The sequence below is a fragment of the Juglans microcarpa x Juglans regia genome, chromosome 6D, assembly GCF_004785595.1.
Source record: "Juglans microcarpa x Juglans regia isolate MS1-56 chromosome 6D, Jm3101_v1.0, whole genome shotgun sequence".
NCBI lineage: Eukaryota > Viridiplantae > Streptophyta > Magnoliopsida > Fagales > Juglandaceae > Juglans > Juglans microcarpa x Juglans regia.
Genome location: NC_054604.1, coordinates 33,782,285 through 34,060,427, shown reverse-complemented (window position 1 = coordinate 34,060,427; position 278,143 = coordinate 33,782,285). Strand labels below are relative to the sequence as shown.

General features: G+C 35.0%; 30 protein-coding genes and 1 long non-coding RNA gene across 60 annotated transcripts; 12 read left to right on the top strand and 19 right to left on the bottom strand.

The window, feature by feature from the left end:
- Window positions 1–25,964: 25,964 nt before the first annotated feature.
- LOC121268834 (protein LIGHT-DEPENDENT SHORT HYPOCOTYLS 10) lies at window positions 25,965–28,641 on the top strand. The gene is made up of 2 exons (XM_041173099.1): window positions 25,965–26,770; window positions 28,254–28,641. The coding sequence occupies exon 1, from the start codon at window positions 26,178–26,180 to the stop codon at window positions 26,730–26,732; it is 555 nt and encodes a 184-aa protein (XP_041029033.1). The 5' UTR covers window positions 25,965–26,177; the 3' UTR covers window positions 26,733–26,770; window positions 28,254–28,641.
- Window positions 28,642–37,078: 8,437 nt separating this feature from the next.
- Window positions 37,079–39,619, top strand: LOC121234702 (GEM-like protein 1). The gene is made up of 4 exons (XM_041130761.1): window positions 37,079–37,616; window positions 37,793–37,894; window positions 38,716–38,987; window positions 39,269–39,619. Exons 1-4 carry the CDS (start codon window positions 37,487–37,489, stop codon window positions 39,440–39,442), a joined length of 678 nt encoding a protein of 225 aa, XP_040986695.1. The 5' UTR covers window positions 37,079–37,486; the 3' UTR covers window positions 39,443–39,619.
- Window positions 39,620–39,715: 96 nt separating this feature from the next.
- Window positions 39,716–45,352, bottom strand: LOC121234700 (uroporphyrinogen decarboxylase 1, chloroplastic). The gene is given in 7 exon segments (XM_041130757.1): window positions 39,716–40,112; window positions 40,746–40,981; window positions 41,386–41,600; window positions 41,603–41,669; window positions 41,805–42,187; window positions 44,963–45,108; window positions 45,196–45,352. Coding segments are annotated over 7 exon segments (1,239 nt in total). The 5' UTR covers window positions 45,219–45,352; the 3' UTR covers window positions 39,716–39,943.
- Window positions 45,353–46,344: 992 nt separating this feature from the next.
- On the bottom strand, window positions 46,345–51,151 carry LOC121234696 (peptide-N4-(N-acetyl-beta-glucosaminyl)asparagine amidase A). Of its 5 annotated transcripts, none has more exons than XM_041130750.1 (3): window positions 48,474–51,151; window positions 47,882–47,987; window positions 46,345–47,418 (listed from the first exon to the last, which is right to left on the bottom strand). In XM_041130750.1, exon 1 carries the CDS (start codon window positions 50,607–50,609, stop codon window positions 48,744–48,746), a length of 1,866 nt encoding a protein of 621 aa, XP_040986684.1. In that variant the 5' UTR covers window positions 50,610–51,151; the 3' UTR covers window positions 46,345–47,418; window positions 47,882–47,987; window positions 48,474–48,743. The 5 variants fall into 5 exon arrangements, with proteins under 5 accessions (XP_040986684.1, XP_040986685.1, XP_040986686.1 ...); XM_041130751.1 differs by having other exon boundaries at window positions 46,345–47,175; XM_041130752.1 differs by having other exon boundaries at window positions 48,647–51,151.
- A 135-nt stretch (window positions 51,152–51,286) lies between these two features.
- Window positions 51,287–55,704, bottom strand: LOC121234699 (rab3 GTPase-activating protein non-catalytic subunit). Of its 2 annotated transcripts, none has more exons than XM_041130755.1 (8): window positions 55,338–55,704; window positions 54,783–54,917; window positions 54,293–54,484; window positions 53,783–53,844; window positions 53,529–53,686; window positions 52,394–52,542; window positions 52,167–52,310; window positions 51,287–51,652 (listed from the first exon to the last, which is right to left on the bottom strand). In XM_041130755.1, exons 1-8 carry the CDS (start codon window positions 55,680–55,682, stop codon window positions 51,473–51,475), a joined length of 1,365 nt encoding a protein of 454 aa, XP_040986689.1. In that variant the 5' UTR covers window positions 55,683–55,704; the 3' UTR covers window positions 51,287–51,472. The 2 variants fall into 2 exon arrangements, with proteins under 2 accessions (XP_040986689.1, XP_040986690.1); XM_041130756.1 differs by having other exon boundaries at window positions 54,837–54,917.
- Window positions 55,705–55,892: 188 nt separating this feature from the next.
- LOC121234698 lies at window positions 55,893–57,939 on the top strand. Its single transcript, XM_041130753.1, has one exon. The coding sequence runs from the start codon at window positions 55,893–55,895 to the stop codon at window positions 57,714–57,716; it is 1,824 nt and encodes a 607-aa protein (XP_040986687.1). The 3' UTR covers window positions 57,717–57,939.
- Window positions 57,940–58,454: 515 nt separating this feature from the next.
- Window positions 58,455–64,014, bottom strand: LOC121234701 (polynucleotide 3'-phosphatase ZDP). 3 transcript variants are annotated; one of them, XM_041130759.1, is made up of 12 exons: window positions 63,580–64,014; window positions 63,400–63,465; window positions 62,755–62,823; window positions 62,201–62,272; window positions 61,886–61,942; window positions 61,340–61,416; window positions 61,068–61,149; window positions 60,630–60,734; window positions 59,401–59,528; window positions 59,181–59,250; window positions 58,743–58,856; window positions 58,455–58,673 (listed from the first exon to the last, which is right to left on the bottom strand). In XM_041130759.1, the coding sequence occupies exons 1-11, from the start codon at window positions 63,955–63,957 to the stop codon at window positions 58,785–58,787; spliced, it is 1,176 nt and encodes a 391-aa protein (XP_040986693.1). In that variant the 5' UTR covers window positions 63,958–64,014; the 3' UTR covers window positions 58,455–58,673; window positions 58,743–58,784. The 3 variants fall into 3 exon arrangements, with proteins under 3 accessions (XP_040986693.1, XP_040986692.1, XP_040986694.1); XM_041130758.1 differs by having other exon boundaries at window positions 60,618–60,734; window positions 63,580–64,013; XM_041130760.1 differs by lacking the exon at window positions 58,743–58,856 and having other exon boundaries at window positions 60,618–60,734; window positions 63,580–64,013.
- A 7,764-nt stretch (window positions 64,015–71,778) lies between these two features.
- Window positions 71,779–75,725, bottom strand: LOC121235125 (tubby-like F-box protein 7). Its single transcript, XM_041131373.1, has 4 exons — window positions 75,116–75,725; window positions 73,851–73,938; window positions 72,867–72,996; window positions 71,779–72,602 (listed from the first exon to the last, which is right to left on the bottom strand). Exons 1-4 carry the CDS (start codon window positions 75,458–75,460, stop codon window positions 72,026–72,028), a joined length of 1,140 nt encoding a protein of 379 aa, XP_040987307.1. The 5' UTR covers window positions 75,461–75,725; the 3' UTR covers window positions 71,779–72,025.
- A 6,911-nt stretch (window positions 75,726–82,636) lies between these two features.
- Window positions 82,637–84,202, bottom strand: LOC121233958 (protein DOG1-like 4). Its single transcript, XM_041129738.1, has 2 exons — window positions 83,697–84,202; window positions 82,637–83,019 (listed from the first exon to the last, which is right to left on the bottom strand). The coding sequence occupies exons 1-2, from the start codon at window positions 84,105–84,107 to the stop codon at window positions 82,744–82,746; spliced, it is 687 nt and encodes a 228-aa protein (XP_040985672.1). The 5' UTR covers window positions 84,108–84,202; the 3' UTR covers window positions 82,637–82,743.
- Window positions 84,203–87,880: 3,678 nt separating this feature from the next.
- LOC121236197 lies at window positions 87,881–89,571 on the bottom strand. 2 transcript variants are annotated; one of them, XM_041132734.1, is made up of 3 exons: window positions 89,364–89,571; window positions 89,146–89,269; window positions 87,881–88,431 (listed from the first exon to the last, which is right to left on the bottom strand). In XM_041132734.1, the coding sequence occupies exons 1-2, from the start codon at window positions 89,434–89,436 to the stop codon at window positions 89,148–89,150; spliced, it is 195 nt and encodes a 64-aa protein (XP_040988668.1). In that variant the 5' UTR covers window positions 89,437–89,571; the 3' UTR covers window positions 87,881–88,431; window positions 89,146–89,147. The 2 variants fall into 2 exon arrangements, with proteins under 2 accessions (XP_040988668.1, XP_040988667.1); XM_041132733.1 differs by lacking the exon at window positions 87,881–88,431 and adding an exon at window positions 88,963–88,994.
- Window positions 89,572–91,352: 1,781 nt separating this feature from the next.
- LOC121234776 (alpha-1,3/1,6-mannosyltransferase ALG2) lies at window positions 91,353–95,736 on the top strand. Of its 2 annotated transcripts, none has more exons than XM_041130868.1 (8): window positions 91,353–91,484; window positions 92,508–92,594; window positions 93,473–93,666; window positions 93,749–93,854; window positions 93,969–94,116; window positions 94,275–94,414; window positions 94,984–95,150; window positions 95,266–95,736. In XM_041130868.1, exons 1-8 carry the CDS (start codon window positions 91,421–91,423, stop codon window positions 95,557–95,559), a joined length of 1,200 nt encoding a protein of 399 aa, XP_040986802.1. In that variant the 5' UTR covers window positions 91,353–91,420; the 3' UTR covers window positions 95,560–95,736. The 2 variants fall into 2 exon arrangements, with proteins under 2 accessions (XP_040986802.1, XP_040986801.1); XM_041130867.1 differs by having other exon boundaries at window positions 92,478–92,594.
- Window positions 95,737–95,822: 86 nt separating this feature from the next.
- LOC121234774 (anaphase-promoting complex subunit 6) lies at window positions 95,823–109,482 on the bottom strand. Its single transcript, XM_041130866.1, has 16 exons — window positions 109,057–109,482; window positions 108,825–108,959; window positions 108,497–108,570; window positions 108,250–108,289; window positions 107,926–107,971; window positions 107,587–107,666; window positions 107,270–107,451; window positions 107,055–107,180; window positions 106,377–106,451; window positions 105,614–105,739; window positions 98,219–98,288; window positions 97,538–97,620; window positions 97,037–97,150; window positions 96,861–96,960; window positions 96,475–96,510; window positions 95,823–96,088 (listed from the first exon to the last, which is right to left on the bottom strand). Exons 1-16 carry the CDS (start codon window positions 109,300–109,302, stop codon window positions 95,984–95,986), a joined length of 1,638 nt encoding a protein of 545 aa, XP_040986800.1. The 5' UTR covers window positions 109,303–109,482; the 3' UTR covers window positions 95,823–95,983.
- A 1,585-nt stretch (window positions 109,483–111,067) lies between these two features.
- On the bottom strand, window positions 111,068–114,099 carry LOC121234907 (ras-related protein RABA1b). Its single transcript, XM_041131049.1, has 2 exons — window positions 113,658–114,099; window positions 111,068–111,827 (listed from the first exon to the last, which is right to left on the bottom strand). Exons 1-2 carry the CDS (start codon window positions 113,876–113,878, stop codon window positions 111,392–111,394), a joined length of 657 nt encoding a protein of 218 aa, XP_040986983.1. The 5' UTR covers window positions 113,879–114,099; the 3' UTR covers window positions 111,068–111,391.
- A 1,503-nt stretch (window positions 114,100–115,602) lies between these two features.
- On the top strand, window positions 115,603–116,670 carry LOC121234908. The gene is made up of 2 exons (XM_041131050.1): window positions 115,603–116,023; window positions 116,533–116,670. Exons 1-2 carry the CDS (start codon window positions 115,727–115,729, stop codon window positions 116,548–116,550), a joined length of 315 nt encoding a protein of 104 aa, XP_040986984.1. The 5' UTR covers window positions 115,603–115,726; the 3' UTR covers window positions 116,551–116,670.
- A 3,697-nt stretch (window positions 116,671–120,367) lies between these two features.
- On the top strand, window positions 120,368–122,487 carry LOC121234905 (putative pentatricopeptide repeat-containing protein At1g53330). The gene has a single exon (XM_041131048.1). The coding sequence runs from the start codon at window positions 120,640–120,642 to the stop codon at window positions 122,020–122,022; it is 1,383 nt and encodes a 460-aa protein (XP_040986982.1). The 5' UTR covers window positions 120,368–120,639; the 3' UTR covers window positions 122,023–122,487.
- A 1,266-nt stretch (window positions 122,488–123,753) lies between these two features.
- Window positions 123,754–130,522, top strand: LOC121235064 (syntaxin-61-like). 5 transcript variants are annotated; one of them, XM_041131281.1, is made up of 9 exons: window positions 124,120–124,135; window positions 124,168–124,262; window positions 124,682–124,760; window positions 127,882–127,995; window positions 128,312–128,425; window positions 128,722–128,915; window positions 129,533–129,623; window positions 129,803–129,868; window positions 130,093–130,522. In XM_041131281.1, the coding sequence occupies exons 3-9, from the start codon at window positions 124,707–124,709 to the stop codon at window positions 130,201–130,203; spliced, it is 744 nt and encodes a 247-aa protein (XP_040987215.1). In that variant the 5' UTR covers window positions 124,120–124,135; window positions 124,168–124,262; window positions 124,682–124,706; the 3' UTR covers window positions 130,204–130,522. The 5 variants fall into 5 exon arrangements, with proteins under 5 accessions (XP_040987218.1, XP_040987216.1, XP_040987213.1 ...); XM_041131284.1 differs by lacking the exons at window positions 124,120–124,135; window positions 124,168–124,262 and adding an exon at window positions 123,754–123,940 and having other exon boundaries at window positions 130,204–130,522; XM_041131282.1 differs by lacking the exons at window positions 124,120–124,135; window positions 124,168–124,262 and adding an exon at window positions 123,755–123,940 and having other exon boundaries at window positions 128,308–128,425.
- Window positions 130,523–140,887: 10,365 nt separating this feature from the next.
- Window positions 140,888–141,448, top strand: LOC121235563 (ATP-dependent DNA helicase PIF2-like). Its single transcript, XM_041131907.1, has one exon. The coding sequence runs from the start codon at window positions 140,888–140,890 to the stop codon at window positions 141,446–141,448; it is 561 nt and encodes a 186-aa protein (XP_040987841.1).
- Window positions 141,449–150,532: 9,084 nt separating this feature from the next.
- LOC121235116 lies at window positions 150,533–150,887 on the bottom strand. Its single transcript, XR_005934518.1, has 2 exons — window positions 150,822–150,887; window positions 150,533–150,666 (listed from the first exon to the last, which is right to left on the bottom strand). It is a non-coding gene; the product is annotated as an uncharacterized LOC121235116 (long non-coding RNA).
- A 4,048-nt stretch (window positions 150,888–154,935) lies between these two features.
- On the bottom strand, window positions 154,936–160,598 carry LOC121234289 (protein GRAVITROPIC IN THE LIGHT 1). Of its 5 annotated transcripts, none has more exons than XM_041130174.1 (3): window positions 160,388–160,532; window positions 159,567–159,703; window positions 154,936–156,683 (listed from the first exon to the last, which is right to left on the bottom strand). In XM_041130174.1, exon 3 carries the CDS (start codon window positions 156,681–156,683, stop codon window positions 155,280–155,282), a length of 1,404 nt encoding a protein of 467 aa, XP_040986108.1. In that variant the 5' UTR covers window positions 159,567–159,703; window positions 160,388–160,532; the 3' UTR covers window positions 154,936–155,279. The 5 variants fall into 5 exon arrangements, with proteins under 5 accessions (XP_040986108.1, XP_040986110.1, XP_040986109.1 ...); XM_041130176.1 differs by having other exon boundaries at window positions 159,567–159,697; window positions 160,388–160,530; XM_041130175.1 differs by having other exon boundaries at window positions 160,305–160,522.
- A 5,433-nt stretch (window positions 160,599–166,031) lies between these two features.
- Window positions 166,032–171,577, bottom strand: LOC121234592 (protein transport protein Sec61 subunit alpha-like). Of its 3 annotated transcripts, XM_041130588.1 has the most exons (8): window positions 171,419–171,528; window positions 170,394–170,464; window positions 169,475–169,848; window positions 168,899–169,126; window positions 168,160–168,514; window positions 167,950–168,077; window positions 167,084–167,219; window positions 166,032–166,610 (listed from the first exon to the last, which is right to left on the bottom strand). In XM_041130588.1, the coding sequence occupies exons 3-8, from the start codon at window positions 169,816–169,818 to the stop codon at window positions 166,371–166,373; spliced, it is 1,431 nt and encodes a 476-aa protein (XP_040986522.1). In that variant the 5' UTR covers window positions 169,819–169,848; window positions 170,394–170,464; window positions 171,419–171,528; the 3' UTR covers window positions 166,032–166,370. The 3 variants fall into 3 exon arrangements, with proteins under 3 accessions (XP_040986522.1, XP_040986521.1, XP_040986523.1); XM_041130587.1 differs by lacking the exon at window positions 170,394–170,464 and having other exon boundaries at window positions 171,419–171,577; XM_041130589.1 differs by lacking the exon at window positions 170,394–170,464 and having other exon boundaries at window positions 169,475–169,852; window positions 171,418–171,549.
- Window positions 171,578–175,100: 3,523 nt separating this feature from the next.
- Window positions 175,101–181,897, top strand: LOC121233959. Of its 3 annotated transcripts, none has more exons than XM_041129740.1 (7): window positions 175,102–175,382; window positions 175,689–175,757; window positions 175,907–176,074; window positions 176,789–176,959; window positions 177,259–177,468; window positions 178,905–178,993; window positions 180,914–181,893. In XM_041129740.1, the coding sequence occupies exons 1-7, from the start codon at window positions 175,298–175,300 to the stop codon at window positions 181,559–181,561; spliced, it is 1,440 nt and encodes a 479-aa protein (XP_040985674.1). In that variant the 5' UTR covers window positions 175,102–175,297; the 3' UTR covers window positions 181,562–181,893. The 3 variants fall into 3 exon arrangements, with proteins under 3 accessions (XP_040985675.1, XP_040985674.1, XP_040985673.1); XM_041129739.1 differs by having other exon boundaries at window positions 175,103–175,382; window positions 180,911–181,892; XM_041129741.1 differs by lacking the exon at window positions 175,689–175,757 and having other exon boundaries at window positions 175,101–175,382; window positions 180,911–181,897.
- A 1,310-nt stretch (window positions 181,898–183,207) lies between these two features.
- On the top strand, window positions 183,208–186,821 carry LOC121236135 (ubiquitin domain-containing protein 1-like). The gene is made up of 4 exons (XM_041132649.1): window positions 183,208–183,400; window positions 184,641–184,763; window positions 186,140–186,259; window positions 186,514–186,821. Exons 1-4 carry the CDS (start codon window positions 183,364–183,366, stop codon window positions 186,576–186,578), a joined length of 345 nt encoding a protein of 114 aa, XP_040988583.1. The 5' UTR covers window positions 183,208–183,363; the 3' UTR covers window positions 186,579–186,821.
- Window positions 186,822–188,455: 1,634 nt separating this feature from the next.
- LOC121236028 (protein trichome birefringence-like 42) lies at window positions 188,456–191,824 on the bottom strand. The gene is made up of 5 exons (XM_041132517.1): window positions 191,129–191,824; window positions 190,229–190,400; window positions 189,598–189,773; window positions 189,304–189,462; window positions 188,456–188,827 (listed from the first exon to the last, which is right to left on the bottom strand). Exons 1-5 carry the CDS (start codon window positions 191,392–191,394, stop codon window positions 188,527–188,529), a joined length of 1,074 nt encoding a protein of 357 aa, XP_040988451.1. The 5' UTR covers window positions 191,395–191,824; the 3' UTR covers window positions 188,456–188,526.
- A 293-nt stretch (window positions 191,825–192,117) lies between these two features.
- On the bottom strand, window positions 192,118–195,353 carry LOC121236027 (protein trichome birefringence-like 41). Of its 2 annotated transcripts, none has more exons than XM_041132516.1 (5): window positions 194,814–195,353; window positions 194,078–194,136; window positions 193,066–193,241; window positions 192,754–192,912; window positions 192,118–192,632 (listed from the first exon to the last, which is right to left on the bottom strand). In XM_041132516.1, the coding sequence occupies exons 1-5, from the start codon at window positions 195,028–195,030 to the stop codon at window positions 192,305–192,307; spliced, it is 939 nt and encodes a 312-aa protein (XP_040988450.1). In that variant the 5' UTR covers window positions 195,031–195,353; the 3' UTR covers window positions 192,118–192,304. The 2 variants fall into 2 exon arrangements, with proteins under 2 accessions (XP_040988450.1, XP_040988449.1); XM_041132515.1 differs by having other exon boundaries at window positions 194,078–194,249; window positions 194,814–195,342.
- Window positions 195,354–196,439: 1,086 nt separating this feature from the next.
- Window positions 196,440–201,301, bottom strand: LOC121236114 (protein trichome birefringence-like 41). The gene is made up of 5 exons (XM_041132619.1): window positions 200,811–201,301; window positions 199,577–199,748; window positions 197,600–197,775; window positions 197,336–197,494; window positions 196,440–196,907 (listed from the first exon to the last, which is right to left on the bottom strand). The coding sequence occupies exons 1-5, from the start codon at window positions 201,101–201,103 to the stop codon at window positions 196,622–196,624; spliced, it is 1,086 nt and encodes a 361-aa protein (XP_040988553.1). The 5' UTR covers window positions 201,104–201,301; the 3' UTR covers window positions 196,440–196,621.
- A 2,660-nt stretch (window positions 201,302–203,961) lies between these two features.
- On the bottom strand, window positions 203,962–215,646 carry LOC121235660 (probable leucine-rich repeat receptor-like serine/threonine-protein kinase At3g14840). 5 transcript variants are annotated; one of them, XM_041132015.1, is made up of 24 exons: window positions 215,443–215,646; window positions 215,056–215,230; window positions 212,916–212,987; window positions 212,730–212,798; window positions 212,456–212,527; window positions 212,299–212,370; window positions 212,085–212,156; window positions 211,908–211,979; window positions 211,732–211,803; window positions 211,567–211,638; window positions 211,406–211,477; window positions 210,762–210,833; window positions 209,971–210,036; window positions 208,930–208,995; window positions 208,808–208,843; window positions 208,631–208,671; window positions 207,062–207,441; window positions 206,759–206,954; window positions 206,122–206,271; window positions 205,861–205,979; window positions 205,677–205,743; window positions 205,168–205,405; window positions 204,780–204,930; window positions 203,962–204,671 (listed from the first exon to the last, which is right to left on the bottom strand). In XM_041132015.1, the coding sequence occupies exons 1-24, from the start codon at window positions 215,531–215,533 to the stop codon at window positions 204,279–204,281; spliced, it is 2,886 nt and encodes a 961-aa protein (XP_040987949.1). In that variant the 5' UTR covers window positions 215,534–215,646; the 3' UTR covers window positions 203,962–204,278. The 5 variants fall into 5 exon arrangements, with proteins under 5 accessions (XP_040987949.1, XP_040987946.1, XP_040987947.1 ...); XM_041132012.1 differs by having other exon boundaries at window positions 205,533–205,743; window positions 215,443–215,645; XM_041132013.1 differs by having other exon boundaries at window positions 205,533–205,743; window positions 215,056–215,209; window positions 215,443–215,644.
- Window positions 215,647–220,995: 5,349 nt separating this feature from the next.
- LOC121234904 (probable LRR receptor-like serine/threonine-protein kinase At1g53430) lies at window positions 220,996–232,874 on the top strand. Its single transcript, XM_041131047.1, is given in 25 exon segments — window positions 220,996–221,340; window positions 223,287–223,461; window positions 223,830–223,901; window positions 224,586–224,654; window positions 224,764–224,832; window positions 224,968–225,039; window positions 225,630–225,701; window positions 225,788–225,859; window positions 225,961–226,032; window positions 226,129–226,200; window positions 226,326–226,397; window positions 226,991–227,059; window positions 227,200–227,265; window positions 228,469–228,531; window positions 228,663–228,701; window positions 228,796–228,845; window positions 228,957–229,001; window positions 229,004–229,323; window positions 229,463–229,658; window positions 229,739–229,873; window positions 230,489–230,607; window positions 230,697–230,907; window positions 230,990–231,227; window positions 231,469–231,619; window positions 232,177–232,874. Coding segments are annotated over 25 exon segments (3,081 nt in total). The 5' UTR covers window positions 220,996–221,222; the 3' UTR covers window positions 232,621–232,874.
- Window positions 232,875–234,818: 1,944 nt separating this feature from the next.
- On the bottom strand, window positions 234,819–246,321 carry LOC121234911. The gene is made up of 7 exons (XM_041131053.1): window positions 245,369–246,321; window positions 244,440–244,679; window positions 238,124–238,213; window positions 236,916–237,065; window positions 236,618–236,742; window positions 235,642–235,771; window positions 234,819–235,051 (listed from the first exon to the last, which is right to left on the bottom strand). Exons 1-7 carry the CDS (start codon window positions 245,927–245,929, stop codon window positions 234,926–234,928), a joined length of 1,422 nt encoding a protein of 473 aa, XP_040986987.1. The 5' UTR covers window positions 245,930–246,321; the 3' UTR covers window positions 234,819–234,925.
- Window positions 246,322–249,132: 2,811 nt separating this feature from the next.
- On the top strand, window positions 249,133–253,777 carry LOC121235076. 2 transcript variants are annotated; one of them, XM_041131302.1, is made up of 6 exons: window positions 249,133–249,246; window positions 249,316–249,544; window positions 249,676–250,590; window positions 251,118–251,390; window positions 252,598–252,793; window positions 253,348–253,777. In XM_041131302.1, exons 2-6 carry the CDS (start codon window positions 249,476–249,478, stop codon window positions 253,530–253,532), a joined length of 1,638 nt encoding a protein of 545 aa, XP_040987236.1. In that variant the 5' UTR covers window positions 249,133–249,246; window positions 249,316–249,475; the 3' UTR covers window positions 253,533–253,777. The 2 variants fall into 2 exon arrangements, with proteins under 2 accessions (XP_040987236.1, XP_040987237.1); XM_041131303.1 differs by having other exon boundaries at window positions 249,172–249,544; window positions 251,118–251,318.
- A 2,692-nt stretch (window positions 253,778–256,469) lies between these two features.
- LOC121234560 (BES1/BZR1 homolog protein 4-like) lies at window positions 256,470–261,310 on the bottom strand. Of its 2 annotated transcripts, none has more exons than XM_041130527.1 (3): window positions 260,460–261,310; window positions 257,044–257,801; window positions 256,470–256,958 (listed from the first exon to the last, which is right to left on the bottom strand). In XM_041130527.1, the coding sequence occupies exons 1-3, from the start codon at window positions 260,673–260,675 to the stop codon at window positions 256,955–256,957; spliced, it is 978 nt and encodes a 325-aa protein (XP_040986461.1). In that variant the 5' UTR covers window positions 260,676–261,310; the 3' UTR covers window positions 256,470–256,954. The 2 variants fall into 2 exon arrangements, with proteins under 2 accessions (XP_040986461.1, XP_040986462.1); XM_041130528.1 differs by lacking the exon at window positions 260,460–261,310 and adding an exon at window positions 259,887–260,440.
- A 1,129-nt stretch (window positions 261,311–262,439) lies between these two features.
- Window positions 262,440–273,427, bottom strand: LOC121235234. Of its 2 annotated transcripts, XM_041131551.1 has the most exons (4): window positions 272,669–273,427; window positions 264,202–264,319; window positions 263,827–264,086; window positions 262,440–262,610 (listed from the first exon to the last, which is right to left on the bottom strand). In XM_041131551.1, the coding sequence occupies exons 1-3, from the start codon at window positions 273,349–273,351 to the stop codon at window positions 263,868–263,870; spliced, it is 1,020 nt and encodes a 339-aa protein (XP_040987485.1). In that variant the 5' UTR covers window positions 273,352–273,427; the 3' UTR covers window positions 262,440–262,610; window positions 263,827–263,867. The 2 variants fall into 2 exon arrangements, with proteins under 2 accessions (XP_040987485.1, XP_040987484.1); XM_041131550.1 differs by lacking the exon at window positions 262,440–262,610 and having other exon boundaries at window positions 263,535–264,086.
- Window positions 273,428–278,143: the final 4,716 nt, after the last annotated feature.

The following is a 278,143-nucleotide window of genomic DNA, read 5'->3' as shown; positions in this document are numbered from 1 at the left end:
TCCAGAATCGGGAGTCTGAAACTTTAGGAGAAACTTTCAAGAATGTTTTTAAACCAAGATATTTTTTTGAGATGGTCTCTTTCCAAATACTATTTGGTCCATTAAGAAGAGACCAAACATTTTTTGAAACCAAGGCAGAATTAAAAGAGGACATAAGTCTGATTCCAAGACCTCCCAGTGATATAGGAATGCATATAGAACTCTAAGATTTTGGGGTGAATTTCTTTTTCTCTCTATCTTCAAATCCAGACCAGAATCTTCGGAAAAGGGAATCAAGATTCTTTGTTATTGCTTTGGGGATCAAAGTGGAAGACATCACATACGAAGGAATGGAGCTTGCAACTGTCTTATGAGAACTGTTTTTGCAGCTTGAGAAAGAATCTTAGATTTCCAACCCTGGAGCCTGTTTTGAACTTTCTCCATTAAATCCTCAAAAAAAATTTTCCTATCGGCTCCATTGGAAAGGGGTAGCCCAAGATATCTGGAATTAGGATGGGAGATTCTAAAATTGAAGGAGGTTTTAACATCACTGATGGATGCAAGGGAGACCTTTTTGCTAAAATGGAGAGATGATTTGGTTACATTGATGCTTTGACCAGACCATTGTTTGTAAGTCTTTAAGCAATCAGATAATTTTTTAGCATTATTAGCAAATGCTGACCCAAACATAAATAAATCATCAGCAAAAAGAAGATGCGTAATGCTAGGACCGCCAATTGAGAGCTTAATACCCTTGAGGCCACTAGATTGTTCTTTTTGTATAATGAGTCTAGACAGAACCTCGGTACCAAGAATGAAGAAAAATGACGATAACGGGTCCTCTTGTCAGAGACCTCTGGAAGGATGAAAGAAACCTTGCGGGGAGCCATTGATGATGATTGAATATGTCACTATGGTGATACATTCTTTAATCCAATTGATCCATCGTTGTCTAAAACCCACATGTTTTAGGATATCTAGGAGAAAGGACCATTCAATGGAATCAAAAGTCTTAGCTATATCGATTTTAATGGTCATTTGACCTATTCTTCCTCTTCTTTTTTTCATACAGTGGAATATCTATTGGGCCAAAATAGTATTATCTTGGATAAGATGCCCAGGTAAGAAGGCAGATTGGCACGGAGAGATGATGTTGGGGAGTATGAATTTAAGCCTATTTGCAAGAATTTTTGCTATAATTTTATAGCAAACATTGGATAGGCTTATGGGTCTAAATTGATTGATATCATTTGGATTGCCAACTTTTGGGATCAGAACTAAGTTGGTATGATTGAGTTTCTTTAACAATTTCCCATGGACAAAAAAACTCCTAACGACGGCAGTCAGATCCAATTTAATGACTTCCTAAAAGGTTTTGTAAAAGAGACCCGTGAAACCATCCGGACCGGGAGCCTTGGTAGAAGGAAGATTTTTAACAATGGAAGTAATTTCATCCTTAGTTGGAATTTTGCAAAGCAGATCATTTTCTTGATCAGAAATTTTCCTTGGGAAAAGAGAATCCATGTCTACTGGGGATGTAGGGTAAGTGGAAGAGAAAATAGCTTGAAAGTGTTTTTGAAGCTTGGATGAGAATATGTTATGATCCGTCGTCCAATTGTTTCTTCCTAACTTGAGACAATCAATACTAATCCTTCTTCGTCTGATAGAGGTTGAAGCATGAAAGAATTTTGTATTGAGATCTGTGGTTGTCAGCCAAGTTATTCTGGATTTTTGTCTTCAGAGAGATTCGTCCCTGAGAAGCAACTCAATAATTTTTTCTTTGGTTTCGGCTTCTGAAGAGCTAGAAGAGGGATGAACATTTTGATCTTGCAGGGATGAGAGATTAGACATCAAGGCTTTTAGATTAGTCTGGATATGACCAAAAGTTGTTTGATTTCAATCTTTTAGGGCTTTGTTGGTGTTTTTTAATTTCCTTGATAAAATGAAAGAGGGGGTTCCCATAAAGTGAGAATTCCATCCTATTCTGATCCCCACACCATTCTCCCCCAATTCGATCATCTACCTTTGAATCAAACCCTACCAGAAATGAAAATCTCATCAGATGCTAAGTCTCAATACCCAACTTTCACCCACAACGATACTAAGAGGAAGAGGAAAAATTCATTCTTTGAAATGGAGCAATTTAGTAATCCACTCAAAAAATGTTCACTCAGCATTGACATATCAGTACCCATTGATGCGAAAGCAGTAGGCCAAGAACAAGGAGGCGAGCAGATGAATCAAAACAGAGCAGCCAAACAACCAAAGAAAAATCAGTCCTCAAGAAAGCATCTGAAGAAGAGTTCAACGATCATCATATATGCTCCATACCAAACCCAAAATCTGAAGGCAACGGGCAACAAGGTTCAGTCTCAAACCATGAATTTATTCCCTATGAATCCAATGGCCGAAGTGACAGGGTCTTCACTGCCACCAAAAGTTCAATGAAAATTCTTGCTTGGAATTGCCGAGGCATTGCTCGGCCTCGTGCAATTAAATCCCTCAGGGCAAATATTAGGGTTCTGAACCCTGATATTATTTTCTTTTTAGAATGTTTAATATCGTCTAGTGATTGTGTATGTACTGTGAATATGTTGGGGTATGTCTCTTTTGTGTACTCTCCTCCTACCGGTAAATGGGGAGGTCTTTTGCTTATGAATCGACCCGGTGTCGATCTTGAAATTGTACATAACTCTAGTAATATTATTTCTACTTTGGCGTATTCTAACCTTTGTCATTTTCCATGGCTTCTTAATTTGGTGAACTGTCTAGCATCCTACAATAGAAAGGATAATTTTTGGAACCTTCTCTCGGGAGTTAGCTCTTCATTTCCTGGTTCTACACTGATCTTAGATGATTTTAATTCCATTATCTGTCAAAATGAAAAATCTGGTGGTCTCCCTTTTGCCCAATCCTCAAAACCCAAGGATCTCAAACTCTTCATGAAAAATCTGGGTTTTGTTGATTTAGGCTTTTCGGGTCCTAAATACACATGGACCAATAATAGATCTGGTCCTCACCTGATTAAGGAGAGACTAGATAGAGGTATTGCTAATACCTTTTGGATTGACTTGTTTCCCCACGCCATCCTTACTATCCTCGCCAAGGTCACATTGAAAGATATTATGTTACTTGTGCATATATGTTTCATTTTGTGTGATGAATTTGAACATTTTTATAAAAAAAAAAAAAAAAAAAAAAAAAAAGCCTTTGAACCAAATAAAAATCCTATGCATATATATTTCATATGGCTTCGTTTGGTAAGTAAATTCATCTCAATTCATCATTATAACTTTTTCAGATTTCAACACAAAATATAATAAACAATTCAACTTTTTCAAATTCTAAAATAATAATAATATTAAAAAATAATATTCTAACAATATTTTATCATCTCAACTCAACTCAGTTTATCATCTAAACGCATCTTAGTCTTTTGAGCCGAGGTCTTTAGACCAATTGACAACACCTTAATTTCTCACCAAAAGAATTAAAGATCGAGAATCGAATCTCCTGATCTCCATGTATCAAAATAAAAAATAAAAGGCCTATGCACTTTTAATGGAATATATTTTATTTGAAAAATGAAATATAGTGCCCACTTGAGATTTATTTTTGAAAATCATCAATTAAAATAATATTTTTTATATTTTTTTAAAATGAAATAATTGTCTGATAAGGTGCACCCTTTTCGTTTTCGTTTGGTCTCATATAGTTTTATTGAGGCTGTATTTTATTATCCTTAATTGCAATTATTACTGTGATCATGACCTGATCTATATATCCCAATTCGCTTTCTCATATATATATATATATATAGTTTATTAGTTTCGTTTTTCATGCAATATCATGATTTTCTACCAAAGCGATAACGGTAACAACAAAAATTGGGGCTATAATTTTGTAGACTCTGTAAGATAGTTCCACGTAAATAAGGATTTATTTCTTGAAGTATGAGAAATTTTCGAGGTATTAAGAATTCATTTAAATAATAAAATGAGATGAGATGAGTTAAAATGATTTGTAAACAGTAATGAGATTATTAATTAAAATAATATGAGATGAGGTTTTATTTGTATCAATCCTTCTACGGACAATCGGGACGTGTAACACTCGGAGAATCGACATTCACGTCAGCTGATATATTAAAAAAAAAAACAAACCAATAGAAAATAGACAAAAAGAGAGGAAAGAGTGGGTCTTCGTCTTCGTGGGTCTGAAGAATTGCAGAAGAATTGTTGGGGCCAAAGTGAGTCTAGACGGCATTTCTGTTGGGTCTCTCGTGGATTTGAAGAATACTTGTTTAAGTTCGTATTTAAAGATCTTCAGTGTTGGGTCTCTCGACCTGCTCTTATTTATGGGTAGATCTTGCAATAAGAAACCCCGTCACCAAAAATCACCGCATGAACATATTCCATCTTTAAATAAATGGAATCGGGCAGAATCCCTTACAAGTATTTCTCTGTGGGTAATCTAGAAATATACTTTGTGATATTGTAGGAAGGCCAGCGGGAATAAAAATCAACTTAAAGGCTAGCAGGAATAAAAATCAACCTAAAGGCAATCGCAAGCTTCTCATTATGGTGGTTAAGCATCTTTATCTTCTCTAACTCCTCTTCTAAGCTTGTTAAGTGTGCACATGAGCTAATTACACTCCCCAGAGTAAAACCATCCTGCGCAATCCCATTTCTCTGCATATTACAGAAAATCCTAATAGCTTATTCGTTATATCCATTTTTACCATAACCCACAAGCATTGCAGTCCATGATACAACATTCTTACTGGTCATTCTCACAAAAATTGCTTCTGCATATTTTACACTTGCAATACATGTCGACAAGAGCACTACCCATAAAGATCGAGAGTTCGTCCTCGAGAGAGAACACAGAGAGGATGGATTTGGAAGGGAGGTTGTCTTCGAGGGAGAAAAAGACAGAGAGGGAGGGAAATGGAAGGGAGTAAAACCTTCGAGGGAGAACACAGAGAGGGTTCTTCTTCGAGGGAGAATACAGAGAGGGGCCGTCTTTGAGGGAAAATACAGAGAGGGAGGGATTTGGAGGTCGTCTTCGAGTTTGAACATAGAGAGAAACTGAAAATCGAAAGAGGTAAGAGAAATCAGAGGTAGGATAGAGCTGTGCAGTCGACGAAATGGTGCGTTTTTATTTTTATTGATTTGGTCAATAGCAAAACGATTCATTTTTTATTTTCATTTTTGGCCACGTCTGATCCATTTGCGCAACGGCTGCACGAGGCGAATGCAGTAAGCAATTTTCTATTTGTATTCAAACAAAATGGGTGAAATAATAGCGTTCCCGTGACTCATGATCTCGTGTCGAGAACGTTACTGCCTTCGAAGTGATGGATGGGATGTTCCTTTCGTCTTCTTTCCGACCACTCACTTGAATTAAAGTAGCAATATATAGATCACTACACTGTCGGCATCATTTGTGGCGACATTATGTGTAAATTGATAAACATTTTCATTTTAAATTAGAAGAAAGATATTTATAATTATAAATTATGTAACTGTCACGTAATTATTTTAAAAAAATAAATAAAATATGAGATTTATATGAAAAAAATTAATTTTTTAATAATATACTCTACTCTTTTTCAAAATAATTATATAGTATTTACGTATTTTACAATTGTATATAAAATTACTCTTTAAATTAAGAGAGTTTCTTTCTTTCCTACTTTACTTCACTTCAGAATTATCATTGATCTTAAAAAATCATATCAATTTTCGTACAAGTAATCATCAAACAAATATATGCATAACAGTAATAAAAGAAGTAAAATATTTTAGTAAAAAAAAATATATAAAAATAAATCACAAATTGATATAGTTTGATGTGATACGTCAATAAAATTATTTTTATTATAAAATAGATCTAATAAATTTTATAAAATCATGTTAATATATAAAATTTTTTTATATAATCTATTTATATCTATAACGATTCTCATCGTAGAAACCCTGGCGGCGATATCCTCTCTCTATCTCTTTGATGTTTTTATTTTATTTTTTACATCTAGAAGGTTTTAGAGTCAACTCTCCCTAGCTATGGAAGTTTATGGTGAGAACGATATAAAACCAAACTATTGACCTACCCTAAATAATTTTGTTTTTCTAATACAAGATTTTCTAGGGGAAATTCATGCAGCAGACCTCTGAATTAGGAGTGAGAAAGTCAACACATTGGGGCGTGCATAGGATGTACGTATATGTGAAGTAACCCACGCATGCATGCTTGCATGTGGTTTTGGGGTCCATTTTGACAGCATGTCTAGCTAACATCTAGCTAGATGTCATGCATGTGGTTTGGTCCTGGAACTCGTCATGTCTTGCGTACTCAAATTGCTGCCTGCTGCCTTCTTCATCATGCAAAGCCGTCCTCTCTTTTTTTTTTTCTTTTTTTTTTTCCTTTTTTTTTTTCCTTCTTTATTGCAAGAAAATTAAACATTTAAAACGTGTTATTTATAATAAAAATAGATTCATTTTAATAAAAAATAACTGACAACAAAAAAATAATTTTTTTGTAATGTTTATTTATATACTGATCAGTGTTGGTACAATTTACATAATTATTTTTAAAAATGTTTAAAATAAGTATTGATTTAATATGAAATAAATCTTATGTATTTTAGGTACCCATGTTGGATGGACTTTTCGAAAAAATAGGAAGTGATGAATTAGGATGGAATAAGGTATGGCAGAGAGACAAGCATTCATATATAACGTGCACGCCGGCCTAGCTTGGAATAATCCCACAGGGCCACAATCAACACCTCACTCTTTCATGGCGTAGACAATATTAAAAACACTTTTAAAATATACTTATTGACTATTTTTTTTTTCTATGCAAATAATTATAAGACTTCCCATTTAAAAAATATACATTATTGCTAAAACTATTAAAGAAGTGTCATGAATGGTTACATTCATTGAATTTTTTCTTTTAGAGTATTGCTATACATCAGTCATTACTTTACATCCCACACTTTTTATTTTTTTAACTTTATGTCACATCCATCGCCATAGCCATCGCCTTTAACCTCTCTCCGACCTCTCTCTCTCTCTCTCTCTCCTAAAACTCTTATCAGCCTCTCTCTCTTCGAGCTATCTCTCTTCTCAAGTTCTCATTAGCCTCTCTCCAACCTCTCTTTCTTCAAGCTCATCCCAAATAGAATAGTGACCACATAGTGTAGAGTATGGTGTAATAATAGTGGTTGATGAAAAGATTTTTTTTTTCTTTTATTAATCTTTGTTTATTGTCATAGCTCCCATACACCGCTATTTTTTTGTGCTAAAAACTCACATCACTGGCTTAATATGTAATCTCTTTGAATAAATTATTTAGTCTACTTATTTGACGCAAATTCTGGTCCCGACCGAGTCTCACGTTCTCAATAATAACTAATAAATAAATAACACTGAAAAATTAAATGGCTTTTGAAATTGTTACGAAAGTCTGTCGAGAAGTGAGCTGCTTTTGCAGCCGCTTATATTGAAAAGTACAGAGGAAAATAAGTGTAAAAATAAATGAAATCAGGAACAAAGGATTACATTATAAGTAGACTTTAGTTGTTTTTTTTTTTTTTTTTTGACAATTTTCAAGCAAGCCCTTCGATTCGAGTCTTTGTTTTCCTCCTTAATGTCATTGTTATCGACGTAAATTGATAAGGAAAGGTGATAAGCTATGTGAATTATTCTAGGTAGGTGCTACGTACGTACACCTTAATTTATGTTGAATAACATATCACTCATGAGATAGGTTCTTTGGAAATAAAAAAATACATAAAAAAGCTCTCAAATCTTAGAACTGACCCCTTTGTCTCCCAAATTTAATATTATATGATACAAAGCTGACACCCACAACGATGCAAATGTCCATGCATGCATCTGAGCTCGACTCAAGTTTTTTGGGCCAAAATTAGGAGAATTAAGGATTTCTCTAATAATTACTAAATGTGTTCCTATGTGACAAAAAGGCGCGGGAAATCTTTTAACTTTGCTTTGAGTTCTTGGTTGGTTATGCAGTTTAAATAAAATATTTTGTTAAAAATTAAATAAAATCTTGTTAGAATATAATTTTTTAATATAATTTTTATTTTATAATTTAAAAAAATTAAATTATTTATTATATTTTATGTGAGAGTTTAAAAAAACTATAATAATGAGATGAGATGAGATGAGATAAGATAATTTTGTGTATTCAAACCGGACAGACAAAAGAGTATTCAACATTTTGTGCTGAAAATTATTATCCATATTTTAAGATGGCATAGATAAGAAAAATACTTGGAGTTGATTGGTGGCTTGAAATAGTTTTACAAGATATATTTTAAATAATAAAATCTATTTTTTATCGTCAACTTAAAATTTTAAAATAAATAGTAGTTTTACAGTTATGACTCTCAGTTCATATGCAATCTCTTTCTTGACGCACATATCTAATTCGGGGAACTCATTTCTCATTCTAATCTATCTTAAATTTAAATAGTTGTTAATTTATTTAATTGAATATGACAAAAACAAAGTCTAGGAATTCTTTTTTTTGGGTTCTCAAATAAATAATGAAATTCCATGTACCATTTTATTGCCTTTTAGCATTTACGACAAATAAATACATTATTACTATAAATATATATATATATATATATATATATATAAATATATATTCAGATTTTTTGAATTTTAGTGCCTATTGGGGAAAGTAAGGTATGCATGCGTTTTGGACTTATTTTTTGAAGGCGTGTTTGACTGAAATGAATTGCAGATTCACTCATCTCGGAAAGATAATGTGATAAGTGGGTTGTCGGCTCGGAAAATACAGACCTTTCATTTCCTTAGCATATGCTAAAACTGATTCGAATCCTTATAAATTAGTTTTATGGTTTGACTTTGCTCCACATCCACAACATGAATAATTTCTACTTTTCAATACAGCTTTATCGGCACTGTTACTCCATCAAATGCGGGAGAGCTTTTTCGTTATCGGCCCGGGCCCATTCAAGACTCCTTCAGTGAGAAAACAATTCTGTTAGGTGCAGACGGTTTGCGCATTTTCTCAGTTTGAATTTACAATCTTTCTTAATTCATTTTATTATTATTTATCAATTTTAATTTATAAATTTTATTATTATTTACAATCTATTTTATTATTATTTATAATTCATTTTAATTTATCTTCGAATCTAAACGAGTAAATCGTAGATAAAAATAAAAATAAAAAACTAAAGAAGATTAAAGAAAAAAAGGGAAACCATCTCACCCATGTTAAAGTCGTCGTCCGAAGACGACTACCCCCCAAATCTCTCCCATTTTCTGCTCCGACAGAAATGGAAACTGCTGAGGACTACAAAAGCTTAGAAATTGATGGATTTTAACAAGGTGTACACATCATAAGTAGCAGTTCTTAGTCCCCCAACTCTCCCTTATCTTGATCTTATCTCCTTTGAGTTCTGGAAAAAAGAAATAATTGAAAATATAAAAGCTTGTTTGGTAGGCCATCGTTGTTTCCCTCATTCCACGGCTATTTTTCATCTTCCTTGGTCTCCTCCTCAAATTTCTAGCCAAAATTTTAGTGCAGGGATCATTTCAAAGAGAATTTATATACTCAGAGACATGATTAATGAAGCTTTATAGGAATCAAAGTTGTTTAGTTGATGAGAAAGAAAAAAGAAAAAGAAAACTAATCTGATCACTATTAAAACTAATTCTGCTTAGTTCTTGTTACAACTTGGAATCCAAACGTAATAAGCAGGACCTGTTGATTGATTTTTTACACCCAACTTCAACTCCTTCCTCCTTAATTTCTCTTAGCGGTGTGCGAGATGCAATTTCTTTTTTCTTGCGCACCGTCGGAAGATCATGTAGAGTGCGTGGTCTGAAGGGCGTTGACTCTGGCTCCGACCTCGGTGGCTTTCTTGCGTGTAGAAGTGGCGGAGATGTCCCGGAGCTCGTCATAGTCTTCTTGGAAGATCAAATCAGGAAAGTTGTCGTGTACTTCCGGACTTTTCAGAACAACAACTTTAGTCTCCCGCCTCACCCATGCGCACCGTTTCATTAACGCCCATTCCATGTCATATTCAGTGCACATGGATGCACAAAATCACCTGAAAGAAGATTTTTCCCTGAGAAAAATGATATCATGTTCCTTTATTTCTTTTTATTTAAAAAATACCAATATCCTATTTCTTTTTAATCTTGTAAAGTCATGATTTTTATAAGTCAAGCATCGTATCTTTATCATAGTTTACATGAAGTTGAGAATATAGTTGGAGATCATGCTCTTAATGGCCTCATGCATTTCATTTGAAACTTATATAAAACAATCTTAAAACTATAAGGCCCAAAGAATTAGTAACCATTCTATATATAAGCCCAATACCACTAATTTGCATCTTTACACATTGCACTGCGTATTCTCAACAACACCCAACTTGAGCAATGCTCTCTCTTTCCAAATCTCACCTGTCTATATAGATAAACAAACGTATGAAGTATACTTTCAAGCATTTATTAAGCATTCAGACATTCTATTTTTGGGGCTTTATCTTCAATAGACAAGGACCACCTCAGTATTCCATAAGTAAATTTTATGAGATTCATCGTAAGTGATAAAATTAAAAGCCAATGACCTAAGTGAAAGAAAAAGAGTTGGATTACGCTTAGTTGAAAACATAGTATTTTACTATATAAACCCCATAAACGCCCTCTAGACCGTCGCATAACACCACACCAGGCATTGCCCACCAAGTTTCATCCGTTTTAAGTTGGTCATTGTTGTCGTTCTCTCTGTCTATCATCGTCGCTCTCTCTGCCACTTAAATGATTTGGTTTTACATTTACTATTTCATATGAAGATGTGTGTAGAATGTCCTAATTCTTGTGGTTATTGATGGGTCGAACATTTAGGAAGAAACCTGAGAATTGTTTGGGTGTCTATACTCCATATATACTTTATTTTGGAGGTCTTTATTTATGAATTTTACAAGGGGCAAGTCATATATAGCATGCTTATTTTTGAAATTCAGAAGAATGCTTGGCTTTTGGATTTTGGGCATCGGTTTCTGTATTTTGCTTCTCTACCAGATTGCAAAATTGCAATGAGTTCTTACTCAGTAGATAACTAGTAACCTAGGATTTGTTGGTCATGTCTAGCTACTGTGTTTTTTATATGTTGGTTTTTGTGGTTCTTTTGCCGGTGAGTGGTAAACGTGCCATAGGCTAGCAATTGAATATCCTTGGAGATGAATGCACGCCGCTTCCTTCCATGCTCCTCAATTGAGTTTGTCATGTTGTCTCAAATCTATGTTGTATATACACCTCATCTAGTCAAAGACTTGGCAATATTGGATATACACCATTATTTTTTGGATCTAGCTACGATATTGGAGACTAATGTCATTGCTGCTATGTTTGGATAGTAAGATCACTCCATTACTAATTAATATTTTATCATTACTTTTTTACTATTTTTGTACAGATTATCTGACATTACCTCACTATCCAAACGCAACCTTAACAACTTTTTATTATTGAATTATGTTATTTATACGCTTAGTGTGTAATTGTTAGACCCAGTTCATTTATAAAAAGAGTCAAGGTACCAATATTTTTTTATGTAAGATAATGTGACATTCTTCCACATCAGCAGTGTATTTGATATATCAATCAAGAAAAAAGTTTACAAATAAATTTATTATTTGCTATTACAGTACGTATAAGATCTTCTACACTGTTGTTCCATCATCGCATTAAGCCCATCGAACTTATATATATTCCAGTCTCATAGGCTCACTCTTCTGGTAAAGTTGGAAAAGCTTGGAACAAAGCCCAATTTCAAAGGACAAGCCCAACATGGACACTCTATACTGGACCCATCCCACGACGGAGCCTTCTCGCGGATTTGTCTATATTTACATGTAAACAAACATTAAAGAATGATTTATTTACAATGCAACAAATCAGTTTATGAATATAGGGATGAACAAATTTATGACGAAAAATAATATTTCTCGTTATTAATTATATTCGATGTAGATAATTCCCACCTCTAGTTTTTTATTTTTGATTTTTTTTTTATTTTTGTAAATTAAACCTCTTTATATTATACAGAATTATTTACCATCATAATAATATACTAGTTATATAAGAGAAATTATATTTTGAAGTCGGTGTATAAAGCACACCCTTCATTTTATTGACATGACAACATTTGATTTGCTAAAAAAATTTAAAATTAAATTATCTTATAAATCAAATCTTACTATACCAATAAAATAAAGGACGTGTTTTGCACACCGACTTTCAAGTAGAAGAACCAATTATATAAAAATAGAATAATTTGTGGGTGACAAGTATACTTTCAATAAACCAATTGAGGTTAGGTGCTCAGTGCCCCAAAATCAACACTTTCTATAAGATGATCATGCTGACTCAAAAAGGAAAAAAAAGTCTTAAAATAAAAGTGATCATGACCCATGAACATAACTTCATTTACCACACAAGGGCAAAAGTACAGTTAAAAAAAAAAAAAAAAAAAACTCCGAGAGAAAAGCTCTCTCTATTCACGTAAGAGAAGTGTTATGTTAATAAAAATAAATTCATAAATTGACGTAGATTTATATGGTATATTAGATCTATTTTATAAAAAAAAATAATTAATTTATAATATGATGTATTACATCAATTTACATTAATTTATAAAATTTTTTGTATAATTTTTTTTATAATTAAAATATTTCTTAATGTGCAAATAAGAATTTATAACAAGAAATAAAAAAAAAAGACGGCAGGTTATTAAATATAAAGATAAAATATTAAAAACATATACGAGTTGGAAACAGATTGTTCGTCATTAACATTAATGAGTGTTGTGCAATAGGCGAACCCCAATCATTTGCTGCAGAAGTCTTTTCGATTCATTAATAATACATTTCTGCCAAATCTCAAATCTGTCAGATTTGGACGATATTACCCTTTTTCTTCTGCAATAAAATAAGTTTTCACTGCCCAAAAGATCAATAATTCTATTGAAAAAAATAAGATTAATAATTTAAAATTATGATGTTGACATTATTTTCTTGAATAAAAAGAAAAAATATTAAAGGAAAAATATATATTTTTATATTGCCTAGTCGGGTGCAGTAATCATTTCCTTTCAATTATTGCAATGGACCGGTAGTCGTCTCCTCTCAAGCCTCAAGAACCAAACGACGTGCGGAATTGTTGGCCAAGTTGACGCAAATAAATTGTTTTATTGGTCTCGATCACCGTGATGCTGCTGCTGTCACTGCAGCCATTGCCTACACTGATCGACGAATCCAAGGGGGGGCCAGGAGGCCCCGGACTGCCTCACCAAGGTTTTTTTTTTTAACTTTTTTTTTTCTCCTGATTTTTTTATTTTTCTATTTTAGGTTATTATAAATTAAAAAGTAGATGATAATAAAGAAGGATTCTAGCCTTAATTTTATGTTAATATAAATGCTTTGTTGTTTATATATGTACATCATGTATTTGCTAGGACTTTGTACAATAAATAATTCTACATATAATCATAAAATGTGTAAACATCACATAATCGTTTTGAAAAATAGTAGAGTCCATTATTAAAAAATTAATTTTTTTCATGTGAGTCTCATGTTTTATTCATTTTTTTTTCAAACGATTACGCGACTGTTGTACGATTCATAATTATAAATATCTTTTCTCTTATACAATATATATTGATTAGAATGAGGTTTTTGTTGGAATCCCCACCTCCTCTCTCTTGCATATTTCATTTTAATTTCCATGCATAATTGCGTAGGAAGGAAGAACGTCAATCTCATGTACTATATATATGTTTCATGAATATTAGGTATGTAATCGACTCGAGCCGAGCCAATTATTCATACATACACTTAATATAATAGCATATTTCTATTTTATATATGGTTCTCACGTACTAGTATATGAAATTATTAAATTTTATCGACTAATTATTATACAAATTATAAAAAATATATATGAAGTATATTCACTATATTGACATAAGTAATTAGATTACATATTATATATTTAATTATAAAAGTGGTATGCTTATATTATTAGTTAACACATATATATGGATATATATAGGTGTACGTATATATTTATCAATATATGAATAAGTTTTAATATAATTGAGCTAACGAGTCTTAGTTGAGTCTAGTCGAGTTTTGTCGGGTATGTGTCATTTACAAATCGAGCGGGTATGTTTTCATGAACGACTTTTTTTTTTTTTTTTTCACGAGTTGAGTTCAATTTAAATTTAACCGAGCGAGTACCGAGCAGACTATCAAACAGACTGATTCATTTATAGCCCTAATGAATACGTACATTAACTTTTTCATAACCCAAAAAATAATTAGCAAATGATTTTTAATTATAAGTGTCTGTTCCAAGATCATGTACATGACTGCACTCGTATCCATACCTTTTAACTTTTGGCGCATGAATAAAAAACGTACATTATAGGCCTGTTTGGATATATGAATCAAAGACGTACATTTATATCTCCGGCCGCCTCATGCATGCACGGGACAGTAATATATATGCGATGCTTTGGTGCTCCATTTACAAGCTGAGTGCTTGCTAGCAAGTGTTACATTGCTAATTACGTGCTTAATTTTGTTAAATCTACGAATGTAGGTTGGTCTTAGGTCTGAGGTTGGTCTAATTTTAAGATTGATATGAAACTAATCATGATCGATCGATATATATATATATATATATATATTTATTAAATATTTGATGTTGATAAAAAAAATTCATACAATAGTAATAATACTGTAGAACCCACTTAACATATTTTTCTCTTAATTCGAGATCCTCAAATTTATGTAAGAATTTGAATGAATCTTTTGGCAATCGATATTGATCAGTAGCTAGCTAGCAGCTATATATATATATATATATACACACCGCTTAATAAACTTTTATACCTAATTAATCTAGATGTTCTTGGCTTTTTGCGGCGACGTATTTAGCCACAAAAAGTAGGTGTTCTCGCTGCAAATTAATAGATCTATGCCAGCTGGCCGTGATCTTTTTCTTTAAATAGCGTTACTCTTCATGATCAATGAAACTTCGATAATTAGAGAAAGCTAGAGAAAGTCTAATTAGTGGCTATATATATATATATATATATATATATATACACACACACACACACTATGCACCAACTAATTAATTTATTGTTAATCTTTATTTAGTTTGCTCACCACAAAATGATCTCTATCACTTGATTGAAACTTCATTTCCATGATATATCAGTACATGATCATGCCACGATTTGGATGAGTAAATCAAGGTTTTGACAAAACGATGTTAATGTTATTAATTTATGGTCATGAATATATTATAGATTCCATTATTAGTGGTCTAATCAAATCAAGTTAGATGATTAATTAAAAGCTTTTCAACCAAAAAAAGAATTAAAAATGCACGTCTGCAATCACTATATATGATAATTATATTAATAATGAAAGACCTTTCCACGTGAAACTAATATGAAAGATCTACCAAGATCCATTAAAAGCTTTGAGTGTGCTTGTGTCGCGATCCAACAGTTTTGATATTAATATATATATATATATATATATATATATATATTGGACGATCAGGACATGATTTTTCATTTTAAATCACTATTTTGATCTATTGATCTTCAATTAATTCGTATCATAATTAATTATGATTTTTTTTTTTTTTTTGCAATTTGCACCCTAAACTACGAAAAGTTCCAATATATATACGCCTTGATTCGCCGGCCTACCGACACAGCCAATATTGTCGTTGATACTTTAGTTATACTTTACAATTTTTCGTAGTTTAATAAGGTTATATATATACTGAAAAATCAGAGGTAGTTTGAAGTTGCAAAATAATTTTTTTTCTCTCTTTTAAATCCCCTTTACAGTACTGATTGATATATAAATGATATACCTTTTTAATTTCCTATAAAATAATGATAAATTGGCATATTATATGCAGGAACTAGAAGTAAACAAAGATCCGGCAATGTGTCTAATTGGTCCAATATTTTTGAAACATAAGGCATGATTTGTCCGACATATTCGCGCAAAAACCAAACACAATCTTCTCCTAAAGATTAGTAAGTTTGAGATTTGACACATGTGAAGAGAGAAGAGTTTTAATCGATCTTGTTAGAAGAGGATTACAGCTCGATCGACGTATCTCCTACGCACGAACAAAATTATTGGACTGATTTTAAGTAGCCACCACGTACATGCATGCACTGTGGACAAGATATAAAGGTTTTTTTTTTTTTTTTTGGGGCAAAGATATCATGGCTTTTAATTCAATTTTCTTACCCCTCAAAAATTAGAAAATGAACATGAAAAAAAGTGACTTCTATATATAGTGGAATATATTAAAGTAGATCATATATTCATTGTCAATGGACCCTATATATTTTGATAAGTGATAAGTGTATGTAGATACTAATATATTGGATCTCACATTATTTGGAAATGAGAAGTTCTTGTTCTTTATAATATTTCAATGAGACTTCAATTATATAATTGATTAATCATTTTAGAGTATATATAGGTCATGTGACTTGAATTTTCTATCGAGACATTACAAGCTCTGACTAAGTTCGTTTAGAGAGAATGCCCGAGGGTTCCTCTTTCTCCATCTTAGTCCATTTAATCATTTATACCCGGAGAATTTCTCAAGCGGGTAGCGATGCTATCATGATTATTGCATATAATTCTACAAGGCTCACAGTGCTGAGGTGTCTTCCAAGAATGTGAAATACTTATTGAGAATTGTCTATAAAAGTCAAGTATTTTTAGACCTTTGTATTCAAAAAAATCCATTGCACGAATGTATTCATAAATGAAATTTGTCTCTGTGAAGCATTTATGCAAACATCTCTTCTACACTTTGTTTTTGTTCTTTATCATGGCATCAGAGCCATAAAAAGGACTCATGTCCAATTCTTCATCCAAGTAATCATGGAACAAGACAAAACCTCACCATCGTTCGTCACCCCCACCATTTTCAATTCGGCCACCCACCTTGTTAAAGTAAAACTCAACATTGACAACTATCTCTTTTGGAAAGCCCAAATCCTTCCCTTCCTCAAAGGTCATCAACTCATAGGTTATGTAGATGGTTCCATACCCATGCCACCTCCCACCATAGATGGCACAGAAAATTCCGACCACCAGAATTGGGTTCTCCAAGATTAGCTCATTCTCTCGGCCATAAACTCTTCTCTTACAGACACGGTTTTGTCCCAAGTCCTTGAATGTTCTACCTCAAACGAGGTCTGGACAACTCTCCATAGCCTTTTTTCAGCTCAAACATCAGCCCATATTATGCAAACCCAATATCAATTAGCTACCCTAAAGAAAGGATCAGAGTCTATCACTGACTATTGTCACAAAGCCAAAGCCCTAGCAAGCTCCCTTAGTGCCGTTGGACAGCCACTCTCCCCTTCTGAATTTACCATCTATCTTCTTGTTGGTTTTGGGTCAGATTATGAATCCTTAGTTACCTCCATCACCACTCAGCCAGATCCCATTTCCTTTTCCCAAAATTTCAGCTATCTTCTCAATCATGAGTCTAGATTAGCTCATCAGACCCCTTCTCTTCTCTCTAATACTCCACTTGTCGCTAACACCGTTGTCACTACTCCTTTGCATTCTTTCTCTCCATTCTTTAGAAGTCGTGGCCGTGGGTTTAGGCGTGGTAGAGGTTCTGATTGTGCTCCTTCTTCCTGTCCAAATTTTTTTCCCAATACCTATTCTTCCAGACCCACATGTCAGGTTTGTCACAAACCGGATCACATGGCTTTGTCGTGTTATCATCGGTTTAATCACTCGTATCAGTCCTCAACCCCACTGTCTCTTCAAGCTCATTATACTGCTATTCCATCTTCATCTGTCCCTTACACCAACTGGTTTTTCGATATTGCCGCCACCAATCACTTCATTGCTGACTTTTCTAATCTTAATTTAGATTCTTCCCCTTATCAAGGTTCTGATTAAGTGTGCATTGGAGACAGTTCCACACTTCCCATTCAAAATACTGGCTCCACTCATCTTATCACACATTCTGAAAATTTTTTTCTTCGCAATTTTTTTCATGTTCCTTTAATTATGCGCAATTTATTATCTGTTCGTCAATTTTGTTTGGGTAATTCTGTATTTTTTGAGTTTCACTCTTCTGTTTTCTTTATGAATGATCTGCATACTCGGGAGGTGCTTCTTCAAGGTTCTGATGGGAATGACCTTTATGTTCTTTCATCTAATGCCAAGGCCTCGACTATTTCCTCTCCTACACAACTACCACATCAAGCCTTCATTGGTGAAAGAACTTCTTCTCAACTATGACATTACCGTTTAGGTCACCCCTCTCCTCGCATTACTACACTCACCATACAAAAATATCAATTACCTATTCATACCAAACTATCCCCTCCTTTTGTGCTGCATGCACCCAAGCCAAATCACATGCCCTTCCTCACCCTCCCGTTTATATACTCCATTTTAGCTTTTATTTCTTGATGTTTGGGGACTGACGCTTGTGTTGTCCTCTAATAGTTCTAGGTTTTATCTCTTCATTGTATATGACTTTTCAAAATATATATGGTTTTTTCCTTTGTGTGCTAAGTTTGATGTCTCTACTATATTTCTTGCTTTTCTTCATTATGTGAATAATACTTTTTTGTCCAATGTCATTTCCATTCAAACGGATTGGGGAGGAGAGTTTCCACCACTCCACGTTTTACTTAAAAATTTTGGCATCTCACATTGAATTACATGTCCTTACTCACATGCACAAAATGGTAGTATTGAGTGACGTCACCGTCACATTCTTGAAACCAGTCTCTCTCTCCTTGCTCATTCCTCGGTTCCCCATAAATATTGGGTTGAAGCATTTTAGACTGCGATATTTTGCATCAACCACATGCCCACACCTGTCTTACATAATATTTCTCCATTCCAAACTTTATCTCATCATCCTCTAGATTACTGTTTTTTGAGAATTTTTGGCTCGGTCTGTGGCGCCCACGACCCCCATGTAAGGAGACACGGGAATCGAGACGTCGGAATGATGACAACAGGGTCACACATCCCAACGTTAGTGCCAAGTGTGTGTACATGCAACAGTGTACAAAAATAACGTAGTGGATAATTAATACAACTAAGTACCAGAATTGTTAATACAATTTAAACAATCAGTTAAAAGGTTTAAAAATTATACAGTCATCCAAAATAAATATTTTACAAGTCTCAAACCAAGACGAGTGATCCCAGATTACTCCTCGGGCGGAGCCAAATCCACAGGCTCACCCTCAGCTTCATCTGCATCGAAATCTGTGTTACCACAAAATGGTACCGCAGGTAAGTATAACCCAAATAACCACGAGATAAAAATACATTAATACTACCAACATGCATGCATATGATGAGATATGCATTAAATCCAAAAAATATTATTTTTCCCGAAAATAGATATTTTCCAATACAAGCCAAAATCCCATTTTGGCCCAAAAACAATACTCTGTCATTTTCTCAGAAAATGACCAAAATTAATAAAATCTCATTTTCCCAGAAAATGAATCACATAAAAACCTTTTAATCAACACACGTTATTTTTCCAGAAAACAGCCAATTATTCCATTAACTAATGCACCATGATCTTCCCTAGGGATCATCCGCACGTCCTGGCTTCGCAGTGATGCTCAGTTCCGCGCCCAGCGCGTTCTTGGCCAAGCACCAACTGCGCAACGAGTGATGCCCAGTTCTGCGCCCAGCACGTACGTGGCCAAGCATCCTCTAGCCCCCGCCAGCAGAGGGGCCACGGAGTCGGCACAAGACCATCTCGTCCGATCCCGTTGTCACCCGGCGACAACCGAGGGGGCGTCACTCAGTATATTCTGCTCCCGAGTGACCAGAGGAGCTCCATCGAGATAATGCCCCATCTCGGCTTGGGGTCGTGATACACACGCACCCAAAATCCTTTAACACATGAAAACTCAGTTTTCATGAAACACATGAATATGAATGTATGTACACGAAAACTCAGTTTCCTTTACAAACATGATCATGCGTGCAATATGCCATGTACATGAACAACACCACAACAATCAACAATTCACAATACCAACCAAACACACAACTCCGTCCATAATCCATCCGACCTCCAAACTCCTCGGACTCAGTCCGACATGTTCAACCAGATCACAATAATATAGGTTAGTGCAAAAATACATTTAAATCACGATAGTTATTTGAAAAAATACTTAACCTGCGGTACCATTTTGTGGTAACGCAGATTTCGATGCAGATGAGGCTGAGGGTGAGCCTGTGGATTTGGCTCCGCCCGAGGTGTGATCTGGGATCACTCGTCTTGGTTTGAGACTTGTAAAATATTTATTTTGGATGACTGTATAATTTTTAAACCTTTTAACTGATTGTTTAAATTGTATTAACAATTCTGATACTTAGTTGTATTAATTATCCGCTGCGTTGTTTTTATACACTGTTGCATGTACACACACTTGACATTAACGTTGGGATGTGTGACCCTGTTGTCATCATCCCGGCGTCTCTATTCCCGTGTCTCCTTACATGGGGGTCGTGGGCGCCACACGGTCTGTTGGCCCAATTTAAGGCCTTTTAATCGTTATAAGATGGAGTTTCATTCTCAATTTTGTGTTTTTATGGGCTATAGTCTAGACCATAAATGCTACAATTGTCTTCATATCCCATCGGGCCTGACTTACATTTCTCGTGATGTGCATTTCCATGAACAATATTTTCCATTTGCTGCCACACCCAGGCCAACAAATCAGTCCACCTTGCCTTCCATTCCGTTCTTGGTACCCATACACCTCACTACTAGGCCTGTCACCTCTCCAAAGCCCACTGTTTAGCTCGTCACCTTAGATCTCATCCAGTCCACTTCATCTACCCTACCCAAGTTTCAGTCATCTTTCTCCTCCCCTACGCCGCAAGACTGAGTATCCTCCAACCCTCATGAGCTCTTCTACATCGAAGCCTCGAAATATCCCGAGTGGCGTGCTGCAATGTCTAGTGAATTTCAAGCCCTCATTCACAATCACACCTGAGATTTAGTTCTATTTACACCGCATCTTAACATTCTAGGATCCAAGTGGGTTCTCAAGACCAAGCGGTGAGTTGACGGAACCCTTGAATGTTGTAAAACTCGACTTGTCGCCAAGGGTTTTCATCAGCAAGCTGGTCTTGACTTCACAGAGACCTTTAACCCCATTGTCAAACCAGTCACTGTTCGACTTCTTATTTCTATTGCCTTTACACATCGTTGGCCTCTTCATCAGCTGGACATCCAAAATGCCTTCCTACACTGTGATCTGGCGGAGGACGTCTTCACAAGTCAACCAACTGAGTTTGTGAATCCTAACTTTCCTCAGCATGTTTGTAAATTACGTAAATCTATCTATGATTTGAAATAAGCCCCTAGGGCTTGGTTCTCAAAGTTAAGTTCAAAATTGTTGTCTTTAGGGTTTCATAGTTCAATTTCAAATTCTTCCTTGTTTATTTTGTCCACTACGTCTGCCTCCATTTATGTTTTAATTTATGTTGATGATATCATCGTTACAACTTCTAATCTTGATCTGATTAATGATTTTATCTCTGCTCTTTGATCTGCCTTTCCCGTCAAAGATCCCGATACCCTTCATTATTTTTTAGGTGTTGAGGTTACTCGTAGCTCTACTGGTCTGTTCATGTCACAAACACGTTACATTACTGATCTGTTAGCCAGGACAAACATGCAAAATTCAAAGCCTGTGTCCACTCCTATGACCACTTCAGCCAAACTCACTGCTCTTGAAGGATCTTCCTTTCAGGATCCTCACCTCTATCATAGCATTGTAGGCAACCTCCAATACATTGCCTTCACTCGACCTGACATCTCATTCACTGTAAATAAAGTTTGCCAATACATGCACTATCCCCGTGTTCCTCATTAACATGCTGTCAAGTGGATCTTACGTTATCTTCGACTTACCACTTCCTTTGGACTTTACTTCTCTACTGCTTCATCTTTAAAACTTAATGCTTTCTCGGATGCCTATTGGGCTGGCTACCCTGATGATCGAAAATCTACCGGTAGATTTTGGTTCACATCTTGTTTCATGGAGCCGAATACAAAACTGTGGCCAATATTGCATGTGAAATTTTATGGTTACAATCATTGTTAAAGGAATTATGCATTTTTCTCTTTGATCCTCCAAACTTATGGTGTGATAATATTGGTGCCACCTATCTTTCTGTTAACCCAGTTTTACACTCTAGAACTAAACATGTTGATATTGATTATCAGTTTGTGAGGGACTGTGTTGCTGCAAAAACTCTCAAAGTCTCCTTTGTCTCAAGCAAGGACCAAATTGTTGATATTCTCACCAAACCACTATCGACAACAAGATTCACTCTTCTCCACTCAAGCCTCACAATCCTTGCAATGCAACTTGAGTCAAGGGGGGCTATTAAGGCTCACCATATAACTGCCTCATAGCAAGATGCTAAAGGCAACATCACGGACCATATAACTACTTCACAACAAGATGCTAACAACCACACTCCAAGGCAGCCGCACGTCTAACAGACTCTACATGATGGAACATTGTAGATAATTCGAGAAGGCTCACAGTGTTGAGGTGTCCACCAAAGAAATTTGTACTCATAAAGGAAATTTGTATATGTGAAGCATTTCTACAAACATCTCTTCTACACTTTGTTTCTGTTTTTTAGCAACGATCATGCCTAGTTAGTAGCAAGGTGGAGGGTTGATTATAACCCTTCTAACATATGGCCCGGCCTTCTCCTTGCCATTTTTAAATTAGAAAAAAAAAAATAGTTATATTATCAGTCGGATTTCAGTTTCAAAAGATTTTGTTTTCTTTCTAAATATAAATATGGTACTGTACAAAAAGTTAAAAAGATCTTAAAGAATAACAATATAAAAATTATCTGCCATATTAATAAAATCATTTGAGAAATTTGATCAATTGATAAAACATTGTTCTGATTCACTGATTGTGACAACGTTGTTGTGAAAAGAATATTACTTTTAAACAAAAGCTGCAGGGAATATATAAAATAATTTTCTTTTCACCAAATCAAATACTAATGATGACAACTCGATCTAACGACAGTGGTAGAACAGGTAAAGGCATGAATTACCTCCATACACAATCATCTACATCTTACAACTCGATCAAACGACAGATCACGATAACTATATAGTTATCATGATCTGTCGTTTGATGCACACGACATCTCATGATATGTTTGCTTCTAATCTCTCTCTCTCTCTCTCTCTCTCTCTCTATATATATATATATATATATATATATGAACACGCCAAATTATGAACTGTTCGACCATTGTCACGTACCAGATGTGGTAGCTTTTGAAGAATATACGAAACCCGAAAACTGCATGCATGCAACCGAAAAGAAATTGAGATGTCACTGTAATTTTGGAAACATACTTCAGGAGTATGTATCTGAAATCATATGAAATGTATGTAAGTTTTGGTAAAAGGTCCAAAAGCCAGGAAGGATAAAGGAAACCAGAAGGGCGCGCATGCAACAACAAAAACATCACTAGCAAGCACTTATAATAGTACTACTTTTCTTCACTGGGAATATTAATTAGTATCACTAAGCATTATTAGCAGTACTGAGATTCACTGTGCTAGTGATGGTCCTGGTGGCTTTCACATTGAGAAAAAAATGTTACGGATGGGGGACAAATCCACGACAGACTATGACAACCCAGTCGTAGTGAGCCACGTGGGGGCGACTGCTTGTGTGGAGCCTTGCTACTGGACAGCACTCAAATGGTTTAAAAATTTTCGAGGGTCAACCAAGTTATCTAGAATATATAATAATGTACGTACGTATGTGCCTAGCTGGCTAGCTAACTTTCCCTAGCTAGCTACCTATATATATATATATATATATGTCAATATCAAATTACTCAACCTAGGAGTTTAGGATTGTGTTTTGAATCATTGCAATTTTCTAATATTTGAAATATGTATTCACTTTATTAATTAAGAGTTAATTATAGTTTGGACTTGCACTTGAAATCTGACATTGCCCAAATATTGTCCTAATTAACAGACTCATCTTGAGAGACCATTTTGAGAAATTAATTAATTAAGGCCAATTTGAAGTGAATTGCTACACGTACTGAGGTAAATTCGGCTATGCAGGCCGATCTTCCCTTTTTTTTTTTGGTCTTTCCTTCTGGGGGAGTATAATTTGCAAAAAAGTATTTTATTAATGTACTTAATTTGGCCTATGTCTCATGAGCAGTCATGAGTGTGCAAGTGCCGTACAATCACTTTGAAAAAAATAAAAAAATACGGTAATAAAATTAATTTTTTAATAGTAAATCTCACACTTTTTCAAAGTGATTGCACAACGCTTGTGTACTTCAAGACTACATATAATATTACTCATATATATATATAGATAATATATGCAGCTTCTAATCGTATACATAAAGCCTTGCATATATGTGATTAGCTAGGTCCCGTTTGTTTTTACAGATGAGATGAGATGAGATGAGATTCAAAATATTGTTAGAATATATTTTGTTAATATTATTTTTATTTTAGAATTTGAAAAAGTTGAATTGTTTATTTTATTTTATGTGAAAATTTGAGAAAGTTATAATAATTAAATGAGATGAGTTGAGATGATCAGATAAAAATTTTTGTGAAAGTGAAGGCCTAAGAAAGATGTCTAAAGAGGAAAACATGAGCTGATCTGTCCTTTTGCTACTCTTTTTCTTTTATTTTCTTCTTTTTTTCTCCTGACTTTTTTGCATATATGCTATATACTTATCATTAATTACAAAAAAAGAAAAAAGAAAAAAAGAAAAAAGAAATAGCATACCTAATATATAACGTCTATCCAAGATAGCATACATATATACATGATATCATGTATATAATCCTTCGGGGAAATGCGCGCGACGAACAAGATGCATGTCACGGCCTAAAGTAAATGCTCAAAATGCAACGATTTATGACAAGAGTTATATATATATATATATATATATATATATATATATATATATATATATATATATATATATATATAAATATATATATATATATTATATATATGGAATATTGTTAAAAAAAATAAAAAAATCATACGAAAAGCAAAAGGAAGATCAAGATAAACTAGAAACTGATCCCTGCAGTTCAATGAAGATCAGTACTACTCCTATGACTTTTTGAAGTCGTTCTTCATTTCCAATTCTTTTTCCAAATTAACATGAAATAAAAGGGTCTATATATCTTTATTTTCAAATTAAAGTTACCAGAACAGATTTCTTAAACTAACGATCAGAAGTACCATCCTTGATCTATCTTCCTTAATTTAGAATTAAGTTCCATCAATCCTTGGCCAAAATATTATTATTTTTTTCTCGAGCTGATCTTAATTTAGAGGCTAATCGCAATACCATGAGATGATGATTTTGTTTTTTGTTTTTTTGGATAGGAGAAGTGGGGTTTCGAACTCTAGAACTCTATTTTAAAAGTTGAGAGTTATGTCAATCAAGTCACAAGTTTTTGACATGAGACGATGAATTAGATAGTGATCATTTCGTATTGATCATCAATATCCCGAAATCCTTTTTTCTAATGTAGGTAAGAAAGGAATCTATGCCGTCCATTTTTGCTTCCCAAAATTGGTAAGTCCCAGAATTGGTAATTCCCAACCTACCCTAGTTAACTCAGGTTATATAGCACTAGTTTAATTATGATAAACTCACCACTGACCATATATATATATTTCAAACCACAGTATTAATTACGCTAATGTACTCGATGATGATTGGCTGGGTGATGGAAGCATAATAATAAATATAAGAATAAAGAAGTATACCTAAGGGTAATAGCACCATTAAAGCAAGAAAATAATGTGAGAGGGAAGAAAAAGAGGAGCTAAAGCACTTTAATATGTCTCCTCACTAGCCCCATGATGTGATTTTCAATTTTTTTTCGCCCCACTAATTTTTTTTTTCTCTCTTCTTCCTTACATTACCCCCCCAGCTTTCTTGCTGTAAAATAGACTGTTTGGAACTCTATTTTTGCAGCTAGCTAGCCCTGATCATGTCCAGCAACAAAGGAAAAGATGCAGCAGAAGGCTCATCATCAAGATCTTCTACTTCAGCTGCTGGTGGCAGTGGTGGCGGTGATCAACTGCAACAGCCACATCCCCTGAGCCGCTATGAATCACAGAAAAGGCGGGATTGGAACACTTTTGGTCAGTATATAAGGAACCAAAGACCCCCAGTGGCACTTTCACAGTGCAACTCCAGTCATGTTCTTGAGTTCCTGAGATACCTGGATCAGTTTGGAAAGACTAAGGTGCACTTACAAGGTTGTGTCTTCTTTGGACAGCCTGAGCCCCCTGGCCCTTGCATTTGCCCACTTAGACAAGCATGGGGAAGCCTAGACGCTCTCATCGGCCGGCTTAGAGCTGCTTATGAAGAAAATGGTGGCTTGCCTGAGACAAACCCCTTTGCAAGTGGTGCTATCCGTGTTTACTTGCGTGAGGTGAGAGACTCCCAAGCCAAGGCTCGGGGAATCCCTTATAAGAAGAAAAAGAAGAAAAGAAATCTGATGAAAGCCAACGATGATAACTCCAACTTTCCTACACAGTAATGATCAGCTGGGTTCCGTTGCTTGTCCCAAGAAAATGGGTAATTTTTCCTCTTAGCTTAATGATATGCAACTGTTTAGAAAACTGGATCTGAAAATAGGACAAAATACATGATGATCATGATACAGGATATAATAGATTATAAGTTTTGTAACCCAACTAGTTTAATTAATTCGCAGACCTTTCCAGCTAGCTCAAGATCGTCGTTCGTGGAGGAAAAGTTCATAAAATACAAAACAATAGATGATTAATATTTTATATTTTATTGGCTACAGTGTATTCATCCTAAGAGCATCTCGTTCCTTCCATAACAAACCCTAGCCCAAGGGTTTTAAACCCTAATTTGCGTAGTTCTTTATTACTTATAGTCCAAATTAATGACATTACAACAGTACCCAGAAATTAATTTACCTTAACATTGGTGCCAATATTAGATATATGCAATGATATATGCTAACGGGAAGTTATGATCTGATCTCTCTCCCTCTCTCTCATCTCATGCAAAATTACAGTTTTCTTTTTTCGTGTTTTTCAAATTTAACAATTCACATTAACAAGTTTGCTTTTTTTACGGTTCTAACTCCTTAATTTAGAACTGATCTGTCTGCACAGATCATGCGCGCTGATGTTTGATATATCATATATGTATATGTACTGTACGTCATGTGTGTATATATTAACATATATCTGATCATTGCCGTATATAAATGTTTAATTACCTAGTTCGAGTAAAAATGAAGGCAACAAGAGCGCACACTGATCAGATCACTCTTAATCAATGAGCTAGCTACTTATAATTCCTTGGCATAATATTCTCAATAAAATTGTCCTAGTCGAAGATCATCTCAGCACAGTAAGATCATTATAAACCAACGTGCCTGTTCATCTTGTTGTCCTGGCTCTTATTTATAATAATTTTCTTTTGTTTCTAGTTTTATCTTTATCTGATCTAGTACTGATCTATTATATGCATGTCCTTTTCTTTGGAAAATTGCTATACATATGCGATTGAGTTCTGTACATGATCTATATATCGGGTTGTCTAGTCTGCAATATTGGATTAGTACCGCTAGCTAGCTAATGGCTTCCTATTATTATTATTATTATACAAATATTATATAATATATATGCAGTTTATGTTTGTTTGTATATAATATAAATATATAGATGGGTCTTAATTTATTCCTTTATGATTGGCGCCTAGTCATATATCAGATGTGAGCTAGTTCATGTGACACTAATTGACAGGAATGGAGATAATTTATGTATGTATTAATTTCTAAGCATGCACATCATACGTACTGCATGCACAAATGCGCAGTTCAACACTTCAAAAGTATTCACAAATTATGATCATGATCATCTCCGAAATATATATATATATATAGCTACAGATGCAAATTGCTCAAATTCTCAGAACTGCATTGCTAATTTTTTTACTGATCTCATCCGCCTTTATATTAATGTCGATCTTATGTATATTTACCCATTAATTTCCAAACAATTGATCTTACTCATTTCAGGTTCCTAAAATAATCAATCTTCAATTCCTGAAGCAGTACTGCTATATGTTTTGAAGCTCTATTAATATACCGGATTGCAATATATATATATATAATGATCATCAACTCTTCCATGGATCAAGTCCTTCGATGTACTATTTTATAGCTCAAGCACTGTGTTAATTGTGTGAATGATCAGAATTATAGCTGGAAGTTATGAAGAGAAAAACGTACGTACGTACGTAATGATCATGATCATCTGGTAAGTTCCTGATCTACTTTATCCACTTTTTTTTGTACTTTAATGCTCAGCACATTATCAATTAATGCTCAAATGTAAGTAAATATTATACCGTGACGAATTATCTCCCAATATATATATATATATTTATATGCTTGTGTTTTTCAATGCATAAATTATATCCTTTTGCAAGTATTGATCATCATCATATCTAGCTAGCTTTAATTGCATTAACATTGCTGCTATATAAAGCAGTACTGCGCTAATTAACTATATACTTGCCTGCATGTGATCATGTAGATCATGAATATATATATATATATATATATATATATATAATAGCTATGCCGTTTTCATCCAAGAACTTTTGATTGTTTTAGTACGTATATATATGGACCTAAAATCAAAACAAAGGATGATTTTTTTGCAAATTAATATTATATATATATATATATTTCTGTGATTAATTGATCAGGACTATGCATGATTGTATGCCAATCGAATATTAATGACAATGAGCAACAAGACTGGTTGATATATTTTTATTTCGCCACGAAGCTGATTCCAGTGATATTGTCCACTAGCTAATAATGTAATTTGATGTCCCACATCTTCATATATATATATATATATATATATATATATATATATATAATGTTATCTGGTAACCTTAATATCATTGGATTCCTGATCTTTGACCTTTTCAATAATTACATAATATCTTTGACCCAACTAGAGATTTCCTCGATTTCCTCAATAAAATATGATCTATCTTTTCAGACCATTGGGTACTGCATGCTGTTACTTCCACACGAGCAAGACTAGAGTATTCCCTCGCGCTCTTAGTGAAATCAATCATGTGAGAGATCATAGTATAAAAAGCCATTAATTCCTGATCAGTATAGAAATATATATATATAATATCATCCTCCCTTCAAATATTGATAGGGATTTTTGTGTTGCCATCAGCACTAGTACTACTACATGATGAAGATTAACCACATCATGTTTGGAGAATTAATGAGATGAGATAAGAATTTCGTGAATAGTAATGAAATGTTTTGTGAATAGTTATAATGAAATTATTTGAGTTAAGATATTTTATTGAGTTTTGAAAAATGAGAGATAAAAAGTTGAATAAAAATATTATAAAGTTAAAAAATTGTTTAAATATTATTTTTTGTTTTGAAATTTAAAAAAGTTGTACTTTTTTATGTTTTGTTTGGAAGTTTGAGAAAATTGTAATGGTTAGATATTAATTAGATGAAAAAGTTGAAGATTTGAATTTGAAAAGTATTTTGTATTGGATTAATGATGTTTGGAAAGAAAATTATGAGAAGTTTTTAGAGAACTCATCTCATCTAACTTCCCAAACAACCCATAATCTCTTGAGATCTTAGGGCTAATATTCATCTTGTCAGTCTAGTCTAGTCTAAGATTATGATCTTTAGAGTCAATATCAGCCCCTCCCTTCATCTAAATGAACTTTGCTAATTTGTCCTAAGATACCTAACCAATCTTATGATTAAGCATACAAATCCTGTAGAATATGAATGAATTATTAATGTTTATCTTCATGAAAACCTATTATAAGTGGGATGGGTAAATAGTTTAATTAGTTAGTAGCCCTGATAATCAGCACATCTCCATAATAGATCTAGAATCAGGGAAAGACCTATTTAGGAGACCAGGAAGGCCATGGCCCCTCCTACACCTTCCCCGGCCATGTCCCTTTTATAAGGACAACTACTAATCATGCAAAAAATCTGCACCAGCAATTGTAACTACATCAGACTCATTTAATTGCTTTTGGTCAGCTTGTTAAGGAAATCTGTCCAGCACATACTTTCCTGTATATACAGCACCTAAGTTGCTATACGTTAGCATAAGTTTAGGAACAATCTAAGTTTCTCAAATCTGTATTTATACCTTCTTCATCTAATGGAAATGTGTGTGAATCATTTTCTTCATTTGTCTCCTACTGTAGATGGTATCAGATTAAAGCCTCCAAACTCCAACGAGTATTTCCTATTTTTCCTACTTCCGCCATGGCCACTTCTTCCTCTGAAAGTGTTCTAATAGCCATCAATGCCACCCAACCAATTACTGCTCGTCTCACACCAACAAATTTTCCTTCATGGCATGCCCAATTTGAGTCTCTCCATCTCGACTATAACCTCTTCGTTATGTCGATGGCACTCATACTTGCCCACCCCTATCGACATCTACTGATGCAACTACCCACCTGTGGGGGCCAAACTAGGAAGCCACCCACTTGTGCTCTTGGGCCACGATCCCCTTGAGACACCCTTGGTTTGATCATCTTTGTCCAAAACCAAATAAAGAATAGGTATGCGGCCTCCTTTTCCAGTACCCCCCTCTCCAGCATCCTTAATTACCACCCAATAAAAATGAAATTTTCAATAACAAACTAAGCAATACAACACATAAAAGATAACTAATTAACTCTGAAAAACTTTTAACTAGATATATATGGAGATACAAAATAGAAGCATGAGTACTAGTACTAGTTCTTGCAATTAGATGCAAAACTAGATGAAGTCATGCATAAGATTTAGATACACGTGCATGTAATGTCCAACTAGCTAGCAAGAGGATCTTGTAGAAACTTGTAAATTAGCTCTACCATGGCTAGCTAGCTGAAGAGAAGAAGAAAAATAATGTAGAGTAATCATCATGACCAATATATGATAGAAATTAAACTCAAAGCTATAAGATCGATAAGGAGAAATTTGAAATACAAAAAGGGGTACAATTAGAGAGGAAAAGGTGGGTGCTTGAGGTTAGGGAATATTACACATATAACAGATAGATTGGGAGAACTATATATATACACTTTTCACATGAAAATTATGCAAGTTTTTGATACCCTAGATTATAAAAAAATCAATATACACCCTAAATGGCCTGTATCTTTTAATGTACACCATGGATTAATTAAGATCTAATTACCATTATGATCATTGAAATAGCACTACCCCCTCATCATGTACATATACATATGTAAATACTTAGCATTCCAACAAAAATATAGTGGTTTGGTCATCATGATCCTATATATACTAAAGAATCCTTATAATACCCGGGAAATAGTGATGTTCGGCCACCGGCATATATATATCATGCATGGTGGCCAACACATAATCTTTAACAAAACTTAAAATAAAAAATTGCAAGTAATTTATAAATAATGAGTTCTATTTATTGTCCTTAATTCAAAATATAAATATTGCAATCTCTCAAATTAGACGACAATATATAGCTCCTCCTTTTAATTGTTCCTATGAGATTCTAATTCTTCTTCTCGATTGTAGTAGTACTCCCACTTTACAAGAGCGAGCAATTGAATAAATACCATTTTGCTACATATGAAGAAATTCATGGGCCTAACTCATTTCATAAAATCGATTCTACAAGAGAGGATTGTTCATTCCTTATAAACACGCACAAGACTTTCTCCACAGACAATGTGGGATATTTATTCATCAACACCATATTCTTTCTCTTAGTTGATCTCCTTGGCATAAAGTTAGCTGTTAAGTAATTATCACCATGCAGCAACAATATTTTCTTCCGGGGCTTTCCTCCCATTGAAATCCATTGGAACTATTCGTATATATATTTTCTAGCATAGGATTATCATCAATCTTGAAGGTTTTCAGACAATATTAGACCTATTGCTTTGTTTCTTTGCATCTGGTAGGAGGACTTATCTGAATAATTTGGTGTCGTTCGATCCCCAACTTGGTTTTGTATGTGTTCATGTGTCGCACTAGTATATAGTATAACCCATGTCTGTCTGGTTAGCTGTGTATTCCTGTAAGTGCCTTTGTGCATATATAGTTTTCCATTACTATAATATATATATATATATATATATATATATTTATACTGATCAGTACATGTACATGGAATCGAGTCAAGTATTTAATGATCACTGCATGCAGTTAATTTAGCTTGTCTTCATGAACACTAGAAATAATAGTTAGGTGAGAGAGAGAGAGAGACAGAGAGAGCTAGCTATATAGGGAGAGAACTACTGAAAAATAAGTTGTTTGGTGGAGCCCTAGCTAAGTCCAGAGGGTCATCATGTACATGTACATCCACACAGATCGAGTTTGAAACGAGTGATCAATAGAGGTAAAGCTAGCGCCTTGGAACGGGTGAATTAATGGAGGCAAATGGAGAAACATGTGATCAGAAGAGAGAGATCATGATCAGAGTCTTGGGGCAAATAAGAACCATTAATTTGACCACTCATATTTAAGGGAATAAAGGTCACTGATTTAGATATTTTATAATTGGTTCTTTTCATCTGATCAAGGCTATACCAATTAATCAGATATATATATATATATATATATATTTATATGTATATGTATGTATGTACGTATGTATAGCCAGGCCAGCTAGGGGACGAGTTTACATGCAGGATCGTCCAACTCGATAGGATTATTTAATATTCTCCGGTACTGGTATATTTGCAAGTCTGAAATCGGCTTGTTTACTGCAAAACAGAAGTACTCAAAATAAGGACTGGGTTGTTTTTTTCTTTAAAACAATTTTTTTTTTTTATTAGATCATTAATAATCCTAAGGATCGTGAATGGAAATGGAAAGAATATTTGTAGAACGTTTGGCATATCATGGGATCGACCGTGTAGCTAGGCAACTATACACACACATGCGCACACTGCATGACACACTCCATTCAAGAAATAGGAATTAGGTCTGCAAGTAATGCTGGAGATTATCAGAGCAATTTAGATAGCGAAGCTGGTTAATCATGAGAAACGTCGTTGAAATCACGTGTGTGTGTGTGTGTATATATATATATTAATTAAGGATGGGTTAATTAATATATCACGTACGTACATGATATATATATATATATATATGCATATATTAATTAAGGATGGGTTAATTAATTGAAACCATGTGCAGTATTATATATATGGGGTAGCTAGCTACTAGCTATTAGCAGTGCTACGGTGTATATATATATTTATATAAAAGATGGGCGGATCCTTGCTATCGAAGTTCTTATATATATATATAGACTAATGTTAGAGAGAAATCACTGTAGCAGTGCACACTTTACACTCATTACATGGCTGTTTTTAATTCTCTACTTTTTTATTTTAGACTTGGGAAATGTGTGGTCTAGATGATACCATATCATGTGTGCAAAATAGTTACTCCCTATAGTGACTTCTATCTATATTTATTCATATATATATATATATATATATTAGCTGAGTTCCACTTTTAAGTGGTTCGACCAATTATGTACATATAATAGCCACCCTTTCATCTGTTTCCACGTCAAAAATTTCACCAAATTACCAACAATAGACAGCTCATTCACACAGTATAACTCCCAAAATAGAAAAGAAATATAGCAATATCAGTTCCACCACCCTCAATATCTACTTCTCTGTTGCCATCCTCCACGCTGTGAGTTTCATCCTCCATGATAGAACGCACAATAGCCCCACCACATCAATCTCAAATCTGGAAGCCATTGCGCGTGCGCACACATACATAGAGAGAAAGACTAGTGCACTACGTTTAGCCTCCGTTAACCCACCCAACAATAACCAATATCATAGTAGCCCAAAGCCCGACCATGTGCCACCACCCTTTGCCACATATAAAAAAAAAAAAAATCACTGCACCATGAGATGAAAATAGCCCAGACGCCGTGTCCCAACCACCCAACAAACCTTTGTTTTTGCTCTTAAAAAACAGAGCACAATTTCTTCCCATGCACGACAATCCCTCAAGCTTCCTCCGCCACAACGCCACCGCTACCTATAGCCCATGGGAAACCAGCAACCCCACCGCAAGCTTCCTCTCTTCTATTTTTTCATACCCAAAAAAAAAAAAAAAACGCAGTGGTGAGCACCCTATGAAAACCACACCAAAGGATTCCCACACACCACAAATTTCACGCACATGAAGCCATAAAAATGCTCAACTCAGATCTGCAGGTCGCTCTCTCTGGCTTTCCCTAAAATCAAGAAGTTGGAAGATGAATGTGTGAGAATTTGAGAGAAATTGAAGGTAGAAACGGAAACAAAAAGATGATATTTTGAGAAAAATTTAGCACGAACGGACATAGGATGAGAGATTTGAGAATCTTTGAATGTAGAGAGAGAAGTTTGAGAGAAGGAATTAAAAGGTTGGAGCAGTTTCCGTCTCTCTCTTTCTCTCGTATGTTCTTCTCTGGTGGGAATCTGTTGTTGTGCATCCACATGATTGTGCTACGTGTCACTTAATTATTGGTGGGCTATAAATTGGGAGTGGATGGACGAACTGGTTCCAAGGTTTTCTCATATTAGCTAGGTCAAGGCCGGATCATGATGATCTATATATATCATCTTCTTCCGCTGATCTGTATCTATAAAACTTTCCCTAGGGTTTTTGAGAATAAATTAGCCGACGTTTAATTTAAAGCAGTGAACATTACTCCCATTATCATACCTTAGCTGCGCCTTAGATTTTTCCTGATCATTGCCTAACCCTATATATAAATATAATTGCATCAGCGCGCTGGCTGGCCGCTTTTTGGGGCGCCATGGCTGCGGGACGTTGGAAAATCTAATATAATATGCTTCATCATTTCCTAATTAAACCCTAGCTACTTATTTAATATTGCATATTGTTTTAGTTAGTAAATAATCAATATATTATTAACTTGCATATATGGCACACATGTCATGCGCGCTATATATACATGCATATTAACATGACCAATCTCACATTTCGTACAAAAATGTTGTTAATTTAATCCTTATGATCCCAGCTCGCTCGATCAAGAACCCGGCCAAGATGGATCTGCAAATTAAAAACAAAAAAACAAAACAAAACCATTAATTGAGAAAAATCATTGGAACTACTAATGCACAAGTACTAGTAACCCATGTAATTAATTAATTAATTAATTAGCCTATATATATAATCGTGAATCATTTCATTTATTATGAGATACATACATATATAACCGATCAATTAGTTTCCAAACTCTTTCTAAATTACACAGAGAAATACATATATCTTTTATATATATATATATATATATATATCTTTGTACAATTCCTTCTGTAATTGAGAGTATATATTGATTGAATTGCACAACAAGGAATTAAGATTGGTGGAAATTAATTAGCTACCAGCCGGCAAATTATTTAGTTTCTTGTTTGAAATAAGATTATATATATATGTATGTATGTATATATTTTAATCCATATATATACTATATATGATCGATCGATCAGCTCCAAATTAATCAAATGCAATATATTGAATGGGTTTGTAAAATGATCTCTCAAAGCTTTAATTTCCAACCATATTATAACATTTAGGTCCTGCATACAACATATTAGATAATCTAATTAAGCTCTTATAATTCTTTAATTAATGTTGGAAGGCCATAAACAGTACATGAGCGCGCACAACAAAAATGATATAATTGCCTCAAGTACTACTACTGATAATTTGGATATATCGTAAGTAATCATACTTGCTTTACGATCGATCGAGCTTATTTACACGTACGTACTTATTATTAATTCATGATCATGATGATCTTGACGATCGAGGTGGTGGTGAAGTATGCTACAAATTAAGGTGTCAATTACGACTCTACCCTCTATAATCCTCACCCTAGCTAAGAGAAAAACACATTTGAGAGATGATCCAGAGATCGATTTCTTTATAATTATATGCGATTTTTCTTTTGGTGACCAATTATATAACATGATGACCAAGGTGTAACGTCTGACCATAACATGATGCATGCAAACCAAGGAGGGAATGCCGCCCATCATGTGCGCCCCAAACTTGTTAGAAATTGTCTTTATTAAAAAATAAATAAAACTGAAATAAAATCCATTCCCGGTCATCATCTTGTCTTAATTAATTCTTGACGAGTGCTACAACCACAAAGTGATTATACAAAAGTAATCTCACAAATTTACGTGACTCCATTTGAACCGTCAGATCTGTATTACAATAAAAATAATTTTACAATCTAATAGACTACATCAAGATACATCAGTTTGTGAGATTACTTTTGTGTAATCATTTTATAGCTAAAGCATTTCTCTAATTAATTCTTAGTGATTAAACTTTAGAGAGCCCGACTTCTCAAACTCTCATTATCCAAAAGCTCTAGTATATTTTTGGATCCTTATCAGCACAATACCTAGTACTTTTGTCAAAAGCAAAGCCTCAGAAGTGCTAAATTAAAAAGAGAGAAATGTTATACACTTTTTTTTTTTTTTTTTTTTGCCATCATTATCTAATGTGACATTAAATGATTGCAAAATTATTTATTATTTATTATTTATCATCTAATTATAATTAGATGCCAAATAAAATGATGATTATGGAAGGATGATAATTAAGAGGATAGTGAAATAGAATTTTTTTAATAATTATAATGATGTAAAAATGGATTAACTAAGCCGCATTAAGAAGCTTAATTTGAGCCTTTTTTTTTTTTTTTTATGTACTGATCGTATACTTGTTGATCCTTAATTATGATCTATGACCAGCTAGAATTCAACCTCTTTTTCTTTTTTTTTTTTTTATTATTAATCTATTCTCTTTTGGAATGGAGAACGATGTCCTAGTTGAAAAGTGATCTACTTAGCTAGAGAACATATTCATTTTTTTGGAATCGCTATGATCGATCTAAATCTTCCACCGACGAGTCTGCTTTTTGGCTTTTGCCGAAAGATCGCGCTGGCATTTCATGATGTGGTTCTGTTCTTCGGATCAGCTTCCCTGATCATCAGCATCAATATTCTGGTCTCTCAGAGATAAACACGGACCTTCACTTGGATTCTCTTCTGATCAGTTTTCACGTACGTAAACTAGACGCAGATTCTTCTCTCATGTAGACCACCAAAAAACACCATATTAACCCAAAGAATCAGAAAGGAGGAGGAGGAGGAGAAAGAAAGAAGATCTAGAACAACAGCAAAATGAATAACGATACACGGGTCCCCATTATAAGAACAGAGTACTCCACCCCTATCAGCAGCCACCCCCAACCTAACCCTTATATCAACATCTCCCCTGTGCCGGCAACATCGTCTGCATCTGGCTTCAGGCGTGAGTAGTGCAGTACTGAATATATATATATATATATATAGTTTTATTACAGCCGTACTCATATTTTTGCATATCTATATAGATCATGATTTTAGACTTTCTTGGTTTTTTATTCGTAACTAATAATTAAACGATATATATATTTATTTATATATTGGTCCTTGGTGCTGCTGCAGGTCCGACGGATACGATACTTGACACGTTGAATAGGTATGGAAAGAGGGTCGACGATGTCACTAAAAGAGCAGAGGCCATGGCCGGCAACTTCTGGCATCACCGTGAGTTTTCATCTATAAATTTAATTTCGTTTTTATTGTTTTTTTTTGTGACCTATAGCTGGGTTTTTTTGCCTATTTCGAGAAATCATAGAGAAGAAAGTTCGTCTTCTAGCCCATGCAGTTGCCTATTTGTCATCTTTCTCTGTCTATCCGTCTATCAAGCTATTCATGAGTGATATATGTATGAACTGGGTAATTGCCTTTGTCTTTGTCTGTTTTAAAGCCTTTTTGGTGTTTTTGAGAGCAGCTCGTGCCGTCTTGAATCACCATTGATGGATAAATAAATAAATTTCAATGAAGCATCAGAACCCGTCTTATGGCTGATAAACAAAATCATCTCGGTACTGGGATGAAATGAAAGTATAATATATACAAATTAATGCTTTGTACAAATTCCCAGCAGTGAGTGATATGAATGCATCATCACCACACTGATCACCTCAAGATTTGAAATTGATGCTTTGTATAAATAAATTGCTAGAGCTGCCATTGAAGTTTTTACTTTCCAATTCTAGAATAATTGAACTGCAGTAATAATTAGCTGAAAATAGATCTGAGGATCGATATTGCATTCTTCACTTTTATCCTTTACTTCTACATATTATCTCAATTATATAAGCATTGAGAAATGTTTGGTTTACATGTATAGAGAAATACAAACCGTAGTTTCATGTGGTATGTCAATCACATCTTGTAAACTTCTTTATATATATATATATATATATATATATATATATATATATATAATTTTCTTTACAGGCCTAACATTTGTCAACACATTTTGAGTCAGACAAGTAATTTAGTACTTTTACCATGCACAGTCCGAACTAGTCCTAGTCTCACGGATGCAGCAATGGCAAGGCTTGCTCAGGGGACAAGGTTACTTGCCGATGGCCATGACCATATGTTCCAGAAAGCATTTAATGTATTGGCAGGAGAGAAGCTCTTAAAGTCATATGCCTGCTATTTATCAACTTCCACTGGACCTTTGATTGGGACACTCTACTTATCCAATAAAAGGGTTGCCTTTTGCAGTGATTTGGCTATATCTTATTATTCATCCACAGGGCAGTCGGAGAGGATGTACTACAAGGTAATTTCTTTTTTAGAAATATTCTAGGCACAAAATGATTATATAAAAATAAGTTTATAAACTGACATAATTTGATGTGATTCGTCAGATTATAAAATTATTTTTATTATAAAATAAATTTAATGGATCAGATAAAATCACATCAGTTTGTAAAATTATTTATATAATTTTTTTGTGAACATAACGGTCTTTTTTTTTTCACTCAATGATGATGCAGTCTCATTTGAGTCCTCGTCCAAATATATTAACGTCAACTTTTAATGTTTTGGGTCTACATCTAGATTGTTGTGCAGCTTGATCAGTTGGCAGCTGTCAATCCTTCTGCTAACACCTTGAACCCTTCAGAGAAGTACATTCAGATAGCCACAAGGGATGGCCATGAATTCTGGTTCATGGGGTTTATCTCATTCGAGAAGGCACTCAAGAATCTAACGAAAGCATTACAGCAGTCTTGAGAATATTCTGACCAGAAAATGGATATAAAAACTAGCACGAACTATTTCTGGTCTGAACTGTGTATTGATGGTATTAAAAGTATGACATTTTACAAAATTGCTTGTAAGATTTAGACAGGCGAGAAGAATGGTGGACTGTAATGTTTCAACCAATATTGGTTGATGTTTGCTTAGACACTTCCGTCGTTTTGTTTCGAACAATATTGGGTTGACAGTTTGATTAGAAACCAAAAATAAAAATAGAAAAAAGAGTAAACGCAAAGGTAACAGATGAAAAAGGAAATAGAGATTTATTAAATCAACCCAAGAATCATACATAACAGATACAACAACAAACTCTAACTAATTAGCTCCGCAAGAATGTACAGAATGGAGGCAAGCTCTCATCTACCAAGCTAAACTGAGATTAAGCATGCATGCATTCGGCAAGAACAAGCTGTGATCCTCAAAAATCCAATTGATAAAACAAAATAGTTGGCCTGTTCTTAATTACTACTATCCTCAGACTACCAATTTGGTATCCTCCACTTCCTGATCTCGAGAAAGAGTATCGAAGTTCAAGCTTCTTGCAACCTCAAAAAAATGCGCAACGGCTTCCTCGGGCGTCCCCACAAGAACACCATGTCCTAAATTAAGAATGTGTCCCCTTTGACCTGCACGAGTCACAACCCTGAAAAAAAAAGTTTTCAGGGTTGAACCATAAAAGTTTGAAAATCACTTCTAAATTTAATTTCAACAATAACAAAAAGTGCACCATTAATCAGACAACCCAGAATTATCTACATGAATTCACACTCCTATCTCGGCCATCAGTTTATGACAGCCCAGCCAAACATCTTGAAAATCTCATCATACAAGTAATGCAAGCATGCTTCATTTTTTTAAAGTTGCAAAGCCACACAAATCGCAATTATGATTAAAAAAAAAAGTCCGCCAATCATGTTGTCCCTGTTACACTAGTCATTTTGACTGCAACAATAAAATAGTCCACCAATCCATGCCAGCAGAGTCAGGAAAGTGGCATTCAGAATTTTTCGTTTATGCAAACTTTTTTCATAAAATATTTATCTACCCTGTGGGATAACAATTCCATCCCCCACCAATTGGCATGACTATATATTGGCTATCCGCCTCTTATTTCTTGAATGAGTGGAGAGGTCAAATCTATATAAAATTTATAAACGACAACATGAAAAAGCCTGGGGTGAGAACATACTTAAAGGTCAAAGATGGGTCAAAGTCAAGAGCAGTCCACAAGGAGTTACAAATTAAACAAATTTGATAAGAAAGTTCTCCAGCAAACCTTTGAATTTCTTCTGTCAGAGCAGGAAGAGGAGAAAATAAGCAAGCAGGGTCGACATTGCCCTGTACACTGATCTCCCTACCCAATCGTTTCCTTCCATCTTCCATATCCACTGTCCAGTCAAGCCCAATTACATCAACACCAGTTCCTTTAAGGCGCTCAAGAAGGCCACCGTTTCCGTTAATGTAAAGAACAAGTGGTGTTTGAGGACATTTATTCTTTACTTCACTTACAATCTGCACTTTCAGAAAACCAATGGATGGAAAGGGCAAAGAAGTAATTATGAGAAGTATAAAGCATTAGGAATACTGCAATTTTGTCAAGTATAAAGAAGGATAAAAGTGTCTAATGTAATATATACAACACTATTTCAGCAATACGAAAAGTAATATAGATAGGAAGAAATAATGTTCTGGGTCAATGATTCACTTTTCATATGTTATGCATTGGGCTCTACAATATTCATAAACAGGGGTGGGGGTGGCAGAAAAGCTCTGTTTCCAGTTAATTAGTGGATTAAAGTTTACTTTCTAAAAAAATGGTATTATGGAGTCGTGTAAAAAAAATTTGCAGTACCCAGATTAACACAATTACTTCCATCCATAACTACAACAGTGAAACTAAAGCCATTCCAACTCACCTCTTCAATATAAGGCCTTGACCAGCGTTCCCACATATAAGGTGGTAGTTGTCCACCCCATGAGTCAAAAATTTGTATGCAATGTGCCCCAGACTCTACTTGGAAAATAATGTAGTCTGATATTGCCCGTGTCAGATGAGAAAGAAGAGACCTCAATACATGTGGGGCAGTGTGGCACATGGTTTTTATGGTTGTATATGTGCGTGTTGTACCCCTTCCACTATATAAGTAGCTATTGTCCAAGGTGCTCCTACAAAACCTAAAACAGCTGCGTGTCCACCAACCTACATAAAAGAATAAATAAATAGTTTAAGAGAAGCAAGACTAGTAATAAATAGTACAAATTTGTGTCATTTAAAACCACTTTTAAACAGAAAAGTTGGCATTCTTTAGAGACATGTTATGAATCTAGAAGTTACCTCCCGTCGTAATATCCTAAGGGATTCTCCAACAAAATGAAGTTTCTCCAAGTCAATAGGATGCAAAGCCTTCAGTGCCTCTTCAGAACGAATCGGTGACTGGATAACAGGACCCCTTATTTCTTCTATGTCAAATGGGACACCAAAGGCAGGTAGAGGGGTCAGTATGTCAGAGAAAATAATAACTCCATCAGGACGGAACGCTTCCCAAGGCTGCAAAGATATTTTAACAATGAGATCAGTTGTCTCTGACCTCTCTCTGAAGGATGGATACCTCTCTGCAAGCTTTCTATAAACAGCCATATACCTTCCAGCCTGGCGCATCATCCATGCTGGAGGCCGACTTACAGGATCTCCTCTTGCAGCCTTAACCAAGAGCGGATCTGGAAATATAAGTAAGATGTGATGGTTGTCCCCGCATGTATAGTCAGCCTAAGCATGAACGCAACAGGTAAAGTAATCATGAATCCCCAGTCAGACACTGTAAGAACAGAGTTCGTTGTTTTACGATAAAGCATTTGTTTTTTTTTATTGACACCGGGTGTCCAAGAACAAAGTCCCAACTAATCCAAGGGGAATAAAGCATTTGTTAGGGGCTCCTTGATAGCATAACAGATAATGGTGTCTGGTGTGAAGAGAAGCCAAGGTTCTGAGCATGACATAATTTCCAGGTTCCATTCCAGCCACATGCTATGCCAATAAAACTTAAGAAATCTACACTGATGCAACAAATATTTATTAACCACTGACAAAGTTTCAGAGATTCATAAAACTCCAAACACAACATAATGTGTGATTGAGACATGTAGCAGCTATAAAACAATGGAGTTTAACTTCAAACTGGACCTGGTGAATATAGGAGATTTACACCCTCCAATAATATGTTGACACGTCTGTATTTCAAGAGGAGGAAAATAGAACCACCCTCGTGCAAGTAGAGCCCATAAAATTATGAGACTCCTCAAGCTGGCTGAAGCTCACTTTCTCTCACCCCTCAGTCTCTCTCCTTGCAAGTCATCGCCCATCGCATCCGAAACTCTCAAGCCCCTCAGTCGATCTGCTGAAGATCACTTTATCTATATGCTGATGTTTGCAGAAAAAGGAAACTTGCATTTGGTCTATACGCTGATGTTTGATTTATACGCTGATGTTAAGAACTCGTTTTCTAGAAACGTACTAAAATCTTTTGTGTCCTGTTAGGCCTTCTCTTATATATGAGATATTTTTTCCTTACTTTTGCCGTGCTTTTGCTGTTAAAAGAATTGCAGCAGAGAAATTTGAAGCCACATGACTAAACTCTAGCCATGCAGCTGAGTGCCAGAACTGAATTTGGCTGGCTCTCTGCTGGATAGAATTACTGAATGTCCATATCCTCATCCGTATAATGCTTTTTCCTGTAACATCTGACAAATTGGTGAGTCAATATTTAGTGTTGAATCTGATTGTGTACAAGCTTTGTGAATCTCGGGATGATATGGGGGATGGCTTGCGGGAGAGAGATTGAGGGGTAAGAGAAAGTGAGCTTCGGCTGGTTTGAGGAGAGAGAGAGAGCAGAGCAGATGTTTGGCATCAGAGAGAGGGGGAGAATGAGAGAGAATGACAGGGGGTGAGGGATTGTATGGGCTTTACTTACGTGAGGGCAGTTATATTTTTCTCCTTTGAAATACAGATGTGTCAAAGTGCTATTGGAGTGTGTAAATCTCCTCAATTCACCACGTCCGGCTCCTAGCCTCACTCAAAACAATAATATAACTCCATTTCCACTACAATTTTTTCTAACACTTCAATATGTAAAAAGCACAGATTTAATTTCCACACCAGTCACTTGGTAACATTATTAAATAGCACTTCAGGATTGGGAAGTGGGGGACATTACTGAATTTTATAGTGTTATATGCACTAAGTTTAAAGGCTGTAGGGGAGGATAGGTTGCTTTGGATTCACTCGGGAAATAAGAACTTTTCAGTCAGATCCTTTTATAAGGTAATGTCATCCCATTCTTCTATTGATTTCCCTTGGAAGAGCATTTGGAGAAGCAAAGTACCTCTAAAGGTTGCTTTCTTTGGTTGGCTGGCCTCCCATGGGAAAATTCTGACTATTGACAAGCTGAGAAAGCGCGGCATCATCATAACAGATTGGTGTTTTATGTGTAAAAGAAATGGAGAATCGGTGGACCACCTTTTTCTTCATTGTGACGTGGCTAATGCTTTATGGGATGAAATCTTCACTAGTCTTAATATTGCTTGGGTAATGCCTAGAAGGGTGGTAGATTTATTTTCATGTTGGAGAGGAATCCGGGAAAATCGTCAAATCGCCGTTGTTTGGAAGATGGTGTCATTATGCCTAATGTGGTGTACTTGGAATGAGAGTAATGGTCGCTGTTTTGATAATAGGGTACATTTGATGGGAGGGTTTAGAGATTTTTTCTTCCATATTTTGTTATCTTGGGCTTCTGCCATTGTATTGAATGGGACTAGCTTTAATGACTTTTATGCTGCTTTTCACAGCAATAGCTTGTAATTAGGTTTTTCTCTTGTATACTTCATGTATACTTGGGCTTTGCCTAATTATGTGGATTAAAAAATTCTTCTTATAAAAAAGAGGAAACAGAAGGCATTTTTAAATGCCCTCTCCTATTTCCCATCTCCCATTTCTCTTTCTTAATAATTTACAAAGACATACATTTCTAGTGCTCTTTAATCCAGGAGATTATCAAGGAAATTGGTTTCTCTTGCCTATACCAAAAACAAAAATGACTAAGGATAATTCCATTTGTCGAAAATCATTTCATAAATTATTCTAACTTTTGCCTGTCCTTTTTAATTTTTAAATTTCTATATGGCAGAATTTTGAAATTCCAAAGCACAAAAGTCCTCACACATAATAGACATAGTTCTTTCTATATACTAGAGTAAATAAAAGGGGGCGGGGGAAAGGATAACACAACTCTAACTTCCAAACAAGTAGTGAAAAGCATAAATTGATATTGTTTATGAGAATTGTTACCGATTGAATTTCTATGCGTTCAATAAAACCCATTGCCAACTATAATGCATGCACCAATTTCACCAAAAAAAAGAAAAAAGAAACCCATTCTCAGACAGAGACACATGGTTTTAAGAACATATACGTATATATCAGAGGAAAAGCGAACAAACCAGGAGAAGAAGAGCATGCTACACGGAACTTTTTAGTTGGGCATTTTCTTCTGGGAGAAAAGAGAACTCCACTGGGAGAGCTAGAGTTTAACCCCAAGTGAACGAACAAGCTTGAAGATTTCCATCCCAGAGAACAGCAGACCACACTGCATGTACACCGAAAAGGAAATTCAGAATTCCAAAACGAGAAAAAATTAACAACACAGAGAGAGAGAGAGAGAGAGAGAGATGACCAGGTTGGGGAAGAGAAGCCCATTTCTGAGAATCTTTCGGACGAGAGTGAGAGAGGTTTTCTTATCTCTGTCAACACTGTGTCAACTGCGTGTATTTATAGTGATCAGAATATGGAGGATAGAAATAAATCAAGAATAGACCCACACGCCCATCAAACGAGTGAAACCCAGCCGAAGGCTTGTTACCTGATTCGCATAACTCCTCATCTCTAAAATTGAGGTCCTGACTCCAGAGTTATTTATCCCCAAAATCGAAAAAAACATTGAAAAAATTTAAGATCCTATTATGGTAGATTTGATCATTCTGATATTTATTAATAAAGAAAATCAGATTGATGTTCCCTATGCCTTACCATATTTTGTTCTCGTCTCATCTCACGATTTTTTAACAATAAGATGAGATGAGTTGAATAAAATATTATTTTTTAATATTATTATTATTTTAAAATTTTAAAATTTGAAAAAATTAAATTATTTATTAAATTTTGTATGAAAATTTAAAAAAATTATAATGATAAGATTGTTTGAGATTGTTTTTATATCTAAATGGAAGCAATTGGACAGGATTTTCTTTCAACTTGGGCTTTAAAAACTTTCTCAATCTCAATGAGTAAAATATATTTATAAAAATACTAGAGCCACGAAGAGATTTTATAAAACCTATAAATTCACATTATTTCATATAATACGTTAAATCTATTTTACAATAAAAATAATTTTATAATTTTACACAACATTAAGTCACGATAATTTGTTAATTTACTTTTATAGGATCTCTTTATGATTAAAGCGTTTCTCATATTTAAAAAATTACATTTTTTTAATAATTTAGATTATAAATTGTTGTTAATTCCTTGAATAAATTTAGTTACAGATCTGTTCATTGAAGCTATGAAATAATAACATATGCTTCTTACATATTTAATGAAGATGGGACAAACTTTTGAACTAAATTGGAGGATGTTTCTTAGAAGAATAAAAACTTGGGTCATTTATACTGATAATTTGGACCCTCGACCTTATGCTAATTTTGAGTCCAACAAACGAAAGTATATTTTTTGTGAAATGGGTTGATGAAGTTGAATAGAATTGGATCAACGCAGAGAGAGTGATTATTCTTGGACTTCAGAAGCAAAGGTCAGAACTTTGAAACTTCGAACAATTCCCAGAAAATAATAATGCAAACTTGCACTCCATAATATAGTAGAGAATACGATACATATTCTTGTACTGTTAATAAAGTCCATTCTCTAATTTCTCTGCATTGCCATCCTCATTATCAGTTGTGTAGTGCAAATGAAACTGAGTCCAGAACCAAAATTTTATATACCAGACTGCATCGGTATCAGTTTTCAGATATTGAGCATCATGCACTCACATTCTCATCCAAACCTGCATAGGATTGAGATGCGAATTCTACAGGAAGAAAGGTAAATATGGCTCAAGAATATATTGAAAGAAATGGGGAATTACTTGATCCCATTCATAAAAATAAACAACTAGGCTAATAAACTCTCACTCGAACTGCCAAGACTCGGGATTTTCTCTTTTTTTTTTTTGGCAACGCTTTTCTAGAATTACGTTTAATGTCCCTAGATGACTTTCCAGAACGATTCCTCGGGTTGGTCGCGGGGCTCCGTGACATTACTACCACAGCTACTATCAGCCCTTGCCTAAAAGTGAAAGAATGGATTGAAGCAAGGAGTTCATTGGCCTTGCATAGTGAAGGGGAGGGGAGGAGGGGGGATTCTACCTCTTTGATGACCCATGGCTCCAGTGTGTCACTTGGTTAGCATTAATAGCTGTACTAAAGGTAAGATGTTGTCTGGAAACTGCTTACAAACTCAATTACCAGTTTTCTCCCATCAAATGACAGTACAGTTTGTTTCAGATCAGAACAATAATCTTCAACTGCCAAGTACCCACAAGAGGATGTAGCTCCTTCAGTTGGCCTTTCAGAATTAGCTCCATATTTTGTGACTGCAGGGTGTATTGGCATAGTAAGATATAACCATCATGGAGTGAGGTTGACAACAATCTAGTCTCTAGACTCTTTCAACACAGAATCAAAGGATCTAAACGAGACCAGGAATCAGTTAAAGGATGAAAATGAACCACATTCTTCAAGTCACGTATGACTATTCTTGTCACTCTAGTTTCCTCAAGGTAGGTGCTTCAAGCTGACGTATGAGCATGTAAAGCAAACTTCTCGCTGGTTGTACTCTAACAACAGTAGGAATATAAGCCATTCGGACACTAGGAGTAAACTAAGCATTCAGAAAACATTCTTTCTATTTTCTAAATTAGTCATTTGACTAATTTGCATAGCACAATTATACACTTCTAACAAGATTTACTTAGTTTCACCGTAATTAGTAAATAGAAATTAAGTAATCTTTGCACCTTTTAATAAAAGAGTACTGCTACAACTACAAAGAGATTACACAAAAATAATCCCACAAACTGACGTGACTTCATGTAGTCCATTAGATCTACTTTATAATAAAAGTAACTTTACAATCTAACGAATCACATCATGTCACATCAATTTGTGGGATTATTAATCCATTTGTGGTTAGAGTATTTCTCTTAAAAAGTGGTGCAATAAAAGTGAGCATCCATCTGCGAGAGTTTAAGATTTGATGAACACAAAGCACAAATCAACAGAATAAGAAGGTTTTGTTACCTGAACAACTCGCCTATTACAAGAACATAGAAGTTCTGAAAGCATACTGGCTATATATGGTAAATCTCATATGAAACAAGTATACGTGCGTATCCCCTTGAGCACCCTACATAAGTATAGTCATATTCAGGAACCTCTCCATTGGTTCAGTGGTTCAATGGTGAAAAGAAAAACACTTTTGAGTTACATGTATACTGCTCAATATACTTGCCAAACCGAAGTTTAGAACTGTTTTTTTTATATTATTCATGTCATGACAGAGTTTTGTAGTTTAGCAAATTTCTCTCACAAATTTATCTAAAAAATAATAGTGTTTATTTAATTTTATCAAGTTATCTAGTCTCAAGCAATAAAATGTGAGCATCTTTCTGATAAGTAAAATTCATATAAGAAATGAGCATCATAAGTACAGCATTTAAATAATTAAGCAAAATTGTGTCGCAAGAATAATATAATTCATCAATGGAAAGAATGACATAGTTCAAGTAAAAAATAAAAAAATTATTAGGTTTGAGCTCATATAATGAATAGACAGCCTACAATTAGACATTAATTAACAAATTTCGAAGAAAAAAATATCAAAATAGTGTACCTCATCATACACAGATGGAAATTTGCCAGAATATTTGAAGTCAGATTAGTAAAGAAGGTGTTCACCATCTATTGGAAAACAAAACCGGGATTTAATGCAGATAACTTAATACCCAATCACAAGAATATCCACAAGTCGGTCTTCTTAATGATTACAAACTACAATACACTTACATTTCATTTGTGGTACCGGTAGCAGGAATTCCCAGGAATATCATATAAAAGGAGTTATTTTATGGAGCAAATTGCAGAATCAACCAAGATGAACAATCTAAGCTCCTTTACTGTTATCAAGAAAACTGGGTGCTAGAAAAGGCCTTCGTGTGTGGAAAGGCTGCCGGCTGCTTAAACCAAAATTTAAATGAGACTTTGTTCTTCCTTTGCATATGTTTCCCACTTTATCGTACAGAATGGTATAGTTCGAGCTGCTCACATTTCTGAAGTAACAGAAATTGCTGCCATCATATTTGTACACTTGTTGTGTACTGCCCAATCCTCTGACAACCAAGTTGTTCTTTACAGCAATATAGCCCTGCCCATTCTGCACATTTTCGAGAGAGCTCTTTGATAAATCAGAGCCAACAGCCTCAGACTTCTTCTCATTAAATCCCAATGTGATATTTGCAAGAGAAAAAGAAGTTCCATTTCCTTGATCCAAGTAGTTGGAGTATAAATAAAGGGTAAATTTTTTGTGCGATTCCGATGAGTAAACAGAAGAGGATGGCATCTTTGCATGGACACTGTCATTGAAATGGGTGGTTTGATTCACAAGCTGCAAATTCCCATTATTCCCCATCACCATTGAATTACTGTAACGTAGGTTTTGAATCCAGTTGGTTGTGAAAGTCCCATGGGAAGACTTGACCCATCCACTTGATGATATGGACCTGCTTACACTAGTAAAAAACGTTCCATTTAAACCCTTAAAATCAGATTCCACGGAAAAAGCAAGAGGCAAGCTATTGTGCTTTAAAAGCTCCCCTGTTACTTTTGTGCTCTTGCTGTCCAACCAAAGATGCAAATTTGCATCTATGTACCAAACATTCAAGGCATTTGATACACTAAATCCGAACTCATGGACCTCTCCATCCAATATCTTCCCTAAAAATGGCGTGATTTCAATATTATAAGATGGGAGATTGAACGATCCAATGCCAGTAATGGGTCTCCACAAGAGAGGATTGATCCCTCCGGTATAAATCACAGTAAAAGGCCAAATTGCACCAACAACATCACCATCAAGACTAACCACAACCTCCCTAAAAGGTCCATTTCCAGGCGTACCAGTAAGATTATTGGCCTCAATGTACTCGTTCGGAGGATTCGAATACCAAAATTCATCATTTTCATGAAATGAAACATAGACCTCCAACACAGCCCTATAAGCATTTCGAGGAATGTTGAATTTCTTCAACGCAATATCCGTGGAATTCTCAACCTCAAACCACAGCCCATCATTCAACGGCAGGTCTCGCGAAAAGGGCAAGATCAAATCGGCCGGGGAATGATACTTGGACACAGAGCTATCGGAGTTCGACCCGTAACTATTGAACTTCTTTTCAGCAGGATAAAAACGAATGGTTATATTCACATGGTACACCCCAGTATAAGTATTATCAACCAGATTACCAAGATAAACAGCAAGTGTTTGATTCTTCATAAGCAGCGAATAATACCTGGTAATGTCCTTCTCAACACTCCAAACAATCCCAGTAGCCCTCGGCTCTGCCGTGCAGCTACGAAGAAGCTCGACCCCACCGAGCCAAACGCCGAAGATGCGGTCGAATTGCCGGCCTTTACAGGTTGCATTCCATTCAAAGACAATCTTGGAGAATTTTTCAGATGGGCAGTGTGAGGGAGGGGTATAGTTTGCAAGAACCGGGGGTTTGCCGTAAGTGTAGCCAAAATCATGTTGGAGGACGAGGTAAGAGCAAGGCTTGGATTTGGGGAGTTCGATGGGCTTGGTTACTTCAAAGAAGCGAGTCGGAGGGGTATCCTTGATGGGTGTGCTGTGGGAGAGAAACTCTGCTCTGAGGAGACTGGTTTTGTGGAGATTGGCTGTGGAGAAGAAAGGTTGGTAGAGAAGGAGGAGAAGAAAGAGGGAGGGAGGAAGAGGGGAAAGACAGGAGAAAGCCATAGGTGGTAGTTGTGTCGGACTGTTGGTTTTCCTTTATCTTTTCCGTGGGCAAATAAATGTGGGTTTTTTCTTTTCTTTTTCCTGTGGTGTCTTCTCTATTTGGAGTAAAAAACAATGCCTTTTAAGGAGCAAGATGCACTGATTTTGGTTAACAAATTGACAGGTTATTTAGGCCAGAGGGGAAACAGCTTTCCTCTCTTTTCGAATTGGATGGAATCTCTTACGGTACCAAACAAGCTTGACTTGGAAGTGAGTCTTTGGATACCATAATCTATACACTTTATATAGGCCAATGGGTATTGTCAAAGTCTGGCGTGGTATGGAAGGGGGAAAAGGCCAAAAATAAAACTAATAAATAAAACATAAATAGAAAAAACAAAAGACAGACAGATGTTGAATAGCTGGTGTATTTCGAGGTACATCCTATATACATGCGCGTAAAGTTGTCTGAATAATGTTTTCGATGTTACTTTTCCTTGTAAATGGCGTCACCTAAAAACTTCCCATATCTAGATTTTTCTTATGATGGTTATGTGTGAGCTGGCAATCCTATTTAATTTTGAAGGATTTCTTACAATTAACAATTCAATCATCATGTCATAAAATTATTTTCATCTCTCCCAGAATAACCTCACAACAATATAACAATCTATGCAACAACATAACTCAATCAAAAATAAAAATCAAATGAAGATGTATTCTTTTTTTTTTTTTTTTTTTTTTTTTAAATGCCTTTACTTTTTTCAACTCAAATGAGGGGAGGAAGGGCAAAATTGAATAACAGTCAGAAAAATTATCACTTTCCTAGGGCAAATAAATATCAGGAATTGAAAAAAAAAATGCTTATACTATTTACAAATCAATTAATTAAGGGTTCGATTCAGAACTGAAATTTGACCAGAATCCCCATTCAACAGGAAAACCTCCAAGGGGACATAAGGAGAGGTCATAGATGATCCAAATCTGTAAGTTGGTTGCAGTATTTTAGCACCTTTAACACATTGAATAATTCGAAGCCGAGGTCCAGTTCTCATCTGCCAGATCTGCAGCAAGTCCACACCAGAGAAAATATACTTAGGAACTGATCTGAAAATTTTCATAGAACGCTGTATTGATGGTGAACTGCTTGAGTTGGAAGAGCTCAGTAAAGGCATCTTAGAGCTCAGTAAAGGCATCTTGTTTCTCGTTTTAGGATTAAGATCATTTGGAAAAACCATTCCCAGACAGCTTTATAATGTCACAAAATTTCCAACCATCATTCACTTGTAATCTCCAGGACCACATTCAAGGTAAATCATAAGCTCCAAGACTGTAAAAACCACAGCCGTGGTTTTTACATAGCAAATAAAAGACCTGTCCATTTTTAACTGTGTGAATATGCTTTATATTATGGAATTTTATCTTTATTTCTTCCCTCAATACATGCTGACTTATCTTAACCAATAGGCAAGTTCTTCCAGCTAGAATTGCAAGATACCTCCATCAATAAGCAACAATGAATGGCTCAAATATAGCAAAAGAATACTTCCATGAGAGGAAAGAGGAAAAGGAATGTACCTCAATAATTCCTTTTCGAGGTGCATGAATAGCCAAGCACAGACAGTAATCGCTCTTCACAGGTTCATAATAACTGGAACTCGGTGCTGTAGTGTCTCTATTGACTAGCATCTCCATGAACAGGCAGCAAGCATCGCGATATCCCTGAAAATCAATTTAAATCCACTGTTTGGGAGAACAGATTACACCAGAAATAACATTAGGAGTTAGGAATGACAAGGGAGAACCTTCCATAACCGCACCACCACAAGTGCCTGCGTGTCTAAGAGTAATATGCGACCAAGTGAATCTGTAATTGCGGCCAATGTACCGCTAGGTGATAGGGTCAGCTTCTCACCCTTCCTAGGATGATCTTTCAAACAAGTCAAAGGAGAAGCTGCCACAAATCACGTTCCCAATCAATGAGGCAAGAGAAATTTGTAGACAGTTGAAAACAAGTGACTTATCAGGAAAAAAAAAGAAAAGTAAATGCTAGATACAATCCTAAAAGCCCCACGCACTCCCTTTGAAAAAATGTGAGGTCCACTATTTACCCACTTTTTCAAAGGGAGTGCGTGGGACTTGCACACCCTAGACCTACAAATATCATTTCTCAAAAAACAAATTGTAGACACTTGAAAACAAGTGCTACCTTACAGGAAACATACTGGCAATTCAATAACAATTCCATTCACAATCAACTGATGATAGATTATATCATAAAATTTTCACCTAAAAAATTGAATAAATGAACAAGAATGGATGCACTGCACCATGTCCATGTTGTTCGGTTAGCACCATAAGAGCATCCTTGTGGAGAAAACCTTTCCATTATTATTGCTATTTTAACCATAACAGCATCTTCAAGCATATTGAGACATTTTTATCAAAAACCAAAAGACTACGCCCACTAAAGTATGCAGCCAACCCAATGCATTGGGACCCTCCCTCCCTCAAGCCACTCCAAGTAGGCCCACTGAAATATGTAGCTAGCCCAGTGCTCTATTTAGCATATTGGCACCCTCCCTCCCTGCCTTACAGTCATTGTTAACTTTGTTGTGTTTTATTTTTCCCTTCTTACCCATTCTTAACACTATGTCCTGCATGTACTAGCATGTGTACTATATGCACACAAATATATGAGCACATCTATATATCCATAGATGCATGTGTACATGCACAATTACGTATTTTCAAACTGCAAAATAATGCGAAATAAATTATTATATGTTTCATCAACCGCTTCCTTCGATTACTTTATTTGAGTATAAAGCAACTACCATAACAATAACCATTTTTTTATCGATAAATAATAATTTTATTGATGATAGTATATAGGCATAGTCACAATAACAAAATTAGAAATGAAATCAATAATTCTACCTCGAGCAAATGGTTGAGGCTTCACATCTGATTTTCTTGGTGAAGTTTGTTCACTCCGCCAAATCAATTTAGAAAACGAAGCTATTGTCGAAAATGTTGCGGGCACGACTTTTGATAAAATTGCTCCCACTAGAGACCTGCTTTTGTCTTCAGAAAGCCTTTTATAGGTTGAAATAGAACTTAGTCAATAAAATATATATAGGAAATAACAATAAAACAAGTAAACATTATATAGCAAGAAATCCCATCACTACCTGAATGCTGAAATCACAGCATCCTCTCCAATGGTGACAGCACAGTAATAGCGTTGACTTGACTGCCCAACAATAAAACCAGCTGAATTCAAATACCAGAATAACTTCAGAAGTATTGCTGTGCCAGAAAGGTGGCAACACAACATGAAAGTATCATAGAAAAAAACTACTCTGCCGCCAAATACTTACCGCTCCGTTCAGTGAATTTTGTTTTTTTTTTATTTAATGATTAAGGAAGTAATTTTTAATGTATTGATGTATTTTTTTATATTTTTTTAAAATATCTAAAATGATTAAAAAATGTGAATAAAAAAAAACACTGCTTTTACACTAGCGGTCACTTGCAGCAGTAAGCTGCAAGCGGCACAGTAGTGCAGCTCAGCTATCATAATATGTTTTAGAAACCAACAAACATAATATTGTTTTTTATACGTCCCAACACATAATAATCTTGGTTAGCTAAACAGTATCTTAACCCATCAACACAGCTTCTAAAGAAAGAAACTGTACCTGGAGTTCCATCAGTGGTGGGGGCATTGTGCCAGTGATAGCAGCATCAGCACAACTACCATACTTGCTAACATTCCATAACTGGAAAGGTAATCTCCCATAAGGAGTTTCTGGGGCCTCTAAATCTCGTTTTTTTGGTTTCTGATCCCAAAACTGAGTATGTGTTTCTTGAAACCATCGGTGCAGCATACTCTAGATATCAAGAAAGTTATGAGTCATAATTAATCAGGATCCCTGGAGGAAAGAATCCAATGACTCTCAGAGTATAACAAGGATATTTAGGAGACAACCGAGAACTTTCACAGTAATCACTAAATAGGAGCTTATTATTTTCTCCTAGAAATCCACCAAAACCAAGAACTAACTCATTTAATTCATGTTAATTACCATAAAAATTTCATAATTAATGAGAGAGCACGTAATAGTTTATGTTAAAAGATGTAATCACTTTGAAAATCTTTCTAGCTTGGCAAAAAATAGTATAATCTACCTGAATATCAGAACCATCATAACGAGCGACTACACCAGGCATAACAACACAAACCTCCTCTGAGGATGCGTCTTGGGTCAAATCTCTCTTTGTTCCTCGAACTCTTATCTTCAGAATTCTTCCAGGATATAACAGCTGCACGTAGACAAATTAATTATGAGTTTCCAGTTTAAGCTCAAGTATGTCGAACTCAACAAGTCCGTAGACTCCAAAAGAGAAAAGAAGTCCGTAGACCACTGATGATCAATGACATGCACAAAAATAAGATTCACATAAGAAATTTGACAAATTTGATTTACACAGATTCTCAATAAATTCAATATTTCCCCATAATCATCGATAAGTGCAGAAGGAGAAGCCATTGGAGCCAGAGTAATTTGGCACAAATAGATATTTTTCCGGATAGGTTGCGAAAAAAGTAGAATTGAATAAACCTACAAATTATCTATCATCCCAATAAATGTCCAGCTCCGTCTCGCCAACGAAAGAACTTAATGTAAATAGGACAAAAAGAAAAGAAACAATCAAAAACCAAATATTAGCTAATTCATTCACCTGTTTGTGAATCAAATGGCCACCCAGAGAGTAAATCAGCAAATATCCGCAAGAGGTCCCGGCCACAACCACCCTAATTTCGTCGAACACTAACCACTCAATGGCGGTGATCTGCTCCGCCTCGATGGGGGAGAGATCGGGCACGATCTTGATACGGTGACCATCGGAATCGGACCATCCGAGAACGAGGATAAGGAACCTGTTGGCGAGCGCGAGGGCATGGGTGTCGAGCGCGCAGAGAAGGTTCGGGTCGTCCACGAGCCACCCTTCCTTTCCGGCCCCGACCTGGCTCAGCTCCTCGCACGCGATGCATCCCAGCTCCGTCGTTTGGCTCCGCTTCGCCATTGATTAGATCGGAGTCGTTCGCATGTTGCAGAAGAAACTACTACACGAAGGAAGTAACAGAACTTTTATATTCTTCGAAACGCAACGTTTTAATGTGTTGTAACCCCTCTCTGTCTGTGAGCAGACGACACCGTTTTTTCGGGTCCTATAAATATAAAGAAGAAGAACAGAAGACAGTCCCTCCCTTCCACAAGTCCATTTTCTTAAAAAATGCAGACTCCTCAAAACCTCTCACTGTCTAAAACCCTGAACCCATCTTTTCCTCTTTTCCTTCTACGATGCCCATCTCTCAGACCCGCCTTTGCAAACCCTCTCCGCATCAATACCCCCCGAAACCCCCCCTTCGTCCGCTGCTTGGCCGGCCGGAGCAAGAAGAAGAAGCCCGCTGGGTCGCCTCCCGGTCGAATCGAGGGCAACGCGGAGTTCCGGCGGGCTGTGAAGGAAGGCGCGCGGCAGAAGAGCAAAAAGCTCGCAGAGTCTCGCTTCTACCGCCTCCACAAGAACCCCAAGAACAGCAACCACGCCGATAACTTCACCGAGGACGAGCTCCAGGAGATCGGCCTTGGCTACGACCGGATGGTTCGTTTCATGGAAAAAGACGACCCCAGACTGCGCCACCCCTATGACTGGTACAAGTATGGTGAGTTTGGTCCCTACTCCTGGCGCGGCGTTGTCGTCGGGGACCCAATTCGCGGGCGCTTCTCGGACGAGCGAGTGACCTTAATTAGCGAAGTGAGGGACCAGGAAGAGTGGGAGAAGATAGAGCAATTCGAGATGGCTTCGGATTATGGGAAAAGATTGAATGAAATGGATGAGAGTAAAGGGTGTAAGCATTTCTGGGTGTTTGTGAGGCACCCCAGGTGGAGGATAAACGAACTGCCTTGGCAGCAATGGACTTTGGTGTCTGAGGTCGTGGTGGAAGGTGGGAAAGGGAGGTTGGATAAGTGGAGTCTGATGGGTAGGTTCGGGAATAAGGCGAGGGCATTGATAACCCAATGCGCGGCGTGGATGAGGCCGGATATCATATACGTGAAGAGGCCGGTGTATCAGTGCAGGTTTGAGCCCCAGGAGGAGTTTTTTAAGGGGCTGGTACCACTGCTGGATCCGAGCACGGAAAGGGAATTTTTGTTTGAGGTGAGGAATGAGGATGGGAGTGTGGAGCTGTGTACCTATTTCGGTGGGTTGTGTAAGATTGTGAGGTCGAATCCGAAGGCGTTTGTGGATGATGTGGTGAAGGCGTATGAAAGGTTGAGTGACGAGAGGAAGTCCGAGTGTTTGGCATTTTTGTTGAACAATCATCCAACGCGATTGTTGCATCCGTATACCAAGGAGTGGAAGGCAAAATTGGAGGAGATGGAGTTGGGATGTGATGCCCCGGATGATGATGAGGACTCCAGTGGTGGTAATGCCGGTGAGACTGAGATAGTGGATTGGATTGAGGATGATGACAATGATGATGATGAAGAAGAGGAAGACGAAGAGGATGATGAAGAGGAAGATAATGTAGTCATGGACATGGAAGACGAAGAATTTGGAGATGACGAACCAGGTAGCGAAGAAGATGATTTGAGGGGAGAAGAGGATAAGAATGGTTCGAGGGGAGAAGAGGATAAGAAGTTCTGGGAGGAATTTCGAAATGCATCGAGCAGCGCTGATGCAATGGAGAAGTTGGCCAAACGGAGTATGGAAGTGTCTACTGAGTTCTACAAGCAGCAGTTGAGGACAATGGAAGAAGCACAGCAAAAGGGAGAAGGAACAAACGTTGTTGAGCAAAAAGGGGAAGAGAAAGTTGCAGAAGATGACGGGGATGAAACAGCTTTGAGGGGCAAATGGCCAAAAGTGAGTCCACAGGAATGGAAGTATGCGGGGGTTGGTCGATGGAGGAGAAGGATCAGGAAGACTAAGATTCCTCCGGAGCTATTTTTGCGAGCAGCAATAAGACCGTTCAGTTACAGAAATCTTGTGAAGGAGATTGTTTTGGTGAGGCATGGAATTGTGGATGGTGATTTTGTTGCCAAGGCTTCAAGCATTTGATGTAGAAGCCATAGATGAGCGGTTTTCTAAATGGTTTAAAGACTGTATTTGGTTCATTACTAAACCAGAGTAGCAGCTTTTGAGTACTTGAAACAGACCATATCGTAAATGAATCACTGAAAATGTGTATTGTCTTGGTGCCTGTAAAAGGATTTTTGGCAAATGTGTGTCGTCTTGGTGACTGTAAAGAGGATCTTTGCAATGTTAAGACATTTTCCAGTAAGTTCTTTTTAGAGAGAAAGAGAGAGTATTACGGCGAGATTCAAATGCAAAAATCATTCCCGCTGATAGTGTTGGCTTATCAAGAAAGGATATACATACACAGGCGCACAGACCAAAATAAATAGAAGCTTATTTTGGTGTATGAAAGCAAACAAATCATGGTTATTTCCTTCCATTTGTTGAGCCCAGTATATACTGCTCCACTAATATATTATATATCTGAAGTGAAGTGGGCTCCAAGGGTCAGTGAATAACTGAGTCCTTGATGCAGTTAAAAGCATATATGATGAAACCACAAAATGCATCGTTTGTATGGGGTTCGAGCTGGGGAAAAAAAAAATTGCTTTAATGCATTAGACCAGTTATCAAACTGTCCAGTTCGGCCTAGATTCTCCTGGACAACCATTTACTGATAGATAAATCAGAATACAAAATGGGTCAGCCCTAGATTTCTCAGCGAGAGAGAGAGAGAGAGAGAGAGAGAGAGAGAGAGAGAAAGAGAGAGAGGAATCGATGGAGGGAAACTGTTGTTCTACTTAATTATACAAGCATCAACATATAAGTGACTAGGAAATGTGCGGGGAAAACAAACAGTTAAAAGTCAAGATCGTGGCTAATCGGTCCAATATTTACTTGCCAACGAGAAACTGATGATAAGCCTTCAGAAGGCACTGGCCACTAATTTCCTCACGAAACAAAGTACTCCTCAGGGACATAAAATTTCAAACCGACGGCCTGCAACAGCAAAGAAAAATTTGAGAATAAACATTCTTCAACCTGGGGTATTTATGGTCATTTACCCACCTTATTATATCTAATGCTGACTGAGATCCAGGCCACAGCATATTAGGAAACCGATAGTTTACTAGCCTTGCTGATATCCAAACACTGAATATTTTTCATATAGATAGGATATACCAAAGAAAGCATTGGTTCCGTAAATTAATTATTCATAGCAAAGGAAATGGAAGTTTCCTGCTCTGAAATTAGGGAAGCTTTCAAGCTGCCATGAAACCATAGCAAATTTTCCAATCTGAAATCCATATGAAAAACTTGTTTTAAAATGAACCACATAGGAGTAGTATTGTTGAGAATGTAGTGCGTAAGTTTCATTAATCTGCAACAAACATTATGCAACTTGCAGGTGAGAAGAAAAATTTGGTTCTGAAAACACTGAACACAATATCCCATAAGAAACTAGCATATAAAAACAATACAAAGATTAATCAAAAAAATATTTACCTGTGCAAATTTAATATCAGCATCACTGTGATCATTCAGTCTCCCAGCTGCATCACCAACATAAAAGGATCTACAACACAGATCCCTTTTAAACGTTACGAAAACAGGCATCCAGCTATATTCAACAGAAAAATGAAGAAGGTAGTTCGGAGAATTTGTTCATGTTGAGAATACTGGAAACCAAAACCAGGCAAATAAACAGAGGGAAGGAAGAAATAACTGATCTATATCAATGGAAATGCCAGAGTTGAAGTGCTTCTCCATAATATGCCACATTCCTGGTTTGGGTTTACGAAATGCATCTGCTGCTTGACCAGAAGATTCACCTAACCCACAAGCTATAAAGACCTGCACAAAAAGCATTGCAAGCCAACTTGCATATTTACTGGGTATTTTTCACATTATCCTAACCAAATCATTATTCCACTAGGAACTTTAACAAGCAGTAGATTAGGGCCCTCACTGAAGTGCCATTTCTTTTTGTAAATGTCCGTATTTATGATAACAATGCATAAAAGAAAGTCCAAGGCCAAAGATTAATAAAGAACCTGTTGCCAAAACAATTAAATTTTAAAAACACACCCATCAATAGATGATCCAGAAACTCAATCCCTATGAACGAACACTTACATGAAAAGCTATGCATGCTTGAGTGGAAATCATCAAGACTTTACTAGATCTTGTATTTCAAGCTTACCAGGTCTTGAAATATTGTTCTAAGGCTTAATCAAGCTCTCAACATTTGTCCAAAAAAAATACAAGAGTCACAAGCCAGATGGCAAACATCATCTGACTGGAAACATGTATATATGTATTTTTTGGCCGCGCCTCGTTTGCTTACACAGTTTAGATAAGATGAGATGAGATGTTTTGTTGAAAGTTGAATAAAATATTGTTAGAATATTATTTTTATTTTGGGATTTGAAAAGATTGAATTGTTTATTATATTTTGTGTGAGAGTTTGGAAAAGTTGTAATGATTATATGAGATGAGATAGTTTGGTTTTATGTAACCAAACCAACCCTAAAAGACTTTAGGATTTGATAAAGCCTAGCATGAGAAAAAAAAATAGCAGCAACAGGCATGCAGAGAAGAAAAAACCTACCGTTTATGAAGTACCAGTTTAGTGAAATTCAAATGTCAAGACAGGACAAACAGATAACCTTAATAAGTTAAAATCCGATTTCAAAGGGAGATTATTTGATTGCCAACTCCTCATAAAAAATCACTTTGAATTGTGAGCTAACAAAAAAAGCAACTGAATTATCTTTTTTTCCAGGCACCAAATGCAGCGATTATCAAATAAGGACATACTTAACATCTTGGGATCTCCCAAGAATGACAATAGAGTTTCAATGAAAGATAATTTCACAGTTGTTACACAAATGGGCTTGGTTTACTGACCCAAAGACAAATGCAAACTGTCATCCTGACTACCTGCATTGGTACCTTCACTTTCTTGATAAAATTGTTGAGGCGTCCAATTTTTGAGTCCACGGCAACCTGTCTCTTTTTCTTCCAGCGCTCAATATTTGATTCATTAGTGAAGATTACCTGATGGTAATATTCTTGATGATTACAAAGGAAGACTAAGAACCCGCACAATTGAACAAAGTAAAGGTTACTGTAACAAAGCGTAAGAATCATACTACATTTGAATAAAAAGGGTAAATTGTACCAACAGGTTTCAGGAAATGCTACTGCGAGTACTTGGCATATAATCAATCTGATTAGTGACAATTACTTGTGGCCATTTTTTATGGGAATTTGATCCAAGAAAAACCAAATTTCATGGTTTATAATGGGACTTGAAATAGGAGTTAAAATCATGATATTAAATTACCCTCAATATACTTCAACTAGGTTTAATTAAAAAATGAAACAAACCAGTTTGTAGCCATCATTGTACAAGCTCTGTAGCTTATCAGGGACTGAAGGATACATAAGGGACCAAGCATCGGCACCTACTCTGAAACCAGAAGAGCATATTAGGTTTTTTTATCAAAAAAATCACGTAACAGTTGACTCTAGGTGAGATGAGTGGTGTGTGACAAATTTCTACTAAAATTTTCAGAACAAACCCATCCAAAGAATACTTTTATGAAACCCAGAAAAATGCTATTCAATATAAAAGCCTCAAACATTATATACTGCTATACCTCTTCACAGATGTTTTGGCAAGAGTTCCATCAAAATCAAATGCCGCAATTTTGTTTGAATTGTGAAGACCATCATCCTGCAGAAAGTAAAATGTCTTATATAAGAAGCTAAAAGCGCTGCTTTTGTGCTGAATCATAATATTTGATAAGCTATAAATCAAAACCATACAAATACACGTGTGCAAGACTTAAAACTTGCATGTGCAACATAGTGAGTTTTTCCACAATGTTTTCTGGGTAAGTAAATTTTTAAGGAATCAAACTGCCAATTACAGCAGTAAAAGAAATGTACGTCAGTAAACAGTAAAAAGTGGAGGAACCAGCTTGCTTTGACCAATCTCTGAGCTGAACTATTCACAATAGAACTTGAAAAGGAAAAAAATATATAAATTCCACACTTCATTTGTTTGTTGGAGTAATAGTACTTTGCTTTAATCTGATGCAGATCCTTGATCATTAATATATTGAATAAAAATTCAAAAACTCTGTACTCTTTCTGGTAACAACCAAGCAACTTCCAGAGACAAATGAAAAATATAAACTCACCTGTTCAAGATATATGATTGTGTTGAATGCCTTCCATTTTGGTTGAAGTGTAGCATCCTAAATATAAATAATAATGAATAAATAATAACAATAATAACATCAACTAAACATTTCAAAGTTTAGTAGGTGGTATAAGTATGCAAGAAAAAGGGTTGTTATGATGATACAACATATGTGTGTGTGTATTAATGCATATACATGCATCCATATTTATACATATCTTACTACTGCAATCAATACCTACTCTGACAAACAAGATGTTCCAAAGTCATTAAATTATTAACCAGAGAAAAGAACAATGGAATTTGACCATACTTTGTACATGTTCTTCACGCTGGAAACTGAGAAGGCTACATCTAAATTAGCTTCCCCATCAGATGTAGATAACTGCAAGCAATAGTGACAAAAATTTATATTAACAAATTAGCCGCTAGATAATGAGAAGGTAATCAAAGAATATTGAAAAACACTGTTCAGGAAAAACATATGATAATAAAGGCTGAAATAAACAATCAATGTCAGGTTGGCACGAGTCTCAATGCCTCAGAGGCTAAATGCTTAAGATGGGAAGTAAAATATCAAAAGAAGCTACACCAACCCATGCTTTAGGAATCACACATCAAAGATATAACCTTCAAATTTCGAAAAAGAGCTTCCTTGGAAGCACAACTTTCAGCACGAAAATGGGTTTAGTAACTGTAGTTGCAACCGTCTGACGCTAGGGTCCTTAACAACATTCTTATTAGTACAGCTGATCTGTCTATATATTGTAAATAACATAAGCTTATAGTTCCATCAACAATGAGATGTATATACCCAATCAACGAAATCAATTAATAAGCATCCACTTAAAAAGATAATTTTGCTACCTTGGCTTTCTTTGCATCCCTTTCTTTAAGTTCATTTTCTTCATCATCATCGTCATCTCCTTTATGAACCTGTTAACGAAACAACAAAAACTAATGCCAAGGCACTAGCTAAATACAGTGATGATAGTAGACTTAAGGCTTTTACTCTATATAATCTTAACCCCTTAATATAATGACAGATTTACACAACTTATAAAAGGCACTGACATATCTACCTCCGTCCAGGAAAGTGACAGACACACGAAGTATGAAGCTACAAGTGGAAAACAAAAGGGAACGAAAAAAACAGAGAGCCATGGCAGATGTTACTAAAAGACCAGGTCACTCCAAATCAGCCAAACATGAAGCATACGTTACAGAGGGTTTTTAAACAAATGAAATGCAAATTCACTAATACTCCAAATTTCCAATGGCTTCTGGTAGTAATTCATTTAGTTTTGATGATACCTAAAAGGAAGAGAAAGCGAAAGGAGGCTAATAGTCCATGGAAAGTGAGAAAGCATGCAAATTGAACACATCTATTGCATGGACCAAAATCAGCAGCGTATAAGAGCTCCATGCCATACGATGAAACACATTTTCACGTCTTCTATATAATCTGTTTTCCTTGCACATTTACGAACTATATCAAAAGAATCAACATACCTCTCCATTACCCACGGAGTCATCACATCTACCCAACGACTTCTCCAGCGCTTCCTGATCACTTCTCTGTAAACACAAACATAAAAGCGAACATTTAATAGAAGAAAATTCATAGAAACCAAGCACCATACAAAGAAAAACTCTAAACCCTGAACCGTAATTTCCAAAACCCAACCAAACCTGCAAAGCCTCGAACCCCTTAATCGCCTCGGCCGAGCAGACCGTGGCCGCTCCAACCGGAAAGCAATCCAAGTGGTGCCATTTGGTCATGTCGAATCCTCGCGCGTCCCGGCTCACTATCCCCACCCTGAGAGCCTTCTTGATGATCGCTTTCGCGCACTTCTTGCACGAGGACCGGTCCGACTTCGCGTACTCGGCGACAATATGGGAAGGAGGAGGAGGACGAGGCGGCATTGGCGGTTTTTTGAAGGAGAAGAGATAAAAACGTTTCGGGTTTTGGAAGCGAGAGAAACGTTTCTGGAAGATCAGTGGAGAATCGGGGTTTTGGGGGCGGTTCAACGGGTGGGGTAAGCAGCAGAGTCTGGAGACTGTTAGCATAAAGTGAGCAAGATTGAGAGAGAGAGAGACGCAACCACACCGCCCGAGGGTGGCAATATATGACGCAATACGTTAATTCAATCGACATGATAATAACGAATTTAAATTTAATTTTAATGGATTCGGATTAAAATGTGTTAATCTGATAAGTAATTAACTATTAAGATACAATTGCTTAATAGATGATAACATGTCAACTTATTTTGACCCGTTAATAAAGTTAAAATTACAATTATACTCTTAGACCTAAAAGTAAAATTGTTGAGATTTTAATTTCGATATTTTTATTGTTTGAATTGTAATTTTAGATTTGTAATTAGTTTTATATTTTTTATAGATATTGTAATTTTAACATTTATATAAAATTATGTTAAACATAATCAGGTCAAAAGGATTAATTTCATATATGTTCAATCCATTTACATAAATGGATTTAAATAGGTCAGATCATGACGTGTTTAGGGCTATGCATAAAGGGCTTTGGGCCCAATTCGTCCGACTAACTAATCCGCCCAATCTAAACAAAAAAGGTTCATCGGATCAACATATAATAGTCGGGTTGTGTTTAGTCGAAACCGTTTCTCTTCTCCCCTACTGCCTACGGAAACCCTAGCTAGTGGCATTCTTCGTCGTTGTGTTAGAGCCCCACGTCGAGTTACCTCTAGAGTTGCCACATATGCCTTAATCATGATGGGAACATGGCCCTTGGCTAGCCCACAAGCATGTATTGACTCATGTCGTGACATGCACGGGACGCCCAGCATACGGGCCAGCGAGGTTAGTGACCCTAGCATGCACACGCATGTGCGCATGCTCGTGCGTGCAGACATGCGCCGCACGCCCATGTTCATTCTTAGGCGCCTCGTGGCCCTGCGCACGGTCATGTGCACGCTCTGCGCTGCACAGCACACATGCGCACCCGCCCATGTGCTGCACAACACTACCAGCACCTAGGCCTCCAGCCTGGGCCATGCCTCTCAGTAGCACGCCCCAGCCCACCTGCCGCACACTAGCGAGGTTAGTGGCATGCCATCCAACGCATGGCTCCAGCCCATGCCTTGCAGCCTCAACACCCAAGCCGCCAGCTTGGGCCATGCAGAGTCAACGCCTAGGCCACCAGCTGGGCCATGCAACGCACACACATGGCTCACCATCAGCAAGCCATGTCGCACCACTTAGCCATGGACCAGTCCGAAAACCACCATGCACCAACATAGCCCACCATGGGCCCGTGCATGCCACGACCATGTTTGGTCCATGCCACTATCATGTTTATTTATTTTATTTATTTATTTCCAATGGATCTATTGAAAGTTTCCAATTTGTATTGCTTATAAATAGGACATCTTTCACTTGCTTTATAATCTTTTGGCAAATACCCTAGATAGAAGATTATTGTTTGAGAGATCATAAACGGTGCCTTTGCACTTAGACTTTTTGGGAGAAATTTATGAATCCCAAAGAGAGGATTACACCTTGTAATTCTTTGAATAGGTGTAATTCATTTATCTTGTTCATGCAATGGTGCAATTCGTGAATTCAAGTTGTGTTTATCAATATATGAGGTTTATTCAACTCTTATGCAATCCGTGAATCAATTGTTGAATTGTCAATCTTTGTTCATTTGTTCATTCAAGTTCTTAAGTATTTTTACTTTTGTTCTTGAGTGTTGATCCTTTATTCTTGGTGTTCTTCATCCATTTGCTCTTCCAAATCCATTAAACCCTAGAAATCGACCAACCATAGTGTTTGGCATTTTCCATAATTGTTGTCTCATCTTTTCTTGTCCTAGTCGAACACAATACCCTAGCCACATTCAAACTCACTTTTCGGCAATCATTTGCCATATTGGGATTTGACCTAGCCGCTTACTCCCCTTTCCAAATTGGTATTCCTATAATTTAAGAATCCTAGTTGACCCATTCCACTCTTATAGCTAGCCATATCCCCATCCATATTGAGTCCCAAGATTTTAAAAACTCTTCCTAAACTCTCAATCAATCAAACAAGTCAAACACCTTGTGGTCATCTAACCCTAGCCGCCCATCTCCAAACCCTAATTCCAAACCCTAGCCGCCCAACACCATCTTCCAAACCCTAACCCTAAATCCCAAAGTGGCGCCAACCCTAGTTTCACTCATTGTCGTGCGCTCCTTTCCACCATTGAAGTCATACACTTCATCATCCTTTCTACCATTCCATACACCAATTAAAACCTAAACACCTAACCTCATCTTACCAAAGTTACCATCTTTGTGATCATTGTTCGAGAATCAAGCAAGAGAGGAACGGGCTTTCGGTCATCTCAAGGAGATCCTAGGCGTGGAGATCATAGTGTTTAGGGACTTGACCGAAATTCCTAACACACTGTTCTCTGTCTCCATTGCCATTCTTCATCGTCATTTGCCATAGACATTCTACGAGAACCAGAGGCACCACCCCGAGAACTTTCACTTGCATCACCAAATCATTCATGGCCAGCAGCAAACAGCGTTGCTTTTGACAGATTTGGACTCGAGAAGGCATAGTTCCAGCTTGGAGGTTTCTGGGGACGATAATTCCAAAAGGATCGGCCAGGTATTACTCAAAAAGAGTGGGAAAAACCCGTGCTTGTCAGATTTTGTGCTATCGACGTGCTTCAAAGCTTCACCGAGTGTATAAACAAAGGTAAATGGAGTGATTTGCCATTTGAACTAGCTGGGTTGTGTGTAATCAGCACAAAGAATGAGATTCCATGCTTCGTCAATAGAGGTGTGAGCGAGGACAAGATGAGGTCAGTTTTCGAGCATAGAGAAAGATTGGGATTTGCATCCCTTAAAGCATTGACAGTGGCCTAGCCAAATTCAAGTCTAAAGTTTGGCTTTTTTTTAATTAAAACCCCTACATTGAACTAGCCAAAGGCATATTTTCCTAACTTTGAACTACAGTGAATTTCTCTCCGTGGTCATAGTTGGCGAGGCACTGTAGAAGGATCAAAAGATTATTTTATTCTTTCTGCATCCAACTGCCCCTCTTTCCTTCCCTCTTATTTTCCTTTCTTCAGAAACGCTACCCTCACTTTTCTCTCCCTCTTCTCTCCCTTTTCTCTCCATTTTCTCTCTTCATCAATCTTCCTCCATCGATTGTCTCATCAATCTTCTTTGACTGTTATAGCACACAGCCACAAAAGAAAGCAAAGCATTCAAATCTCTTTCTCTCTCTCTCTCTCTCTCTCTCTCTCTCTTTGATGCACAAGTCCACAAGAGGAAAGCCAACCCAAACAAACCAAAACCATTGGATCTACGCCTTTGAATCTCCCCATCCAGCGAGCTCTTGTTGATGCTTGGAAACTTCTGGTTCAATCAGTATAGTTTTCTTCATCTGATTTGCTATTCTCGGCAACATTTTTTTTTCCAGTTTAATATCTTTGGTGGGTTTTTCATTCTGGGTTTTTATTGTAAAAAAGTTCTAGTTTGATTTTTAATTTTTATGCTATGGTTGGATTTGCTTGGCTGAACTTTTGGCTAGTATGGATCTATGAGTCTTGATGATTAGCTTCTTCTTTTCTTTTTGGGAGTTTCTGATTAGGAATTTTAGGTTGGATTTGATTGCTTTGATGATGAGGTTGTTGGTATTTTTACCCTCCATTTATTTATGGTATTAATGAAGTGCCGAATTATTGCATCTGTCTTTAATGAGGTGAGCACTGTTGCATTTTCTTAGATGATGTTTTCTCATCTGTTAATTATAATATGGTAGTTTGCATGAGCAATTTTTTCTCTGGCGTATCTCATCTTAAATATTAAGCCAACATTGGTTAATTGTAGTTGTTTACAATCTATAAAGATATTGGTGAAACACAGACAGAGGATTCATTTGAATATGACTATGAGGAAGACTTCATTGACGCCAGTGATCTTGAGATGTACTCACCTTCACATATGCCAAATGGTAGATTGTGCTTGAAATTTTGGAAGACTTCTCTAACTTTGAGCAACATAAAATTTGAAGATTCAAGTGGCCATGATGCTTGCATGGCATTATTGATACTGAGTACAACTTTATTAGCTTGTTATTATTATAATTATTAGTAACTCTTTCTAGGACAATGAACAAACATTGAATGGAAGTGGAACATTGGAAAAAAGTAGAGTTGTCCCTTCCTTTTTTATTATAAAATTTCCCATCTACTGGTATTTCACTGCTACATATTGTGTTGTCTTCTTTTGATCAAGTAAAGTCTATCTCCTTTTTATTTGAAGGAGGCTAATACATTCTGATTTATAATTTATGATGCATTCGCCGAGTCTAATGTAATGTGTGCATGCATGTAACTTTTCAATACTGTATTGTTTAGTTTTGATTCTGATTGGTTCAATTTCTAGAAGTTCTTGATTTGGTGTTGGTTCAGTCTTTAGAACTAATTGTGGTTTTGGTTTTGAAAATAGCTGACCAGACCATTTAAATAATTTTAAATAAAAAGTAAATTATTAATTAATATAAGAAGTGTATTTGCAAAATAGAAAAAAATTGTAAAATATTATTAAAATATATAATATTATATTATTATTTTGACTTTAAGATGGCTAGTCCAATGTGGATTCATCTAACCAAAGTTTAATGCTATAGCCAAAATTTGGAATTCTAGCCAAACTTTGAACTATGGCCATTGCCAATGCTCTTACCCATCACTTATTTGCCTTCAAAGTTTGGGTGAGTAGTCCTTTATTCCTCTGTTTTCTTCCTTACGTGTTTTTGAATTCTTGGATTGATGAAATTTCCTCTTAGTCATGCCAGGAAATAAAGATATTACATTTGTTAAAGGAAAGTAGGGACGGAACTATAAAATTTGGTTTGGAGGGCCAAGTTAAAAAATAAAAATTGGTGGGGGGGGGGGGGGGGGGGACACACTAATTTATAGTCTATTTTATAAAAGCACATTTCAAAACTTAATTTTTATCAAATTTTGAAAATTTTGGGGGGCCCAAGCCTCTTAGTAGTTCCGCCCATGATGGAAAGGGATACCAACCACCTTTCCCCCCAACCAAACAAAAGAGGAGAAAAACAAAATAGAGGAGGAGGAGGAGGAAGAAGAAGAGAAATGAGAGCATAACCTCTCAATATGCTTTATTTGCAATGTTAATTTGGATGGAGTTATCTCTAATATTTTTTAAGGCAAGATTTGAAACCTAGGATACTCTTGAAGTTGAAGTTGAAATATTATGTTTTTCTTTGGTTCAGCTTGTCTGAGGATCAAAGGGAAGCTCAGGAAGAGGAAACATGAACAAAGCTTGGAAATTGTACCTCAGCTATCCAATTCTGTCCTACTACACAGTTTCTCTAAAATCGTCAACCCAAGTCGCAGTGGTAAATGTTGTGTCATAATTCAAGGAAATGATAAACCAGCTGATCTAAAAAAAAAATAAAAACAAAAACAATCCGACCCAACCCAACCCGGACGGGTTGGGTCGGGTCAGACTCACGGGCTTCAGTGTCCGGGTCATGTTGAAACCTGTGTTATGCTAGTCGGGTTGCAGGCCTAGCCGTGTTAGCCTTTGTTTTGCAAAGGCTCTCCAACTTTTGCCCCCATTAGACCGATTGGCTAAAGAAATCAAATTGGGGGGAAAATAAATATTTTTTAAATTATTACGGATATAAAAATATTTTATAGAAATAAGAGTGGTGTTAGGGCCACATAAATTTCTACACTTTTTTTTCTATGAACAGTGTAAACTTCTTTTTTTTTCAAACATTTTTTAAACCCATTTAAACATTTTTTAAAATAAAAAAGTCATAAAATTATTTAAAAAAATACTTCCTTAATCATTAAGTAAAAAAATTAAAAAAAAAATCGGTACAAAATAGGTGTACAATTTTTCGGTGGCTATTATTTTTCTAAAAATAAATCTACAAATTGAAATAGACTTATAATATGTTAGATTTATTTTACAAAAAAATAATTTTACAATCTAACGTATCATATCAAATCACATCAATTTATAGATTTACTTTTATAATATCTTTTTATAACTAAATCATTTCTCAATATTTTTTCCTACTTTATGTCACTCCTAACAAAACTCAATTGCACATCCTACTTGTCAAAGGATTTTTTTTATTTAATTTTTATAATTCGTGATTTTTTTTTTATATAATTTATGCATATTATAAATGCATGTAAATCTTTTTCTAGTTCTTCCTATAACTAAATTGAATTGGATGAGTAGAATTTTGGTCAAGGCTACCTAGTGTCAACTTTTTATATTTTATTTTAACAATTGAAACTGAAAAAAAATGAGTTATTGTACATTCGAGCATGTCATATGTTATTTTGCATAACAAAATGCACTGTAAATACTAAATTAGAGGATAATCACTCTATATTCTCTTAAAATTCAAATTAATTGAGTAATTAGTTTATTCTCTATTATCATGAGAGGAATAAATATAATGATAAAATGTAAATGAATAAAAAATTGCAAATGTAGAAGAGCATTATTCATTCTTTATAATCCACAAGAGAAATTTTATTTTAAAAAAAATAAAAATGATACTAGGACTCGTATTGCGTGCATTCAAACATATTTCAACTTTAGTAGTTGGGTTTTCTCTATTTATAAAAATATTTAAAATTATAAATTATGTAATCATTGCATAATTATTTTTAAAAAGATGAATAAAATATAAAATTTATATAAAATAATAAATTTTATTATATAATTATTTTTAAAAAGATGAATAAAATATAAAATTTATATAAAATAATAAATTTTATTATATTTTAAAATAATTATACAATATTTATAAACTTTACAATTATATATAGAATTACTCCTGTGTTTCGTTGATAGCGCTGCCAAGAAAAGGTCCTCGCAGTCACACCATCTCAATCTCAGAGTTGTCACCTTTGCCGGCAAACAATCACTCTCTTCTCTGAAAATCTGCTTCTATTACCTCAGCTGCCATTTCTGACTTGGGACCCAAATAAGGGACTCGAGTCTTGGTCCATTATGTAGGCTGCAACTTCTATATTTTTACTGGTATTTTAGTTGTGAAATGAGATGGGATATTATATTATAATATTATTTTTTTAAAAAAAAATTAATTAATTATTATATTTTATATAAAAATATTAAAAAATTATAATAATTATATAAAAAAATATCTCATCTTAATATCCAAATTAATTCTTGAAAGTGCATGATTTCAAAGGCAACAAAAGAGGCCCTTTGCTATGGACAGGAACCCTACAGACAAGGATCTTGATCATTATTTTAAATATCGTACCGTACCATGCCGGCCGGTATATGCCGTACTAGCCACTAATCTAGTATAAATATTACATATATTTCGTACCGGTATGTATTTCAACCCGAACTGACTTGTATTTCTACTTTTAATTTTTTTCTTTTAATTTTTTATTTTTTCAAACTACAAATTTATTTTTTGACCCTCAATTCAGACTAAGCTATTCATAATTTTTATATATGTATTTATATATTCATATATATACTATTATTTTGAAATATAATTTATATATATATTTTTATATATAGTTTATTCATATATCGACTATCTCGAAACGGTATACGAAATAGTATTAATATCGAAATATTTCGTTCTAATACCTTGACCGATCTGCATCTAGTACGGTATTCAATACTTTGATCTTGATAGCCATAAACCTCACCCCAAGCTTTATTTTCCTTCCACTTGCCTGCAGACTCCTGCTTCATCCTCTATCTCAATATGGGCGCAGCTTCATTATTCCAACAATGAAGAAGGAAACTCAAAACAAAAAAAGAGAATGAGAACAAATAGCTGTCAATCATTAAGCCCACATTCAAATAATTATTTCATAATATACAATTTATATTATATTAGAAAAACCAACATTCTTCCTGCACTACATTTGTTTGGGCTACAAATAATTTCAGCTGAAATCATGTCATAATCACAAATTAGCAACATGATGTACAAAAACCCCAGGCTACTCGAACCTATAGATAGTGGTATAAAGCTTAGAAAATTCGAAAACATTCACGGTGCCAAGTGTTTGAATAAACATACATATTAACAGCAGAATATACTACTCGCACGCCAGTTTCGTACCGAAGCTTGTTAGGCAAATTGCAAATGCCTGAAAAGCTGACAAAGGCTGCCTGTAATCCATGGTGAAGGTATCATCCCCTACTTTCCCAAACTGAAGGAGAACTGTTTCCTCGTCTCCTTTTTCTCCCGGCTGACTTTGATCTGCAATTGCAACCAGTTGAAAATTCTTCACTGATGCTACTGTCACCCGACCATGGAAATTTAAACACCAGCACTGCAAATGCTCATGCCACCTAGGAGCTTTGTTCCTCAAAATTGTATTTCCGGAAGCAGCAGATTCAGGTTTCTTCATCTTGGAGTTGTCTAGAGACTTGACGTAGGCAGTTTCTCCTTGTGATGAACACTTCAGTGAACAAGCCATTCTCCTTGGACCTCTAGGTTTCAAAAGGTTGAATTTGTAAGACACCTGCCCTATCTCAAAGTTGCCAGCAGGAACTTGGGGGCTAATTTGCTTGCTTGCAAAACGGCGGCTGCCTCTGCTGCTTGAGGGTTTTGCACCAATGTGTGGTGGCTGGCTATCATAGATTGCAAAATTCGTGCCAAGAAAGTCCGAGCTACAACACATTTCAAATCATATGAGAATGCAAACAAAATATTGAGGGCACGGTAATAATTTTTTTCTTATTACTTGACAGATCATTCGAACAACAAGAATTCTAACTGAAACCAGACATCAAAATCCTTTTTCCATGGCACAAAAATAATTTAAAGACATCCTGCAGGTAACGATGGTTGTAGTACAGGAAACAAACACATGCACACGCACACATATACATGCCAAATCAGAAAATGCCTCTTCTTAAATAAGAATATCTCACCTTAACTTTCCAACGTAAGCATTACTCCCTTGTGATAGGTCATCAGCATCGAGTGATATAATATACTCAGTGTGAGCACCATTCCTATACCTCCGTGCTGCCAGGAGAAACTTCCCCTTATCTGTGAATGCTGCCAGGAAGAAGAAATGAGAAAAACTCTATTGAGACATAAAGGAATATAGGAATATAAGGCAAGAGAATCAAGGTGTTTATGGATTCAACTAGGTTGAAACTGTGTGAGAAAATGGTTTAATTTTTCCAGCAGTGGGTTAAATCTTAGCTCTAGCTTTGGCAAAACCAAAAATCACAATCAAATACTAACAAATCCTAGATTTTTTTCCCAATATCTTCACAATTTCACATTCTCATTTGTTTAAAAGTTTTATCACATACTTTCAGGCACCAAAAAGCTCCACTTGATAGCACAAAACAATTTGTTCTATCCATAGAACACATTCAAATAAGGTAAAAATCTTTTCTGAGTTATGTTTGGCTGTGTAATAATACCGTAAAATGGGAATTAGAGGGAGTTCCAATCGAAATATTAAAAGACCAATAAATTTGGAGTTAACCCACATTGAAAGCCCACATCCACTAATAAGTAAGACAAATAAAGAGAAGAAAGTAACTTTATAACTAATCTGGAATGGGTCGGACTCGGAAGCAGTCAAGTCAACTCAAGAGGGGAGTTATGCAAGAATGCAGTTGTCCCCCCATTTGTCCCTACTGAGCTGTAAGTCAACTTGCAGGTATGACATCTAGCCAAAAAAACCTAACACTTAGACAATTGAGATATAGCCCTTTGATTTTGGTTTCAGTGACATACCCGTCAAAGTTCTCGAGTAAAAAATAACATAACTTCAGAGGAAGCATAGAAGGTAATTGTGATCAGAAACTTGATTATCATGCCTATTACATCTTATAGAAAGTTAGTCCACCTTTTTTTTGACAAGTTAGAAAATTAGTCCACTAATATATACTTACATGGAGTAAGGGCAAGATAAAGGTAAAAAGTTGAAGTCTTCTTGTTCCGTTTTATAAGGCATTGGTGTGGAAGGTCATGCGGTCCCGGCTGCATTTAAAAAATAATAATAAGACCACCAACCCCAAATATCATCAAAACTTCATCGACAAATAAATGTCATGAGACCCAAAATATAAATCGGGACACTAAGATGCAGTTTGGATAGTGAGATGAGATGAGATGAGATAATTTTAAATAAAAGTTAAAAGTTGAATAAAATATTGTTAGAATATTATTTATTATTATTATTATTGTTTTGACATTTAAAAAAGTTGAATTGTTTATTATATTTTGTGTGAGAATTTAAAAACGTTTTAATGATGAGATGACAGAAACATTTTTACTATCTAAACGGGGCCTAAATAAACAAACCACGAGCAACTCCATCTGCAAAACCATCTCCCATCAAAAGGATGAACGAAACAAGCATCGCATGTACAGTAGCAAGAACAAAATCTTCCCTTATACTTTCTTATATCACGTTGAAGAAACAATCATCCCGTGAAGTCAATAAATTGGCTTATTTTTTTATTTATTTGTAGTCTTTCTGAGACTATGTTTAAAAAACAGGTCTTTGTTCCAAACCGAAGACAGCTTTGTCGCATGGTAATATTTGGTGGATAAAAATAATGACATGATAACTACTGAACAATTACATATAAAAAATAAACTACTGAACAATTAACAAGAAATTGTATGATTCCTTTATTCCTTGTGCCTAAGGTTCAGATTTTTTGGAGAAATCAATTTAAAAACATAAGAAGTTTTCAAATCTTGTCAATGTTTGAAACACCCAATAAAAAAATAATTTTTCAGCTAAATGAAAAGGTATTCAATTCTCACACCCAAATAAATAACAACATCAAAAAATAACTTAAAAAGTATGATACTTCCGTGATACTGCAATCTCTTCATTATTAGGCGAGATTCTTACAATTACTTTCCGAAATAAGCTGAAAGCTTTCTTATGAAAGGGGGGTATGGATACGTATGGAAAATCATGAAGGAAAACGCAATTGCCAAAAGGCATAAAGAGGAAGCGATCATCCCCCGATCTTGTCTCGGTCTTTTTTCCAATTCCAATCGGTAGAACCCATACGTTCGTATCAATGTATTAATCAAAATGCCCAGTTTTAAAAAGTTCCAATGAAGCATGCATCCGAGAATTTCAAAGGGAAATAAAGGAACAGAGGATTGCAGTGATAATTCTAAGGAGAAGGAGGACCTGTTTGAGGCAAGAAGGGAAAGTGATTAAGCCAGTGAGGGAAGGCGACCGAACGATTTCTTTGGTGATCTGTCTCCACCGCTTGCAGACGCAGGCACAAGAGACGACGTTTTGGCGGAGGGGCCAGTGGCCCTCGCTCCTCTCCACCCGCTGAATGATCTCCGCCAGTAGCTCCGGGAGCATTCCTGCCCATGAGCCTTCGGGCTGGCCTGCCGCCCCTCCTCCCCGCCCAGACCCCGAGCCAACCGCGTCCTCATCCGAGTCGCGAACGCGCCCACTTTTCTCGTTCAGTTCCTTGAACGACTTAGAGAATCTACGAGAGAAAATGGACCTCCTCAGTGACATCGCTTTGGGGCAAACTCACGCGCAGGCAGAGAGAGAGAGAGAGAGAGAGAGAGAAGAGGAGAGTTTTTCCCGAGGAGATCGAAAAGATGAAATAGAAAAGAAAAATGATAAAGTTACGAATTCGTGAGAAGTAGAAGATGACGGGCCAGCGAAAGAACGCTAATGGTAATAAGGAGTCAAGGACAGGTTTTGTTCGAAGGGATACTCGAGCGTTGGATGACTGGAATCTGTCTCAAATAATAAACTACCAAACGTGCAGGATCGTGTAATCTACGGTGACTGTAATCTGATATTTATGTCTAAACTCGCTTTCGAAATTACGTATCTGACCTTGGCTGCGTATAGTTTACCTCGCATTTTTTTTTTTTTTCTCCGGGGGGGGGGGGGGGGGGGCTGCGTATAGTTTACTCCGCATATGGTTTAAACGAGCATTGGCCATTCAGCACTGCTATTATGAAAATTTTGAGTATTACAATTTTGTGCTATTTTTATTTCACTATTTAATTTTTTTTCAAACAAATTAAAATAGAATAAAAAACATGATGATTATAGTAGGATAAAAGTATGGTATGAGTGTGGTAGGAAAGTTTTATAAATGATATTTATAGTTTTAAATTGTATAAATCTCGTACATTTTAAAAAAAAAAATTAATAAATTTGAGATCCATGTTAAAAAATTTTTTTTAATGATAGACCCAATCTTTTTTCAAATAGAATACACGAAACTTGCACACTCTAAAACTATATCTAGTATTAGTCATTAAATATTTTTATAAATCTAATCCTACATTTACAACAATGTAAAAGGCATGTCTTCACATTAATAAAATAACTCTTAACAACCAAGAGACTAATGGTCTGATAGTATATGACTTGATTCTCTAATTGAAAAACTTGGGTTATAAACCCCCACCTCCCTTTATATATATATATATATATATATATATATATATATATATATATATAAACTCTTAACAAAATGTATTATTGGAATGAGTTTTGGGACAAGTTTCTATTGGAATTCGTTTAAGAACCTTTTTAGAAGAGTACTTGTATTTAATGGTTTTAGGAGTACTGGGGAATTATATAAAGAAAATTATTAAAAATATGAGTTGTGTTATACAAAAGTCTCATATTTTGTACATCACTTAAAAACACATGATATTATTTTTTTACATCTAGAATTTTTCTAAAAATATACATTATAAATTTATGCGGTTTGATACAATATATATTAAGTTATAAATTCATTTTTATCCACTTAATATTAACATTTTTTTTTTCAATTTACATCATAAACTACTAAAAATCTCCAAATATCATAAAAAAATCATTACTTTTGGAAAAATTGTAAAATCACAAATATTCTTATAACTATGTTTTAAACAGAGGGTACTTTATAATAAATAAAAAAAGAGTGCTTTATCATTATTTTTTTACAAGTCACATATATATTTCTTAACATTATGCCGCGTGTCTTGTTTTTTTTTTTATATCGATATTAATAATCAAGTATAAGCCGATGGTAAAAATTACCATGCAATTTGAATAGTTTAGAAAGTAAACTGGAAAAAAAAAAAAAAAAAAAAAAAAAAGATAATGATTTGTAGGTGCAAAAATATCAATATAACCTAATAGAGATGGGATTAGAGAAGTTTCAGTCATCCAACCTTCCCTTAATTGTCAATTAGGTCGAAACGCCTCCTTAAAGTCGAAGTTTACTTATCACCACTTGATTAGCATGGATTACTTTATTCTTTATTCTTTATGGGAAAGATGTCGTAGTTTCTCAGTATACTGCGGTTGTAAATATTGATGTCAATACTCCGAAAATGGTTGTATATATACGAGGTCAAACGTGTGTGTGTAGAAGAAACTAAGATAAATAGAAGTTTGAATTTTCCATTCTTAGAATCCAACCAAAAAAAAAAAAACATAAAAGAGTCGAAGAAACGTTCAATGTAAATTCACACGTCAACTCTCGAAAACTTAGTCATACATTATTATTTGAATAACGAAAAGCGAAATCAAGTCAATCACAGAAATGACAAGCGTCATCTAAATATCAAATAAGCATATCTTTCGATGCTCTAGTAAGAGATTCTTTCTCGACATTTTTAGCGGCGAGTCGAGACTCAAAAGGGAATATTTTAGAAATATAGACAAAGCAAAATGTTGTCACAATCTCCATCATAACAGAAGCTCAGGCAGCAAAGCTTGCAATAAAAATGGTAGAACAATTAAAAAGGCTTAAACAGCGATGGAAGGAGATGCACAGCTCGTGATTTTGGCAATCCAAGGGAAATTGACTATTTGGCAAATTAATCTCATTACTAAGCTCAAGTGTTGAAAAATCATAACAATTTCGTTAAAAAAATATATAGATTTTAAAATTGATATGCGCACTCGATAGCACAATAAACAGAAATCAACCTTGTATTTGATATCATTCACATAGAAAAACCACATTATTATATTTTACGTATTGATAGTGAGAAGGATCTCCTTTTGTATTTTAAGCATTGTTATTAATACCGTACCGTACCGGTCGATATTTGCCGTACCGGCCACTGGCTGGTATAGGTACTATATATATTTCGTACTGATCAATATTTTGGTCTGTATCGGCTGATATTTCAGTTTTAATTTTTTTTTTATTTTTCACACTACGAGCTCATTTTTTGACCCTCAATTCAGGCTAGACTATTTATAATTTATATATATATATATTTATATATAATTTATTTATATATAGACTATTATTTTAAAATATAATTTATATACATATATTTATATATATAATTTATTCATATATTGACTATCTTAAAATGATATCAGTATTTAAATATTTCATTTCAATATCTTAACCGATATAATATACGATATTTAAAATATTGATTTTAAAGGACTCTTTATACATTAATTATATTTTAGATTAAAGATTCTTGGTTGTAAAAAAATAAAAAATAAGTGGCATGTGTTTTCGTTTTTATTTCGGCAAAAACCTTGAGAGGACAATGATTGTACTGGTTTTCATGAACAGGGGGATATGCCGAATCGACGTGGCTCTAGTTTCATGTTTTAGCTGTATTGGGGGGCCTCCTTTGTGGTATGTGAGGCAGAATTCAGAGTACTCCACATAACTTGTCACATCCTTGCAAGAAAGTGAACCCAGAGCTGCTACTTTCTAGAGCCAAATAATGGTTACATGTCTCTATAAATCAAGAACAAGAGAAGGAACTAGATGGTCGATGGGATTTGGTAGTTTCATTCTATTTAGGCTGTGATTAAATATTAAATTGAATTGAGATGATAAAATATTATTAGAATATTATTTTATAATATTATTATTATTTTAAGATTTAAAAAAATTAAATTATTTATTATATTTTATATTAAAATTTAAAAAAATTATAATAATGAGTTGAGATGAGTTTATATACCAAACGAAGCCTTAAATAAACAACAATAAAAACAACTCTTTTTACATACTAAAATGTTTTAAGGCATTGTAAGTATATACAATTTGTTTAATTCACATGTAACATCCGTGGATAAAACATGCCATTCACTTCACTTAAATATTAAGATTTGATTTATAAGATTTAGATTTTAAAATTTATTTTATAAATCAAATTATAACATGTAGACACTTTATTAAATATGTTGGAGCATTGGCATTGAATTAGCCAAATGCCTTTTCATCTTTAAATTTAGTAAATATCATCTATATTTGCTCCACATTGAATTAGTTAAATTGTTTTCATCCAAACTTTAAGTTACAGTAAATTTATTCTTCTTTTCAAATATGAAAAGAACTATAACAAGTCTAAAAGTATTTTTTAAGATTATTATATTATAGATATGAGATTTTTATTCATATGAGATTTTACTATCTATATACATATGAAATTATTATATTATAGATTGTTAGATTGTGAAAATAAAAATAAATATGATTTGTTGTAGGTTATTGAAGATTATGAAAATAAAATAAAAATTAATTAAAAAATATAAATAATAAAAAATAATAAAATTTTATTATTATAGAGAGTGTGATGACTAATCTAATATAGACTTCAAGTTTTGAATAATTAGTTAAAGGTGAAAAAGTTACATATTAGTCAAAATTTAAAGAGTAGGATGACCAATCCAATGCTAATGCTCTTACATACCACCTTAACAATATAAATTTTATGCGTATTTATAAATTGGTACTTCAATTGACAAGTCTCGTACAACAAATAAAGGAGAGCTTCTTTTTATAATTCGTGCCACGGAGCTAGGGTTTTGTTTAGAATATTAACTTATTTCAATTCATTTCAACTCATCATTATAATTTTTTCAAATTTTAATATAAAATATAATAAATAATTCAACTTTTTCAAATTTTAAAATAATAATAATATTAAAAAAATAATATTCTAACAATATTTTATCATGTCAACTCAACCCAACTCAACTCAGTTCAACATTCAAAACCAATCTAAACTTTTAACTTTGAACATGTCCGGTACACGATCAGGAACTCTTTTTTGTTTCCTTTATTTTGAATATAAGTTCTCAAAACACGTGAGGAGACTATGGAAATCATAGAAAAATAAAAGCAAATATGAACCAAATTGATCAAGACATTGGAACTTGAAAGTCGAGAGATCACATGACCACTTCTCCTTTCCATTCCTCTTTATCTTTTTGCCCCCATCAATTACGTACTCATTCATTATATATGCTTATCATTTCGTCCACCAACCCAATTCAACAAAATAAAATGGATGACCAATGCAATTATGCAGACCCGACCCGCAGTCAAAGTCTCAAGAGGGAAAGATCAGTAAAAGGGACTCAATATTTAAATATTTGTAGTAGCTTTTTATCTTTAATTTTATTTAAGAAGTGTTACCAACACAAAGTGACAATATAAAAGTAAATTTAGAAATTGATCTGTTAATTTTACTTTATGATAAAAATAATTTTATAATCTAACATATCATATCAAACCACAATTAATTTACATTTTATATAATTTCTTTTTGTATTGAAAGTATTTCTCATTTTTTTCCCATTGCTAACCAGGCAATTCAACTAAAGAAAATGACAACATCTTACAACTATTTTCAGTGACAGATCTAAATAATTTTTTTTAAATTTAAAATAATCCCTAAATTTTATTTATAATTCCATGTATATAGAAATTCCCCCCCTCCCAATTTTTTTTTTTTTTATAATTTCCTTATTCTTATATACTTTCTAAAATTTTGTAAAATTTCAATATACATAGAAATGTCTCTCTCTAATTTTTTCCTATAATCCCTGAATTTTGTATAATTTCTATATATGATCTATTTTTAAAGATGTGGTCCCACTAAAATTAAATTAAAACTAAGATTAGGAGAAATAAATTAGCTTAGATATTAGAATGAAATAAAGGGTAGTTTTATAATACTAAAATTTATTTTTAATAAAGTGACATAATTTTATTAATTGCTTAAAAATAAATTATAAAATAATTATATAAGTCTACCATCACTCATTCACGAAACCCTCACAGGCAAATTCATTTCTGTTTTATTGTTATCGTTAGTTGTAATTTTGTAATTTTTATTTATATATTTTTAATATTTTTAAATATTTTTAAAAAATAAAAAATAAATTAATATAATTAAAATTATTTTCTTAATCGTAAAAAAATAAATAAATATATATATTTTTGTTATATCATCAAAAAGGGTGGTAAAAATTAGTGGAGATAACAGCTTTTTCCTTCCAGTTAGTTTTGATGATTTCGACGAAGAATTCAGTCGATTGGTCAACTTCATCTTCATGCTTTTTATTCAATCTGTCTTGGCTCGTGTTCATGGCGACGCGTGCTCTTTGAGAAAACCCAGGTGTCACCATGCATGCTCCCGCAGAGCATGCGAGGACACGTAAAAGAACAAAACAAGCTCGACAGGGTGGGTCTCGACTCTCACCGCTGGGATCTCGCTAGTCATTTTAAGGTTTTTTTTTTTTTTAAAATGAAAAATTCTGTTTATCATTTCTACCCATCATATCTTTTTCTGATTAAATATGTAATATATAAATGATGAGTTGAATAATGAAATAAATTTAAAAAGAATAAAATAAAAAAGATTTTTTTTTAAAAAAATGTGATGTGTGAAAATAATAAATAACAAAAATATTTTTTTAATATTTTTAAATATATTTTTAAAAAAATTAATAATATTATTAAACAACATTTTTTTAATTATGAAAAAAAACTATAAAAAAAAAAAAAAAAATTAGAGCGAGCTCCCAGCAGATCCCTAACATTTTACGGTTTACCAACATGTTTTTCCTGACGGAGCAAAGCCTAAATACCTCACTACTTCCAACGTACGCATGATTACGTGATGAAAAAATCTATACAACCTCTTGTTATATATATAATTTTTACGCACTATATTTTTTTTAATTTTTATTATTATTTGTTTTATCAAATATTTAATATATAAATAATAAATAAAAAAATTTAATTAATTTTAAAAAAATAAACTCAAATTTCTTTTAAAAGAAATATTAAAAATTTTAAAAATATGATGTGTGGAAATTGTGTGGCATTGCTCTTACGTGATAAATGATTTAGTTTTATATAAGTTATTGTAAAAAAATTGATTTTATCTAAAAGAATGTGTAAAAAAAACTATTATTTATTAATAAATCTACTTTAAAAACTTACGTGAGACTTATTTATTTAAAATTTATACCTAATATTATTTATGCATACATTGGTCGGTGCATTTTAAATGAAATTCAATTACTTAATTTAACGGAAAACAAAACTTTTCTGTCAATTAATTCATAAAAATTGTATCTATTTGTTATTTAATTATATACGTATAAATAAATTTATTTATAATTTTTGTATCGACGCATTAAACATGACGTATAGGTCGATCATATCATTTTATATAAAAATATTATTATTTAATTTTTTTTATGAATACAATGAGTCTCAGTTTGGATCTCAACTCATCTTATTTTATTATTATAATTTTTACATAAAATATAATAAATAATTTATTTTTTTTAAATTTTAAAATAATAATAATATTAAAAAATAATATTTTAATAATATTTTATTTAACTCATTTAAAATCTTCTCAACTCATCTCTTAATCACGTAATAAACATAAATTACAACAAACGAGGTTTAATATTATAGATTAAAATTTGAAAACCAAACATAGAAAGGAGTTGGTCTTGTGTCTCTAGGGTGAAAACCAAAGTACAACTACCATGCCTTAATCACCGTTGGTACGCTGACGGTCCTGATTTATTCCCCAACCACGGATTCCAAACTGCAACTCAGCGGCTGCAATGAAGAACTCCACAGCTTGATGTGGCGTCAGCAACTCCACTAACCTCTGCACCGTTCTCAGCCGTAGATCATCAGCCTTTTCTATAACGCTAATCAGCCGTCCGATCTTCTCCTCCATGTTTGCAATCTCGACAAGGAACTCACTCGCGCCGTCCTGCCACTCTGATAGCTCATCCGTTATTGCATTTTCTTCCGTTACCTATTATTGTCACAGAAAATATATTACATTATATTTCTCTATTCATTAAATAATTAATAAAATTAGGATAAATTGTAGCATTTAATATATTTTGACTAAAAATGGGTCCTTGATCTTTTTTTCTTTGGTAGTAATTTAGTTCTCATATTTCTTATTTAATCCTTTATTGTGATCTTCACTTGCTTTTTGTTCCCATATTTGATATTAAACCAAATAATTGAGTATGACTATATCCATAAACGAATTACATAAAAATAATTTTATATAATTGATGTGATTTTATCTGATCTATTAAATTTATTTTACAATAAAAATAAATTTATAATATGATAAATCATATATAACCACATCAATTTGTAAAATTATTTTTGTATAATTTTTTTATGGTTAAAATATTTACCTACTCTAAATACCTAGAGAAAATAAAAATATAAAATATAAAATGTTGTTTATTTGTAAAATGGTCATAATTATTAGAACTAAACATCAAATAATGTTCCATACAATGTTAGAGGGCATAATCGCCGTTTAATTATTTTAAAAAAAAATAAAATCTACTATTAATTTTTTTTTATTATTATTATTTCTTTTTATGTAAATGAAGGCAAATATCATTTCCCTAATTCTGACATTGAGGACGGACGTGGAAGACACGTGTGGAAAATGAAATACTTTACTGTTTCACACTGTAAGTCGCTTATTAGGCGGAACTGAGAGGGGGAGAGATCGCCGAGGTCGCCGGTGCTCAGTCCGCGGAGGATATCGACCATGTGGGACTCAAAGCGAATGGAGGATTCGGTGTAGACGAGGTGAAAGGCGGTGGTGGGGCGCCACCCTCCGATCCAGCGGAGTGACCGCTCCAGCGAGGTGGCCCATGGGGCAGCGAGGACCGAGACGACGTCGCGATGTGCTGCGAGGGATTTGACCCGGTAGTAATCAGAGTAGTGGGACATAACCTTGCGGACGAGGTGGACGAGATCGCGTTGCTGGTCGGGGGTGGAGGGGGGTCTTGGGGATGCGGAGAGCTGGTTCAACAGCTGGCGCAGGTGGTCGAACCAGGTTTCGTAGAAGTTGGTGAAGCTACTCATCCTGGTGGGGTTGAGGGTGGCTAGCTAACTCCTGTTTGAAAAGAGACGAAGATGGTGGGGAGGCGACTGGAAGGGTGGCCTTGCTTTTATTGAGATATTCTCTATTTTTTATTTTTATTTTTTAAAAAGCAACAACTCTACAATTTGGCTGAAATTTTTTTAACATAAAATTAAATTATTTCATCTCATATAATTATTATAATTTTTTAAAATTTTAAAATTAAAAAATATTATAATAATATTTTTTTTAATTTTTAATTTTTAACAAAATATTTTATTTCATCTGAACTGCATAACTAAACGAAGTAATATTCAATCATGTTGCCTCTCTTGGAGGATAGTATATAATTTTTATTTTTATTCTTTTATCTCAATACTTAAATATGCATTTATTTAAATAAGATGATAAAAATAACAAATTATATTTTGATTAAGTAGAGATGTATAATATAAGACTTTCTTATAGAATTTTTTTATTCCAAAGTATATTTCACATGAACATTCTATCATTCCGATTTAACGATTAATGTGATATATATGTAAATAATGTGCATTTATTTCAACCTTAAATAATGTGAGATTCATTCAAGTCTATCTTAGGCCTCTTTTGGATTTAGAGATATCTTATCTTATTATTATAATTTTTTTAAATTATTATATAAAATATAATAAATAATTTAATTTTTTCAAATTTAATCAACATGTAAAAGAAGAAATGAGATTAAAATCAGTTTGAATAGTAATATGAGATACGATGATTTTAGATTAAAGTTAAATAAAATATTATTAAAATATTATTTTTTTAATATTATTATTTTAAAATTTAAAAAATTTAAATTATTTATTATATTTTATATATAAATTTAAAAAAAATTATAAAAATAAGATAAGATAAAAATTTTAACATCTAAACGGGACGGCTATTGCTGGCCCGACTATGGAAAACAAAGTAGATGGGCACTCTGCACGACGCGAGCATAATACATTTTCTCAACGCTTAGCGTACGCAATGGTACTATTGTAAGGGGACATGCTTGCACTGCAGTGCAGCAACAAACTCTAAAGCTAGTTTATTTTTAGAGATGAAATAAAATAAAATGAGATTAAAATTAAAAAATTAAATAAAATATTATTAAAATATACTTTTTAATATTATTTTTATTTTAAAATTTAAAAAAATTAAATTATTTATTTTATTTTGTATAAAAATTTAAAAAAATTATAATAATGAAATGAGATAAGATGAAATGTTTCCTTAAAATAAAGGAGGCCTTAATCTTTGAGGGTGAATATATATGTTGTAGGCAGCATCATGATGGGGGGAGGAACCAATCAGAACAAATGATTAATGACACATTAAGTAGTTAGTTCGGAAAATAATGCCTACTATATTCTCAATATTATCCCGAATTACCATTGTCATTATCACAGGCATATCATTTGTGAAACACCTAACTCTCTGAACACAGATCATGACTTGAGAAACACATCAAATCATTTAATCATTTTTATGGATCCGCCTAATTTGTTGAATTTGAGAGAAAAATACTGAGTCATTGATACAAAATTTTAAAATCTCGTTTATTTTCATAGATGAGATGAGAGTTAAAAATTGAATAAAATATTATTAAAATATATATTTTTAATATTATTTTTGTTTTTAAATTTGAAAAAATTGAATTATTTATTTATTTTGTGTGAGAATTTAGAAAAGTTATAATGATTAGATGAGATGAGATATATTGAAAAGTTTCAGTAACCAATCTCTTGTTTTGGGTTAACACTTGAAGAGAGCTTCGGGGGAAGGTGTTTCAATCCAACTGAAAAACACCAAATTCATAATTCTTTAGTGCACTTCTGGCTCATACAGGCAACTAAAATGGTGTTCATGAAATTTAATCCAAGAGCTGAATTGCGTATATTGCATATTTACATAAACTCATTGACAGTTAACCTATTACGACCAGGACTCCTAATTTGACAAGAAAACAAAAAGTTCTAGAATCTAGACTCATACTCATTTACCCCAAAACCCTTTATTCATGGAAGTTGCAAAAAGTTACAGATCTACCTGCCACTAAAAATTAACCATAACTAATGTATTGAGAAAATCTATGGCCAAATGAGTTTTCAAAGTCACAGCCCTTCTTGAATTTATCTGTAGCGGAAAACCAATCTCATTTTTATCCTTGCTCTCAACATGTTAAAGACTTAACTATTGATCCAAATGCCCTAGGTTAGTTGGATACTAATCGGGTTAAACCTTTAACTCTTAGAATCATAACATTCCACTATGCTTTCAAATCCGACGTCCACGACGGTCCACTCTATCAACACTGACCTGTTGGTAGCTCTTTCCCTTTTGGCAGCTTCACTTATCTATCAGTATTCAATGATTTGATACTATGCCTATACATAGTACCAAAGCATTTTAATTTAGCCTATAGGTCGCCCCATTCGTGACTTGAACCCGTGACGCGGTTCTTGCTCTAGGCTTGTGCATATAGGGCTTGGGTCTGATCTGTTCGAACAACCCGCCTCGCTCAACCCGTCAAAGACGGGTCATCGGGCCAAAAATATATGTATCGGGTTGAACAAAGTCGAACTCGTCGAAACCGATCAACACCGACGAAACTAACATTTCTTGACCCAACAGAAGGAAGAAGACGAAAAAGAGTTAAGAGGACAGTAATTAAAAACGAAGAGGAGAAGAAGGTTGAAGAGCTACTTCAAGTAGCGTAGGACGAGTTGCTTCTTAAGCTCTCTCTCAACTCCCACATGTCCCGCGTTCCTCCCGACTACCTCCACACCAATCTCGACTGTCGTTTCCAATCCCTCAAATCCCGACCATCCCTCCCTACACCCGACAGGCAAGGCTCTGGACACCATCAGATGAGAGCTTGGATTTTACCGGCCCAACTTCATGGGAAACCAGCGATAGGATGGACCACGCCTGAAATACTTTCAGAGAATCCTGATGAAGGTCCAACCATGGTTTCTCAAGCAAGAGGCATCATGGGGCATGCCCATGGGTGGCATTGTACAACATACCCATCATGTCCACAGATGTTTCAGCTGCTCAAAGGATCACTCGCACGGTGAGTGCTCGAGGAGGCGGCCTCCCAACAGTGCAAACACTGGGCTTGGTTCATGGTGAGGACTCAACCGAGATAGCTTGCATGCTTTTAGATCCAAATCAAATTGGGGCAGACCGAGTCGAGAACGAAGTTGAGATGTTAGCAGCTGAAGAAGAATTAGATGTTGAGAAGGGATATTTTACTGATTCTTCACCGGAGATGATTGTTACTTTTTTTTTGGTGCAGTATTGTTTTCCAGGGATGTGGTTGTCGAACTTTGGGTCAATTTCTTCTTCCACAAGAAGTGTTGTTATGTTTTTGAAAAGTGGGTTTCGTTCTTACCCTGGAATGCTATCCGTGCTTATGTTTCTCTTCGGTGTGAAAAGTGAACTGAAAATTTTTCGGTATTTTTTGTATGTGCAGTATTAGACTTTTTTTATTTTCTTCAGTATTTTTTTTTGGTTAGAAATCTTCCATTTTAATGTATTAAAGTCTGTTTGTAACGTAAATGGTGAAGAAGAAATTAAACAAAATGATGGAAGTCACAAGAAAATAGATGCACAGCCGGTGTTTGATAAAAGTCCTCGAATGAAAAAAAAAACAGGTAGTTTCACCCGACCCGAATGGTTCAGTTCAGGTCGGGCTAGTTTTCAGTTCCCATGCTTGCGGGCCAATGTGCAGGCCTACCCTACTCTGATACCAAATGTTAAAGACCCAATCATTGATCCAAAAGTCCTAGGACTGTTGGATACTAATTTGATTAAACCTTTAACTCTTAGGATCATAACACACAACCCTTCTTGAATTTATCTGTACTGGGAAAACCAATCTCATTTTCGTCCTTGCTCTCAACTTGTTAGCATTCAAGATAGTCCATATCTTCCCCTTTTGTAATCCACTGTGTCTTGTCATGAATCCTCAGTCTCATCAACCTTTCCTATGGCATCAGTATTTTCTTGCTCACCCTCTGACATCCTTAACTTCAGCATCAGACCCTGGCTCTTGCAAAGCTTCCACAGAAGTTTCCAAGATTGCTTCTTTTGGTTGAACAATCAGACCCAAGTTTTCTTTACAACTTTCTTGAACAAAATCACCATCGGTAAGCACAACTCTAACCGTGCTTACAACGGGTTTTTATCTCCATTAAACTTCTATCAAGGTTTAAAAACCATTTCTTTTTTTCATGAAGCCAAGTAACTAGGTTCCTCGTGACTTCCAAATTCCAAATCTCTGGAGAAAACATTAAACTTCAATGACAGATTAAGGTTAGTGGCCAGATGGGGATACTTGGGGAAATTCTCCAAAAGTTATAGAGTCGACTAGTTACAAGAATACCATTGCTCACTGGGAGTCACATAACATTACAAATATACCCCCATTACAAAACTAGACATAACTTACGAAATAATGACCAAGATAAAAAATAGTTTTACCCCTAGGTTCCTAATAAATAGATCTTCAGGACCATATAAGACTCTTTGATGTTGTATGTGAGCTCCACACAATTAAAGCTCTTTTTTGATAAGTAAACACAATAGAAGCTTTTAAGTTGGCCAAACTGAAAATTAGGGCAACTTGATTCTACTTCCATGGTTGTATCGCATACTTTATTTCGCAGTTGTGACAAATTCAAATTCCATGATGGTTGTGAATTTAAGTACTACATTCGTTTTCCTCTTCTCCTCATGTATATGTAACCGTTTAGAATGGCATATGCACCCACACTCGAATGTGCTCGGCAAAGAAGTCTAGCAATAGAAAGCATTGAAATATTTACATGCTCCCAACAACAATTTTCCTCTTCTTATTCCTTGAAAAATGGCGATTAAAAGGATCAGGAAACGGAAAAGGCTACATGTTTTGAAGATTACAATCTCCAATCAATAACATACGTCTCAGTTTAACATCGTCTTCTTCTACTAATCAAACTCTAACGGTGAAAAGAAAGCAAATAAACTTACAATTAATCGACGGCCTTTTGCACCGCGTTTGCTGAATCTTCAGGCAATTGATTCCCCTGCTGCTTCTGTAGCATTGCTTTACGCTCCAGCTGCCGCCACTTGTTAATTGCAGCCGTGCAAATGACTGAATCACACGTTGATCAAAAGCAAAACCCAATCAAAGATTGAAAAAAAGTCAAATTATAAACAAATGAAAACAAAGGGAAATGAGATATTACATCCAGCACCGACAAAATATAGAAGACGGAGGACCTTGGGGGCGGCAGGACCCGCGACCTCTTCTCCCGTCATGGCGTTTCCTTTCCGTAATATCCCTTGCTCTCGCTCGCTCTCTTGCTCGGAAAATCGGAGCACACTCTTAGGGATGCTTCTTATAGATTGCCCTGGAGAAAGAGGAAACTGAACAATAAGCCCAGCACCAGACCCTGCTTGCCTATTTAAAATTGGTTATAAAATTAGTTTTTTTTTTTTTTTTAAGTTATAAAATTAGTTTTAATTAAAGATGATAAATTCAATTATTCTCCATTAAAATCCTTTAACCATAAAATACATCTTACAAAAATAAATTTAAAAGTTAACGTAATTTTATATAGTACATTAGATTATAAAATATTTTTACTGTAAAATATATTTAACATATCATATAAAAACTCGTTGTGTCTGTAACACTTTTCTTAAAAATACAATTCATCATTCAAAAACATCCTTTGAGATTTTTTTTTTTTTTTGAAACGGAGATACTTATTTATTTGTTATTTTTTCTTAAATATAAAATAAATTCAAATATCAATATAAATCTTATGGTAACATATTTTATATCAGAAAGAGTAAAGACGATCAAACGGTATTATCTTATAAATTCAAGAGAATAATAATAAAAATTGTCATATATATTTTATATTTATTACTCTTTCACTCTAAAAATCCTAATCTTTTTTTAACTAATAAGTAATTATACTTTATGAAAGTGTTTTTGTAATTCAAAATTATCAAATATTCAAAGATTAAATATTTGATCCTTTTAAGCTTGATATTTTATATGCATAACGGATTAAAATTCTTTACAATTACTTGTTTTAAATATTTTTATAATTAATAAATAAATTTACCTATAAAAAAAGTCTTATTGCAAGCAAGTTTGCCCACCAAATCTACCACCGATGCCAATATGTAAGTCATTTATTTAATGAAGCGGTGCGAATTGAAGACAAATTATTTTTATGAGACAGATGATATTTTTTTCTCTTAAAATTTTTCTTTTATTTATTTATTTTTCTTTTCAATAAAAAGAGTCATGTAAGTGTGAGCACGCGATTTGATACGCTAAACTACTTGTACCTAGAAAGGCTCTTTACTATATATTCTCAGTAGTATTTAACACCGACTATAAAAAGCTATATAATGTGGTATTGGAATTATTATTCATTAGTCTATTTTTATTTTGCATTTACAAAAATTGAGATGCATTCAAGTTGAGTTTGTTTCAACATAAAATAAATACTTTATGGAAAACTATTTTCAGCTGGGCATTGAGTTGAACACTAATTACCAAAGTTCATACAAAGAGTTGACCATCTTATTTATTTATTAGTTTTTTTTTAAGATTTTGTTGATATAACATTTAGAAGAATAATAATACGTACAATCTAAATATGTAAATCTTACATACTTTCTGCTCAAAAAAAAAAAAAATCTTACATACTTTTTGTTTTAAAAGGTATGATTCATTTAGAAAATTTAATTTTTTCACCTGAGAAATAGATATTTATTTATTTTTCAAAGACAATACACGGGACAAGACTGTAAAAACCAAAACTGAATAAATTATTTTCGTATTTGTAATATGATAAAAATAAGGGTACTACTACTCTACCGCCTACCGCTGAGCGTACCCTATGCCAAATGCCAATTTTTAATTTTTTTTTAAATAATCACTTATTTAATTACTAAAATAAAAAAATAAAAAAAATAAATACCATCATTTTGTTAAAAATAATAATAAGGTGTTTGGATTCAGAGATGAATTGAAATAGTTTGTAAATAATAGAATAAAAATTGAATTATTTATTATATTTTATGTGAAAATTTAAAAAAATTATTTTAAAATTTAATAAATTAAATTATTTATTATATTTGATGTAAAAATTCAAAAAAAATTATAACTACATAAATGAATTGAGCAACTTTCAAACGAGACCTTATCACTCGTAGTTTGAAATACCTAGTTTTTAAATTTTTATTGCAGGATCTCAACTCGAATCAATAAGCAAGCAGCATGGAGAAAAAGGAGGGGAGCTCCAAACTGAACGTAGCCATCATCCATCCGGATCTTGGTATAGGTAAATGCCCTCGTTTCTGCTCTCATCTCTCCTTCTCTCTTTTCTTCTTTAAGATAAATCGGGGTAATTGGTTTGGTTGCTCGATTAATGGGCTCTTCATGTACACAAAAATCCGAACTGGTGAAGAACCCACTAGGCAATCGGGATGTTTTGGATTTGGCTCTTTATGGCTATCGAGTAAATTGACTCATTCCATTTCGAGGCAATCAGACTGGGCGTCGTGGCTTTTGTTTTTAAATTTTTTTCCTGCTGCAAAAACTTCGAGTGGTACTATTCATATCGTAGCAAAGGAAATGTATTTTTGCTAGCTTCTCATTTTCATCGAGTTACTTGAATTGAAATGTCAAGACTTTGGCGTGTAGATTTTTCGGCCAAAGCAATGGAGTGAGACGGGGGTCGTGCTTTGAGTCTTGGAATTTTGATATAGAAGCAAGATTCAATGTGGGAATAGACAATAACACTTTTCTTAGTTCTAAAATTAGGAAACAGTTTTGCACGACTCTTGGAATGAAATAATCTGTGGAGGATTTGGAAGGCAGTTGACATTGCCCTTGCCATGGAATCAATGGGGTTGGTGGAGGTTGTGGAGTTTGTAATGAGAAAGGAGGTGGTGGTGGTGGTCGCATTGGAAATTGTCGATGTGAAATACATTCACTCGCTTTTGTAGCTTTTCTTTGAAAGCATAGATTGAACTCCCATGGTTTTACAACAATCAGTAATCGCGTGTTTCAGAGTTGTTATAGAAAACAACATCAACCCTAGAAACTGTGGTTGTCTAAAAATTGAGAAGATAATTAAAAATCAAACCAAGCAGAGGTACAACCAGATGGGCTATTAATTTATCAAATAAAAGTTAATTTTGGCGTAGTTCATCATTTGTGAATTTGTTGCAAACCTACCTGTGCACAAGGAAGATGTTCTTGCCTATTTCAGTTCTTGTTGAAACCTTTTAATATTTAGTTTGTCATGTGGGTACCTTCCCATAATCTGTAGGTGGAGCAGAAAGATTAATTGTTGATGCAGCCGTCGAACTTGCATCTCATGGGCACAATGTCCATATTTTCACAGCACACCATGACAGAACTCGATGTTTTGAGGAAACTCTTTCCGGTGAGTTACCTTTTCGGGCTTCTCTGTTAAGGTGGGAACTAATCGAGTAACAATTTTTTTTTGAGTTTGTTATTTTTCTGTCTTATTCTTGCTTATATCTTTCTCTCCTTTTAGATGGGTGTCTTTCTTGTATAATTCTTGTGTACTTGGATTGCACCTTTTAATTAATTTTTTTTTACTTATCAATAATAAAAAAGATGCATGTAGTGTATTTAAATAGATATTCTAAGCATCCATCAAGACTGGAAGGCTGCAGGCTTAGCTTAATTTATCAGCTGTGGAATGATAATTATGAAAGAAGCATTACTGGAAATTGGTTTGACGTGCAAACTTGAGCAGGCTGCAGTTAGCAGTTAATTGTAAGCTTGAGGGGCTGGCAGTTGAGCATGGTGGCAAGAATGAGTGGCCAGCTGCAATCTTGAGATTGTTGGTGGTGACATCAAGGGGATCATTTCAATTTTTAGGCAACCAACAAGATATCCATGTTATTATCTCCACTAGTCATAAATAAGAATACCATCTACCTCCATGTGGAGGATTAAAAATCCAAAGTAATTAATATCTCCGATCCTATGGTTGTGCCAAACATTAAATGTGGATATTTATTCTACACGGCCCTCAATATGCAGTGTGTCAAATGAGATTTATGTATATATATCGATATGTGCATACGAATGTGTTTATGTACGTGTATGTATGTTGTGAGGTGCCTTGTTTTGAAGATCCGACAAAAATATACTAGAATAACAATAATTATTTTTGGGAACAACATTAAGCATAGTTACAACTTCTATGGATGGAAATTGATGCTCGGTATTTTATCATGATTATCTGCATCTAGTGTTCTTATATATACCAAATTTTCACTGGTTGTCCAGGTTCCTTTATAGTTACTGTGTATGGTGCCTTCCTGCCCCGGCATATTTTCTACCGTTTTCATGCTCTATGTGCATATCTGCGGTGCATTTTTGTTGCTCTTTGTGTGCTGTTCATGTGGCCATCCTTCGATGTTGTACTAGCAGATCAGGTTTCTGTTGTTATTCCAATACTGAAACTTAAAACGTCAATAAAGGTATTTATACTTCTTTCATATAAACTGCTACCTGGATGTCCTGGCATCACAGCTGTCTCATGAACTACACTCTTTTTCCCAGGTTGTGTTCTATTGTCATTTTCCAGATCTTCTGCTGGCTCAACACTCTACTGTTCTCAGGAGGATTTATAGGAAACCAATTGATTTAATAGAAGAAATAACCACTGGTTTGATTCCATGTCTTGACTTTTGCTGCTCTTGTCAATTATCCCCACAACCTCAATTTATCCTTGTGCATTATAATCATATCATTTCTTATCTTTGTTTTTGGGGGAGTCCAGGAATGGCAGATATGATACTTGTTAATAGCAGATTTACTGCATCTACCTTTGCAAATACATTCAAGCATCTTCATACTCGAGGAATTCTGCCAGCTGTTCTGTATCCAGCCGTTAATGTCGATCAGTTTGATGAACCCCATTCAACTAAGTAACCACATATTTGTATATCTCGTGGTATCTTCTAGTTTTGGACATAGAGTGCTACGTGTAGACCTTTCTATTACCTTGTTCCCCCCCTACCCCCCCCCCCCCCCCAGCATAAGCTTAATAATCTGATTCTTATTTGTATTGTCATTTTTTGTCTAGGTTGAATTTTCTTTCAATCAACCGATTCGAAAGAAAAAAGAATATGGAATTGGCAATTTCAGCTTTTGCTATGCTTCACACACCTGAAGGAGATGTCTTCCAAAATCATAACCTGGATGATGCTTCGTTGACCATTGCAGGCAAGTCGCAAATGATTTTGTGAGTTCACACTATTTATTTAATGCCTTTGAGTACCTTCTGTTCATCACCACCTTATTTATGCTGAGGCCACATTGTGTTCTTCAACTAAGAATAATTGTGTAGTAGTGACCAATTAGAAGTATAGATGTCTTGCAATGAAATTTTCAGCACTGGGTTTCCATATAGCTGCTGTAATCCTCAGTGTAGCAGTTGGACTCTCTGTAGTTGAACATGAGAGGCATGTTGCTATCTTTGTTTGTGGATCATCCTGTTTAGACCTACGCTATATGGGGTTGGGCTTTTATGTTAGGCGTTTTTGTGCACGGTGAAATCAACATGCTGCAGATACTTATTACTGGTGAATTAGGAATTTTCTATAAAATGGAGTAATGGAGCAATGTTTATTACCGGTTATGTAAAAACCAAATAATTATGTTGGATGAAACTTGACCATATCATAGTATTCTCAGATATGTGAAGCCCTTACTAGTTGCTCATTTACAAGGCAGAAGCTTGATTGTCTTTTGCAATTATGGGCAGTATAAATCATCCACATATATTATTGTAGGTGGGTATGATAAACGCCTGAAAGAGAATGTTGAATACTTGGAGGAGCTTAAAAGTTTAGCAGAAAGGGAAGGAGTTTCTCACCGGGTTAACTTCATTACATCATGCTCAACAGCTGAAAGAAATGCACTTCTCTCCCAATGCCTGTGTGTAATCTATACACCAAAGGTACGATGGCATTTGGTACATTGCATCTATGTTCAATCATTGGCATTTGCCCCCCAAACTGATCAGATTTGGAAAAGAAAAAGAGGGTTAATATGTGAATGTTCATTTAGTGCAGGATGAGCATTTTGGGATTGTTCCTCTGGAGGCAATGGCAGCTTATAAACCTGTCATTGCATGCAACAGTGGGGGACCTGTAGAGACAATTAAGGATGGGGAGACAGGATATCTTTGTGATCCTACCCCACAGCAGTTCTCTTCGGCCATGGCCAAACTTGTTCAGGACCCTCAGATGGCAAAGATAATGGGTAAAGAGGCCCGGCGTCATGTTACCGAATCATTCTCGACAAAGATGTTCGGTCTGCGTCTGAATCAATATCTTTCTGACGTTGCTAGGCCCAAGAGAGACTAAGAATAATGAATAGCATTCAGTCAGAAGATGAAAGCTGCCATGTACAGTCTATTTTTGGTAATACAAAACAATGTTTCCCCGTGATGAACTCACGTAACTTCAGTTGCTTGGCTGAGTCAGCCGTGAACTAATAGGTTTTGGCGGATTTGATGACAATTGTCTTTTTGCGGGTCTCAATCCTTATTAAATTGTGAGAAATTTGATTGTGCTTAGGTCATACCACGTAATGCAAGAAAACAAAAGAAAGAAAGAAAGAAAGAATATCATGGATAAAGCCATGCGATGAAGATTTGTTCAACATGTTGCACAGTTACGGGCATCACAATTGATGATAAAAGCAGGATAGGATCCATTTTAACTGCTTATATTAGCTTCAAGCAAAAGAGTAGAAAGAATAATATTAGCATCAAACCAAAACTTCACTTCATCGAATTTCAATTTTGGGGTCTATGCCGCGGCTGCATTCATCTACAAGAGCTAAACTTAACATTTCAGTGCAGAACTGATCATCGGATTTCAGCCATAGAGCCTGATTTCATGACATAAATGGAAACAAATTCAAATCAGTAAAACAAAACCAGAGTTTATAATGCCATACTACTACTTCTTGATACAATCTTTTCTTTCATGCAAACACAATTATCATATCATGTAACCCAACCCAACATATTCATATCCGGAGATGCGAAAAAACAATGTTAGTGAATATTTAGAAACTTTCATAAAATTACTTTCAAGGTATTTTTAAAGTATTATGACCATGGCAATAAAAAAGATATTCGTTTAAATAGACACCAACTAAATCAAAACAGCGCAGAACCATTTTTCAGGGACACCCAAGTGTTAACAATGGTGTGTTTGTCGTGCCTAAAATGAAAGGTAGTAAGTGAATATAATCAGTCACTGATTGCGCACCTTGTGATAATATGTAATCGCTGCAGTAAAGTTATCCTGCAGGTAGGTCAAATGGAAACAGAAATATTAACATCGTTGTACCTTGACAAAACACCTAACACATGCAAAAACATGTAGATACACTAATCCTAGGATTTCAACTAGAAACAGTTGCTCTCCCAAGTTGCATGCAAACATCAGCTCCGTTACTGATGATTGATCTGCGGATTGCTTATTGCTAGAGGTGGGCATTCAAAGGCCTTAAAGAAGGCAACAAAAGTGGTACACTTTTTCTCACTTGAGTTTTTTTACTCGTTCTTTTCACCAAAGTTATTCAATCAATTAAGGAGGAAAAAAGAAGATAAAAAGTAATGAGAAACATAAGAGGATACAAAAATCTGAGATACCTGTAAATGATAAGTGTATGCAAGGCCTGCATAAGTGCTCACACTTCTTGTAGTTAATGTGAGTGCTTTCTCATAGTGTGAAATTGCTTCATTGTACATCCTGATACATGGGTTTCCATTATTAGTACAAGCAAAATCATATCAACCGGTCCTAACAACCCATTTTAATCACATACTTTAATTTTCGGTATGCATGGGCAAGATTAACTACGGTTGGTTCCCATAATTCACTTATAGGAGATGGAATGTGTGCCAAAGTCTTCTCAAACCACCACACAGCTTTGTTATACCTGATCAAAGTACAAAATTATACAGGTCAAAATCAGAAAAAATGTATCCATAACAAGATGTACAAATTACAAGGTTTTAATTGATCCATTACCAAGAAGCATCTCTCTGAAGCATTGAAACGAGTCAATTTTACAAATTAAACATCAACTATTACTATTTCTGAGGATTGGAAAATCAGAAAACTTTTATCTACTTTAATTTCGTCAAGAAGCAACCTATATTGTAAGGGCTTTATTTTGCATTGATATCGATCAAACAGGATATTGGGTTACATGTACTAAAAGCTTTAAACATGTGTAACACAGGCTATATGCAAATACATTTCACAAGAACATAATGCAATAAATTTGAGAGGGACATTCTTCATGAAGGGAAAATACGCTTACTCTTTCATATGATAAGCAACAACACCTAGTTCATTATAAACAAGCGGATCTGAAGGGCATATTGTCTTGGCCTGCATAAAAAACTGAAGGCAAATATCTCTATCAAAAATTTGGAAGTTTAATAAAACAATAATCAAGAGGATACATGGATAGAGAAGCCACCAATGCTGCTTAAAAAATAAGAAACACAATAGAATACGATGATTGAAATAGTAATACAAAGTAACTACCAAGTGAGTTGTAACATCTATTCATAATCCATGTCTTCTTTTCAACCAAATACCCAGACAAAAGTAAAATTACAAGCATATGAACCTGTTTTAGCTTCTGAAGTATAAGCATGGTATTCATAGTTTTTCTTCTTTTTTAATTATTTTTTTCTTTTGGACACATTTCATAGAATTCTATAAATCTTAATTGAATATGGAGATGAGGATGCAATAAATAATTCAAAATCAATAATACGACACTTCCAATTCTATGATAGTACTTAGTGGAGAAGTTTATCAAAATCACTTCAGGTAAAAAGGTATACAGCTTGCTCAAACTTAAACCGCAACTTCCACAAGACAAGTTCACAAAGATAGTCTTCTAGCAACAACATGGTAAGATGTCATATTTCTTGCAAGAAAATCAAAACCACAAGGACAATTTTCCAATGTTTACAAGAGGCTTGAGAACCTGTTCAGCAAGCTTAAAGCTGTGTGTTCGCATATACTCCATTCCAATGTACAAAGTTGGTAAATGACACCTGGAATAAGTGAAGATCAACACTTAACCTGTAAAGGAACAATTTATAAATAAAAGAAAATTTTATAAAATAAAAAATGAACAACAGGAGGCAAAATCTGTGACCATGTCAATCTGTTACACATCCTCAAATTACAGAGAAAACATGTAACGACCCAAGGAAAGACTAAAAAAAGACTAGTCTGTGTATACTTCTTGTGTACTTGGGCCATGTCTTTTTTTTATAAGTAAGAAAAACTTGGGCCATGCCTTTTACTACCAATAAAGTTTTACTTCTACTTATTGAAGAAAAAATAAAACAATTGGAGCCCTTTGAAATCACTATAAATTGCAAGAACTTCTCCTCCTCACGCAATGCAGGCACATTCGCCATCCTCTTATACTCATTCTGAGGTATTACAAAACAACTTCACCCTAAGATAATGCCAAGGCTTGGGGGGCATGGAGTTCTAAGGAGGTAAGAGGTACTTATGGTGTGGGGGCGTGGAAAAATATTAGGAGAGGTTGGGATGCTTTTGTAAAACATGTCGTCTTTGTGGTTGGGAATGGCTCTAGAATTCGTTTTTGGCATGATCCTTGGTGTGGTGGTAGGCTCTTTGTGCTGTTTTTTTTTTTTTTTGATAAGTAAGAGTAAATATATTAATACGAATGAAATAGGCATAGCCTGAGTATACAGGAAGTGTACAAAAGAACACCTAAATACATTCTAAGATCAAGAGAATAAAGCGAGGAAGTCATGCATATTGTTTCCATTTAGCACAATGACTGAAAACCATAGCATTAAAGTGTGAAAGAAAAAATTTTGTAGTTCCGCCATTGTGCGCTCCCTATCTTCAAAACACCGTTCATTTCTTTATGACCAAATACACCACATGATACATAACGGAATCATTCTCCACGCTGCTGCCACTTGAGGATGGCCCTGAATCTTCCTCCAACAAGCCAATAAATCCACCACCCTCGAAGGCATCACCCAAGCAACATCGACTCTTCGAAAGATCTCATCCCATAACACCTTTGTCACCTCACAATGTAAAAGTAAGTGATCTACTGATTCTCCATCCTTTTTGCATAAATAACACCAATTCATCACAACGCAGCCCCTCTTTCTCAGATTATCCGTGGTCAATATCTTCCCAAGAGCAGCTGTCCATACAAAGAATGCCACTTTAGAGGGCACACGAGACCTCCAGATAGCCTTCCAAGGGAAATGTGCACCAGCTTGTGATAATAATATTTTGTAGTACGCCCTGATTGTACATTTCTTGTTGCCATTAATCCTCCACTACATCTTATCCCCCTGTGCCGTAGTGTTTCCCGTGGCATATATCAAGCTTAAGAAATCCGAAACAGTGGGCAATTCCCAATCATGAAGATCCCGGTTGAAACGGACATTCCATTGAAGAGGGCCGTGAGGGGATCCCCGCACATCTGCCACAGAAGCTTCATTGTTCGTTGCAATACTATATAGGGCTGGAAACATCGTGTTAAGAGCCCGATCACCACACCAAATGTCTTGCCAGAACCTAATTTTTGTACCCTCTCCAACCACAAACCTGATATAGCTTACAAAACTCGACCACCCCTTCCTAATGAATTTCCATAAGCCCACACCATACCCTCCCCGCACTTCCTTTGAGCACCAACCCCCCCACTCACTTCCGTGTCTACAAACAATAATTTCTCTCCACAACAACTCCCCCTCCGAGGGATACCTCCACAACCATTTCCCCAACAAAGCTTTATTAAAGGTCCTCAGGTTGCATACTCCCAATCCCCCATTCGAAATTGGAGAACAAACTTGGGACCAATTAACGAGATGAATTTTCTTTTCCTCCCCCCCATAAGAAGGCCCGAAATAGTTTTTCAATCCTGTTCGCCACTCCTGCAGGCAAAGGAAACAAAAATAAAAAATAGGTGGGAAGGTTAGTTAGAGTCCTCTTAAGTAATGTGAGCCGACCCCCTTTCGATAAATACATCTGTTTCCAACCAGCCAGCCTTTTCTCCGTCTTCTCCACGACCCTATCCCAAATGGCTCTAGCCTTAAAAGTCTCCCCCAACGGGAGGCCCAAATATTTCATTGGCAACGAGGATACTTTACAATCCAAGAGACTAGCCAAATTGTTGATGTTGGGCACTTCACCTAATGCAACCATCTCAGATTTACTCAGGTTCACCTTAAGCCCCGATATAGCTTCAAAACATAATAAAAGAGCTCGTATAGTTTGAATCTGGCCATGATCCGCTTCACAAAAAAGAAGAGTATCATCTGCAAACAAGAGATGGGAAATTATGATTGAGCCATTATTGCCATTACCCACCGAGAAACTTGATAGAAAACCGCCTCCCACCGCTGCCTTAACCATCCGGCCAAGTGCCTCCATGACTATAACAAAGAGAAGAGGGGATAGTGGATCCCCTTACCTCAACCCACGAGAACTGTTAAAGAAGCCAACCGGGGTGCCATTCACTAGCACTGAGAAACAGGCGGTGGAGACACAATGTTGAATCCAAGAAATTCATTTATTACCAAAGCCACATCTCCCAAGTAGGTATATGAGAAAATCCCAGTTCACATGATCATATGCCTTTTCCATGTCAATCTTACATAAAATACCAGGGACTCCCTCCTGCAACCTATGATCCAGGCATTCATTGGCTATTAGAACCGAGTCTAGGATTTGTCTCCCACGAACAAACGCATTTTAAGGCTTAGAAATAATTTGTTCCAACACCTGACTTAGGCGATTGGCCAAGACCTTCGCAATGATCTTATAAACTCCACTTACTAGGCTTATGGGACGAAACTCCTCAATTGTCGTGGCCCTTGGAATAAGAGCAATGAAAGTCACATTGAGGCATTTTTCAAACTTTCTGAAAGAGTGAAATTCCCCAAAAACCTTCATAACGTCACATTTGATAATATCCCAACATGTTTGAAAAAATTCCATCGAGAAGCCATTCGGGCCCGGTGCTTTATCCTTGGCCATGCTAATAATAACCTTATGAACTTCATCTTCTTCAAAAATTCTTTCCAGCCAACTCGCACTCTAAGAGTCAATGGACTCAAACAAGTTATCAAGCTTCGGCCTCCAACATGCCGGTTCTGTGAGGAGGTCCTCATAGTAATGTACAATATGATTTTCTAATTCAGAGGAGGAAGTGATCATTTGAGTACCTGAATGAAGAGTCTCAATGGCATTGTTACGCCTATGAGAATTAGCCACTTTATGAAAGAATTTCGTACATTTATCCCCCTCTTTAAGCCAAAGGGCCTTGGATTTCTGTCGCCAAGAAATCTCCTCCATCAACAGAACCCTCTCCAAATCCGTCACTGCTGAATTCTTCCTCAATTTCGTCTCCTCCGATGTATCTCCCATCAACTCCCTTCCCTCCAAATCCTGTAGTTCCTCCATAAGGGACTCTTTTTGGTTGACAACATTACCAAAAACTTCCGAGTTCCACTTTTTTATATCTTGTTTCAATGCCTTAAACTTACCTGCTAAAATGAAACTGGGGGTGCCTTCAAAATTATAAGAGGCCCACCAAAGTCGCACCTTCTCCACAAAACCATCATCTGCTAACCACATATTTTCAAACTTGAAGTACCGCCATCTCCCATGAATGCCTCCACAATCTAATAGTATAGGAAAATGATCCGAGCAAACACGGGTTAGCCTCTTTTGGCACAAATCTGGATAATGAGCCTCCCATGACGAAGAGGCTAGAAATCTATCCAATCTCGACCATCTCCGACTATTAGACCATGTGAATTCACCACCGACCATAGGAAAATCCATGAGATCTAGATCAAAAATGAATTCCGAGAACTCTTCCATAGCGAGAGAGAGTCTACAATCCCCCGATCTCTCGCTAGGAAAACGGACGATGCTAAAATCCCCAACCATACACCATGGCACCTCCCAAGAAAAGTATAAGCCCACTAAATCCTCCCAAAGTCTTCTCCTATCTCTACTCGAGTTAGGCCCATATATACCCGCGAAAGCCCACTCCCACCCATCTACCACATTTTTAAAACAGCTCACAACCGAAAAAGAGCCAACACCCTCCTCTACTGCGTCCACCACCCTTTTATCCCACATAAGGAGAATACCACCTGACACTCCAGACGAAGCCAAATATGACCAACCCACATACAAACACCCCCACAAAGTGCGAATAATTCTTCTATCAATGACCCGTAACTTTGTTTCTTGTAAACACACCACATCAACCTTCCAAGCTCGCAATAAAGATTTAATGTGAAGGCGCTTATTGCGATCATTAAGCCCTCGCACGTTCCAAGAAAGGATCTTAAGCTTCATAAGCAAGAGTGGCCCCCCTCCCCTTGAGTCTACCCCTTCCACCACTCCCTTCCCCCCTCCCCTTGAGTCTATCCCTTCCACCACTCCCTTCCTTTGCCGCATATTTGATAGTACATTCAAGCCTTTTAAGTTCCCGATCTCTCTTAATGGCTGATTTCAAACTATTGTCTTCAATGGCCACTAGAAGAGCTCTAAACTGTTCTTCACAACCTACACAGGACACCCCAATAATATCTTGAATATCTTCAACTTTCTTAAAGACCCATTCCGAAATGAATCTTTCTGAGTTAGGGCTAGGATGAACCATACATATGGGATCAGCAACCCCCCCCCCTCAAGACAGTCCTCTTCAGTGCCTTCACAGATGGCCAACTGTAAGTTTCCCCTGTCAGACCCCCCCTAGGGAGAACTTCACAGTGATCCCCTCCAATGTCCGATAAGTATTCCAGCTCACGAACTCCAGTGAGAGAGTTACAAATGCTCTGCCCAGCCAAAGACATAGGGGATCCCAAGGGGATTAAATTCACCTCTTCAATTTCCGAAGTGCTAATCACCTGGGTTAAAGGCGTGGGATCACCAGAAGTCACCAGCGAGAGGTTCTGTGCAAATTCCGATGTTGAAAGATCGCTGGCGCCCGCAACAGAGTTGTTTAGAGAGACGCGACAACTGAGGTTTGCGTTTCCGTTCTCCATAACGGCACTCGATGCTGGCAGGGACTCAGACGGAACGTCGGCCGCCTTCGGTGAGGTCGCCTGACCCTCCCCCTGCGACAGTGGCTCAGCTACAGTCACCGAGCCCATGCCCTGCTGCATCTTCTTCCTCCATACCGGGCCTTGCTGCTTACACGATGGAGGCCTCCCCATGGGGTTAGGCCCAGCATTAGAGCCAATGGCCCTATCAACTTCCTTTGGCTGGCTAGAGACCTTGCAACCCATGGATCCTTTATCTCGGCCCGAGTAAGAGCCCAAAATGCCACAAGCCTGGCCCAGGCCCTCCTGCATAAGTCCCTTACCCTTTACGCACCGTTTTAGTCCCTTCACTTCCTCAACTATATCACTCAGACGCTTCCCCAACTCGTTCAAAGCCATCAGTAAACTTTCTTCTTTCAGACCAACCAATTCTCTGCCTTCCCCCTGTCGATTTTGAGCCCCTGCCGAAAGAGTGGTGCCCCCTAAACCTGACTTGCTATCCCTAGCACTGCACTACACGTCTCGAGGTGACCTCTTCTGTGTTTGAAGCACCTCCATGTACGACCGAGAAATTGACGTGTGTCCCATCGTTGTTGATGGAGACAGACGCAGACAACCGCCTCCAACTTCCAACAGCTCCTTTGCAAGTTTCCTCCATCCCGCTCCATTCCTATCTTCAGGAATAAAGATGCAACTCTGGCGACCTCCCCCGCCATACTCCACTAACGCCATGAAGAAACCTCTGGCGTTCGAACACCGCTGGGCTATATACCCTTTTATCTCCATCTCGATATGCAGAGTAGAACTCCTTCCTCCCAACCTCCAGGCTATCGTCTAATACTTTAGAGAACCAACGAGTTGTCACCCAAACTCATCTGTTGCAACTTTCCAACCCTTCTCAAACAGAGTGACCTGACGTCCATTTCTTGCAACCACAAACATTTTCTGTTCTATTGCAATGCCCTTCGGAAGGCTCATCCTGCTTGATTCCATCGCAGTAACCAAAACTCAAAAACAAAAAAAAACAACTAAGAAAGTTGATCAGCCCAGGAATTTTCTGTCAAAACAGTAAAATTTCAGTATCAAAATGAAAACACATTTTTTTTCCCTCAACCTTCCTCCCAAATTCCAGATATTTTTCGTATTTCTCAAAATCAGGATGCTTACGTGGCTGAGTTTGTGGATTGTTCCAGTGGATCTCTGCAGTGGAATGTTCTTTTTCCTAGATCTGTGAATGATTGGGAAATGGGGGCAGTTTCTGAATTGTTTGGTATATTGTATCCTACTCAGCTTGGGAGGGATAGGAGGGATAAGTTGGTCTGGATGCTTACTGGTAACAAGAAGTTTTCAGTTCGTTCTTGGTATAAGACGCTGTCTAGGCCGAATGGGGTTCATTCTTTTCCTTGGAAGAGTATTTGGAAGAGTAAGGTGCCATCAAAGGTTGTGTTCTTTGGCTGGTCTGCTTCTTTAGGGAAGATTTTGACGTTGGATAATCTCAGAAAGCGTGGATTAATTGTTTTGGATTGGTGTTTCTTATGCAAGAAATTTGGTGAATCAATGGATCATCTATTATTACACTGTGATGTGACCAGGTTGTTATGGAATGAAGTGTTCAATAGGTGTGGTATGGCTTGGGTGATGCCTTGGAGGGTGGTGGGCCTTTTTGCTTGCTGGAGAGGTTTAAGGGGTAATGTGCAAATTGCCGCTGTTTGGAATATGATACCTTTATGCCTTATGTGGTATATTTGGGTAGAGGAATGGTCAATGCTTTGAAGATAAGGAGCGCTAGGTGGATGAACTTAGATGTTTTTTCTTTAATTCCTTATTTCAATAGGATTCAGCTATTGTATTTAATGGAACTAGTGTCCATGATTTTCTTGTTTCTTTTTCTCATTCCTAACATGTAATAGGTTCAGTTTTTGTATACTTCCTGTGTACTTGGCTTTGCATTGTTACTTGTCTCAATAAAGTTTTTATTCATAAAAAAAAATTAAAAAAAAAAAGAAGATAATGCCAAGACTGACTACAAAGAATGGTCCATAGGATTTTGGGACTTTAAAAAGTGAAAATGCAATACATCTTCTGAATAAAGGATAATATGAAGCTGCAGTTACATTTATGTACAAACAAACTGTTAAAGAAATTTTAGAGAAAACGAGGAAAATCTTAAAAGCATATCAAACACAAAGTAAAAGTCACGCCTGTATAGCTGAAATCGCAGTCAAAAGATACTCTTCAATTTACAGTCAAGTGGCAGAATATAGTTCAATAATAATTCATTGAAAAAAGAGTCAAATTGAACAACACAATACCCTGGAAATAAACGAGCAGCAGTTCGATATGCTGACATTGCTTGATCACCCTCATCTTTAGCGGCATATGCATTTCCATAACCTATCCAAGCAGGTGGAAATGTTCCATCTAGACTTGTAGCCTTGCTGTAGAGTATAACAAGGACTAATAATTCAGCTTCAGTAATACAATCACGTAAACTTCATAAAATGAAGTAACAGATGGCAGATGTTAAAGAATATTATTGTAATAAGCATATCACAAAGGATTTTACCAATCCTCTTGTAATATTATATTACCTGGTATAATAGAAAAAACTAATAAACAAAACAACATCATTAATGGATGCATTGAACATTTCCAAGCAATCAAGTGCACAATTAAGAAAACAAATTCCCACATATTTGGAGAAAATTAAAAAGATCAAATACACTTAGGAGACCATTGCAGTCAAAAGCCTAACCAAAATGTGCAGGCCATTGACCAGAAACAATAAAAAAATTTAATTGGGAATTTAAGCAATATAAGGATAGTAAATGAAACCAATATTGCAGTTCAACAATGTTTCTAGCCTATTTTCTCAGGCAGGGTGGATAACAAATAGAGGAAAGACAATGTAATAAACTCAGAATACCATACTTTCAAACATACAAGGTTTTATACTTGTGAACCAATCATATACTAGAAAACCAACAAACTTCAGTTTAAACATCTAACAGAGATAAGGCAGCAATTGAGTAAGACAATATAGATCGGGTCCCTGTTATAACATTTGTGGCCTACCTGAAATAACGGCGTGATTGGTCGTACTTCTTGATGCAATAGTAGTAGCAACCAACAGCAAACCATGATAAAGCCCTAAAAAAGAAAAAAGTCCTGAATAAGTAATGACTGTTGGTACTCAAAGCATCTACTTCCAAGGTAATTTGAGAACCAATAATTCAATATCGATGAACTTGAAACAACACTATTTCAAGTTTTTTCTTTATTACTTTCTGGTTTTTTGGGTGAATGGCGCATCGGAGGAAGAGAAAGCCAAAACTATTTTTCTGCCTTTTATTGTAGATTCTCATACTTCCTGAGATACCTTAATCTTAGTGATATGCAAAATATCCCATGCTGAGTTGTGGGTGATGACAATGTCAGAAAGCGTGATAAAACACCTCAGATTTCAACCCAAGAGTATCATCATATCTAAATATTCCAAGACATTAAGGCCTTGTTTATTTTCACAACTTCTCTCAACATCTCATCTAATCATTACAACTTTCCCAAATTCCCACACAAAATAAATAAACAATTCAACTTTTTCAAATCCCAAAACGAAAATAATATTAAAAAAATATATTCTAACAATATTTTATTCAACTTTTAAGTTTAATCTCAACTCATCTCATCTCATATGTGAAAACAAACGAGGCCTAAAGCAATAGAGAAGTCAATAATAAAAGCCACACTTACTTTTGAGGATAGTCCTTCACTAAATTGCATGCCATAAGATAAAGCTCATTTGAATGTCCAAGCTCCATGGCTGCTGCTAAATGCACCAAGGTACTTTTCAGATGGAAAGGGTCTTTTTCAAGTAGTCTGTAATGCATATGCTAAAGCTCAGGTTGAATAAAGAAACCTTGTGAATTCATCGTAGCACTAGTTCCAAACCAGTGGAAACAACTTACACAGATGTTAGTTCAAAACATTTTTGATATTCCCCGCATTGATGGTAGTATTCAGCCTTGCAGGCCAAAAGATCAGTGTTGGATTTTAGTGTACACACGACAGATGGATCGGAAGGGTCACTAATACAACTTTCTTTTTCAAGTTCCCTGAATTTGGCTTCTACAACATTTTCTTTGTCATACTGGGTAATCAATGAACAGAACCAAAGATTTCATATGGCAAAATAATCCTTAATCAACGTAACAATAAGAGAACAAAAGTGAACTAGTCAGAGGTATTTGACATGTTTTTACATTTGGACTAATTCTTTGCTTACCTTCTTTATTAAACATGAATAGAATGACAAGAGCCATCCATCTTCAGGACCAATTTGCAATGACGAGAGTAAACTTGCCTCTGAGATTCAGCAGCAAATCAAAAGGTTAAAGAAATGGATCATCTCAACCAAAGTAGATAGCTATTTGAAGGAATCCAGATGCAACAAAACGGAAACTTAGCGGATTGATCCAATGCCAGAACAAGTGACAAAAATAAATCAGACCAAAATTAAAGTACAGATGCATTAGAATGCAGAAAGCCGGTTTCATACTAACTGGATTCATTTCTCTACAGCAGCATGCATAAATGACAAAAAAAAAGCTTGAAGACTTCTAACCTTCCTCACAAGTCAGCATGTGATTTTCAATAAGCCGCTCCAAAGCCTGGGATAGATACAACCACAAGAAAAATATGATTATAATATCAATTTAATATAAAGATCTCCATAACTATAGAAAAAACAAGTAGTGAAAGGATATGAAGCTGTTAATGATCACTAAGGCAGAAGCAATTAACGAGTTGCTTGAAAATCCTGAACATGTTTGAAGTGTGCACCTTCTTCAAATAAAATTACATAAGTCAAAGAAGAAGCTAATATTCTCTTGGGAGTAGATCTTGTACATCAACAGAGGAACTAAAATTTATAATGGTTGACAGGTACCTCATAACATAAAGGATCGGCTTTGACAGCGGCTTTGTACCTGAAAACATAACAAATTGAAAAAATTAAAGAAAACTTCAACCAACATAATAGTTCTTTCCAGTCAAAGTCACACTTATCAAGATTCAATAACAATTCCAAAGCTAGTAAAAGTAAACGGCAATAAAAAAAAAAAGTTTCATTTTAGATTTATAATAAAAGACCTCGAATCATTAGATGATTGAGCAAAATTCCACGAGACACTAACCACAGTCGAGATTGGGCACGGTTGTCCGAGGCTTCATATGCTTTACCTCTTAGAAAGCATATAGCTGAAGATATCTGTCAGAAGATTGAAAGATCAGCTTACTGTACTTTCAAACCTCGTAATGATTAGCACTCCAAAACAATTTATAAATCACAGAAAACAGAGGTTTTTTTTTTTTTTTTTTTTTATTTGAGCTGCATTTCACAGTATAATTGCTTCTTGATCAAGCACATTGGTGTCGAATGGACGGATATTTTGTATGGACATAAATCTGATCAAATTAAATTAGACACGGCAATAGAAATAAAGGGACGGAAGAAGTGTTTACATTTATCTCACGGTCCTCCCCATCTTTATCGAGGTACATGACATTAGAGTCCTTTGTGTCAAACACGTTTCCATGTTCATCCACTTTGGCATCGCCGAGCATTAAGAGGCATTGGTCCCACTCCTTCAGTTCCTCCTAATGACCACATATACGAATAAATCAAAACGAAACAAAGCATAACTAAGAGGCACGAGGATTTGGCGGCGAGATTAATGGGGGGAAAGAAGAATACAAGACATTTGGCGGCGAGATAGCGGAAGCGGAGGTCGCGGAGAACGATCTGAGAGGCGTTGAGGAGGTGGAAGGCGCGGCGGAAGTGGCGGCCGAGGAAGAGAGCCTGGGCCTGCATGTAGATGTCGGCGGGGTCTTTGGTGAAGGCCGCCACTTTGTCGGCGAAGAAAATGGCCGAGGAGTAGAGGTGCTTGCTCACGCAGTCCCGCACCACTCCCCTGAGCTTCTCTATCTCTTCCTCTCTCATTTTTTTTAACTAATTATTTCTTTTTTTTTTTCTCTCACGGAGAAAATTGAATACGGAGAAGGGGACTGCGACTGTTTGAGTCAGCGAGACTGTACAGAAGAAGAGGAAGAAGATCGATTTAGGGGTTTACAACTTTATTTAGAGGGCGGGGACACTCAAATGAGCGGGAGGTTCGGATTTGGTAATGTCTTCCACTTTTTTATATTTTTCAAGTATTGATTAATAATACATGCATAATTTTTGTTTATAATTCTTTATATAATCATATTTTATAATAAGAGTATTTATAAAAAAATATTTTATTTTCTAAAAATATTTTTTATTTAAAATATAATTATATAAATAACTGTGTGCATATATCGTTTTCCTTTAAATACTCATCCTCTTAAATTTTGATGGATTATATAAAAATGTTTATGTAGAAGATAAAACACCCGGCTTACTGAAGGCTTGGCCCAACCTACCAAGCTACACTAGAGGACAAAATGGTGAGGAGGGGAGTGAGAGGTAAAAGAGGACCATAGGTGAAGATAGTAAGAGAAGGATATTATGAAAAAGTAGAAAAAATAAAGGATGCTCAGACACGTCAATAGTCAAGCCTCACCTCTACTAATAGACATGCAAAAGGACCGGTCATATCAAGGCAGACACACAATAGAGAAGGTGATAAAAGCAATGGACCAGATGACCAACGGGCTCTCTTCGTCTTCTTATTCGTCTTCAACAACCTCTTGAGGAAGACCTCCTATTCAGCAAGAAGAACTACAATTTTCTTTGTATAATGAGAAATAAGAGACCATGAGAGACTGTAAACAAATATATATAGTAGATTTTCTCTCCTCAAATGCCCCTGGATGTAGGCAATATGCCTAACCACATAAATGTGTGTGTCACTTACTCTTATTTTCTCTACACTTATTTTTCATTCATCGCCATGGACATACGCATCAACACCGTACAACCGCACCAGAACACTGCTGGGGGCTCTAAACAACATAGATCAATGCTCAAGTCAACAGTGGGCCGGGAATGACTATTTCTCTCATTCCGGCCTGTTGTGCAATTTTTCCAGCATCAACTGTTTATTTATAAATTTAAATTTTGTTCATTAATAAATTAAACATGTTAGTGATATGAAAGTTTAATATATCAATTAAAATAGAAAACTTTAATATTTAATATGCCTTATTGATTTATAAATAACAGAACTCTTCGATTCAAAAAAAAAAAAAAAAAACAGAACTCTTCAATTAGATTGGTTCACCGTTCTCTTTGCTGTTGCGCCATATTTCTAGCATATTTGCCCAGAATTGGAGCTGATAGGCAAGCAACTCTCTCGCAACCAGTTGGAAATTTGCAACTTTGTTTGCATTATGGCATTTGTGTGTACATGCCACATGGAGAGTTTTAGGAATTACAACTATTTGTGTATGGATGCGTTCGCACGAAATAGAGAGTTCATTCCCACAAAATGAAGTTTATGTAGTCTTGGGATTATTAGTAAGAGAAATACTTTAGTCATAAGAAAACTATACAAAAATAATCTCATAAACTGACATAACTTGATGTAATTCATCAAATTACAAACTGACAAATCATATGAAATCATGTTAATTTGTGAAATTTATTTTATATAATTCCTTTATAGTCGTAGCACTCCTATGGTTTGTTCTCTCTCTCACAAAAGGGGCAAAAAGAATCATTTTGGCATAAAAGTTCTTTGGAAATTGCTTTCATCCGACCAACACCACCTACGAAAAAAATATAGGAAATGTAAAATCTTTTCAAAAGCATATGTAGCTTATACATACCAGAGAACAGTAGAAAACAGAGCAGGCTAGTAGCACAGCTTTTCGCAAATTCTGCTCAGGAAACTTCAAACAAAAAAAACATTGTAATAGATCTAAAAGAAAGATGGACAGGAAAGCCAAGCCATGTGATGCGCCTATTCTGCGCCTACATCCCATGCACCGTGGTTTAACAAACAAAGTTTAATATCCCGACAGAATTTCCTTTTCCTGGTTGTTACTCGTTTGTATCTCTCTTAAAATAATACACAATACAAGAAGCCCAATCCAGCCCATAATTTCTAACTTGAACAGCAGCCAAGTTTTTTCAAACCATATTTGTCATCTTTGATATTTATTTTCTCTCCTTTGGCTGGAACAGATGAAGCATCTCCATTTTCTCCTCCTTCCATTTGCTTCTTGCTTGCTGTGTGGTAGATTTGAGTCAGAACTTCAGCGAAAGCATTTTCTACATTTACTGCCTCCAGTGCTGAAGTCTCCATGAAATAAAGTGATTCCTTTTCAGCATAGGATTTCCCTTCCTCTGTTGAAACAGCTACTAGGTGGCGAAGATCAGATTTGTTCCCAACAAGCATCATGGCGATGTTTGAATCTGTGTGGCCTCTCAACTCCTTCAGCCATCTGTCAACGTTCTCAAATGTTGCATGACGAGTGATGTCATACACAAGGAGTGCACCTACTGCTCCACGATAGTATGCACTGGTGATGGCACGGTACCTATAAAGTCAAGAAGGCAAATGGAAATATAACATCTAATCTGTGAGGGTAAAGGTATCAAGATTATGATTCAGATGGTGTCAACAATAATCAGCATTTGGCACGCTAAACAAAATAAACTGGTGTTACTTGTATCTGATTAAAAGGTCTTTGAAGTGTCTTATCTTAACAAGGCACGATGGTTCACTAAATGTTAACAGAATAAAATCCTTATTGAGATAGGGTTAATATATAAACACCAAGACTAAAAATTGCACTTACTGAAGATATGAATGAAAAAGATACAGGAAAGTGTATATCTTCATGCACCAAGACAAATTCAACCTCTACTTCCCAAGCCCACCTTCCCTGCCAGTACGTACCTTACTCCCTTTGTCTCAGGCTCATCAAGAAAACTCAATATTCTTCCATCAATCTATCTTTACAGAACACCTACCATTTACACTTACACTAGTTGTCACAACCATGGACACTGTAGCCACATTTGTTTGATATCCCAAAAGAATTAGTCATAATTAGCACTCTCCACGATTATTTGTGTAAGCCAAATTGATGTATTATTCACTCCGTAGAGGACTCAGCACATACCGCTTAATGCCTTCATAATCTAAACCCAGAGTCTAAACAATCAGGAATTCCATGGTAACTACAAATTCAGGCTACAATCCACATCTTGCAAAAATAGTTAGGGTAATCCTTTAAACTTTGTTTCCACTTGTAAACTAGTAATATTGTTAACTTTATACTTGCAATAAGAGTTTCATATAGTGACATTTCAACAGTTGACCAATTGGCCTTGACAAGCAGCATCTACTTTAAGGTTGACTCTTGCTAATTTGCTTCCCTTTCATAATTTCAAAATTAACCGACAACCAACTTGTTATCCTCCTGTCGATCAAGCCATCAGTCCATCTTCCAAACAAACGTATCAAATCTGAGGACTCTAAAGCCACAAAGGAAAGTAGAAAAACTTATGACTCAAATACTAAAAGGTGGCTTTCACCCACTAGCTTAACATTGTTAATTCATGCATGTAGTTTTGTTGGACGTTTTTAGCTCCTTAAGCTGTCAAACAAACACAACCACTGATGCAATATTTCAAACAACATATCTGAACTCGATGCACCTGAAGAGGACAATGTGCAACTCCCCCTTCCAGTCGGGGTGTCACGCAGTGTGTGGAACAATTATTTCCTTTGGAACAGCCCAATTATAATACCTGTACCTAAGTTGGTTAACGGCACCTCTTTACAGATCTAGACCAGGAAGAACGGGATTCCATGAATCGAGGTTTTAACCTCTTGGGGAGCAACTCGGAACTAAAAAGCGCCTTCTGAGAAAAGAGAAAGCGCATCACCCGGATTAAGAAAATTCAAAGTTGATGAAGTTGAACACTATCATACAGTACGTTAAAAACCCGTCTCGCTTTCAGACCCATATACGATCTTCATTTAACATATTGAAGGATAAGTAAATATGCCCAATCCGAAGAAAACACCCAAAGCTTCAGAAGTAAACAACTCCTAGGGCAATTATTTACAAACGGAAAATTAGATTTTAAAGAGAAAGAATGCCTTCATTGAAACAAATCCATGATAGGAGATTTAAATCTCTGCCTAAAATTTAGTAAAAACACCATACGTCATTTGCATCCCAGCCAAGAAAAGAACCAGCATGTAACTGAGCAATCAATTAAGATGGCATTCAAAGCTTTTTTTTATAGGTATGGCACCCATAGCTATACAAATCCAACATACCCATCATCAATCGAGAAGCTAAAATAAGAGAAACCCAAATGGGAAAAGGCAGGGTTGGAGAAGAAACAAATACCTTTCCTGGCCAGCAGTGTCCCAAATCTGAGCCTTGATAACCTTGCCATCGACGTTCAAGGTGCGAGTGGCAAACTCGACGCCAATGGTGGACTTAGACTCGAGGTTGAACTCGTTCTTGGTGAACCTGGACAGCAGATTCGACTTGCCCACGCCCGAGTCCCCAATCAAGACCACCTTGAAGAGGTAGTCGTAGTCGTCGTCAGCTCTGTACCCCGCCATTGTTGGCTAGCTCCAAAGCTTTATTCCTCGAACAAATGGGCGCGCGCGAGAGAGAGATTTGCAGGCAAGCAAGACTTTCGGTGGGATGTAGTCAGTACTCGGAAGTGGGAAGCGAGAAAATGTTTTCGAAAAGAGCCGGAGATTATTATGCGAGGGGGTAAACGTCGGTTAAAGGGATATACGAAGTGGGAAACATCCAAATTTCGATGGAAATAGGTCAAACCAAGTTTGACATCTCGGACTATATCATTCGCTTTCACATGATTGGAATTTTTTCTGCTTATCCGGACTTAATCCTATCCAAAATTTGAAATTTAAATCTGCTGAAAATTTTGGTAAAGTTAGATGAAATGATATCAGAATTTAGAAAAATTATTATAATAATGAGATCAGATGATGAAATGAGATAATTTCTATATTTAAACAGGCTTAACTAAAAAAAAATGTTCTTATAATTTTGAATGAGATATATCTAATCTTTAAAATGGGAAAAAAAAAAAAAATTAAGAATCACATTCAAGTTCAATGTAATTGGAAAAAAAAAAAAGTTGGTATCTTTGTAAAGCACAATTTAAGAAACACGTTAAATAGCAATCCCTGGCCTGCTACAACTTTCCCCCTTCCATGTAAATGGTTATTCTTGAGCTAATAGCCATTTTCCCGCAACTTGAGAAAATTATAAGCTTGCTAATTAATACCTACAAGTTTAACCATATGCAACTCATTTTCTTTTTAGGTGTGAAGCAATGACAAACTAAAATACGTTATCTTTCGTTGAAATTAAGGAGTAGATACATAACAAAACACCTTGATTCAAACCCATGTAGAGCTTAATCCTGCTCTTGGGTCGTTGCCAAATTTAGTAGGACTGCCTCCAAGACTTCCAAATTGAATCCCCGTGAAACCGGCCTTCCCTTCTTATAATATGCTGTAATTAATTAATTCTTACGAAAGTTTATTAAACGATAGTGTTAGTCTCATGATTTTTTCGTTAATTGTAATGCAATTTATTTTATTTTTCTCTCCCGAGTGGGTGTTTAACTCCAACATGAGAAAGGAATGAAGAGATTAGAAGGCGTTTGGATTCGAATATGAGTTGATATGGGTTGTGAATAGTAGTGAGATTTGTGAATTAAAGTTGATGAATAGTGGTGAATAATAAGATGAGTTGAGATGAGTTTAAATGGATTGTGAATTCAAACCGAGCCACGTGATTCGTTTTAGGAGAGAGACATGGTCCCTGTCGAGTGTACTGCTACCACTGGTAGTGTATAAAGATTTTCCAAATGCGTTATGACACTGTGTGTCTATTGCATATGTCTTTTTACGGTATAAAGTGGCCTAAAGTTTTAATATATGGTAACGTCCTTTGCTAGAAATAGACTAAACCAAAACCAACATTTGCTTCTGTGTTGTAAACTTGTATACATGTATGACTGAGGATGTAGGGTTCCGTGCATGGAGACCGCCTCCATGCATGACTTCATGCATGCATGTCCACCAAATGATACCTTAATCAATTCAAAATTCGAATGGATTTGCTTTCCTAACAACAGTTCAAAGGTGGTTCTTCAAATCCCTTCTGTTCATCAAAAGGTATATTTTTCTAATAACGGTACCATATTCAGCTAGCTTCAGAGGGAAAAAAGACATATAATGAACTGTGGTCCCATCTATAATAATATATATAAGATGCATGGCACCCTCGTCCCCACCATATTACTCCGTGTTTCCACCCTCTTATGTTTATCTTTATCGGAAACTTCTGAACTTTTGTGTCTAGTACTAGATCTTTCTCTCTCTGATCTCTGCCCCTGATCTCTCCATTGTGTTCCTCGAGGTCTATCAATGACCATCTTTGAAGGCTCTTCTCCAGCTTCGTCTCTGAAGGAAACTTCCTCCACATCAAGTCCGAGTAGTGTTCAGATGGTTTCGAAATCAGTTTCCGAGAGGCTGCTAGGGAAGTTCTTTGATGCATCGCAATATGACTTTGATTATGAGAAGAGTGGTTTGTGGTCTCCTCCAATACAGCGTAGGGTGTTTTTGGTCGAAGCACCAGCTAAAATATGTTCCAAAGATGAGATATTCTCAAAACTGAAGAATGCAAAGAAGGCATGGAGGTCACGCATATTTTGTTTCAATTTTGTAAGTACTTTCCTCACTATATATAGGGTAATTGTGCCTAATCTGTACGTGTGCGTTGCTAATTATATATTTTCTCGTTTTCTTCTTCCTTTTTATCTAATGAATATTGCATTTGGTTAAGGGTAGTGCTAACAGTACCGATAATCGACCGAAGAATTCAACCGATAAGTGCAAATACACTTTTATTTTTTTCTTTTATTTTTTAAATCATTTTTTATATATCTTTAAACATTTTTTAAAAATAGAAAAAATATCAGTACATTTTTCTTAATCATTAAATAAAAAATAAAAAATAAAATAAAAAAATGGATCGAACACTTTTATAATTTCAACTAGCATTTTACTTTGGTTAAAACTAGGGCCTTCTCTCACTCTTTCGTTTAGTTTCTTTATTCTCTCTCTATTTTTTCCTTGTATTTAATTAGGGATAATATTTTGCATATATTTTGAACGCATCAAGAAGTACTCTAAAGACAATGTATGTTGGGACGCTTTTCTTTATTTTTCAGGTCTTTTGGTGCTCTTGAAGATAATCTTGGTGCCACCCTCACTAATTCAGAATCAATGATTACACCGACAAAGCCATGTTTTGTCTCTATATATGTGTAATATCCCAACTTAGCGAACGACGTTAAGTAAAGAGTTAGCTAGAGATACGCATTCCAGCAATCTACAAGCTTAAGTTAATATAATTGTCCAAAGAAAACAAAAGCAAAACAAAGGGAGAAAAAAAAAAAAAAAAAAAAATCCCAAAAGTGCGTTTCAAATCAAAATAGAACCTCTGATACATAGGGTCTCTCATTTCTGCAACTACATATATACATGCATGTATGTAGTTGTTTTAGTGGCTTAATGTACACGCGCGTACCCGTAGCTGATCTTGTACTGTTGTCATCATAATATAATCAATATACGTATTTGATCAATCTTGTGTTATTGGTCTTGAGATTTTAACTATCCCGTAGCCATGAATGGATAGAATGACATGATGTCTGCCAGACATGCTCTGCAATATGCTAGCCTGCAAAGCGAATTTCAGTCTGGCTTTGCTGCTATGAATCTGCTTTTGCGTCATAAGTTCTGGATACAGCAGGTCTCTGAAAACAACGGTTCTAACTCATGATCATACTCCTCTTTTGTCTGACCTAAACTTGAAATAGATTCCCTCCCCAACTTTTGGGTAATTCAAAGTTGGACAGATTGTTTTATAGGACTCTGATAGATTCGTGCTATTCCCTTCTAATATTCCTGAACTTAGGATTAAAAGATGAAAGTTCCAAGCAATGAATTGAAGGGGGTACAAGCTGTTGCATATATAAAATGTTCTGGTTCAGCTCGATCGTTTACTATTCCAATCTCAGAGGTTATACGATTTGCGATGCACGTAGTACTTACAGGACTCGTATGGATGAAGACCATCTATCCGTACATGCGGATCCACGTACTGTATATGCTGTCGTTCTTCTTTATTTTAAGCTTGCTTTTTCTCGATATTAATTCGTCTCTCTTTTCAAGTGTTTGGTGTGCATGTTCCCTATTGTACATAAAGTCGCGCGTTCGGTATGTTTGAATGGTAAAACGACCCATCAGCAGACATGGTCGGCATGCATGCTAGAAAAAGGGAATACAGACTGGGTTTTTCTGCCAATTCCAGACCGGAGAGTCGTTGGCGCTTTTTGAGTGTCCAGACTCCATACTCCTTACCGCAAAAAGGGGTCATTTTAAGATCCAAAGGCAAAACCGCCTTTATTTTTGTAGATAAATTCTTCTTCCGATCGTTGTAACCTTGATTTATACACTTTAGTGAGACCACTAGTCAAACAGTGAATGTGCAATCTCCGATGGTAAGATTTCCAAAAGAGACCGAATCCCAAACTATTTTTCACCTAATTCATTTAACGCTATAATTGTGTTATTTTATTAAGCATAATTTTAATTTTTTTAACATTTAAAAAAAGTTACTAAAGAATTATAAATATTTCATTTTCCTCTTGATCAAGACTTTTATCCAACCAATCATTCAAACCAAGTATTGATGCCTAAAAAATGGCACAACAGGCCAGAAGAGGAGAAATAGTCATTTCTAAACTGCTAAGATGATTTGAGCCTCGATTTGTGCGGCCGTACGGTGTCAATGTGTACATCTATAGCGGTGTATAGAAAACAAATGTAGGAAAAGTTAAGAGGTTGAGAAACACAAATTTATGTAGTTCAGCATAATCGTCCATGAGTGTTTGGGGAGGAGAAATCTACTATAACATGACTAGTTTACAGTTCCTCATAATCTCTCATTTCTCATTGTATAATGAAAGTCGGAGGTCTACTTACCTGAGAAGATGGTTCTCCCTGAAGCTCCCTTCTCCAGGTTGAAGAAGCTGGTAAAGAAGAAGCTAAGTCCTCTTTAGTGGTGAGGCATGGCCCCCTTCCCTCTGCATGTCTAACCACCTCTCCTTTCTCACATTCTCTTGACACTGTCTACATTTTTCGCTTCACACACTCCTCTCTCCTATCTTGTCATTGTCTCTCATTCTTCTCTCTTCTTTTATTTTCTAGTAAAAACTATTTGATGAGCTGGTGCCTGGACTTGAGATATTGTATCCCTTACACCACGCTTTATAAAGAAAATCTATTTGTAAAGGTGTATTATTTTTAGAAGTTATAATGAGTCCTATTTTCTCAACAAACCGACTTATCTAGCAAAAGTATTTATGATTAGAATAACGATAAACTTACTATTTCCAACCAATTATTTTCTATTTCTTTTATATTTTTAGTTAATGATTAAGAAATTAACTATTATTAAAGTTGTATATTTTTTTAATTTTTTATTTTAATGATTAAGGATGTTAAAAAAATTTTAAAAAATAATATTTTTAAATACACTATATAATAATAAAAAGATGGTAGAAAGATAGTAAGGTTATTATTATCCTTACTTAACCCGACTAATGCAATATCTCCAAATTCCATTCCCTTGTTTTAAGGAAACACAGAGCATTACTCTGGGTTTCTCTGCGTGGTTTTCCTCTTGCACGGTTGTACCCAAACCCATGCCCAATCTCGAGAGTTGAGATGGTGAGCCTGGCAGATATGGCTGGACGAAATGGTTCCCGATGAGAGCAAATTTTATTTATTTATTTTTTAAATTATATTTTTATACTCTTAAATATTTTTTAAAAAAATTAAAATTTACAATATCATTAAAAAATTATTTTTTAATCATTAAGTAAATACAATTGGAAAAAAAAAATTTTCAGGACTCAATTAGACCCAAAAATTGATGAGAGTAGATTTATTCGACGGAAAATGCTAAATGCTCTGCTAGGCTCTAGTGTTTTTTTATATATTTTTTTTAGTTTTTTTTTATATAAATATTTTTAATAATTTTAAATATCTTAAAAAAAATAAAAATTACAATATTATTAAAAAAATATTTCTTTAATCACGAAGTAGAATAAAAAATAATTTTTATTCTATTTCGTGATTAAGAAAATATTTTTTTATAATTTTTTTTTTACTTTCTGATTAAGAAAGTATTTTTTAATGATATTTATAATTTATTTTATTTTTTAAAAATATTTAAAAGTATAAAAAAAATCTATATACAAAATAAATTAAAAAAATACACACAAAAAAGTACATGCTAAGCCTAGCGGGGCTGTAGCATGACCGTTTATTCGACAGTAAATACGGGAAAATTATTCCTTTAAATTGTTGTATAAGTCGGATTTCGAGGCACTCAAGTAGGAGAGATATGTTGTGTTTAGATGTTGAATTGAGTTGAAATAAAATGATAAAATATTGTTAAAATATTATTTTTTAATATTATTATTATTTTGAGATTTGAAAAAATTGAATTGTTTATTATATTTTGTATTGAAATTTAAAAAAATTGTAATGATGAATTGAGATGAATTGATGATCTAAACGAAGCCATGCTCGGAGAAATGATTTATATAAATTGGAAATAGACAAATCTTACACAATTTTAACTTTTATTAAAAAATTGACCTTAAATTAAAAAATATAAAAAAAATTGTTTTTAGTGAATTTACTTTTTTATAAATAATTTATATAAAATTTATCTATTTAAAACTTGTACCTAATATTACTCCTATCAAATAAACCCTACAATATCTATGACTATTTTTAGATCTTCCAAATCGAAGGAACACACAAAATTAGAAGATAAATATTTTAACTATAAATAAATTACATAAAAATAAATTAAGTTATTTTTATAATAAAATAAATATAAATACTACCTATCAACGCAACTTTTCAAAAATTAGAATACTTGGGCCGAGGTGAACTCAGTCAAATGTAATTGACCAAACTACAATGCACGCCGTGCATGCTCTACGTCTGAACTGATAACCAATCCACTTTAAAACACATCTCGCTTCTTCCTCCTCCTCCTCCTCCTCCTCCTCCTCTCGAGGCAGGCTGATCTCAAATTGTGAAAGTTGCTTGCCATGGATAGAACAATCTAATTGAAGAGAAAAGCGTCGAAACCCGAAACTATTGAGAGTAAAAATTGCTGCTTGCCCTCGTGAGCGCCCCATAGCGAACTCATACTGATATCGATATGCCACTTTCCCCCATCCCCAAAGAAGATGAAGCCTCCAAAACCCATCTCTCCCTTTAGGCTCTCCTCCCTCCTCCGTCTCCAAAAGGACCCCACCCTCGCTCTCCAACTCTTCCGAAACCCTAACCCTAACTTTAATCCCAAGAAGCCCTTGCGCTACTCCGTCCTTTCCTACGACCTCATCATCACCAAGCTCGGCCGCGCCAAGATGTTCGACGAAATGGAGCAAATACTCCACCAACTTAAACAGGAGACCCGCTTCGCTCCCGGTGAAATCATCTTCTGCAATGTCATCTCCTTCTACGGCCGCGCCAACCTCCCCGACCGTGCTATACAGACATTTGAATCAATTACCGATTACCGTTGCAAGCGGACCGTGAAATCGGCTAATTCGCTGTTGAACGCACTGTTGAGGTGTGGAGAGTTTGAGAAAGTGAGAGAAACTTTTCTCGGTATTTATAAAGACGGGACCCCGGACGCTTGTACATATAATATATTGATCCATGCTTCTTGTCGGATTGGCAGTTTGGATGATGCGTGGAACGTGTTTGATGAAATGCAAAGAAGGGGTGTTTTTCCAAATGTGGTGACGTTTGGGACTTTGATGTATCAGCTCTGCATGAATTTTAGGTTGAAAGAAGCTTTTAAGTTGAAAGAGGATATGGTGTGCGTTTATGGTGTTAAGCCTAATGCGTATGTGTATACATCATTGATTAGAGGGCTTTGTGGGATTGACGAATTGAGTTCGGCATTTAGGCTTAAGGAGGAGATGGTCAGAAATGAGTTGAAATTGGATTCGGTGGTTTATTCTAGTTTAATTAATGCGCTTTTTAAGGCTGGCAGGAAGGAAGAGGCTTCTGGGATCTTGGAGGAAATGAAAGAGCTTGGGTGTAAGCCTGATACTGTGACTTACAATGCTATGATTAATGGGTTTTGTAAGGAGAAGGATTTTGAAGCAGCATTTAGAATATTGGATGAGATGGTGGAGAAGGGGTGTAAGCCGGATGTTATTAGTTATAATGTAATAATTGGTGGGTTATGTAAGGAGGGTAAATGGATTGAAGCAAGAGATTTGCTCGAAGATTTGCCAAGACGTGGGTGTACTCCTGATGTGGTGTCATACCGGACACTTTTTGATGGGCTATGTCATTGGAAGCAGTTTAAGGAAGCTGCGTTTATTCTAGAGGAGATGATCTTCAAGGGCTTTGCACCTCGCAGTGCAAGTATTAATAAACTCGTAGATGGATTATTTCAGGAATGTAATTTGGAGTTGCCATTAACTGTTTTGAATAGTCTGGGAAAAGGAAATCTCGTTGATGAAGATACCTGGAGGATAATGGTTTTGATGGCGTGTAAGAAAGAAAAGTTGTCAAATTCCTCCAAGGTTGTTGACACTTTGGTGATAACGTAATTTTAGACTGTGACAGTTGAGAGTGAATTTTGTTCAATTGAAGGTGTGCTTCCCGATCCCATAAAGACTAGTTTCGTTGTGACTGGCAGTTCATGTCTTTGTGCCACTCAATAATTGGCTGCAGCATGACTCTGTCATCATGCGTGCTCGAATGCTGTATTAAAGCTTTCCAAGGCTATATCTCGCCATCAAAATCCCAAGTTTGACCAGTGGAGAAATGGCATTACTTGGATTGCTCAGTTTGCTTTAGATGCTGAGTTGGAATTCCTTTTCCATTTTCATTTCATCTCTCATTGCTAGCAGCCCAAAATCTCCATTTCTGAAGTGTTTTAGCTATGGAAATCTCCGTCTGACCTATTGTATCAATAGTTATAGCAGTTTTAGCTGTCTTTTGAAATTTCAAGGCTATGCTAGTTCGTCTGTGGAACCATTATCCAAGTAGAATTAATTGGAAAGTTATACCAACTTATCTCCCTTTACTGAGTTTTCTCTGATAAACAGTGATATTATTTTTAGCTAGTTTTCTAACACAATGGCTATCTGGTTTTCAGGGTTCCAAAGCAATATTTTGAATACCGTACCGGACACCGTACCGGTCAAGGCACTGGAACGAAATATTTCGATACCGGTACCGTTTTGAGATAGCGTTTCGGGATAACGTTTCGGGATAGTCGATCTATAAATAAATTATATATATAAATATATATAAAAATTATATTCTAAAATAATAGTCTATATATAAATAAATTATATACAAATACATATATATATAAATTATAAATAGTCTAGTCTGAATTGAGGGTTAAAAAATAAGTTTGTAGTTTGAAAAAACGAAAAAAAAAAAAAAAAAACACAGGTCGAAATATCGGCCGATACCGGTTGAAATATAGGCCGGTACAGGCCGAAATTTAGGGCGGTATGACCGGTACCGGCCGGTATTTTGGCCGGTACAGAACAGATATAGTACCTGTACCAGCCGGACGGTCGAAACGAAAAATTTTGACTGTACCAACCGGTACGGTACGAAATTTAAAACTGTGTTACAAAGGCCTTGCAATATTGGGATACTTTTTCTAATGCCTCTTGGCTCACCTATGTGTACTAATCCCGAGAATCAGTCTGGTTTTTTTTTTTTTTTAAGACCAGGAGATGCTTAAGGAATAATCATTAAAAAAAGGAAATGAATTTACTATTATTCATTTTATAATCAATCAATATAAATATGTTGAAATTTTTTTATTTAATATATAATTATAAACAGATTATAAGAGAGGCATAAGTTAAATAATTTTTTAAATAAAATAAAATTTATTTATGTAAAGTTAAAATTATTTTTAGAGAAAAGTTTAGTTCATAATAAAATCTCACAAAATAAGATTTATTAATATTGTGGTGCGTTAGGTTATAAAATTATTTTTATTATAAAATAAATATAAACTAATACATTTAACAATATCAATTTATAAAATTATTTTTATAAAATATCTTTATAAATTTAGTAAGATACTTATTTTTAATAAAATGATATGATTATATTGGTCGGATCAAAATAAATTAAAAAATAATAATAGAAGAATGGTAAGCCTAATATTTCCATGTAGTCTCGTAATAAATAATACGATTAGACATGTAACAGAATTCATATTGGTATATTGCCTTTTAGAATATAAAAGATATAAAATCGATTGAACAATTACAAATTATAAAATCGAAAATATTTGATCAGTTAATAATTTTTATTTATTTTTCCTAACGAAAACCGGTCGGTCACTCTATCGCTCCAACAGTATTATTCCCATCTCCGAAGATTTTTTTTTTGGGGAAATTAAAAAGAGAGAAGAACTTTCCTTTTCTTCCTGGACGCCTCCGCCTCAGTCCTCCACTTTTCAGGCCAGTCCGGACAGCCCATTTCTCTCAGGTCGTTTTTTTTTTTTTTTTATTTTACTGTTAATTTTCCTTTTACGATTTTCTAATCTTTTCATAAAATTACAGGATCTCGGTACTTTTGGTCGTCATTTGGTTCGCTGATATTTTATCCTAATTATTATTACTGATTTTCTTTTATCACTTTTCAATGCTTGTCTTAAATACTCTTAGAATAATAGATCTCGAAATATTTTTTTTTCCTCAGTAGTTGATCCCGAAAGATTCAATCTTGGGGTCTCTGATTCGAAATTTTGCGAAGTTTTGCTTCTCTGTCAGCCTAAAAAAATCATATGTTAGCCTGATATGGCTTAAAGGTATCCAAAGATCTCGAATTATTCGTGTGTATTTGGGAATTTCCAAAGAATCTGGCCCTCAAAGCCATAACTGAAAAGTGGACCGGCTGCTTCTAATTGTGCTTGTCAGTCTCAGTATCTTGCAGTGTTTAGCTGATTTGGCGAGATAGGCTTGCTAACGATTTCATTAGTTCCTTTTCTATCTTTGAAATTACAGGAAATTTTAATGCTGGCGATCTCAAATTTTTGGTTTTAGGAAAAACCCACCATTTCTCCGATTAAGAATCAGTACACTCCTCTTCCACGAAATTTTCCGTTATTCTATATCTAGTTATTTGTTTTACTTATGGGTGTAAGATCTTTATGGATGGTCAATTCCAAAGTATACACATGTCTGTGTGTATTCTTGCTAATGGAAGTTTGTTTATGGACATGTATAGGTTATTTACTATTATATCTTCCAAGATGCCTTCTGCCCAAGATCCATTCTATGTAGTGAAAGAGGAGATTCAAGAATCTGTAAGTTTGTTGGTGAATTGATTATGATTTGAAGGAGCATTTAGCAAAGAAACTTTTATTTTCAGTCAATAGCATGTCTTATTCGGTATACGTGATCATATAAGTGTAGGCCCTTGGTGTGTAACACCCCCTTCCCGTAGGCTAGGAGTGCCACGTATTTTCCATAAAAATAATCCGGTAATAGATCCCATAATTTCATAATTTAAAAAAAACTGAACTTTTATTATGCGGAAAAATGTCTAATAAAACTGTCTTCCAAAATATTAAATGAAATAAACTGAAATAAATTCATGTCATAAAAACATGTTTATTTTAGAAAGTCTGAACTAAAAAAAAAATAAATGCTCCTTCTACTCCTGGCCTGCCTGCTCGTAATCATCATCTTCACCTGGGTGGTTAAAAACATGAAAATAAACTAAAATGAGTCGATGAATCAGTAAGAAATTTATCACAACGTAAACGTAATGAACATAAGATTTTCATAACAACTTTCATACTGAGCAAAAAAAAAAAATTCATGACTGTTCATGCTGATGCTTATGCTATGTATGACTGTCTTAACTGAATTAACAAACTGATCTGACTGATTTATCTGATTTATCTGACTGGCCAACACACTTAACCCTGTGTGCAAGGTTGTGCACCAGCCCCACATCCCGCTGCAGCAAGGGGAACTGCTGATAGTATTCTAGCATACTATGGTGGACCACGACTGAGTTCATGGCTTGCACACCACCCTGAACTGAACTGCATTGGTACCATGCATCTGAATGGCCATCTTATTAACTGATCTGATATTATCTTACACTTGAATTTAAGATGGCTTACGTATCTTATACACATGAGATGCATGACATACTACATACAAAATCATAAATTCTGAATTTAAACATGATGCGGAATGACATGGTCGTATGCTATGGTAGATGACATGCATGCATATGACATGAGGGGTTCATAAATAGTGGCGGTCAATGAACTGGCTTGGATAATACATACATATAAGCTAACTGTGATGATCCTAATTTATGATCAAATTTACTTACCTCGATGCGTTTCTTCTTGAATAATACTTCGTAACCTGAGACCTATATTCAATAAATAACTATCACCAAATTGTTTGGAAATAAATAAATACTAATATCTTACTTAACCAAATTCGAAGTTCTAAAATATAGTCAAACCAATATTTGTTTAACACTAAAATCAATAATTCATAGTATTTATATTACTTAAAAATACTAATTTATAATTTAGTAGAAATACTCGAGCTATTTTAAAATAATTCACAAAAACTTAAATTCTTAAACTAAGTTTCATTTCTCAACATAATTATTAAATCTTATAAGAAACTTAACCAATTCCACTAAATTCTTAACATAGAAATTTTATTAAAATTTTACTAAATTGACAAAGGAAATTTAATTCAAATATTAGACTTAACATTATTCTTTAAAAAAACATATTTCTAATTCTTTAAACATTTTTATTAAAAAAAATGAACCTTTAATTAACTACATTTATTTAATAACTCAACTAGTAATATTAAACTCAATAAATTTCACTAAAATAATTATTGAAATAAAATAAGATCATATTCAATTAAACATTATTATAGTCTGTAAAAAGGGTTAAAAACTCTGGCCCATAATAATAATACTACACAACATGAGCCCAAACAGGAAAATAAGCCCATCCCAACCCCATACGGGCCTAAGGCCCAAGGCCCAACAAAAAGACACCCACGGCAGAACCGAAATACACGGCCAAAACAAAACACAGAGAGTTTGAGAGAAAGGGTCTGCGATGGAGGAGCTCACCGAGGGAGAGGGGCTAACTCGACGGCAGTTCTGGTGGCTGGGAGTGGTCGGCGGCGCGACTGGAGGTTCCTACGATGGTGCGGCACCGAGTGAGAGAAAGAGAGAGAGAGTTTAGAGAGAGAGAGAGAGACTGAGCCGAGAACTACCGAAACAAAAACAAGGCTGCGGCGGTCGAGATCTTACCGGAAGGGAGTGGGTGTGCTGGGGCTGAGCTGGTCGGCAGTTTCTGGTTCCACGGGTGGTGCTCTGATGTCCTATGGTGGTCGGCGGCGGTTGGAAGAATCTAGGGCTTAAACGGCAGTGTTTTGGTACTCTGGGTGTTTCAGAAGCAGATGCTTTGTAGTGACTCACGAGATACTCCTCTCGTACGAGGTAAGCGATATTTATAATGGTAGCTAAATAGAGAAAAAAAAATATATGGAGAGTTCTAGAAGGATAGAGACGTGCAGAGTGATTGAGAGTGTTGACGTGCATGAGTAGAGGAAATACACGGCAATAGAGTTGGTGTTCCACTAGGACGTTAGCAAAACAAACAAAATCACCGAGAGAAACACACGGGTTGGGTGGTTTGAAGTTCAAACAGAGGCTAACAAAGTGATGAGGTTCGGTGACTAGAAGAAAATTTTAAATTTTAAATTTCAAAACAAAACCGTAGTACATAATCTGATACACTTTAGAAATCCTTATTAAAACAAAACTCTAACAAATCATAAATCGCAACTATAATAGAAAATATAAAGATAAAGTACATATAAATTCTGATAAAACTATAATCATAAAAATATAAATTCTAAAAATATAAATTTACTAGAAAAATTTACTTATAAACCCTAAAACTAAAACTGGTATGTCACATGGTGACTTTTGTGTTTCTACCACTACTTCTTGATATTTCCATGATATATAGTATTTGACATCATCTGCCGCCTATTACTTCTCATTTTGGTGGTTCTGATATATTCCTTCTGCCCCAATTCAACTCCACTTTTGATGTATTTACCACATATTGTGGATTACTAGAAGCATGTAAATACAATGGGACGATGGAGCAAAGATTGGAGTTGAAATAGGGTGCTCTATTTTTGTTGTTACTGTTATGGTTTATTCATGGGTTGGTTTGAATTGCATTTTTCGTGGGATTGCTGTTAATTCCTCTGATCAGTGCTGTGATAATGATAGATAGTTGCTTATCATCACTTTTAGATTTGGTTTTTTTTTTGTTTTGAACTTCTTAGATGGTGGCATTAGGAGTTTCTTAAGATATATTAGTTGTCTGACTATTTGATTACATTCCTGGTTAGATTGATAAGTTGCGGTCTACTTTTCACCAATGGGAGCGTATTCCTTCTGATGCTGGAGACCAAGTACATCTCGCAAAGGAGCTGCTTGCTGGTTGTGAGAGCATTGAGTGGCAGGTAATTTTAGAACAACTACATTTAACATACTGATTTTACCTCTTCTATTATTCTGTGAAAGATCAACAAGATGTTTCCATTATGCGATTTACCCTGCAATGAGTCAGTGAGAAGATTGCATGGTGTATAAATTTAACAAATTTCCTTATTATTCTGATGTGATCTCAACCTGCATTAAACCCTTGCTATTTCATTTGCAATCAAGGGTCTGTTACTGAGTCCACTCGTCGCGGATCTTTTGATATGAGTTTTGGCATTTGTTCATCAAATTAGCCTCAATATGCAACTATTGAGAGCCTGCTTTCTTGATAGGAAGGTGGATGAATTGGACAAAGCAATTGCTGTGGCAGCTAGGGATCCATCCTGGTATGGCATTGATGAAGTGGAACTTGAAAAACGAAGAAGATGGACCAGCACTGCTCGTACGCAGGTATCAATTGTTGAACTATATTGTTGGGGAATGGAGATGCTGTGCTTAGTAATAAGAATTCTTGTAGATTGACAAGTGCACTCTTTATAATATTACCCAATAAACTGGGCTTTAGCTAAAATGGCTACTCTTTTTCACACAAATCACAAGGTAAACAGTTGCCATGTTGATTTATTAGAAGCAATGGTTTTTATTCCTTTCCTAACCAGAGGAATAGTTTAGATAATATACTGTATTGCATTACAAGCTTTTGGCTTTGTGTGTGTGTGTGGCTAAATTATTGGACTACTTGTTAGGTGGGCACCATGAAGAGAGCAGTAGAAGCTGGGAAGGAATCAAATGGGACTGGCACTACTAGTGCGAGTGTTATGCGTCGAGAACTAATGAGGATGCCAGATTTGCACCAGAAGGATAGATCTAACCACTACACTGCTGTAGATAATGATGATCTCATATCATCAGAATCTGATAGACAGCTGCTTCTGATAAAGTAGCATTATTGTTTATTTCTTTTTCCTTCCCCACACAGGCTCATGCTAACATATTAAAGCTTGATATCTATGAGTTGTCTTTCAAACTTGGGGGTTTTATTTACAGAACTTGATTCTTTATGTCGGTTGGCTTGTTTGTGTGTTGGTTAATAAGGAACATATATGTTATGTGTTGCAATTTAACAACGTAGATAAGAAATTTCTGACTCCTCTTAGGGTTTTCAAAATATTATTTTTTGATAAGCGGGTTGTCAAAATATTATGAAGTCTAATTAGCATGTAATGATCCTTAAATCAGTGAGGATGATGCTACCACAACTAGCCAGTTGTTGGAGAAAACAAAATCAAGATATTGCTTTTATAGCTTATTCCTTGGGAATTTTTTGAAGAAGGGTCTGTTGCTATCATTTTTACTCCGCTGTGGGCGATGCGTTAGGATTCCTAATGCTATCTAGTTGTTACTATTTTCATAATATTTGTACGTTTTATAAAAGATATTGATATTTTTAACGGAGAAACCTCTTGGGGTAGATCTGTGCTATACCGAGAAACATGCTATGTACTTTGTATCTTGGACTGTTCTTGATTTTGTATCCTTGTCAATTGTTGATTGCAGGCAGCAGGATGAGGAATTAGATGAACTTAGTGCAAGTGTGCAGAGAATTGGAGGTGTTGGGCTTACCATACATGAAGAGCTTATTGCACAGGTAAGGGATTTTTTCACAGTTTTACTGGCAGAAAATGATGTCAAAGATAACATTATGCAACAGTGACATTTTTCAGACTATCAGTAACGTGTTACTTAACTGTTTTGTCACCCTCATTGAGGTGTCATTTGTTTTTTTGATGATTTGTTGGACTAAATGGTAATCTTTGGGTGCCCCAGGAGAAAATTGTAGATGATTTGGGTATGGAAATGGACAGTACATCAAATCGCCTTGATTTTGTTCAGGTGAGCCTCTGTAATAAGTCTGAACTATATTGTTTATTTTCAATTTTTGCAAGATTGATTCGTACCAGTCATCTAAAATATTTGACTTTAAGCTACTCTTTGTCAATTGAAAACAAGTTTCAGATTAAATATGATCTCATTTGCTAAATTTTAACAAATTGGTTATTTCAACATACTAATATGTAATAAGAGGTGAAAATGTGATTTTTATCATCTCTTTGCAGAAAAAGGTCGCTATGGTCATGAAAAAAGCTGGTGCAAAGGGCCAGTTTATGATGATATTGTTCTTGGTGGTTCTGTTTATCATCTTATTCGTTCTGGTCTTCTTCACTTAGGCAATTGAATGAACAAGTTTGCAATGTTTGTACATGGGAGACTTGGGACAAGCGATGGGAATATCCTTGCAAGTAGAGAGAGAGAGAGAGAGAGAGAGAGAGAGAGAGGAAGGAGGGGACTCTACAGAATAGGTCGGATTGAAATGATTTGATTGGTAATCTGGTTGGTTTTTGGAGTTAAAAAAGACTTGGAACGAAATGAAGAATCTACCTTTTTGTTCGGTGCAATAGCTTAAGTTACTCAGAATTTGTGGTTGAAATAGCACTTAAAATTACAATACAATGTAAATACTATTATTTTGAGTCATGTTTATTTCTCCATGCGGCTCTGCCAAGATACTAGATGGTTCCCATTTATGATTTCTCAGCATGCGTTTGATGAAATAGATAGATATATATATATATATATATATATTTTATATATCGTTCCTCTTAATTTACTCTGTTTTTGTTTCTAGGCCAATGATGCTTTTCCATATTTTGAACTCGCCATTATTTTACAACAAAGAACAAATCTTCCTGGGGATCTGTGCTCAAAATATTTTTGCACTTGTGACTTCTGTAAATCCAAGTGAAGTGAACATGCAAACCCATAACTCCATTGCGATCCCGATACCAAATATGGCATTGTGGTCGAAGTGCAATTGAATCCTCAGAGGCACTTTCCCTTTTACCCCCATTTAACAATGGGACTGTATATGCAGTCTCTCACAGGACTGTAAATAGAATTTTTCAAAAAAAAAAAAAAAAAAAAAAAAAAAAAAAAAAAAAAAAACAACCCAGAAATCTTTCTGGCATTTCCATTAACCTCTGATCTAAAAACTACTTTTTTAGGCTTTCACCGTTACTCATCTTATATATGCACCCCGCCACCATCTTCCTTTGCATTACACATGCAGGCAAGGAAGTCTCTAGATTAGCATGGATGATCGATCATTGCCTTTTGCAATAAATTAAATTGTTATAATATATATCTAGCTAGCTGGGAATTAAAAAGATACAGTGGTGGGTCTTGGGGTTACGTCACACATTGTCCTAAAAAATTATAGAAGCCAACACATGAAAGGTTCCGGTGGCTTTTTTTTCCCCTTCCCATGGGGTACTCTTCACGTGGCACAAAAGCATCAATGGTGTCCCAGTTCAAAAGCGCCACTCTTCGTGCGTTGAATCTGTATATATACATATAATTCAGACATTCATGAAGTCTTTAGAGCAATGGTTTGACTTGATCTCGAATGCCCCCATGTTTGTCTAATTCGTTTGTCCTATCCTTTCTTGAAAATCTGGTAACCATACAATTAAAACTATTTTCCACCAACTAGGATATCTTATGTCACAGTACACATTAAAGATCATATCTTAATACGAGTGTCTGGTTATAAGTTGAACAGACAGATTTATAAAATTTATTTTCTTTTGTTGGGTAGTGATTTATTTATTCGATCATATGGATCATACATAAATTAGGAGGGTCATTGACTTTATTTTCTGAACTGCACATTTGAAAGATTGTAATATTCCTGGTAAACTCTAAACAGCATGCAAGCAATTTTAGGACATTCATGAGATGCTTGCTATCGCATCAAGGGTAGATGCCTGGAGGGCTGTCAAAAGAACAACATTGAGATGCTTTCTGTCACACTTAACATGAGTAGGGTTCTCGACTTGTGAAACCTCAGACGCTACCAACAAAATGGCACCACTAAAAAGTAGCACTGTTTATTGTCATTTTCAAGGCTTTCGTTTGCTTACACTGCTATCCATTGAATCAGTAAACCTTCCTACAATAAGTGAAAACAACATGTCTATACAATAAGTGAAAACAACATGTCTATAAGACCAAACCAAAATCATGGTCTTCCACCTAAGTTGAGTGCTTGAATGCTGTTGGAATGTATGTACATGCAGAAAGAAATTAAAGGACTTAGTTGAGTAAGCTTTCTTCCATGTATGCAGAGTTATGGAGTGATGACAGTGTAAGGTGCGGGGGAAATGCTATGAAACGAAGGCCGGCGGCTTAGTTCATACGTACCTAACACACCTTCCACTAGTCATTAATTTGTAAAGTAGAGGTTTTCCTGCAAAATTCTACAAAAATACTCCTTTATATCAGTTTCAAACGTGTTTGTATTGGCCGACTAACTTTACCCTCACGCTTCTCTCTCTCTCTCTCTCTCTCTCTCTCCGTTTTTCTCCCAAGTTTGCATGGTTATAAATAGGCCATATCCCACCAATTTGCCATCCAACACCTAATTTCCCTACCTTCTTTGCATAATTTCATCAACCTTACCTCCTACTTTACCTGCTCTCAACATGGCTCGTTTGAGCTCTATTTTCTTCATCAGCCTCTTTGTTTTTGTTATCCATTTGCCATCCATGGATGGTCGGAACATTTTGCGTGTGTCGATTCCGGATCAGGTGTCTTCTTTGGATGATGGCATCGTTTCAGGAGCTCTTCCCAAGGGACTTAGCCCACATTCTTCATCAGGTGAAAAGGGTAGTACTGATCATCACGATGCATTAATGGCTATCAATGAAAAGCTCTTTGCTCATCATGATCATGCCATGGATCGTATCTTAACGCAGTCAGTTCCGAGTCCTGGAATTGGCAATTAATCAGAGACTTTTCATGATCTTCTCCATATGTTAGAGCTTATCTTGAAGAAGAATACCATAGCTAGCCATATGTATTATGTATAACTTTCCCTGCACTTAGAAATATTGTTTGCTCAGAAAGAAAAAGGATGTTACTTGCGCTAGCTTGAAAGATCTCCATGCATTTACTCATGAAACGGTATGAAAAAGTAAACAAAAACCGAAATCAACTACCACAAATTAAAAACACCATCATGATCAATCAGATCATGACCATGACAGTTCGATTACCATGTTGAACATATCTATCATATAATCTTATCTCATCTCACATATCACAAAAATGGTAATCCTGGTATTAACAAAATAATTAACCTGCGTTTTTTATTTAATTTTTTGCGATAATTTGAAGTTGACTGAGCAGACCCATTTAATTTTTATTCTCTCAGATTGAGTAAAATAAATTTAAAACAGACATCAAAAGGTCAACTATAATGGTGCTTAAACCTTTTCCTTTTTAAGTAAAATAGCTGCCAGCCTGCTAGCATCCTTAAGCTTCAAAAAATGTCGACTTATAATATTATATATATCTTATATGTAATAAGCGGCTATAAGCAGCTGTCGTCCACCTTTTTTTCCGATTTTATCCCTGGTTTTTCAATTCATTTTCCTCTTCGACGCGTTGCGTTCTTCTTTGTTAATTTTTTTTCCTTTTTGCCCATTCTTTTACATTTTTTTCCCTTTGTGTCCCACCTCTTGCTTTATTTTTTTTCATTCTTATCCTTAGTTTTTATATTTATTCCCGTCTATCTTTTCTTTTATTTTTTTCACCCTTTTGACCCCTGCTTTTCTGTTCATTTTCCGCTGATGTCCTCTTTTCGTGCAATACTTTGTGTAGCTTCTGAAAGATTCTGGATTATTTATCTTATCTTACCGCCGTTTCTATCTAGATTTTTTTCTTCTAGATTTTTCTTCTCTATCTTTTCCCACCGCTCCTATGAGAATAATTTTTCCCTGTTAATTTTAATACCTTTTTTTTTTTTTTTTAGCAGACTGAATTTTGCTTTTAGTTTTTCACACAGCTTCCACCGCTTTGTGCTGGGAATGAAAATAAATTTTGCTTTCACCATTTGCCGCTTGGTTATTTACTATAAATAGACTGCTGACATTAAAACGTTCCTCACAAAAATATCTCTCCGCTCTGGGTTTTAAATTTGCCTCTCAGTTTTTCGATTTCACAAATAAGTCTTCTTATGTTGATTATTCCCTTCTTTCATGTTTATTATTCTGAACTAAATATTTCTGATTATTTATTCAGTTATTTTTTTATATGTAATAATTAATTGTTAGAAGTAAATAAAAAAAAATAGTCAAAACGAAAGAACAACAATAAAAAGTTGCATTAATATTTGGAATAACAAATCTAAATTTAGTTGTGAATTTCGAAATCAACTAGATATCTTTCAGTTTGTATTTGTGCTCGGATGACTATAAACTTTTCTATGCTTTAATGAAATAGTACACATGTGATTAAATTCCAAACTAAAAAACAAAAAAAAAAAATTAGCTTGGATTATTTTAGACCAAATACTTACAATCTAAAATTATAACGTAAATTCATAACATAGTAAGCATTTGCGTGAGAAAGAAAGCATAAATTGGAAGTAAAAAAAAAAATCTAGGTACGACTAATAATGTAAAAACTAGAAATTACAGCTACAAAAAATAAAAACAACATCTGTAAACAGAGTGAGTCATATTTTATATGCAATATATAGATGAAATGTTATATAATATATATATAGACACACTCACTCTATTTATATATAGCACTCAATATTTAAAAATAGATGAATAATTACCTAAAACATATAAAATAAAGTTCTCATATAAACAGATGTGTTAAAATCCAAACTGCAAACTTTGAAATTAAAAAGTTACAAGCTGCAAACTACCTAAGATACAAACCGTATAGTGTTTATCAGATACTTGCTACACATGAACATTAAAAACTTACAGAATACAAACTAGAAGAATAAAACTTCATATGGTCATCTCTAAAACTTATAAAATAAAATTCTCATATAGACAGATGTTAAAATGCAAACCATGAAGTGTTTATGAGATAGTTGCTACACATGCAACTTAAAAAACTATAGACTACAAACTAAAAGAATAAAACTACATATGGCCATCCCTAAAATGTAAACTACAAACAGCTACTAAAGAATATATAAAAACAAAATAAGGAAATATTAACATTTTTAAATCAGCAAAACAAATCTACAAATTTGTAGGAATTTGGAAAAAAAAGCCCTTCAACGAAAAAAAAAAAACCCCTGCAACCCAAAACACAAAAATAAATCAAAATAACAAATAAAAAAAAGAAAATCAAAGGAATACATTATTATGTGTTGAGAAAAAAAATACCTGCCAACAAAAATACGATCGCAGCGATAGATCCGAAGAATAGATCTAGAGATCTTCATGCATTTAAAAAAAATAGACCTACAACCAAAATAAAAATCAGAAGATAGAATCTAAAATTTGTGTCGGTTGAGAAAAAACTATTCACACGAAGTGAAGTAACAATCACAAAAAATGAGAGAAAACAGACTAAGAAGAACAAACCAGCACACACCAAGCGAAAGAAAAAAAATATTAAAAAAAAAAACCCCCAATCTGAAAGATCGAGCTTCAAATTCGTAGAGTTTCAGAGGCTTGGGAAAAATCAGAAAATAAAAGGAAATATAGGGATGACAATTTTTACAGATCTAGAGATCTATATAGGCATCGTAAAAAAAAAAAATGCTTCCACACAAAATATTCGCCACAGCAACCCATGGGACAAAAAAAAAAAATCAAAATGTGAGAAAAAAAAATCTCATATCTGTTTGTTCACAAAAAAAAAATTTATGCGAATTAAATAAACCACCACAGAGAAAGGAAAAAACAGATCAAACCAACCCACAACCCATCGGACAAAAAAAAAAATCAAAATGTGAGAAAAAATATCTCAGATCTGTTCGTTCACAAAAAAAAATTATGCGAAATAAATAAACCACCACAGAGAAAGAAAAAAACAGATCAAACCAACACACATCAAAGAAAATAAACAAGCAAAAAACTCGTTAGATCTGAAAGATGGAGCTTCAAATTCCTAAGATTTCGGAAAACAAAAGTGGTGATTTTTGTTTCTTTGTTGAGAGAAGATGTAGAGATCGACAGGAACAAGAGAGAGGAGTTGTGAGAGAGAGATTAGACTGAGAGGGAAGAAGAAGAGAGAGGAGTTGCGAGAGAGAGAGTAGATGCAGAGGAAAATGCGAGAGAAGTAGAGGGAAGAAGACTCTGGAATCGACGAAATGGAGGAAGAGGCGAGTAACGATATATTTATAGTGGTGAATGTAGAATTAGGGTTTGCTGTTAATGGAAACGGTGCCGTTTTTGAACTGGAATGGAATGGGTTGTGCCGTTTTCAATGAATATTTGAGTTTAATAATAATATTTTTATTAATATAAATATAAATATAAATTTCCATAAACTAAAAATATATATTTTATTAATATAAATCTAATATTTTCTAATGTATTTTTTTTTTTTTTTACAAATTTGCTACTTTTGTTCTTAGTTAACTATTCCTTGTTCCAGTTGTTGTCAATTTGTTCTACTTCCACTGTTTTTTTACTCCTTCTCTACTTTTTGGTATGTTATCTTCTACATCATTTAAAAAAATGTTATTCAATTTTTTATTTATCTTATATAAATGTATCTATACTCAAAATAAATTGTTCACATTGTATTTTTGTTGTATGATTAATTTTTTTTTCTAATCATATTAATTTCTTTTAATATATTTGTTTTATTTTAAGATATACTATCTCATTTAATTCATTTAATATAATCTGTATAAAATTATTTGTGTATAATTAAATTAGTTAGCACTTAGCAATGTACTTTTGTTTGTCCTCTATTTTATTTTCTGGTACTCTTGTTTTTTTTTTTTTATTTAAAGTATGTTTTTTATATTTATTATGTAATATTTATTTGATTTATTCATATGCCATATTTATATGTCTAATACATTATTGTTTAATTCTTAAATTTGTCTGTTAAATTCATGCAATGTCAATAATTTGTCATAACAAATGAAAAATGTCAGATTGGCGAGATTTGAGACTATGACAGGAAGAAATAGAATATACAGAGAGCTTTGTGTTTTGTTGTTAAGAATAGGGTGGAAGAAGAGAGATGATACAGACAGGAAGGAAGAAATGAGAGAAGTGGAAGAGAGAGACATAGAAAGAAAGAAAGAGAGAGAGAGAGAGAGCGAAGAAAACTTTGGAAGCAAAGGAAATGAGATGCTGCGATTATAGCGCCCTATTTATACTGCCTAATGAATTTAGGGTTTCCTTCTCCTTAAAACGCCACCGTTTTTACTCAATCTATATATATATATAAAAATAAAAGAAAAAGATTAGAATATTAAGTAAGTTTTATTTCCAATCTCACAAATTTTTGTTATTATATAGTTGTTTATGTTTGTGAGAGTTAGATAATCACTTATTATAATTAAATTTAAATAAAAAAATATTAATAGATTATATTCTAATACGTTAGTACAGCTTTATTTAACAAAATACAATGTATTATTAAAATAATTATGTGATCTTATATAATATATTTCTTTATAACAGGTACTTTGGTTTTGTCACTTTATACTTGTCTCGCTGTTCGTTGTTTAGCTCTATTTCCACTGACTTTTTATTTGCCCTTGTCTCCAGGTATGTATTAATATTGTTTATACAAATAAATGTTATTTTTATATTTTATAATATTTAATGCATTTATTTGTACAAATGTACTGTTTATTTCTTCGAATCTTCTTCATGTGCTTTTTATGTTTACATGTTTGACAAATTGTTATTGGTTTCTTATTAGTTCATAAGATTGCTGCGATATTCCTATCTTGTCATAAAAATGCCAACTGGTAGGTCAATCTTATTTTAAATAAAAAATTCAATTTCTATTAAGACTTTTTTAATTAATTTGTATCTAACATTCTTTAAAATTAAATTATGAAGAACATGGAGAAAATGTTCCAAAAAAATATTGGTACGGTGCTCAATCGGAGGAGAAGAAAGAAGAAATACGTCGAAAGAAGAGAAAAATGTATGCTGAGCTGAAAGAAAATCAAAATAAGAGAAATCAAATAGAAACAAGATCTTATCATAATTTATCTTATATTTCAAGGGATGATGAAATTGTTTCTATAAGAGAAATTGAATCTTCTTCAAACACTCACAGTTTTGACAATATTGTGAATAGAAATGGATCTGCTTTAGAAAGGCTAAGGACTTATATTTCTAACAGTATTGTCAATATTCCAACAGGGAATACTTGTTTTAGACAAGTATTGAAAACCATATTTTTGGAGCCAAATCATCTACCATCAGTTATTCCATGTCAATATTGTGGAGCAAGAAGATTTTATCATGAGTCAAATGGCTTCTGTTGTGCTGACAGGACAATAGCATTGACTTGTAATCAAATTTCAGACGAGCTTTATCAATTGTTTACTTCTGATTCGACTGAGTCCGAAAATTTCCGTACATATGCACGTACATACAATAATAAATTCGCTTTCACGTCTTTTGGAGTTAAATTTGATGCAGACTTATGTAGAAGAAACAGAGCAATTTACACATTTAGAGTTCAAGGACAAATATATCATTACATTAAAAATTTAATCCCTGAAGATGGACATCCTTCATATTTACAATTATATTTCTATGACACTGAGCATGAGCTAAACAACCGTATAGACAATGCAGAAAGATTGGATGCTTCTATCATTGGTAAGTTGATGACTATACTTAATGTTAATCCATATTGTCACTTCTTCCGAATGCTCAACAACATTCCAAATCTTGAAAACCATACAATTCGTATAAGATCAAATGTTGATTTAGATCAGCGTGTTTATAATGCTCCCTCAGTATCACAAGTTGCAGCTATATGGATAGAAACTGACACATCTACTGAACAAAAAGGCAGAGATATTATTGTCTTCATCCAAACAGGTGGTAGTCATATTGTTCAATATTATTTTGTTGTTATGATCCGTTACAATATCCACTACTGTTTCCTTTCGGTGACTTGGGTTGGCATCAAGGAATCAAGAAAATTGAAAGAGGAACAATATCATTAAACACCCAAACATTAGAATCTCATCATATTGAACATTCAAATAGCGCAGAAGAATTTCTTCGGAATGAACAAATAGTCATGGAAAAAATGAAGAAATTGCCTACAGTTTCTTGTCGGGAATACTATTGTTTTAGACTACAAATGAGAGATACATATAGATCAATTTTATTATTATCTGGTCGTTTGTTACAACAATTTGTTGTTGACATGTACATTAAAATGGAAACATCAAGATTAGATTATTTTCATTCAAAACAACATGAAATTAGATCAGATGTATATCAAGGCATTGTAGATAGTATTTCAATTGGAGAAACTAATGCTTCCAAAATTGAAAAACGCATTATCTTACCTTCATCTTTTATTGGAGGTCCAAGAGATATGCGTAAAAGATATATGGAAGCAATGACTTTAGTTCAACATTTCGGCAAACCTGACATTTTCTTAACTATGACATGCAATCCAAACTGGAATGAAATTTTAGAACAACTAAATCCACATGAAGATGTTCAAAATCGTCCTGATTTAATCGCAAGAATCTTTAGAGTAAAATTAGAAGACTTAAAAATTGATCTGTTCAAACAACAAATTTTTGACAAAATTACAGCATATGTTTACACTATTGAACATCAAAAAAGAGGTTTACCACATGTTCATTTCCTAATTATACTTCAGAGAGATTGGAGAATTTATACCCCTGAAACTTTTGATGAAATTATTTCAGCAGAAATACCTGATAGAACAAGTAATTTACATTTGTATAAGGCCGTGGTTAAACATATGATGCATGGTTCTTGTGGAATATTGAATACAACCAATGTATGTATGAAAAAAAATGGCATTTGTAAAAATCAATATCCTAAAGAATTTGCACCTACAACAACTGTTGGAACAGATTGTTTTCCATTGTATAGACGTCGTAACAACGGAATCACCGCTAAAATTAGAGGACAAAATTTAGACAATCGATAGGTCGTTCCGTACAATCCATACCTCCTTTCCAAATACAACTGTCATATTAACGTTGAGATCTGTTCTACAATTAAAGCTGTTAAATATTTATATAAATATATCTATAAAGAACATGATCGCATTGCTTTCAATGTTACGAATGAAGAAAATAACGAACAAATTGATGAAATTAAACAATTTCAAACTGGCAGATGGATTACTCCACCGGAAGCAATGTGGAGGATATATGGTTTCACACTTAATGAAATGTATCCATCAGTTTATAGTTTGCATTTACACCTTGAGAATCAACATTTAGTATCTTTTCTTGCACATCAAAATCTAAACACTGTCTTAAATTCAGGTCTGTCGAATAGATCAATGTTAACACAATTTTTTTATAGGAATCAAATCGACAAAAATGCACGAAATTTGTTATATAGAGAATTTTCACAAAAATTTGTTTGGAATCCAGAATATAAAATCTGGACTCCAAGAAAGAAGAAAACTGTTATAGGTCGAATTATTACAGCTAATCCATTTGAAGGCGAAAGATATTATTTACGAATACTATTAAATCATATAAGAGGACCAATATCGTTTGAAAAACTAAGAACAGTTAATAACGTTGTCCTACCAACATATCGCGAAGCAGTTACTTCACATGGTTTGTTAGATAAAGATAGCAGTCTAGAAGATTGTTTAGAAGAAGCCTGTCTATATCAAATACCAAATAGTTTAAGACGTCTTTTCTCAACAATTTTAGCATATTGCAATCCTACAAATCCAAAACAACTCTGGGAACGATTTGAAAAAGAAATGTCTACAGATTGCGATTTTCTTGCAACAAACATACCATTAGGAAATGTTAGAAGAATGGTTTTGCAAAATATTGCTTCCACACTTGAATCTATGGAAAAAAATATAAATATGTATCATTTTGCTCTTGTTGATACATTTTACAATGTCAAAAAATTTATCAATAGAGAAATTGATGACGAGCGAACTGTCACAATTCCAATAGAAGACTTACTTGCATCAAATTCCTTAAATTCCGAACAAAAGAACGCTTATGACTTGATACTACAAACCTTATCATCAAATGAGTCTACTGCATTTTTCATTGACAGTCCTGCTGGTACTGGTAAAACTTTTTTGTACAAAGCACTTCTAGCTACAATCAGGTCAAAAAATATGATAGCACTTGCAACTGCATCATCGGGTATTGCTGTATCAATCTTACCTGGGGGACGAACAGCACACTCAAGATTTAAAATTCCATTAAATGCAGATAAAGATAGCACTTGTAATGTCATTAAACAAGGAAGTCTTGCTAAATTGTTACGTCTTGCAAAGTTGATTATATGGGATGAAGCACCTATGTCTACAAAATATTCCATAGAAGCATTGGATAAAATGTTACGAGACATAAATGATATAGATCTCCCTTTTGGTGGCAAAGTTATTGTTTTTGGTGGAGACTTTCGGTAGGTATTACCTGTAATTCGTAAGAGTACAAAAGAACAACAAATTGATGCAAGCTTGGCTTCTTCTTACATATGGTCTATCTTGAAAAAAATCAAATTAACAGAAAATATGAGAGCTAGATTGGATCTTAATTTCTCACAATATCTAATCGAAGTTAGCAATGGCAATGCTTCAATAACAATCGATGAAAATATTAAAATTCCAGAACAAATGATTATCCGTTATAACAACGAAGTTGAATCTCTAAATTTTTTATTAGACGCTGTTTATGGAAATATGTCAAACTATTCAAACAATTTAACAGAGATGGCAAATCGGGCTGTACTAACTCCAAAAAATCGATCAGTCGACGAAATAAATGCTATTCTCATTGACAGATTCCCTGGCGATATAGTACGGTATTATAGTTTTGACGAGACAGTTGATGTATCTAAACAGGGAATTATGAAAGATTTTTTAAATACATTAACACCGAACGGATTGCCACCGCATGAATTGTTACTTAAGAAAAATTGTCCTATTATGTTACTTAGAAATATTAATCCTTCAGAAGGTTTATGCAATGGAACACGGTTGACATGTTGTAATTTTAGTCGTAATACGATTGACGCACAGATTTCATCTGGCCACTACAGTGGTAAAAGAGTTTTTATACCTAGAATTCCATTTTTACCAGAAACAAATGAAGCTAATGGCTTCCCATTTAAAAGAACACAATTTCCTATTAGATTGAGTTTTGCAATGACAATAAATAAATCACAAGGACAAACATTAAATTATATTGGAATATATTTACCAGAGTCTGTTTTCTCACATGTCCAATTGTATGTTGCACTATCGAGAGCTAGAACTTCTGATTCAGTAAAATTGCTTATAAGACCAACATCAAGTACTGTTTGTGAAATAAATTATACAAAAAATATTGTATATAGAAATTTCTTGAAATTAACAAATTCATTGTGATATAATGTAAGTGTTTAGATCCTTTTAACGTCATTATTATTTATAAACTTGCTCATTTGTTTTATTAATATTATAGATTCTATGTTATGTATTAACATTTCTTAATTTTCGCAGTTTTCTTTGCAGTAAACATGCGGACCATCTATAAATCTATTAAAGATATCACTCAAAATACCAGAAACTGAAAAATAAAAATGATTGTTGCTGAGAAGTCACCAAAACGTGCAGCTCAAATTCTCCTACAAGATATCAAAATTTGGTACTCATGGATGTTGAGGTATGAAAAAAGTCCATTTCATTACTTATCATTGTCTTATTTGTGATTTAGAATTAAACAAATAAATTTCATTTTTATATTTTTATAGGGAAATCGTGTGCAAGCAGTCATTTTTGAAAAAGACATTGACTTACGTGATGACACGCTCAATGTATACCAATCCTACTACATTGCTAATGCCTTCGTCAAACCATTAGATGCAAGACATAGAAGGGAGGCATATGAGCTTCAGTGGATAATTAATTCTCGAACCATTGTCGAAAATATTGAATACGACGAATCATCGCTTAAACCACCAGTATAATATTGTTCCTTTAAATCAACTTGATATGTACAAGGATACAGATGCAGAAGTAGATACGTATTATATAAATATATCAATATCTTTATATGTTTCTCTTATTACAAAATAATAATAATAAGAAGTTTATAAATTAGATATTCTGGCAATAGCAATTAACACAAATGCACCAAGAGAGGTTAACACAAGTCATGGAAAATCATTGGTGCAAGACATATATGTGGTCGATTCAAGGTATGAATATATATATTTTTATATTGATAAAATTTTTACTTTAATATCTTATAATACTCTTATTATTGTGAATCTAACATTGTTTTTATTTTTTGTAGTTTAAAGGTTCTACGTTTGGCAATGTGGAACAAATTTGTTCATGATGAATGCCCTGAAATTTGTAATGTTATTATGCAAAAGTCAATTATTCTTGGGACAAAAATCAGAGTCTCTTCGTATAATGGTATTTTTTTCTTAATATCAACATTCTTATTAATTATTTATCTTACATTTATATATTTATTTATACATGTCTATAATGTAGGCTTATCGTTATCATCGCGACCTAATGGGGTTTTCACTATTCAACCCTTTTCTGCATCTGCCGTTTCATTATGTACATGGTAAATTATATGCTTAAATTGATTTATTATATTTGTTATTTAAATACAATATAAATTTTATATTAACCTTTATCAATTTATTAATCTCTGTCAATATATTATCCTATATGTTTAATATATATTTATTCTTATTTAAATGTTTTACTTTATTTATCAATTCAAATGTTTAGGGCAACAGAAAACAATTTGTTATTTGAAGAAATAATTGCCAAAAATTTGAATAGGACAGGCGCGTCAACTTCAGGCGGTTCTACCAATCCATTAATAAAAATATCAGAAATTGCCGAAACCTTAAAGTCTATACCAGCAATGACGGTATACTTTTATTACTTAAAATCATATCTTATTTGTTATAAACAATTATCTTTTTCACTTCTTTAGATTTCTTATGTTTTTTTGAAATTTGGAGATTGGAGGTTGGTCGGGATGAAATGGAGATGCACGATGCAAACTTTTGATTTGTGTTATGAATTTCAAACAGTACATGTTTCTAAATTGTGTATTGTGGATTTGAAAAAATATGGAGATTGGAGGTTGGTTTGGATGAAATGGAGGATGGAGGATGGAAATTTCTCAATTGTGTCTTATGGATTTCAAAAAATGTGGATATTAGAGATTAGTTGGGATGAAATGGAGATGGAGGATGGAAATTTCTCAATTGTGTCTTATGGATTTGAAACAGTGCCTGTTTCTATATTAGATATTGTGGATTTGAAAAAAATATGGAGATTGGAGGTTGGTCGGGGTAAAATAGAGATGGAGAATAAGAATATCTGAATTATGTGTTGTGAATTTCAAACAGTGCATATTTTTAAATTAACTATTGTAGATTTAGAATATAAAGATTAGAAATTGTTCAGAATGAAATAGAGATAAGGGTAAAAACTTCTTAAATATATCTTGTGAATTTGAAAAAATGCATGTGGTTAAATTTAAAATATTAATTGTTTCTTATGATTCAATTAATATTATTTGTGTGTTGTAATTTCAAACAGTACATGTTTCTAAATTGTGTATTGTGAATTTGAAAAAATATGGAGATTGGAGGTTGGTTGGAATGAAATGAAGATAGAGGATGGAAATTTCTCAATTGTGTCTTATAGATTTGAAAAAATATGGAGATTGGAGGTTGGTTGGGATGAAATAGAGATGGAAAGTAGAAATTTCTCAATTGTGTCTTATGGATTTGAAACAATACATGTTTCTATATTAGATATTGTGAATTTGAAAAAAATATGGACATTGGAGGTTGGTCAGGATAAAATGGAGATGGAGGATAAGAATTTCTAAATTGTATGTTGTAAATTTCAAACAGCGCATCTTTCTAAATATAATAATACTAAACTTTTATTGATATATTTAATACATACATGATTGAAGTCAGATTTATGATGTGTGATTTACATTTATAATTTTTGTATTGTCAATTTAAAACAGTTCATATGTTTGAACTTAGAATATTGATTATTTATTAGTTTCTATTAACATGATAATATTACATTTTTTTTTATATATTTATTTGCCAATTTTAATGCAGCGATCAACATTTCTGGTTAAAGGGAAATTTACAATATCTGATCTGCATCAACCATTTTTTTACTTATCATGTACAAACTGTAGTAAAACCACTAGATACGAGAAAGATGAAGAGTTTTTATGCTATAATTGTAAGGAACTAACAACTGCACAACCAAGGTAAATACTCATCATGATATTTTCAAGTTAACAAATTTTACATTATAATTACAAAATACTATTGGGTAATACCAAGAGATAATAACTTATTTATTATTCCTAGATCTCATGTCTATTTAGAGGCATTTGATTACAGTAGCTCGATCGCAGTAGTAGCCTTTGAACCTACAGTGGAACGAATTCTTGATTGTACAACAATATATATTGTACAACATGCAGAGTAGCTAAGATTTATACTTTTAGACACATTTAATAAATTTAACAAATTATTTTTTTATATATTTTTGTCATTACAGGAGGATCGTTCGTACATAGAGAACATTACAAATAAGATTCAAGATAAACAGTGGATGATTGTTTTAGGTGCATCTATGAATGAATTTGGGAAGCTGCGCCAAAACAAACTTAACGTATTATCTGTCAATGACATACTTGAGACAGCAGAATAACTATTTCAGAAAGTTTCTTCTACATTTCCAATTATTATGATGTATAGCTATAAAAATTTCATATGTAATTATGAGATAACTTTTACTTTTTATCTGTAATTATAATGATAATGCTTTCATTCCAATAGTCACTTTTTTTTCTATAACAGAACATTGTGTAATTATAAATATGTTCGTATAAATTTTTATGTTATAATCATGAATACTCTACAAATTATATATATGATTATTTTTATAATGAATAAGAATTATAAAATATAAACAAAACAATTACATTTTATAATTATATGTATTAACTTATTTTTTATTATTACATATTTTTAGATTTCATAAATATTATTTTTTAAAATATTTTTTATATTGTCACAACTGGGCACACGTGCAATGCACGTGTTTGCCCTTTACTAGTATATTATATACTCACTCTACTGGCTTGATCCATCCAGACCTAGCACGATTAGTTATATATTGCTGATCCTTTGTTTGCAATAGCTGATCAATAAAATCCCTCCAAAATCCGATTCATGTATCGATTGTGTCCCAACTAAAGAAGAGACCGATCTTGGCGGAATCATGAAGAAAATATTTAAATATATCCGTTGGCATTTATACAAAAAATGATTTTGGGTGTGCAAAAGCAGTTTTTCTATTTTAGGATAAGTAATTTTTTTATTGATTAGGAGCACTAGTAGTGGACTCAACTTTAGTCAAATTTTGGCCAAAGTTTAGCTGGGTTGCACAAAAATTCACTATAATGGATTTAATAAATGAACAGTAATTTTAGCTTAAGATTTATTTACTAGCAAAATCGGCTAGCTAAATATTATTTTTACCATAAACATTCTCTTCCTGTTGCTTGTTGTTCCTTCCGTGCAAAAATATTATAGAAAAAATATATCTGTTGTAAATATATGACTGTTGGAAAAATAAGATTGTTGAAAAAATATATCAGTTGAAAGAATATAATTGTTGTAAAAAAAAAGACCGTTAGAAAATTTATCCGTTAGGAATAAGAAGAATGTTAGAAAATTAATGGTATAATTTTATAATAACGAATAAATATTCAAATTACAATTAGAATTAAAATAAATGAAAAGGTCAAAATCAATATTTTAATAGAATAGTGATAGTTTGGAGAGTCTGTTATTTTGTAGTTGTTGAAAATGGCTAGATAAATTTATAAAAATGAATTCTCTAATCAAATTTTGGCCAAATTTTGTTAAGTCCACTACTAATGCTCGATCCAAAGATAACTGTTTTTTATTTATTTATCATAAGCTATATATCCAGCCTTCAATTTTCACTTAACCAAGATATTAATAAAAGAATATGACGAAGAGTTAAAGGTGTGTGCGTGTGTACAATAAGATATGCCATGTACGTGTATATATATATATATATATATATATATATATATATATTTATATATTGAGAGAGAGAGTGAATTAGGTTGCGTTTGGATATTGAGTTGAGTTCTTTATAAATAGTAATGAGTTGAGATAGTAGAGTGAGTTTTGTAGAACCTATCTAAGATAAATTTAGATGTGTTTAGATGCTAAATTAAATTTATATATATTTATAAAAAGTTGAAAAAGGTTATGGAGTCATCGTATAGCTATAAAGAGGTGTTGAGTTGAAAAATATTATGGATCTCATGTATAAAAAGGCATTGAGTTGAGTGATTTTTAGAGCATTTCCAGTTGGTACCACAAAGGTACATTTTCCCTATAATTTGAGGAAAATTTTAGGGATTTGGTTAAAATCCCCTACATATATACGAATTCCTACTTTAGAGAAATGTTTTGGGGATGAGCAATAATTTTAATTTTCTAAATATAGAAAATCACTATTTATCTCCTAAATAATTTTTTATCAATATTTTATTTTAATAAATAAAATAAATTATTCTTCTAATCATCTACATTTTTTGTCATACTCATAATTGTTATAGTTTTAAATAATAATTTAAAAAAAAATTAAATAACTACGAAAATATAAAAAATTAAATTTAGAAATATTATCATATCCACAAAAAAATTATTTAATTTTTTTTAAATATTCACTAGAGTAATAGTTCAAAACATAAGAAAAAATATTAAGTAGTTATTGAGAAAAAAGTAATAAAGAAAGAATAGGAAAAATATTATTTTAATAGAATAGAAAAAAAATATAAGAAATTGGATGTAGAAGATTTTTGAAAGATGAGTAAAATTTAGAAAAAAATTTTAGAAAATGTGGTTTTGCGCTAAATTATAGGAAATTTTGAAGGAAATCGAATGTGAATACTCTTAATGATTTAAGAGTTATGTGTTTAAATATTGAACTAAGATTAAATTTGAATTCAATTTAGATGAGCTTAGTTACTTCCTTGTAAAGCTAAATTTGGAACATAGAAGCAGCTTAATGATAGGCTGTTAAGAATGACGAGTTCTTAATTTTACATGCATAGTACCTAAATTTAGTCGAATGATGAGATGGATTTTTATCAGTGTAATATATGGAATTGACTAAAACAGGTCTTAATTAGAAGATAAACGTACGTAAATATCAACGTCTTAATAAAGAAAAAATTTATTTATTATTTATTTATTTATTATTATCTCATATGATGTAGTATTAAATAAAAATTTTATTAATAAAATATAATAAATAATTTTTAATTATCTAATATTATATCATAAAAAAAAATTAAAATGATAAATAGTATTACTAACCTCTACTTGCGTCTTTTTTGCTTTTTGGCATGATGCATTGGTCTTCTTTTTAGGGGAAGGAAGGTTGACTTTATTGAAGAGATCAGATGCCTCGAACTTCTACAAAACATCATCCATGCGTGCACTAAGGAACGACTTGATCTAGTTCCCAAAGTAGAAGTACTTGGAATATCAGAAGTGCTCACTTCATCTCATTTGATTTAATTTTAATTAATAATCTAACTATTATTCTTAATCCCTATATACAAATATATATATATATATATATATATATATATATCCCGTCGAGGGGAATAGGAATTCATTCAACTAAACGAACATGAAGTTTCAAATTCTATATTTTTATTTCGATACCATATTAAATTATCAAGTATTTCAAATTCTTATTTGATGAAAAGAGATCGAGTTTAGTCAAATAATTTATATTAACGAGACTTGTGCTAAGCAAGGAGGATGACAAAACTAATTTAATTAGCATGCTTCTAAAGAAGCAATATGTGACGCTCTCAACTTTCTCTCAAGATTCGACGGAAGTTGAGGTGTCTAGATATACAATAATAGTTACACACATTTTTGTTCATAGAGACAATCATTTGACACGAGTCACACGTGCCGTTGTATTGTCTCGCTTCAAATATCGTCCAAAACCCTCCACCAATAATCCTCAACATAGACTCATGAAAAAAATTCGGTAGAAGACCCGAAAAAGATAGCCAAACTAGAACCACAGGTAAATTTTCCTCTTCAACAAATTTCGGCATCCACTGTCCTCTTCATTGGATAACCAGACGAGAATATTGCGAGGGCTCTTCAGCTGACCGACAATAAACATAGATTGCAATCCCCATTGTTTTTTAATGAATCCGCACACATGATCCAGAGAATGCATTCTTCGTAAGAATTTCAATACCATTGAGAAGTGAAACGGTTTTGCCGACTATTTTATCTCTGCTTTGGAGAAGAGAAAAAACATCTCGCCATTCGAAAACCGTGGTTCCTTGATTGGAATGTCAACCTCTGGCAGCACTTGAGGTCGAGCCACTAGAATATCCACAAAACCCGTTCTAGAAGAAGCCCTATATGCACCCCCCAATCGTCCCTCCAAACTCATCGTCTTGCACTGACCAGAACCCCTCACAGCACCACTTTGCCCCACCATCGAAGCTGTAGGGCTTGCAGCCTGAGCCATGCGACAACCCTAATCGCTTTTCAAATTTGAGAGAAAAAAAAATCTAGGGTGCCACATCAGCAAAAAGCACAGTACCCTTGCTCTCTTTCCTAGCAGGAAAATAATATGACTGACATAAATGACAAAATTACCATATATATATCTTCTATTACATAAGTAGCTATTTAACCCCACCAAATGGAAATTCTTGTTTTCCGTTATCTTCCCATTAAATCTAAGTTAATTGCTACCGCAGTCTGAGAATAGTACCTTATGTTCGCACTTTTACAATTTTATCTCTTTATTTTATTTGTTTACCCTTTTTATCCTTCAGTTAATTTTGTTTTATTCATATTTTTACCTTTTTATCCCTCACTTTTATCGATCAACCCATCCATCTCTGACATAACACCTAAAAAGAATGAAAGATAAAAGATAAAAAAGACTATAGATGACAAGATGAGGGAAAAAGCTGAGAGAAAAGACCCATAAAAAGACTTTTCTTTCGTGGGTCAATAGTCAGTGCATAGGGCAGAGATAATTTTAGTTGTGTCAGATTTTGTGATTTTTTTTTTATTTACTACTATTTCTCTTCGTTTTATTATTTCTGAATGCAGATCACTCTTTCTCTCATTCCCCGATTCCCTTTCTCCTTTGAGTTCTCTCTCAATCTTGAACCTAACGTCCTCTCTTCTCTCTCTCTCCACCTCACGGCCCTTGCCGCCATCAGCAACCACGGAGCACGACAGCCCTAGCGATGTCGTGCGTCGCCTCCAGCCACCAGATGCAACCTCCCTCATCCCATAGAGATATGGGTTTCAAATTTCAAAACTTTTAATTTTTTTTTTCTCAGCAGCCAAACACGGCATCAAGATGGGGATTATTAGCATGATTTTATTGTACGTGCGTGTTTTTAGTTTGATGTTCATGCTTGTCTGATGTGCATGTTTTCATCTTCAGGTTTGTGGTGTTCGATTTGTGTTGATCGACTGCATCTTCAATTTCGTGGGCGTCCAGATCTGACTGGTTTTGACAACCTAGATTTTTTTTTTTCCTTTTATTTCATTGAAGTTGATTTTTTTTTGCTTGTCTGATGTGCATGTTTTCATCTTCAGGTTTGTGGTGTTCGATTTGTGTTGATCAACTGCATCTTCAGTTTCGTGGGGGTCCAGATCTAACTGGTTTTGAAAACCTCAGAGCTATGATTGAGGCCAAGGCTGTGACTGGTTTTGACAACTGCAGCAAATGAAAGGAGTTTTGTTCTGTGTTTCCTGCTTTTATGGGTAAGGTAAAGCATTCTTACAACTATTTAGTTTTTATATTTTACCCATTTTCTCAGTGCTCGGCGAAGGAGAAGGCAGAGGAAAGAAAAAGAACGAAGGAAAAGGAAGAAGGGGCAGCACCGGTTGCGCGCCAGTTTATCTTTTATAGACATTTGAGCACCTACATCTGAGCATCACCACAGCTTCTTTCTGAGAATCTCTCATAGATTTCATTTTTTCTCTCTCTTAACCCATCTTTGCCTCAAACCAGGAGCTACCCTGCAAGGGAAAGAAATGAAGTCGTTGTTCGGAATCTGAATTTCCAAGTGAGACGGAAAGCAACGAGCAAAAATGGCAAAAAATGTGGAAATTCTCGTTGTGGAGATCTACTTCCCTCCCACCTGTATTCAACATGTGACCTCTATGTCTATCTCTATGCCTCATTATTTCAGTTTCTGTTTGGATGTTGAGAAACGTGGGAAATGAAAAGAAAGTCTAATTTGTAGTTTTTTTCTTTTCTTTTTTTTTTCCCTGGCAATATTTTTTTAAAAAAATTGGTCATTTACACTGGTTGTTTTGGATTAAAGAAAAAAAGAAGTAAAGTTGGGTTCAGCTATTTGTATAGTTCAATTTAAGTTCGGCGAAGTGGAGGTGGAGATTTGTTTTTTCAAATCTTGGACTTAATAATTGGAGATTCATGTATTGACGTTTTAATATGTGCATCTTTATATTTTCGCTCTCTGTTTCGGTCATTGAAATGAACGTAAAAAGGAGGAAACTCATGTAGTTTACATTCTCAATGTGTTTTAATCAGTGAGCTATTCTTCAAGTGTTATTCCTTTACTTTTTCGAGAATCAAACAAAACCTTCTTTTTCTCCTTAACTTCCCTGCACGTAAATGAATGAATTGTAAAAATATATTTACGTTTTATGTATAGTGGTTTTAGGCAGCTCAGATGGGGGGTATTTACCTATATTATGATCCAAATTTGGTGGAATTGATTTTAACATCTCTCATATGTATATCCATATGGTTGTTAAATATGAAAGTTTGGTAATTTAGTCGAAACTCTGATCCCATGGGGGTGGTCAACCACCACCGATAGACTCCAAAGACAGTGTTAAATTACACTTAATTGCCGAATGATAATGTTTTAAATTATGATCGTTTTGTTTTATAATGGATGAACAAATTGATGGGTACAATTATTCAAGATAAGAATTGAGACTGGTAGATTTGTGATGTGAACAGCTTCTTCACATTTAAAAGAAAACATTTGCAAAATTTAATTCTTCTTTATTTGTGTTTCTTAAAAGATAAACGGAATAGGATTAACCAACATAATTAAATGTACTCAGGGAAGAACCAAGCCGTACGTTTTCTTCCTTTTCTTCGTGTGGGTCCGCGTGTGTTTCTTTTTCTTTATTTCATTTGTCTAGCCAAAAGACATAACCGATATGAGTTTTTTATTTTTTGGTTCCCCGAAGCCGTAGGTTCGTCCAAACGAAAGTCTCGATGTTTGGCCAAGCTCTGTAATATTGGATATTGTCATGATTTGAGATCTTCAATGACAAAAACATTAAAAACGGTAAAATTTATTGGAAGGGAAAGGGAAGGGTTGGATGTTGTCTGTGGTGGGACTGTGCAAGAGAGAACCCATTAATAATAAAAAAAAGGATATATTATTGGGAGGGAAAGGGAAATGAAAATGGAGTAATAATAGAATGTGAATATCACTATTAGACTTTCATGCAATAATATTTTCTACCTTTTAACCATTATATTATATTATTATATTATATTATTTCAATTCCCATGTACTTCAGTGATCACCAACTCTGAAATTAAATTCAATATATATAATTATATATAAAAAAATTTATTCATTACCAAATTTATATTAAATGATAGATTTATAAATAAAATATAATAAATAATTTACATATAATTATAAAATATTATATCATAAGATGATGAAAAGATTACGACATTTGAGGATTATAATATTTGTTGATCATTATCCAGTTTTAAGAAATATCTAATACAATTTAATTAAGAGACTTACTCAGATAATCTACAATAAATAATTTCACACATGTATATATATGACCTATGAATGATAAGGGGTAAAAGTGATTTTTCATTTCTTCTGTTTCCGTCGATTCTGAAAATGGCAGTATTGACCTATTGGTCCCTTCTTTCTAATTATTATAGTTTTTATTTCTATATTTGCTAAAATTTATTTATTTTTCAATCATTAAATTATTGATTAATTCTTTTTTTTTTAACCATATTATTTTTGTTAAAAAAAAAAAAAGTTGTTTCACTCAACTAGGCACGTTCCTCCCGACCTAGTGTTATATATATGCATGTGGTCCTAAGGCGCTGCAACGTCAAATAAACTCAGTCATATTAATATTCTAGTATATATGAAGCTGCAAGCTAGTAGCTAGTCTTTAGATCGGACTTTACATTGATAGTGATTTAAAGCTACCACATCTGATCTTTTTCTCGTCTTTTGCCATTGCAGAGTGATCTCCAATTCACTGGTAACCAAAACCATGCACGCGTCCCAAACAGTACATATTCTGGACCACTTTATCCCAGTTATTAATGCTGCAACTGTCCATACAAATATAATTATTGGGTGGTGCTATTCTGCTGTTCGAGTAGCACTTTCAGTATTATTATTAGTTATAAAATTATTTTTTTAATATATTTAAATATTTAAAAAAATATATCAATACATTTAAAATTATTTTTTTATCATTCGATTAAAAAAAAAATCGAACGATATGGTTTGAGCGGCATAATAGAGTTTTTCATAATTATATATTTATATATATATATATATATATATATATATATATCACACACATGCATGTCTCTCCTTCACTGCCCGAATTTATTAGAGAAATTAAGCACCACATCATGGGGGGTCCGATATATATATACTTTGTACATGTATATTTCCGACACTTTCCCTTTGATCTCCATCTCAACTCATTATATATATTATTGCGTGCGAGCCCCACGTATTGGTATAATCAAGTGCGCCATTTGAAAACAGTGAAAAATGTATTTGTCTAATATTGTATCCTACCCATTCATTTATATTCAGCTTGCCTTTCTCAAATGAAGAATTAGAGACAATAATTAAAAGTTGAAAACTCTTTTGAAAACATCAAAACAATCAACCATAATGCAATATTTTCACATATATATTACGGTTTTCAACCTCTACCAAGTAGTCATAGGGTATGTAAGTATATTTTATAAAGAATAGAACGTGGGATAATGAATAGTAATTGATAGAAAGAAAGTTTTCATGAATGCTACACACAACAGTAAACACAGACTTCCAATTTTCAAAGAAAATGATACTTTCCAATGTTTCCATATGATTCTTTCGTCAGCTCTGTTAGATTGTCCATATCCCAATCCTCAAGTTATCATAAAAAAAAACAAAAAAAAATCATCACTAGTCTACTATCATATATGACCCCATAGCATAGGCTATTATCACCTCAAAGTCAAATTTATGAAAGCTATAAGGGGTAGTTCGTGGGTGTTATCATGTGATCTTTTTAAAAAATGCTATATATATTTACAATTTTATTTATAAAATTAATTTTAATAATTTTCTTTTAAAATTTAAATTTTAAATTTTAAATTTCAAAATTTTAAATTTCAAATTTCATAATTTTCAACATATCAATAACAAACACGTAGAGCACACGTGGAGCAAACATGTGGAGAAGTAAATTTTTTATAAATTTTTCTTAATTACACTTGGTATATATATTCAAATCTTATAAATTATAATAAAAAAAACAAAATTCACTTTATATGCAAGTCTTTCTTTCATTTTAAAAAACTGTAAATAACTTTTTTTTTTTTAATTATTGGCTGCAAAAACTGTTATCCAAAGCATCTCTTACCAGCTGCCATACAAGGCCAAGCGTCGAATCCTGAAAAAACTTTAGAATATGGCGATAAAGATAAATGAAGAAGAGACAGGAGAATTGAAAAGCTGGGTAATATATGAAAACCTTGTGTACCTATTTATCATTATGTACATAATATTACATCATGAGATGTCTGGTAATGATGGAGAAACAGCTGGACAATCTCTGTTTCTAGCCTAATATTAACAAAATTGGAGGGGGTGTCCTTGAATTACAAAAGTTAACAGACAGAGTTCCAAAAGGCTGTCGTCCTCAAACACCAACGGTTCACGCGGTTTCCTTTTCGAAATGGCCACCAAAATAAACGAAAAATAAATAGACAACCAGCCTGAAGGTGTTAATCAAGTCGGACGCCGCCCCCACAACACCTACACCCCACAGCTACCAGACATGCCATTTCACACTAATGGCCGAACATCTCAAACCTTTGCTTGCTCTTTGGGTACCTTGGTTTGAAATTGAGAGAGATAGACCTGGCATTGTATAACAGTTTTATCTATCCTGAACCCCGGAACAACTGTGAAAGCTACCCGTGGATCGGATTCTGGTGTGTCATCCGATGAAAGGAATGCTTCATCGGCTACACTTTCCATGTACACTTCTGAAAATCGACATCCCTTGTTAACTTGAAAGACTGAGGCCTCAGGCTCGAAAGAGAAGGCCAGACAGTGTAACAGCCAAACTCGCTTTGCCATTTCAGCGAATAAAGCAAAGAATGTGGTGTTTGGAAATTCCCCGGCTTTCACGAGGTTTCTTTGATTCAGATTACCAAACAAAGATGATTCCAACTTGGGATTAACGAGTTGCAAGTACTTAACACGGCAAAATTTTGAAAACTTTGACTTAGGATTCTGCTCAAGAAACTCCTTTGGTTTCCCAGATTTCATGTCCATGAATAGCCTAAAAAACAGTTGGTGCCTTTTATCTGGCAAAGACTTGTCTGGAAGAGAGAAGTTTGGATAATTGAAAGCCTCGAACATTTGCTTACAAACGAAGGACTCGAACACGAAGCATTTGTGATCATCTTTCAGATAAACCACACCCGGTTCCATGGTATTTGCTGCTGCATCAATATCCCAACCAGCAGATTTCATCTCCTCCACCATCAACCTGACAAAACTTCGAATGGACTTAACTGCATGCCGGAGAACTGTTACAAGATGAGTAGGAGTCAAGCCTGAATGCTGAAGATTGTCGAGCACATATAACTGCCCACTTTGGTTCAATCTCTTATCAAGTAACCTGTTCTGTTTAGTGGCTTCCTCCAATTTCTCTCTCAGAAATATAAGTTCAGAATCTTTGAGCCTCAGCTGAGAATCCAATTTCTTCCCCATTATTTCATAGGTTTTCAAAACACTCTTTTGCTCCTGAATTTCAGCTGAAAGCATTGCATTCTCTGGTGAAGGATCAAACTGTCTCTTCAAGTAACTCTGCTTAAATTCCGACAAATTCTTCAACTCTGAGACTACCATTTGATCAGCAGCTTGAATCCCATCAGCATCATAAGGAAACTGAGAATACTGTAGCTGAGCATATGCAGCTTTAATGGATGAAATGGTAGCAAACAGTTTGGCAAGAAGAGCTTGCAAGGCCACCTTATTCTCTAGCTCCTCTTCATTATCAAAAGGCAGGGACCGACTACCCGTTCGGGCTGCACTCTTGCCAACATTCCAGTCTTTCTTGATCTTTTCTTGGGGCTTCACCTTTTGATTTCCATCAACCGGGGCAACTCCAGTTGCCACTCGAAGGTGAAGAACTTTAGCAAAGGTGCGTGCCAGTTTACCCTTAGCAGGATTCACGTCCGATGATTTAACAGAATCCATCTGCAGAATGTCTCAAAGGATAGAATTGACGAAGAGAGGGAATGAGAAAATGAAAATATATAAAGTTAAAGTAGCAAAAAAGAATTTGAGACAATGATGGGCGCAGATCAAAAGAGAAAAGTAAAGTAATATGCTTTAGACTTAGATCTAGGCCATCAATGGAGGATGGAATTTTCTTAAGATTTTCCAATTTGCAGTCTTTTCAAAAGAGTAAAAAAGTGGATTCTGACGCAGGAAAAAGTAAATTAAAGCGAAAAGAAGGACCAGAATGAAAAAGATAGGGAGGAAAGATTCAAAGACACTCTCAAAAGACAAGCTTAAGGTTCAGAGGTCTAAATGCTGCGCAACTGAAGCTAATATACAATAGAAAAAAATAGAAGTATTTGGAGGAGATTACTATTTATTTTTTATTTCTCCTGTCTCCTGTGTCACTCATCCTTGGGTCAAATCAAGCCTGATATTAAGAACCAACAATGTCCACCTAACAGCCTCCATGGCATAAAAATAGTCCAAATGTTCAGAGACATGGACTATTTTATTATATACAAATACCCTGGTAAGGTTTAAGGGTCAAATTGGTCTTTTTATTTGGTCAGGGCAGCAAAGTCGAGAGTTTAAACCTAGATGACTACCTACCAATCCTGATGGAATCTTCAATTATTATCTGGACATGGGTTCCAGCGTATACAAACAAAAGGAAAGTAAGGGAAACATGTTTACTCTTGTGAGGATTCCTTTTTTTTTTTTTTTTTTCAAATAACAATAAGAAAAATGAATTTCAAAAATATTGTTGTTTTTTTTTTTTCTTTAGAAAAAATTACTAGTTGAGTCTATCATCTTAAGTTGATCTACCTAATTGAGAAATTTCTTTCACATCACTAACTCATTCATGCTTGATGATTGTCATGGCATAACTTTGATACTATTTACCCGCACATAAGTTCTTCTACATTTCATGAAAAATGTGAGCCCATTTTCTCACCATTTTTTGTATGACGAGGAAATCGGGAGACTGTGCAAGCACAACAAGTCTTTAACCCGGTTAAACCCCAGACCCATGTAATGTGTCCCCATCATACGAATCTGATAAATCATCGGCTGTTCGCTAAGGAAATGTGTCTCCTATAAATTGTTTGCACCCATGGATTTGAACCTTGGACCTAGATAGAGCATAGCACAAAGACCTAAGCCCTATGGGGTTATTTTCTCACCATTTTATAGAACCATATAGATATGATATGCATTTTACGAAAAATGGATCAAAAGAAACATTTAACAACATAATCAATCAAGCATGGTAAAATGTAGTCATTCCTCGACAAAAAACTATTTAAAAAAACAGTTACATTTGTCTGATGAAATCCCATAGGATTCCTAGAGTTTGCACGCTTAAGACAAAGAGCAGGTACCAAGTAATTTGCATGGACCAGGGGAGGGGGCCATAAAAATGAATATCTGGATTGGAGCATTTATCTCCTCAATCATGATTTTGTAAAAATAATGTGGCCCCACGAGTACTCTCTGGCAGAAATATTTCCACTCATCTAGACCCTTTTTTATGAGTACTCGTCTAGACCTTATGTACCACACAACGGGTTATTTCAGCACCCATTTTGGATATCCACACCCACCCCTCTCACATGGTGGGTCCTATATAGATCCCATCATGTGAAAGCAGTATGTAAACACTTTTAAAAGAAAATGCTGAAATATCAGTTCCCATAAACTTCACAGAACCATTCTAAATCCAAAGGTTCTCACGTCCTTTGGATACGAGTAGCAGTAAGTTTTTTCAAGATTTGAGCCACTGCACTTGACACAGAAGCCATAATCCAACGGGCAACAGACACAAAATCCCCTCATGAGCATTGTTGTCCTTGCAACAAACTGAGAACGCATCTCCAGCTTCATCACCAAAATGTACAATTATATATGCACCTAGCTGATCCTGATCCTACAACTTTATCCTCTACCCACTTCTTATCCCGGTCCTTATAGAACAAGAAATGATTTCATGACCAGTTTAGAGCACCCAACCCTATTCTAGGCCAACAGTGTTTTTTTTTTTTTTTTTTTTTTTTTTTTATGATGAGGAATCCCGAAGACCGTGCAAACACAACATGTTTATTACCTGGTTAAACTACAGAGCCATTCACATCACACGGACCGGGTAAATTATCGACTTTCACTGATGGCATGTCTGCTAAAAACTGTTTGCAGAACGCGATCTGGAAAACATAGACCAAAGACTACGGGAGGTTTTGATAGTGAGTTGAGATAAGATAGCAGTTAAAAGTTAAATAAAATATTAGTAGAATATTATTAATATTCTATTTGTTTTGAGATTTGAAAAAAGTTGAATTTTTTATTATATTTTGTTTAGAAATTTGAAAAAATTGTAATGATTAGATTAAATGAGACGATTCCTGGATCCAAACAAGGCCTAAGGCCCTTGCCACTTGATCCAATCATTAGGGTCTAGGCCAACAATTTTCTAGCATCGTTTTAGTGGATATAATCAATCCCCTATGATGGCTAATGCCATGGCCATGTATTTCGACACAGCTAAGAAGGATCAGCAGCTAGTGCCCAATTGTTTAATAATGTTTCTTCTTTTTTATGTTATGCACCCATACTTGCATAATTGCTTTAACCAGCAAGTAAGACCCCCCCATATATTAAACATATATTTCCTATATTCCTTATTGGTCAATCCCTTTCACATGCTGCCAGAATGGCAAGAGCCCACTTTAGAGAATGGCATGCAACTCACCGGAGATAAATCTCAACACAAACCAGACCGCTGGTCCAAACATCATAGTCCAAAAATTATATTGACCAATGAAAACCGTTGACATAAAATACCGAGGAAATTTACCGTACCTTAAAAAGTATCACGAAAAATTGCACGAAGAAAATATTTTTATCGACTTCTCTTCATAGAAACTTTAAAGCTCAAGAAAACAGAGCGAAAACAACTCCACAACGATCCTCGGACGGCAACCTCTACGACCCTGCAACTAAACCCCATAGACAAAAAACATCAAAACCAGAAACAAGAAATTTCGGCCACAGAAAAATAACCCAGAATAAACAGAACCTCCACAGACAGAAGCAAGATACTCCACAAAACACGGAAACAAAAAAGAAAAAAAAGAAACAGATACAGAGGCAAGAACAGAACTCTTCGTTTGGGTAAGAATCGAAACGGAAAAGTGTTGAGTCACAGAATAAAAACATGAAGAAATATTAAAAACGCTAGAAAAAATAGTTTTGTACCCACAAAATAAGGGAAAAACCATAAATAAAGAGGCGTTGACAGACTTTGTCGTGAAAGATGTGAAAAGCACTAACCTTCGCCTCAAAAGAAAAACGCGCCTAAAACCCTGGGAAAACCCTTATTTATTCCAGATATTCTCAACCGAAAAGAAATATATATACATATTATAATAATTATCATTATTATTGCTAAAACCCACTACGAATCTTCCTTTTGTTGAAACGGGCAATAAACAATGGAAGATCATCCAATCCGTAAGTAAAATTAATTGCAAAAGAAATGAATAAAAATATATAAACAATGCAATAAATGAAGTCGGTTACGAAGCTTCGTAACCAAACCTTTACGTTACCATACGAAGGAACTTGAAGTAGAACTAGAAGAAGAGGAAGAACAAAAACATATCCCTCGGATCTTTTTTTACCTCTACTTCGAATTTTTTTCCCCGTCCGGTTTGAGAGTTGGGTTTTGGAGCAGAAATCTTGAATGGCTTTGGTCTTGGCGTGTCAGAGAGAGAGAGAGAGAGAGGGGAAGAACAGAGCTCGAGGGGCAAAGAAAAACAAAATAAGCAAGAAGCAGAGATGCAGAGGAAAGAGAGAGAGAAGGTATGAAAAGACCAAAAAGGACAAGGACTGGAAAGATGTCCGACAGGACAAGTGTTGGGGGAATTTAAAAGGGCCATAGGCTGTGGTCGCTATCAGTGATATTACGGTGTTTACTTTACTTCAATGCCATTGGTTTTGGTAGTTATTACGTATCCGTTGTGGGTGAAGGGTGGCTGGAGATTGTGGGGTCGGTAAGGATATTTTGGGGCAATTTGGGAGGGGAAATCTGAGACGTATTCGCAGACCTTGCGTAGGTCGCAGGTGGGTATTGGAAAACGAAACGGCCTTAATTTATCATTAAAATAAACTTCCTCCCGTGTAAATGCTTAGACATAAAAATCGTACGAGTGGGATCCTGCCGGCAAAGTGGCGAGCTGTACAGCTGCGCGTCCCAGCACCGGCTTATTCTGGAATGACCCCAATGGTCCGCACATCTATTATTTAGAAAAAATAATTTATACGCGTTTACAGATAGATTGAATTGAGTTGCGTTAAAATGATTAAATATTATTAAAATATTATTTTTTAATATTATTATTATTTAAAAATTTAAAAAAATTAAATTATTTATTATATTTTATGTTTAAATTTAAAAAAATTATAATGATAAATTGAGATAAGTTTGAGATTCAAACGTAAAATAAATTTTTTATATATATATTTTTTAATAAATACATTTGATATTTATATAAAAAAATTATTTTTTAATAATAGACTTCATTTTTTTAATAAGAATATGTAGAACTTACACGTCATAAAATTATATCTAGCATTATTTTTTATTTAAAAAATAAATAATATTTACAGTTCTAGAGTATAGAAGTTCCGCACATTTCTTTTGAAAAAAATAAATAAATCTAGAATATGCATGAAAAGATTTTTTTTTTTTAATGGTGGACTCCATTTTCCAATTTTTTTCAAATAGAGTACGTGAAATTTGCATACCCTCTGACTATGTCTAGCATTACTGATTTAAATATTGAGTAACACTAAATACAGTCCTAAGGTGTCCAAACTCTTGCATATTCAACTTAAGAAAAATAGAGTTCATCATTAAAAAATTATTTTTTTACATGGATCCCGGATTTATGTATTTTTTTAATAGAAATTCGTGAAACTTTCATATTCTATTACTGTAAATATAATTTCTCTTAAAAAATTAATAAAATACATTTATTTCATTCTAATTATCGATGTTAACGGTTAAGTATCATTTTCCACTGACATCACAAGGATAATTAATGCAAATCTATAAATCTGGTTAAACTAATTAATTAATTTAAATGGAGACGTATTTTTAACTCAATTTATGAACTAAGGGTTTGGAATAAAAGTATAACTAAGCTGTCTGACAGCAAAGAAATTGATCGTCGAGTATGTAATTTCACCAAATTTTGTAACAATCTTTCCCTTAATTACCCCCAAAATACATCTTATATATTTATTTTTTTAAAGAAAATTGTTGAAATAGGTCCAATCGGATAACAACTCTTGTGATGATTGATTAGACACGATAATTTTTATAAGTAGAAGCTTGATGATTTGAAAAGTGATCAACCAACAAATACATGTTAAATTTACTCTAATATTAATTAAACCACCCTTTTATTACAAACATATGTTAAATTATATGTTAAGTTTTAATTATTCATGCTTCTCCTTATTTTATAAAAATTAAAAAAAAAAAAAAGAAAAAAACGCCGGTTTTGTCAATTGCATACAAAAGAAATTTAACTATATTTTTTTTACTGTTTAACTATATTGTTTTAAAAGTACTACAATTACAAAAAAATTTTATAAAAGTAAACTTACAAATTGGTATAGTTTCGCATAATACATTATATTTAATTTACAATAAAAATCGATTTGCAATCAAATGTATCATATCACACACCCATTTGTAAATTTATATTTATAATTTTTTTTTTTGTATTTAAAATATTTCTCTATTTTCTAACTCTTCTCAATCTCTTGTATGCAAGGAAGGGATTATTGATTAAGAAATATGATCCACTTGGCCCATAAATTATAATAATAATAATATAAAGAAAATCTATTAATAAATCTCATACACTATACATTATTTTTTTTATAATTTTTGTAATTTTTTTTTTTACCAAACTTGTGATGTATAGATAATAAATAAAATAATTTAATTATTTCAAGAAGAATAAAAATAAAAATAAAAATAAATAATTTAAAAAAATAATAAATAATAAAAAAATTATAGTGTGTGACGTGAAGCTACCAAATAAAGAGTAGTCTAGCTATGAGATTTGATAATCGAATTGGCCAAATCAAGTACAGAACATAGATACATGTGGCTGTGCTCTAAAAGACGGTGGCAGTCTTAGGGGCCCCGACATATTTAATTACTTTCAATTATTGTATACAGAATAAAAACAGGAAGCTTTTAATTTAGCAACCATGGGTATTTATTTAAAGCAATTTCATTTGTCCAAAAAATTCCATGAAAATGACGCACAGCAACCGTGGAAATAAAAAATTAAAAGAAAAAAAAAAGATCTATAAACGTGAACCAAATTGGGAGTGTATAACGCTTATCAGATTTCTTTTATTTTCTAATTATTAAAAAATATTTGGATTAAAAAATTATTATCTTAATTCGGATAATAGATGACTCGGGACTAATTGGATAAGGAAAAACAAAAACATGCATGGCTCAGGAATGTTGTGTTTTTGTGCATTTGCTTTGAATGCACGGTTGGTTTGGAGGAGAGCATGTAATCTCTAGAAAAATTCTACTCATTATTTTCATACAATACACGACACATGATTTTTTAATTTTTTAATTTATTTCTCTTACCAAATACATAGTGTATGAATAATGATAAGCATAATAATTTAATTATTTTAAAAGGAATAAAACCATTAAAAAAAAAATTGACGTGTGATATGTGAGACGATAAATACAAATCTTGTGATGTGTATGATGAACACAATCCTTGTTGCGTGCAAAAGCTGTGATTAACTTTGCCTTGCCTGTCGTTTAGAAGTCATTTTCAAGACAATGGAAGGATGTTGGGGATTGGTGTAATTGCCATAAATAACATGGGTCAGATCCTTTTTTCATCATGCACATGTATTTCTTTTATTTGTCAACCTTTCATAGCTGAGAGCTATGCTATGTTGAAAGCAATTGAAAGATGATGTGATCTAGAGGCGAAAGATGTAGTGTTTGAAAGAGATGGTAAGAATGTGATCCAAGCAATTAAAGAGTGCAAGCAAGATTGAACATGAACAGGGCAGATATTGGCAGATATTAAACATATAATTTCCTTGAGAACAGATTGACAAGCACAATTCATATATCGAGGAGGAAATGAAGCTCCTCATGGATTAGCACAGAAGACTCTACAAATAATGGGGAGCAAATATGGACGGAAGAGGGACCAAATAAAATTAGTGCTATTGTATTGAGAGAAATGGAATGATATTGTTACAAAGGAATGGAAAATGAGTTTGTTTGATCCAAAATTTAAAAAAAAACAAAAAAAAAATACAGAATGACTAATTTTGAATCTCTTCCTTTTTCACATATAGACACATTTTTCTCCAAAATTATTTTTTCAGGTATCTTGCCTCGTTTGTTTTCACTAATCTTCTTAACTCATCTCATCTCATAGTTATAATTTTTTCAAATTATCACACAAAATAAAATAAATAATTCAATTTTTTCAAATCTCAAAATAAAAATAATATTAAACGAATATGTTCTAATAATATTTTATTCAACTTTTAACTTTAATATCAACTCATCTCATTTTATCTCATCTGTAAAAATAAACGTGGCTAGGTTGACAGGATACAATTCTTGGTAGAGGCAAGAATTAAAAGATAATTTTATTTTATAGAATGTTTAATAAAAAAAAACTTGCTCTTTTTCAAAAATAAAGATTGGCCCTGTTTGGATTCAGATATAAGTTGAGGTGAGTTGAATTGAGATAATTTTAGATGAGTTGAAAAAAATATTGTTAGAATATTATTTTTAATATTATTATTGTTTTGGAATTTAAAAAATTTGAATTGTTTAGTATATTTTGTGTGAGAATTTGAGAAAATTGTAATGATGAGATGAGTTGAAAATACAAACGAAGCCTAAAAAGCTACAAATTTTTTATGTTATAAAAAAAAAAAAAACACAAGATATTTTAAGCAAGAATACGCAGCGGGAAGACAGAGGGAATGTTTCGGTTTTCAGTACTTCTAAATATTCCATAATCTCGCTTAAGAAAAACTCTAAACCCAGGCATACGCTGGGAAGGCCAACGAATGGCATCCAACGTGGAGTCAAATGTGCTGTTTTGGAGTAAATAAACGGTATGTTTAGTTGGGTTTGAAATTGTGTGAAGCTACTTTTGAAACGGTGCGTTTCACATTTTCAATGAAATTGGTTTCTCTCTCCATGCTCTCTCTCTCTCTCTCTCTCTCCCCTGCCCTCCTCTGTGCTACTCATGTTCCCAACCCTCACCCTAACGCGATAGACCCACTGTGTTATACTGGAGGATTTTGCTCAAAGTTCGACGCCGTCCTAAGTAACTCAAAGTTCAGTTTCTGATTTTCTTTTCCCCTTTCGAGTTTCGTCTGTTTAAGGTTTATGCATGGTAGTGTCATGAAAATATTGAAATCGGGTTTAAAGAAACTTGAAACTGGCCGGCTTGAAGAGGTTTTGTTCTTTTATATGGGTTTTTAATTGTTATTTAAGGAAGTTATGTCTCGCACTTTATGGGTTTTTCCTCGTTTTGCTTTTTCTGGACTTTTTTCCTTGGTCGTCTAAAAGTAGAGAAATATGTTATGTTTGTAATTCATTATGGGTTAGGAGTTGGAATTTTATGTACTCAACTTTGCCTTTTCTCTTTCCTTTTTATGGTAGAACCCAAATCAACCAATCAATTTTATTCTATTGCTTAGTCATGAGGTGGTTCATTGCAAAACATATCTTGAAGCCCTTCAAAAGGGTTAGTTCTAGCACATAAATTCATGATGCAACGACGGTAAGCGACACAGATCTGAGACTTTGTTACGATATGAGTGGGAGAGAAACAAAACCAAAGCTTTTTCGAAACCAAGATAGACGAAAGTGTAAAAGAAACGAAACCAATCGAATAGATGATGGACAGAATTGTAAAAGAAATGAAACGAAGAGATGATGGACGAAACTGTAAATGATATGAAAGCAAGAGAGAAACAAGTTCAAGCCGGAAAAGCCTGTTTTGTTTTTGTTTTTTTGTTTTTAAATAAAATAAGTGTTGCCTGTCAGAGGGAGTGCGCATACAAGCACAAATTTGTGCCTGTACCTAGCCGAGCTGCTCGCTTAAACGACACCATCTGCCTCATTTTGGTGTCGCTAGAATACTACCCTATTCGACAGAAGTGAATGAAAAACACACAAGAAATGCAAGGAATCTAAATTAGGCAATTTTCATCACATAAAAAAGCATCTAAAGAGCATTGGTCAATTTCATTTCTAATAGCCTCTCAGAAGCCTAAAACCAGTAATCTTAAAGAACCATGGCACTCGTAACAGGTCCAATGGTAGAGGAGAAATTAATATGGTAGTAAGGTATATGTCTTAAGGGGCAAAAACAAATAACAGATATAAGAAGTGATGCTTATCTCAGTACTAACAAACTACCCCTAGGCCCTAACATCTTGAACCCAACTCTTTCGTGTTAAAAAGGACCTACTTACATCTCTCAGTCCACCAAAACTGCTGGGGAGCTCAGTAGTCAGTAGCACCGCCAAGGTACCAGGCATAACTTCTAGCAATGAGATGTAAGCTTAGAAACCGAAGAAGCCGAGCTCACTTGCTCTTTCCTTCTCAAATGTTTCAAAGTACTGATAAATGATTGTCACCGCAAGCAGAATTCCAGTCCCTGAACCGATTGCTCCCATGAAATCTGCCAGCACAGTCAATGCACCAATACACATGCCTCCAAATGCTGCTGCGGTGGGTATGTAGCGGTTCAGCTCCTTCTGTAAGTTTGACTCACGATGCCCGGGCATCACCATTTGTTGTTCCTGCAAACTCAGCAGAAGGTATACATGAAATGACATGCTGCTGGTATTTTGGAATGGACTTCTATGATTTAAAAAAATATTATACAAGGGTAGTTTTTAATATAAAGAGCTTGAGTCCAAGTTGGAAACTAAATTGACCCCAAATACAACATATTAAAATAGCCAAAGGCCTATGACCTGATTGACATAAACCCTCAGCATCCAAAATGGAGGTCTTAGGTTCGAAACCCCCCCCCCCCCCCCTCAAAAAAAAATATATATAAAAATGCATGCAGACAGTCGAACCAAAATAATTTTGACAGCATTACTAGACCAATTCAAAGTAATAGCAGTTTGTATGCCATAAGATATGACCAATTTCAAGCTCAAAACGCCAAGAATTCCATCTCCAACATGCACGCACATGAGAAACTTGTCTCATATATATATATTTGTATAACAGAAGCTGAACTTGGATCGCAGAGAATTCTTACCTTAAGTTGCTTGGCAACATCTCTAGCAGATGATCCTGAAACTTCAATCCAAGTTTTTGAGAACAGTGCACAGGCTGACAACATAAAGACTAGATAGAACAGCGCATGGAAAGGATTGGCTGCCATATCAGCTAAGCTGAAAATGTAGGATAGTATTAAAACAGATTTCCAGTATCAATAAGGCAAGGAGTAAATTCACGCAACTTGCAGGTAGCACAGATTCTTCATTAGCAGCATGCCCATGTATTAAACCTTATCGATATGTATATTGCAGCATGCCCATGTTTGCGATAGACTTAAGAAAAAAGGGGTTCTACATAGAATACAAAATATAATTTTTTTTAAAGTTAAAAACTTCAGAATTCCCAATTTATAAATGGCAAACAGGGATTATGAGATCACTTCTTTTTTTATTTTCAGTTTTAATGTTAGAATTTCATTTATACAAATTTATACTTGTATAGAAAATCTTAGCTTCATTCGTATTTAAAAAAGATATTTATATACTATTCAACATCTATTAGTAGTCAAATAAATCTCGCTAAAATGGTACCACATTTGCCTATGAGAAAGAGATGGAGGATAAGGATGTAGGTTGTGCAAACTTACTGTGTCACACATGCGTACACACATAAAATGAATCAATTAATTATTGTATCCTCACCCTATTCTATCTTAGATATCCAATAATTGATAAATCTTTGTGAATGTATCATAAAAGGGAAGTATCCTTTGAGCTAGAGCTCATTAGCTGTCTGCATCTTATCATATTTATTGGTCATGATGATAACCCATATCCAAGTACAATAACAATGCATGGTGTATTAGAAATAATGCAATCTCAACAAGGGAAAATGCTAGATTACCTTGACGGTGCAGTGATATAATATGCAAGACCACCAACAGGTATAGAATGACCATTTGAATATTCAGATTCCTTCCATTTACCCAAAAGATTTACCAGAAAATTTCCACTGTACCTCTTGTATAGCAGCTGCACAAATACAATATATTGGTCAAACGGTAATGCAGAAGGTCACATCCAAGTTGTGAATACAACCATAAAATATCAGTACCTGGGAGATAAAGTAAAGATTGGTCACAAGTGCAGAATGTAGAATAATGGGCATATTGGAGGTATAGAACAGCTTGATTGGATAAGAACCCTGCTGTCCTCTGGCATTCTTTGACCTTACAGGCAAAACAACACGGAAACCTTGGAAGTAGATTACAATTAGGAAGACCAGGACTGTAGCAAGGAGGTTTGTCACATTTGGAAGATTCTGCCGGTAAAAAGCCTCACGAAGAGCACGAACCTTGTCTGTTCGAGTTATCAGCAGATGGAATAGAGCAATAACAGCACCCTCAAATTCAGCGCCTCGCCCACTGTTAATAGTGGTGGGGCTAAATGCTTTCCAGATAATGCTTTCACTGACAAAGAATAATATATATATATTCAAATATTCATCAGGAAATACATTAAAAAAAAGAGAGCGAAATGCATTCCAAAAAAGATACCAGTCCCTCGAATAAATTCTTTTATGAGTATATAGAGGATCTTTTTTACTTATCAAAATATACGAATTTCACTAAATAGCGTAAAAGGCGCAACCCGAGTATGCAGGATGTATACAAGAGGGATGCCTAACTAGAAGAAGAAAATTATACAAGAAAAACATGAAGTTAAGCCCATTAAAGTCTATAAAAGCTGTCCAAAGGAAGAGAGTATTGAAGGAAGAAAACTATGAGCTCCACCTGTATGTCAGTAAGATTTTTTGTTTTTTTTAATCAGTAAAAGAAAATTAAAACACTTACCAGATATTGGTAGCTATGAAAAGTGAAATTCCCGAGCCTAGACCATATCCTTTCTGAAGAAGCTCATCTAAACATATAACAATGATACCAGCAAAGCAGAGCTGGATGATAATAAGAATGGCATTTCCTACTCCAAGTTGGCCAACACTACCATACATCCCAGAGAGAACATATGCAACCGCCTCACCCACAGCGATAAGGATGCCAAGTAACTTCTGTGCACCATTTCTGCGAAGGGAAAAGGAAAAACCATCATGTCAAACAATGAGCACAAGTTGCACAATCCAGTCACAGTTAATGGAAAAAAAAAAAAGAAAAAAAAAAGCAGTTTAGTGCTTTGGAAGGAGCATCCCAAAGAAAAAGCTTTAATAATCAACACACAACAAACTAGGGAGCAAATTTGTTAAAAATGATGCATGGAGAACATACATGAAAATGACTAATCAATGCAAACCCAACCCAATGATTTACAAAAATTTGGTTGTCTGCTAACAGAACTGGGACATAAATTCAAGTAAGTAATTAAATACTAGGCCCAAAAAGCTTATATACAAATTCTTCTCAAAAGAGACTTACAAGAGGGCACGATCTTCACGTACATTGTTGTCCACTTCAATGATCTTTGACCCCGCAAGGAGTTGCATCACCAGTCCAGAAGTCACAATTGGGGTGATTCCAAGTTCCATGACAGTCCCACGGTTCGAAGCAAGAATAACACGCATCCAATAGAATGGGTCTGCACCTGTTGTGGAGTGTATGCCATAGAGAGGGAGCTGACTGCAAACCAAGAAAATGAAAAGAGCGATCACAGTATAGATGACCTTCTCTCTGAAAGGAATTTTTCTATCAGCGCTCTGGACTTCAGGCAGAAATGACAGAAATGGTCTGACCAAATGAAGCACCCTAAATCCTCCTCCCATCTTACTTTGTACAAATTAGTTCAACCCAATCTGCACAGCCATTAAAGGAATAAATGAGTACAACGTTGAATATAACATAGGCAATGAATGCCATCTATATGGAACATATTCCCCAATTCAAATGAAAACTGCCATCAAGACCAGTAATATGTAGAAAAACAAACGAGGGAGTACAAACAAATAATTAATGTTGGTATAGAGCACACCCTGTGGTTGAAATGACAACTGCCTAGCAAGAAAAAGAAAGGCTAAAATAATGAGTGCTTCCTAGCTGAAAACGAACAAAAATTAAAAGAAAAGAAACAAACATCAATTTTCCTTTTGAAATATGGAAAAAAAAGTTCTCAGAAAAATGCCATGAATATGAACCCATTTTTCATAAAATCTATGATCTTTGTTACACACTTTCTAAGAAAGTGAGATTTTCATTTTTAAACCAGAAAATAATGAGTTATCAGTTCTGTTTCCCAAATCAATTCTTGAAATGAATTAATCTACATTTCCAAATCAAACAGGGTTTTAAAAACAGTGAACTATCAGATTCCAATCTATTGTTCTAATATTTTGAAGAACACCAGGCGGTTGTCTTCAATATAGAATGCAACCTGATTTTTCAGATGGCAGCCAGAGAGCTAAACACCCTATCCTGCATAAAAGATACAATTTCTAACTTCTAGCTAAGGGTATACATAGGGAGAACGGGTCTCCGTTTCTGAAAACTCCATATAGAGAGCTGCCGTACATGTGTTTGGTAACGCAGTGAAACCATACAAATTTCTTTCATGTCTGTTTTTTTATTTAAAAAAAAAAAAAAACTGCCCTCACTCTCAGCAAACAGGAAACAGTCATTTTCAACACCTTTTAACCCTTTTTCTCTTTTTTGATAAGCTGTTTTAGCCCTTTTTCAACTGAATGCAAAATAAGAATGAAGAGAGCAGAAAAGAAGAAGAAGAAGAAGATAATCTTTTTGCCTCCATTTATAAATTGGGTTCTTAAAAATGAGATACAAATTTCATTTCCAATACTAAACAAGTAAACATGGCCATACAGATCGGTCAGTTTATCAGATAACTACATGGTGATCTACCCATATCTTATTTGGATAATTAAAAGCACATTAAAGATAAAACGGATGCTAAAAAAAAATTAAAAAAAAAAATTGAAACCAGCCCTTCATATATTCAATAAGAAATTCGAATATATTAAAAAAAATAGTCGTTTTAAAGGCAACCGAATGAACAACCACGAGAAGATATAAGGAGCAACTCACGAAAATAGGGATTAATATACTCAAAAAGCACCAACACATGCACGCGAGCACGTAATTAGCTGAAGACGTGAGATAATTCACAAAACCACACCCACAAAAACACAACCGCATCCATGAAATCCCAATCCTTCCCGCACGTGTATGCGTGTTTGTTTGCATGTACCAATATCCATACCCAAGCATATATATGCCCATACATACATATACATACACATGAATACCAACATATATGATTACATACATAAATATATCCGAAAATGTAAGAGATCTATACATCTTGCGAGAGAGAGAGAGAGATGAAGCGAGATAATTTCAGGTCGAGAAACTAACCGAAGATCTGCACGAATCGATTTTGAAAGATCGAAATCCTGCTGTCGCCTAAATCTCTCTGAGAATTTGGTTGGAGAGCAGGTGGATCTGAAGGAGCCTCGGGGGAGAATGAGGGTTTCGGGGCTGGGCTTAAAGGTATGTGAGAGGGACGGGGTCAAACGAATTAGGATTTGACACGTGTGAGATTAAAGTGACGTGGATCAGACGGCACGTTTGACGGATTCTATAATTTGTTTTCTTCTGACCGACCGATGACTGGCGAGGACGCCGAGGAGATTTGGAGACGGAGAGTCCTTTTTTTGTTTTTTTTTTTTAAATCTCATAACTATTTTAAAAAAATTCCAAAATCAAATCAAACGTTTTCAAATCTTAAAATGTACGAGCTTGTGGCGAGTTCGCACGTTAAATTGTGTATCCATATTTATATATTTTTTATTAAAAAAGTTAAAAGAAAACAAATTTTAAAAAAAGAAAAATATTTTTTATTTTATAAAAATCATTTTTATCTTCAATTCATACCGTTTCGTTAATTATATATCTTATATATCAATATCGATATACAATTTAATACTGAACTCGCTTATAAAAAGATTTTTTCAATATATTATCTTAATTTCCATTCAATCCAAAAGTAAAAATCAAAACAATTTTATAAAATTTACTCTTGAAAACTTATTTTCATTTTTTTGTCAACTCTCCCATATATTTTCATTAACCCTGATTTAAAACGCACTTAAAAAAAAAAGTCAAAATTTATTTTCTCTATTACAAAACTCAATATATAATACATTTAATTTTTTCAAAAATTATCTAATTTTCTCAAAAATAAGAAACCAAACATGGCCTCATATTTGCAAACATAATGATTAAAAAAAATTAGAAATATTATTTCAATGTATTTTAATATTTATATACTCCTTTATATTTATTCGAATTTATCATTAAATTCTGTAAAATACATACTAGTATTTTCTTTAAATTTAATAATTTTGCACATATAATCAGGTAAGGTTTTGATTTAAAATTCACAAATACTAGACCTTAATAAACTAAATTCAATAATAATAATAGAAAAATAGATTTCCATATTCAGAAAAATTTCCCCTTTTTTCGGATACTTTACTTCTTAGCATTTTAATTTTTTAAGGTGGTGGTTGCTTGAATGGTTCCAAATCTCCAAAGTCAACTTAAAAAAAAAAAATCGGTTCAAGTTGCGTTTAATATAGGAAAATGATTTATATATAATATTTTTACAGTACTTTACACAATAATATTTTAAATGAAGGATATTTTTATAAAGTATCTCATAAAAATAATATTATTTTATAAAAATATCATTATTTTATAATATTGTTGTATAATATATTGTGCAATATATTGTGTGTAAATCATTACTATTTTATATATTGTTGTGTTATAATATGCAAATGCCTGTTTTATAAACAAAAGAAAAGAAAAAAAAAACTTTACAGAGTAAAATTAAATACGTTACTTTCGTAAGAGAAATCTTATTTTAATTCTATATAATAATATATTTCTATTACCTATTATTCTATTTTATTTGTTTTATTTTAAATGAGTTTTTATTTGAATATTTGATTTGTGAAATGAGAAATAATTTATTTAGGATTTGTTTGAATTCAAAGTTGAAATGAGATGGTTTTAGAAAAGATTAAAATTGAAAAAATATTGTTAGAATATTATTTTTTAATATTATTATTGTTTTGAGATTAAAAAAATTGAATTGAGATTTGAAAAAATTGAATTGTTTATTATATTTTGTGTGAAAATTTGAAAAAATTATAATAATGAGATGAGATAAGATGAGATGAAACATTTTCTGAATCAAACGGGGTCTTAATCTTAAAGAGTACAAGTCTTGCGCACTTATTTTATAAAAGTATGAGAAATCTAATAGTCATTGTTAATGTCTTAATTTACACAACAAACCGGAATGGAGGAAATAATCATTCCCGGTTCACGATGGTGATTTAGGCGTCGATACAGTACTCCTCGCGTTCATACATTAAATAAATACTAAATAAGCAAATATAAATAAATAAAGAGAGACATATAGATTAAAAGCCTACATCCACGATTTGTTTTGGGATAAAATTCACTATGATTGATGATTTTATAATCTCTAATGACCTCACACGTTGCTCAATACAATGAAATCATTTAGTCTAGGCATAGAGAAGTTATCCCCAGCCTGACAAGAGTCCATCCTTCATTTGTAAAAATCTCTTCATTTTATAGAAATATGTTTTATTTATTGGAGGGATAGATTTCAACTTGTCTTGTGAATTATTTTGTTTTAGAAATTTAGCCAACTTCTTTTGACTTATCTATTCCTTATCTTATGTATTATCTGCCATATCTCTTAGATTTATCTTTTATCTTATTATTAGTGATAGATTTTTAAAGGGACCCAATCAATTTAATCCCTAACAGTCATATAAAAAAATCAATATTTTTATGGCAAATCCCACCTTTAAAAAAAAAAAAAAACATTATACTAAACTTGCACATATTAAAACTATATATAACATTTTTATTGTGAAATTACGTAAAACATCAATAAAAATGGAATTTAAGATTCAGTATTGTTTCCATTTTAATTGAATAAATATTATTTTTATTTATAACCTATCTCAACTCATTTTAATTTATCTCAACTCATCTCACTACTACTCATTACTATTTATTATTATTCATCAATTTTAACTCACAAATCTCAGTACTATTTACAACCCATCTCAGTATTATTCACAATTCATATTCGAATCCAAACGACATCAAGTCTTTTAACTTTTTTTTTTTTTTTAATTTTTTGTAGGCAAGTCTTTTAACTTGATATGATAGAATTCGAAGAACTGAGATGTTTTACGAAATATTTTATAAAAGTTTTTAGTGGTGCTCTTCTATCTTATTTTTTTAAAATAACGGTGGCATTTTTGTTACAGAATAATTATAAGAGGAAGTTAAAAAAATTAAAATAAAAACAAGAAAAATTGATGGTAGGATAAGGGTCATGTTAGAGCTACGACAGTGGCTCCGATGATTTCTACCAAAATATCTATTTTTATTATATATATATATTTTTTTAAATTGTTTTAAATATTTTTTAAAAAATTCATAAACTCATTAAAAATACTTCTTTAATACTTAAATAAAAAATATAAAAAGGTTAAAATAAAAAATAAATCGTAACTATTTTTGTGCTGCGTTTCCGGCAGCAACAGCATTTTCTGGTCAGATAACGTGAGAAAAGTTTAAAAAACAAGTAACATTTACATATAATAAGCGTTGAAAGAACCATTTTGAAAAGAATGAAATTTATTATTAAAAATTTAATTTTTTTTTATATAAATCTTATATCTATTTATTTTTTTTAAAGTGTTTATGCATACTTACATATTTATGGTTATAATTATTATTTATCTTAAAAAAATTGAAAAAATTTATTTATTATTTTAATTTTCATCATTTATTTATTATTTTATAATATGATATTAGATAATAAATTTATAAATAAAAATAATAAATAATTTTTAACCACTTAATATCATATTATAAAATAATAAAAAAAGATAAAAATTAAAATAATGATTAGTATTATTTAAAAAAACTTGTCCACCGTCCTAGAAAAACTTACCTTTTTTTAAATAATAAAAAAAAGAAAGCACAGAGAGGGAGGGAGCGAGGGAGGGAGGGAGCGCCATTGGACTGGAATAAACTCGAAGCTTTCAACTCCCAGTTGCTAGTTTGCTTCTGCTTTCATGTTTAGCAGAGGCGTCAAAGTAAATTATTTTATTTCTCAGCCAAAAACCCACTGATCGCTCCTATCTTTTAAAGTCTTGGATATTTTCTGGAACCATGAGAAATTCCCTTCTCTTTTTTAACTTCTTAGCACTTGTTCTTGCTTGTACACTCAAGTTTCAAGCTCATGCGGCTCCTCCAGGTTACCACGACCTTACTTCTCTGTTTCTCTCTTTCCTTCAACAGTTTTGGTTAGATTGATCTGTTTGCTTCGTGCATGTACTCATTTTTCTTCACTTTAATTTTACTTTTGGCATCTTTTGTTCAAATCTTGTGCTGATGGTGCTAGACCCAAAGTGTAACTCTGTGTGTGTCGCTCTCCTTTTCTTTCCTCGTACTAATTACCGTTCTTCTACTTTGATACTGAGTATGCTTGTTTCCTGACTGTTATTTCATAAGTTTTCTCACTCTTGCTTCACTTGTGTATTGTTTTACATAAACTCAACAGCGCCATTGATCAAACAATTGTCATCTATTCTTAAATGGACCAGGGCATCCTCCAAAATTCCCCAATCAGGTTGTTCCAAATATTCTTCTCAGATGTATAATTGGAAATATATTTTTCATGTTTTACTTGCTAGTGTTTATGTATTTGTTGTTGTTGTTTCAAATGTGTGCGTGCCATGAATCCCATTCCATATATATCATATGGTATGTTTGATGCAGATGGGAATGTTCTTCAGTTTGAGAATGGATACCTGGTTGAAACTGTCGTGGAAGGAAATGAGATTGGAGTGGTTCCTTACAGAATCCATGTCTCTGAGGATGGCGAACTTTTTGCCGTTGATGCAGTTAATAGCAACATTGCTAGGATTACTCCACCATTATCTCGATGTATGATTATTCTTCTCCTCTTGCTTACTACAACTTCAATAATTAGCTCTATTTGGAATTTGATCGTTTCAAGTTTAATTTACTTAGATATTCACCTATTTGCTAATTTTGCTCATAGGCCATAGCAATAACCATTATGCTCAAAATGATGTCATTTCTATTTGTGTCTGTACCACTTGGTTGCTGGAAAGAATGCGTAAATGTACATGTGGAGAAGGAAATACTGAACTTTCTTTTTGGGAAGGTGCAATGCTAAGTTATACACCCTATATCTTTCAGTATTCAAGATCCAAGAAAATGGTGATAACAATTCAATTTGGCCTTCATACTAAAAACAAAAAATAATAGGAAAAAATAAAATAAGGAAGAACAAAAGACAAAGAGAAAGAAAAGAAAAAAGCAAACTAGCTAAGCCTTCATACTAAGAAAAGAAGCAAAAATGACAAAAAATGGAAGACAACTGAAAAAGCTAAGCCATGGCTGTTTAGTGGTCTAGTTTATTAGAGCTTCTCATTTATCAGACACAAAAGCGACATGAGAGTTTGTACAGTCTTCTATTACTTTCACCAGTTTTCATGTTTCCAAATGAAGGTTATTGCACGTGCGAAATTGAATTTTCAATGTTACAGGCTGATTGCCATGATCTGTTTTCATATTCTGATTTTTTAATTTATATTTGTTCGTTTTTTCTCCTTGAACCTTTTGTTTTTGCAGATAGCAGGGGAAGGTTTGTTGCTGGGACTTTTCAGGGTTCTACAGGGCATGTGGATGGAAAACCTAGCGATGCTCGTTTTAATCATCCCAAAGGCATAACCATGGACGATAAAGGCAATGTGTATGTTGCTGATACCTTGAACCTGGCCATCAGGAAGATTGGGGATGCTGGTATATTAAATTCATGTTGCCCTGATAATTACAATTAGCTAAAAGCTAGGCTATAAATATGCATTTTGGCGTTTGATAAAACTCGAATAGCTTCCAAGTTTTGGATTTTATTTGTAAGTGGCAAAGTAGAATATATATAAGTGATACATCTATGTAGCAATAAAGAAGATTGAGGTTATTTTATTAGATTTTCTGGATCCTTTCTAAAGTTGAAAACTTTATCACAAATTATTCTTTGAAGGGAAAAACAGTGGATTCTATACAAAAAAGGCATTGCTGAGGTTGAAAATTATTTGCAGGTGTGACAACCATTGCTGGAGGGAAATCAAATGTTGCAGGGTACAGCCATGGCCCAAGCGAGGATGCGAAATTCTCTAATGATTTTGATGTAGTATATGTTCGGCCTACCTGTTCTTTGTTAGTTGTTGATAGAGGAAATGCTGCTCTTCGGCAAATCTCTCTCAACCAGGAGGATTGTGATTATCAGTATAGTTCAATTTCTCCTACAGGTTTGGATCCCTTATTGTTGGTTTGTTCTTAAAGTTAAGCTTCATTTATAAAAAAGGTGGAGAAAAGATGTTACTCTCTTTGTGACTATTACGACCATGGAATTGGCATGGTTATGCGTTGTGTCTGACCCCCCATGATGGTCATCTTATCATCTTAATGTACCATAAGTATGTTATAAAATAGATATATATGTACATAAATACAAAAAAAAAAAAATTTGGAGGGAGAGGAATGATAGAAGCTTTGAAGGTCGTCAAAAAGGGTCAATGGCTGGAGCTCAAAAGAGACTTTTTTTTTATGGTAAACTGAACATGAGCCACCATTTGCAATGTGTATATAACAACTAGATGTACCAGAATTATGAAGAATGGGCTTATTTGTAAGCAAAAATCTTTTGTGATGTCACATTGCCCTGCATTCTGCTTTCTGTGTTTAGTTGAGATGTGGGCCCCTCATTTTGTTTCTTCAAGTGACAACATTTGTGATTAAAATTTGTCTTTTTTTTTTTTTTTTTTTTTTTTTTTTTTGTCGTGCTAGCTTGTTTTCAAGAAGTAAGCCATCCTCATATGTTCTTAACATTTTTTACCCTTTTTTCTTTCAGAATTTTTAATTTTTTTAGAAAATTTCCTAATATGGATATCTCAGTAAGTTGTATTAAAATTCAATTGGTATTTTGTGTTATTTCGTCATTAATGCTTTGATTTGCATTACCGGTGTACTCTTGAGATATGCTCATTCCGTATGAAAAAAACTTTTCTCTTTCCTTTGATGTCATGACTGAGGCTTTGGTTGCATTGCCACATAGTGATTGTTAATGCCTTAATTTGCACAACAGACCGGAAGGGAGGAAATAATCATTCTCGGCCCACGTTGGTGATTCGAGTTTCGATACGGTATTCTTCGTGTTCATCCATAAAATAAATAGAAAACAAGCAAATAAAAATAAATAAAAAGAGACACAGAGATTTATGTGGTTCGGCATATTGTCTACGTCCACGGGTTGTTTGGATGGGCGAAATCTAATATAATGAGTGATTTTACAATCTCTCATGGTCTCATATATCTCACAATACAATAGAGAAATTTAGGGAAGATCCTTTGGAGTCACTGTGTGTGGTGGAGTTTGGGCGTATGGAGCTTTTGTGGTGAGTCTGTGGAGAGATTTTGTGTAGAGAGCTTCTATGGAGTTCGTCAGATTTGTGGGGGATCACCTCCTTACATAGAGGTCTATTTCCTTGAAGTAATTGAGTCCAATTTGTCTTGTGAAACATTTTCCTTTTAAGAGTCTGAATCTCTTTTATTTTAGGAGTCTGAGTCAACTCAACGTTTCTTTTCTTGACTTTATCTCTTAGCTTGATTATCGACCTTATCTCGAGACTAAATTATAGGCTGCTGATTTGACCATTACAGTAACTAACTTTGGATGTTTTGGCAGATATGCTTATGGCTGTTGGTGCTGTCTTGGTAGGATATGCTACATGTTTGCTTCAGCAAGGATTTGGGCCTTCATTTTTGTCAAGAATGGTATCTCTTTCAATCAATTAAGTAAAGGACAGAAACTTCAGTTGCTTACAATTGTTCCAACTTCATCTTTTACTTATTAAAAAAAAAAAAAAAACACCTACTTTTCTTTCTTTCCTTTGTCTTGTCCACATCCAGGCTTTGTTTGTTTTTGTAGATGCGATAAGATGAGATGAGTTGAGATTACAGTTAAAAGTTGAATAAAATATTGTTAGAATATATTTTTTTAATATTATTTTTATTTTGAGATTTGAAAAAGTTGAATTGTTTATTTTATTTTGTGTGCGAATTTAAAAAAATTGTAATGATCAGATGAAATGAAATGAGTTGAGAGGAGTTGTGAAAACAAATAAGGTCTCAGACTAACTAAGCTTGCCACGCTATCACCAAGTTCCTTTAACAATTTTAAGAGAACGTCTTACCAAAAATTAAATTCACTAAGTCTGTAAGGTTATTAGCTCTTATTTAAAATTTGGTATTTTGATTCTCTCTTTGTGTGCAATTAGATTAATGGAGACCAAGTAACTCCTAGGGCTTGACTCAAGTGGTAAAGGCATTGGGATTGGGGGTATGCTCCTCCTAGGTCTAAGTTCAGATTTCCCTTGGGTGCAAACAATCACTAGGGGCCATCAGACGGGAAGATTTTTCCCTTGAATTACCCGAGGTGCACTTATGGAAAACTTCTTGCCGAGGGGCTGTGCACCCCGAGATTACTCGGGATGCTATTTCCAGACGCTCGATGCCAAAATAAAAAAAATAATAATAATGGAGACCAAGTAGCCTACACTATCATTTGTGTTGTCTTAATAATAATAATAATCTTTTATTTTCGTAGATGAGATGAGATTAAAGTTAAAAGTTGAATAAAATATTACTAGAATATATTGTTTTAATATTATTTTTGTTTTGAGATTAGAAAAAATTAAATTGTTTATTTTATTTTGTATGAGAATTTGAGAAAGTTGTAATGATTAGATGAGATGAAATGAGATAAGTTGTGAGAAGTTGTGAAAACAAACGAAGCCTTAGGCTGCGTTTGGTTGCAAGACTTAGCTAAGTTCAGTCTAATTTTAAGTTGAGTCTAATATCCAAACACCCAACTTTTAAATTACTAAACTCATATCAACTCAAAATCTCCTTACACGTGAGACTTATAACCTTTTTCAACTTAACACATCTTTATACGTAGAACCTACAACCTTTTTCAACTTTTCAAAAGTATTAAACTCATCTTAACATCCAAACACACTTTAAACTCAGTTTAGATGGACCTCACATAACTTCCTCCACTACTCAATTCACTACTATTCATAAAGAACTAAGCTCAGCTCAACATCTTTAGGCTGCTTTTGTATGTTGAGCTGAGTTAAGTTGAGTTGGGCTGAGTTGAGTTCTTTATGAATAGTAGTGAGTTGAGATGATAGAGTGAGTTTTGTGGGGTCCACCTAAAATGAGTTTATTTGAATATTAAGATGAGTTTAGATGTATTTATGAGAAGTTGAAAAAGGTTATGAACCCCACTTGTAAAGAAGTGTTGAATTGAAAAAGGTTGTGAGTCTTACGTGTAAAGAGACTTTGAGTTTAGATGAGTTTAGTAATTTGAGAGTTGGGTGTTTAGATGTTAGGTGAGATGAGTTGTGAATAGTAGTGAGATTTGTGAGTTAAAATTGATGAATAGTAGTGAATTGTAGTGAGATAAGTTGAGATGGATTGTAAATCCAAACTGGGCCTTAATTTAAAATTAGACTAAATTGAGTTAAACTCATACGAGTTTAACAACCAAACGGTGCCTTAGTAGTCTTGATTTTTTTTTGTTGGTCTTGGAGGCTCAAACCATTGTATTTTTTTTTTTTGTTGAAAAGTAGATGCCCATGTAGGCCTACTTACATGTTGGCTTAACCCAATGAATTACTGATGCAGCAGCAACTCTCAGACAGTGAATTTAAGGATCATTCAAACCAGGAAAAGTCCACTCCCATCGTGGAGAGCATAAAAGAGGAGTCGGGATGGCCATCGTTTGGGCAGCTCATCATCGATCTGTCCAAGCTTGCAGGCGAAGCATTGGCTGGCATACCCCTTTACTTCATGCCTTCTTGTTTCAAAACAGATAGCTCCAGGATTGGCTTTACTCCATTAAAAGACTCTCTCCGGATGCCTGAAGATGAAGTTGGGCCCACGGTAGTCCAGGGGCAGAGGACTCCTGCATCTCTTTCTGAAAATCGACAGGCCCATACTTCTAATAGAAGCGATAAATACTCCGAAATGAAGCCTCCAAAGATCAAATCAAACAGTTTTAAGGATTCCTCATTGTCAAGCAAGCAAAATTCTTCAAAACAACAAGAGCATGCAGAATTTTATGGGCCAGGTGAGGCTCCTCCTTATAGCAAGTCTAAGAGCCAGAAAGAAAGAACAAGGCATCGACAGAGAGATAAAAGTGGAGAAATGGTTTTAGAAGCGATGGGGGCAGCACCAAAGCCTTCAGTGATGAATGCTGTGCATTATGTCGATCCAAAGTTTGACCATTATAATATCAGGAGTAAGTATGTGTCAGACAATTCCTTCCGATTTTGATCAAACAGTTCAGTACCTTCCTTTCAAAGTTAACTTATTTTCCACCCCCTCCTAGATGTAGTAATTTTTTTTTTTTTTTTTTTCCTTTCATCTGATCTAGTCTGTAATAGAACCGATACTGTGAGCAAGGATATGTGTTTTTTTTTTTAAGAGATCGCAGAAAATCTTGGTCAGGATGCTGCAACACCTGTTTGGAGCAGCATTGCATGGACTATTGTCTTTCTTGGAGTTACATAGGTTATTGTCTGTTTTAGATTTAAATGGGCGTTTGATGTCTTCTGATAGAAGCTCAGAAATAGCATTGTTGAGAAAGCCTGCAAAGGTTGATGTTTGAGCTCTCTATTTTTGCCCCACTACAAAAGATCGTTGTCAGTCATTTAAATATTAGTACCATAACTAATATGGGTCATGCTAGTCTGCCGTCCAGCATTTATCATTAATTATAAAAAAATTATTCTTTTTTGTTTTGATTTTATTTTAAGTATTTTTTCACATTCTTGATGAAAAAAAAAATACAATTTTACTAATGTCACTTTCTTAACTATTGAATAAATAAAAATAAATAAAAAATTTAAAATATATGAACAGCAAGATTGAACAGTAATATCTTGAGGAATAAACATGTTTTGATGTTGGGTTGCAAGTAAAATGTGATATTTGCAAAAAGCACTTCTTGTAAAATGTGTGCATCATCGTCATCCATGAGACACCGTTATGCCACATGGCAAACCTGTCATGCCAAAATGTGTCCCAAAAGCCACAACTACAAGACCTTAAATAATGCCACGTAAAAAATGACCACATTAGTCTTAAAACCTAAAAAACACAGACTAAATTTAAAAGAACGATTTTTAAAAATAAACCATTAAAAAGATTAAAAAAAAACATAATAAAAGAATACAAAAAAGCAAAAACAAAAGTCACTAGGTACAGACAATTCTTAAATTTTGTAAATTTATCTCTTTTGTTTTTCTAATTTTTATTATTGTCATTTTGCCCTTATGTTGCATAATTTTTCGTTTTTATTGTTCTCATTTTGCCCTTCCACTACAGAAATATGGAAGAGTCGATACAATCATTAAGTGTAGTCTGAGAATAAGGAGTGATTTAAATTAAATAAATTGAGATAGTTTGTAAATAATAAAATAAAAATTAAATTATTTATTATATTTTATATAAAAATTTAAAAAAATTATTTTAAAATTTTAAAAAATTGAATTATTTATTATATTTTATATAAAATTTAAGAAATATATAATAATAAGATAGAGATGAGTTGAGGTAGATTTTGAATCTAAACGAGATATAGTTTGATAAGATTATTTGTCTTTTATTATTTTATTTGATATATTTAAATATTTTAAAAAAATTATAACATCATTAAAAAAAATATTTTTTTAATCATTAAATTAAAAAAAAAAAATTATATGAGAACCATCTCGAGACCACTAGCATTGCCCGACATTCGACAATATAGAATACAGGCGGGCGCCACCGCCATGTTTATAATCGTCCAATCATTAAGTGAGAAATAATTACCTCTCTATCTTTCTCCAATTTTTATTTTATTTTTTTTAAATTATCTGAAGGCTTTTGAAATTTATTTTTTGTTTTTTCTTTTATTTTAAGAAAAATAATAAACACACTGAACAAAGCTAGCTCCACAGCAACAGCAGTATCAACAAGCACAAGCTTCCCCCTCCACCTTTGACTTCGCGTCTTCATGAAGCCTCTGCTTTTCTGAGCTGTCCTTTCCACCTCTCTTAACCTGCGATTCGTTTCGTCTGGGAATCAGGAGCAGAATGGGCTGCGCTTTATCATCGCCCGACAAAGGCGACGGTGAGGTCACTTTATTTTCTCTATCCTGCTCTTTGTGTCTCTGATTTGTTTGTTTCCAAGACTTTTAACTTCCGTTTGGTTTCCGAGAAAACCAACGGGAAACAGCAAATAATAATAATAATAAATCATGATTGAAGTAAAATCTCTTTGTAATTCATTACAAATGAACGAATATTTGGCTGGAAACTATGCCAAAATAGTTATTTTATGGTAGGCATAGTCTAGTGAAAATCTAGGATTTGTAGAATTGCAATTTTGAAAGTTGTTTGTAGTTTCTGGCCGGCATGGAGTACTTTTTTTTTTCCCTCTCATTCTTTTTTCAATTGGTTTAAAGGTTCATTGATTTCTCTGCTGAGTTTTGGCATGCGAATTGTTTGGTTCTGTACATTCTTTGCGTTTTCAGCGACTGTCTTCTTTGTAGATTGAGTGGCTGATTGTGAATCCAAAATTTCAGAATCGAGTTTCTGGAACATTTTTTTCTAAATATAATGTCGAATCAATATAAGGTACTTGCATTATCCATCATAATCATGAAAGAATTCTACAATTTTTTTGCAAAGAGTTAAAGAGTAACAACCAACTATTCTAGTTTTTGTTACTATTCTAAAACCTCCTGGCATACAGCTCCTCAACGAGTGTTTCCCTGCCCGTTAACTATTCCTTAGATCCTACGACAGAAAGAAAGATAGGATCTTTAGCCCTATTTATTGACACTGATCAGATTCCCGATCCCATACCAAAAGGACATGTGGGGTATTACTCTTTGATTGAAGTTTTTGGAAGTACAGACGCTTGCATGAGTGTGGCTGACATTTACACTTATTTATTTATTTATAATTAAAAAGTCCAAATCATGATGACAAAATGTGAGATGAGTTCCAAAGGGGAATGGGCACTGCCACAATGTTTAGACCATTGTTTTTGAAATGAAATGGTTATAAACTGGCATTGCTCTTTTATAAAGGAGCTAATGAACATGTCATCTTCTTTCTTGTCTATGTCATTCACGTCAACACACATGCAGCTTAAACTCCAGTTGGACTAGTAACCATTAAATATTTCAGAACTCTGGTCAATTGCTGTGCTCCCAGTTTATTATTTCATGAAGATTTATAGCTATAGTAACTAGTTTCAGTCATGGTGAGCTAATGACTGGTGCTATCAGATTGACAGTCCTGATTCACACGTTAATATGTTAAATATAGTTTGTAATGCTGAATGATATTCTAATGTGAAACAGGGAATGGGAAAAAGATCCGGAAGCCAAAATCTTGGAAGCATCCTCAGCAAATAACAAAGACTCAACTCATGCAGATGCGGGACGAGTTTTGGGACACTGCCCCTCATTACGGTGGCAGGAAAGGTAGTGTTTTTGACATTTTGTCAGATTGCCCAAATATTTTTCTGGAAATATTTTGCAATTATCTAAGGTTAGCTTGCAATATAACAAAGTTGAGAAAAATAAAGTAAGCAAGTCTAAGATTAATAATCCTTTTTTGGGTATACAATCAAAATTTCATGGTTAGATAATTTTCGTTTATCTATTTATGTATATTTATTACCAAAGCGTATAAGGGGGTTAGTTATGAGAGAGAAACAATTAGAACTGCATTATGTGTTGTGCGCTTTACATGTTATTGAACCCTGCTTCCTTGGTCACCAATTATCTGGCTAAAAAAAAAAAAAAGTCCTTTGTTTCATTTTGTAGGTTTGAATTGTGTAGTTGTTTTGTGAAGGGGTTTTATTTGTTGGCATCTTACTTTTTGGGTTATTTTACAAATACCAAGATGTTTAATTTTAACCACGGTTTGCATAAGAGAGTTTATCAATAAAATTTGAGGTCTCGCCCTTTTATGAAAAAAATGTTTATAAAGCCAGTACAAGGTTATGGGAAAGGTCAAATTGACTATCATTAAAAGGGCATGATGGTGTATAATATGATAGAGAATAATGGCGTTAGATGTTTTTATAGCTGACTCCAAACATTTATGCCTCGTTTGGTTATACAGGTCAAATGAGATGAGATGAGATGAGATAAAATGTTTTGTTGAAAGTTGAATAAAATATAGTTATAATATAATTTTTTTAATATTATTTTTGTTTTGAGATTTGAAAAAATTGAATTGCTTATTATATTTTGTATGAGAGTTTGGAAAAGTTGTAATGATTATATGAGATGAGATGAGATAGTTTGTTTTGTGTAACCAAACCAGCCTAATTGTTGGCTTTGTTATGATGAGTTTTTTTACTTGATTTAATTATTCAACCATATTCATATTGTTGATGGGGACAGAAGGCGGAGTCATAAACTTCAGAACTCAAGATAAGCCTCCCATATGGGACGTGCCTCCTACATTCAGTTGGCTATTGGCATTTAACATCCATAGCAGTCAATCAATTATCTAATATTACACTGTAACATGGTTGTTTCTATTGATTGGCAAATATCTTTTACAATGTAGTTTTTTATAGTAAGACCTTTTTTTATATTTTGGGCGCTAGCAAATACAAGTATCTATCAGATCCGAAGATTATAAACTTTCAAATTCTTCAAACTATGGTTATTTTCCTTTGATTTTATGACCCTAGGAATGAAAGAGGGTTAATAATCTAGTTGTTTGCCAAGTTCCTATGATTTTCTGTTGACCTTGCTCTGGTACCAAAAATATTTTTCTTACACATGCTTCTAATTTTCCACCTGTATAACTGAAATGTGATTATCATTTTCCTGGCCAATAGAGATTTGGGATGCACTTCGAGCTGCTGCTGAAACTGACTTAACCCTTGCACAAGCAATTGTAGACAGTGCGGGGATCATAATTCAGAGTGCTGATTTGACGATTTGCTATGATGAAAGAGGTATTTAATCCATGTTGCTTTCCTTTCTCATAATAACTTCTCCCCGATTAGAAATTTCCTTGGTCCATATGGGGAATAAACTGTTCTACAGAAAACATACATGGCCACTTTAACCAAATAATAACTTAGGGTGTCAAAATCAGTACCTTTTTTCTAATATGGTGTGTCCTTACTTTAATGGTATTATTTATTTTGTGCTGATTTTCTCTTTTTTCATGAACTTTTGCTATCTCGCCTTACAAAACTTATTGCAGGTGCAAAATATGAACTACCCAAATACGTGTTGAGTGAACCAACCAACTTGATTCGAGACGGTTAATACCTGAGAGGAAGATACATGGCGCCGTTTGTGCACAGAGATTGAATGTAAATCATGTACATTATTCTGTTGTACGCATTCAAATCTTTCACAAAGTGTCTTTCTGTTTGCATTCACTCTGGACTCCTTTAGCCTGCTGTAAGTTTCTTCTGGTAATTGAATGAGAATGCAACAACTATTTGGATTTATTCCCAAACAATGGAATTTCTTCTCATCTTATGAATGAAAATACTTTTGGGTCCATGAGTGATTATTTTGATTGATTTAACCATTCTCCGGGTAGAAACAATCATGCTGCAAGTTAATTTGATTTATATTTTATCACCTTTCTTTGGCTTGTAAACTGTTACACTTATCGTTGCTTCTCCAGGCACATTTCCCAGAGTAGAACATACTTTCTCTGGATCCTTATATTTGGCAATGGATTAGGGCTATTACATTACGAACTATTGGTAAACTGGAGAGTAAATATAGAAGGTAGACTATACCAAAAAAAAAACAATGATCCCTAAATTGACATCTTAGGCAAAACTAAAGGAAATATTCTTCAATATAGTTCCTGCATGTATGCTTTCTCTCTTTTAAAGATGTCGTGTCAACTAGGTATGGATAGAAATTTGTGGAGAGTGATATCAAGTTAATCAGAGTGAGTATCTTTACGATTAATGGATTGAGTATTTTTTTTTTTTTGTGAAGTTGGTGAGAAAGTTTGGGTTCGAAGCTCGAAATGCAGTTAATTGTTTTGGATCTAACTCCATTCAGTTCTATAGGCTACAGCAAAAGCCGAAAACATTCTCTTTGGATGACTGGCATTTGAAGAACCATCAACTAAATATTTCTTTATTCAGTGCTGCTTCGCTCAAGTTTTTAATACGTCTCCTCAAACCCTCTTGAAGAATTGACAGAACGTTGCCCTGCTAATTAGGGTCTTTCAAGTTCCCTGCTTTCTTGTTTCCCGCTTTTAACTGTTGGCCGATTGGATGCAGCAGTGTTTCCATATTGGGTGACTTTTTAACTGCAGGAGGCCTGGACTCGTAACCCAATATTTTAGAGGCTACTCATAAACATAGAGAGCTATCTTTCAGCACGGAACAGTACCAACATGAAAGAATCTAGCACTCAGAAGCATGCATGATAATTATGCTCTATTGGATGTGTAGAGTATCTTAGATTATATATGAATAGTTTTTAACTGTTTGTGAATAGTAAACTATCTATAAATAATAGTGAAATAATCTGAAATAATTGTATTTCCAAACAGATCCTTAGTCTGTGATAAACGAAGGGCGACGTGGTTCACACACCAATGGATGTGATCGGAAAAAAGGGATTGATCTCTTCTAGTATGCCGAAGTTTTCGATTTATGCCATACTTTGTTCTTTTCTTTCACTTTCTCTAAATGGAAAGGAAAAGAATTATGAGAATTTTTAGAATATTTTGGCTCTGTATCTTGTGATTGATTCCCGATTATTAATTTGTTTCCTTTTGCAAAGGCATTCATTTTCCCTCCATCTCCGTGTTCTGCGGACGCCGATCGAATGGTCTGGTCTGGTCTGCACGTGCTGAGTTTATGGTTTTTTTCCATTTACATTTCGTGAGACAACTTTACTCTCCCCGTCTAAATTCAGAGATGAGTTGAAATAATTTTAGATGGTTTTATATTATTTGAATAAAATATTATTTCTTAATATTATTATTGTTTTGAGATTTGAAAATATTGAATTATTTATTATATTTTGTGTGAGAATTTGAGAAAATTGTAATGATGAGATGAGTTGAGGTGAATTTCCAACTTTTGATAACTTGTGGATTAAAAAGATTTTTTTTTTCTAATTTTTTTCAATAAATAACTGAATGCAGCAGGAAAAAAAATAACTGAATCCAAACATTGATGCATAATATTCCAAATAATAAAAGTAAATATAAAAAAGGAAAAAAGAAATTAAATTACTTCTGAAGCAAAGCTGCATTAAGAATTACATTCCAAGTATCAGGAACACCAGCGAGACACCAATGGCTGCAATCCACAAAAGCACTGCCTGCGCCGGTATAAATAGAAGGATGGCCATCTTTTCTTAGCTGTGTGAGCAAAGTAATGTCGAGCAAATAAACGGGTTTATACATTCCACTTAACACACTCTTTACCACATCTTCTCCTGGATTTTTGGGGCCTGGATATTTTGATCCCTCCACTGGTTGTGTTTCTGCATGACAATCCTTTGCCTCTGGATCATTCCATTCCTTACCACTGTCAAAGGATCAGGACATGCATGCATCAAACCAAATGACTCACAAACTTGATAATGGTAACATAAGATCAGGACAACTAGCTAGCTAGGACATACATCAAAGATGGATGCATGTTGTTCTTCATCTGAATTTGGTTATCCTTAATTAGATGTTACATAATAAGCTAATGTGTCATATTTTAAATGGCTGGCTAATAAAGCTATATATTAAAGAGGGCTGCTAGAGATACAAAAAGATCTCATAAAGGGAGGAGGGGAGAGGCACGGGGGAGAGGGAGAAAGAAAGAGAAACAAAAATAGGGGAGAGACGTGGCAGCTACATCAGTGTGTAGAATCACTTTGTGAGATTCTTTTGTGTCTATAGTATTTTTATATTTTAAATAGTGTAAACAGTGTCAACCGGTATAACTATGTATCTAAAATAAAAAAGAAACATTCTCCATATTATTATAACAAATTAAATATGGGCGCTTACTCAATATGAGCGGCAGAAACTCCTTGAAAGAAAACTATAGTCTTGGAAGGATCAATGTTTGAGTCGATCCATTTACCCCAAGTCGTTAACCCTATCTTGTAAGCTTTCATATGATCCATCTCTTTCACAAGGGTGTTGCCTATTTGAAAGTAATCCCACCTACAACACAAAATCAACTGATCATCATTAGCTCAGCCTTCTTATTAATTAGGAATAATTAATTTAATTTGCTAGAGATGGAAGTTAATTTTGTCAAAGCATGCACTCTAGCGCTATATATATATATATATATACGTTTGAGAGCGCCCGGTGTGAGTCCACCAGTGGTTGGTGTTGAAGATTAGGACGTCTACTCCTTTCCACTGATCACCTGTACTGATGGAATCCAGCCTCAGAACTCTGCCTACCTTTTCCTTGACCAAGTCTACCAGGAATCCATTTTTCAGAAATATAACTGAAACCCCATATTCCTACACGTATACACACAATGAATGTACATTATCCATGTAAAAATAAATAAAAATAAATTAAGTACATATATACAAGGAATAATACTACTTTTACACTTGATTTTAACACTTCATATATTTTGATTTTTTTTATTTAATAATTAAGGAAGTAATTATTATTGTATTGATTTTTTTATATATTTTTTAAAAATGTTTTAAAATGATAAAAAATTTGAAAAAAAAAATGAAAAGCTGATTTTAGCCTAGTCCACGGGTAGATATGAGCGACAGAGTAGCACCGCTCATATACAAATATAATATGATTAAACCAAGCTAATTGATCTCTTCCCTTAATATTTATATATCTTCTTTTCTTTCTTATATTTTTCTTATGCAAATTAAGCAGCATATTGACTAACATTGGGATTATGAAATGGAGTTAGCTGATAAAACAGAAAATTAAGAAGGTGCCTAACTGGGAATGAAAAAGTGGAGAGCTGCTTCTGCTGGCTTATGGTGTATTCAGAGTCGGGGACTGCGGAGTGAAGCATGCAAGTTAGAGACTGCCAAATATTGTTACTTAAGGAATCCCCCACAAACATGATCTTTTTGCCTCTGTGTCTCTCCAAGAAATCCTGACCATTAAAACTACACATGCACAGCAATCAATGCAGCCAATTTAAAATTCAATACCAATTCAATGCAATACATCTATAGCGTTGATGCAATAAAGTCGTGGAAAACAAAGCAGGTATGGAGATGATTATTGTAAATAACATCATCAATATGCGTTCTTTTCCATATTAATCCTCGATTTCCATGCTTGCAAAATCTCTCTCCTTGAAGACTTTCAATTCAACTTCCAAAGCCAACCAAATCTCATGACTTGCTCAGCTATCCCCGTGACAATATAGTACTATACTATAATCTGGTAATAGTTAATCCACCGTTGATTTCGCTCATCATGGGATCCACGATGGACTAATGACTCCCAATTTAGACATAAATTAAAACATGGATTAATGATAATTTATACAAGTTTCAACAATCTGATCTGCTCTTTCTCTCTATATTTTTTGCTAGAAGCGATTGTTCTCTGCTGATCAAACACTCGGATCAGTTTAGGTTCATCAGTTTCAAATCTATTAATTTACTTTTCCTAACTAGCATGCGCGCAGATCAAACAATCCTAGCTAGCTTATTCATCCTAAAACTTTAGCTTATATTTATACATGATGCTCTGTGAGCAGTACATGAACTAGCACAAATTGATAAAATAGAAAGACCAACATAGCACTCGATCGAGGGGCCGGGAAAGCAAAGGAAAGAAGAAGAATTAGAGGAAGGAAGGAAGGAAGGAAGAAGGAAAGGGTTACCTTGGAAGGTCACAATCATTAGGCTGCCATCTATACTTGAGGTATTCCTTATCAGGTCTACCGTTCTTCACGCAGTCAAATCCTTTTCCGACGAACGGACAACTCGATGCATTGTAGAGAGGGTACGAATTATCAAGAACCCAACTCCCTTCGAAATAATTGCAGCCATGCACATGATGATGGTATTGTAATGATGCCTTGACCAGGGAGCTGAGAGTACTTAGAGCAACAAAAACGTGACCAAATAAACCTAACCACGAAGCCATCGATCTGAGATCAGACGATCGAGAGTCTGAAAATGTGAGATAAAACGTACTGGCCTGGCCGGCTTGACAGGGAAGAAAGACGAGAATGATATGTGTACGTAACGTCTTATTTTGCTAGAGTAGTTGAAGTGGTGGATGTTTTGAACCGAAGAAAAATCTTTAACATGAATTATTAATTAGAAGTATATTTGGGAACACACCGTCAGCGGCTAGAATTCTTAGACAAAATTAGATTAAAAAAAATATACCTCATATACATATAAGTAAATGTCAGAAAAATATAAACGCAACGAAATCACCACATTAATTCTCCTCCCGAAAATAGAATCATTATGCAAGGCAATTAGTTGTTCTTAAATGTTAAATTGGGTCATTTATGATAGCAATTGGTAGATTTAATTTGATGAATGAGATCACAAACTCATTATATATGATACCAAAACATGAAAAATAAGGAATTAGGCAGAGTGTGGTCTCTTATACAGTTTGTCTATAGAAAGTTATAGAAGTTAAGATCATGTTAATCATAAAGGAATTTGTGTATTGGTGGAGCTCCAATTGTGAGTAGTTGACTTGTAATATAGGTTTTTTTCCTGTATGCCTTAGTTACAGTTGTAACTTCGCTTTCATGAATGACTTAATCTATTTTTCATAAAAAAAAAAAAAACATTAAAATAAGGTATGATTAAACATATATGCATATTGTTGCCTTTTTCTTAAGGATGATTCCAAACATCTCAAATTATTATTAACGTTAACAATTTACATTAATTTTCACCAAAGAATATTGGAAATACCACCAAAAGTTTACAATTTTCAGACACCAAATTAAGACGCTAGCTAGCTGAAAAGATCGACTACCAAATTAAAGTAAACAATAATGTTAATTAAGACGCGCGCTAGCTAGCTTTTAATGGCCTGAACGTCTTGATCGAGAGACAAGAATTGCATATAAGAGTTCATTCCATGTATCAGGGACACCAGCAAGACACCAATGACTACAGTCATTTCCCCTTCTCCCATCGAAACCATAAATCGATGGGTGTCCATCTTTTCTCAGTTGTGATAAGGTAGTCACATCGAGCAATGTCACGGGAGTTGAGATTTTACTCAACACATCTTTTACCACCGCTACGGCTGGCGGCAAAGTCCCTGGATATGTTGAACCACTCACGGGTTGTGTTTGTCCACGGCAAGACGTTGTAGAGTTTGAGTTTGAGGAGTTCCATTCTTCACCACTGCTCCATCAATACATGATGAAATTATCCAAAGATATTAGTTTAGTTTTTAATTCTACTCATGTAGTTAACGTGATATTATAAATTAAGAAATGAAGAGCTAGCTAGCTAGCTAGCATACCCGTCATGGGTTGGAGAAACGCCTTGATAGAATACTTGGGTGATTTTAGTATCAATGTTAGAGTCTACCCACTTTGACCAAGTGGTTAGCCCCTCCTTAAAAGCAGCCAGACGATCCATATCTCTCTGTATTTTATCTCCTACTTGAACATACTCCCATCTGCATTAACTTAAAACATTATTAATATATTATATAGTAATCCATATTAATTATTTTAATTAGCACATCATGTAGAAGCTAGCATGACCAAAAGACTGCCTCTTTTTATTTAATTTTTGGATCGAGAATATTAATATTGTTAATCTTACTTACGGTTGTTTTCTTCCTGTATGGAGCCACCAGTGCCAGGAGTTGAAGATAAGCATGTCATATCCTTTCCAGTCATTTCCATTGTTAATGGAATCGAGCTTTAGAACAGTACCGATATTTTCTTTTACAAGATCCACCAGAAATGCATTACGGGAAAACGCCACAGAAACTCGATAGCCCTGCATGCATGCATGCATGGCGCAACATCCAATTATATATTTGTAGACATGAATGAAAACACGATGTATATGGAGACGGGGAGAGTTCACATACATGTTGATTACGCTGATATATCGTTCTTCATGTTGTTATTATTCCCATCCTATATTCCTATATATATATATATATATATATATATATATATATATATATGCTACGTACGTAGTAGAAAGGTCACAATCATAGGCCGGTTTGTCGGCAGGCCGATTAATCCCCCCGTTTCTCTCATATAATAATTAATCCCATGCATGTAAATGATCATATGATCAATAAATTAAAGGTTCTTCTATATAATATTGTCCTCCCAAAGTTTGTAATTATCAATATATATATATATATATATTATATAGTTGCTTGCAACATGACATCATGAGTACTACGTACGGTTAGGGTTGTTAACAGTGATAAGGCTTTGAGCAAAACTTGCGTAAGGCTTGTGCAACTTAAGAGTATTATTACTTGCGTTAAGGCTTGTACAACTTAGACTTATACCTAACATTACTATAAATTAAAATACCGTTCATTTAAAGTAGAGTTGTATCGTTAAGGTGATGTTTCAATTAATAGATCATGTATAACCTGGTCTCACTTGAAAATCCTTCAAAGTATTAATTCATGACTTTCTAACAATCATAAAACCCAAGCTCAATCTGATCTTTTTATATATATATATGCCACAACCTTAAATAATTTTTTTGCCAATTGGTCGGTTGAAAACAGATCATTTGAGAATCAAAAGGTGGTTCCTCTTCGAAGAGCCAGTACTAATTAATTCGTATTAAAAGTTAAAACTAACCTGCAAAGTAAAGATTGAGAGTCCGCCTCTTCTCTGGACAGTGTAGTTTGTTCGGGGCACTGAAACATGTAGCATGCATGTGAGAGATTGCCACTGATTGAGGCTTAGAGAGTCCCCTACGAATAATATTCTCTTCCCTTGAAATCTTCTCAAGAAATCCCGACCGTCGAATCTACGTACACATGAAATCTAAAGATGTTACCATATATGAATATTGGACAGTACTACTACAGGATGATCAATGACTAAAACGCATCACATGAAGGCTTGCTAAAAATTTATGTATATCTGATTATAACAAATTAATATTTATATATATATATATATATATCTAATTAGTATTTTATAAATGCTTAAGCCACAATATTGATGATCATGACTTTAATCAGATTGTAAAACAAAAGAAATCATATCATTTCTGACAGAAGATGGGACGATATTCGATCACCAACTTCTGTCCAATGGCTTCAGACTATCTAGTACTACTTGTAATCATTGATCAAGACTAGTGCCTATCATCTTCCATGCATATACGGTATATTCCTAGAATTAGTTTTGCATTTATTATATATATATATATATATATATGATTTTTCATATATTCTTAGTGTGGTTGTCTTTCATCTTGGCAAAAACTATACAGATCATACTGACACTAAAAATTAAATGCGTGTGATCATTTAGGGACCATTGTACTGAAAGATACAAGACAAAACATATAATGATCATGGGGTACCTCGGCAATGCACAGCCGGTAGGCTTCCATCTGTATTTGAGATAATCATTATCAGGCCGCCCATTTTTTTGGCAATCAAATCCTTCCTCGACAAACGGGCAGACTGCTGTTTTGTACAAAGGATAAGAATCGTCAGAAACCCAACTTCCTTGGAAGAAATTGCAGCTGTCCAACTGGAAATCACGACCCAAGTTACTCGATTGCTCTGCTTTGGCATTGCAATATTGGTGGAGGCATGAAATGAGTAGAAGTAGAACGGCAAAAGCAAAAGAGCAAAAGCTTGATCTAATCCTACGTCCCATGCGTGCGTGCGGGTGGTGAAAAAAGAGATAAAAGAGAAAGATCACTAGAATATGGACTCAGAAAAGTGAAATAAGATCAATGATGAAGAAATACAGAGCTAGCGGTATTGGACAGCTAAAGATGGTCATGCATGAAAAGGACTTGATCGGTTAGGTCAGCATATATGTGTGTTTGGGTTCACTTGAAGACGAAGAAATTAGTTTTCTTCTCGTGCGCGCCCACTCTTTTTCGTTTCTAGTGTACATTGTTGTTGGGACATTGACGTGTGGACTAAATTCTCATCATTTAAGTGGAAATAAATAAAAAAATCATCTAATTGCATTCCATTCTTCGAAGGGAAGCCTTTGTTTTTCCTGCATGTTCATGATCATTATCGTCTGTTGTATGGTTGATATTTCATATGAAATATTGTCGGCAGGGGTTGCACATGATGCATGGTTGTTCCTGGCATCTAACCAACCTTGTAGGTAGAACATCAGCATAAAAAATAAAACATGTTGTAAATTAATTAAAACGAGGAAATAGAGTACTACATCATAATGCATGTCACATGATGATAATTTATATGATCATTTAAAATAGCAGATTATGGAATTTTTCGCCCAAACTCTATAGGACAACGAATCATAAGATGAATATCACTTTTTAAATCAGTAGTACTGTTGTAAAGGCTATCTAGCTGTATATAATTGTTATTAGGAAAGCGATCTTTAATTTAATGATTGCCTTGTAAAAGTATTCAATTCTGGGGATACTTCCACGCATGGATCAATAATAGTTAGGCAATGATTGTATTACTAAATCTATTTTTAGATCATCATGTTCATTACCTTTCTATTGAAGTGGTACTTGTTTAGTCCAAAGGACGATAAACTTACTATAAAAGATATTTGCAACCGTGAATTGTATAATTACCGCGTAACTTATATACATTTTACAATGCTAGAAAACTTGATCATCTAATTATATATCCACTAAAAATGAGTACTTTCTTGAAACTATTAAATGAAACCCATCATATATAAGAAAATGTTTCCCTTCCCAATTTTCCAGTTTCTGTACCAAAATGATCCACATTTTATGAGGTACAGATACAGGGGAAATGTTGCTGAACTCATGATTCTCTGCTCTTACCCTTATCTTTATTAGCAATGCGCTATTAATTCTCTAGTACTGCTGATCTCATCTCTCTCTCTGAGTAGCGTTCCTTTTACCATTTTTCTTTCCAATTCAAAATGGTTTGGTTGTAAGAATTGAGATACTCAAGAATTTTCAGATCTTAAAGAGGAATAGAGAGTACATGAGCATGTACTGAGCCCTTACAAAAGAAATCAACGGGTCCTGATCTTGATCTTGGTATCATGGAAAAAAGGTAATCAGTGCAGCAGTAGTACTGGTAAAAATGCAGCCTTCACCAAGGAGCTGTGAAAATCTCATTATTGAATAATAATCTTGGATCATGTTTAGTCTAGGTGTAGAAATTAATAATCCATGAGGTTGATGGATCAAAGAATAAGATTGTAAAGAATCTGGTTCCAAGTATCAGGAACACCAGCAAGACACCAGTGGCTGCAGTCCATTCCGGCCAAACCATAAAGAGAAGGATGTCCATCTTTGCGTAGAAGCGAGAGGTTTGTTATGTCAAGCAACTTGACGGGTATTGTAACCTTCGTTAATGCACTCTTCAGCACCCCCACTGCTGGTGGCAAGCCTCCTGGATATGTGGACCCAAGCAATGGTTGCTTCTGCCTCACGCAGCTCTTTGCACTCGGTTCATTCCATTGGCTGCCACTGCAGTCCAAAATATAAAGCTCGAACAAAAATTTAAAATGTGGTGATCAGAGTAACGTACAATTTATCTTTTAACTTGTCAAACACCTTTCTCCAATTCGAGATATATAGCATTATTCTTTGTTTAAATTATATTCCCTTCATGTTTTACCCGAACTCAAAGCTATCTATTTCATGTGTCTATTATTCATTTCATGTGTCTATTTTTTTTTTACGTCAGGAACCTCTCCAAGGTAGGACCTTTCAGACCCACCCTGCAGAGTAAATTCGGTCCCATGCATCTCATTCTTAAAAGTTTCCCTATATAAAATTGGTTGAATCGCTGACTTTTTACCGAGAGGTGTGATACCAAAAGATTGTTTGCACCCATAAAGTATTAACCTTAGACCTTGAATTGGCCGGGAAAAAGTAATATAGGAAGAACTTACTTGTAATGGGATGGGGAAATTCCTTGGAAGAAAACGGAAGTCTTGGTAGGATCGATGTTAAGATCCACCCATCTAGCCCATGTTGCAAGTGCCTTCTGGAAAGCAAGCATACGATCCATGTCCTTGCTAATCGTTGTTCCCTCTTGGATATAATCCCATCTGTTCAAAATTAAAAATATCATACAATTATCTTAATTAAACCCAAAATTCTTTTACAAAGAAAATCATCCAAAAATGATTGAGAAATAGAAAAAGAGACAGTACGGTTGAGAAGGTCCCCTTCTGTTCCACCAATGCCATGTGTTGAAGATGAGCATGTCCATTCCTTTCCATAGCTTCCCTCCCTCGATTGAATCAAGTTTCAAGACCCTACCCATTTCTTCTCGTACAACATCTACCAAATACACATTCCGATCCAGCATGACTTCAACTCCATAATCCTGTAACGTCATCAAAAGGGAAAAAAAGATATTAAACCATATTTAATTGAGAAGTGCTACAACTGAAAAAAAAAAAAAATTCATAAAAAAAAATTTTATAAACTGAAATAGTTTTATATCATACATTATATTTATTTTATAATAAAAATAATTTTAAACACATAGAATGATAGGTATGCCAGCTAGTTTTGCAGCTATTATAGGATTGGGACTCGTGGAAGAATGGCTATTTAAAAATAAAAAAACTTAATTAATGATTGAACGTAATCTAGAGGATCCTATTCTTATCAAACTTGTTTAACGTTGTATAAGTTCTTGTTTATTTTTATAAATAAAATAAAATAATATAAAAGTTGAAAGTTAAATAAAATATTATTAAAATATATTTTTTTAATATTATTTTTATTTTAAAATTTAAAAAAATTAAATTATTTATTTTATTTTATATAAAAAAATTTAAAAAATTATAATAATTAATAAAATAAGAAGAAAATAATTATAAAAACAAGATATAATTGGAAAGTGGTTGAAAGGTGGCTGTTTATAAGTCAAAACTAATTATTTGGGGGTAGGGGAAAGAATCTAGAACAGGAAAAAGGGGCTTAAAAGTCAGTAACTTATGATTGCTAGCACCAACTCCAAAGACAAAAAGGTCAGGACGGTATAAACTAAGGTTTCTGTAATATGAATTACTCTCAATTTATTTTAATTTATTATTATAATTTTTTTAAATTTTAATATAAAATATAATAAATAATTTAATTTTTTTAAATTTTAAAATAATAATAATATTAAAAAATAATATTTTAATAATATTTTATCATCTCAACTTAACTTAACTCAATATCTAAACTCACCCTAAACTTGTGTGAGGTCCATCTTGAAACCTTTTCCACATGTTTATTATTTATTAGGGTGGAACTCCAATCACCAATACATGTTCCGAGAGATGTATTTTATTTTATTTTTATGTATTTTTTTTAATATTTTAAAATATTTTAAAAAATAAAATATCATTAAAAAAATATTTCTTTAATCATTAAAGAAAAATAAATAAATAAATAAAAAATAATCAGAAACAATGTGTGGAGACCCATGAAATTTTCCTACTTATTAAAGTGCAAAGTGGTCCACAGGATTGATAGAATCGTGACAAAGAAATGCTGTCACCAAATTGTCTAGATCTGGGGACTCCAAAGGCAACCAAAAAATTTAAATGTGCACTACAACTTGCAAAAGTACTCCTAACAAAAGTTCCACATATATACAAGTACTGTTTATTGCCCTTTACTTTTTCTTTCTGAAAATAAAAGGCTGATCGCTTCACGTGTCATCAAAAAGAAAATGTACTTTATAGTGGAAAAAAAATAATAGAGATAATAAATGTAAATATTGAAATATAAAATAACGTTATATATAATTTTTAAATGGATAAATTCCGTACAGGTCTATTGTTAAAAATGATAATACTATTCTTTCCACTCAATTGTACTGTTTCACTTTACTGTTTTGATTTTTTAATTTTTTTTTTTACTTAATCATTAAGAAAGTATATTTTAATAATATTATGATTTTTTTAAAAAATATTAAAAAGTATTAAAAAATACATATATGAAAAAACAAAAAAAATAAAATAAAATCCTCTAATTAACAGTATCAGCGGTGGCTGAAAACGATGACTGTAACATGATTTTATTAAAAAATAATTTTTTTATATGCATTTTAAATTTATTATTATTTTTAAATAGAATATATACCGTAAAACTTTATAAAAAATATATATGTGTGTGTGTTGGCGTACCGTAAATGAAAAGGTGGAAACATCGTCTTGTCTTGTTAAATTGTACTTAGCATTGGGGAGGGCAGAATGAAGCATGCATGTCAATGACTGCCACTGATTTCTGCTCAGCGAATCCCCTACAAACATGATCCTCTTCCCTCGAAATCGTTCCAAAAAGTCTTGACCATCAAATCTACAATATAGAAAATGAAAAAGAAAAATCACAAGAAATCATGCCCCTATATTAATTAATTAATTAATTACCACGGATCATTTCCCTAATCTATGTGGTTAAGACATGATCAGCCCTTACTTTCAATCTAATTAATTTCAAACTATCAATTTCCCCTCTCATAATTATTGCCTCTTAATAAAATGACCAAATTGCCCTAGATTTCAGTTTTTGGGAAGCTAAGCTTTACGCTCAGAAGAAAAAAAAAAAGGCAAAACTCAGGGACCTGACGGGAAGAGAGGGAAAAAAGTAAGGGTTGAAATTGGAAATTAGTCCCAAGACAATTTGGGCCCGTGAGCTTGCTGCCATGGATGAGCAGCTTCCTGCTTCCCACTTCCCAGACTCTTAAAAGAGAATCTATTTCTCGATCCATATTAATTTATTATTATAATTTTTTAAATTTATACATAAAATATAATAAATAATTTAATTTTTTTAAATATTAAAATAATAATAATATTAAAAAATAATATTATAATAATATTCTATTCAATTTAAGTCGACTCAACGTGCAAACATACACGTAACTTAAACCATTTCGTCGTCAAAGTGACGGCCAATTGGGGACCGACAAACGACAAGGGTTCCTTGTGTCGTCAAACATTCTAAGTCGAGAAACCATGTGAATGTCTAATCCAAGTTCACACGATACCTATATAGAAAGACGAGGGAGATCTGTATCTGCAATTTCATTTTCATTTTTTTATAATAAAGCATGTGATGCCGAAATAAAACGAAAGAATTATATATAGTAATGTTTATATTCTGAAAATCAGAGTACCTTTTCTTTTTCAGCAAAAAAAAGAAAAACATTAAACAGAGATACAAGGTCTGAGACATCAAAAGCAAGATCAGAAAATATATATTTCAAACAGTACAAGATTAAAAAGATAATGTCTTCCCAACAATTACAGTTTCGTATTGTTCTATGATATGTTAGGAACATTGATCAGCATGCATCAGTAATCACAAACAAAGAGAACAATTAAGGTTAGCAAATAGGAAGATAGAACGGTACGGTACCTAAGGAGATAGCAGCCAAGAGGCTTCCATCTGTACTGGGTGTAATCCAGATCCGGGCGGCCATTCTTCTGGCAACTGAACTCCCGCTCGATGAAGGGACAGACGGCAGGATCGTAGAGCGGGTACGATTTGTCCGGCACCCATCTTCCCGTGAAAAGATCACATTGATCACTTGCAGCAGCAGCGGCTTTGTGATGAACGAGAAGAAAAAGAATAAGAACTGCAGAATGCAGCAGAACAACAACAAAAGAAGAAGCAAAAGAGAAGCCACAACAAAAAACCCGGAAACCCATTTTGTATAAACCTTGTCAAATCATGAGAAATAATGGAAACAGGTTGAGTTTAATAAAATAATACAAGTTTAAAAGGGAGGGAAATGCCAATATGGAAACTGGAAACCTCCCATGGGTTAACGACGAATATTTGTGTAGTTAGAGTGACAGAGATGATGACAGTGAAAATTATAAGGTGGTCCAATGGGGGTGGGGCTTTCCTTTTATGGTGGAGAGAGAGAGAGAGAGAGAGAGAGAGAGAGAGAGGGGTCTTGACATATCAAATGGTCCGATTCCATGGGAAATGTTTTTCTTTTAGAAAATATTCTTGTCACAAAGAATTATATAAAAGTAATCTTACAGATTGATGTAATTTGATGTGATTCATCATAATTATAAAATTTTTTTATTATAAAATAAATCTAATAAATCAGATAAAATCACATCAATTTATAAAATTATTTTTATAAAATTTATTTATAGTTGTAACTTTCTCTTTTATTTATTACAAGAGGAAAATATGATGCAGAATGGCAGATGAGGGCACCTACCATGTTAAGTTGTTGACAGCTCAATCTATGGAAACCATATAGACTGACACTCTGGTCTTATTTATGAGGTGAATCTGCATCTTTCCACTTATAAATTTTGCTTCTTTATTGACCAAATGATTTTAGTGTTATGGAATGAAAAATGAGTGAATCATAGCAATATTCATTAATATATATATATATACACACCCACTAATTTTGTTAAGAAAATTTGCAGCAGAAGTAGGGGAAAGAAGATTCATGAGAATCCATCAAAATCTCATGTGAAGTAGTAATATTGCCGCCAGAATGGATATGAATGTGAATTGGTTAGAAAAAGTGAAGGGGCCTCCAGTTGTTGCCGTAAATCTCTTAAGAGGTTAGAAAAAGTAAAGATATTTTCTTTCTTTAAAGTTAGATATTTTCTTTAAATCTCTTGAAGCTAGAAAGAGTAAAGATATTTTCTTTAAGAGTAAGGTTACTATGTCGCACCATTTTAACTGCAGACCACCTAACATAAAATAGTTTTTTTTTTTCACATTTTTTAACAGATTTAAATACATTTAAAAAATAAAAAAATATATATTAATACATTTAAAATTACTTTCTTAATCACTGAGTAAAAAATAAATAAATTAAACAGAAATCAAATGGAAGTGTCAAAAGGAGTAGGTATAGTAGTGTTTTCCTTTCTTTAAATGTCTCGTGCTTATTATTGCCTCATGAAATCAGAGATATTTCATGTTTTCAAGATATTTTTGTGTTGGAATTATGGGGCTAATCTTGATGTCATAATCTATATTATTCAAGTAAAAATATTTGAATTCTCACTATCTTCCACCATGATAGAAGAGAATCAATGGCAGGTATTTCAAGTGTAGATAGATTTAGGCGATAATGCATTAATGGGAATAATTATGCCTTGAATTCCATCCCTGTTTGATCTGGTCACCTATGGCTATGGCCATACTGAGCGGAAAATCTTACTTGAATTGATATCTTCTTCTTTTTTTCTCTTAATTTTGGACAAAGAATGAAGAGTTTCCTTAAATTCTAATCAAAATAATCTCAAATTCAATAGTGTGGATTCTGTCGAATCTATATTTTTGAACTTATAAATTTTAAATTCAATATCTTAAAATTTAAATATTATATGATTAGGCTATACACTGATGGGTTTAGCATTCGTTTCGATGCCAAACTGAGACCTTACCGACATCTGCCATGAGTCTATTGAATCGGCCGAAACCGGTCTATTGGGGAGAGAAAACTGATCATATCGGTCTCGACGTGCATCGGTGCTGTCTTCGGTCTACCGTCGACGTCTTCTGTGAAGGAGGAGAAACTAATAAAGAAGAAGACGCATCGCGCCATCGTCTGCTATGGGTGTTTAAAAGAAAGTTGTAGACAAGGAACTGAATTCTTTTATAGACAAGGAACTGAAGAAGAAGAAGAAGGTGGAGGAAGAATAAGAAGGGGGGTTATTAATCCATTTTGAAACTGTGTCGTTCTATTATATATATTTTTTAACTTCTAGACTCTAAAACGACATCGTTTCACTCATTTAAGTGAAACAACACCATTTTATATACATATATTAAAAAAAAAAAGAACGGATCGGCCAATTCAGCGGTTTCCCAGGGGTTCAAACCGGCGTTGAACCACTGATATCGATTTTTCCTCAAATTGTCTTGTCCGCCGACCGGATCCTTGTTGATTCCAGTTCCGTGCTCCAGCGACTGATCTGATCGGTTCCTGGCCGGTTCTGACGATTCATGTACACCCCTATTATATGGATAATACTAGAAAAATTATTAGGTACAACATTAATTTCTCAAGATATTGGCCGTGTGGACAGAGACACGTAGACCACCAATCATACGCACTACCTCATGATTACTATTTTATATAGAGAAATACTCTAGCCACAAATTGATTATACAAAAGTAATCTCACAAATAAATGTGGCTTGATGTAATTTGCCAGATTGTAAAATTACTTTTATTGTGAAATAGATATGACGGGTTACATGAATAATACTACATATAGTTATAGAATGCGCAAGTATTACGTAATTGTTTTGAAAAATAGTAGAGTCCAATACTAAAAAATTAATTTTTTTTATGTGAGTCCCGTAATTACTCATTTATTTTAAAGAAATTACACGACATTTATGCTATCCACGACTGCAAATATCATTTCTCTACTTTAAATCATACCATATAACACATATGTATGTGCCGTCGTTAAAACCCAAAATTGTTCTTTATTTGGCTGGTAAAAGGCGAAGGACAGGTGAACAAAAAGGGGCAGATATGTCTTTTGATTACGTTGACTGACAAAAAATAAACAAAATAAAATCAGAATGCATTAAATGGGAAAAACACATCAATATGAAATGTTTTACAAATAAATTATTTTCGGATATCTGAACACAAATATACGTGCAAATCAGCAAGCTTAACAGTTGATAGTCTTTTCTTAAAAATAAATAAAAAACAATTAACACTTTTCATGCCACAGAAAACTTCTGTTAACATGCCTTTTCTTTCACAATTATAATCCGAGAGAATTTCTCATATGAAAATGGAAAATATACAAAGAAACCATTGCAGCATTGAGATACATTGAAGAGACGACCAAGTTAAGAGAGCTCACCAATTTCTCTAGGCTCTTTTCTCCAAGTAATCAGAGTCCATATTGATTGGATATAGATCAGCAGCAGATGTAGAAGAAGCTGTAAATGGTCCATCTATTGACATGCTTTGTGTCTGGCTATGTCCCCCTTTCAGTTCTTTGCTGTGTTGAAAATGATCCCACGTTGCCTTCGCTTTCATTTCATCATTTGTGACACTTGAATCTGAAGATATCTCCGGAACAACAGCATTGCCTTCAAGCATGCTTACCACAATGGACATGGAAGGCCTTACTGCTGCAGAAACATTTGCGCATAGGAGAGCCACGTTGATCATGTTCATAACCTCTTGCTTCTTGTAGTCTGAGCCTAACTTTGGATCAACCAAATCCATCAAACTTCCTTTCTCTTTTAAAATAAGTGCCTGCAAACAGGAAGCTGGGTGTAAGGTGTGAAATCTGAAAAGATAATAAAAATTAACAGGAGCAAGAACAGGAGATATGCAGGAAAGAAAGAAATTCAAATGGGTTACCCAATCAAGAAGATTGAGGCATTCCTCCTTTGGACGGTAACTAGAGTTGCTCCTCCCACTGACAATTTCCAAGGCAACAATTCCAAAACTGTAGACATCTGCTTTGTCAGTTAAATAACCTCGCATTGCGTATTCAGGTGCCATATATCCACTGCATAATCACAAACCAATATTGTTGAGTAATCAAGCAAAACCGTAAGATAATTCAAGCAATGAAACTTTTCAAATTGGAAATTTTTGAAAAAATTGGAACTTTCAAACCCTGTCCTCTACTTTCAATTTTATTTTTCTTCCCTATTTATGGGAAACTATTGTTATCACATGAAAATAAGGGGAAAACAAAATTCACTAGGAACATGGCGACATCTAATTAATAAGCGTAGCTTACTAGGTTCCAGCAACTCGGGTGCTTATATGGGTATTATCCTCGTCATCGAGCTTGGCTAAACCAAAGTCGGATATCTTAGGGTTGAGATCTTTATCAAGCAAGACATTAGTAGCCTTGATGTCCCGATGAACAATCTTCAATCTTGACTCTTCATGGAGATGGGCCAAACCCCTTGCTATGCCAACACAAATCCTATGTCTTGTTGGCCAATCCAATTGCAACCGATATTCTTCTGGCCCTTCAATCAATCAAATTAAGAAAAAATGGTCAATGATTGTGCATACATTATACAGGCATGCTACCATGAATGCATGTTATTACACACATAAAAAAAAGCAATTAAGTGCATGAAGATAAAATTTTACCAAATAAAGCACGAGCAAGGCTGTTATTTTCCATGTACTCATATACCAGTAATAATTGATTTCCTTCGATACAACATCCATAGAGCTTAACAAGATGAGGGTGTTGTAAAGCAGAAATCATGCCTATCTCATTCACAAACTCACGATTTCCTTGCTTTGATTTGGCAGAAAGCTGTTTGACAGCAATCACAGTGCCATCTGCTAGAAGGCCCTGCATTTGGGAAACACGACTTTTTCTCATGTTTGAACAATGGCGCCTCAGAAAGAAGAGGTACAATAGGAATAGTTCAATCCAATCAATCAAAACAAAAGATTTATTCCACAACACCTTGTAAACAGAACCAAAACCACCTTCCCCAATTTTATTCGCAGCATCAAAGTTGTTTGTGGCCGCTTTGATTTGCCTCAAGGTGAATTTACCAGTTTGCAGGTCCAAACCCCTTAAATCTGAGGAAGATACCAAGTTAGATAAGCAAGCGCATCAAAGAAATTTGAAAAATCTTGGCATTCCTAGAACTTTGAGAGATATTTTAATCCAAACTGAATTAATTGAGATTTATAATAACGATATTGATTGCCTTAAAAATACCTTGCTCCATAGTATTTTTCTGACTTAGACAGCCTTTCCACCAGAGGATAGCCAGAATCAACAATATAACAAAGGCTCCAGCAGCAACAATTCCGACCACCACACCTATAGATATACCACCACTTACATCTTCTGTTGGGGGTATAAAGTCTGTGACCAGAAAAAGAAAAACAGTATGTGAGTTCTAGTTTTAGATCACTATCAAGGCAATTGACAACTGACAGTTTCAAAAGTTAAAGGAACATGAATTTTTTTTAACATAACTTAATTTGGAATTTTACCATTCTGGTTTTTTCCAAACATGGAAAATTTCGAGGAAAAACATAAAAAAATGAAATCCATTTTGTTATGAATATGGCATTTAAGGATGGCATATATCATTCTACAAAAAATTCCTTATTCATCAACATGATAGTCGAACGTCTCTTCAAGTCGTACAGACAAGAAGGCAAATACATCTCCATTGCCAAAAAAAAAAAGTTTTAAAACAGTATGAAATATAAATAAGCATCATGCAGCCTTAAAAGTATCCACAGAAACAGAAGTAATGTTAAATGCTTAGACACATGAGCTAATAGGAGAATGGCTTTCAAACCATAAAAAGAGAGTACAAGAGCTCATAAAACATAAAACCTACCAGGATCCACAGCAATAGCAGAAATAAGAGGACCATAGACTCCTCTGTACGGGATACCCGTTGTCCCCTTCCCCGCCCAGTAGAAACGGATCTCTATGGTATTACCAGTCACGACAGCAGTAAAATTTTGCTTAATCGCCTTACCAATCCCACCTGCCGCTTTTACAATATCGAAATCCTTCAGCACCCGCTCTCCCTGCAATATTCAAATCCCTTTTCTCGTTTAACAACAATTGAATGGAAGCAACAATGTCAATAGCAGAAAATTTGTTAATGAAGATGGAAGCATATTGTAACAACTACCTGAATGTAAACATCGAATATACGTCTTCCCAAGCTGCTATATGTTTTGTCGTCAGTGAACATTATCTCCGCAAAATGGAGGTTGACAGTGTAGTTTCCGCTTCCCAAACAAAAGGCATAATAAGTAAGAGAGAGAGGAGAAAGGCGCGCATTCATGTACAGTTCTGGATTGTTCATTGAGAGCCTGGATGAATTTTTCCAGATATAAGTCTTCGTGGGGCGGTCATCATCCAGGAAGTAACCAGTGCTGCTAACTGCCCAATTGTGTGAACTCCGGAAGAAACTCGAAGATCCAACATCATTTGTATCATCATTATATGTAGCACTTCCATCTAAAGTTACTTCTTTTCCACCACAGTTTATATGAAGATTGTATAGATCTGAGACAAAAACAACAACAGATTAGCCACACCTGGACAGGTAGACAAAACAGATCTAATATTCATAACAAAGAGGGGAAGGAAAAAAGAAGAAAACCTATTCAGTACTTTTCATTCAGAGGGGAGTGAGGTGAGGGAAGCATGAGTTGATACACAATCCAGGCAAATGAAACATCAGTTATTGATACTGCTCCTTCACAAAATAAAAATTTCACATTCGGACTAAGACTATCAAGAATATGTGATGCGGGTATGGATGTTATCTACGAAAGGGGGTTTCTCATTCAAAGCAGCTTGGCAATTGGTCAGGAAAAATATCTCGAGGTAGAATGCAAGAATATTCTGTGGCCCGCCGATCAATAGCTAGTATAGTTGTCTATAAACTGTCCCCCTTACATGCATTTATGGCGGTGTTGGATCTAGCCAGATAGCTAGTAGGAGGCCATTGGCATCTTGGATGCCAAGTATCATTAGTTCAGGCTTGATGCATTAGAATCGTAATTTGAGTAAGAAAATTAAGGAGAAATTGGTGAATGAAAACAGTTAAGAAAAACTAGACTGGATTATAAGCCTCATTTTTCCCACCATACAAACAACTAGTGCTTAGTCATAGCAATTTTTTTGAGTCATTGTAAAATTGCATTCTATAATAATGCATCTCAGCTTTCAAAACATCTAAGAACTGAAAAACTATGTAGCAGAGAAGAAGACTACAGCTTAAAAGTGGAAGTAGGATCTTTTAAAACAAGTTCCTTGTTCACTAAGACCAGAAGCAAGACAAGAAACCTGGCATGATTAAGACAAGTTCCTTTCCAGCTGATATAACACAATTGATGGCAACATTCTTTCCTTTGTAGCAAAGAAGACTTCCAACAAAAAAATAGAAAATATAAAGGAAAGAAAATCTAGAAAGGTGCACCCTCAGCCATTGTGGTTTTGGTTCATTGACTCATTCACAGCAGTACAATTTCAGACAAAATTTGAAGATCTGATCTTTCATTTTTTTCCCCATAAATTTTCAATTTTGATTTTTTTTATGCCTGAGGAAATATATGACTTTTCTATGTAGTATAAACAATTTCATTTTCATTAGAAACTACAGGCCTTTTTAAGAGTGTTGGTACACTACTGACCCAAAGTGATAATGAATATTTAACAATCCTGAGGAAGTATATGACATTCAACTTACTTTTTGGACAACGAATGCTTCTCAAACACGAAACAACGCCACTGATGGATAAATAGGGATCCAGAACAAGTTAGCATTATAACAACAAAACTAGATTGTGTTTACATATCATAATAAAAAAGTTAGTAATAGAAAAATTTAAGAAGCATGTTTTTGATTGGTGGAATTGATACTTACGAAGTATTCCTCATTGAAGAGCTAGCAAACAAGTTCCTGTGGAAAACAAGACCAAAATAAAAGTTTAGTAAGCATGACCAAGTGCGTATGCACATACAAAACATTATGAGATGAAGTCTTACACACTGCGTTGTTGACATTCTGGTTGCCCAGATGTTTCAACTGTAAAGTTGTTATATGAAAGATCACTGCACATAAAAGAAGCAATTTAGTTCATCATCTTCCATAATGGGATTGTATACTTGGAAGAGGTTATAACACTAAGATTCAATATTTCTTATTCTTCATTCTATATAGTCCAAGAAATGAGGTGATAAGATTCAATTGAAATTAATCAGAAAAATTACAAGCTCATTCCAACACTCATGAGGTGATAAGGCTCTTATCAATTATAAAGGTAAGCAAATACTGCCTACAATGATCATCATCTTCATCGTCACAAAAATGTACCTAACAATCCCATAAACAAATACTGAAACATTTGATGTGAAAAATAGTAATAAAGACAAATGAGTTTTGAATAGAAATTAATAAATGGACTATAATTACAAGGGACCTAGTCTCAATGAAATGCCTTTTCATTGTTCACATTTTTCAAGGCGGGATACCACTTTTAAATCTGTTTTAGGAAAAACTGCAGGAAGTAAAGAAGACTTAGAAACATTTGGGGGACTTTGAGGAGTAGAAATCCTTGGATATTCAATCGGAACTTATAGGCAATGCATTTGATTTAGTTGTCTTGTTTTGATAAGCTTTCGGTCCCTCTTTTTTTAATTAAAAAAAAAAGATTAATACAGTCTCTTAAGGTTTTTGTAAATTACAGCCTAAAAGATGCATATAGTTTTGCCATGTCACTTCTCCAGTTATTATTATCATTCTTTGTATCATGTTTTTTTTTTGTATATATTGACATTCAGATCAAGTCAATATTAAAGAAGTGCTATCAAAGCATTCAATTAACTATTTAATTCCAGAGATCATGCACAGATACAGTTAACACAGTGACCAAGTTAGGCAAAAAAAAAGCTTTGAAAGGGAGTTGACATGGAAAGGAAATAAGTACTACAATTATTTTAGTTCCATCTAATGATTAGGATAAAAGACCATTGACATTTCTGGTAAGCAAATAAAAAAAATATATAGAATTTAGCAGAGAAGCTTACATCCGATCTCCTTTATTCAGCATCCAAAGAGGCACTGGTCCAATTAGCAAGTTGCCGGTCAAATATCTAGACAGAATCAGTATTAACAATTCTGTATCATTGCGGAGTTTTATGCATTATAGAGCTCATCAGGAAAACTTGCCCCTGATGATGCAAGTCCTTGAACACATTTAAAATGGCTACATCAATATTTATACATGACACATGTTCTAAATCATTGCTTACTCAGAATGATAAATTACACGAAATGGCATCAATGCCACCAGAAAGTAGAGGTGGTATTAGTTACATTATCCATTGATAAAAGAAAGGTCTATGACCAATTTGAGAAGTCCTTATATGGATGTAAACATTCTATTTAAGTGAAGGAAACCTATTATTTGTATCTCATGGAAGGAGAATGTTTTCCTTTAGCCTCTAGCAGACACAATACAGGGTATGTTTTTAGGAGGAGACTGTTATCAATTGCAGGTCATGTCCAATGTGGATACTTGAAACTTCCTAAAGAACCCACGTAACTAAAGTCTTGATTTGGTCTATTAACCGTTCAGATATTTCTCCCTGTCCATATATTGTCTGATTGGTCACAAATAATCCTACTTTAGGCCCATAGTTCATCTTGAGCATAAATTTAATGCCACAAGGATTTTCCCAGGTAATCAAATTGGAAATTTGACTGGAGAGATTGCCTAATTTATCAGGCTATTCTAATGGCCTCTTATCATCCCCTAATTAGGTGATGTTAGTTATTGGATGACAACTGTACATAAATTGCCCTCTGCAATGCTTACATATAATCAGTTTTTTGTAGACTGGAAAATCTTTCTGGAATTGCTCCACTTAGTTTGTTGAAGCTGAGATCTCTGCAGGGCAATTTTAGTTAAATGAATTAGAAACAAATAGAACCCTAACAGATTTTGCAAACAATTCCTTTCAGAAAGACACAAGAAGCACATTTGAAGTTGGTAACAAAAAACAAGACAAGACAATCTTTACGATATATTATTGTCATAAACAAAGTCGTAATTCATAAATACACAAAAATAATGGGAACTGTTCCAGCTTTTAAAACTAATTTCAATTTTTAAAATAAGGCTTCAGGAACTGGCAAAAGGCAACAAAGATAAATAAAGAAAGAAAATCCTGGAAATATTGTTTGGATTAAATCCTGGATTAGTGCTTGAACTGGATAAAGAATAATAACCTCAATAAAGCTAATGGGGCGGGAGTATCTTGAACGAGGATATTAAAAGAACATCCATTTTAAGAATGCCACCTAAGTGGATTCGCATAAATGAACATAACAAGAAGAAAAAATAATTCTGAGCCATGCAAGAATGCTGAATGATCCATGAGTTAGTATCAAAGAGTTTTCAAGAAGATTTTTGTAATATCAGCAAACAGGAAACAGAGGAAAAAGTACAAGTATACTTACAAGGTTTTCAAAGTTGTCATATCCCCGAGAAATGTAGGTAGTTGTCCAACAATATTGCAACTCCTCAATATCCTGTAACAGAATTAAATAGGCATATAAGACTCGGTAGCCATAAGGATCCCATTACTTTAGAAAATCATGTCACTGAATTATTAACTCACAATGTTTTCAACTTTGTTAAATCATTTAGTAGTGGAAACGCTGCTTCAGATCCATTCAAGTCACTAATTCTCCTGCATATCAAAATTCAAAGAAGAATAAAATAATTCAAATGCAACTCCATCTATGTATGATTTGTAGTTATGAAATAAAATATCCATACTGACAAGTCAGTCAACTCTCCCAAAACAGCAATGCCTGTAGGAATTGGCCCGTTCAAACCACTAGCCTGAATCGCTCTGTTATTGCCAAATTTTGACGTAATGAGTAATAAAACTTCACATTCATAATTAAATAACCAAATCCTCATAAAAAAAAAAAAAAAAAAGAACAAAGGTCTCACAGTTTTCCGAGATTTATCCAGTTTTGGATGTAATTGGGTATCTTTCCTGAAAATTGATTGTCACTGATCCGACTGCATTACGTTGAATGAGGAAAATCAGGAATGTAAAAAATTACCAATTAACCATATTTCGGAATATGAAAAACTCAAAAGGGACAAAAATAATTAGAAGCTTACAAGTCTGTCAATGTCGTTAGGTTTGCAAATGAAGAAGGCAGCTCCCCAGTAAAATAATTCGAGCTGAGTAAGCTATAAAAACGACAATATAAAAAGTAAACCAATTCAATTATCAGCATTGGGATTCAAATAGAAAAGCCAATCCAAATAGTTCTCGCATGAGATAAGAGAGATAAGACTGTTGCGAGAGAGAGAATTTATAAAATGGTCTTACATTCTTTCTATCGAGGACATATTTCCAAGCTCTGAAGGAAGAATTCCGGAAAGCTGATTATACTCGACCGTACTGAGAACAATAAAACATAACTTCTTGATAACAATGCACCCTTGGAACTTTGCAAAAGTACAAACAAATGGTGATCGTAACTCACAGGCTTTTGAGAGTCGTGATGTTTGCAAGCTCTCCGGGGATGGAACCCGTTAACCGATTTCCAATAAGGGAACTGCGATAAGACCCTCATGTTAAAATCATTCTTCATGAAAGAATTAGTTGGAGAACACTTATCTCATCCCATGAAAGAACTGCGAAGAAGTCCTCGAACAACATATATTATTATCAGAAAGACACAAATATGGCCCTATGAATAACATAAACAGGCACGCAAGCATGAACATCACAGAGAGAGTGAGAGAGGGAGAGAGTACATGTTGACCAGCTTCGTGGAGCCCCATTCCGGAGGGATTGAACCGTTAAGGTAGTTGCGGGTGAGGTCACTGATAGGAAAGGGAGATCAGAGACAAACGAGTTCCACGGTTAAGTTCGTTGAAGAAGGAAACTAAAGACAAGTACATGGAACATATCGCCGTTACAAGTACAGGAGGAGTACTTACATCTCTTGGAGGTAAGGAAACCTGCCCAAATCTGGTGGGAGATTGCCTGGCAGATTCTGTGCTTTCAGAACTCTGTACTTCCATTACAAAGTGCGACCAACTTTTAGATTTATTATCAGAAATAAAAGTAAATACATTTTATGTATGGGTAAGATATAAAATATATAATAAAAATTTATACCTTCTTATTAGTTTAAATATTTGAAATAAGTGATAAATTTATATAATATTATAATAAAAGTTTTAAGTTCGAGTTTTAACTATACATTATCTCTTATTTAATTAAATATCTTATGTATTGGATCATTTATTGAAGAAGATTTTGATCCACACGTGAAGAAAATATTAAAATATAAAATAAATAATAAAAATTTATATCTTCTTATTAGTTTAAACTGATGATTTTATATGTATGATAAAAATAATTTTTTTTTTTTGTAATTCGTTAAAATATTTCTCTTATTATTAAAAAAAAAAAAAAAACTTCTTCTATTTACGGCTGGGCTTGGGCTTGAGCTTGGGCTTGGACTTGAGCGTGAATGGAGATGCAGGTAAAAGTACTACTTTCGAAGCAAGTGGTTCCCGATTGAAGAGGAGCCGTTCAAAATAGATGAGGTGTAACATTGACTTGCAATGCAAACAAATAATAATATTGAGAGTAAACTGATCCAAAAAAAGGAATGAAATGATTAGTTAAAGACGTGGTCCGATCCTCAGAGTACTACTCCTGACCACCCATCCGAGATATGACAGTAGTGTTACTGCGCGCGCAGGCATGGTGCATGGTGCAAGTTCCAACACGTAATTTTCAAAGAAAAATGACAGGGATATTACCTAAATACCTTTGTTTCTATTGATTTTTTTTAATTTTTAATTTTATTTAATAATTAAAGAAGTAACAACTAATAAAATTATATATTTTACTCAGAGCAAGTTGGTGGCATAGAAATAATAAACACCGGCGAGCAGACCTAGCTAGCTGGCCAACAAGTTGTATATATATAATATATATATATATATATATATATAGTAGGAGTAATAATATATTCACGATATTTTATATAATATATTATATAATAATGTGTTAAGTGAATGCTATTTTTATAAAATTATATTATTTTTATAACATAATTTTATAAAAATATTTTTTATTTAATATATTGTATAAAATATTATAGCTAAATCATTTTCCATATAGTAGATCCTACTTTGTTTTTATTTGGCTTTGTCAGAAGGTTTTTATTTGACCTAGCAGCTAGCTGGCCAGCAAAGATCATGTGTAAGGTCGGAAAATAAATTACCAGAAAACGAAAAAGAAGGGAAAAAGGAAAAGGAAATTCAGAAAGAAATTAAAACAGACCCATCTCGATTTGGGTCTTATGCCAGTTCTTCACATCTTAATTTTCTGATCGTGTTCTTCAACTAGTGATCATTCTACATGAACATCACAAGTACCTACGTTTCGAGCAAACATCAGTCCCCCAGCTAATTAATCTGATGATCAGTCAAGTAATATAATTCGTTCACCTTTTGTTTTCGGGTAATGACTCATAGAGAAGAAAAATTCGTACACTGATCATGACCTAATTAATGTCCGAGAAAAATACCAAATATTATTAATTAAATTAAATCAAATCAAATTATTTAATCTTATCTCATTTAATTATTATAATTTTTTTTAAATTTTAAAATAAAAATAATATTAAAAAATTAAATTATAAAAAATTTTATTTAATTTTTAACAAAACAACTCATCATATTTCATCTGTACTGTTTATCCAATCCAAGCTAATTCATGAAATCAGTTGGGATTTCATTCATGTGCATCAATTAGTGTATTCTTCTTTAAGCAAAGCAATAAGCAACTCATGATATCTACGTTAGCATGGAGAAACAAAGGCTATTTGGATGACGATCGGTAGAAAAAAGCTGTTTGACAGTTTGATCACTTGAAAACAAAAAGGATATATAGCGTCGAGTTTCGGGCTCTCAATTCATGTCCAGCATATATATTGCTACGATTCTTAATTGGGTTTGAGATTTGCGGAACTCATTCTCCTGATCTTTCGATCCTGATCTATTAATTTACTAAACAAGGCTGAAATGATCGAGCGAGAGAGAGAGACAGAGAGAGACATACATGCTTATAACATGGCACTCAGTGCCATTGAAGAAGGTGCAGTCGCAGGTGACAGCATTCTCCAATCCTTTTATTGGGTTGGGAGTAGTCCATCCAGATTGTCCACTACATGGATCTATACTGAAATCCCAGTCCTTCTTACCCATCGTCTTCGCTATGTCACGTAAAGCTTGCACTGTAAACATTTACAAATTAACCCATTTATTAATTAAGATCCCCTCCTCAAAGCTATATATGGTGGTACTGATCCATAGCAAAAACAAAAGGTTAGTACGATTTATTCCAATAAATTAAAAAAAACAAACTAAGAAATCTTGCATCCCTCTATTTCTGAGCATGTCAATGCAGTTTGTATATACAGATATATATTTATTTATTTATTTATACCTTCGTCGCCAGCTAGTAGAGAGGCTCCGTAAGCAAAAGTTGAAAAGCAAAAGGTGACAGTTGAAGCAAGAAGAAGTCGGATAAGAAGCATCTTCACGATTTTCTCAGGACAACGAGAGAGAGAGAGAGAGATGACTAGAGTTTGGATGTGGGATGGAGCCGTGGAAGTACCAGCGAGGAACAAAGGAATAAGTTCGAATTTCGACTAGAGAGATAGAGAGAGTAGACCTCGAGAAGGACGCACGATGAAAGTCAACTAGCTACTATTTTTTTTTTTCTAAGCAAGTTAATATCATTAAACTAGAAAAGTGATACAAGAAAATGATAGAATTCCACAACAACCATCTCAAAAAATAATAGAAATTAGTGTAAAGTGGTAAATAGGTTTATTTGGAACTAATTATTTAGTCTCTATCCCTGTCTTATAATAAGATGCCATCTTATAAAAAAACAGAAATATGTTTACAAAAAAGAAAACATCAGAACCATTATCGGAGACTGTAGAACCTCCCCTAAAAAAGGTGAAAGTGGCGGGTATACTATCATATATTGTCTGAAAATAATTTTTGAAAACATCCACGATCTCTCGTACAATTTGTGTATATATTCTATGAAAAATGCCATGTACAAGTTGTACAGTACAACACCCCCTCCCCCCTCCAATTTATATATATACATATAAAACATTATTATAGTATGCTTGACATCACCTACCAAATTCAATAATTACATGCATGATAGCACTCCCAATAATGGCAAAGTTACAAATTAAGAATTAGGGGTTTATAAATTAGAAACCTGAGTGAGAAAAAATTAATCGTATAAAATTTAATTAATTAATTAATTACTATATTTTGTACTAATTAACCTTGAAAAATAATTTCAAAAGCTATGTATATGAAATATTTAAAGTACTATATATAATAAATAACCTTTCTTATCTGCGCACGCACAGATATATATTAAAAGGAAAATGGTTTATACACATATTTTTTACAACACATTTTACATTAATAATGTGGTAAATGAGAAATAATCTTATCAAACACTTTATAAAATTAATATTACTTTATAAAAATGTCCTTATCTTACAATATTATTATGATATTAAAATGTTTTTCTTATTAATGTCCTTGGAGTACATCGTGTGCTTTAATTAATACGCCCTGCAAATAATGTGAAAGATAGGTCCTACTCATGTTCTATACATAGACCATATTTGTAACAGCTTCGGTCATGTACAGCAAGAATTATTTGTGATCATCCAAAAATCAGCTAATTTCGAATTAGAGCGTTCAATATTCGTTATATATGGGTAGTGCTACTATGTTACCATTGTCCATTAGTGCCCTAGTGTAAATTATACTTTTCTTTTTCTTTTTTTCTTTTTTTTTAAACATTTTTCAAACATGTTTAAACATTTAAAAAAAATACACTAATACATTAATAGTCACTTTTTGAATCATTAATTAAAAAAATTAAAAAATAAAATAAAATATATAAACTGTCAAATTGAGAAAACAAACTTAAGGAACATAGAATCATTTTCCTTATATATATATATATAGAGAGAGAGTAGTACTAGTCCAGCTGCATTTTATCAATATTTTGTTATAATATAATTTAAATAATTAATTTTTTCTGCCCATTGGTTCAAACTTTCAAGTATTTTAGATAAGAGAAATGTTTCAATTACAAAAAAAAAAAAAATTCATAAAAAAAAAATTCATAAATTGATGTGACATGATATTGTATATTAGATTGCAATGTGTTTTTGTTGTAAAGTATATCGATTCCGTATCATATGAAATTATGTCAGTTTGTAAATTTATTTTTGTGAAATTTATTTATAGTTGTAGATCTTCTATTTACATAATTGAAATTTAGCATCATATATGTGAGAGAATTTTCCCTACTTCACAAAGGTCATTGGGTCTTGGCCTAATACCCGACCCAAGGGTCACCATGACCATAATGAGAGCAAGGTGTCTACTAGGGAAATGAGTCAAGTAACTGATAGGATAAGTCAGTCTAACATTGCACGACCGCGTTCTGAACTTGGGAACTTACACAAGATACAACGAAAAATACAGAAGGCCCTTGATCCATTGATATCATAACATATATGGTTCACAAGGGATGAAAGTCAGGCCTGGAAACTACGCCGCATTAATGGCGCCACTACCGAATTACATGCCACATATATAGTGTTGTCATAGAATCATGTCGCATAAGATTTTGACAACAGAAATAGTAGAAGGGGCACGAACTTCATGGAGATAAACACGATCGGCACCTCTCCCAACTCATGGTATAAATAGCAAGTTTCAGGTACAAGAAAGTCTCTCTGATCTCTATACTCTTTCACTTATTTACAAACTTTTAAGAGATTTTACTAATTTTGATATTGGAGACTCCTCGGCCTCAAGGCCACCCTCTCTTAATTGTTTTCTCTCGTATCTTTTGTATGCCTATTTGACAATACCTGAATTATTAGAGCCTGACAAAAAACGTGTGAAATACAACATTAACAACATATGTATCAGTATTACTACATATTGTAGTAATCGGGGTTTATGCATGACTGACTAATTCCTGTGCATGATTTCACTCGATTTAATCATTCCTATGCATATGGATTACGGGATTTCTTCAAAAAGAGCAGTAAACGTCTGAGTATGATTTTTTAAATAAATTTTATTCATCATTTTTATATACTATACGCCATATATTTTTTCTCTTATTAAATATATGGTATATAAATAATGAGTAGAAAAATTCAATAAATTTAAGAAGAATAAAATAAAAAAATAAAAATAAATGTGGTGTATATAAGTGTGTGAGGATGATGAGTAGCAAAACTCTTTTTTAAATTTTACTTTTATAAAAAAAATTTATTAAACTATCATTCATTTTAAAATATAGTTATGTAATATGTTGTGAAAATATATTTTATTTTTATAAAATATTTTACTAAACTATTATTCATTTTAAAGTATAGTTATATAATATGTTATGAAAAGTGACATGTATTTATCATTTTGTTTTTTAGAAAATAGAAAAATTTAAGGGTCGGCCTGCAGTCTGCTACTCCCACTGATCGGAAAGGGTATAGAGATAATGTGTACTGAATAATATTATATATATATATATATATTTTTTTTTTTTCTGTACTTTTCTAATATTTAAAAAAATATAAAATACTATTCGATACACATCTCGATTCCTTTCTCCATAATTTAATATCTCACTTAGGCAGCAATTAAGTCATGGTTGATGAATTAATCCTAAACTGTCAGCTACAATAAAGTCAAGTAGCGCGGAATGTCAACAGTCATCTGTTCCCACACGCCACACCTTGCTGGCGACAGCTCTACTTTGTTTTCCTACGCACATAGTTTTTTTTAAATCAGGTTAGCTCTTTTTTTTTTTTTAATCTTTTTGTTTCATCCTAGCAATCAACATGCAACGATCGGGATTAGGTAGGGATATAATAAGGTTTGAAGGAACCAGTAATCCATGCGAATGATGCAAAGATTAGATTAGGTACGGATTAAGCGAGTCAACTGGAATTGATTAGAGATGTAGAGGTGAGTGAAGAGTCGAAAGTGTCACCCGGCCAGCTGCAGGAGAAGGAGTTTCCCTGTTCAGAAAAAGAAAGTAATTTATGCACAATATTTTTTTATAATATTTTATATAATCATATTTTAAATAAAAAATATTTTTATAAAATATCTTATAAAAATAATATAATTTTACAAAAATATCATCATTTAATAATATTATTGTATAATATATTATATAATGTGTTGTATGTATATCATTACTCATCTAAAAATCTACTGAGCTCAGAGATATTTGAAGTATTAGGTGTTCCCTTTGTCGAGTATTACTTTGATCATGGGCTTAATAGCTGATTATACAAAATTAAATTATTTCATCTCATTTTATCTTATATAATTATTATAATATTTTCAAACTCTTATCTAAAATATAATAAATAATTTAATTTTTTTAAATTTTAAAATAAAAATAATATTTTATTTTATTTTTAACAAAACATCCGATCTCATCCCATCTAAAATGCAGAATCAAACGAGTCCTAATTTATCTCTGAATCATCGTCATGATCTGTGAAACCGTGAGCTTCCGGAACCAAACGATCGATCTGGAACAATAATAGCGCTTCCCTCAAGCATGCATGTTTGCCACCGAAGACATGATGATGCAAGCCCTAACTGCTGGAGAAACATTACTGAATGATGCATAGGAGATCTAGCCACGTATGTACGTACATTGATCATGATGATCATAACCAACATCTTTCTTCTTGCAGTTTGAGCCTAACCTTGGATGCAACCAGATTACAGGAATTAAGCTAGCTAGGAGCAGGTTATAGAATTCTATACCCCAACTCCATCACATGTAGTTTTTTCAACTTGAGAAATCAATTAACACATGGATAAGTTTTCCTAAACAAGTCAACAACATGCAGCTGCTGGCCAGGAATTTGTAGAATCCAATAAAAAGGCTCCAAAGAAGAAATAAATAAATGCAAAGCTTACACTTTCCCCACAAATTACCATTCCTTATATTATATATATTTACGATAATTAGAGTTATCTCTAAGTTTACGGCTAAGTTAAGGTAGGAGGTGATCTCAGATAATCTGTGAATAATAATAAAAAAATAATAAAAAATTAATGATAGAATATTAAATAGTAATAAATAATAATAAAAAGTAGTGATAACTGTATGAAAAATAATGATAAAATATTGAATAGTAATGGAGTAATATCAGATCACTTCTCTATTTAAACACAATCTTAGCCCCCCAATTTGAAGAAGAAGTTTTAATACGCACCCTTTAAGATCTGACCATTTAATTGAGAAAAAAAATAAGAATTATGCAACATGATCTTAATGGCCGAAGAATCCCCATGGATGAGGAAAATCACAGCTTGTGTTTCAAATTGAGGGCTAGGTGACACCGATACTTTGGAGATCATATTGCATATTAAAGGGGTAGTAGTTTCGATTAGGGAGCATAAAGATGTTCATGTGGGCCCAACGGCATAAGGCCCATAGTCCTAAGTAGGCGTAATCTGCATGGTAGGTACGATCATGGGCCGAACGGCGGGCGTCGCTTGCTGCGGATAAAGACTCGTACTCTCTTTTTGAAAAGAGTGATGCTGTGCCGCGGATCGCCGTCCCGTACAAATTTCACATTTTATTTATTTATATATTTTTTAATATTTTAAAAAATAAAAAATAAGTTAATATTAAAATCACTTCTTTAATTATTAAATAAAAAATTAAATACATAAACAGAAAATAAACTTAGGGTACATTTTAATATTTTCCTTTTAAAAAAATCTATTCATATTACTCTTTTTGAATTTTTACATTTTTTTGTGCAATTTAAGAAGCATAAAACTCGAACGTAACAAAAAAAAAAAAAAAAAAAAATCGCAGAGAAGAAAGAAGAGAGAGTGGCGGGCGCTTCTCGACGTTCTCGGCAGTCAATAAAATCATTTTTTTGTCCGTACAGCACCTATGACTTTTCGTGTGTTGTTTTAAGTTTTCTCTCCTTCCGTCCTCGTTGAACGGTCTCTGGTTCCACTTATCTTCAAGCCCCTCGTCGACTCCTCTCTCTCTCGCTCTCTCTCTCTCTGGCCTTTGTTATTAACTTATTGTGCTTGCTATTCTTGTCGTACGTGTTGTCTGTTATGTATTGGACCTTAGCAGTAGCAGTACTTTGAGTTTATTGGAAGACGAAAATGGGGTTCTTGATCTCAACTAAGTTTGTCTATGTTCTTGTTCTTGGCATCGTGGTCTTGAATTCCTTCACTACTACTGAGTTTGGAACGAACGCTCAACCCTTGGCACAAAACGAAGGTACTTTTTTTTTTTCTTTTTTTTTTTTCGAAATTTAGACAACATCCCTTTATACGCTTTATTTGTACGACAATTTTGTTTCCAGAACTGCCGATTAGTTGGTTTTTAATTTCTTCATCATTTCCAACTTTCAAGGCAACTTTAATTTCAATGTTTTGTGAAGCCGGTTCTATACGGTGTTTGTGTTCGATTTGTTCCGTGAATATTGTCGTGTTTTTTTTTTTATTCAATCTTCAAAGGAAACTATGGGTTTGTGATTCAATTGTAGTGCCATCCCCATCCCCATCCCCATCCCGAGGATAGAAAACAATGCAAAGAACAATATTGGGATAAACATTATAAACAATTGATTTTGACGTAAAATGAAGACGAGAGAGAGAGAGAGATGCTTTTATCGGAAGTGTCATCTTCTTTCCCTGTCCATGAAAGATGTTGGAGCTACCGTAGGGGATGGCGGAGGGCCCACTTGGGTAGTCTGTACTTGATGAGATTTGAGATATCAGCTTTTTACTTAATTATTAGAGGAACATTACACCTACTGCGAAGTTTTTTATTTCTTTTTTTTATGTATTTTTTTTAATCACTATAAACATTTTTTAAAAAATTAAAATATTTATAATATTATTAAAATATGTTTTTAATAATTAAATAAAAAAAATTTCGGAACTACGTGCATGAAATGTTGACGAGGACGGCCCACCGCCTCTTTCTTTCTTTCTTTCTTTCTGTCCCCTTCCTCTCGTCGACTTTTTAGGTGAGGTTTCGACAGCAATATAAAATGAGTTTGCAGAAAGGCTAAAAAGTAATAAATTTTATTAAAATATTAATTTTTAATATTATTATTATTTAAAAATTAAAAAAAATTAAATTATTTATTATATTTTATATAAAAATTTAAAAAATTTATAATAATTAAATAAGATGAGTTGAATCATATCCGCATAAAAACATTTTTAACATATTTGACCACGTAAATAAATAAATTATATAAGTGGAAAAAAAAGGGAACTTGTAGCTTCTAATTTTGACTTTGATTTTGTCAAAGTTTCACGGAAGGTTGAATTGGTTTCACTTTTTTATTTTTTTTGGTTTTATGGTTCATTTTCTGTGGGTTGTTGTCATTTTCCCTGCAACTAATTTCATTCAATGCTATTTATGAGAATTTATTTTGCTTTTAATGGGTGCGATCTGTTTCTTTGGACGTGAAAGTTTTGTTTTGCTATGAAAACAGCATTTCTTGTCAAGTCGCTATTTTATTATTTAATATATCTTAATACTCTCTTCTACAGAGAATGTGTTGAATATTTTAATTAAAAAAATAAAATAAAATAATTTATTATTAAAACATATCAGAACGGAAAGTGAAAAGTTCTTCTGAAAAAGAAAATATGTAGCAGAAAATTAAGAAGGGGGGTAGGTTGGTGGACCGACATCATTAAAAAGCATAGAGCTAGGTTGTGGTTTTGAACTTGGTTGGGATTGAATAAGTTTGGTTTGACTTGGTATTAATTATATATTCATTATTTTCTATTTCCTATTGCAATGTAAACTGCTGCTGCTGGTTTCATTATATCTGAATTTTGTTTTCAACTGTATTGAATATCCACCGCCAATCTTCTTTCTTGTTATTTGTTTGGTGTTTCATGCGGTTTGATAAATGAGAAATGCTTTAATCACAAAAGATAACTTATTACGAAGAGTTAGAGAGATAAAATGAGATATCATAAAATAAATGTGATTTGTATTTTATATAGCAAAGAAATATGTGATAAATTCAATATGTACAAAAATTAGCTTATATTTAGGTGTTGTTATTGATAAATTCACGGCCAATCTCTCTTCTCTTAATGGTTGCTTTTCATATCCTTTTTAGTTTTTGCTTGCATGGTTCCTAATTTTTATCTAACGTACATGTATTTGGATAACCAATTGGGTTTATCTAACAGTGAAAGCTCTGCAAGCAATATCCAGAAAATTAAAGAACTTAAATTGGAGTAGTAGTATCAACGAGAATTTTTGCCAGGATAGGAATGTCAACACAACAACAACCGACGGTGGAACTCGTAATGTCACATGCGACTGTACTCTAAAAAATGACACTGTTTGCAGCATCACAGGAATGTATGACCTTGCTATTTCTTTTTCCCGCATTTTCTTTGATAAACATGCAGCTGCATGTATGCCAACATCAGATATATCATGGACTTTTTTTTTTTTTTTTAATGGGCAGCAAGAAAATATTTATCTTTAGTATTGAAAACTAGTAGTTGCAGTATACATATGCAGCAACAATATATATAAATGTTCAAAAACATGGATGACCTCATGATACTTTTTGTTTTCTGACAAACACTAGAAGTCCTTTAATCAAAATTTGAAAGGCTGGTTAACGTATTCTCTGAGTGTACTAATTCTTGGAACTGGTATAAGATTACTATATATATCTCAGTTCTTTCTATGCTTTCATTCATCTTTTGTTCGTGTAACAGTGAACTGAAGAGTCTCAATTTAATTGGAGTTCTACCGGCTGAATTTGGAGATTTTACTAATCTGCGAATACTGTAAGAGGAACATACCTGCTTTTCTGGATTAAAGAAGTCAACTCACCTCATTACATCATCAGTTTGCTCAATTTGCCACTCAGATTCTTGGTTATGGAATACTTGTAATGGGTTTCCCATGCATTCCTTGATAGACCTTTCTGTTCTAGAGATTATAATATTTCACATAGGATTTGAATTGGTTTTCTTAGAACTTGTAAAGACCACTAGCATCATTTATTGTAAAAGAAACAACCAATACGGTAAGGAAAATACTATATATTATGTCCTCATCTCACATTTTATCTCACTGTGTTGACTTGGCATTGCCCATCAATTTTTGAATCTATTATTTTTTTTTTTTGATAAAAAAAAAATTAAAAATAAGAACTAATTTGATGGTGGATCAACAATGCCGCATCAACACAACGTGATAGGCGTGTAGACTTGTAGTATAGGATAAGACCAAAACTAGGTTAGTAGAAAGATCATAATATTTTTCCGAGTTTGGTTGCCAAGCATGTACCATGCAAGCCATGCCACGTTAACAACAAAGAGTACTTTCTTTTTTGGCATAAAAATTCACTCATTAATACAATCATCAAAGGAACCTGTCCCCCCTTTTTTAACCGATTTGGATGGAAGATTGGCACCCATTTGTATAATGACATTGAAAGACTAAGTGAAGTTTCCTTTGTTAAACAGCGATCTCGCTCGCAATTATATCAATGGATCAATTCCCACAAGTTTTGCTCAGCTCCCTCTTGTCAAATTGTAAGTACTATTTTGCATTTGTTTCTATGATGGCCTTCATTATTTTCCATGATGGTATTGGCCAAAGGGTCAGCAGGTTGGTTAATCTGTAACGGTTGGTGATCTGCAGGTCCCTTTTGGGAAACCGGATAAGAGAAGTTCCTCTGAAAATTGGTGACATTAGTTCACTCGAGGAGCTGTAAGTCATTAATTAGAGTTGTTTGTTTGTTAATTAAAAAGAAGTTTTAAAAAAAAGTCATGAATTAGAATCTTATTCCTTAGTGAAAGAAGGATGATATACTGCCTGGATTACAGTTAAAGTGGCATTTTACAGGGTCTTGGAAGATAATCTGCTTGAAGGACCACTTCCTGAAAGCCTCGGAAATTTGAGCCACTTGAGAAAACTGTAAGACTTAGAACACTTTGTTTTTGTTAATTCAAAAGTACTTGCTCCTTATTTTCTGTGTTGACTGAAATAAAAGCCCATAGTTGCCATTTTCATATGTCAAGCTCGAATTGTTTCTGTCTGCGTAGTTATGGTCCATCTACTTTTATAATCATGCTTCTTGGATAATCTGGACTGTGAAAGCAGTGATTCAAGTAGTATGCTTGAGAAGTGGATTATGACAATCTTGCATTGGTACTAAGTGCCATATGGTTGTGTAATAGATGGAATTAAGCTTGCGATTCGTCCTAGCACCCCAGCATGTACTCCAATGTCCTTGACAGGGATTTGATCTCCGGATTATGAACTTGTTGGCCTGATGGATGGTAAAGGGGTTGTATGGTACTGGGTCCCATATTAATTGTGTGTTGGCTGGAATTAGACTTCATAAATAAATAAAGGGAGTTTCTATTGTCATTCTTTTGGGGCATGCACATCCATGACTAACATGTCATATTCATGTTAAATCAGCACCTCACTTGTATTGCACCACTTCTTGTTGCCGTATTGCTTTGAGGAAAAGTATGACCTAATGTTTCTTTATCTTGCAGCCTTCTTTCTGGAAACAATTTTACAGATGCAATACCGAAAACATTTGGCAATTTAAATAATTTAGAAGAGTTGTAAGTTGTGTCATTCTATAAAACTTTATTTGGAGATGCAGCTTTTAGAATTCAGAAATTCTTAAAACTTGAGCTACTGCCTGCAGTAGGATAGATGGGAGCAGAATATCAGGGAAAATACCCGATTTTGTTGGGAATTGGATCAATCTTACAAGACTGTGAGTCTTGTACTTCCACTCCTTTTTATCTGCCATCTTTCCCTTCTTGGAGTCATAAAAGTTCAGTTTTTTTCTGTCCTATCTGAGGGTTTTTTTGGCAGTGATATGCAAGGCACGGACATGGAAGGCCCCATTCCTTCCAACATATCCAGGTTGACAAACTTAGAAGAATTGTGAGTACATGTTCCTTTCCTGGACATTAATTGAGTAGAAATGTGAAATCTGAAGGATGGTACATTTGATTTGTACTGATCTGTCATGTTTGTCAGGAGGATATCTGATTTGAAAGGATCAAGTATTGGATTCCCTCATTTGCAGGATTTGAAAAAGTTAAAATATTTGTGAGTTATATATAAATGCTCAATCTTTTAAGCAAACATTAATCGTATCATAATAAGCTATGCCTTTTGTTTTTGTTTTGTTTCCTAAATTTATTGAGCTGTTTCTCTTATTTCTGTGCTCTCAGGGTGCTTAGGAATTGCTTAATCACTTCTTCAATCCCAGTTTATATTGGAGAGTTGACAAAATTGAAGCTATTGTAAGTTGCTTAAAATGGACTAATTATAAAGATGTTTGGATTTTGAAGTTATTTTTCTTTGTCCTGGGCGAATAGATTTTTCTTTTGGACTTCTGTGAATATAATGCATCTAATACTGTAAACTCTTAGGGGTTGGCCCAAGTGGTAAGGTCTTGGCCTTGGAAATTATCCTCCCCAAGTCAAAGGTTTGAATCATTCAATGGAAACAATTTTTATTATTTATTGTTCTTTATTATGTTCTCCATAGATAGAACATGCTAAGGCAACTGAATCATTTCAATTCGATAAAGCCCACTGCTTATGCCCTTGCTTGCAATATCAGCCTATAAGATATAAGTCACATGGTGTACGGCGTTTTCTTCTCTGAAGGTTTGGGGAGGATTATGCAATATCACCTATTAACTTGTGGTGATGGCTTTATTCATGTAAGAAACTTAGAAACTGCATTATGGAGGATAGAATTTTGCTTGATCCGTTATAACAAAAATCTGGAAAATAAATTATGTTAAACAAATTGGATTCCACTATTAATATGTAAATCATTGAAACAAATAATTATATATATGTTCATAAGAGTTTTTTTCCCCTTGTAGAGACTTGAGCTTCAATAATATCAGTGGCCGAATTCCAGATGAAATTGGAGGAGTGGATCTAGATTTTATGTAAGCTGATAATCACAGGAACTAAATATTAGTTTATTATGCAAATATTTCATGTTTAATTTGGTTCTCAAATTGTCTCCTCTGCAACAATGACTATTCACTTGGCAAGAAATGAGATGACATGTATTTTATGGATGTAGGTTCTTAACCAACAACTCATTAAGTGGGGAAATACCTCAGTGGGTATTGGACAGCAAAAATAACTTGTAAGTCTAAGTCTACTTTAAGCTGAGTATCTTCATTTCATTTGGCTGTGAAATTTTCAATACACTGGTGATTTCTTGCTGCCGTTACTTTTTCTTTTCTTTTCTTTTTTTTTTTTTTAAAAAATTTTTGTTTTCTGGGTTGTGAGATGGTGAGACTCATTTGATAAATTGTGACATTTTATTCGATTTTCATTCTTTCTTAGTTAAGAAGTGTAACAATGCTATGATGATATTGTAGGTGTTGATGTAAAAATAATACGTTGGCATATTTTTATGACAAAACTTAGTCAAATTGACTCCTAAATATGTTGGGTAGAGTCTAGGTTGCAATTGGAACAAAAAGTGTAAAGATTGCAAATTTGCGAGATCTGATGAGATCAACCTAGTCAGATTAAATCAGCCATAACTTTTGATCCATGCATATTATTGAGTTGATCTTGGTGGCGTTGGAAAGCTAACTCAATTCTCTACTAATACATAGTTTACAAGGATCTTCAAATTCCAATGTTTACTAGGTCAAAATGGCTTGACATTGAGCCAAATGAAAAACTAGACAGAGAGTTCGCTTGGCAGTTGCTCGACCTTTTCTTCAGAGAACGTTGTGGGAAACAGCATTTCACTTAGCTTTGGAGTCTGCAAATGACCTAAAGAACCCCAACTATATATTGATCATTATGCATGACTTCTAGGGCAGAGAGAGGCCACAACAGTTCCCATATTGTCTTCCTCGAGAGAAAACTCCAAGAAACATATCGAATCCTCAAGATACTCATTGATTATTATTTTCATACCAAACTACAGTAAAGCCTACAGCCACTGGAGTTCCAGTTGGAAGCAGAAGAGGTTCTTCCGTCAAGGTTATTCATATAGAAAAAGGTTTGAGGTTCTAGAGCCACAAAGTTTGGCGGGGTTGCAAGTTGGGTCTTTTGGAGCTACAGGGGTTTGTACGTAGGACCAGTTTGTAACAAAAGTTTTCTATAGTGGATGCCTTTGGGTTTGGTTTTAGATTTTGAAGAGGTTTTTCAAATGAGTCTCCACTTCGTTACCGACATCTCAATGTTGATTGTTTTGCTGCTTTCTTATATTTTGGTTTTGATATCTAGGGGTTTTGTTTTAGATTTTACTTAGATATTTAGATCTGTAGTTATTGAACATTGGTCTGATTTGTCGATTAAATTTCCAATACGCCTGATTTTTCAACAGGGATATATCTTACAACAATTTTTCAGGGTCAACAATCACTAATTGTGGAGACCAGTCACTTGTGTAAGTTTTTTTTAGTGTTAATGACTTCTGAATGCAAAGATATTCCCATCGAAGAGATAAGAAAATGAATTCACATGACAGATATATTCATCCCTCTTGTATTGTTCTAAATTATCCATATCATCATACAGGAATATGGTTTCCAGTTATTCATCTCTTGGGGCCAACTCGTAAGTTCTTTGCTTTTCAAGACACATTTATTTTGTTTTCTCAATTGCATTCAAAACAAATTTATTTGACTGAACCTAAAGTTTCAACTTCTAGAGGCAGTTGGTGTTTGAAGAAAGGCCTCCCCTGTCCAAGAAAAGCACAAAGTACGCATAGATACATATAAGATTGTTCATTTTAAAAACTGCACTTAGAAGTCAATTTATTGGAGGCACCTATGGAAGTATTATATGAAATGGTTATTATGATATCTGCAGATTATGAATTGTTTATTAATTGTGGAGGGGAGAGGATCACATTCGAGGGAGGGAGTATGAAGAGGATTTGAATAGGGGTGGCTTATCGCAATTTAGTTCTCGTTCTGAAAAATGGGCTTACAGTAGTACAGGGGTTTTCACGGGTGAACAAAATGCTAGCTACCTCGTGAAGAGTACAGGTTCTTTGAACGTGGCTGGCCCAGACTTCTACCGAACAGCCCGACTTTCCCCACTATCACTTAAGTACTACGGTCTTTGTTTGCGAAAGGGAAGCTACAAAGTAAAGCTCTACTTTGCTGAGATAATGTTTTCTGATGATCAGACATTTAGCAGCCTGGGGAGGCGCATATTTAATGTCTCAATTCAAGTAAGTTGATAAAAGTTTCTTAAGATCAGGAGACAGTATGTTATGTGATAACTGTCAATGTTTTGTTTGGGTTTAAAAGAGAATGGATGTAATTTTTTGTTGATTTTTATGAGGTTTGAATTTGAATTTTTTTTATCAGGGGAATTTAGTTTTGAAGGATTTTAATATTATGGATGAAGCTAAAGGTGCTGGTAAAGGCATCAGCAGGGAATTTGATGTTTCTGTTGAAGGTAGCACTCTGGAGATTCATTTGTACTGGGCAGGGAAAGGAACTACTGCCATTCCTGAGAGAGCTGTCTATGGTCCTCTTATTTCTGCCATTTCAGTGAAAGCAAGTAAGTTTTTTTGCCATGACTTAGGATCTCTATCATTTTTACGAGGAACTTCTCACATAAACATCCCTCTCTTCTCGTAGACTTTGATGTTTCACACGGTCTATCTGCCGGAGCTATTGCTGGCATTGTACTTGCGTCATGTGTGCTCCTTGTACTGGCTTTGGCAGCTCTCCGAATGAAGGGCTATCTGGGGGGGAAAGACCTTGAAGATAATGGTGAGCTAATCACACCAATACAAGCACGCATAAAAATTATTGTCTAGCCACCCACTGATGGATAATTTTAGCTTGAACCTGAACTATTCCCCCCCCCCCTCTCTCTCTCTCTCTCTCTCTCTCTCTGATACACACACCTGCACATGCACAACTATGCATAAACACAAAGGGAGAGAAGGCGGATTTAAGATGGTGATCCTCTCTTTCTCTAGCTTCGGCATTTTTATGCCATTATTGGCTAGTAAAAGGTCCATACCCTTCAGAAATTCGTAATGGCTGGCATTGTCACTGTTAATAAATGCTGGGATTTCTAATTCTCATTTGAACTTATATGTATTTATTGGCTGTTTTACGTGTTTGTTGATGTGATACCTGGAGAAGATACTGAAGTGCAAGACCAAAATGTAGAATGGACTGCATTTTGGTTTAATCAGCCTTTAACATCCCAACTGGAGGACAAAGTGATCCTCATTTTTTATGGATGTGTTTATGTCTGTGTTTCATTGTGTATACAGGCAGAGACACATTCAATCACATTCTTTATTTATTTATTTTTTTTTTCTGTTTCCTTCCATCTCTTTTGTGGAACTTCTCTGAATTCTTTTCTTCTTACAGAACTACGTGGACTAGATCTACAAACAGGTCATTTTACCTTGAGACAAATTAAAGCTGCCACCAGTAACTTTGACCCTGCAAATAAGATAGGTGAAGGAGGTTTTGGGCCAGTTTATAAGGTAATTATGAATGACCACCAGCAACAATTTTAGCCGTGGAAAAAACATATCTGAAAATACTTTTCTGAAATTGCTTTGTTTGGTCTTAGGGTGAACTATCAGATGGTGCTCTAATCGCTGTTAAGCAGCTATCCTCCAAATCAAAGCAAGGGAGCCGTGAATTTGTCACTGAGATAGGCATGATATCTGCACTGCTGCACCCAAATCTTGTGAGGCTCTATGGATGCTGTATCGAAGGAAACCAGTTGTTACTAATATATGAATACATGGAAAACAATAGTCTTGCCCGTGCACTTTTTGGTAAATCCTTCAGTGACAACCAATTTTTACGTATTTCACTAGTTTGACTTATAACTGAAAACTCTCTTGGTGTTCAATTTAGGGCGCGAGGAGCATAAGCTACAATTGGATTGGCCTACAAGGAAGAAGATATGCTTGGGAATCGCCAGGGGCTTAGCTTATCTTCATGAGGAATCAAGATTGAAAATAGTTCACAGAGACATAAAGGCAACAAATGTTCTCCTTGATAAGGATCTAAATGCCAAGATATCTGACTTTGGTTTAGCTAAGCTTGATGAAGAAGAGAACACACATATCAGCACAAGAATTGCTGGAACAATGTGAGTTCCATCTCTCTCTACATCTTCCTCTTCATTTAGCTTCTCTAAACATGACTTGTTTCTTGTATAAAAGATATTATTGCTAGGGAACTGAAAAGAAATAGGAGTAATGATTTTACACATCAATTAGAAAATATGTTAGACGCCATTGTAATGGATATTAGAAGCCTCTCTTGGCTGGATTTCATTTTACCTAATGGCATAATTTCTCACTGTCCTATTGCTTTATGCTTTTCTTCAGAGGTTATATGGCTCCAGAATACGCAATGAGGGGTTACTTGACTGACAAAGCAGATGTTTACAGCTTTGGAGTAGTTGCCTTGGAGATTGTTAGTGGGAAGAGCAACACAAGTTACAGGCCAAAGGACGAGTTCGTTTTCCTTCTGGACTGGGTAATCTATCTTTTAGCCCGGTTTGGATACAAAAAGTGTTTCATCTCATCTCATCTCATCATTACAACTTTCCAAAATTCCTACACAAAATATAATAAACAATTCAATTTTTTCAAATCTCAAAACAACAATAATATTAAAAAATAATATTTTAACAATATTTTATTCAACTTTCAACTCTCATCTCAACTCACAATCCAAACAACACCTTAGTATATACTTCTTACTTCTTACTGATATATTTAGTTTACCATGATTTTGGTTGCTTTGGACACAAATAAAAATATCTCAACTTACTGTGGTAGCATGTTTATATTGTAATCGTGTATAACTCATGACAGAAATTTGATTTTTTTTTTTAAACTTTTTAAACAATGAAAAAAGGGTTCTTATGTATATTATTTCTGGAAAAGCTAAAGTAATTATCATGATTTATATTATTTCTTGGTGTCCACATGTTCCTCCTTCATTCATGCCATCTTGTTTTTGTTGGCAAGTATGCATGAAATCATGAATAATTCTGTCTGTTTTGTCTTTTACATGTAACTGAACTGAAGGCCTATGTCCTACAAGAGCAAGGAAACCTTCTAGACCTAGTGGATCCAAGTCTTGGGTCAAGCTACTCCTCTGAAGAGGCAATGAGAATGCTCAACTTGGCTCTCTTATGCACCAATTCCTCTCCAACTCTCAGACCATCAATGTCTTCCGTAATAAGTATGCTTGACGGAAAAATTGCAGTTCAGGCACCAATAATCAAGCGCAGTGAAACAAACCCCGATGCAAGGTTCAGAGCCTTTGAGAAGCGATCCCAAGACAACAGCCAAACTCATATCTCGTCATCGTCTCAAGACAGTCGCAGTCACATGCGGAGTGGCATATCAATGGAGGATGGACCTTGGATTGATTCCTCCATCTCTCTCCCCAGTAAGGACGAGACCCGAGACCGTTCTTCATCGAGCAAGCTTCTCAAGGATCTATACGATGTTAATTTGAGTGATTAATATTGATGAAAATAACAAAGATTATCACATTCTTTCTTGGTCTTTCTTTAGATTCTATTGTAGGTGTATAACATATACTTATGATCATGGCAGGACAACAGTTGAAAGAATACTGTTGTTAGATTATTTTACTCCGTGGCCGACACTACGCCGGTATGGATTTCCGGCCACCCCTTGTGGTGGTTATAGTTTTTTATTTTTAATTTTGAAGATTTTATTGAAAAAATCGTGTAGTTGAGATTTTTAAAACACCATAAAATTCTTGCACCAGCCTTTTATTATAGGGTGTAGTTTTATATCGCATCCTACTCCCTTTTCCAATCAATATGAATGGGTATTGCAATCTCAATATACATTTACTTTGCAGCAAAACAATTAGGTACTCTAGAAATATAGATGACGAGATACTTCGATCATATTACAATGTCATATAATTAAAATAGTTTATGTTAGCACCTATTTTAATTGACATGGCATACAATAGTATAATAAGAGTATGAGAGACGCTTTGGGTCGGTCGGGTGTCAAATGTTATTTTACACCCGCAAATAAACAACTGCCACGCATGAGTTTCAGTAATATTGAGAAAACACCCGAATGTAGCAAATCACAATTTCGTATTCTCTTCAGGTGCTCAAGATCTCTCATGTGCCCCCACCCCCGTCAGCCTCCTCCCGTCTCTCTCTCTCGCTCATTCTGAAAAAAAACTTGCCTGTTGAAACAGTGTGCGCCCACCCCTTCCACCGTCCCTTCGAAACCTCCCCCGTCTCTCTCTCTCACTCTGTGTGCAAAAAACGGCCTGCATTTTGGTGGTCATTTATGTAATATTTGATGCAGTTTGTATATATTTTTAATTCAGTTATGGTCCCTTGTGCAGAATCTCTCATCATCTGGGCATGATGGCTCACTCATTGTAGCATTGGGCTGCATCTCTTTCTTCCGTCTTGTTGCTGTTATATGTTGCTAGTTTCTTTGTGAATCTTTTGTGGGATTTGAATTTGTTTTTTATTGATTGATGATTTTTGGGGGAACATACTTTGATCTCAAACAATTTTTGTCGGCTTTGGAATTTGGTGTTTCCTTGGGAGGGAATAAACTCTCTTCCACCACCGCATCTGTTGCCGGCTGCAAAAATAATCAGATGTTCTATCTATTTAATGTCTCTTGAATTGGACAGCTCTATTCAGACTCAAATGGCAGTGGCAATCTTTAAGAGCCCACTTAGCGGAGAATACCATGGCAGCCGGAGAATGGAAGGGAACCAGCCTGCAGGGAGGAGACGGGTATTTGTGCAAATTGAAACTGGATGTGTTTTGGGGACGAGTTGCAGCTTACCTTCTCGACAAGGGGAGAGAGAGAAACGGGGAGAGAGGGAGAATCAGGGAGAGGAGAAATGAAAGGGGATCATATGACTTCGGGAAGGGGAGAGAAGGGGGAAAGTAAATTGATTCAATGCATTGTGGTTCATTGTAAGACAAATTGACTTCATAGATGTTGAGATCCTATTGACCGGTGTGAAAATGAGTACCCCTCCCGACCGTTTCTGAGGTTTTTCCTAAGAGTATCGCTTGTCCATCTTTCGGGAGTACTTAATAATTAATTCATTTTTTTTTTAAGTCAAGTTATCTAGAACTAGGCCTACATATAATCGGTAGAAAATGTTGCCTAGACATGATGCCAAAAAGATTATAGATCAAATTCACGACTCCAATAAGTAAAGTTACCACCAAAAAAATAAAATATATATTTGAATCTTAATTCTACAACTCGAGTAATGCTAAGTACAAACATCAAATAGATAAGTCTGATACAAACTCTTTGTAAAAAAGTGAGTCCCACTAATAAATAACAGTTTTTTTTACACTTTTTTTAAGGTATGATTCATTTTTTTACAAGAACTTGAATGAAACTTGTTTATTTAGAACTTGTACAGATAATTTCTCATTAAGAAAATCATTTTAAGTTGATCCCAAAAAGATGGTATGATGGCTATGAAGGAATAATTGTAGCAAGCGAAGTATTAGATACACCAAACGGAATAATTCTACAAATATCTAATTCTAATTTTTTATTTAGGGCTTTTACGCTTTTCTTTGGAACTACAAAAGATTATAACAAAAGTGTAAAATTCTTCAAAACACTAAAACCCAAATAGTTAAGAAAAAAGAGAAGAGTTCCAAATACGAAAAAAGGAGAGGTAGATCAATGTAATCACATTAACTAACATTCAAATATTCACATGTTTGTATGCTTGCTAAGCTTGAGACTATGTATACTTTTGGTTGGGAGATTTGTACCATTACAATTAAAGTTCAACACCGCAATTTATCTGAACAGAGAAGGAAGGCCGACCGACCCGGGAAAGAGGGGTATCCACTCTCACAACTATCCCAGAATTCCCAACATTTCCATTCCACTTTGACCTGCCAAGCTGCACAGGGCATTCGCCACAAGAAGGGTAAAAAATGAAAATCATAACATAGTAAACGTTCATAGAGAAGTAAAAACTGGCAGGCTATCATTGAAAGGATTTGAATTTAGCCAAGAATCAAAGCAATGATTCCATCAAGATACAAAATGGTAGTCTATGGTAAATGTGACAAAATCACCATGCAGGAACAACTGTTGCCACAGTAACTGCAGTAATCATCTTTCTTTTTTAGGTGTTGGGTGGGGGTGGGGTAAGTACAAATAGATGCTACACAGGGAGTATACAAAAGAAAAATAATATGATGCTAGTTAAATTTATGTAGAAGAATTGGAAGTGAGGTCTATAGCCTAAGTTCGTCCTAAGATCAGCAACGAAAAGAAAACTTTTTTTTTTATAAATATCAACGAAAAGAGAACTTATAGCACAACATATAAGATCTTAATAATACAAACTTCAACATCACCGTTAAGGAACACTAAAGTAAAACTTTGGAAAATCGAAGGAATTATGTGTTTAGTTTTTGTGCTGGTAGGAGAAAACCTATTCCCTTGATTGACATGGATAGCTAACTACTGTGAGCAATGACTTACAGAAATAGACGCAAATGCAGAAGGATGCGTCATAAACGCACATCCCAATATCAGACTCAGTTGCTCCTTCACCGTATGAATAAGTTCCGCCCGCAACCCAGGATTGCTTCCCCCAAAAGTGGGGCATAAACTGACCATCATTAAATTTAACAAGAAATACATGAACACCAAGTGTCATCCAATTTGAGAGCCAACAGAGATACAAAATAGAAGCAAGCATACTACAGGTTGATACTGCAAAAACTGGCTGCATATATAATCAGGGTGCGGTGAGCAAGCCAAAATGGAAAAGATAAATATGTAACCAGAAGTCATAATCATAACAGCAATGTTAGACAGGAAACAATAACATGGCTGATTTTAGATTCTTAATGTAGCTTGCAACAAAATGGCGACTTTTTTCCCACGAATTGCTTGCATTGCAACTTAATCTTGACAGCAGGATTCATGTGAAACAGCTACAGGTCCTGGCGGAAACATGATCCTCTGGGTTACTCGAAAGGGCAGATGGGCAAATTACACCAACCTACCCCCAGGTACAAGGAAATAGCAGGAACTTACCTCCTAATCTTATAAACATCATGCTGTCTCTCAAGACTACTAATAATCTACAGTGTTAAAGAATTTTACAAAACATTTAACATATATCTTTTTTTTCTGATAAGTTATTAAACATGTATCTAAAAACCATTTTCTTACCTTTGTTTCCCCTTTAATTTTTTAAAAAAAAATTTAAGTTCTTCCCTAAGATTATCCTATTTCAAGGATTTTCAGATGACTGCATCAATTTAGATGCAAACCTAACCTAAGGGTCCATTTGTATCTTCTTTAAAGTCTCAAGATAAAATAGACTAAAATTTTAGCTTGGGGGTGTCCGTACCACTCGATCGAAGTTCAAAGGTGTTTATGCATTTAGCCTAATATTAACATACCTTTCCTACTGGAAGTTAAAAAGATGTGAGGCAGATAATCTAACCTGAATTGGATAGTCGGTCTCACCATGAGACCGGATCTCTTCCAAGCCAAGGCTTGTGCAAGACTAAATGTAAACGACTTGTCAGGCCATTGTACCATCGGTGTGATGCATGTTCCCCATTTATTCTGAAAACACATTCCAAAAGTAAAATCGTAGGTCCAATTCATATGGCACCAACTTAGACTTACCAGAATCCGATAAGGAGAAAAATATCATACTAGCATCCATTTTATATCCAATGAGACCAGAAATTTACTACGATTATTTTCCATAGCTTGTTATGAGTTGGCAATCTCACCTTGCAAGAAAAGCTGAATCTCATTTCTCCTGGATATTGACCCTGAGCCTGTAGAAGGCCTCCACAAATTGGTAGGAAAGCACTTGTAGTAAGCCCCTCACCAGATACATATGTCAGCTGCCCATTTGGAAACTGTAGATCTACAAATGACTAGATAGAGAGAATTGTGTCAGAATTTTCACCTCAAGAAGCTAGCAATAATACATTTTGCTTGAACTCTACTCTTATTATTGTAATATATCATGAGAAAACTGCCACACCTAATCAAGACAGCTTTCAGAAGAAAAACGAGATTGTTTTCAAACAAACCGAGGGACTTCATTCACACCTTCATTAGTAAATCAGTACTTGGTACCACAAATTTCAGTGGGTATACAAGAAATTCAGAAGTCATTAAATCATTTCTGATGAGCATTCTTATGCAAAAGGATAAAAATGATCTAATTAATATTTCAGGCATTGGAACTCCCATAAAATTGCCCAGTGCACTTTCCATGGGAACACTCAAGTGACTGCCATGGACTAAAGTTTAGTATGAAGAGATAGTCTGCTTATTTTTTTAGTTTATAAACTTGGACTCTTTGAACTGCTGAACTTCAGTTAAATGCTCATACTTCTTTATTATTCAATTCTAAAATCTAAAAAAAAATTGTTTCCAAAGCAAAAGACTAAGGCCTGGTTTGGATAGCAAGATACTTTCATCTCATCTCAATATCCAAACATTTCAAACACAAACACTTTTCAATTTCAAATATTCAACTTTTTCATCTAATCATTACCTAATCACTCAACTTTCCCAAACTTCCAACTAATACACAAAAAACAATTCAACTTTTTCAAATCCCAAAACAAAAATTATATTATAACAATATTTTAATTTTATAATATTTTTATTCAACACTTTCTCTCTCTTTTCCCAAAACCCCATAAACATCTTAACTCAAACAATTTCATTACTATTCACAGATTATCTCATCTCATCTCATCTCACTATCCAAACCAGGCAACTCTAAAACACAATTGTGCAAGGCAATTCAGAAAATGGACCGTCCAAGTTCTACGAACAAAAGGAAGCAACATTGATAAATGAACTCAAACATACAATTATGCTTGAATTTTATGCCTAAAACCTAGCTCTGAGTAGGAGAACATCAAAAATAAAACTTCAAACTTATAAATTACAATGTTCTCGTAGAAGTTTAACTTACACAAGCTAAGGGATTGATGCAGAGCATTGACATTAATAGCCACCTCCTATGCTTCGACCACACAGCTGGACAAAGTGAGTGTATACCATTCTGAGAATTAAACAAGTGAATAAATGAGTATAAACTAAGGAGGAACAAAGCTGGAGAAGAATCAAGTTGCAACACCATTATGGAAAATTAAGCTGCAATAATCCCACTACAATAACAATAGAAGGGAAGGGCTGCATAATCGTAGAGGAAAAAGGAATCTGTTGGATCCATTAACATCATATATTCATTTATTTGGTAACTTCTATTCAGAGCGTAGAGCGGTGCAACCCAAGTACACCAAAAGTATACAAAAGGAAATACACAACTATAGGGATTAAAAAAAAAAAGGAACCTAATTCCATGAAAACTGAAAAAGTAGAGAAGCAAAAACTATTGTATGCCCTCGTCCAAACGTAAATATTACTGAACATAATGGCTCTGAATTTAAATATCGGCCTCTTGCAATCTTTTTTTTTTTTTTTTTTTTTATAAGTAAACAATGCTGTAACTCTTGCAATCTTCAAACATCCAACCATTGCCTTCCCCTGAATGCACCAGATTAAGCATAAAAGGACCATCCTTTAAAACTCAAATTGCTATGACTATTAATGGAATTTCGCCAACAAATCCACCACCTATCGGAGCATGCAATCCCAAATATTCGGAATACCTAAGAACAAAAATCCCAAGCCACCTGACAGTGCCTTTCTCGAGGCCTTATTTTTCCAAATATTCTCCTACAGAAAAGAGGGACCATTTTGGGGGAAAAGTGCGTTGAGTGTTACATAACTTATGCCAAGTTAGTGTTACAAAATGTATTGAGTTCACACGAGAGAATTGAAAAAATCATTTTAAAGGACTTATTTCTAGTTGAGAATGCCAGTTGACTATACAAGTGTATATAAAGATCACCAAACTTGTTCCTTATTTAGGTATTTGCCGTCTTATGCAGTTACTTTCGCCCTGTTTATGCCAATTCGGGGGGGGAGAGAGAGAGTAGGGTAGAGAGTGTTGAGTATTTGGAGTCTGGTTCACGCCGCTCGAGCGAAGCGTCTAGCCGCTCGAGCGAATACAAGTCAGAGAGCTTCGCTCGAAGAGAGCTCGACAGACTGCTCGAGCAAAAGCAAGTCAGAGAGGTTCGCTCGATGACCGCTCGACTCACGGCTCGAGCGGAGGGAAGTCAGAGAGCTTCGCTTAAGGATCCGCTCGACTCACGGCTCGAGCGATTGCGGAAAATAGGTTCGCTCGACGCGGGCTCGACACGCCGCTCGAGCGAACATCATTAATTCTGCTGAATTTAGGGTTTCCGCCGTACAACATATATATTGAGTTGTTTTTTGACTTGTACAGTATGAGAGTGAACAGTAGCCGTTCTACACTATTGTATTGTGATTCCTCAAGAAATAAAAATCCTCTGCAGCTCCCGTGGACGTAGGCAATTTGCCGAACCACGTAAATACTGTGTCGTGTGTGATTGCCTGTTTTCTTGTGTCTATATTCACTTTATTGTCATCGTTTTTCACAACAATTGGTATCAAGAGCCAAGGTTCGGGTCTGAGAAATACGATGGCTGGAGAAGAAGTGAAAGTATCGGGGATCGAGAAGTTTGATGGCACAAATTATGGGTATTGGAGGATGCAGATAGAGGATTACCTCTATGGGAAGAAACTCCATCTTCCATTGTTGGGGAAGAAGCCGGACAGCATGTCAGTTGCTGATTGGACTCTGTTGGATCGACAGGTCCTGGGGGTTATTCGTCTAACCCTGTCGAGATCCGTTGCACACAACGTCATCAAGGAGAAGACGACTGCGGATCTCATAGCGGCTTTATCAGGTATTTATGAAAAGCCGTCAGCAAATAATAAGGTACATCTGATGAAGAAGTTATTTAACTTAAAGATGTCGGATGGTACGTCTGTTGCACAACATCTGAATGATTTCAATACTATCACAAATCAATTGTCGTCTGTTGAAATTGAATTTGATGATGAGATACGTGCACTGATACTATTGGCATCACTGCCAAATAGTTGGGAAGCCATGAGGATGGCTGTTAGCAATTCTGCTGGTAAGTCAAAGTTGAAATATGATGACATCCGTAATTTGATTTTGGCTGAGGAGGTGCGTAGGAGAGATTCAGGCGAGACATCAGGTTCGAGTTCAGCTCTGAATGTCGACTCTCGGGGGAGAGCACAAGACAGGAACTCAAACAGAGGCAGATCAAAATCAAAAAATAGGGGCAAGAGCAAGCCAAGAACTGGTCAGCAGGCAATTTGTTGAAATTGTGGCAAAACTGGCCACGTAAAGAAGAATTGCAGAAATCCCAAGAAGACAGAGAATGATAGTGCTAATATGGTAACTGAAGAATTACAGGATGCACTATTGCTTGCAGTTCATAGTCAAGTTGATGACTAGATACTTGATTCAGGGGCATCTTTCCATACATCTTCCCATCGGGAGATAATGCAAAACTATGTTGCAGGTGATTTTGGAAAGGTGTATTTGGCTGATGGAGAAGCTTTGAACGTAATTGGAATGGGAGACATCGACATTGTACTCCCTAACAAGAACAAATGAACCTTGCAAAAGGTCAGACACATTCCTGAGTTAAAGAAGAACCTCATCTCTGTTGGGCAACTTGATGATTGTGGTCACTCAGTGGTGTTCTCAGATAGCACCTGGAAGGTCACCAAAGGGGCATTGGTACTGGCTCGGGGTAAGAAAACTGGTACACTCTATATGACTACTGGTTTAAATAACACTATTGCCACTACCGTTGTAGAGAGCACAGCAGACTTATGGCATTGCAGGCTTGGCCATATGAGTCAAAAGGGCATGAAAGAACTTCTGTCTAGAGGCAAGCTACCAGAACTGAAGTCAGTTGATCTCAGTATGTGTGAGAGCTGTATTATGGGGAAACAGAAGAAGGTCAGTTTCTTGAGGAGTGGTAGAACACTGAAGTCAGAGAGACTGGATCTTGTGCACACTGATGTGTGGGAACCTTCCCTAGTGGCATCCCTTGGAGGTTCTCGCTACTATGTTACATTTATTGATGATCACAGCAGGAAGGTATAGGTCTATTTTTTAAAACATAAATCTGATGTATTTAATGTGTTCAAAAATTGGAAAGCCATGGTTGAGACTGAAACAGATTTGAAGTTGAAATGTTTAAGGTCTGATAATGGTGGTGAGTATATTGATGGTGGGTTCAAGGAGTACTGTGCAACTCAGGGTATCAGAATGGAGAAGACCATTCCTGGGACACCACAGCAAAATGGAATTGCTGAACGTATGAACAGAACCATAAATGAGCGTGCTAGAAGCATGAGGCTCCACGCTGGGCTACCACTTACTTTCTGGGCAGATGCAGTTAACACTGCAGTATACTTGATAAACAGAGGGCCATCAGTTCCTTTGGATTGTGGATTGCCTGAGGAGACTTGGAGCGGGAAAGAGGTCAAATTTTCTCATCTTAAAATATTTGGCTGTCTTTCTTATGTTCTTATTGATTCTGATGCTCGTAATAAGCTTGAGGCCAAGTCAAGGAAATGTTATTTCATTGGCTATGGAGACGAGGCATTTGGCTATCGTTTCTGGGATGATCAGGGTCGGAAGATTATAAGAAGCAGAAATGTGATCTTCAATGAGAAGATTGTGTACAAAGACAAGTCTAGTACAGTTGCTGAAGCAGCTCCTCAGGAGTTTGAGTTTGTGAGTTTGGATGATCTACCAGAGTTCACAGTGCAGTGCAGAGATGTGAGTGACGGGGAGAGTGGGTCTAGCACACCCATTCCCATTATTCCGCAGTCAGATCCAGAGCCGTCCACTCCAATAGCTGCAGTTCGCAAGTCAGGTAGGACTATTCGTCCTCCACAGCGTTTTTCACCTTTTTTGAATTACATTTTGTTGACAGATGGTGGAGAACCACAGAGTTACCAAGAAATCTTGCAAGATGAAAATTCTAGCAAGTGGGAGTTGGCCATGAAGGATGAGATGGATTCCTTGTTAGGGAATCAGACATGGGAGTTGACAAAACTTCCATCAGGGAAAAAGGCATTACACAACAAGTGGGTGTACAGGGTGAAAACTGAGCATGATGGCAGTAAGAGGTACAAGGCCAGACTTGTTGTAAAAGGCTTTCAACAGAAACAGGGCATTGACTATTCTGAGATCTTTTCTCCTGTGGTAAAAATCACAACCATCAGGCTAGTTCTGGCTATGGTTGCTGCTGAAGATCTATTTCTTGAGCAGTTAGATGTGAAGACAGCTTTTCTTCATGGAGATCTTGAAGAAGACATCTACATGCACCAACCCGAGGGGTTTGTGGTACAGGGAAAGGAAGGTTCAGTTTGCAGACTAAAGAAAAGCTTGTATGGCCTGAAACAAGCTCGCAGACAGTGGTACAAGAAATTTGATGGTTTCATGTGTAGTGCAGGGTACAGCAGATGTCAGGCAGATCATTGTTGCTATGTCAGACAGTTTGACAATTCTTACATTATTTTGCTGCTATATGTGGATGACATGCTCATTGCAGGGGCTAGTATTGATGAGATCAACAGTCTGAAGAAGCAGATGTCAGAGCATTTTGCAATGAAGGATTTGGTAGTTACAAAGCAAATCCTTGGCATGAGAATTGTTAGAGACAGAGTCAGAGGCACTTTGAGACTCTCACAGGCTGAGTATATGAAAAAGGTACTCAACCGGTTCAGTATGGACAAGGCCAAGTTAGTTGGCACACCCTTAGGAAGTCATTTCAGACTCAGCAAGGATCAGGCACCAAAGTCAGAAGAGGAACAAGACTATATGAGTAAGGTTCCTTATGCCTCAGCTATTGGGTCACTTATGTATGCTATGGTTTGCACTAGACCAGATATTGCCCATACAGTGGGAGTTGTGAGTAGATACATGAGTAATCCTGGAAAACAACATTGGGAAGCAGTGAAGTGGATTTTGAGGTACTTAAAAGGCTCCTCAGAAACGTGCTTGTGTTTCTCAGGAGAGGGCTTAGAGGTGCAAGGCTATGTTGATGCTGATTTGGCTAGAGACATTGATAGCAGAAAAAGTACCACAGGGTTTGTTTTCACTCTGGGCGGTACTGAAGTTTCATGGGGCTCTAATCTACAGAAGACAGTTTCTTTGTCTACTACAGAAGCTGAATATATTGCAGTTTCAGAAGCTGCAAAAGAGATGGTTTGGATACAGGGCTTCTTGGAGGAATTGGGTAAAAAGAATCATAATAGCACTCTCTACAGTGACAGTCAGAGTGCCATATTCCTTGCCAAGAACCCAGCATTTCATTCCAGGACTAAACACATTCAGATCAGGTATCACTTTATACGATCATTGTTGGATGATGGACAGTTGCTACTTGAGAAAATTTGTGGAAGTAAAAACCCTGCTGATATGTTGACAAAAGGTGTTACACTTGAGAAACTGAAGTTGTGCGCAACTTCAGTTGGTCTTCTAGCATGAAAACAGGAGCTGTGAGTTGCAGAGGTGGAGGATATCATGTTTGAGGCAGGGGGCGACAATGTGAGTGTACCAGTCTCCAAGTGGGAGAATTGTTGAGTATTTGGAGTCTGGTTCACGCCGCTCGAGCGAAGCGTCTAGCCGCTCGAGCGAATACAAGTCAGAGAGCTTCGCTCGAAGAGAGCTCGACAGACTGCTCGAGCAAAAGCAAGTCAGAGAGGTTCGCTCGATGACCGCTCGACTCACGGCTCGAGCGGAGGGAAGTCAGAGAGCTTCGCTTAAGTATCCGCTCGACTCACGGCTCGAGCGATTGCGGAAAACAGGTTCGCTCGACGCGAGTTCGACACGCCGCTCGAGCGAACATCATTAATTCTGCTGAATTTAGGGTTTCCGCCGTACAACATATATATTGAGTTGTTTTTTGACTTGTACAGTATGAGAGTGAACAGTAGCCGTTCTACACTATTGTATTGTGATTCCTCAAGAAATAAAAATCATCTGCAGCTCCCGTGGAAGTAGGCAATTTGCCGAACCACGTAAATACCGTGTCGTGTGTGATTGTCTGTTTTCTTGTGTCTATATTCACTTTATTGTCATCGTTTTTCACAACAAGAGAGCACTGGGAAGTATTTAAATCATTGGAAGATATTCAAAATGCTGCCAACTCGAGATACATTTGGAGGCTGTTTCTTGTAAAACCACCATGAAAACAGCATTTTACAGTGAAGCCCGTTCGATCTTGTTTAATTAGGCTCAGATAAAGTAATTGGTATTTGGTGCATCAAACAAAAAGTAGGATGGCTAAAGTTAATCATACCTTCCTATCATAGCCGTACCACAGCAAATGCTGCTTTGACAAATGGACTGGCAATAGAAGCGTTGAATCACGTACAAATAGCACTGGTCCAAGCTGGACAAGGAAGAGAGACGAATTTTCATTTCCAGATGTAGAACTGCCCTGTGATGCCTCTACCCTCCATAAATCTCCCCTTGCAACCAAAGAACTTTCTACATCTTGTGTTCTGCTATCATAAGTTGATGTAATATTTATGATCCCCTGCATCAAATAAAATTGAACCATTCACAAACAAATGAATATATATTAAAAAACTGGGCCATCATTTTAAAATAAATAATCTGCACGCATTCCTCTTGCTATTTGCATCTGGTAGAAAAGCTTATAAACGAGACTACCATGACAAACAGACAAACTTGTTAAAATGAAGAGGTTGCATAGAACAAGACAATAGCCATGAGGTGTCCCGATGTACGATTCTTGGGATAGAAAAATTATATAGTGCATTATTTTCATTACAATAAATGGGAGGTCCAGTAAAAAAGTAGGCTTAAGAGTGACACGTACTAGAACTAAATCCTTTTACATTATAAGTGCAAGGGACGCAACCCGAGTACAGAACATGTATGCATGAAAAAGCACCCAACAACACTGAAAGATAATGAAAAATAACACAATGCACCATTAAAAGCACATAATCAGGGACTTTCTTCCTCAACAAAATCAACCTGAGAACTGCTTGATCTACCTAACTTGATTGCCTCCATGATATCCACTACTTCACTATCAGTTTACAGATATACCATCTCTATATTTACAGGTTAAAATTAGAGATTGAAAAATGCCACAAAACTCATCATCCGCCAACCTTAGCAGTTCATCATATACAATACTTCACTAGAAGTTCATAAATTGAGGATGAATTTGTGTAATTAACTTCAAAATCTCACCTGTGGTCTACCCAAAAGTCCGGCCGACCTTAGATTAAACCCAGCAACTTCATCATCCACCAACCCATTAGCACCGCTATCATTTTCCGCAAACTCAAAATCCCTCAATCTCTCCCTCAACAAACCCGAATCCCCTTGCGTAGTCACACTCAGATCACTCCTCAGCCTACTCCCTCCCACGTCCGCCATCACCCCCTCCACTGCATTATCCTCCTGTCGAAACGGGAGAGGCAGCCTCCTGAAAAGCTGCTGGACCAGCCCACTCAAGCAAGCCCCGAAGTCCGCCCCGGCCTGCCCAATCCTATTCCCAATATCGAAAACCGCCAATACTCCATCAATGCCCGAACTGTCGGTTGCCAATCCGAAATCTCTTCTCCCAAAATGCTGACTCGGGAATTCGAGGTCGAAGGGCGTTGATTTCTGAGGGTAGGGCCATGGAAATGAGGAAGAGCTCATGTGGGACTGAATCAACCCAGTGAAGCCCTGAGCGAGCCGGTCCGCCAAGTCCTGACCGTGTCGCTGCACCTCCTCCCATGCCTCAAAGGACCTCTCCACCGACATTTGCTGCAAAATTTGAACCTTATCCTTCCCTTCCCACGCTTACAGCCTCTTCCTTAGCTAAAGCTGATTTATTCTCCTTTAGCAGAATTTAAAGGAGATCGAGTTTCCCCGTTTTCGATCCAGTCTCTGGTTCAATTTTCGAAAAAGTAAGTCAAAGGCTTGAGTTTTCGAACTGGGAAGAGCGAACAATCAGAGTTTCCGAGTGACAGAGTTCACAGCAACTGACTTTAGGGATTCAAGCGCGGATGACCGATTTTTGAGGTTTCGATTTTTAGAAGCACTGAAAGTCTGAAACCAAAGATGCGGATTTTCGAATCCGGAAATACCGTTTTAGTGTCTGATGTTTAGAAATTAGGGCTTAGGGATTTTTTTCCCGACACAATAATAGGCGTATAATAGAAAGATGGGAAATGAATATCTTTTTTCTCTTTCTTTTTACAGACAAATTAATATAAAAATAAATTAAATTAGTAAAATTAAAATTAAATAATTTTTTAAAACTTTTATATATTATTTATGAATATTAAATAGTTTTATAGTATATATGATCAATGGTGATTTTTGGATGAAAATTACATAATTATTTTATACAACTATTATATAAAATAATATTATATATATAATATTACGTTTGTATCTTAAATTCATTTCAACTCATCATTACATCTTTTTCAAATTCTAACATAAAATATAATAAACAATTCAACTTTTTCAAATCTCAAAATAATAATAATATTAAAAAATAATATCTAACAATATTTTATCATCTCAACATTCAAATGCAACCTCACATTTGGTCAATCTCGGTCCGATCTAAAAAAATTATACTCCGAGATTGACCAATAAGACTATTGGTCCAGTCCGGTCGGTTTTTCGGTCCAGACCGATGGTCTTACAGTCCTAAGTAGAATCAAAGATACCATGAATATGATAATTGCCGATTCTTTTGAAACTCTTTACGGAATTATTTATTTATCACATTAAACATCTTAGCACCGTATTAACGCCCAAGTTAAAATTGTGGGCCATTTTGACGGTATTTTTGGGTTCTATCCACAAAAGAAAATTGCATCAATAGTTTTGACATCTTCTGTAAAATCAAATCTCTCTCAAAACAAATGTTTGCATGATCCAACAAAAATAAATTTAATACAAAGAATACACCACACTCAGCGGATGATTGCAATGTGAGAGAACAAATAAAGTTCAGGATAAAAAAGAAAACCACGCCAAAACATTCACCAACATAAATCTCTTACCACTTTGTATGTTTTACGATTTACAGTTTCCAAGTGGTGAGCACAGGTTTTTCCCGAGACTAGAGCAATGAACCAAATTGTTCCTCTACTCTTTGACATGCTCGGGCACTAAACTCCAAATTGTCCCTCTACTCTTTGACATGCTCGGGCACTAAACTCCAACGTGATCTGGCCAGTGTCCAGGAACTTCCACACGATCTAATTGATTTGTTTAACTCTGTTCAAGAGCACAAGCTCTAGTGTGGGTTTGACCTGATTGATCCGGTCGAGGGTCTGAGCATCGATGAAATTGATAGGATTACACGGGAGCTGAGCTTCCGAGCATGGCTGCCACAAGCTTAAATGCTCACCCCACACCAACCTCTCCCAGGTTTCGGGCACTGATGTGATTGATCAAATCGCCTAGGAGCTTCGCTCTCGAGCATGGTAGTTGCAAGCTTAAGTGCTCACCTCGCTGCCATGCTCGCCCTCACATGGGACACAAAGGTAAGTAAAGTGCTCAAAACTTTGACGAGCTCAATGACAAGATAAAAATGTTGCATGTAAGAAATGAGACTACTCAAATGATAAGAGAAAATGATGAATGTAAAGAAGAAGTCTCCTGCCACAACAACGTGGTTAAAGAAATCTCCTGCCAAGTGAGAATAGCATACGCATTATGCACATGCAGCCAGGCGGTCGAGCATGCCTCTTGCCATGGCTAGGGTTGTAAAGAGTTTGGTCTAGATTAGAAAAATCAACCGGACCGAATAGTTCAGCCTGGACTGAAGTTGAGACCGATCGGTCTCAATTCCACAAATTCTGGACTGAAGAAAATCAGTCCGGTTTCGGGATCTATAAATTTTGGATCGGATCGGACTGGACCGGATCAAACCTCTATATATATTTTAAAAATATTTTTAATAATTTAATATATTATTTTTATATAGTAATTATACAAGTTAAAGGTGTAATTTTCATCTAATTTATTATCATTGACCATCTAAGATATAAAATAATATATGCTATCAATTAATAAAAAATTATAAATCATGTGATAATTTATGTCATTATATGTAAATAGTTAATATATCATACATACTATACCATTTACACTTAATTAAAGTAATTAGTTAATTTTTTTAAAATACATAAGTTGCAAGCAAGCATGAATAATCTATGTAAAATGAAATTATTTGATATTCATTAATCATATATAAAATGTATCACATTATTAATAACTATGCATACTAAAGAATAAAGTCTAAATTAGTAAGTAATAACTATCAACATCATAAATATAATGATAGTTAAATATTTTTTTTTTCAATGAGTTGGTTACAGAATTCACATTAATAACTCACTTAATTTTAATTTTAGTAATTTAAATAATTTTTTTATTAATTTATTTAAAAAAAGAAATAAAATAACAAAATAATTGGATCGGACTGAACGGAGTCCCTATGGGTGTTCAATCCGATTCAGTTAGAAAAAATGATAGACTAAAAATTTCAATCCATCATCTCTCGAGACGGACCGATTTACATCCCTAGCCATCGAAAACAAGGTACACACGCACCTTCAATACATGTGCGGTCTAGTACGCTTTCTCGCCATAATAACTCGGTCAAATAAGCCTCCCACCACATCAACACAGTTGAGCAAGCCTATTCTAACTATTTTTAGTGGAGGAAAATTTTTCTTAAAAAAAACTTGGCAAATACAAGTATATTAAACTTATAATTTGTAAAACTATTGCGAATATGTTAGCTACATATAGTATAATGTAATTTATCATTTATTTTTTTTATCATTTCTTATCATTTTATGATATGATATTAAATGATATATTTATAAATAAAATATAATAAATAATTTATAATTATTTAATAATATATTATAGAACAACGAAAAAAAAGATGAAAATTGAGATAATGAATTAGAACGTAAACCAAACAATTTGACCCACTCGAAGATGTGATCGGTCGTGAGTTAGATTCAGAGGTCAGCAGATTATTAGCTCATAATCTTGCGGAATGGACCGTTGTGTATTTGCGGATGCAGAGATATTGACAAGAGGTGGTCTCTTTTTCTGGGTATTTTCCTTTTGGTTTTTAACCATGTACTTTCTCACCAAGAAAAACGCAGGTAGAATGCCAGCTGCTTGGGCAATTCGACAGCGGGTTTGCGAGGTCTGGTATCAACAAGTGTGGTGTTGATACTTCATCCTAAGAAGATTAACAAAACGGATCAGAATAGCTTGCGCCTGTACTCTCTCTCTCTCTCTCTGGGGAAGCGATCGTCGTCAATGGAGGGTTACGTCCAATACCCTAAAATCGAACTCGAAGATTGCCATCCCAAAGTTTTTTCTCGGCTGGTAACCCATTCTCTCTTGGTTTCTTTCTTGCTCATACCTTGATATATAACCTTATCTTTTCCCTTTTGAAATTAATTTATGATACCACTGATTGAAAAATTGATCGGAGTTTCCTGGATGCTGGCAACTAGGTTTCCAAGGAAGTCGAGGAATGCAGAGAAAAGAGCAATTTGATACGAACGGGTGCTTTTGAACAAGAAGAAAGAACACGGCTGGGAAATTGTGGAAGCGAAGCGCCTAAAGGGGCCGGTGGCCAAAATGATGTGCAAGATGTTTCAGGTGCTGTCCATAAGAAACAGGGTAAGTTTTTTTATTATGACGCACCGCTTTCTGAAGAAACTGGGACTTGGATACCTGTCTCTGCTCCACGCATTTCTGACAGTGAGCATGAAGAATGGAATGGAGATTCATGCATTAATGGGGAATATATCCCTGACGAGGAACTGGGATGGAATCGGTTTGATGGAGTAGATAAGGAGCTAACCATGTGGGATGTGGTTACTGAGATGTTAGTTGTGGCTCGAGGGAGATTTTTTGCCATTGCTTCAGGTGGTGTCCATGGATGTAAGACTTCTCGGCCGTCAGAGCATATGCTTGAGCAAGCTTGGAAAGAGATGGCTCAAACTCTAACAGAGGCTAATTTTGGTAACATGAGGGAAATTCTTGAAGCAGAGCCTCCACAGTGGCTGGCTGACAGCGCTGCCTCTTCTTGCATGCTATGTAATGTGCGGTTTCATCCTATCATGCGCTCCAGGCACCACTGTCGTTTTTGTGGAGGGATATTCTGTAGCTCGTGCTCTAAAGGAAGGTGCTTGTTGCCCACAAAATTCCGTACTGGGAATCCCGAACGAGTGTGCGATGTATGCTTTGTGCGGCTTGAGTCTGTCCAATCATACTTGATTGACCGAATAAGTCGAGCTGCTCAGTTGCCAACCCATGATCTGACAGACCTCAGTACTTTGAGATCATGGCTAAATTTTCCATGGGGCCAATCTATGGAATATGAGATTTATAAGGCCACAAACACCATTGAGGGTTATAACAAGGTAGAACTTAGTTCCTTGGATAATGTCCTTGATTCCGATAGATTGATGCTTTGAACTCGAGGCAATCATTCAACAGCACACAGAAACAGAAATAAAAACTAAAAAAAAACAAAGATTTTTAGGGAGCTCCCAAGTCCCAACACTACGAGTTCAAACGGTTAATATTTCATTTTAGTATTTCTTTTTTACAACTTCTGTAGCTCTATGCATGTATATGTTTTTGTTTTTTTAGAGGTATTCGACCCATGTCCTTGCTTTTATTCTCTGAATAGGTTTTGCAGACCTTGAGGATTTCAAAGTTCAAATGGCCTCGGTTCATTTTGTTGATCATTACCTCTATGAATGATCGCCCTTTTTTTAATACATAAGTAATAAAGAGAAGCCTATTGGTTACGTCATCAAACATTTTCTATAGAATGCTAATTGAGTTTTTAAGTTCTTGCATCATTGCATGGTTCATGACTTACTTGAATAGCATCCATCCACACTACTGAAAAAAAATAACTTACTAAAATGGTGTTGCTCAGGTTGGCACTCTGACGCCTGAAAAGTCCATACCGGATGCTATTTGGAAGCAAGCAAGAGGCCTAGCAATCCTTACTGTTGCGAAGGTTGGTGTAGTGGTGACCTACAACATTGGAACTGGGCTAGTTATTGCTCGTAGGGAAGATGGATCTTGGTCTCCACCATCTGCCATTTCTTCCTGGGGTGTCGGTTGGGGAGCTCAGGTAGAAATGCTCTATCCATCAAGTTTGACTGCTGAGCTCCTAGTATTTTTTGGGATCTGCTTGATAAACAATGATTGTCATTATTATTGACATATAAGACAAGCATGCAAAACCTATTCAGAGAACGCAAATATTTCAAGAGGGGTGATTTGTGTGAGCACAGTCAGCACCCCTCATGGCATAGATGGCCTCAAAGTTTGTCACGACACAGAACAGCCTCTCAATTAGCCTGTCACAGCCCAAAAAAAAAAGTGGCACCAGCCCAAATTCACTGAGAGGTTGACAGCCAACTAAGTGTCATTCATCAGTGTTGGCTCAGTTAGGGGGTCTAAAGACATTGTCAGTTCAGGGAGTCAATAGACCCTCTAACCCCCATCGGTTCAACTGCCAGTGACGGCCAGCAACCGACCCACCTTTATTCATAATAGAAGCCTCAAGGGCTGGTATAGAATACTGATCTTAGAAGCGGAGGAAGTCAAAGCATTGTTTCCTTTAATGAAAACGGCCCAAGATCCTCGTGTTAGTAAGGTGTCATTTAGGATATGCATGAGTAACGTTTGAGAATAGTGTTAATGCGACCTTTGGGAATCTGGTGTTAGACAAGTGGGAGTCTGTGCCTATCACATACTCCCCACCCTTTGGTTTTAATCCTTTTTTGACGGTTCTGTTTGTAGGATAATTCTTGAAGGTGTTGGCAAGTAGTTAAGGGCTGGTCCTTTCTACGCTTCCCTCTTCTGTTTGATCTTGGTAAACAAATCTGACTGCTTTATGATCTCGGGGGATTGGTATCTTGGAAGTGTTAATGTTTTCTCCTCGTCTAAACGTATCTAAATGTATAGTTTATGGGTTATATCGTCCTTCAGTTCCTTTTTTCTTGTGCTGGCATTTAGGAGTCTTTAGGCTACATGTAGAGCTTTTCCATGTGCTGAGAAAAATTATCATTTCTGAAGGCTTTGGCACCTGTAATGTTCTTTTCTTATGTTATTATCATGCTGACTTCTTTGGAGTGCCCATATCAAAATTTGTTGAACTTTGGCGTCTTGCTCTTCAAGTTGTGGATGTGAGAGTTTAGTCTTCCATTAGTGCTTTTGCATGAAGTTTTAAATATTTCTTAAAATCATTTGTGTCAAATATTGGGCAGAGAGACAGAGACAGAGGGGGGTGATTACTGGAGTTCTCTCTCTATCCCTCTCTCTGCACTTAATGTACATCTAACCTGTCTTTGCCTCTACTGGATTCCATTTCATGAAACTTAGTTTTCTGTTTCAATATCAAACAGGCTGGAGGAGAAGTGACGGATTTCATCATTGTATTGAGAAATAAAAGTGCTGTCCAAACATTTAGTGGGAATGTGCATTTCTCAGTTGGAGCAGGTCTGAGTGCAGCTGCAGGCAGCATTGGACGGGCTGCTGAAGCTGATGTACGTGCTGGTGACGGTGGATATGCTGCTTGCTATACATATAGCTGTAGTAAAGGTGATTTTTATTTATTTTTATCAGTACAAGCTTTTACTGGTTCTCCTTCCTTTTAAGATAAAATGACAATTTGATCATCAATGGATTCCAGTCAACAGGGATGTACAGAAAATCTTGCTGGCACCTCCTTAAATTAAAAAGTTGAAAGAAAAAACCCGCTAAGTTAATTTAAGCTGCATTATGGTTTTTATTGAGGTGCCATCTACATTTGAAGGTTTTGAAAAGAATTTGGAGCAATATTGTCGCCCATGTTGTTGGTCCCATGATGGTTTAACGGTTTCCCTTGGGAGGGGTGGTAGTTCTTATGCATGTAGCATACATTTTAGCTCATGGCTTGTAACAAAGAATTTGATATGTCCATTTTTGCGAATAAACTTCCAAATAATAAGTGGAATCTACCCTTCATTTGTGATGTTATGGAAGCTGCAGCTAATCTAGGCTGTGCAGATGAGGGTTTTAAGGGGCATCAAATGAGAAATGCACAGCCTAGATTAGCTGTAGCTTCTGTACTCATTCATGCATGGACTGACGAGTTCATGGATCTGACTTTACAGGTGCATTTATTGGGTGCTCACTTGAAGGTAGTATAGTCACGACCCGATCGCAAGAAAACTCTAGATTTTATGGTAACCCATCCATCAGTGCAGAAGATATACTTCTTGGGTCATTGCCTACACCTCCTGCTGCTGCTGTTCTTTATCAAGCACTTTCCAATCTATTTGAGAAGTTCGAAAGGTAATCCTCTACTTTTGGGTTCACTATTTCCTCCTAACTAGGGAGGCTCAGACCATGTATCATCCTCCCATTTTCATAAATTATTATTTGATGCACATGAAGCTATTGGTTCCCAATTGTTGTACAGCTAAAAGAAATGTGGAAAGTGTGATTAAACCACCAAATCGGGTACAATGTGTTGAACACGCAGGAAAGCACTGCCTGTACATAAGTTCTAAGGTCTTTATGGAACACAGTCAATTATGTCAATACCTCCACCTTTTTTTTTTTTTTTTTTTTTTTTTTTTAATTTAATTTAACTTTTTATCCACTTACTTGGCTACAACTTGATTCGTATCTCTCCCTTTACATTTAAACAAAAGGTTTGGGTACGAAGAATACCTCAGGTATTCTCAGAATACTCCACTGCTATTCATTATTACTTTTCACTATTATTCATTACTTTTCACTAATATTCAATATTCTATTATTATTTTTTCGTTACTTTATTATTATTATTATTCACAATTCTTCTCGACACTTCTCACTACCCAAACGTAAAGTTTTTAAGCATGTCAAGTGGACATAAAGGATAAATAGGTGGGTATTGAGACGATGAGATGTTCTTTGGCATTGCTCTAACAGTTGTCGGCAATTCCTTCATGGCTCTGTTGTTGCATTGACAGTTTTAGCACCACATGCCTCTTTGCTGGGGATACATTATGAGTGAAATACAGAACCAAAGAGTTGGGTGAAAGAAAAGATTGGCGATGTCTGTCTAGTTTATTTGGAACGTGGGAAGAGACTAGGGCTGCAACCAGACCTAGTATAGCCGGGTTTGTGCCCGACCTTAACTATTTAAGGCGCCAAACCGACCCGATCCGACCGGGAAAAATAAAGTCGATCGAACCCGTACGACCTGGGAAAAAAAAATGCTTCTGCACGTCGATATACAAAATCTCTCCTTCATACTCTAGAACATTCTTCGATGCAGAGAAATGTAGGTAATTATTTTTTTCTTCTCTTCCATTTTTCCTCCAGACAGCATCCCAACTCTCTCTATATTTCTCTCCTCCCAGTTGCCTCTCTCTCCATTTTTTTTTTCTGCACACGCTCCTCACTCTGTTTTTCCTCTCTTTGTTGCCCACTCTTCTTTTGTGATTGTCGATGCTGGCCACCACCTCATCCCACAAAAATACAGCCGCAAGTCACGTCTCAGACCGATGACTTCTACGCCGCACCACTGCGCACCGTGTCTCTCTGCTCTGTGCCCAACGCCAGGTTCCGTCGCTCCTTCACTCTGCAGTGGCTCTGTTTATTCCAATCGGAGCAAACTTCATTCAATACTCCTAGTAGGCGATCGATGCATTGGAATGATGGTTGTAGAATGACTTCAAAACAATCCTTCGCAATCAGCGACCCTTTCTGATTTCTGAAATTTGCATATAAAACCATTGATAGCAGAGGGGGTCTTTGCATATGGGTTTGTTGTTCTTCTTCTTGTTGGGAAATGGTTTTGGGGTTAGTGGAAGCAGCTGTTTCAGAAATGGTTGCCACCATTATAGGGCTATTTTGTAAAGTTTTTTTCCTCTCACTCTCACCCCAAATCTCTCACATTGCCTCTGTAAGAAAGGGTTTCGATTTCAATCCCTCCAAACCCCACTGTTTCTCATGGCCAAGACCGAACCCACAAATAGAGATTAGGGATTTTTGGAACAGACTAAAACAGAGAAATGGATTTGTCTAAAACGGAGACCAAAGGATGATGAAGAAGATGCCATCTTGCTGGCTTGCTCCGTAGATCCAAAACCAAGTCATGTGGAAGGGGAACAGAGCATGAACAGGGAAGGAGAAGACGCAGGGGCTAGGGTTCGTGTAGAAGTGAAAGAGAAGTTAAATAGACGGGTTGCAAATTATGGCCCGACATTCATAAGATCCGACAATATCGAAACCGACTATTGGTTTCAACCCGACTTTATCGGGTTGGATCCAATCTTGTCGGACGGGTTAATCGGCCCATCGGACTTTTTGCACAGCCCTAGAAGAGACCTCCATCAAAGCACAAAGACGGCCAAGTATTCAAGCCGACCCCATGGGCACAAGTTTTGCTAATGTCTTGTGCAGCCAAGCACTTGTTAAGAAATAATCTGAGGTATAAATCTGCCAAAGCTAAAAGACATGGTAAAAGCTGAAAAATACAAGCATTGTTGGGTCCAAACAAAAAGGGAAATATGGAAAGGAAATGCGGGGGGTACAAACACAAGATAAAGCCTAAAGGCTCTTAACCATTTTCAGCTTTTCGGCTTTATAGAGACCAATTGGCAAAGTCATACATCTTTTATTATAATTGCTACAAATAGTTGAAATGATCGTTGAGCCAACTTCTAAAAGAGGTCTAGACTCTAAACCCAGTTGATCAAGTTTAGAAATTGAGAAATGATAGTTGTAATTATGAGTAGATAAATGTCGCACAATTATTTAAAAAAAAATGAATAAATACGAGATCTATATAAAAAAAAAAAAATTAATTTTTAAATAATAAATCTTACTCTTTTTTAAAGTGACTGTACGACACTTACGTACTTCACAACTATATATAATATTACTCTTAGAAATTATAGGTTGAAACTTTGAAACCACAAAACAGAAGGGCGAGTGGTCCTACGCTCTTGCCGATTTGCACACATCTTAAGGCATTGGTCAAAAGAATGTAAAATGGGCACTCAAAAGTGGTGATAATTAACAACCCTGTGGCCGTTACCAGGAATGGTGTGGTTTGGCCCACATCTATTTTCTTTGCCCAAAAAATGTTTCCTTCTTTACTGACAAATTTTATTGACCAGAATAGCAACTAAGCATATCTCACCGATAAAAAAGTAACAAATAAAGATGGACTGAAATAATAGACTGAAAAAGAAGTGGACTGGATAGCATGCAGAGCACATCATAATGTCAAAGAATATATAAAAGGACAAGATAGAAGTCTTCTCTATCCAAATTTTCACATAAAGGTCTGCCAGTGCATGAAGAGTACATTATAATGTCAAAGAATGTAAATGACAAGATAACAGTCTTTTCTATCTAAATTTTCACAACAGGTTTGGCCATTGAGTCAAAAGTAAGAGGTGTTTAGCCATTGAGCATTGCTTCCAATGGCAAACCAAATTAATGGCAGCTCATCCATACATGTATATCAGTCCTTTCAATAGAATTAGTTGAAACAGAGAACCTCCACGTCTAAGTGTTGTAAAAGCACTCCCACACTTGAAGAACTGCCTATATATAACTTACAAACCAACAAATCTGAGAAGCAAGGAAAGAAAAGTAAAAAAAAGACCTACTGCTTGTGTTCACCTCGATCTTGTTTTTTTCTCCTCCTTCAATAGATCATTCAATAGATCAGAGTTTATACAAAGCAACCACTGATTGTTTCACTTGTGCGATCATTTACCTGCAATATAACATGGTTCGAGAAAGTAAAGAGCAATCCAAATGATCCAATTGATCTACATTATCACATGTTCACATTAACACACCTGGTCTTTGAGCTCCCCAGAGTGAGCTCTAGATCATCTGATCCACATTCTTCATGAATCCTCTCTCCTTCCCATGGCTTCACTAGCCCTGTTGTGTTGCTTCCGAATGCAAACTCATCTGAAATCACTTCAGACATGGGAATGTCAGCAGTGTGGTCAGAGCCAGCTGCTATGGCAGGTGAGCATGTCCCACTTTGTCCAGGAGTCCACATGCGAGATCCACCACCAGCTAAAGCATCTTCCTTGAAGCCAAATGGGTTTGAAGAGACAAGGCTGAATGTTGGAGAAGTTGGCCCACCCTGAGGCATTCGAATTCCAGCAAACCATTCTGGATCAGGAACAATTTGACGTCCAGGGCTTGGCGGAGTAGAAGATGGAAGGAAGGAGTAATGCTGCCCACCCCAGCCTGGACGGGCAGACTGGTCGTCCCAATCACTTTTGAATCGTGGTGTACGAGCAGTTGGGGAGCTCAATGGAGGGGTGACAGGAGCACTAATTGAACCGCTATGGATGTAGAGATGGGGGAACTTGGAAGAGGAGGCTGAAGATGATGAAGATGAGAGATTTTTGAGCCATGGGATCAGCGAACTGCCATCAGCATTCGGATTAGCAGCATAGGAGGAGGAGGCTGGGCTTGGGAAAGAAGAGGAGCCTGGGCTTGGGTTGTATGAAGCACAGGGACTTGGTTGATAAGATGAGCACGGGCTTGCGGCTGCAGATCCACCAATAACTTCCATGCGATCAACAGGCTTGCATCCCTAAATGTATTTGAAAATGATTGGTGGCAGTAAGGCATAAAAAATAGCTGATGGATAAACCCACAAATTTGATTGGCATTTCACATCAAGTAACAACAAAAATAATCACACAATGTAAATCTTATAATGATATGACTCATACACCATTACCAAGTAAAACAAAATACTTTTTTTTTTTTTTTTTATAAGTAAAACAAAATACTTCTATTCCAAAAAATTACTCATCGCCGAACGAAGATGCCACCTTGAGCAATAAAACTCCTGTTGCATGTCCCATGACTAGTACCTATTCCACCATTTGTAATGTCCAATTCCAATGTACTCGGCATATCATATTTCGGGCTCTCCACACTAATTCTATCCACGTCTTCTAAATTGTACGACCTTTCATTCTTTTGTATCTTCAACATATTCAATTGGCCAACTCACTATATTATGTGCCAATTACCACACCCTTAGTATTGCAAAGAATCCCAATTTCCAATATCAAGCTTCTCATCTCATCTGCTCTTGTAAACTACCATGTATTTACATCCAAGTCATTGCTCTAACTATGGATACCTCTTTTTGTTTTTCAGATCAGTAAACAAGGATTTTATTGATGATATAAATAGGCATAGCCCAAGTACATGGGACATATAAAAGAGGGATACCTAAGTGGGAGTGTCCAGCGATACAAGAAATCATATGGCCATTCAAGCCATTGGAAATCTGTTACAACGAATAAAAAAAACTACGGATATCTCTTTCATCCTTAATAGCTATTCTAAATATTCTGATTTATAATATATGAATGAGAGTCACAAAAGTACAGTCTCAGTAGAACTATTTCCTCAGCCCCAATTAACTTGTCAAGTTAAGTCTGCAAAACAGGTCATTCTAATCCATCTGGTACCATTACTCTGTCATAGTAAGATTTAAACACAACAGTGGTTATTAATAACTAGAAAAGTACCGAATCAGATCAAGATCGTCCTATTTCCAATTTTGTGTTGATATAAAAACCCAAAAAGGTCTCTACAAGTGATCAACACTGCCATAAGAATTACATAAAAGAGGTCCAAAATAAACGGACAGCAAGTAGCCAATAATTACTGCTAATTGCTCAGTATTCAAGCGGCTACCAAAACAGGTCATATGATTGTAAAGTCTCTCCCTCCCTCCCTCCCTCATAGTGTGCATGATTCAAGTTACGATCTCATTTGCAGGAACAGAGCTACATTCCCAGCAGGTAACAACCTCATTGTCCCTCGCAAAATAATAAGAATTAAAAAATCATATGCCAGCTGTTGTCGTACTTTATGAAGGTGTGGCGGTCAAACAAGAAATTGAAGACAATTTGGCGACATGCTAGTCCCCTAACGTCATTTATAAATAATTCCATCATCCTTCCCTAGGCTACACTCCCTTTGTTACTGAAGAAGTGGGCTGACAAGTTAAATTTAATTTGTAATTCTTTTGCACTAGTATTTTGCATATTTCATATCTGAAAGGAGTGTGAGGAGGACATTTTGGATTATGAAGGGAATGAATAAATTAAACCAAAAGCGCAAACAATCCCAGGGATTAAGCCAGTTACCAAACCTGTTCTAGCACGAGCCAAATGGGCATTCATACCCAAACAGAACACCATTACGGATTAGGATTCTCTATAGTTTTCCTGTCTCGAAAACTTTCTACAATTCGGAAATAGCTAGATAGCATGCTAACTCTACAATTTAATGTTGGGGTCTACGTTGCTCATGGACAGCATTTAAATATTTAATGATTATGGGTCTACTTTCATTTCCAATGTTTAAGATAAAAAAAATTGTACTGCCAATGTTTAAGATAAAAAAGATTGGTGGAATTCTCACTGTCAAGCACCCCAAACACCCCCCGGGAAAATAAAGTAAATACCATGAAAACCAGAATAACTTCCCGCACCAAGAATAAATTAATTCCGAACTTCAATACGGGAGGCTTTATTGATTAAACAAGAAGAAATGATCTTAACTAAATGAAACTGCTAAAACTACAAAAACAGAGACTATCACGGGAAGTCCAGGGGAAAAGCAAGTCCAAGGTAGAATACTCAGTACATACTGCAAAAGGGTCCACTTCTGAAAACCACTCGAAAAAAAAAAAAAAAAAACCATGAAACCAAAATGGCATATTCGTCTCCTCGAGATCTATGCAGTTCCAGAATCTGAGAATATAGTCATCAAAAGACTAAAGAAACGGAGAGAATCTATGGTGCTTCACGCGGAAAAGTGATTACAAAGAAAAAAAGAGAGAAAAAAGAAATACTACCCCGCCTACTGCTAACATGCGCCACTGACCGTGTCAGTCTCACTGGTAAAGTGGGTCACTGACACAAGCGCAGTTTAGTAAAACCCACTATGGCCGCTATCTTTGCTAAAGTGCGCTCGAGGATTGAAGCGCGTGTTAACAAAAAAAAACTCGAGACACGGGCTCTGTTCGGACGGGTTCGTGTCTGTTAATACCACAGCCCAGCAAGGCTAGGCGACACGCCTGGTATACTAAAGTCTATTGCTACGTGAGCCACCGATGCGGCGCACGAACCCAACGAATCAGCTATAATATTTTCTCATCCCAATCTCGGTTGACCGATGGCAGTGCATGTTAGCACAAATCACGAGAGAAAAAAAAAATTACCTTACGGTAGGTGGTGCCGTCGGGTTCGACAGTCCAACCGGCCTCGTTGCAGAGGGCCTTGAGAACCTCGTTGTTATCGCAGTGTTTAGGGAGCTTGTAGTTGCCATACATTCTCAGCCCGGCGAAGATCTTCGCCGCTATAGCCCTCCGCCGCCTCTCCCTCCTCTTGTTGTTCTCCCTCTCCTTCCACGTCGGCTGCCGACTCCCCGACGTCATCCCTCCCTCTCTCTGCTTTAACAATGAACGTGAAAACCAAAGAGCTATTAAGCTCAGAAGCAATTATCAGTGTAACTGCTTCCCGAACAGATCAAGGAAGCCCGCTTGAAGAAGCAGAACGTGTAACCGCTTTTCGTTTCTAGCTTGAAAAAGCAGAACGAACTTTGACCTTTCACCTCTCAGCTCGAAATACCCATCGCGACCACACCGTTTGGGATGGAATGAACAGAGAGAATTGATCGAGGAAAACCGATTTTAAGCTCCGAGCTGATGAATCAGCGTGAAGCGAGTGGAGAAATGAAAAATCTGGGGGGGAAAGGCAACGATTTGGAATGAATTTTCAGCTGGGAGCTAGCTCTGAGAGCAAGAATCGAAGACGGAGACTAGTTGTTTCATTTCTTTCGGTTTTAGGCTTTGGTTCATTGATCCGATCGGATCTGAGTGAGAAGGCGTCGGAGCTGGTTGGGTTAAGACCGGGAATCGGCTTGGTCGAAGGACGGAGCAGCCGGATAACAGCTGGCGGAATTGGAAGCGGTTCGAAACCCGGAACAAAATAAACATATGAAAATATTGCGATGAACTTGTGTGTAAAAATGAAAAGAGAAAAGCGGGGGAGGGGTTGGGGCCCTGGGGGTGTCGATGCTGTCATGGACTCATGGTGGGCTAAATACGTTGACTGGTCTCAACTGGCCATAATCTTCATTCAATTTACTAATTTTGCCACTAATGAGTAGTTTTTATTTCTAATTAACACATGCGTTCTTTTTTTCTTTATTTTATTGTTGTTGGAAAATTCATACGGTTGACAATAAAAATCTACAATTATTAATTAATTATTAAAATTTGGCCAATAATTTATTGCTTTTTTTTTTTTTTTGGTCACATAACCTAAAAAAAACTTGCTCAAAAAGAGAGATATCTTTAACTAACATAATAGAATAACTCCTGAAAATGTAATAGGAAATGAACCAAATTAGCATTCATAGTTTAAAACGAAAACTATTGATATTATAAATATAATTCGGATCATTACAAACATATTGCTTTTTTTTTTTCATTTATTTTCTATTACATTGACAATAATGTGATTAATAACAACAAACAATGGACTTTTTAGTATGATTTTGTAACTTGCATGTATGCAACTAATTACATGAGATTTTACGTAAAATGTGTAATAATAATATTTTGAAATTCATTAGCAAGCTAGGAGAAATGATTTAGCTAATAAAGAAATCTCCTAAAATTAAGTTCATAAATTGACGTAATTTAATATGATATATTAGATATATTTTATAAAAAAAATAATTTTAAAGTCCAATGTATCACATCAAATTATTTTAATTTATGAGTTTAGTTTTATATGATCTTTTTACGTGACACTTTTCGCAGGTTAAACAATAAAAAAAAATGTTGGTGCATACAAAGCCCTTGACGGGGTTTGAATGAGTTGTGGGCGCTTTTTCAAAATGAATTTAAAGTATAATATAACCATATAAGAGATTTTTAGAATGTAATTGCCTTTACGATGAAATATATTTTCTTATTAAAAATGCTATTTATGCAACAGATATGATGGATATATGTGGCAAGTATTAATAGTTTCTCTTTGAGCACATTGTAATGTAGCCTTTCAACATGCTAAAATGGGTCCAAGGTTAAAAACCGGAAAAATAAATAAATAAATAAATAAACTAAAAACTAAAAACTAAAAAACTAAAAAAAAAAAAACAAAATGTAAACCACGGAAATTAATTATTGCCTACAGGGGCAAACTTGGCATTACAAGTTTACAACGAAGTGACAAAACAAACCCACATGTTAACGGAGTCAGACCGACTCCCTGCCTCGTTTCGATAACCGTCACTTTCTTCTGACCTAGCAGAACTCTTTCACGACACGTGGCAGGAACTCGGTCCTCGGTTACATCTGCTTCTGATCAATGAGAGGAGGAAACGTTGTACGTGTCAGAGTAGGGCGCACGTGTAAAGGGTGGATGGACGCGACTGTGTCAATGTGCGCGCGTGGGCAAGTTGTGGGTAAGTGCTATTGGTGATTTCACGTGACCGTAACCGTGGCATGACCTAATGGGTCCCACGGAACAATCTTAGACACAGCCATTTTCTTTTATTTTTCTGTTTTGGTCATTTTTATTTTTATTTTTATTTTTATTTTCTTAATGCTTATATCTTTGGTCAATTGGTTTCTCAAGTATCTGGTAATTCAGATCTTTACACTATATTTATCTGAAATAAACCATAAAAAATAAAAATAAAAATAAAAATAAAAAGGAAGCCACCTAATGTCGGAATTTACTATACATCAGTTACTATTCACTCTCACATTCCACACCTATAATTTTTTTATAAGATATGAATTTATTTTTTATAAGGTGTGGAGTGTGAGGTAGTAAATAGTAATTGATGATGAGAAGAATTTTTCTTAAAACAAAACATAAGCCATTTTGATGGATTTAGTAGACCAAAATACTCCTGCTTAATGCTAAACAAGAATGATGATCCTGATATTTTCCGTGATGATAATTTGGTGGGGGTGGGGGACCGCATGGGTTGGTATATGGTGGGGTCACATGCAATCCGATATGCAGAAACTTTTCAAGGTATGGATAGGATCCGAAAACAGTAATTTTACGGTCCACCAAATCATTTGTGTTGAGAAACAAAAGAAGAGGACTATGAAACAAGATGGCACAAAAAAAAGATATAAAATTGGTTCAGTTAAGTAGCAGCCTAATCTGCCTTGCCATTTTCATACCATTCTCTCTCTTCTACTATATCCACATACATAATGAGCAAATTAGGTATTAAAGAAACCGTTTAGCTAAAGCAAATCAAGAGATTAAAGTCAATAGCCCCACGTTGAATCTGATTTTGAAGGGGTGATTTTAAAGAGAAAAGAAAGGAGCAAGGCAATGGCAATGTGATTTTGAAGGGGTGATGCAGGACGAAGTAATTGAGGAGAAATCTATAATCCAAATTTAACTTCTGCCTAATCCTAATTCTAATTTAACTAACAAATTCTAGTTCTATTTGCAATCTTCAAGCACAAAATAACAACTGTTTGATATAAAACATAACATTAATAGCCTGATTTTACTAAAAAAACTTCTCTAGCATCAAGGGGCTGTTACCTGGAACAACATGCAGGTCCTGACAGAATGCCAGTATGCTTTCATGAGGTACTCTGACTTAGCTTCAAAACCTCCTTCAGCAATTTACTGACAGAAGCCTTTATTTCATTGGGTACTGCCAGCTCTGGGGGCACCTCCTCCAAAGCATACAAGGTGATAACCCTCATAACAACAGCCAAATTTAGATTCTTGGTGTCACCTTTCCACACACTTTGATTTGCAAACTTGCACGATTGCTTTAGGATGCATTTGGTGCAAACCTGAGTGCAAGCAGAAAATATTAAAATAAAAGCAACATTATAATCTTTACCTTGAATCCCGAGGTGAACAACATGTTAATGAGAGGCTGTAAAAGGTAATGGGTAATTGGCTTACTGTGTTTTCTTGAATTTCAAGAACCTTTCTGAGTCTTTTAGCAGCAAAAATATTCTTTCTTGCAAGGGAAGGGCAACCAAAGAGGGCAACCTTTTTCAAGTCACTGCCTGACAACCATCTGTATGAATACAAAATCCAAGTTTATCAATATGCCAGACTTGATTGCCATCTGTATAAACTTGAATAAACTGTATCGGATATAGATATCACATCACTTTGGGTAGATACGAGAAAAGGTGCTGATGCAGCCAGCAAAAAGCTCTTAGAAAAACAAATATCAAAGTAATTCGAAGATATGGTCCAGTTTTGATGTGGGATCTACTTGGTTAGGAACATGTAGGTTGGACTATCTGGAGTTTATCTTTTATTTTTCCGATTCAATTCATAATCACAATCTCCAGGTCAAACAACATGAAGATTGCTGCAAACTAACTATGTCAAACAACATTGTGTATGATTTACATTATAATTAATTCAGCATGATTCATAATGCAACAGTATTATGGCACTGTTGTGATCAGGTTCTTGTGACTTGGGTCCACTAAAGATCCAAAGCCTCCTTTTTTAGTTCCAAATAACAATTCTTTAGGAAAAGATAACCCATTGAAGAATATATCTGAAAAATATTCATATAAATGTCAGTCTATTTAGTCCTGAAGCTCTTGCCCACCAAATTAAGAGATGATCATACCCCCTCAAAGAAAACAGGTGGCTATTACAAAGGTGCAGTTTAGCAGACCTACATTCTCTCTTTCAATTGAAAACTCAGTAAACTTACAAGAAATTGTCACTTTTCCATATACTGCTTTTACTACATGCCGGTTGCATCTGTGCAAACAGAAAGGACAATGGACCCTGGGTTAATGATCCTGCCAGTCCAAAATCAATATAAGTTGTGGGTATCCAACAATAATTAAACGTGACCTAACTTCTCCACCCAGAGACAATGGTCCATCCAAAGAATTGAATGGAATAGTTTCAAGAAGAACTTGACTCCAATCCCAATGGATAAGATATAGGATACTCCTTAAAAGCCCTTAGAATCCAAGTACCAATGAGATCAACTGAGTTTTAGTCCCAGAAAGACTTCTATATATGTTCCCAGAAACTCTCTCTCTCTCACACACACTCTCCCAAGAGCAGAAATAAACTTTTTTTCTTCTATGATAAGTAAGATAAATATTAATAATGTTTAACAAGAGCATGAAAAGCATAATTTTTTTATTTATTGGCACCGGGTGTCAAGAAACAGCATCCCGACTAATCCAGGGGGTGCAGACGGCCTTGGCAAGGAGTTTTCCGCAAGTGCACCTCAAGTAATTCAAGGGGAAAATCTCTCAATCCGATGACCCCTAGAGATTCTTTGCACCCAAGGGTATTAGAACCTTAGACTTGGGGAGCATACCCCCAAGCCCAAGGCCTTTACCACTTAAGCCAACCCCTAGGGGTATAGCATGAAAGGCATAATTGAAGTACACTGCTAACTGTCCTAGGCCCCTACATTCTCAGAGGTGTAGTTTGGCAGACCTACATGAACACCACTTGTCATCAGCTCTAGCTATTGGCAATTGTAGAGAAGTTTGACAGCACAATGTTATTTTTCGAAGCTCTACTTGTTTTTCTTATATAGGTAAATAAGATTTTATTGATCATAGGAATAGGCAAAAGCCCAAGTAAACGGGTGAAACTCTATTTGTTTGATAAGAAAAGACATCCAATGGAGATTAGAGTCGAAAATCTAGCATCATGCAGTGAAGATGAGAGGGATTCATCTATAAAACATAGGTATTAAGGAAGAGCAGGAAATTCCAAGATTCACCCCATTGAAAGGGATTCAAAGACTCTCAGTTTGTGCACTAGTAACTTTGAAGAGCTTATCATGACAAGGTTTTTTTTTTTGAGAATCATTTAACCCACCACCAATATCTTTCACATTTCAAAGTCGGAAGCACCTTGACTTCATGATTGAAACCTACAGGCTTCTATAGCCATTCAACACTTCCAAAACACCGCCAACAAGGATTAATATTGCCTGGATGATGCCTAGGAGGGTGGTAGATCTTCTGGCTTGTTGGAGAGGAATTCTGGGTAATCACCAAATTGCTGCCGTTTGGAATATGGCTCCCCTATGCCTTATGTGGTGTATTTGGATTGAGAGGAACAGTTGTTGTTTTGAAGATAGAGAATGCTCATTGGGAGGGATTGGAGATTATTTCTCCCAAACGTTGTTGCTTTGGGCATTAGTTATTGGCATGATGGAATTTACTTGAATAAAAAGTTCACAATTCCTGTAAATTTTTAGCATCGAAGTGGAAGATGGTTCTCATGCCAGATTTGGTCTGAAGGTTGTCAAGAACCGTCTCCATATGAGTTTATCAGAAGTTTCAATTATTGTGGGAAGAAGAGTTCGGCTCTATAACTTTGTTTTCCTAAGTCACTTTTCGAGTGGATATCTTGTAATTCCCTTCTCAATGTTTCTATTTTATTTTTTTTCTCTAGTGTACTAACTTTATACTTGGATTACGTTTCTTGCATTTTTTTTTAATCAATAAAAGATAGATATTATATATATGAATGAAATAGGTATAGCCCTTGTACATAGGAAGTATACATAAGAACTCCTAATTACATTCTAAGAAGGATAAATTAAAGATAAGAAATTCTAGACAGTATCCCCATGTAATACAATAGTGGAAAACCAACACATTAGAGTGTGGAGAAAAAAATTCTTCAGCTCAATCATTGTGCGTTCCTTATCTTCAAAGTACCGCTCATTCCTTTCCGTCCAAATGCACCACATAATACACAACAGAATCATCTTCCACACTGCTGCCACTTGATGACAGCCTTGCATCTTTGGCCAACAACCCAACAAATCCACCACCCTCATAGGCATAACCCAAGCAACATCTACGCTTTGAAAGATCTCATCCCACAACACCCTCGTTACCTCACAGTGCAATAAGAGATGGTCCACAGATTCTCCATTCTTCTTGCACATGTAGCACCATCCAACACTACATATCTTCTCTTCCTCAAGTTGTTTGTGGTCAATATCTTTCCAAGAGCAGCACTCCAAACAAAAAAAGCTACTTTAGAAGGCACACGAGACCTCCAAATATTCTTCCAGGGGAATGGCATAAGATCAAGTTGTGTTGTCAAAATGCTATAATAAGCCTTAACTGTACATAACTTGTGGTTATTAGACCTCCACTTCAAACTATCTCGTTGTGCCAAAGGAATCTCTGTGGAATATAGTAAGCTGAAAAATTTTGAAACAATAGGTAATTCCCAATCATGTAAGTCCTTGTTAAAAAGAATATTCCACTAATGCGCACGATGAGAAAATAAACGCACGTTCACCACGGAAGCCTCCCTATTCACTACAATACGATATAAGGCCGGAAAAACCCTTTCCAATGCATGGTCTCCACACCACACGTCCCTCCAAAATCTTATTCGACTCACCAACTACAAAGCGAATTTGATTTGCAAAACATGGTCATCCCTTCCTTATATACTTCCATAAACCCACACCATACTCCCTCTCACTTTCTTAGAGCACCAACCACCCCAAGCGACACCATATCTAGCGTCAATAGTATCCTTCCACAAAGATCTCCCCTCAAAATGATATCTCCAAAGCCATTTTCCCAATAACGCTTTATTAAAAGTTCTCAAGTTACAAACACCCAAACCCCCATTCACAATTGAGGCACATACAATCTTCCATCTAACCAAATGGAATTTCTTCTCCTCCACCATACCTCCCCATAAGAACGCCCTAAAGAGTTTCTCCATTTTTGTTCACCACCCCTACAGGCATAGGAAACAAAGATAAAAAATAAGTGGGGAGATTAATGAGAGTACTCTTGATAAGAGTGAGGCGACCCCCTTTTGATAAATACATCTGTTTCCAGCCAGCCAACATTTTCTCTATCTTCTCCGCTACCCCATCCCATATAGCTATATTCTTGAAGGTTACTCCCAGCGGAAGGCCCAAATATTTCATTGGAAAATAGGACACCTTACAATCCAGAAGGCTTGTTAAGCTGAGGATATTAGGGACCGCACCCACAGAAACCATCTCAGACTTGCCCAAATTCACCTTTAACCCTGACACAGCTTCAAAGCAGAGTAACAATGCTCGTAGAGTTTGGATCTGGCTGCTATTTGCTTCACAAAAAACTAATGTATCATCTGCAAAAAGGAGGTGTGGAATGATAATAGGGCCACCAGAACCATTGCCCACTTGAAAACCCAATAAGAAACCTCCCCAACAACAGCCTGCACCATCCTACTTAAGGCCTGCATAACTATAACAAAAAGAAGAGGAGATAAAAAATCTCCCTGCCGCAATCCCCGCGAACTATCAAAAAAACCAGTAGGTGTACCATTAACCAGAACTGAAAATCGGGTTGTTGAAATACAATGTTGCATCCATGCAATCCACCTATCCCCAAAACCACATCTCTCAAGCACGAATAAGAGAAATTCTCAATTCATATGATCATATGCCTTCTCCATGTCAAGCTTGCAGAGAACACCTGAACCTCCTTCCCATACTGTGTAATCCAAACACTCATTTGCAATTAGTACTGAATCAAGAATTTGTCTCCCATGAATAAATACATTCTGGGACTTGGAAATAATATGTTCCAACACCGAGCTAAGCCAGTTAGCAAGAACCTTCGAGATAATCTTATAAACACTACTAACCAGACTTATAGGCCGAAAGTCTTCAATAATCAAAGCCCCGTGTTTCTTGGGAATAAGAGCAATAAAGGTCGCATCAAGTGATTTTTCAAACTTTTGGAAAGAGTGAAATTCATTGAAAACCTGCATAACGTCACCTTTCACAATGTCCCAACAAGTTTGAAAGAAACCCATTCAAAAACCATCCGGCCCCGGCACTTTATCTTTGCCATGCCAGATATGACCTTGTAAATCTCCTCTTCAACAAATCTGCTCTTCAACAAAAGATCTCTCCAAAACACTCACACTCTGCGAGTCAATTACCTCAAAATGCAAGGCATCAAGCTTCGGCTTCCAAGAAACCGATTATGTGAGAAGGGTCTCATAGTACTGTACTATATGGTTTTCTAGCTCGAGAGAAGATAGCACCTGAGAACCCGATTGCAGTGATTGACTCAATAGCATTATTACGCCGATGTGAATTAGTCACTTTGTGAAAGAACTTCGTACACCTATCACCTTCTTTCAACCAAAAGGCCCTGGATTTTTGACGCCATGAAGTCTCTTCTAACAACAAAATCCTCTCCAAGTTTGCCATAACCATGCATTTCCTCAATGACACCTCCTCTGAGTTTTCACCCAATAACTCTTTACCCTCTAAGTTTTGCAATTCCTCCAACAGTGTAGTCTTCTGATTGTCAATGTGACCAAAAATCTCCAAATTCAACTTCTTCAAGTCTTGTTTCCGTTCCTTCAACTTGTCTGCAAGAACATAACTTGGAGTACCAACAAATTGATAAGAAGACCACCAAACATGCACCATCTCTACAAACTCATCCGCTGTTAGCCACATGTTTTCAAACTTGAAATACCGGCGCCCCCTGTGCATACCCCCACAATCCAAAAGGATAGGAAAATGTATGAACTAACTCGAGCTAGTCGTTTCTGTCTTACTTCTGGATATTTAGCTTCCCACGAAGGAGATACAAGGAATCTATCCAATCTCGACCAAACCTGCCCATTTGACCAAGTGTACTCGCCCCCTACCAAAGGTAGATCCATGAGGTCCAGTTCAAAGATGAACTCGCTGAATTCTTCCATGGCCAAAGAATGTCGACAGTGCCTTGATCGCTCACTAGGAAAGCGAATAGGGTTAAAATCACCCTCCATGCACGACGGCACCTTCCATAAGGCGTACAGACCCGCCAACTCCTGCCACAACCTTGTCCTATCTCTATCCACGTTAGGACTATAGGAGCCTGCAAATGCTCATTTCCATCCATCAACCATATTTTTGAAAAATGTCGCAACCGAGAACTCTCTAATACACTCCTCAATCAACTCAACCACTCTTTTATCCCCTATAAGTAACACTCCACCTAAGGCTCCCAAAGAGGCCAAATAAATCCAACCCACATACGAGCACTCCCATAAACTACGCACAATTTTCCTATCAATAAATAGCAGCTTTGTTTCTTGAAAACACACCACATCACCCTTCCACATCCGCAATATTGATTTAATACGAAGGCGTTTATTGCGATCATTGAGCCACCACACATTCCATGATAAAATCTTAGGCTTCATGATAAAACCATATTGCCCTTCCCTTTCAATCTATCCCTTCCGCCACTCCCTTCTTTCACATCATAATTAATAGAACAAGTTAACTTTTTAAGTTCTCTATCCCGCTTTGAGGCTGACTTCGAATGGCTAGCCTCAAGTGCTACGAGTAGAGCCTTAAATTGTTCTTCATAACCTCCAAATGAAATCCCAATGACAGCTTGAATCTCTTCTACTTTCTTGAAAACCCACTTTGACGAACAACTCCCATAATTACTGGGAGGGAGTGTACACAAAAGAGTTAGAAAGTCCCCCTCCTTACCAGTACTGACAGGAGTAAAAACAGTCAATTCTGAGCCACACGCTGAATCTAGTTCCCACTGACAGGAGCAAAAAATTTTATTTCTTCAACCCCATCTCCATGCTTTTTCTCCTCAAAAGAAACCATTTCCAGTGAATAAGAATCTGTCGAATACCCCAGTACAAGAGATCCTGCTCCAACACATCTGACTGCATTGAAATCACCCCTGGACCTTCATCCACCACGCATGGCTGAGTTTGTGCCTTCTCCAAAGACAGCCCACAAGCCGATGACGGGAAACTCGAAAAACCCTCTTTTGTTGGTGAGACTGCATGCACAGGAACAACCTCAGGAGCAACATCCGCCCCTTCAACCACCACACACGACTCAGGCTGCCCAATCTCCAACACCAAAACAAGTGGCAACGACAGGAAATCCTCTCTAGAGGTCCCCACCGCAATCGGCTCCACCTCAATCTCTCCCTCCTCCATCTCTTCCTGTCGATGTAACACTACCGGCTCGTCAAAATGGTCGACGGAGACCAGCGGTTTTTTTTTGTGCCGGTGGGGATGCCAACGACATATTTATCGACTCCACAGGAGCCCGATTCGGTTCTTGACCCAAAATCTCGGCAGGCACCCAATATGCTGCCCTCCAATTCTTCTTTGGGCCTGCAGCCTGGCCCATCCCAGGGCCCCTCTCACCCGACGAAATAGGCCTACATCTATGGCCCATTACACGGCCCACGTCGGTTTGCAACACAGCCTTGCCCTTGACGCAGCGTTTCAAGTAACTAATTTCTTCTAAAAAAGCTCCCACTTGTTCCGCCAAACCGACAGTACCCTCAAAAGTATTTCCTCATTTGACCCCAACAGACCACTCCCTTCTCCCTCATGTCTCTGCATGATGGGCATGTCTGGCAGCACGGCACTCACGTCTCAAGGCAGTACCTTCTTCAGCACCTCACTGTACGACCTTGCACCTCCTACCATCGACAGTGGAGCACCACCAATTCCTCTAGTCTTCTTAGAGTAACTGTCTAAGCCTCATGAGTGACTCTGTTTCTCATGCCCAAAACAGAGGGTGAATGAAGCTCCATTAATGCATCTCCGAAGTTCCTCCACTCCTCCCCCTTCCTCCCTTCCGGCACCACTATCAAACCTCTCCTCTTATCATGACCAAACTCCGAGAAGATGATAAAACTACCGTTGCGGTTATGCCCCTTCCGCACCATTAACACCGTGTCTCCTTTTCTATGAGTTCTCAGAAACTCATAGGCGCCCCTTGACACTGCACAATCCTTCATTGTAGAGTCCAACCAACTCAGGGCTTCATGATCTAAGGATATATATTTCACTACACGGCAACTACTTTCTATGATATTCCACCATCCATCATTCACCTTCCTAAACTCGAATAACTTCTGATCAATAAGAACCTCATTGCACAGCCCCATCTTATCCAACCCACAACGATAAACCAAAGCTGTCGTGATACGCTAATCTCCACAGAAAGCCATTAACGAATCACCACCAACAGAAATAAAAACGGAAAGAAGAAAAATGTACAGAGAGAAAAAAGTTTTGGAGAGAGAAAGTTCTTATTACGATTGTGCAAAGAAAAAGTTCTTGCATTTCTAGTAAATTTATTTTTTCTTATCAACATATATTACACAACCCACACGCAAAGATATTGAAAACACGATCATGTTAAGCTAAAAACATCAGAAGATTAATTGAGAAGAGCTCTCTATATAAAATACAACAACCATAATGCACGAAAACCTCACATTCTTCTTAATTTTCGTTGTATTCGAATAATCATAGAGATCAATTTTCAAACCAATATCAAAGGAAACTTATATAAACAGTTAGAGCCAGTAAAACGTATAAAAGAAAACTTTCTTACTTTGCAATTTCTTGGTTGTCCTTGCCAAACTTCTCAGCAGCAAACTTTAAAAATCCCCGGCCATACCTACTCTCAAAACAACCAAATTCCAACTTATTCCCTCGCATAAAATTCGCGTTGTTAAAGTAACCTTCCTTGTACAAATGATTCACAAACACTTCCATATCCGGTGAAAGCTCTTTATAAACCTCCGGCTCTTCCCTTATCCTCTCCGCGTGCCTTTCAATACAACTCTCTTGATTCGTAAACACTGCATACAAACTCTTGCGCTTACTTTTCTTCGATTCCTTCTTTTTCAAATCGTCTTTACAACTAGATTTTGCTTTCAGCCTTCTCACCTCCCTCTCCAATTCCCTCAGTCTGCTCTTCAGCTCCTTGTTTTCTTCTTCACTTCCACTCTCGCTGCTTTCAGCATTTTCGCACAATCTCTCACTCACGGCTTCTTTGAACATCACATCCAATGGTTTCTTGTTTTCTTTCTGATCATTAACTTCTGCTGGTTCAATCCCGTCGTCGAGTCGGGGTGAATATGTTGTGGAACTGTAAAATAGTGAGGGACGTGGGAGAGATTTGTATGAGAATGAATTGATTACTTGAGAACAGCGAAGAGGGTTTTGGGGCTTGAAGAGGGTCTGAAAGTGGTGGGAAATAAGGGTTTTGAAGAGAGACATGGCCAAGGGCATGTTGGTATGTTTGAAAATTGAGCGTATTGGGAATTTAGTGCAATGGGGTGGCCGTTAAAGAGGAAGCCATGGGAGGAACTGAGAGGTTTAAGAGGAATTCCATTTTAAGCCGGGTTGGGCAATCGTTTGAGGCCTTCTGGGCCGCTTGAGGTTCAGTCTTAGCCCAATAAACTTTTAGCATATGCTTCACGTAGCAACGTGTACGAAATCATGATTTTTATTCAAGGGAATAGATATAATTTATGTAAATTTTAAAAACATGTTTTCAGACGTTGTTATAACAATTCATTTAAAAGTAGATCTGCTTGCAAATTACTTCATGTCTTAACTTTCCTGCACATCTAAAAAGTAAGAATGTTATAATTATAAAGGTATTATACAAAAGTAATCTTATAAATTAATGTGACTTCGTATGATTTATTAGAACTATTTTACAATAAAATTAAATTTACAATCTGATAAACCACATTAAATTGTGTCAGTTTATGAAATTACTTTTATATAATTTCTTTGTAGTTAAAGTATTTTTCTTAAAAATTTACAAGAAAAGTAAAATAATTATTGCTCGTCCTATGGACGTTTCCCTCTTTTAGTAAAATGAAATTGAACATCAATAGTGCCTCAAAGGACAGTATGAGATTTGGTTGCTTTGATGGTGTTATTAAGGACCATTTTAGAAACTAACTTTGTATATGTTTTCTCTTGCTTCTTAGTGTAAGCTACACGAAAATCATGCTAGAAAATAGAATCTCCTTGAACCAAAATGCAGAGTATGAAATAGAGAGGATGTACCTGCAGAAGACATACAAAACGTTGTGAATGGTGAAGAGGTACCTGCAGAAGATATTGGAGAATGTTAACAGCCTGATCTTCCCCTCCTTACTCCTCACAAATATTAGTTATCAATGGGGCAAGTCAATGGACGTATATAGAGAGGAGAGAGGACCAAGCCTCTCATAGAAGTAAACATTTTGGAGTTCTCCCATTAAGGACTCAAAATCACATGAGTCTAGAAAAATTCCAGAAGAAGACCCTTAAACTTCTAGACCTACATGCGTAATTTTACCACAATATAAATAGGACGTAATCCTATATTACTAAAGTACAATTAACCTCAAATGATCACTCAACTTAATGGGTTAAAACAAAAGTACCATTGTAAGCTATATATATATATATATATATATATATATCTAACCCGTTTTATAAAACATGCAATCAAATGAAGCCCATATGTGAATTATTCTAACATTCTCCCACTTGGGCAAACATTGATTGCTATAGAATAAAAACTTGTTTGAAAATGACTCTCGGGTTAGACTACATATGTGGCCACACAAATATATAGCTCAAATGATAGCACCTTAGAAAACACGATCTGGTCCAACAAGAATATCAACATTGAACATGGAAGTCGTTACACCACTTAAATGATGTAAGACTACTCCACAGCTACAAATGCTAATATCCTTATCGACATGGATCCCCATCCTCCGACCAATGTGGTAGTATGTAGTATGAACTTAGCACCAATGTGATCAAAAGCTGTGCTAATTCATATCAGTCCTCATAATGCTTCAAAATGAAGCCATATATCTCTAAAAAAGAGACTCATCTTATGTCTTTTATCCATATATCTCGAAATTATAGTGATATCACAATAAAAGATATAAGTCAAATGCATGCTCAAAAACATAGTTCATGATTAGGAGAGATTTATTTTTATTTGAAAGGGGTAGCACCCTAAAACAAATGGGTTGCCTACGTACCCTGTAAAGGGATCAAGCCAAAATGTAGTTCTTTTTTACATAAGTAACTCTCACTAACCAAAAAAAAAAATCAAAAGTTTTCACAATACCCATATTAATAACATGTGTTTTAAAAACTTTAGGAGCGAGTCCCTTAGTCAAAGGATCTGCAATCATTGCCTCTGTATTTATATGCTCTATCTTAGTCTGCCATTCCTTAACTCTATCTCTGACCACCAAATACTTGATGTCAATGTGCTTGGATCCACTAGAACTTTTTTTATTCTTTGAAAAGAACACCGCTGCACCATTATCACAATAAATAGTAATTGGCCTCGAGATGGAATCAACAACTTTCAATTCAGAAATAAAGTTCCTTAACCAAACAACTTGGATAGTAGCTCCATAGCACGCCACAAATTCAACTTGCATAGTAGAAGATGCCATAAGAGTTTGCTTAACACTCTTCCAAGTAATGACACCCCCAACTAGCATAAAAACATAATCTGAGATCGATTTTAAATCACCTTGACATCCAGCAAAATCAGAATCTGAGTAGCCTACCACCTCAAGGTGATTTGAACGCTGAAAAGTGAGCATGTAGCCTTCAGTTTTCTTCAAGTATCTCATAACTTTCTTAGTTGCTTTCCAATACTCTTGTCCTGGATTTGACTGAAAACTACTAAGAACACTAACTGCATAGGCAATATCAGGTCTAGTGCAAACTTGAGCATACATCAAACTTCCCACAGCACTAGCATATGGTATGTTCTTTATAGATTCCCTTTCGAGTTTATTTCTGGGACATTTAGTTTTATTAAACTTATCTCCTTTTATGATGGGTACATCACCAGGTGCACAGTTTTGCATTTCAAACATTTGTAGTATACACTGTAGATAAGCTTTTTGAGAAAGTCCCAACAAACCACGAGCTCTATCACGACAAATTTCAATTCTAAGCACAAAAGAAGTTTCTCCTAGACCTTTCATCTCAAAATTAGCAGATAACATTTTCTTTGTTTCATGAAGTAATCCCAAGTCACTACTGGCAAGCAAAATGTCATCAACATACAGAATAAGAAAAATAAAGTTTCTCCCACTGGTCTTGCGATATATACACTGGTCAACTTTATTTTCAACAAAACCAAGTGAAGTTACAACTTTATCAAACTTCAAATACCACTGTCGAGATGCTTGCTTCAGACCATATAAGGATTTATTTAACTTACGTACCAAGTTTTCTTTTCCCTTCTCAACAAAACCTTCAGGTTGTCTCATATAAACCTCTTCATAAAGATCTCATTTCAAAAATGTTGTCTTTTCATCCATCTGATGAAACTCCAAATCATAGTGTGCCACAAGTGCCATGATAATTCCAAAAGAATCCTTAGATGAAACTGGTGAAAAGGTTTCATTATAATCAATCCATTCTCCCTGAGTGAACCCTTTTGTAACTAATCTTGCGTTATTTCTTTCAACATTCCCTTTTGAGTCTAATTTACTTTTGAAAATCCATTTGTTATCTATGGCCTTAGCATTTGTAGGAAGTTCAACAAGTTCGCAAACTCTATTCTTTTTCATAGAATTCATTTCACCTTCCATAGCACTAAACCACTTATCTGACTCGGGACATGTCAAGGTTTGCTTAAAAGTAACAAGATCAACTATATGCTCAGTATTAAAATCAATTTCTAACAAATAGACAATACAATCATTAGGCAATGCAGATATTCTTTCTTTTTTAGATCTTCTTACTTGTGGCTCAGAAACTGACTCAACCATTGTTGGAATTTCTTCTTATTGTCCAGATTCTTCACAAACAATTTCAATTGGTGGAGAAAATGTTCTTTCCTGTACAACAGGAACTGGAACAACAACTGGATTAGAATCAGGAAATAGGTCCTTCAATACAGAACTCCCACTGACACCAACATCATTCTCCAAAAATTTTGCAGTAATAGACTCAACAATTCTGGTGCCACGATTAGGACAATAGAACTTATATCTTTTTGATCTATCTGGGTACCCAATAAAATAACCAGGAGTAGATTTTGGGTCTAGTTTCTTTTCAATAGGATTATAAATCCTAACCACAGCTGGACATCCCCAAACTCTGAAACGAGCCAAACTTGGCTTACGGCCTGTCCACAATTCAAAATGAGTTTTTGAAACAGCTTTACTGGGAACCCTGTTTAAAAAGTACATAGCAGTTTTCAAAGCTTCACCCCATAAATATTCTGGCAAATTTGTTCTACTCATCATACTCCTAACCATATCCTTTAGAGTCCTCCTATTTCGTCTTTCAGAAACACCATTTTGCTCGAGTGTTCTTGGCATGGTGTATTGAGGCACTATTCCACACCCTTGTAAAAATTTTGCAAAATTGCCCATGTTTTGACTAGACTCATCATACTTCACATAATAGTCACCACCTCGGTCAGATCTTACAACTTTAATACTTTTCCCACATTGATTTTCTACTTCCATTTTGAATATCTTAAATTTCTCAAGAGTTAGTGATTTATCATTAATCAGGTAAACATATCTATAGCGTGAGAAAACATCAATAAAAGTTATGAAGTACTTATTTCCACATATGGTAGAAGGTAAAGGTCCACTAATATTGGTATGTATTAAGTTCAAAACTGTGTTCTCCAAAACAAGAGAAAAAATCAGATTCCAAATATAACTTTACTACTCCTATAAACTCGACCTTCACTTGAACTCTATTCCCAACGCATAAGCTCACTTCATTCTCACTTGGCCTCCGTTTGTTTACGAACCCCTGCCGAGTTCTTGTTCTTCTTCTCCAACCAAGTTTTAAATTTAAAACAATCATTTTGCCAATGACCTTTCCTCTTACAAAACTTACATTGATAATTTTTCTTCATAGTTTCTTTAGGATCATCAGAAGTCTGACCTTCAAACCTTTTACTGTACTGATTTCGATGTAACTTATTTCCATTTTGGAACTTAGACTTATGATTATGAAAAGACTCCTTGTTCTGTTGTGGCTGAAAAGCCAATTGCACATTTTCAACAGT

What these genes read in the sequence shown, in the direction of transcription:
- LOC121268834 (XM_041173099.1), top strand. Translation starts at nt 26,178, where the DNA reads ATGTCCAGCAACAAAGGAAAAGATGCAGCAGAAGGCTCATCATCAAGA.
- LOC121234702 (XM_041130761.1), top strand. Translation starts at nt 37,487, where the DNA reads ATGAATAACGATACACGGGTCCCCATTATAAGAACAGAGTACTCCACC. An exon ending in GTCTGCATCTGGCTTCAGGC is followed by an intron (nt 37,617 to 37,792) that starts GTGAGTAGTGCA and finishes GTGCTGCTGCAG; the next exon opens with GTCCGACGGATACGATACTT. An exon ending in CGGCAACTTCTGGCATCACC is followed by an intron (nt 37,895 to 38,715) that starts GTGAGTTTTCAT and finishes TACCATGCACAG; the next exon opens with TCCGAACTAGTCCTAGTCTC.
- LOC121234696 (XM_041130748.1), bottom strand. Translation starts at nt 50,609, where the DNA reads ATGGCTTTCTCCTGTCTTTCCCCTCTTCCTCCCTCCCTCTTTCTTCTC.
- LOC121234699 (XM_041130755.1), bottom strand. Translation starts at nt 55,682, where the DNA reads ATGGCGAAGCGGAGCCAAACGACGGAGCTGGGATGCATCGCGTGCGAG. An exon ending in GCTGTGATTTCAGCATTCAG is followed by an intron (nt 53,687 to 53,782) that starts GTAGTGATGGGA and finishes AACCTATAAAAG; the next exon opens with GCTTTCTGAAGACAAAAGCA. An exon ending in GCCTCAACCATTTGCTCGAG is followed by an intron (nt 52,543 to 53,528) that starts GTAGAATTATTG and finishes GATTTGTGGCAG; the next exon opens with CTTCTCCTTTGACTTGTTTG.
- LOC121234698 (XM_041130753.1), top strand. Translation starts at nt 55,893, where the DNA reads ATGCAGACTCCTCAAAACCTCTCACTGTCTAAAACCCTGAACCCATCT.
- LOC121234701 (XM_041130758.1), bottom strand. Translation starts at nt 63,957, where the DNA reads ATGCTAACAGTCTCCAGACTCTGCTGCTTACCCCACCCGTTGAACCGC. An exon ending in AGGGGTTCGAGGCTTTGCAG is followed by an intron (nt 63,466 to 63,579) that starts GTTTGGTTGGGT and finishes TTGTGTTTACAG; the next exon opens with AGAAGTGATCAGGAAGCGCT. An exon ending in GCGTGAAGAACATGTACAAA is followed by an intron (nt 61,943 to 62,200) that starts GTATGGTCAAAT and finishes ATTTATATTTAG; the next exon opens with GATGCTACACTTCAACCAAA.
- LOC121235125 (XM_041131373.1), bottom strand. Translation starts at nt 75,460, where the DNA reads ATGTCACTGAGGAGGTCCATTTTCTCTCGTAGATTCTCTAAGTCGTTC. An exon ending in TTATCTTGCCCTTACTCCAT is followed by an intron (nt 72,997 to 73,850) that starts GTAAGTATATAT and finishes TCTTCCTGGCAG; the next exon opens with CATTCACAGATAAGGGGAAG. An exon ending in GCTTACGTTGGAAAGTTAAG is followed by an intron (nt 72,603 to 72,866) that starts GTGAGATATTCT and finishes AATGTGTTGTAG; the next exon opens with CTCGGACTTTCTTGGCACGA.
- LOC121233958 (XM_041129738.1), bottom strand. Translation starts at nt 84,107, where the DNA reads ATGAGTAGCTTCACCAACTTCTACGAAACCTGGTTCGACCACCTGCGC. An exon ending in GCGACTTACAGTGTGAAACA is followed by an intron (nt 83,020 to 83,696) that starts GTAAAGTATTTC and finishes TGACAATAATAG; the next exon opens with GTAACGGAAGAAAATGCAAT.
- LOC121236197 (XM_041132734.1), bottom strand. Translation starts at nt 89,436, where the DNA reads ATGACGGGAGAAGAGGTCGCGGGTCCTGCCGCCCCCAAGGTCCTCCGT. An exon ending in ATATTTTGTCGGTGCTGGAT is followed by an intron (nt 89,270 to 89,363) that starts GTAATATCTCAT and finishes CGTGTGATTCAG; the next exon opens with TCATTTGCACGGCTGCAATT.
- LOC121234776 (XM_041130867.1), top strand. Translation starts at nt 91,421, where the DNA reads ATGGAGAAAAAGGAGGGGAGCTCCAAACTGAACGTAGCCATCATCCAT. An exon ending in TGCTTCGTTGACCATTGCAG is followed by an intron (nt 94,415 to 94,983) that starts GCAAGTCGCAAA and finishes ATATTATTGTAG; the next exon opens with GTGGGTATGATAAACGCCTG. An exon ending in GTGTAATCTATACACCAAAG is followed by an intron (nt 95,151 to 95,265) that starts GTACGATGGCAT and finishes CATTTAGTGCAG; the next exon opens with GATGAGCATTTTGGGATTGT.
- LOC121234774 (XM_041130866.1), bottom strand. Translation starts at nt 109,302, where the DNA reads ATGAGAGAGGAAGAGATAGAGAAGCTCAGGGGAGTGGTGCGGGACTGC. An exon ending in CGTGCCCAATCTCGACTGTG is followed by an intron (nt 108,290 to 108,496) that starts GTTAGTGTCTCG and finishes TTATGTTTTCAG; the next exon opens with GTACAAAGCCGCTGTCAAAG. An exon ending in GCTGCTCGTTTATTTCCAGG is followed by an intron (nt 98,289 to 105,613) that starts GTATTGTGTTGT and finishes CACTTATTCCAG; the next exon opens with GTGTCATTTACCAACTTTGT.
- LOC121234907 (XM_041131049.1), bottom strand. Translation starts at nt 113,878, where the DNA reads ATGGCGGGGTACAGAGCTGACGACGACTACGACTACCTCTTCAAGGTG. An exon ending in GACACTGCTGGCCAGGAAAG is followed by an intron (nt 111,828 to 113,657) that starts GTATTTGTTTCT and finishes TTGACTTTATAG; the next exon opens with GTACCGTGCCATCACCAGTG.
- LOC121234908 (XM_041131050.1), top strand. Translation starts at nt 115,727, where the DNA reads ATGACCATCTTTGAAGGCTCTTCTCCAGCTTCGTCTCTGAAGGAAACT.
- LOC121234905 (XM_041131048.1), top strand. Translation starts at nt 120,640, where the DNA reads ATGAAGCCTCCAAAACCCATCTCTCCCTTTAGGCTCTCCTCCCTCCTC.
- LOC121235064 (XM_041131279.1), top strand. Translation starts at nt 124,707, where the DNA reads ATGCCTTCTGCCCAAGATCCATTCTATGTAGTGAAAGAGGAGATTCAA. An exon ending in AGACAGCTGCTTCTGATAAA is followed by an intron (nt 128,916 to 129,532) that starts GTAGCATTATTG and finishes TGTTGATTGCAG; the next exon opens with GCAGCAGGATGAGGAATTAG. An exon ending in ATCGCCTTGATTTTGTTCAG is followed by an intron (nt 129,869 to 130,092) that starts GTGAGCCTCTGT and finishes ATCTCTTTGCAG; the next exon opens with AAAAAGGTCGCTATGGTCAT.
- LOC121235563 (XM_041131907.1), top strand. Translation starts at nt 140,888, where the DNA reads ATGTATCATTTTGCTCTTGTTGATACATTTTACAATGTCAAAAAATTT.
- LOC121234289 (XM_041130172.1), bottom strand. Translation starts at nt 156,683, where the DNA reads ATGGATTCTGTTAAATCATCGGACGTGAATCCTGCTAAGGGTAAACTG.
- LOC121234592 (XM_041130587.1), bottom strand. Translation starts at nt 169,818, where the DNA reads ATGGGAGGAGGATTTAGGGTGCTTCATTTGGTCAGACCATTTCTGTCA. An exon ending in ATCTTTACTTTATCTCCCAG is followed by an intron (nt 168,078 to 168,159) that starts GTACTGATATTT and finishes GTATTTGTGCAG; the next exon opens with CTGCTATACAAGAGGTACAG. An exon ending in TATATCACTGCACCGTCAAG is followed by an intron (nt 167,220 to 167,949) that starts GTAATCTAGCAT and finishes CTACATTTTCAG; the next exon opens with CTTAGCTGATATGGCAGCCA.
- LOC121233959 (XM_041129739.1), top strand. Translation starts at nt 175,298, where the DNA reads ATGAGAAATTCCCTTCTCTTTTTTAACTTCTTAGCACTTGTTCTTGCT. An exon ending in TACTCCACCATTATCTCGAT is followed by an intron (nt 176,075 to 176,788) that starts GTATGATTATTC and finishes TTGTTTTTGCAG; the next exon opens with ATAGCAGGGGAAGGTTTGTT. An exon ending in CAGGAAGATTGGGGATGCTG is followed by an intron (nt 176,960 to 177,258) that starts GTATATTAAATT and finishes AATTATTTGCAG; the next exon opens with GTGTGACAACCATTGCTGGA.
- LOC121236135 (XM_041132649.1), top strand. Translation starts at nt 183,364, where the DNA reads ATGGGCTGCGCTTTATCATCGCCCGACAAAGGCGACG. An exon ending in ATCGCCCGACAAAGGCGACG is followed by an intron (nt 183,401 to 184,640) that starts GTGAGGTCACTT and finishes AATGTGAAACAG; the next exon opens with GGAATGGGAAAAAGATCCGG. An exon ending in TCATTACGGTGGCAGGAAAG is followed by an intron (nt 184,764 to 186,139) that starts GTAGTGTTTTTG and finishes CCTGGCCAATAG; the next exon opens with AGATTTGGGATGCACTTCGA.
- LOC121236028 (XM_041132517.1), bottom strand. Translation starts at nt 191,394, where the DNA reads ATGGCTTCGTGGTTAGGTTTATTTGGTCACGTTTTTGTTGCTCTAAGT. An exon ending in TCTCCACTTTTTCATTCCCA is followed by an intron (nt 189,774 to 190,228) that starts GTTAGGCACCTT and finishes GTATACGTGTAG; the next exon opens with GAATATGGGGTTTCAGTTAT. An exon ending in GTTTCTGCCGCTCATATTGA is followed by an intron (nt 188,828 to 189,303) that starts GTAAGCGCCCAT and finishes ATCCTTTGACAG; the next exon opens with TGGTAAGGAATGGAATGATC.
- LOC121236027 (XM_041132515.1), bottom strand. Translation starts at nt 195,115, where the DNA reads ATGGGACGTAGGATTAGATCAAGCTTTTGCTCTTTTGCTTTTGCCGTT. An exon ending in TCTCAATCTTTACTTTGCAG is followed by an intron (nt 193,242 to 194,077) that starts GTTAGTTTTAAC and finishes GCATGCATGCAG; the next exon opens with GGCTATCGAGTTTCTGTGGC. An exon ending in CATACAGGAAGAAAACAACC is followed by an intron (nt 192,913 to 193,065) that starts GTAAGTAAGATT and finishes AAGTTAATGCAG; the next exon opens with ATGGGAGTATGTTCAAGTAG.
- LOC121236114 (XM_041132619.1), bottom strand. Translation starts at nt 201,103, where the DNA reads ATGGGTTTCCGGGTTTTTTGTTGTGGCTTCTCTTTTGCTTCTTCTTTT. An exon ending in CTTGGCTGCTATCTCCTTAG is followed by an intron (nt 199,749 to 200,810) that starts GTACCGTACCGT and finishes TCTATATTGTAG; the next exon opens with ATTTGATGGTCAAGACTTTT. An exon ending in AGAAGGGGACCTTCTCAACC is followed by an intron (nt 197,495 to 197,599) that starts GTACTGTCTCTT and finishes AATTTTGAACAG; the next exon opens with ATGGGATTATATCCAAGAGG.
- LOC121235660 (XM_041132012.1), bottom strand. Translation starts at nt 215,533, where the DNA reads ATGCTTCTTATCCGACTTCTTCTTGCTTCAACTGTCACCTTTTGCTTT. An exon ending in ATGACAACTTTGAAAACCTT is followed by an intron (nt 210,834 to 211,405) that starts GTAAGTATACTT and finishes ATTGCCCTGCAG; the next exon opens with AGATCTCAGCTTCAACAAAC. An exon ending in AAGCATTCGTTGTCCAAAAA is followed by an intron (nt 207,442 to 208,630) that starts GTAAGTTGAATG and finishes TTTTTGTCTCAG; the next exon opens with ATCTATACAATCTTCATATA.
- LOC121234911 (XM_041131053.1), bottom strand. Translation starts at nt 245,929, where the DNA reads ATGTCGGTGGAGAGGTCCTTTGAGGCATGGGAGGAGGTGCAGCGACAC. An exon ending in GCATCAATCCCTTAGCTTGT is followed by an intron (nt 237,066 to 238,123) that starts GTAAGTTAAACT and finishes CTCTCTATCTAG; the next exon opens with TCATTTGTAGATCTACAGTT. An exon ending in AGACCGACTATCCAATTCAG is followed by an intron (nt 235,772 to 236,617) that starts GTTAGATTATCT and finishes AATGATGGTCAG; the next exon opens with TTTATGCCCCACTTTTGGGG.
- LOC121235076 (XM_041131302.1), top strand. Translation starts at nt 249,476, where the DNA reads ATGGAGGGTTACGTCCAATACCCTAAAATCGAACTCGAAGATTGCCAT. An exon ending in CCAAAGTTTTTTCTCGGCTG is followed by an intron (nt 249,545 to 249,675) that starts GTAACCCATTCT and finishes GCTGGCAACTAG; the next exon opens with GTTTCCAAGGAAGTCGAGGA. An exon ending in GGATCTGCTTGATAAACAAT is followed by an intron (nt 251,391 to 252,597) that starts GATTGTCATTAT and finishes AATATCAAACAG; the next exon opens with GCTGGAGGAGAAGTGACGGA.
- LOC121234560 (XM_041130527.1), bottom strand. Translation starts at nt 260,675, where the DNA reads ATGACGTCGGGGAGTCGGCAGCCGACGTGGAAGGAGAGGGAGAACAAC. An exon ending in ACGGCACCACCTACCGTAAG is followed by an intron (nt 257,802 to 260,459) that starts GTAATTTTTTTT and finishes AAATACATTTAG; the next exon opens with GGATGCAAGCCTGTTGATCG.
- LOC121235234 (XM_041131551.1), bottom strand. Translation starts at nt 273,351, where the DNA reads ATGCCCTTGGCCATGTCTCTCTTCAAAACCCTTATTTCCCACCACTTT. An exon ending in GACAACCAAGAAATTGCAAA is followed by an intron (nt 264,320 to 272,668) that starts GTAAGAAAGTTT and finishes GTATTCATACAG; the next exon opens with ATGGTTGTCAGGCAGTGACT. An exon ending in TTGAAATTCAAGAAAACACA is followed by an intron (nt 264,087 to 264,201) that starts GTAAGCCAATTA and finishes GCTTGCACTCAG; the next exon opens with GTTTGCACCAAATGCATCCT.